This window comes from Rana temporaria, chromosome 5 (genome assembly GCF_905171775.1).
Source record: "Rana temporaria chromosome 5, aRanTem1.1, whole genome shotgun sequence".
NCBI classification, from domain to species: Eukaryota; Metazoa; Chordata; class Amphibia; order Anura; family Ranidae; genus Rana; species Rana temporaria.
Genome location: NC_053493.1, coordinates 368210547 through 368498904, shown reverse-complemented (window position 1 = coordinate 368498904; position 288358 = coordinate 368210547). Strand labels below are relative to the sequence as shown.

At 44.0% G+C, this 288358-nt stretch overlaps 1 protein-coding gene across 1 annotated transcript; it reads left to right on the top strand.

Moving 5' to 3' along the window:
• The first annotated feature begins 116912 nt into the window (after window positions 1-116912).
• Window positions 116913-252380, top strand: NCALD (neurocalcin delta). Its single transcript, XM_040354796.1, has 4 exons — window positions 116913-117059; window positions 241126-241522; window positions 247684-247789; window positions 250894-252380. Exons 2-4 carry the CDS (start codon window positions 241145-241147, stop codon window positions 250989-250991), a joined length of 582 nt encoding a protein of 193 aa, XP_040210730.1. The 5' UTR covers window positions 116913-117059; window positions 241126-241144; the 3' UTR covers window positions 250992-252380.
• The last annotated feature ends 35978 nt before the right edge of the window (window positions 252381-288358 follow it).

Sequence of the window (288358 nt, the reverse complement as noted above, 5' to 3'; positions counted from 1 at the left end):
TCCTTTCCGCGCGCCTGTGAGGAGCGATCAGTGCTTCGTGGTGAATGTGAGCGGGTGACTGGCCCTCCTAGGAGTCAGGACGGTGCAGCAAAGTGAAAAACACCGGACTTTGCTTTGGATCTGAACTTCTGAAGTACAGAGTACTGGTGAGTGTTTTTTTGCTACCTATGGCTGCTCACAGACTGATATGTATACACTTCTCCTATCAATTTATCATGGCTTGTTTCAGACAGCCATGCAGACTTGCCCTGTTATTTTCCTTTTATGTTTATTTTAAACCGTCTTGAAAAGTAGGAAGATGTTCATTGTATGATTATTGTTGCAAGCTTGCACATGGACTGCTCAGAGTGACTGATGAATAACATCCATTATTCTATCTATTTTCTGTGGTGTCTGTCCCTTGTCATGCTTTGTGCCCATTTTATCTTCTCTTTTTTTAGTTTCTGACTAAAAAAAGCAGCTATGGTTTGCAATATATTGGTGCATTCTCTGCTAAAATTACATAAACCAGCTGATGATGTCAGAAACTAAAAAAAGAGAAGATAAAATGGGCACAAAGCATGACAAGGGACAGACACCACAGAAAATAGATAGAATAATGGATGTTATTCATCAGGGTATTTTCATGTTCAGTATTGGGGGGGGGGGGGAGCACCGGCGCCTAATAGAGTACCGGCACCTCTTTTGGCCCACTTAAAGCACTGTTTGTTACTAAATACAGGTTCTAGAGGTAGATGTTTCTCGTTGATCTAGCTTACCCAGAATGGGCATTGTCCATGTTATGTGGCCTCCTGGCAGTCCTTTGAAACGCTGTTTATGTACCTGACCATACAGAATAATGCCAACCTGTGTTTGGTGCAATTGGCCATTGTTTTCTATGACAAGGCCTGGTGCACATACTGTATTACATGCCCCCCTGGGTCTCCTTCTCAGTCCACTGAATCTAGTGACACCAAGCTATGCAGTTAGACTTGGTCACAGTTCCAAACTTAATTATTATTGCTAAGCAGAGTGGGAAGCTGGGAGCCCAGACCTATGGAACTTCTCTTGCAGGTAAGTAACTAGTCACACCAATGATCTGTTCATAAGTCCCTAGTAATCACAGTTGTAAGAGGCATTTTAGCAATGGCCACCAACGAAAAGGAGCATTTACAAATGACCGCCACAGGAAAGGAATACTTATGGTTGGCCAATAACAAATGGGGCCACTTACTACTGACCAGTAGCTTCAATGGAGCTCTTACCACAGACCACCAACAAAAGGGGCATTTACTACTAACCATCAACATTAGAAGGCACTTTCCACTGACCACTTGTCAATGTCAAGGGGCATTTTACCAAGAACCAACACAGAAAGAGGCATTTTAGCAATGGCCACCAAAAAAAAAAAGAGCATTTACAAGTGACCGGCACAGGAAAGGAATACTTATGGTTGGCCAATAACAAATGGGGCCACTTACTACTGACCACTAGCTTCAATGGGGCTCTTACCACTGACCATCAACAAAAGGGGCATTTACTACTTACCATCAACATTAGAAGGCACTTGCCACTGGCCACTTGTCAATGCCAAGGGGCATTTTACCGAGAACCAACACAGAAAGAGGCATTTTACAACTGACCAGCAACATAAGGAGGTCACACAACAAATCCAACATAATAAGCACTTCTTCACTGACCGACCACCAATGTAAAAGGGCACTTACATAGTTCCATAGTTAGTCTGGTTGAAAAAAGACACAAGTCCATCAAGTTCAACCAATAAAGGGGAAAACAAATTACACAATCCTATATACACAATCCTATACCCACAGTTGATCCAGAGAAAGGCAAAAAATCCCAGCGGAGCATGATCCAATTTGCTCTAGCAGGGGGAAAAAAAAAATCCTGAACCCCCAGAGAGGCAATCGGATATTCCCTGCATCAACTTTACCTATAAATGTTAGTATCCAGTTTTATTATTTACATTTAGGAAAGAATCCAGGCCTTTTTAAAAAGCAATCTTCTAAGCTGGACAGAACCAGCTATTGAGGCAGCCTGTTGCATATTTTCACAGCTCTTACTTTGAATAAACCTTTCCATATTTGGGGATTACATCTCTTTTCCCCCAGATGTAGAGTGCCCCCTTGTCCTCAGTAATGACCTTAAAGTGAATAACTCGACGTCAAGCTGAAGATCACTATAAGGGCCACTTAAATATTTGTACATGTTGATCATATTCCCCCCCTTATTCTCCTCTTCTCAAGAGAGGAAAAAATTCAGTTCCTCTAATCCAGGGATGTCCAAACTTTTTTCAAAGAGGGCCAGATTTGATGAAATGAACATGCGTGAGGGCCGACATTCTTTGAACCATTAACCTCCCTGGCGGTATGATTCTGTCAGAAAAAACATGCTAAAAGCGGTACCATTATTTGCAAGGAAATTTGGCGTTTTATATTGTAGGTCTGTAATTTTTAGAAATAACTCACTTAAATCTGACCAAACAAGCTTCTAATAGGCATCCCGGGTATGACATTTTTTTAAAAACAAAATTATAAATTATAATATAATAAATAATTATAAATAATTATAACAAATAATAATATAATTATAATACAAATTATTCAATAATGTAATCAAATCAAAATCACTGAAATTTGCTCAGTTGCAGAATTGTTGCTGTCATTATTTTTATTTTTTTATGACGAATTTCCCCACAAATCGCTATCGCACAATTCTGCAAGTGATTATAATTTATTATCGCTGTTTTTTAGCTGATCTAAAACTATTTTTGACATAAAGGGACACTTTTGGTTGCTATGGACAATCTACAGTTTGCAGGGAGAAAGAAACGTTTTTATTATATAAAATGACATGCATGACACAGGACAGACCACTAGGGACAGGGGGGGTGTGTTTTTTTTACATACAGTACTGTAATCTATAAGATTACAGTATACTGTATGTAAGGTGTTTGTTTACTTTTTTGAATTTGGCGCCGTTCTCCGTCCCCGTGCGTCGTAACGTCGCAGGGAACGGAGATCGGCGTCACACGGAGGCACTGTGTGAATCGAGCGAGGACCCACTCGCTCACACAGCGCGGTGGCATCGCTGGATCCAGGGACAAGGTAAGTAACTTGTGCCTGTGGATCTAGCGAGGCAAGCCCGAGTCTGACACGGGGTTTCCGCTCGCAGCAGGAAAATCTAACCCCGTGTCAGACTCGGGAAGACCGCCAGGCAGGTTAAAATTCGGTCTAAGTGTTTGTCCGAGCACTAATACACTGCCCAACAAGAATTCTCCTGCCTTTGTGGCTGTGTGTGGTGAAGAGTTGAGCTTGGGCGTGTTATTTGTATCTATCTAGATATCTATATAGATACATATCTTTTGTGGCCCCAGTGAATCCCCGAGCGCCGCTCAACACTAAGGATGAGCTCGGGAGTGTTATTTTATGTATACCTTACTTATCGGCGTATAACACGCACCATGGCCCAGATTCTCAAAGGGCTTACGACGGAGCAACGCCATGTACGCCGTCGTAAGTCCTAATCTGGGCCGACGTATCTATGCGACTGATTACACATCGATATCCATTAGATCCGACAGGCGTAAGGCTCTTACGCCGTCGGATCTTAACTGCAATTTTTTTATTGCCCGCTAGGTGGCGCCTCCGTCGTTTTCCCCGTTGAGTATGCAAATTAGCTAGATACACGAATTCTCGAACGTACGCACGGTCGACGCAGTAAAGTTACAACGTTTACATTAGAATTGTCCGGCGTGAAGTTTCCCCTGCTATATGAGGGGCAACCAATGTTAAATATGGCCGTTGTTCCCGCGTCTAAATTTACAAATTTACGTTGTTTGCGTAAGTCGTCCGTGAATGGGGCTGGACGCCATTTACGTTCACGTCGAAACCAATGACGTCCTTGCGACGTCATTTGAAGCAATGCACCCTGGGACATTTTACGGACGGCGCATTCGCAGTACGTTCGGCGCGGGAACGCGCTTAATTTAAATACTACACGCCCCCTACCCGCCTATTTTGAATTAGGCGGGCTTGCGCCGGGTGATTTACGCTATGCCGCCGCAACTTTACAGGCAAGTGCTTTGTGAATAAAGCACTTGCCTGAAAAACTTGCGGCGGCGTAGCGTAAATGACATACGTTACGCCGCTGCAGAGATACGCTCGAGGTACGAGAATCTGGCCCCTTCGCTTTAAGAGGGAAGTTTCAGGGTGAAAAAAACTATTTTAAATAAAGAACTGTGAAGCAAAAAAAAGGGTCAGTGCCCATCAATGCAGCCACCCCATTGCCATGAATGCAGCCTCCCCATTGCCATGAATGCAGCCTCCCCATTGCCATGAATGCTGCCTCCCCATTGCCATGAATGCAGCCTGATCCATGCCCATTTGCAGCCTCGGAGGGGACAGGGAGGGGGCGGGATGAGCGCTAACAGATTACATGCAGGAGAATATCCTGTTTTTTCTGCGGCCTATTTAATACCAAGTCCTGCCTTCTATGATAGACAGAACAGTCGTCCAATGGCAGCCCAGGAGACAGAACTTCCTAGTACAGATGCCGCTGAGTAGGCGCTTGTTATGCCCCCTCCCTGTCCCCTCTGAGGTAGCGCCAATAAATACAGTATATATCTTTAGTAGCCATGGGGCCGCAAAAGATATATATATCCAAATTACCAGGGGGGCCACATTAAACCGGAACAAGGGCCGCATTCGGCCCGCGGGCTGGACTTTGGACATGCCTGCTCTAATCTTTCCTCATATCTGAGCTCCTCCATGCCTCTTATCAGTTTGGTTGCTCTTCTCTGCACTTTTTCCAGTTCCCCGATATCATTTTTGTGAATTGGTGGCCAAAACTGAACTGCATATTCCAGATGAGGTCTTACAAATTATTTTCACAGGGGCAAAATGATATCTCTCTCTCTGGAGTCCATTCCTCTCTTAAAGGATAAGTTTACCTTTTAACAAAAATAATAAATGCACATTTTTTTGCAGGTAAAAATGTGTACATTTATTGTAAAAAGATAAAAAATAAAATGTAAAGGTGTTGACGCTAAAAACATACAAAATTAATGTATGTTTCTGATGATGCCAGTATGGTGAAACGTACATAGACGTGCGGACTCATCACTTCCGGGTCCTTTATGTGACATCCTCTTTGGTATATCCAGAATGAGGCATGGATCGCACGCCGCCACGTTTCCGATATATCCACCCGCACATGCTGTAGACACCTTAGTGCTGGGCATAGCCGTATGGGCAAGCAGATACAATCTGACAGGAAGAGAGAATGAACTACCACAGTTCTTCACAGCTCCATGGTAGTTCATTGAAATCTACAAGCCAAACTACAAGGCTGCTGGACCTTGTAGTTTTCCATTCTCAGAATACTGTGAATGAGTGACGTGGCCAGGCAGGTGGAGCCCTGCTCAGCCATGTTTTTTAACATTGTGACCGCTAGCAGGCGAGAGAAGATCCTTTAATACAAGAAAGGATTTTACTCGCTTTGAAAACAGCAGCTTGGCATTGCATGCTATTACTAAGATTATGATCTACCAAAACCCTCAGATCCTTCTCAACCATTGACTCCCCCAGTTGTACTCCCCCTAGTATGTATGATGCACTGAGGCATGAGGCATGAGGACATTTGTTTTAGAGTGACGGTTTGCTTTAATATATAACGCCTTGGGTTTCCCCCATGAATACTCTCAAGAACAAAAGTAAAACAATGTTGAGTAAAGAAAAATCTACACAAAATAAATACTGTATGTGCCAGTATCTAAAACAAAAAATGCTCAAATGTACCTCTATTAATTTAGTAGCACTAAAACCACAAAAATGTAAAACATTTAAAACTAATTTCAAATATTCGAAAGAAAATAAACATCATCCATGACTGGTCAACGACCAAGGCAGAATTCAAAATCAGATGTCGGACGTCTCCCACAACACAAAGCCTGATCTCTTTATTATGATCCTCCATACTAAGCAAATCTAACTAATTTTCCAGATTCTGATAAGCCCCCCGCCCGCAGACCCCCACAACCACCGGGCAAGGGCCTTGTCTCCATCAACATGAGGACATCCTCCCCATGTTGAGGGCATGTGGCCTGGTGCGGTTCAGGAGACAGGGGGGCTGCACTCTGTCCCCCCCTCTTTTCTGCGGCCGGCCAGGTTAACGTGCTCAGATAAGGGTCTGGTGTGGATTTTTGGGGGAACTCCACGCCATTTATTTTTTTAAATTTGGGGTGGAGTTCCCCTTAAAATCCACACCAGACCTGAAGGGTCTGGTATGGATATTTGGGGGGAACCCCACGTCATTTTTTTTTTAAATTGATGGTGGGGTTCCCCTTAATATCCATATCAGACCTGAATGGCCTGTCAATGGAATTTGGGGGGACCCCCACGTTTTTTTTTTTAATGAATGAATCATCTCTGAATTGCCAGAGCCGACAATTCATTAGAGTCCCAAAGTCGGTTTTAAATGCCTTTTTTTCTTTCAGAAATGACACTTTGTGCAGGGACAGTTCTATGTACGGGAAACATGCGCTTTTTTACATGCTGACTTTACACCCCCCCAGGTACGAAATTTAAAGTGATATTACACTTTTATTGTTTCACTTTTAGCATTATTAAATTCACAGCCTTTAAAATTAACACTTTAGATTTCAAATGTTCGAGTCCCATAGACTTTAACGGGGTTCTAAAGTTCACAAGAACATTTGGTGTGTTCGCAAGTTCTGATGCAAACCGAACAGGGGGGTGTTCGGCTCATCCTTATTGGGAAGCATTATTCCGTTCCTCTTGTAATGTAGTTTTAGAAAACTTCTTCAAAGTCTTGTTCCGGTAGTACTTTACTCCGAGTAGAATTGCTATATGCGTCCCTACATACCCTTCTACATTAGGAGATGCTCAGACCTAAAAAGATAAAAAAACACTGCACGACTATTTACGTCGGGAAAATAGCATGGCTGCGTACGTCCCCTTTACGAAGCGGCATTTCAGGCGCGCGTGCCCGTCGCGGACTACGTGAGTGTGACAGGACAGGGATCCACTCCCTGTCATCGGGAGCAGCAATCAGTGTCATGTCACATGTAGCCCATCCCCCCACAGTTAGAATCACTCCCTAGGACATACTTAACCCTTCTTCACCCCCTACTGGATAACCCCTTCCCTGCCAGTGTAATTTACACAAGTAATCAGTGCATTTGTATAGCACTAATCGCTGTATAAATGTCAATGGTCCCAAAATAGCGTCAAAAGTGTCCGATGTGTCTGCCATAATGTCGCAGTCATAATAAAAATCGCTGATCGCCGTCATTACTAATAAAAAAATAACAATAAAAAGGCCATAAATCTATCCCCTATTTTGTAGACGTTATAACTTTTGTGCAAACCAATCAATATACACTTATTGCGATTTTTTTACCAAAAATATGTCAAAGAATACTTATAGGCCTAAACTGAGAAAAAAAAATGTATATCTGTTTTAGGGATATTTATTATAGCAAAATGTTAAAAATATTGGGCCAGATCCACAGAAGAATTATGCCGGCGTATCTATTGATACGCCGCGTAATTTCAAATTGCCCGCGTTGTATCTTTGTTTTGTATCTACAAAACAAGATACAACTGCATCTGGGCTCTATCCGACAGGCATACGTCTTAGTACGCCGTCGGATCGTAGGTGCATTTTTCCGCCGGCCGTTAGGTGGCGTTTCTGTCAAATTCCGCATCGAGTATGCAAATTAGCTAGATACGGCGATCCACAAACGTACGTCCGGCCGGCGCTGTTTTTTATGTCATTTGCGTTCTGCTTTTTCCGGCGTATAGTTATAGTAAGTTACGGCGGCGTAGTGTATCTTAGATACGCTACGCCCGGCGGTAATATGCCTCGCTGTACGTGGATCTGCCCCATTGTTTTCTTTTTTCAAATTGTCGCTCTTTTCTTGTTTATAGCACAAAAAATAAAAACTGCAGAGGTAAAAAAAATACCACCAAAAGCTTTATTTGTGGGGAAAAACTGACGTCAATTTTGTTTGGGAGCAACAACGCACAACCGCGCAATTGTCAGTTGAAGGGACGCAGTGCCAAATAGCAAAAAATTACCTGGTCATTGAGTGGTAGCCAAAACGAGCCTCCGGGCGGGACAAAAAAAAAATCTCTCTTTCTTTCCTCTCTTTTATTTTCATCTCTTTCAGCTTCGGAACTGTCTTTTTGCCCAGATAGTACTTCTTTTGGGTCCCATGGATGCTTGTATTGTTTCTTCTAGTTCTGTGGCCCCCAGTTGAAGGGCCCTTTTTGGAAAAGAAGAGCATTGCAGTTCCAGGCGTGGCTCTGCTAATCGATCACTTAACAATCCAACGTTGCTTGAATCGTTTATCCTTCAGTTTTGCATTGTGTTCAATATTTGCTGAGGGAAACTCATTTAGCCAGATTCAGGTAGTGCTACGCTGGCGTATCAGTAGATACGCCGTCGTAACCCCGAATCTGCGCCGTCGTACATTTAAGTGTATTCTCAAATTGAGATACACTTAAATGTAGCTAAGATATGACCTCCTACGCCGTCGTATCTTAGCTGTCTATTTACGCCGGCCGCTAGGGTCGTGTACGCTGATTTATGCCTAGAAAGTGTAAATCATCTAGATACGCCTATTCACGAATGTACGCTTGCCCATCGCAGTAAAGATACGCCGTTTACGTAAGGCGTTTTCAGGCGTAAATATATTCCACCAAAAAGCTAGCTCAGCCAATGTTATGTATGGACGTCGGACCCGCGTTGAATTTTTAAATTTTTACGTCGTTTGCGTAAGTCGTCCGTGAATGGGGCTGGGCGTCATGAACCCACGTAAATGACGTTTTGAACGAACGGCACATGCGCCGAAACGCATGTCGAAACCAATGAGTCTTTGCGGCGTAATTTGGAGCATGCGCACTGGGATACGTCCACGGACGGCGCATGCGCCGTTCGTTCAAAACGTCATTTACGTGGGTTCATTCTTTATTTACATAAAACACGCCCACCTCTTCACAATTTGAATTAGGCGCGCTTACGCCGGGACATTTACGATACGCCACCGTAACTTAAGACGCAAGTGCTTTGAGAATACAGCACTTGCCTCTCTAACTTACGGTGGTGTAGCGTATATGAGATACGCTACGCCTGCCTAACGTTAGGCACGGGTACGTGAATCTAGCTAATTTTTTGTTCACGTTATCCCATAATATCCTTGCGCTATGTAATTGTCCATTTTTCTTATAATTTCATATCGTTGCGCTATGTAATTGTCCATTTTTCTTAACATTTCTAATAAAATTTAAGTGAAAGAAGATAAATATCATAATAATGGAATACAGTTATGTAATTCTAATCATATTTCTCCCAAAATGTACAACCTGATTAAGCGGAGCCCAGTGTCGCTACTCGATAAACCAGTCCTGGAAATGATAATGTTCCTGTTTTCCTTTTATGACTAGGGATTAGGGAATACCCCTGGCACTGCTCAGATTTGAAGTTTATTACCAAGTGGAAGAATTGGTGACAGTTAGTTGTCATTTTTCCAGAATCTGTAGAATTTGGCAGGCTTCCTGGATGCAGAAACTTTGTATTTAGAGGACCAAATTCTAACTTGGTGTTTACAACCATAATGACAAATCACAGAATTTGGATGGCAATCAAGAGAGGATTTTTCATAGGCATTCACTGTACTTTGTTGGGTAATACACAGCTACCTAAATTCCAGATCCACAAATATGGGCTGGATATGATAAATCCTTTAACGCAGGGGTCTCCAAACTGCGGCCCGAGGGCCAGATGTGGCCCTTTTCTAGCCTTTATCCGGCCCTTGGGGCACTATTCCTCCCACTGACACCAACAAGGGGGCACCATTTCTTCCACTGATACCAGGGCCGTTTGAAGGAATTAGGGGGCCCCAAGCAAAATGGATATGGAGGCCCCCCTCCCCCGCACGCACAGCGCAGAACCACAGCAAGCAGAAAACCAACAGCCGGGTGGATGGAAGGGGTGATGGTGGGGCAAGATGAATCACTAGTGCCCCAGCATAGCATGACATATAAAAGAGGGCTGCATATGGTGTAGATCAACCAATGAATTTTATTTATAAAAATATCTTACAAATCAGTGTAAATATAGCCAATAAAAGTGATCACAAAATGGTAAAATATAAATAAAAGCAATGTGGGAAGCATAAAGATGCCAGCATGACCTACCTGACCCCTACACTGACCAACCTAATCCCTACACTAACCTACCTGATCCCTACACTAACCTTCTAGTGAAATGATTAAGGCTGGGTATACACTGGTGTGATGTGAGAAAGCCTGCGAATCCTGTGCATGTTCCCGAATCGCACCAGACAGTTCACACTGACATCTTCGAACCGCTGCGAGTGTCAATATAAAGCCAATGACACCCCCAGATCGGTTCTCAGATTGCTGTGTGAACTGTAAAATGGTGCAGGAATCGGATCGCATGGATATTTACACCCAGAAGTGTCACACCCATGAGATCTGATTTCAGTGAGGACCAAAAAAAGAGTCCTGCACCATTCTGGTGTAAATGCGATTTCAGGCATACAGTTTGTATGGCTGAATTTGCATCGCACAGACATTGCATATGATGTGCACAGCAATGCGGTGCAAATCACATGCGATGTCTGTGATCGCACACGTGTGAGCCCAGCGAGGAGGTTATTATAGGTGAGGGAATAGGACTGATCTGGAGTTATGAATACAATTGGACTATTGCTCAGATTGCTATAATGACAGATTTAAGCTATGGGTGATAGAACATGGGACACATTAACCAGATCAGTCAGTGAAGGGTTACATAGTGGTGTCTGGGCTGTGTGATACATGGATGTATAGAGGGGGATGGGGGTGTGTAAGGGGTGATGATAGTGTAGAGGGGAGTATAAGTTACATTAGATAGGGGGATGGGAGATTTGTATCAGAACTGAGGAAGAATGACACTAGAAGAGAGTGAGAAGCCATGCTGGATAAGATAGGCTGAGTCAGGAGGATAGTAGAAAACAATACACAGGCTTGTTGGGACAGTGAGTTGGAGGAATGAGATCCACTGTGATGTGAGACAGAAGGAGAGCACAGGGGTGACTGCATGGAGACATATTCTGGGCACTATCACTGGGACAAAGAAGGGAGAATGTGAGCAGGACCAGTATCTAGAAGGGGGAGGAGTAACAAACTTACGAGGTAAATAGAAGATCATGCAGGAAGGAGAGCTGACATCACAGCACTGAGCTGAGTGCAGGGAGAGAATACCAGGAGGCTGGGGATCGGCTGCCATTGTAGCAGAAAGGCAGAGGGAGAGAGACACTGGTCAGCTGCTGGGCACCTTCACTTCCTGTACTTCGCGCTCACTATGCTCTGGGTTGTCTAACAAAGGGGCGGAGCTTCGGATATTGGCCCCGCCCATCCCGACATCAACCTGACAGATCCACTCAATCTCCCTGCAGCCATAGACTACAGAAGTCAGCGAGCGTGTTCTTTTATTCTGGACAATGTACGTGGGCACCCTAGTTGGGGGCCCCCTTCCAGCTCGGGGGCCCCAGGCAATTGCTTGCATTGCCTCTCCTGTTCCGATGGGCCTGACTGATACCAATGATGGGATACTATTCCTCTTACTAATAAGGGGCACTACTATTCCTTCTACTGATCACCAACCTTGAGGCCATATTTATTCTCACTGATGCTGGGCTCAAGACATTTTCTGCCCCTGCGGGCTGCAATCTGGCCCTCCTAAAGTCTGAAGGACAATAAAGTGGCCCTTGGTTTGAAAAGTTTGGAGACCCCTGCTTTAACGTATTGTACCCCAGGGAAGTGTATATGTTGCCTATTGACATGTATTTTAGGGTTCATGTCTTTTATTTGTGACTGAACAGTTTTTCTTTGTCATACACATTGATGAGTGTGAAAGCAGCTTGTTGTAATGCATTGAGTAACTAAATGGCAAATCAGAGAAACTCAAACGTGAGTTTCAATTGTCCAAAGAAGTGACTTTCAGATTAAGGTGACCAGATTTTTTTAATGAAATCCAGGGACATTTTTTTTTTTACTAGTAATAGTGGCAATTAGCGACTCGCTGCCCGCCTCACAGCCTGTCAAGTCTTATGCCGCGTACAGACGGTCGTTTTTTGTGATGAAAAAAAAAACGACATTTTAAATCATGAAATAAAACAACGTTTTTGAAACATCATTTTCAAAGACGAAGTTGCCTACACACCATCGTTTTTTCACAATGCTCTAGCAAAGCGAGGTTACGTTTCACCACTTTTTTCCATTGAAACTAGCTTCTGGGCATGCGCGGGTTTAAAAACGTCGTTTTAAACGTCGTTTTTTGGTACACATGGTACACAGCTGTCTTGGTCCACGTTGGAACCAATGACAGTATACATGGAAGGTGGAGGCTCCTTAAGAATCAATTTAAAGAACTAGGCTGCAAGATGAAGGGAAGGACCTCCAAGGTGATATTCTCTGAAATATTGCCTGTGCCATGCGCAACACAGGAAAGGCAGGGGGAGATTAGAGAGCTGAATGCATGGCTAAAGACCTGGTGTAGGAAGGAGGGATTTGGGTTTCTAGAGCACTGGGCTGACTTTTCATTGGGGTGCAACCTATATGCTAAAGACGGTTTGCACTTGAATGGAAGGGGGTCTGCTGTGCTGGGGGAGAGGTTTATGGGAATGCTGGAGGAGTATTTAAACTAGGATTGAGGGGGGAGGGTGAATTAGAATTACATCGAGCAGACAGGTCAGTTAGTGGTCAGACATTAATGGAGAGTGGAATGGGGATAGATGGGGGAAGGGTTATGGCAGGTGACAATAAAGTTCCCATGTTGCAAACAGCCATTGGAAATAATAGTGCCATTTGTACTACTATAAATTATATGAAAAACACCAGAGAAAAAAAATGTAACAATACATTTAAGTGTTTGTTCACCAATGCCAGAAGTCTGCCAAGCAAAACAGGTGAGCTGGAAGCTCTGGTGCATGAGGAGAGCTATGATGTAATCGGTATTGCTGAAACTTGGCTTCAATCCTCACATGACTGGGCTATTAATATTCCTGGCTATGCTCTCTTTCGGAAAGACAGGGTAAAAAGGAAAGGTGGAGGGGTCTGTCTCTATGTGAGAAGTGACCTCAAAGCAAGCGTGAAAGAGAACCTGGTTGATGGAGAGTGTGATGAGGCTGAAGCATTATGGGTGGAACTGCATACAGATGTGCGTAGTTCAAAATTAATCATTGGAGTTTGTTATAAACCACCCAATGTTAATGAGGAGGTGGAGACTCAGCTCCTTGCACAGATGGAAAGGGCTGTAAGGTCTGGGACGGTGATAATAATGGGGGATTTTAACTACCCAGAAATTGACTGGATTAATGGCACTTCTGGGACAGTTAAAGGACAAAAATTTAAAAACCTATTGCAGGACAATTTTATGGTGCAGTTTATTGAGGCCCCAACTAGGAATGATGCCCTGTTGGACCTGATAATCTCAAACCATGCAGAGCTTATTACTAATGTTCAGATAAAGGAACACCTGGGTAGCAGTGATCATAACATGATTTCATTTAATATTAACTATAAGCAAGAAATACATACAGGAAATATTAAAACACTAAATTTTAAGAGAGCAAATTTTCCAAGGATGAGGGCTGCTCTCCAGGACTTGGACTGGGAGGGACTATTGGCACAGCTGAACACAGAACAGAAATGGGAATTCTTCAAAAAGACTGTGTGGAACCTCACTGCAAAGTATGTTCCCATGGGCAATAAGTTTAAAAGGCTAAAAATAAAACCTATGTGGCTCACGGTCAAAGTTAAAAAAGCTATAAACAAAAAGAAAGCAGCTTTTAAAAAATATAAAAATGAAGGAACACTAGTGTTGTTTAAATGTTACAAAGAATATAACAGGATATGCAAAAAGGAAATCAAGGAAGCAAAAATTCAAAACGAACGACAGATTGCAAAAGATAGTAGGACAAACCCCAAAAAATTCTTTAAATATATTAATAGTAAAAAGGTGAAGTCTGAGCATGTAGGCCCCTTACAAAATAATCTAGAGTGGGTGACTGGGGACAAAGAGAAGGCAAATTTATTAAATGTTTTCTTCAGCTCTGTGTATACAATGGAGCATGGGGGAGCTCATGTCCAAAATGGGGGTGGGAGTGACACAGCCTCAAATCCACAATGGCTCAAAAGTGATATGGTCCAGAAATATTTAGACAGAATAAAGGTGGATAAAGCACCTGGACCTGATGGCATCCATCCACGGATCCTAGGTGAGTTGAGCTCTGTCATTTCAAAGCCACTGTATCTAATATTTAGGGACTCATTAAAGACAGGAATAGTACCACTGGATTGGCGCAGGGCCAATGTGGTGCCCATATTTAAAAAGGGAACAAAGTCTTTACCAAGTAACTATAGACCTGTTAGTTTAACTTCTATAGTTGGGAAGATACTGGAACGTTTAATAAAAGACCACATGGATGAGTTCTTGCAGGAAAAAAACTATTTAAGCAGCAGACAACATGGATTCATGAAAGACAGAAGTTGTCAGACAAACCTGATTTCCTTTTATGAAGAGGTAAGTAAAACCCTGGACAGAGGCGTGGCTGTGGACGTGATATATTTGGATTTTGCAAAAGCGTTCGATACAGTTCCGCACACACGGCTCATGTGTAAGGTAAGGTCTACAGGATTGGATATATCAGTTTGTAAATGGATAGAAAATTGGCTGAAAGACAGAATTCAGAGAGTCGTGGTTAATGATTCTTACTCTGAATGGTCCAATGTTATCAGTGGTGTACCCCAAGGTTCAGTGCTGGGACCCTTACTTTTCAATATATTTATAAATGATATTGGGTCTGAGATCAAAAGTAACATTTCTGTCTTTGCAGATGACACCAAGCTATGCAGTGGAATAACGTCCTTGCAGGATGTCGCCAATTTACAAGCCGACCTCAATGCTCTGTCTGATTGGGCGACTAAGTGGCAGATGAGGTTTAATGTAGATAAATGTAAAGTTATGCACTTGGGGGCTAAGAATATGCATGCATCATACAAACTAGGGGGAGTACAACTGGGGGGATCTGTAGTGGAGAAGGATCTGGGGGTTTTAGTTGATCATAAGCTCAATAAAGGCATGCAATGCCAAGCTGCGGTTTCCAAAGCGAGCAAAGTCCTTTCTTGTATTAAGAGAGGTATGGACTCCAGAGACAGAGATATAATTTTGCCCCTGTACAAATCATTAGTAAGACCTCATCTGGAATATGCAGTTCAGTTTTGGGCACCAGTTCTCAAAAAGGACATCGGAGAACTGGAGAAAGTGCAGAGAAGGGCAACCAAACTGATAAGAGGCATGGAGGAGCTCAGCTATGAGGAAAGATTAGAGGAACTGAATTTATTCACTCTTGAGAAGAGGAGAATAAGGGGGGATATGATCAACATGTACAAATATATAAGAGGTCCATACAGTGAACTTGGTGTTCAGTTATTCACTTTACGGTCAACACTGAGGACAAGGGGGCACTCTTTACGTCTAGAGGAAAAGAGATTTCACCTCCAAATACGGAAAGGTTTCTTCACAGTAAGAGCTGTGAAAATGTGGAACAGACTCCCTCCAGAGGTGGTTCTGGCCAGCTCAGTAGATTGCTTTAAGAAAGGCCTGGATTCTTTCCTAAATGTACAGAATATAACTTGAGTATTAAGATTTGTAGGTAAAGTTGATCCAGGGTAAATCCGATTGCCTCTCGGGGGATCAGGAAGGAATTTTTTTCCCCTGCTGTAGCAAATTGGATCATGCTCTGCTGGGGTTTTTTGCCTTCCTCTGGATCAACTGTGGGTATGGAGTTGGGTGTATAGGATTTTACTGTGTTTTTTATTTTTGTTTTTTTATTTTTTGTGGTTGAACTGGATGGACTTGTGTCTTTTTTCAACCTGACTAACTATGTAACTATGTAACTATGTAATTTCTGTGAAACAAAAAACAAAGTTTTGAAAAACGACACAAAAAATTCGAGCATGTTCGAATTTTTTTTTGTCGTTTTTCAGAAGACATAAAACGACGTTTTCCCCCACACACGATCATTTTAAATGACGTTTTCAAAAACGTCGTTTTTTTTTATCACAAAAAACGACCGTCTGTACGCGGCATTAGGCCTTTTACACACGGTCGGACCAAACCGATGAGAATGGTCCGACGAACTGTTTTCATCGGTTCACCGCTGAAGTGGCCTGATGGTCTGATGTGTGTACACACCATCGTTCCAAAAACCGATCGGGTCAGAACGCGGTGACGTCAAACACACGACGTGCTGAATAAAACGAAGTTCAATGCTTCCAAGCATGAGTCGACTTGATTCTGAGCATGCGCGGGTTTTGAACCAATGCTTTCTGTACTAACCATCGGTTTGGACCGATCGGGCAGCGGTCTCTTTTTTTCTCGTCGAGTTCCTCGACAGGTTTCTCGATGAAAAGCATACACACGACCGTTTTCCTTGGCAAAAAAGCTCTGAGTTTCTTGATGGATTCTGTCGAGGAAAACGGTCGTGTGTACGAGGCCTCAAGCACAGAGGTGGAAACATTATGCTTTGGGGCTGTTTCTCTGCTAAAGGTACAGACCGACTTTGCCGCATTGAGGGGTCAATGTATTGGGCTATGTATTGTAAAGTCTTGGCGGAAAACCTTCTTCCCTCACTGATCACTGAAGATGGGTCATGGATGGGTCTTTCGGCCAAGGCAACAATGGAGTGGCTCAAGAAGAAGCTCATAGAGTAGCCTAGCCAGTCTCCAGATCTCAATTCTATAAAAAATTTATGGAGGGGGTAACTTCAAATTGCCAATCGACAACCAAGAAACCTTAAGAGTTGGTTCACACAGCAGCGGCACGACTTCGGGGGCGACTCTGCAATCGTCCTGAGGACGACTTCAGAGGCGATTTGCAAAACGACTTCTGTATAGAAGTCAATGCAGGTCGCCCCGAGCCGCCCCCGAAGTCGTACAGGAACCTTTTTCTAAATCGGAGCGACTTCCGTCGCTCCTATTAGAACGGTTCCATTGCATTAAATGGGACGCAACACGTCAGGCGGCTGAGCCACCTGACGAGTCGCCCCAGTGTGAACCGGGTCTTAAGGATTTAGAGAAGATCTGTAAATAAGAGAAGGAAAAAAATCCCTCCTGTGATGTGTGAAAACCTGGGGGGCAGATTCAGATAGAGATACGACGGCGTATCTCCTGATACGCCGTCGTATCTCTGAGATCCAACGGTCGGATCTATGCAGCTGATTCATAGAATCAGGTTCCGCATAGATCTCCCTAAGATCCGACAGGTGTAAGTGACTTACACCGTCGGATCTTAGGCTGCAATTCCCGGCCGGCCCCTAGGTGGCGCTTTGGGTTTTTACGCGTCGAATATGCAAATGCCGATTTCCGCCAATTCAGTCGCTTTTTTTTTTTTACGTCGCTTGCGTTCGGCTTTTTCCGGCGTATAGTTACCCCTGCTATGTGAGGGGTATACTATGTTAAGTATGGCCGTCGTTCCCGCGCCTAGTTTTGAATTTTTACGTAACTTGCGTAAGTCGATTCAGAAAAGCGCTGGACGCAAGTTACGCTCACGCCGAAACCAATGACGTCCTAGCGACGTCATTGGGAGCAATGCACGCCGGGAAAATTCGCGGACGGCGCATGCGCAGTTAAATCGGCGCGGGGACGCGCCTGATTTAAATACTACACTCCCCCTAGCCGGGCCGGGGGATTTACGATACACCGCTGCAAGTTTTGAGGTAAGTGCTTTCTGAATACAGCACTAGCCTCTCAAACTTGCGCCGGCGGATCGTAAATCAGATAGATTACGCGGATCTAAAGATCTGCGGAATCTATCTGAATCTACCCCCTGGTAACCAACTACAAGAAACATCTTACCTCTGTGCTTGCCAACAGGGGTTTCTCCACCAAGTATTAAGTCATGTTTTGCCTGGGGAGCAAATACTTATTTTACTCGCTGAACTGCGACTCACTTTGTAACAGTTGTATCATGTATTTTTTTTCTGGATTTTTGGTTGATCATTTAATATACACATATGATGAAAAAAGACAATACTTTGTAAGTGGGAACATTTACATAATCTGCAGGGGATCAAATAATTATTTTCTCCACTGTATGTTATAAGTCTTTGTATTTTAATTCCAAATTATTTGCATGCTAACAAAAAAAAATCCATCCTTTACCAGGATGTTGATCTCGTGACTGGGAATATATTTTTAGAAAATAGTGACAGTCCCAGTCATTTAAAACCAGTATTGTAACACTGTAAATAAAGTTAGCTGCCAAACTGACAAATACAGTATTGCATTTGCTATATCCAAAACAAATACTGACATGATATTTGCTTATTGTAAAAAATTGTACCTAGCTTCTCATGTACAAACCTTAACAGGTGAAAATGACTCGCATACTAGCACATTATGGCAGACTTACCTGAAAACGAAGACCTCCACCGGTGCGCTTCCATCTTCACCCAGGTTCGCAGGCTTCGGCTATCTGATTGCCCATATGTAGATGTCGCCACTCCCGCGTAGGAGTCGCCGTTTTTGGCACGGCCCTTAAGAAAAGGCACGGGTATGCCGTCAGAGAACAGCTGCATCTAAAGTGAATGCCTCCTAAACTGTGCATGTTTAGATTTTTTCAGTATCTTTAGGTAAGCCTGTGATCCACAGGAGAAGTAGGGCCAATAGAGATTTTTAGGTAGATTCAGAGAGATTTCCGCAACTTTGCGGCGGCGTAGCTTAGCGTGTTTAGGCTACGCCGCCGTAAGTTAGCGAGGCAAGTACTTGATTCTCAAAGTACTTGCCTGCTAAGTTACGGCGGCGTAGCCTAAAGCGGGCGGGCGTAAGGGCGCCTAATTCAAATTTGTCTGGGGGGGCGTGTTTTATGGTAATGAGGCTTGACCCGACGTGATTGACGTTTTTTTTTAACTGCGCATGCGCCCGGCGCCTACATTTCCCAGTGTGCATTGCGGCTAAGTCCGCCGCACGGGCCTATTGATTTCAACGTGGATGTAAACGACGTAAATCCCTATTCACGGACGACTTACGCAAACAACGTAAAATTTTCGAATTTCGAAGCGGGAACAGCGGCCATACTTTAACATTGTCTACGCCACCTAGGGGGCATCTTTAACTTTAAGCGGCCTATCTCTTACGTAAATGGCGTAAATGTACTGCGGCGGCCGGGCGTACGTTCGTGAATAGGCGTATCTACTGATTTACATATTCTACGCCGACTGCAATGGAAGCACCACCTAGCGGCCAGCAGAAATATTGCACCCTAAGATAGGACGGCGCAAGCCGTCGTATTTTAGATATGTTTAAGCGTATCTCTGTTTGAGAATACACCTAAACATAGGTCGGCGCAGATTCTGAGTTAGGCCGGCGTATCTACTTATACGCCGGCCTAATCTACCTGAATCTACCTATTTTTGTTTCCTATCAAAGCTCATCCTGGAGTTGGGATTTAATAAAAACAGAGATGTATGATTTTTACCTATAGGTATGGAGTGGAGACTGTGAGCCAGGCCTTCTCGTCCACATCAGCGCCTGACCTCACAAATGTGCTTCTGGAAGAACGGTCAAACATTCCCATAGACACTCCTAAACCTTGTGGACAGCATTCCCAGAAGAGTTGAAGCTGTTATAGCTGCAAAGGGTGGGCCAACTCAATATTGAACCCTACGGACTAAGACTGGGGTGCCAATAAAGTTTATGTGCGTGTATAGGCAGGTGTCCCAAAACTTATATATATATATACACACAGTATCTCACAAAAGTGAGTACACCCCTCAAATTTTCATGTGTTAACACTGAAGAAATGACACTTTGCTACAATGTATAGTAGTGAGTGTACAGTTTGTATAACAGTGTAAATTTGCTGTCCCCTCAAAATAACTCAACACACAGCCATTAATGTCTAAACCGCTGGCAACAAAAGTGAGTACACCCCTAAGTGAAAATGTCCAAATTGGGCCCAAAGTGTCAATATTTTGTCTGAAAGAAGGTGCTCTGGTCACTTTCTAGATGTGCAAAGCTGGTAGAGGCATCCCCAGGGCCGGACTGCCTATTGGGGCACAGTGAGGCTGCAATGATGGGCACAGTTAGGCTGCAATGATGGGCACAGTGAGGCTGCAATGATGGGCACAGTGAGGCTGCAATGATGGGCACAGTTAGGCTGCAATGATGGGCACAGTGAGGCTGCAATGATGGGCACAGTGAGGCTGCAATGATGGGCACAGTGAGGCTGCATTTGATGAGCACTGATGAGGCTGCATTTTATGTGCACTGGTGAGGCTGCATTGATCTCTTGTACCATGTCCGCAGTCTCTGACCATCTCCTGTATAATGTCTACAGTCTCTGGGGGGAGCCTACAGAAGAGTCAAGAGTGGGAGTGCTGCCAAGATTGGGGTCATGGGAGAAGTCAGACATGTGTGGACTGTGGAGAGGAGTCTATGGGATAAAACCAGAGCCACCGAACTGGAGCAGTCTGACTGAGCCTCGCACGGTGCACCTGAGAGGGGGTCAGTGACAGCGCCGCTAGGCCAGTCTGAGGGGGGTCACTGATGTAAGGGGGGAGTAAATACAATAAAGTAAGGGGCACTGATATAAAGGTTTCTCCCTTATATCAGTAACTTCCCCCCCTTACCTTAGTGTATTCTTTCTGTGGAAGATGATCTCTGGTCACCAGAGTCCCCCCTACATTCCCAGAGTCCCTGGTGTCCCCCTTGATGATTGACCACTTTTAACTGGAATTTGCTTTTATATATATATATCGTATATAAAGCCCTATGTGCTTCATATCTGTCTTCTGTATATAGAATACACTCTTCAAATGTGCTTTAAAATACATGGTTTTCCCTTTCATGAACAAGAAAATAATGAAGTTATGCTGTTGGGCCGGTATAATAATACTGTTGGGCCGGTATAATAATGCTGTTGGGCCGGTATAATAATGCTGTTGGGCCGGTATAATAATGCTGTTGGGCCGGTATAATAATGCTGTTGGGCCGGTATAATAATGCGGGACTGGTATGACATTTTTTCCAGGGATGGTTTTTATTCCTTGGACGTCCCCCAAAAGACTTGCAGCTGTAATTGCAGAAAAAGGTGGTTCTACAAAGTATTGACCCAGGGTGCTGAATACAAATGCACACCACACTTTTTATATATTTATTTGTAAAATAAAATTGTAGAAAATAATTTATCATTTTCCTTCCACTTCACAATTATGTGCCACTTTGTGTTGGTCTATCACATAAAATCCCAATAAAATACATTTGTGTTTTTGGTTGTAACTAGAGTTGAGCGAACCCGAACTGTAAAGTTCGGGTTTGGTACGGACTTTGGGTTTTTCCCGAACCCGGACCTGAACCCGAATAATTGGAAAAAGTTTGGGTTCGGAGTTCGGGAAAAAAATGCGCGGAGGTCCCCGCAAATTCAATAACCAAACCCTTTAGGTCTGGTATGGATATTAAGGGGAACCCCGCCGTCAATTTAAAAAAAAATTACGTGCGGTTCCCCCAAAATATCCATAACCAGACCCTTCAGGTCTGGTGTGGATTTTAAGGGGAACTCCACCCCAAATTAAAAAAAAAATGGCGTGGAGTTCCCCCTAAAATCCACACCAGACCCGTTATCCGAGCGCGTTGACCTGGCCGGCCGCAGAAAAGAGGGGGGGACAGAGTGCGGCCCCCCCTCTCCTGAACCGCACCAGGCCACATGCCCTCAACATTGGGAGGGTGCTTTGGGGTGCCCCCCAAAGCACCTTGTCCCCATGTTGATGGGGACAAGGGTCTCATCCCCACAACCCCTTGCCCGGTGGTTGTGGGGGTCTGCAGGCGGGAGGCTTATCAGAATCTGGAAGACCCCTTTAACAAAGGGGACCCCCAGATCCTGACCCCCCCTGTGTGAAATGGTGAAAAACCACACACCGTTGAACAAAATACTTTATTAATTAAACCAAATAAAAATCCAGCGGTGAAAATAGACGATCCATGCTGCTCCCTGATCCATCGTTGTCTTGTATCCCGCGGCGGATGAGTTCTCCAGCGACGGGTGTACGGGTGTTCTCGCCCACAATTGGTCCAGCGATGAGAAGATCCATTCAGAGCACAGCTCCGCGAATGACGCGCCGGAGCTTGACGTTTCTTTAATAGGGGAGGCGGCCACGCGTCACGTGACCCTGTCCCCCTCTGACGCACACTGTGCTACGTCACTGGGACAGCCCTATTCCTTAGTAAGGAATAGGGCTTTCCCAGTGACGTAGCACAGTGACGCGTGGCCCGCCTCCCCTATAAAAGAAACGTCAAGCTCCGGCACGTCATTCGCGGAGCTGTGCTCTGAATGGATGGATCTTCTCATGGCTGGACCAATCGTGGGCGAGAATACCCGTACACCCGTCGTTGGAGAACACATCCGCCGCTGGATACAAGACAACGATGGATCAGGGAGCAGCATGGATCGTCTATTTTCACCGCTGGATTTTTATTTGGTTTAATTAATAAAGTATTTTGTTCAACGGTGTGTGTGTTTTTTTTTCAGACAACTACTATTTTCACTTCCTTCGTGAAATGGTAGGGGTACAGTGTACCCCATTACCATTTCACACAGGGGGGGGGGTCAGGATCTGGGGTTCCCCTTTGTTAAAGGGGTCTTCCAGATTCTGATAAGCCTCCCGCCCGCATACCCCCACAACCACCGGGCAAGGGGTTGTGGGGATGAGACCCTTGTCCCCATCAACATGGGGACAAGGTGCTTTGAGGGGCACCCCAAAGGACCCTCCCAATGTTGAGGGCATGTGGCCTGGTGCGGTTCAGGAGAGGGGGGGCCACACTCTGTCCCCCCTCTTTTCTGCGGCCGGCCAGGTCAACATGCTCGGATAACGGGTCTGGTGTGGATTTTAGGGGGAACTCCACGCCATTTTTTAAAAAAATTTGGGGTGGAGTTCCCCTTAAAATCCACACCAGACCTGAAGGGTCTGGTTATGGATATTTAGGGGGAACCGCACGTCATTTTTTTTTTAAATTGACGACGGGGTTCCCCTTAATATCCATACCAGACCTAAAGGGTCTGGTTATTGAATTTCCTGGGGACCTCCGCGCATTTTTTTTCTAAAAGTCCGCGTCCCATTGACTACAATGGGGTTCGGAGTTCGGGTTCGGGTTCCCGAACCCAAACTTTTTTTTTAACCGAACCTGAACATCCAGGTGTCCGCTAAACTCTAGTTGTAACATGACAAATGTAGAACATTTCAATGGGTATGAATACTTTTTCAAGGCACTGTATACTGTTGCTGTGGAATTACGTCTTGATGAATAGGTCCCTTATAACTATTCTTCATAAATTCTTCATTCCTCACATGTTGCTTATATTTCTGTTTTGAGCCGCAGTTTCATTTGCAGTTGTATAAAGTGTCATCTCCCTGATTCCTTTGACTTCTTTTTCATTCCTTTTTTTATCCCTCAATACTGGAAACAGACGAAAGGGGATTCTCCCATGACATTTGAGGGCGATGTCCTTTGTGTGCTATCAGCAAGTGTCTACTGTGACTGATCACTAGTGACAGATGACAGTTATTCTGGGGAAAGAACAGCTGAAAACTCCTGAGTCTATTGTTCCATTCGGGACAATCCTCGGTGAGTGTTAATTTAGTCAAGTGCCGTGATGGTAAACAGAACACAACAAAGTGACCATCACATTCCATTGCAGTATTATAGAGCGCTTTATGAATTCCGGGCTAGTGAAGCGTGGAGTGATTTCGGTGAAAATGGTTTTGCCACAAAATTTCATCAAAGGAAAAATCAAAATTTTGCAAGATTTGCTTAAAAAAAAAAAAAGATCTTGGGCTAGATTCAGAAAGAATTTACGTTGGCGTATCTAATGATACGCCGCGTAAATTCAAAGCTGCGCCGGCGTATCTTCTTTCTGTATTCAGAAAGCAAGATACGCCGAAATTAGGCTAAGACCTGACTGGCGTAAGTCTCTTACGCCGTCGTATCTTAGGGTGCATTTTTACGCTGGCCGCTAGGTGGCGCTTCCGTCGATTTCAGCGTAGAATATGCAAATGAGCTGGATACGCCTATTCAGAAACGTACGTGCGCCCAGCGGATTTTTTTACGTCGTTTGCGTTCGGCTTTTTACGGCGTAACGTTACTTTGCTATATGAGGCATAGTCAATGTTAAGTATGGACGTTGTTTCCGCGTCGAATTTTTAAAATTTTACGCCGTTTGCGTAAGTCGTTCGCAAATAGGGCGCCTTGCGTAAATTACGTTCACGTCGAAAGCATTGACTATTTGCGACGTGTTTAGGAGCATGTGCACTGGGATACGTTCACGGCCGGCGCATGCGCCGTTCGTGAGAAACGTCATTTACGTGGGGTCATGTTTTATTTACATAAAACACGCCCACCTCTTGACAATTTGAATTCGGCGGATTTACGCTACGCCGCCGCAACTTACGGAGCAAGTGCTTTGTGAATACTGCACTTGCCTCTCTAAATTGCGGCGGCGTAGCGTAAATAACATACGCTACGCCCGCACAAATTTACGTCCGCCTACCTGAATCTAGCCCCTACTCTTTATATATTATTCAGAGGGTGTTTTTTTTTTTTTTTTGGTTTGATATATTAGTTTTATTTCATATAGAATTCTTTATATTTTTGATTTGTTTCCCCTTTTATTTTTACTATTTAACCACTTAAGACCCGGACCATTATGCAGGTAAAGGACCCGGCCAGTTGTTGCGATTCGGCATTGCGTCGCTTTAACGGACAATTGCGTGGTCGTGCGACGTGGCTCCCAAACAAAATTGGCGTCCTTTTTTCCCCACAAATAGAGCTTTCTTTTGGTGGTATTTGATCACCTCTGCGGTTTTTATTTTTTGCGCTATAAACAAAAATAGAGCGACAATTTTGAAAAAAATTCAATATTTTTTACTTTTTGCTATAATAAATATCCCTCAAAAACATATATAAAATTATTTTTTTTCCTCAGTTTAGGCCGATACGTATTTTTCTACCTATTTTTGGTAAAAAAAATCGCAATAAGCGTTTATCGATTGGTTTGCGCAAAATGTATAGCGTTTACAAAATAGGGGATAGTTTTATTGCATTTTTATTTTATTTTTTTTACTACTAATGGCGGCGATCAGCGATTTTTTTCGTGACTGCGACATTATGGCGGACACTTCGGACAATTTTGACACATTTTTGGGACCATTGTCATTTTCACAGCAAAAAATGCATTTAAATTGCATTCTTTATTATGAAAATGACAGTTGCAGTTTGGGAGTTAACCACAGGGGGCGCTGAACGTGTTACAACTGTAGGGGGGTGTGGCTGTAGGTCTGACGTCATCGATCGAGTCTCCCCTATAAAAGGGATGACACGATCGATGCGCCGCCACAGTGAAGCACGGGGAAGCCGTGTTTACATACGGCTCTCCCCGTTCTTCAGCTCCGGGGTGCGATCGCGACGGAGCGGCTATAAACTAATAGCCGCGCCGTCGTCCCGGATCGCTCCCCGAGGTAAACCGCCCGCCGCAAGGACGTATATATACGCCCATCTGCCTGTCCGTGCCATTTTGGGGACGTAAATAGTCGTGCGGCGGGCGTTAAGTGGTTAAGAGCCATTCAAAGCATTTAAACCTAAAACAAAAATGTAATATATTACCGCTTTCCAATCATTAGATGGGGTGGCTGCATTCATTTTCTTTTGTTTTGTAGGCTTTTTCTCTCTGTTTTCACCTGGTGAACACCCCCAGTAACACATCTCCTGTATTAGACTGCCCCCACTCTGGATGAAGGAGCACAGAGATACCTTTGTAAAACAGCATTGTCAGTTTGGAGGAGGGGCGTGTTAGATGGACTAGCAGATTTAGATACATTATCAAACTAAATTCAAACTCCAGCTAACACTTTTTAAGCAGTTACAGCAACAGTTTTTGCTTTTGGGATAAAGGTTGTACATCAATAAATAAAATCTGAATATCTGTGGTCGCCTCTGTGGGAACATATCCTTCTGGGGACACCTCCATGGGATCTGCCCTCCCCTCCCCCTCCCTGATTTTACTCCACTGACCTACTGGGAACATCTGTAGGGTAGCAATAGTTTAGGCGGTGCCTTTTTTTGGGTTATGCCGATGCCAATGAGCTTTATCTAAATGAGATAGCTTGGTTGTCAACTAAAGAGTTGATTGTTTCCCTTTTTTTGTCTTTTTGTTTACCCTATCAGCCTGGGTATGCCCAATAGGCTTTGTTTGAACCTTAAAGGGTAACTAAAGGAATTCTTTTTTTCCCTTTACCTTACTGCAGTACTGGTTTCATGTCCTCATTGTTCGTTTTTGCTTTCATGTTGCTGTAATTCCTCTCTGTTCTGGACACTTCCTGGTTGTCTGTTTCCTGATCCCCACAGTACTGGGAGATTTCTCACTGTGGTGACTAATCAAGGAGGTGTGATTACTGTGTGTAAAACGAAACTGGATTGGTGCTGAGGAGTTTTAGACAAAGTATCACTGCTCTCTATTGGCTGACTGCCCTCTAGTGGCTCTCTGTACATCAGAGAACCAGGAAACAACAGCAAAAACGAAACTAAACTGCAGGCACATTATATGATTGTTTTTTTATCTATTTTTAATCATTTTTAAAAGGAATCAGTTAACTATTATGTCTCTATACCCTGTAAACAGTCATTTCAGCTAAAAATTTTTTTCCTTTAGTGACCCTTTAATTCAAAATACTTAATAACGAGTATTTAAAAGAAAAAAAGCTGAGCATTATAAGCACCCCTGTCAGTGGTAGATGGCTCGCCTAAACCATCTAACTACATCTGCAGGACAGCTTGTTCTGTTGAAAACAACAGACTAACTGACAGGATCACCAGGTAAAAAAAAGAAATACAGCCTAAAAAAAGAAAACTAATACAGCCACCACATCCAGGAATTAATAAGCTGCAATATAATAAATGTTTGGTGTTGGGTTTAATACCGTTTTAACTACTGGTAGTTGCCGACCAGCCGCCAGATTTATACTGTGGCTGGATGGCACGGCTGCACGAAACTCTGTCGCGGTACGTCGGCTCTTCAAAGCGCCATAGCAGGTGCACGAGCGCGTTCCCAGAGCCGATACGCATGGCCATCATAAACACACAAATCACAGTTCTGACAGGGGAGGAGAAACAGATCATCTGTTCCTACTAAGTATGGAACAACGATCTGTCTCCTCCACTAGTCAGTCCTATCCCCTCACAGCTAAGCCTCATACACACGATTGGACTTCCAACTGACTTTTCCGTGGATTTTGCTCCGAAGGGCGTTGTCCGTGAACTTGGGATGCATGTACGCGGCAGGACTTTTTCAGCCAATAAACACGAGCGTAGTGACGTAATAGACGCACTACGTGGCTTTTCTGCTCTTTCCTGCCACCCTTTGGGCAACTTCTGCTATTGTCTGATCTTTAGCATTGGTTCTGAGCATGCGTGTTTGTACGTTAGTGTACACACGATCGGATTAGGACATTTGTTGCCAGAAAGTTTGTTTGTTCACACAGGCCCAAAATTCTCGTACGAGTTACGCCGGCGTATCTCCAGATACGCCGTCGTAACTCTGAGTCCGAGCCGTCGTATCTATGCGCCTGATTCTTAGAATCAGTTACGCATAGATTTGTATTAGATCCGACCGGCGTAAGTCTCTTACGCCGTCGTATCTTAACTGCATATTTACGCTGGCCGCTAGTGACATGTACGCTGATTTACGCATATAAATATGCAAATCAGCTAGATACGCGAATTCACGAACGTACGCCCGGCCGACGCAGTACAGATACGCCGTTTACGTTAGGCTTTTTCCCGGCGTAAAGTTACCCCTGCTATATGAGGCGTAGATGTGGCGTACCAATGTTGGACGTCGTTCCCGCATCGAATTTTGAAAATTTGCGTTTGCGTAAGTCGTTCGCGAATAGGGCTGGGCGTCATTTACGTTCATGTCGAATGCATTGGCTTCTTGCGGGTTAATTTGGAGCATGCGCACTGGGATACTTTCACGGACGGGGCATGCGCCGTTCGTAAAAAGCGTCACAAAGATACACGCCCGCACAAAGATACACGATTCTACGTGAATCCGGGCCACAGTGTTTAGAAACACTCCTAGGGAACACATTTAGCCCCTTGATCACCCCTAGTGTTAACCCCTTCCCTGCCAGTGACATTTACAGCACTGAAATAAAATAAATATATAAAGGCATAGTTAGCCGCCCTTCCCATTCTTTGTAACAAGTTGCATACTGAAACCTACTGTACAAGGGTGGGTCTGTATGCTGCCATGGTTTGGCTTCAGGAAATGAAAATTACGGTAAGTATTTGATACAATTTTCTGTTTTCCTGACACCAATATGGCGGCATACTAGTGATAAATAACTAGCTGACAGGGTGGGTACTGCTTAAACAATTTTAGTTTTATTTACAATGTAAGAGAAGATTGGATTGTTTTTCTCCCAAAGTCTACCCTATAATGCCTTAGGAAGGTATTTTGAAAGGACCATGAACCTGCTCTGCAGATGGTCTCCATCGAAACACTTGAAAGGGCCACCCACGAGACTGCTACCAAGGTCCTTGAGGTAGCTTCCTTTCCTTTGTGTCTTCCCACTGGCAGAGACGGCTCTTTAATTAGGCAAATTAGACGGCCGCCTAAGGCCTCGCACTAACAGGGGCCTCGCGGCCACCTAACTTACCCAAAGCATTACCCCAGTTTTGAGGGACAGGGGACCTTAACGCTGCTGTGCTCAGGCAGCGTTAAGAGCCCTGACTCAGGCGCGGGGCCGCCAGAATCCCTAACAACCAGTGAATATCGAATAGTGACACCACACTTGTGAAGTCAATGATCCAGCATGTCCTCAGTCAATGATGTCATAAGGGGGCGGGTTCAACGGCCAGGGTTGTGGGGAAGAGGCTCTTGTCCTTGAATTATTTTTCCCATCATGTCCTAGCCGCCAGCGATGTCTGCTCCCGCCGAGGCCGATCCTCGATCCTAGCAGCTCCAAGCGCCGCCATCCACAGTAAGTGAAACAGGCAGTGAAGCGGTACGGCTTCACTGCCCGTTTCCTACTGCGCAAGGCGTGAGCAGCGCGTCGCTTTGTGAATGAGCCGGCTGCTTTCTGGGACACACACAGGGCCAGATCCACAAAAGGGATACACAGGCGTATCTACTGATACGCCGTCGTATCCCTGTTTCTATCTATGCGGCTGATTCACAGAATCAGTTACGCATAGATATTCCTAAGATCCGGCAGGTGTAATAGTTTTACACTGTCGGATCTTAGTATGCAGTACCGCGGCCGCCGCTGGGGGCATTTCTCGTCGAAATTCTGCGTCGGGTATGCAAATTAGCACTTACGGAGATCCACAAAGCTTTTTCCCTTCGTTTTTTTTCCGTAAGTGTTAGTTTGCCGTCGCAAAATTAGGGCTGCTTTTACAAAGTGTAAACTTAGTACACCATGTAAAAGTAGACCCTTCTTTCCCGCGTCGCTGTCAATTTATTATTATTTTTTTTTCCCGCCGCATCTCTTTTTTTTTCTTTTACGCCCGTCGCGATTCTCAAAACTCGGCGCAACGTAACTTTGCGCAAAGCACGTCGGGAAAATCGCATCGGGAGCATGCGCAGTATGTCCGGCGCGGGAGCGCGCCTAATTTAAATGGGACTTGCCCCATTAGATTGGGCACGCCTTGCGCCGGACGGATTTAGGTTACACCGCTGCAAATTTCTAGGTAAGTGCTTTGTGGATTGGGCACTTAGGTAGAAATTTTGCGGCGGTGTAACTTAAATCCGAATATTTAAGTTGCGCCCTTAGTACGTGGATCTGGCCCACAGTTCCCAGAATGCAGCGCGCCCCATTCACAAGAAGACACCCAGTGTAGGAGGAGGAAGAGAATCCGGTGGATGAAGAGGCAGATTTGGCACTTCCGCATAGCAACAGCTATTTAGGGTGAGTAAAAAAATATATATATTTTTTTTTTTTTTGGTGGAATATTTTTTTTCCAGGTGGAACCTCAACTTTAAGATTCTTGAAACATCCAGCTCATACAGTTTGCCCAAATCTTCTTCCGGGAAGTTTGGTAAAGCTGAAACGCCTGTTTGATGAAATGTATTGGCTACTTTCGGCACAAAATATTCTACTGGGCGAAGTTCCACCCGGTCTGGAAAAAGGGTAATATGCAGGACTCAAGTCCTGCGGGAACGCGTGGGAACGGAGCTCCTGCACTTTTTTCACAGCAGGAACGCAGTTCCCTTTGCAGGACTAGAGCAGCCGAGAGCAGCCGAGCCGCCCGACCCAATCCTTCATGAAGCGGCGATGCCCAGCTCGAGTCACTGTCAGGGGCAGGCGAACCTTAGTAATCCTTTATGTTACTGGCCGCTTCCTGTATATGGATTTATCGGGTAGTGTGCGGGTATTCCATCACTTCCTCGATGCCACAATGTCTCCTGGGAACTTTTGTCATTGTTCCCAGGAGACTTTGCAGAGATCTGCCGCGAGTTATCGCGGGATTTAGAAAGAACTTGCTTAAAAAAAAAAACATGCGTTTTAGTAATTATGCATATGAGGGTATAATTCTTAATTTTTTTTTGGTGCGGGAGTGGATCTTGGGTGGGAGTTCCCACACTTTTTTCCCCAGGACTTGACCCCTGGTAATATGCCTATTAGAGGTGTGCATCTTTACTGGTCTCAAGGCGATCTGCCTTGTTTACATAGGGAGATCGCCGCTCTGTCTCTTTCGGTAACAATCACTGGATGCCGGCAAACATCGGGTCCAATCACGCGCACGTGCCCCAGACCCGGAAATCGGTACGTGATTTCGCACTGAAGGGCCGCCCTGTTGCAGTAAATGTACGTGGGGCGGTCCGGAAGCAGTTAATTCCACTTTATTATGTATCGTCTGCAATAAAGAGCTGCCTGCTCACAGTTTTTTATTAGGTTTAGTTCTGCTTTTATTAATAAAACATTTGTTAGCACAGATGTATACCAAGACTTGAAAAATGTGAAACTAACGGGACCGATGGATACATGTGAAAAACATGGAGATTGGAGGGCGCTGTGACAGACATGGCATTGTTTATTTAGCAATGATTTCTTTTCCAGCCTTTATTGCTTCCACTGTTTTCCAACAAAACAGGATACAAAACAGACTGATTATTCTTCAATGGGAAGAGAATCCATCTAGACTCTAATTAACACACTCTATTCAGTGAAGCCCATTTCCTGACTGTTTTATTGTATAGATTTACAGACAGTTTTCAGTGTAAAATCTGCCATTTACCCCACACAAACACTAATCTTCTACCCGATCATTGCCTTTTAATCACCCTAGCAGTGAGCCGTAAACACTCCATTTTAGTGGCAATGCAAATATTTAAGTAATATACATCTGTCCTCATGTAACTTCCCCAGCACAGGTCCTCCTTGCTCATTGTCTGGATAAATTATGCAGTTCACATGCAGCTGAGATTATTTATACCGATGCAGCAAAGCTTTCTGGAGCTGGCAGTGGGCATTCGAGCAGAATGTGGAATGCCCCAGCGGGCACCAATTGCATTAACGATGAATAATGTATGTGCAGAGAGGAGGCACAGCTAATGTGCTGCACGGGAGACGGCTTGTTTTCTGTATCTCTGCTTAAATGTAAGGTTAAACGGCTCATTGGTGACCATTATCTTTTATTTTTACATTTGGTGTTCCCTATGCTAAAAAAAGGTTTTTCAAGTTCAAACTGTTGGCCTTTATTAAATGGGAAAGAGATAACTGCATCTTAATTCCCATGTTTACCATTCATCATGACCTTTAGGTAGGTGTGATGGGTAGTGTATGTCTTGTCATGCAATGTGGGATTGGTAGGTTGATTGGCTCCTGTCTAATTTGGCCCTGTGGAGCCTGTTCTAAACCTACCTTAAGCAGCTTGCAAGGTGGTCGGGAGCAACGCTGTATCCTGGCCTAGGCCAACAAGGCCCAGGCCTAGGACAGCACTTTGCAGGGGGGCAGCATGGAAAGAGTCCCAGCCAGCTTGCGCTACACTGTTGGTGTAGGGCCAGTCTTATGGGGTGGACTGGGCTGAGAGGCAAGTTAGTCTAGCACCCCCATAAAACGTCCACACTGCTTCCGGTATGCAGGCGGCCGGTGTGTTGTCATATTCTGAATGCTGCGGAAGTCACGTGGCGGGCAACTGCGCATTCGCAATGCGCTCCAACGGCAAATGTGATGCGTTCCAGGGGATTTACGACACTACCCTTCAGTGAACCATCACAATTTGTCACGGAAGTGACGTTTTACCTTAGACGGAGCGGGGGGGGGGGAGAGACACATATTCACAGCGAGAGAGAAATAGAGATATAGAGATAGTGAGATACATTCAGAGCGAGAGAGAGATCGTGTACATATATTATAGATAACGGAAGTAATGCACATAGGGGAGGTAATCCCCTCCCTGAGCCCCGGTTCTCTCTCAGTATCTCTCTATCTATATCCCTCTCTCGCTCTGAATGTATCTACGTATCTCTATATGTCTATTTCTCTCTCGCTCTGAATAGGTCTCTCTCTCTCTCCCCCCGCTCCGTGTATGGTAATACGTCACTTCTGTGACAAATTGTGATAGTTCACTGAAGGGTAGTGTCGTAAATCCCCTGGAACGCATCACATTTGCCGTTGGAGCGCATTGTGCATGCGCATTTGGCCGTCACGTGACTTCCGCAGCATTCTAGGATAGGCGGCAGAATATGACACTGCACGGGCATTCCACAACTGGGGGGGGGGGGGGGGCAAACTGCTTCTAATTTTGACTGTCCTATCATCCTGGACCACAAACCTTCCTCACTGTGCTATATGTTTTCTGCTGTACCATTGGCATGGTTATATCTTTGGAGGCCTTGTACACACGACCGTTTTCCTCAACTAAATCCATCAAGAAAATTGGTGGCAGAGCTTTTTTGCCAAGGAAAAACGGTCGTGTGTATGTTTTTCGTTGAGAAAACTGTCGTGGATCTCGACGAGAAAAAGAGAACATTTTCTCGTCGGGAGTCTGAATTTCCTCGTCGTGTTTCTCGTCGGGCTAGCTTAGAAACGTGCGCATGCTCAGAATAAAGTATGAGACGGGAGCGCATCTTTGGTAAAAGTAGCATTCGTCACGCTGTAACAGACTGAAAAGGGCAAATCGTCTCTTACCAAACTTTTACTAACACGCGGTAACATGAGATTAGCAAAAGCAGCCCCAAGGGTGGCGCCAATGGAATATAACTTCCCCTTTATAGTTCCGTTGTATGTGTTGAACGTCACCGCGTTTGAGAACGACGAGACTTTGTCTTGACTGTGTGTACGCAAAGAAAGCTTGACAAGATTCTCGACAAGCCTGACAAGAAACTCGTCGAGGAAAACAATGTTTCTTTTACGTCGTGTGTACGGGGCCTTAATCCTCTCCATAAAATGATCAGAAATTTATGCTTAAAGTAGAACTATAGGCAACACTTTTTTTTTCCATTTTGGATAGAGTAAGGGAGGGTTATAGCCCCTGTCAGTTTATTTTTTACCTTCCCTGTCCTTTTGCAGAGATTTCCCTTCACTTCCTGCCCCATAGCCAAACAGGATGTGAAAGGAAATCTATGCAAATATGTATTGCACTGTGGTGTGGTGTGGTGTATTTATGCAGGTTGGAATGTACCCAGATTAACCTCTTGCCGTCGGCTCCCTGCACGAATTCCCGTAGCTGTACGGCGTCTGCTGTAAGGGGTATAGGTAGCGCACACTGAGAAACAGATGCGTGTGCCCAGCAGCTGCGATGTCCCCCTGTGATCGTTCCTCAAATAGCTAGAACAGGGATGTGTGTGTGTATAAACACTAATCCATGTTCTGGCAGGGAAGAGGAGACAGATCATGTGTTCCTAGTGTATAGGAACGACGATCGGTCTCCTCCCCCAGGAAGGCCCATCCCTCCTACAGTTAGAACACATTGAGGCAACACATTTAACCACTTGATCCCTGCCAGTGACATTTATAGAGTAAATCGGTGGCTATTTTTAGCTCTGATTGCTGTATAAATGTCAGTGATCCAAAAAAGTGTCCTATCTGTTCACCACAATGTCGCGGTCCCAATAAAAATGGCAGATTGCCGCCATTGCTAGTAAAAAAATAAATAATAAAAATTACATAAATCGACTTCCTATTTTGTAGACGCTATAACTTTTGCGCAAACCAATCAATATACGCTTGTTGTGTTTTTTTTAACCAAAAATATGTAGAAGAATACATATCGACCTAAACTGTTGAAGAAAATATTTTTTTTGGGGGGGGGGGGTGGTATTTATTATAGCAAAAAGTAAAAAAGTGGGTGTCTTTTGTTAATAGCGCAAAACATAAAAACCCGCAGAGGTGATCGAATACCAGCAAAAGAAAGCTCTATTTGGGGGAGAAAAAGAAGATACATTTTGTTTGGGTACAGTATCGCACGACCGCGCAATTGTCAGTTAAAGCGACACAGTGCTGTATCGCAAAAAATGGCCCGGTCAGGAAGGGGGGTAAATTCTCCCAGGGCTGAAGCAATTAATTATTTTAAAAGTATAGATTTTCAACAAAAAATTTGTGTACAAACTGGCCATGCACGTGTGTTATCACAGAAAACAAAAACCTCCTGCGCATGAGTGGATTGTCCAGTGATCAATGTTCCATGGAAAAAATGCCAAAACCGGTAACAGTGGCCTTGCTGCCCTTCATGGATGGGGAATATCCTAGTAGCAAAAAGGAGGGAAGAGAAGAAAAAGGCGCACCAGCCTAGTGTATTACTGTAGACAATTTAATAATTTAAAAATTAATAAATAAAATTAATAAATAAAATACATTTAATAAAAGTAGTTTTTATTACATTTTTAAATCATTAAATTGTCTACGGTAATACACTAGGCTGGTGCGCCTTTTTTCTTCTCTTCCCTCCTACGTGTGTTATCACATTCAGTGCCTGTCCCAAACTTGCGTAAATGGGTCCTAGCATCCTACTTCATAAAAAATTCACCAAGAAATTCTATGAAAGAGGCTCTCAAGCATTAAAGACATGGTGCCCAGTGAGCTGACCCATAGAATCTCCAAGAGTCAGCAGAGTATAGCAGAGTATATGTCACAGCCGTATGTCAAATGGGTTGTAAAGGTTTTCTTCTTTTTTTTTCTAAATAGGTTCCTTTAAGCTAGTGCATTGTTGGTTCACTTACCTTTCCCTTCGATTTCCCTTCTAAATGTTTTTTTCTTTGTCTGAATTTCTCACTTCCTGTTCCTCCTCAGTAAACTTGCCCCCATCATCTGAGCCGTTCTGGCTGGGGCTTAGTCAGCGTTTAGCCTCTGTTCCAGCCATGGCTGTGCTGGGAGTAACCACCATTGTTTGCCTGGGGGTGCTATTACCATCCCAGGCCAAGGGTGGCAGCAACAGAGTCGGGGTGTATTGGGTGTCCCCCTCAGCAGCGAATCAGGGGAGTGTTCGTCCCGCTGTGCATGCTGGGGAGGGGTACTTAAGGGACAGACGCCATTGGTGGTCGTGGTGAGTCGGTCGTCCCACGCAACTCGTGGCTCGCCTGACCGGGGGTGTGTGTTCCTGAATCGTGACTCCGGGACCACATTGATCCGGGGTCGCGGCTTCGCCAGGTAGGCCCAGTAGTCAGACTGGGTCTACACTTTCAAGGTGATCCTGTGCTGTCTGTCCTGTGGGAGGAAGCCACTTGATGAAGGGAGCCAGGGGAGGACCTATCCTGGAGAGGACCATGCAAGAGGCTGGTATCTTGGTAAAAGGCCTGGAAACTTCATTAAAGGATGCACCATACTCTGAGAGGCTTGATCGCCTGTCAGATCTGAGTTCTACAGAAGTTAATCTAGAGAGATCTGAATCCTGTGGCAGAGGATTCTGGACCAAAAGTGTCTCCTTATAAAGGAAGGTCTGTGGCAGAGACTGTACTTTATTCCGTGCGCCATTCCGGCTGCTAGGCCAGTGAGAGGGACCTATCCGGGTGAGCAATACCCACTCTGGCTAGAGTGGCGACGAGAACTGTTTGCGGGAAGCCGGAGTGTTTCCTATTTGTGACTATACACCTGAACCTACTTACTTACCCTTCCACCCCTCCAACTTCTTTTCTACTAAGTTCTGCAAATAAGTCCTAGGAAAAGAAGTGTATCGTGTGGACATTGGAGTTCTTCAGACTCTCTTTTATTACCCTGGACAGCGAGAAGATAGAGGTAACGTGCCACCCAAAATATTCAGCAGCTCCTTCGGGGGTTAGTGCTACATTATTAATATTTTTAAGTCCCTCTCCTGGTAACAAAACTTTTTTGTTAAGTTTAGGAAAGTAATTATAAACAGTATAGTTAAAATTGAACTTTTTCTTTCAGCATAAAGATAACCGATAGCTCTTCCCATTATTAATCTATGTGCTTATATAACTTGGGAAATAAATTCCTGCATGAAAAGTGTGTAATTGAAATAGGAAACAGACAAAGGTTCCTTCTGGAAATATGAAATTAGCGGCACAATGAGCTCTATAAATATGCATTTCTCCTAGCTCAATGCTCAGCTGAAGTTATAAATCTGCATTAAGTGAGAAAGCACACTCCATGCATATTTATGTGAGATGACAATAAATTATTTCTGCAGTATACATAGCTAAATTTAGTGGAGGGGAATCAGGGTTTTGAGTCATCGCCAGACTATGTAAGGTGATTGATGTTCTTTTATACTTTTTGAGAACACCAGACAGATTCAAGCACTTGCTTATGAAATACATGTCGTTTTGTGCCTTTGACGGAACACAATTTATGCTGCTCCAAAGAGCTTGACCTGAAAAAATCCTCTGGGTATGAAAATGAGATGAAGCATTGGGAACTAGTTGCTAAAATGAGAGCAGATAGAGAGTAACAGTGATGGATACATAGGGGGTTATTTACGAAAAAACAAATCCACTTTGCACTACAGGTGCAAACTACAACTACTACGTCGCTTTCGTAAATAACCCCCAATATATCTGCAGAATCCACTGACTGCACCTCTCTCAGTATCATATTACAAGCAATATCGCAGGTTGGGCAAATGTTTTGACATTACAGAATGGTCATAGGTGGAAATCAAATGTGCATAAGGTTGGGCATAGGAGAGTCTTTTTTCGCCAGTGGACTGATCGAAAAAAGATAAGGACTACAGCCACTGATCGAATGAAAATTTTCCAACAACCCACTTGACAGAAATTGATTACTAGATCGTCATGCAGGAATGGCTATAGATGGATTGCAATTTGGCTGGTGCCTGCTAAACTGGATGAATTTCAACCCATCTATTACCAGCTTAGGTATCCAGGGCTAAAACTCCTCAGAAATATAAGGTAAACTTATAGTGAACTTGTGCTTTGCAACAGGTTCACTTTAATGCTCCTGTAACGGAATGACCCGGGACAAACAGAGACTTTGGAAGGATGAGGGGTACTCCTGTGCCAGCATCATTAATAACTCTTATGTCACCTTATGTCCGATAGGGCCACAGGGTGACTGAGAAATTATATCCTAAATTACAGCACAGGGGACATTACTGATAACTCATATTGCAATTGGAGATATTGCAAAGTGTTGGTTTATTCTATGACTCATCTCTCTGTGTAGACTGTTGACATGTTAAATAAGGCTGGCTCTTGAAAGGCCATTCATTGTGTGATAACACTGCTTAAAGCCTATTGATGCTCAGAGGTGTGAATACCTTTCTGTCAAGCTGTATGCGGGGACAGAACGTCTGTTTAAAGATGTGGATTGAGAAGAAATCATTGTGTGATGGTGTTTTGTTTGAATTCTGTTAATGAAGGAATGTGACTTCTCAGGTGGAGTGATTAGTTCATGATAATTATAGGCCGGCGCCGACATGTCTAGAATGTTTAGCAATCAGCCATCTGAAGGTGTATTGAAGCCCCCCAGTGTGTGGGTGGAGAGTTTGATTGTTCCTTTCATGCTTGAACTGTATATAAACTTGAGAGCTAACCATTAAAGTTGTCTTGCATTTGAAACCAGAACAGAGCTGTGTGTCTTGTGTCTGGGGGGAATTCTTATGGGTCGTGTTCGTTTGCCTGATTGTGGAGTGTTGATAAGCTGTCGTGGGTTGATGGAAGGTCGTAAACGGTGGTGACCGTTACAGCTCCCCTCCCCAGAAACATACCTTTCCTTCACTCTAAATAAGCTGTCAGGAATGAGGAAAGGAACCTCCAAATTGGTCCAATTGGAATTTTCACAGGGTTGAGAACTCTCCATGTGACATATCTGGGCCAATGACAAATCACTAGTGCTGTCACATGTTTCTGCATACCCAGGAGTAAGAGGTATTTTCTTTGCTTTTGGTAGCAGAAAAAGGACTGATCGAGAAAATAAGGAGGGATGAATATATACTGCTGGGGAGGAGGGTCAAAACAAACCTTTGTTAAGTTTCGGATAGATGGCAAGGGATTAGAACAGTGTGATTTTTACAGCTCAAAAACTCCTCTCAAAACACATTCGTTCTGGGGGGGTTTTCCAGACAGAAAATGCTCCAGCCAAAAAACGCTGATAACAGCCTATGTGTGCATGGACACATAGGATTACATGCTGGGGAGTTTACTAGCTGTAGGAAAAAAAAGCCCAAAACACCAGCTGTAAAACCATCCAGTGTGGATGAGGCCTAAAACCTGAAGAACATCGACTCTGTTCTTTCTTCTTTATTTATAGGGTGTGTTTTTTTTTTTTTTTTTGATACATGTATGGTAGTTAGATTTCCCTTTAGGCCTTGTACACACGGTCGTTCCAAACCGATGAGAATGGTCCGACGGACCGTTTTCATCGGTTCACCGCTGAAGTGGCCTGATGGTCTGATGTGCGTACACACCATCGTTCCAAAAACCGATCGGGTCAGAACGCGGTGACGTCAAACACACAACGTGCTGAATAAAACAAAGTTCAATGCTTCCAAGCATGCGTCGACTTGATTCTGAGCATGCGCGGGTTTTGAACCAATGCTTTTCTGTACTAACCATCGGTTTGGACCGATCGGGCAGCGGTCCATCGGTTCGGTCTTGAAACATGTTTTTTTTAATGGCGGGTTTTGAACCGATGCTTTTCTGTACTAACCATCAGTTTGAACCGATCGGGCAGCGGTCCATCGGTTCGGTCTTGAAGCATGTTTTAAAATTTTGGACCGAAGGAAAACAGACCGATGGGCTATACACACGGTCGGTTTGGACCGATGAAACTGAACCTTGGTCCATTCTCATCGGTTTTGTCCGACCGTGTGTACGGGGCCTTAGACAATGAGAGATAAAAAAAAATCTAGAAATACCAAATACAAAAGTCTGGAGATTTTGGTAAATTTTCTCCATTTTACATGAAGGACAAAAACAAAGTTAGACAGGTGGTGGTCCCGATTTTCCCGAGGGAAAACTGGTCGTGTGTACGAGGCATAAGGGTTGGTTCACACCAGTTTTTATTCTGCATCAAAAGTGCATGGACAGTGTTTTATGGATTGCAGTGGCTCTATTTCACACCAGTACTGTGTGTTCCAGTGCAGTCAACAAAAGAATATGATGCATTTGTTCTGTATGGAACGTGGCAAAATGAATCAAAAACTCAAGGGAATGCACATGCCCTCAATTGTCTTCAGTTGAGATGTGCAAGAAGAAATAGTCGCGCTATAAAATTGCATATGAATATATATATATATATATACAGTGATCCAAATGATTATTGAAGTGCAAAAAGCAGATGTGAAAAAAATATATAAAAATATAAATGATATTTAAAATGAAATAAATAACATTCAATGAGGAGCAAAAAATATGAATAAATGCAAATAAAAAGAGTTCTGATACAGAACGTAACAAAGACATCCTCTGCTAAATCAGATATCTGTGAGTCAAACAAGCAGCCAGTGTTCAAATGGATGCACAAAAACTCAAAGTAAATAAACAAAAAAAGGCCAAAATCCACTGTATCCAAAGGGAAAAATCCAGTCCCACAAGAAAGATGTATACAGGTTGAAATAAGGGATGAAGGAGATTTAAATGGCTGTCCACCACCACCAAGATGAATTCTTCCTCGTGCAGCACACACAGGTGAAAAGATGGAACCTTACCAGATTGGGTGGACCTTTTAATGGCAAGGTCGTAGAAGCTTGCAGATAAACCTCTGCGGGCTCTTAATGTTCATCCAAGGTATCGAGATCGCCCAGCTCCTGTGAACCTCCTCGCCTCCACTCTTAGGATTACCAATAGGAATATGCTGATATCCCTCTCTCCAAGGGGAGTAAATCCGTGAATGGAAAAATGAATGAGAAAGTCTACAATAGTACGTTATCTCAAAAAAATTGCTGGATCATTTATTGAAAAAAGGAAACGATACAACAAACGAAAATAATATAAAATCAGAAAAGTTTAAAAAAGCCAGCATTAGCTAAAAAAAATGTACGCCAGTGCTTCCGGGGTCACGTGGGGACGTGGTGACGACAATACGTAGCACCGCCCTGACCAGTTTCGTCACAAATGACGTTTTCAAAGAGCACGGGCGACGTATTGACATCATCACTTATATACGCTCAGAGGCCTAACCAAGCCCTATTCGAGGAGACAGAACCAACCCTTGTTTACAAAGGTAAACATTAGGGAAACAATTGAATAGAACACTCCCCCTGAACAGCCAATCATTAAAACAAGCCTCATTCCCATATGACAACTATCTAAAGCCATACGAGAGGAAGCCTCAGGCCAAAGCCGGAGGATGCATACAAATACAAACAGTGTAAGTTCCATAAAAGAACATACAGGAAAAACAAACCTCCGGTCTTATTATGAATATACAGGGGACATACGACATCCTCCTTAAAGCGGTTCTCCACCCTAAAGTGGAGTCCCGCTGATCGGAACCCTCCCCCCCTCCGGTGTCACATTTGACACCTTTCAGGGGGGAGGGGGTGCAGATACCTGTCTAAAGACAGGTATTTGCATCCACTTCCGGCCCGGCATTCACGGGCAAAAGACGGGCATTCCGTCACATGCCGTCGCCCCCCCCCGTTGTGTGCTGGGAACACTCGGCTCCCAGCACACAGCGGGAGCCAATTGGCGGGCGCGGCGCGACTCGCGCATGCGCCGTAGGGAACCGGGCAGTGAAGCCGCAGCGCTTCACTTCCTGGTTCCCTCAGCGTGGATGGCGGGGGGAGCAGCAGAGAGACGAGCGATCGCTCATCCTCTGCTGCGATCGGCGCTGGACTCCAGGACAGGTAAGTGTCCTAATATTAAAAGTCAGCAGCTGCAGTATTTGTAGCTGCTGGCTTTTAATATTTTTTTCCCATGGCACATCCGCTTTAATATCCTGTATACCAAGAGTAAGATGTACTCCAAAAATAAATGCAATATCATTACTTATATCAGCATCTCAATAATACACTCAAAAAAATGTGCATAAAGAGGCAATAATCAGCAAAAATATTAAAGAAATATATTAAGAGAATGTATTGAAAAAATAGGATAAAGTTAAAATATACAATAGGAGCCCAATCAATATGAATGAAATCTGCAGCATAAGGAAAACAAATACTAGAAAGCCAAATACAGGCGAAAGAACACTAATAATGGCGTTAAAGGCATAGGATATAAAAAAAATATATATAAAATAATAATTAATACCACATCTTTATGTATCAAAAAATTAGCATCAGACCTGACATCTGTTGTACATAGTAAAATCTATAAAAGGTAATAACCAATCAAGAATTGTCAATAAAAGCATTAATTTAAATATCTGCATTAAGACCTAGCGGTTTAAGACATTTAACCCTATATATCCTATATATTCAGCTCATTTTGAGTTTGGATATTGCCCTTCTTTTGGGACAATGACATTTAAGTTTATCTATTGCTATAAATGAAGTGCCAATAGGCTCTCTATCGTGCACCTCCCTATAATGTCTGGATACGGAATGTCCTGTAAAACCTCTCCTGATATTACATATATGTTAATTTAATCTCACTTGCAAAGGCCTAATGGTATGCCCTATGTATTGAAGCCCACATGGACAAGTTAGGAGATAGACTACTTGTGTAGTAGAACATGTAATAAAGGATTTGATGTCAAAAGTTTGTGAGGTACTGTTAGACACAAAATTGGTAGTCTTACGATCCCTGACCTTATTGATAGTGCAAACCGTGCATCTTTTACATTTATGAAACCCCACCAGATTTTGAAAAAAAATAGGTTTATTACTGGGGGGGTCGCAGGCACTTGGTGCCAGGGAGTCTTTTAAAGAGGGAACTCCCCTGAATACAACCTGTGTTTTTTCAGGGAGGATAGGTCCTAGGATGGCATCATCTTTAATCAAGTGGCAATGTCTCCTTACTAATTTTCTCACCAAAAAATGTTGGTCTGAAAACCCTGTGACAAATGGCCAGGTATAATCGTTTTGTCCTCCACTTTGGTTTATCAGCCAAAAGTACACTTCTATCAAGTTTTTCCACTTCCGAGACTTGCCGTTCCAAATCTCCAATAGAATATCCCTTCTCCAAAAATCTATTGGTCATGACCATCGCCTGCCCTTTAAAATCGTCAACCATAGTGCAGTTATGCCGCAGGCGTACATATTGGGTTTTCGGGACTGAGTCCAGCCACAGATGGTGATGGCAGCTGTCTCGGGGGATGAAGGCATTTCTATCGGTGGACTTGAAATACGTTGAGGTAAGGAATTGTCCCTCCTCCACACGTTTCAGTTGAGATGAAGAAAAAAAGAGTGGAAAAAATGACACTGGAACACATCAAAAAGGCATAACAAAATGCACTGGAACATATCAAAATGCATACAAAATCTGAAATGCAGAAGTTATGGTTTGAACCAGCCCTTAGAGTTTAATGGATGGAATATAATTTCAACCCTCTGGATCTGTTTTTGTGCAAAAAACAGTTCCTTGTTAGCATCATTATGTTATTTTAAAAAATGACCCAAGAGGTCAGAGCGTTTCACATCTACAAAATTCCTCAGGACCTCTTCATTTTGGCACCAAAAAGAAATGGCTTAACCGGAAAAAGCATAAGAGTCTGTATATGACAACATCATAACACGTGTACCAATCAATATTCTCTGTGTCAATTTACACTTCGCTTAAAAGGGTATTTAATTGAGATGGTGGAATAATATTCGATGTGGGCAGAACAATTGCGTGGCTAGGCAGAGCAGCAATTAAGAGACTATGGTGACGATACTTGGTATAAAGGATAAATCCCAGACCTATATATAGATAGCAAGAAATTGTGAGTACCCAAACACACTGTCCATATAAAACTATATCCATTTCCCCCCTAAAAAACACACACAAATGACTTGAATGTAGGTCACAAATAAGGCCTAATCTCTATGACTAGGGGCAGTATTGATAAGTGTGCTTTATTATATCACAGTGTAACAATTTTACAGTCTGGCATCGGGACCCTCGACCTACAAAAGCAGCTGATACTTGGGGACCACATATATATGAGCAAAACAAATACAAAGGCTGGGTAAAGATGGTACAAAAAATTACCCCCCCCCAAAAAAAAACACACCCAGGGGCAGATTCACGTACCCCGGCGCATATTTCCGCCGGGCACAGCGTATCTAAGATACACTACGCCGCCGTAACTTTTTTTTTTTTCGAATACTCAAAGAATTTGCGGCGTAGTGTATCTTTGGCGGCGTAAGGGCGCGGAATTCAAATCGTTGTGATGGGGGCGTGTTTTATGTAAATACGTCGTGACCCGACGTAAACAACGTTTTTTTTTAACGGCGCATGCGCCGTCCGTGGGGGTATCTCAGTGCGCATGCTCGAAATTAAACCGGAACAAGCAAATGCTTATGACGGTGATGTCATTCTACGCAAATCCCTATCCGCGAACGACTTACGCAAACGACGTAAAAAATTTAAAATGCGAGGCGGGAACGACGGCCATAATTAACATTGAGTACGCCACCATATAGCAGGGGTAACTATACGCCGGAAAAAGCCAAACGCAAACGACGTAAAAAAAAGTACGTTCGTGGATCGCCGTAACTAGTTAATTTGCATACTCAACGCGGAAATCGAAGGAAACGCCACCTAGCGGCCGCCGAAAAAATGCACCTGAGATCCGACGGCGTACTAAGACGTACGCCTGTCGGATCGATCCGAGATGCAGTCGTATCTTGTTTTGTAGATACAAAACAAAGATACGAAGCGCAAAATTTAAAATTACGCGGCGTATCAAGAGATACGCCGGCGTAATTCTTTTGTGGATCTGCCCCACCCAGTTTTTCAGAAAATATTGCCTAAACAGCTCAATGAGAAACAAAAACCCAGAGATTCCAAAAAGATGGCAATTTGCCAATGAGAAAAACGTTAATTGCACAAAATTAATTTTGCCTAGAAATGAACAACATTCAATATTCTGCTGATTAGCTGGCAAATTAAAAGGCAGTCAATGTTACCAATCAAGTAAATTAAACAATGTCAGTTAATACCTTTTCTTATTGGTATACATGTTTGTGTAGCACCCTCTACATAGTTAGGTGCTAAATTTGTTGTTTTTTGTGTGATTATAGGCTAGAAGCTAGGCCTGTTTGTTTTGGTTTGTTTGGGCTGGGAGTGGCTCAGAGTTTAGCAGCTGGTGATCTACATGATCACTAAGACCTCCCTTTTCTTTCTAGAGCCTTCTGAAAGGTACTAGAAAAAGAGAAGGAGAGGAGAGATGGCGCAACCTGGGGTGTGTTAAGGAGCCCCCTGACCAATCCCCAACCTTGACTGGCTGGGGGCAGTCCTCCTTAAATACCTAAAGTGTGCTCAGCTTGGGAGGAGTTGTCAGGTGGAAGAACTGAGGATGGCGTACTAGGCTGTCGGGGGCTTTGAGGAAGCGCCCCAGTCTGGGGGGGACCTTGGACCTGGTGCTTGGGTGCAGGACAGAGCCCTCCAGGAAATTGTGAAAGCTCTGAACAAGTGAACAGGAGGCAACAGAGGAGCAAGAGAGGACAGCAAGAGCTAGTTCTGCCGGGCAAGTCTTCAGGAGGGAACCACCGGTTGAAGCCAGGAGGGCTGGTGAGTGACATGTGCAGTCAGGAGGACCAGAGAGGACTGAGAGGAAACAGTCAGAGCTGGGTGCAGAGCCAGTAGGGAGGATTTCAAAGTCATGGGCAGTGAAGTCGGGCAGCAGCAGCCAGGAGGGCTGGCAGAGCTCGAAGAGGACTGATTGGGAGCAGTAGTCCACCATTTTCTGCTACATCATAGGGCCTCGCGGTCCCTGCCTGCAAAGGGCAAGTTACATAGGCCTGGCTAAGCAATTGTCAGGCCTAAACATGTGCTAGCTGCTCCTGGGAGATCAAGAGTTGAGCAGGACCAGAGAGAGAGAGCAATAGTCTGCAAGCAAGAGTTATGCAGGAGGAGACTGAAGTGTTGTGTACATAGTTGTCCCGACTGATTGATATACAACCCTCTAACTGATTGATATACAACCCTCTAACTGATTGATATACAACCCTCTAACTGATTGATATACAATCCTCTAATTGATTGATATACAATCCATCTAATTGATTGATATACAATCTACATAATTGATTGATATACAATCTACCAACTGACTGATAAACAATTTGCTGGGCATGTCATAATTCCCTTACCCCATCCAAATTAAATTGCCTAATAAAAAAATACAAGCACATGGACTGTTTTCTGCCTGAAAGTAGTTAACGCCGGGCTGGGTAGGGTAACAGGTGGGCCACATCACTCAGCAGTCCCTACAGGGGTACCGCTACGTTTGTTTATTTTTGTACATCAAAGCAAAATCGGAGTCATTAATCTTGCGGAAATGAAAATGAAAACAAATAAAGGAGAGATTATCGAATGGCAGAAAGCACCTTAGTATACCTCCCTCCCAGGAATGTGTGATATGATGATAGCGGTGGAAAATAGTACAGCTGTACAGAAGCAGCCACAGGGAATGTGATCTTAATGACTTGTTGTCATGACCACAGCGACATGCTCAGTACAAAAAAAATGCTCTTGGGGGAGAAAATTATTTCCTAATTAAACCTTTAAATATGCTGCATTTTTCCAGCTTTCACCGTTCTGGCCTAGAAACCTCGGGAGAATATTGTATTCAAATATTCAGGTCACTGAAACACTGTAGTGGAATTCCTGCTTGTTTACATGTTTAATACATTATTGCATCCAAGGTTCATACATAAAAATGGAACAACTTGAAATAATAGGTGAGATCAGTGGACTTCCAATGACATCCAGTACAAATTGCAGCCGTAATAAAGACAGAGGGCCAGATTCACGTAGGAGAGCACATCTTTGTGCGGGCGTAACGTATCCTATTTACGTTACGCCTCCACAACTTTGACAGGCAAGTGCAGTATTCACAAAGCAAAGTTGCGGCGGCGTAGCGTAAATAGGCCAGCGTAAGCCCGCCTAATTCAAATGTGGAAGATGTGGGCGTGTGTTATGTAAATTTATTGTGACCCCACGTAAATGACGCTTTTTGCGAACGGCGCATGCGCCATCCGTGAAAGTATCCCAGTGCGCATGCTCCAAATTAACCCGCAAAAAGCCAATGCTTTCGACGTGAACGTAAATGACGCCCAGCCCTATTCGCGAACGACTTACGCAAACGACGTAAAACATGAAAAATGTGACGCTGTTCCGACGTCCATACCTAACATTGGTACGCCTCGTCTACGCCTCATAGAGCTGGGGTAACTTTACGCCGGAAAAAGCTTAACGTAAACGGCGTATCTGTACTGCCTCGACCGGGCGTACGTTCGTGAATAGGCGTATCTAGCTGATTTACATATTTCTAGGCGTGAATCAGCGTACACGCCCCTAGCGGCCAGCGTAAATATGCAGTTAAGATACGACAGCGTAGGAGACTTACGCTGGTCGTATCTTAGAGAAATGTTGGCGTATCTGATTCTTTGAATCAGGCGCCAAGATACGACGCCTTAGACTCAGAGATACGACGGCGTATCTGGAGATACGCCGTCGTATCTCCTACGTGAATCCGGGCCAGTAAGTCCATTGATCCAGTGTTTATAATCATATACAGCCAGATTCCAAAGGCTTTTCACATGACTGTGTGCTGGGTATATTTTCCGATGTGGGGGCTCCAGGAAAAAGAGCAGTGCTAAAACCATGGGGCACAGAGACAAGCAGTTGTGGCAGGCTAATTAAATTTGTAGGTTCATTTGAAATTCGAGGCCATCAGCAGTTATAGAACTAGTTGAGAACTGTCTGGCTTTGGACCATATTTTTGGGTTGTATCTGCGGCGGCCATCTTGACCGGTAACTATATATATATATATATATATAATATATATAAAATATATATATATATATATATATCTATATACACATCGGGCTAGATTCATAAAGGACATACGACGGCGTATCTTCAGATACGCCGTCGTATGTCCGAATGAGCGCGGTCTTATCTATGCGCCTGATTCATAGAATCAGTTACGCATAGATTTGGCCTAGATACGAGCGGCGTAAGTCTCCTACGCCGTCGTATCTTATGGTGCATATTTACGCTGGCCGCTAGGTCCACCCGGCACATTGATTTATGTTGTTTACGTAAGGCTTTTTTCGGTGTAAAGTTACCCCTGCTATATGAGGCGTAGCCAATGTTAAGTATGGATGTCGGGACAGCGTCGAATTTTTCCGTTGTTTACGTCGTTTACGTAAGTCGTACGCGCATAGGGCTGTGCATAAGTTACGTTCACGTTGAAAGCATTGACTATTTGCAACGTGATTTCGAGCATGCGCACTTCGATACATTCACGGACGGCGCATGCGCCGTTCGTTAGGAGCGTCAATTACGTGGGGTCAAGGCTCATTATACTACAACACGCCCACTGCCTGGACAATTTGAATTAGGCGGGCTTACGCCGGCCCATTGACACTATGCCGCCGTAACTTAGGACGCGAGTTCGTTGTGAATACGGTACCTGCCTCACTAAGTTACGGCAACGTAGTGTATCTGAGATACGCTACGCCCGCCTAAAGATAGGCAATTCTACCTGAATCTAGCCCATAGTATATATATATATATATATATAGTTACATAGTTGGTCAGGTTGAAAAAAGACACAAGTCTATCAAGTTCAATCATAAGAAATAAAATAATAATAATATCATACAATCACATATACCCAATTCTATACCCACAGTTGATCCAGAGGAAGGCAAAAAAAAACAGCAAAGCATGATCCAATTTGCTACAGCAGGGGAAAAAATTCCTTCCTGATCCCCCATGAGGCAATCGGATATTCCCTGGATCAATTTTTCCTATAAATGTTAGTACCCAGTTATATTATGTACATTTAGGAAATAATACAGACCTTTCTTAAAGCACTTTACTGAGATGGCCAGAACCACGTCTGCAGGGAGTCTATTCCACATTTTCACAGCTCTTACTGTGAAGAAACCTTTCCGTATTTGGAGGTGAAATCTCTTTTCCTCTAGACGTAAAGAGTGCCCCCTTGTCCTCAGTGTTTACCGTAAAGTGAATAACTCAACACCAAGTTCACTATATGGACCCATTATATATTTGTACATGTTGATTATATCTCCCCTTAATCTCCTCTTCTCAAGAGGGAATACATTCAGTTCCTCTAATCTTTCCTCATAGCTGAGCTCCTCCATGCCTCTTATCAGTTTGGTTGCCCTTCTCTGCACTTTCTCCAGTTCTCCGATATCCTTTATGAGAACTGGAGCCCAAAACTGAACTGCATATTCCAGATGAGGTCTTACTAATGATTTGTACAGGGGCACAATTATATCTCTGTCTCTGGAGTCCATACCTCTCTTAATACAAGAAAGGACTTTGGAAACCGCAGCTTGGCATTGCATGCCATTATTGAGCTTATGATCTACCAAAACCCCCAGATCCTTCTCCACTACGCATCCCTCCAGTTGTACTCCCCCTAGTATGTATGTATATATACCGTATTTATCGGCGTATAACACGCACAGGCGTATAACACGCACCCTAACTTTAAGAGGAAAGTTTCAGGAAAAAAACTTTCCACAGCCCCCTGCGTATAACACGCAGGCACAGTTTACCCTCTATTTTCAGGGTAAAAAAGTGAGTGTTAGACGCCAATAAATACAGTATATATATATATATATATATATATATATATATATATATATATATATATATATATATATATATATGAAGGCATATCACATGAAACCCAACAGGCAGGTGTTTATTGGGAGGTGTGTGTGTACGGTGGGGTGGTGTTGGGACCCTCCGAGAATAGGCAGTTCACAAAGTAACAAGGGGCATACTACAAATAAACAGTTCAGGGAGTAGCGATGGGCACACTACGCATAAAAAGTTCAGGAAGTAGCAATGGACCCAATATGGGTAAGCAGGTCTTGGGGTGGCAGAAGGGGATAACACATGCAAACAGTTCCAAAAGTAACAATGGGCTCCACAGGAGGAAGAGGATCCTCCAAGGGGGAGGACGGTACAGTAGAAGCAGGACAGTCCATGGGGCAACAGCAAGGCCCACAGCAGGGGTTGAGTCCAGCACATAGGACAGAGATCCAGACAGAGCAAGGGTGGGTACAGCAAGGGTTAAATTCAGCACAGAGGGCAGGGATTTGGGCAATGTAGAATTTGGCATGACAGGTGTTAGGTCCAGTGACCTGAGCAAAGCAGATGTTGGTACAGTAAAGGTTAAGTTCTGGTCCAAAGGGCAGGGATTCGGGCAGAGCAAAAGATGGCACAGTAAGGGTTAAGTCCTGGCACATAGGGCAGGGATCCAGAGAGAGCAGAGGTTGGCACTGTAAGGATTAAGTCCTCTCACACATGGCAGGAGTCTGTGGAGACAGTGTCCATCTAATGCAGTCTGACCAGTGCCCAGGAATGCAGCCTCACCAGTGTCCATCAATGCAGCCTCACCAGTGCCATCTATGCAGCTTCACTAGTGTCTATCCAATGCAGCCTCACCAGTGCCCAGAAATGTAGCCTCACCAGTGCCCAGAAATGCAGCATGACCAGTGCCCAGCTTGACTAGTGCCCAGCAATGCAGCCTCCCCTGTGCCCAGTAATGCAGCCTCATCAGTGCAGCCTATCAGTGCCACCTTATCAGTGCAGCCTATTGGTGCCCATCAGTGCAGCCTATCAGTGTCTATCAGTGCCACCCCATCAGTGCAGCCTATCAGTGCCAACTCATCAGTGCCCATCAGTGCAGCCTATCAGTGCTACCTCATCAGTGCCCTTCAGTAAAGGAAAAAATTACTTAACATTTATGACACAAACTCATCTCCTTCTTGTAGCTCCATTAATTTTCAATGCAATCCCTCCCCTCTGGACTACATTTTGCATAATTCTTTCCAGTACATCATCCAGTAGGGAAGTGGGAGGGAGGAACACTGTGCTCTGTTCTCTCCCTATGTACTGCCGCTGCCGGGAGAGTTATGGGAGGAGGGAGCAGAGGTAGGAGAGAGGGGCGGGATCTTGGGAGAGGGTGGTCATGTGTCCCCAGCACCGCACCAGACAGTTCTAATTTAGCAGACAAATGTGGAGGAGGAGTGGCAGCTGGAGCCACTTCAGATCCTCCTCTCCAGCTCCTCCTCGAGTATTACTGCACATGACACAAGTGCACAGAGCTGGAACAGCCAACGCAGCCCCCGCCCATGGGAAACTGCCCGCCCAGGATCAGCCTTGCATTCAGGGGACAAAACCGGGGGACAGACGTGGTCCAGGGACAGTGTCCTCAGTCTGGGAAACTGTGACGTCTGGTCACCCTATAGTAAGATGGCACAAGGTTCTATATGTATTTTGTTTCATCAGGAACTACATAATGCAATAAAAAAAATAGTCATAATTCAAAAAAAAATCTTCTTATGCAGACAAACAAACCACAGGCTCCACACCACAGCATGCAGCCTCCTTACATGGGCTGTAAATTGAGTCTATAGTGGAGGGTGGATACTGGATAGCGAGATTCATTCTTCGTTATAAATGGGACCCTATTTGAGGTTTAGATCTATTTTAACCTGTTGAAAACAAAGTTGTACAAGCTCCTTTGCGTTAGGGTCTAAAACTGGATATTTTGGTAGGTCTAAGGCCAGTCTGGCAATGTCTAAATCATAGGGCCAGATTCTTGTATATTCCGCGGCGGCGTAGCGCAAGCCATTTACACTACGCCGCCGCAAATTACTGGAGCAAGTGCCGTATTCTCCAAGCACTTGCTCCGTAATTTGCGGCGGCGTAGTGTAAATGGCCCGGCGTAAGGCCACGTAATTCAAAGGGGGCGGCTTGTATTTAAATTAAGCGCCGATCGAACTGCGCATGCGCCGGGCAGAAAAATAGGCCAGTGCGCATGCTCCAGCTCACGACGGAAAACGTCAATGACGCCGACGTGAGCGTCATTGACGTAAAGTCGTATTCGCGGACGACTTAGGAAAACGACGTAAACGACGGAAAAAGTCGACGCTGACCCGACGCCATACTTACCATGGCATACGACGGACCTTCGTAAACTTGCCCCTCATATAGCAGGGGCAAGTTTACGTTGCGGAAACGTCGTAAAATCACTGCGTCGTCCACGCGTACGTTCGGGAATCTCGCGTAACTAGCTAATTTGCATAGACAACGGGGAAAACGATGATGCGACACCTAGCGGCGGGAAAAAAAATTGCATTTAAGATCTGACAGCGTAAGAGCCTTACGCCTGTCAGATCTAATGGGTATCTATGCGTAACTGATTCTAAGAATCAGTCGCATAGATACGCCGGGCCAGATTAGGACTTACGACGGCGCAAATGGCGTTGCGGCATCGTAAGCCTTTTAAGAATCTGGCCCATAGTGTATTGGCAGATTAACCATTGTTAAAACCTTTACCTTTGGTAAAGGAAATCAGACAAACCCTACCAGGGATGTGTTATAGGCAACCCTTTTTGGATAATACTTATAGCATTTCAATGGTTGACTTGGATTAAACCAGTTTATTGTTCTCCAAGCTATTGATGCAGTTTAGATGCCTTAATATTCCAATAGTGATGAACACAACTGAGCAGTTTAAAAGGGTTGTTGTCTTGCCAGAGGGTGGTGAGAGGCCTCTTTATGTCTGCCTCTGTTAAGCTTCAAAGAAATGTCATTTGTGGACATGTCACTCCAAGTACACCTCTTTATATGATAGTTATCATTGAAAAAAATGTTTGTCAGAGGCAGTCAAAGCTCTGCCAGCAAATAAAATATATAATCCAAAGAGGTTTAGAATTATTTGAGTAAATTCTGTGGCTTTCAAATGATTTATAATATGCATGTAAACACATTACTGGATGAGATTGTCGAGTTTTTTCTTTTACTTGTGCCGAGGTGTAAAGTGCCACTGAAGGATGAATGAACCTGCCCAGGCCACAATATATCATACTGGAAGGATAACTGGCAGAGGAGTCGTCCATAAAATAGATTTAAATCATCTTATATAGAGAAAGATGAGCTCAAATGACAAGTTCTTCCACCTAGTAATGATAAATATAAGACAGTTGTGCTTTTACATCTTTCACTGATATGCTGTAGTTTTATAAAAGTGTAAACCTGGACCTTTTTAGAAACATTGGTCATTTATTATTAACCACTTAACCCCCGGACCATATTGCTGGTCAAAGACCAGAGTACTTTTTGCGATTCGGCACTGCGTCGCTTTAACTGACAATTGCGCGGTCGTGCGACGTGGCTCCCAAACAAAATTGGCGTCCTTTTTTTCCCACAAATAGAGCTTTCTTTTGGTGGTATTTGATCACCTCTGCGGTTTTTAGTTTTTGCGCTATAAACAAAAATAGAGCGACAATTTTGAAAAAAATGAATATTTTTTACTTTTTGCTGTAATAAATATCCCCCAAAAATATATAAAAAAACAATGTTTTTCCTCAGTTTAGACCGATACGTATTCTTCTACATATTTTTCGTTTAAAAAAATCGCAATAAGCGTTTATTGATTGGTTTGCGCAAAAGTTATAGCGTTTACAAAATAGGGGGTATTTTTATTTACTAGTAATGGCGGCGATCAGCGATTTTTTTCGGGAATTGCGACATTATGGCGGACACTTAGGACACTTTTGACACATTTTTGGGACCATTGGCATTTTTATAGCGATCAGTGCTATAAAAATGCATTGGATTACTATAAAAATGCCACTGGCAGTGAAGGGGTTAACACTAGGGGGCGGGGAAGGGGTTAAGTATGTCCCTGGGTGTGTTCTTTCTGTGGGGGGGTGGCCTCACTAGGGGAAATGACTGATCTTCTGTTCATACCTTGTATGAACAGAGGATTAGCATTTCCCCCCCCCCTGACAGGACCGGGAGCTGTGTGTTTACACACACAGCTCCCGGTTCCAGCTCTGTAACGAGCGATCACGTGTGCCCGGCGGCGATCGCGCCTGCCGGGCACACGCACGGGAGTCGGGGGCGCGCCCCTGGTAGCCTGCGAGAGAGCCGACATAGAGCTACGGGCTCTTGCGCAGGAGAGCCAACCTGCCGCCGTAGAATGACGGCAGCAGGTCGGCAAGCAGTTAGGCAATCTACGAAAAACAAAATCCATACACCTACAGCGGGTATTGAAAAGAATCGCCCCCCTTTAAAATAATCACATTTTGTTGCTTTGCAGTCTGAAATGAAGACAGACAATTTTGTTTTATGCTGCTGTATTTACTTATAACATCCAAGTGAAAGATAACACCAACATATCAGAATATAATAAAAAAAACAAAACAAAAAACAGAATCACTGAGTTGGAAAAAGTTGCCTTTTTAATGGCACACAAAAAGCTGTTTGACTTTCAACTGAGATCAGCTGTGGTCATTTTGATTAGCTCGGCACAAAAATTGCTTTCCTGGAGCATTTTAGTCCCTAGTAGTGCAACTGAAGCAAACAATCAACTATGTGTGGCAAGGCACTGTCTCTGGGATAAGGTTGTAGACATGCACAAGACAGGAGATGGATACAAAAAAAATTCAAAGGCTTTATCAATGCCTAAAAGCACAGTGAAGTCTATGTAGCACCTCGCTCCTGTTGAGTAGGCGTAATTTTGTAAATTTAGTTACCTGAGCTGTAGTTTAGCTCAGAGGATTATATCAAATTGTGGGTTTCTGTTCCAGTCCAGCTGTGTTGCACATGTTCCCCTTGCCTGCAGGTGTCACTGTCACCGGGAGTCAAGGTTGGAAATGCAATAGGCTGGGTGCATTGGGTGCCTTCTCCCCATAAGCAGCCCAGTGGGTGTGGTCAACCCGCAGTGCATTCTGGAGAAGGGTACTTAAGGGACAGACACCATTCTGGCAGGGTTTTACCGATCCTGACCTAATGGCCCTCCTGGCCTCAGGAATGCACTGACAGTGTTTTTTCAGTTTTGGGGCCTGCTGACCCGAGGCTCCGCAACTGAAAGTAGTTTTTGGGGCCTACTGGTCCAGGGGTGGTCCTGTGCTGTCTTGCCTATGGGAAGAAACTGAGCAATTGGGGACTCAATTGAAGGACGCATCCGGACCAACTTGCCTCACTGAGCTGCCGGCCTGGCTGAAAGATCCTGGTACCGTGAGCTGTGTACTTTCTTTGAAATTTCACCAAGTGTGTGCGTGGTTACACGATCCTGTGGCAGAGGGCTGTGTAACGACTCAACGACACTCATCAAGTCTGTGGCAGAGACTTTGAACGAGCTTCGCACCGGCTGCTAGGTCAGTGAGAGTGGGCCTATCGGGTGGTTGCTAAATCCAGCGTGGAACCAATTTGTCCTCTGGATCTAAGACTGTAACCGTGATTCGCAAAGCAAGGTACCTGAATCTTCCCTATCCCTCTACCCCTCTGTTGGAGAACCTGTTTAATAAAACTCTTGAAGAAAAAGAAACCAAAGTGTTGGTGCGGACATTCTTTTTGAATAACTCTTCAGGAGGGACCCCTAGGATGAGTGTGGTGAACAGTAAGGTAACGGCAGGCCCAAAATTAAACCAGCAGCTCCTGGTGTGAAGGAATGCAATGAGCATAATGATAAATTAGAAAATGTCTATTCTCTATGCATCTTTAATATAAAGTCTATATTGCTTTTTCTTGTATACCACTGCTATAATCCTTCCTTACTCAAATAAGCTCCTAATACCACCCCTCCCAATCATGGCGCATGCCCCTCTCTCCCACACAGCTTTAGGAATGCGGAGGTGAAGACACATCAGAGGGCCGGCTAAGATCGACACCCCATCTTGTATTCTTCTTGTATCTCGGCCAATTAGATGCACTTTCTAGTTCACATTAACATAATAGTGACGTATCATGCTGTATGTAGAAGTTTGTCTTGTCACCATTAAACAGAGATAACGGTGTACTTCAACTGAGACGGTTGTATCAGTGACTTATTCCTGCGTGCACACTAGTTATCTGAACTTTTGATTTGGAACAGCAGTAGAATCCATATTAACCCCTTTGCGGTTAACAGAACTATCACAGATGTCGCCCAACGTAGGGTTCCAGGTTTTTGACTGAAGGAAGACCGCAATCTAAAGGCTGAGCTGCCGATCGGGACAGACGAATACAGGGACTGCGCACCCCTTCTGTCGTGTGTATATATATATTATGGCCCAGATTCTCGTAGATCGGCGTATCTTTGTGCGGGCGTAACGTATCCTATTTACGTTACGCCTCCGCAACTTAGACGGGCAAGTGCAGTATTCTCAAAGCACTTTCTCCGTAAGTTGCGGCGGCGTATCGTAAATAGGCCGGCGTAAGCCCGCCTAATTCAAATTTGGAAGATGTGGGCGTGTGTTATGTAAATGTTATGTGACCCCACGTAAATTACGCTTTTTACGAACGGCGCATGCGCCGTCGGTGGACATATCCCAGTGTACATTGCTCCAAAGTACGCCGCAAGGACGTATTGGTTACGACGTGAATGCAAATGACGTCCAGCCCCATTCACGGACGACTTACGCAAACAATGTAAAATTGATCTGGCCAGTAACACACCTCCTGTATTAAGGTGCCCTGGATGAAGGACAGCAACATTGTCGGCGTAGCGTAAATAGGCCGGCGTAAGCCCGCCTAATTCAAATTTGGAAGATGTGGGCGTGTGTTATGTAAATGTTATGTGACCCCACGTAAATGACGCTTTTTACCAACGGCGCATGCGCCGTCCGTGGACATATCCCAGTGTACATTGCTCCAAAGTACGCCGCAAGGACGTATAGGTTTCGACGTGAACGTAAATGACGTCCAGCCCCATTCACGGACGACTTACGCAAAGGTGGTATTAAACCCAAAACCAAAAATATAATATATTGCAGCTTACCAATCATTAGATGTTGTGGCTGCATTCGATTTTTATATAAGCCTTTATATAAGGCTTTACCCCTTGTGTTTTCACCTGGTGATCTGGCCAGTAACACACCTCCTGTATTAAGGTGCCCTGGATGAAGGACAGCAACATTGTAAGCGTAGCGTAAATAGGCCGGTGTAAGCCCGCCTAATTCAAATTTGGAAGATGTGGGCGTGTGTTATGTAAATGTTATGTGACCCCACGTAAATGACGCTTTTTACGAACGGCGCATGCGCCGTCCGTGGACATATCCCAGTGTACATTGCTCCAAAGTACGCCGCAAGGACGTATTGGTTTCGTCGTGAACGTAAATGACGTCCAGCCCCATTCACGGACGACTTACGCAAACAACGTAAAATTTTCAAAATTCGGCGCGGGAACGACGTCCATACTTAACATTGGTACGCCACATGTACGCCTCATATAGCAGGGGTAACTTTACGCTGGGAAAAGCCTAATGTAAACGGCGCATCTGTACTGTGTCGGCCGGGCGTACGTTCGTGAATTCGCGTATCTAGCTGATTTACATATTTCTAGGCGTAAATCAGCATACACGCCTAGAGAGAGCTGTGGCAGAATCACCACTAGCATTTTGGAGGCGTGGTGGCGGAGCAATTTCCAAAAACACTGAACCCTGTCCTGCATCCTTCCCAGCTGCCAGCAGAGTTGCCCAGTGCATCATGAAGGAAAGGTAACATCCCTGCCCATGCCTACTAAACCATAAATCAGTGGTAATATGAACCTTACTGCTGACTACCCTGTCCAATGAGGCCAAAACAGTGCCTTCCACATGCCGGATTGGCCTTCTGTGAAAAGTAATGGCTTTTTGGAACCTGCCACTGAGGTACAGCACATTCCACAAATTCATGAAAGGGGGCAGAGTCTACCAGCCAAAAAGGCAGCAGTTGCAGTGCTAGAAATTTGGACAAGCTAGCATTTAGTTCAGCAATTGGGGTAGGGAAATTTGCCTGCTAAAATCAATTGGTGGTGTACTGCTAGCAGATTGGCTGCAAGTTCTTTGGACACCTATTGCTATACCTTCATTCCTTTCATAGCAGGTTTATAGAGGACTGGAGGTATAGTAGGGTTGGAGATCCCAAGGAGAAGTCCGCCTTTTTCTATGATGTGGGTCTTTCAAGTGCTGTTGCCAATGGACTGCATGTCAGGTTCGTCCTAAGGTATGGTTAAGCATGCAGTGCCGAAACGGCTGCTGTTCTGGCCATGCTTGACCCGCTTCAGACATAGGTTGCAAACAGCAACGGTGCAATCTGCTGCACATGTGTCGAAAATGGCCCACACCAAGGAACTTTTAAAAGTCAGTGGGGAGTCAACAGCACTCTGCACCTACGGAGCTCTGGGGTGTGATGTAATAGGGTGGCTGTCCTTAAGCTGCCCCCTGGAGGACATCCTGCCTTGTTGGAGTTGTGCCTCCTCCTCACTTCTGTATGTACTAATATTAATATTGTCTTTATTTAATGCTTGTATTATTTCCATACTGGTGTACATCTACATACTTGTACTACATGTAATATGCTGGCTGCAGTAGCTCCTCTGCTTCCAACTACGTTGATTAGATTACTGGTTAAGGTGGTATTAAACCCAAAACCAAAAATATAATATATTGCAGCTTACCAATCATTAGATGTTGTAGCTGCATTAGATTTTTATATAAGCCTTTATATAAGGCTTTACCCCTTGTGTTTTCACCTGGTGATCTGGCCAGTAACACACCTCCTGTATTAAGGTGCCCTGGATGAAGGACAGCAACATTGTCAGTCTGAGGGGAGAGTAGTGTTAAATGTAACCACTTATTTACTGCAGATACACTAACAAATTTAAACTGAACTCCAGCTCACATTTTAAAAACAGTTATAGCAAACTGTTTTTTCCTTTTGAGATAAGCGTTTTACATGAATAAATAAAAGATGACCATTGTAAGCACAATGAAAACAACATAATTATTATTGGGAATCACCAAATAAAAATAGAAGAAAGAAAGCAAAAAAATGAAAATGAATGCAGCCATCACATCACATCTAAGAATTGGTAAGCTGTAATATAATACATGTTTGCTTTTGGGTTTAATACCACTTTAATTTCCCAGGAGGAGAAACCCCCCATTCACTTAGACTCTGTCCTGGGTGGAGACACTGCCAACTTTATTATCAAACCCTCTCTTCTATTTAATGAAGGTCCTGGTTCTTCTATTTACCTACAGATTTAGCTCAATATCCTCTATGGGGAGGGTCATTTTTTCATAACCCCCCCAAAGGCTCTACAGCTGTATACGGCATGCTGATAGTACGTTTAATTTAGCTTGTATAGATAGATACTCTAGCAACCATCAGTTCAAAAAAAATAATAATATCCCAAATCAGCTTTAGGTTTCTCAGATGACAACAGTGCTGTACAATTTTACAACATATTTAAAGCTTCTTTGCTAGCCAGACACTAACCAGATGCAACCATTCTCTCTCCTCCTAATCAATGTAGCTGCAAAGCAGTTGACAAACTCACATATATCTACCACCCAGAGGACTCTAAAAGTAATCTTACAGTTTCTTCTTCCAGATGGCCCATGGATTAATGGATTAGAAGTCTTTATGAATGACATAGGGAGCTGTAGCTTGATCTGAGCTCGAAGATTGGGATGGGAATTCAACTATATAACCATTTATGTATCCGCGGCGCTAAGGAACAGCTTGGTCATGGCTTTGCATATACATAAACTTGAGCTTTTTTAGAACAACTGTAAAATAAAAAAAGACATTTTAAGAGCTAGCCTGGAAAATGCAACATTATAAAATAAAGTGTTGAAGATGATGGACAACATGAATACAAGTATAAACTCTGCCTTTGACTTGTATTTGAAGATGCAAGGTCAGTGGCTATCATTGACATTCGTCGTTTACTGCGTAGCAAGTAGGAATGAGCTTCGTGTTCGAATGTTCGATCGTTCGTCAAATTACGAACAAAACGTGTTGTTCGCGCCAAATTCGAGTGACGCGCCACGGCCCATAATTCACTGCGGCATTGCGCGCTGATGATTGGCCAAGCATGCACTATGACCCGCATGCTTGGCCAATTACAGTACGCAAAAAACGGAGAGCCATAATTGGCCAAAGCCAGGGTGGCTTTGGCCAATTATGGCTCAGGGGGTTTAGTACACGCCCCCACACTATAAAAGGCCGCCTGCAGGGTATATATATACATCCCAGGTGTTGAACATATATTTATACACTATACACTATAATATAGCTTAGCTAGATCAGTTCTTCCTAATTTACTGGCAGGCAGGTGATTGTGCTATTTAAAGACGTTATCACAGGCATACTATAGACACCCAGCAGGTACAATATGCAGGAGCAGTGATTTTAATGATGCTTAAATAAAAAAAATAAAAAAAATGAAAAATTCCTTTATATATTGTACCTGTTGGGTGTCTATAGTTTTCCTGTGAAAACGTCTTTGAGAACCCGGGTCTTGCCCGAGGGAACATGTATCAATGGAAAAAAAGTTTTGAAAACGGTTGTTTTTTCAGGAGTCCTGAAAACTTTTTTCCATTGATACATGTTCCCTGGGGCAAGACCCGGGTTCTCAAAGACGTTTTACGACAATAACTTGCATATTAGGCTTTAAAATTAGCACTTTTGAATTCAAACTTTCCAGTCCCATAGACGTCAATGGGGTTCTAAATGTTCGCGCGAACGTTCGGTCCGTTCAAAAGTTCTGGTGCGAACCGAACGGGTGGGTGTTCGGCTCATCTCTAGTAGCAAGTCCTTGGCCTGCGACTAGTATGGGCATTTCAGGTGTCTCAAAACTCTACTAGTTAGATACTTGTTTCCAGTCAAGTACTAGTATGGGTTAGGTGCAGCATTGTGCAGCAGACAGAGAAAACACAGAGTCCAAGTTTGGTGATTGCAATAGAAAAGTTCTGCAAGTACAAACAGGCCCGGCAGGGGGAGCACACCCATCCGGAGCCACTTAAAACCGTGACAGTGGGGGGACGACAGCTTTTAGAAGAATGGAAAATGCCAATAGCGTCTGCCACTAGCAGCAGAATGTGGCCTGGCCAGTCCACATCCAAAAAGGGAAAGCCTCCTGGAGAGGTTGTTGTAGTCCCTGCACTGTCCCTACTCCCCCAGAACCTTTCCCTATCTCTAAGCACTGTCCCTGTCAGACGGGGATCCTATCCCCTATGCTAGCCACTCGCATAAAAAGCACCAAGCCCAGGAGCTTGAGTCTTAAATTGAGTCTGCCTGACCCAAAACGGCCGCTGAAATCACATGAAGCGGCAGCATTCAATCAGATAACGCCCCCCCCCCCCCTTCGTCAGAGAAAAATATAGAGGAACCAAGTTGCCTTCATCTTCCTCCCCTTCGGCATTGCCGTTGTGGTCGAGCGCCCCTTGCAGTGGAAAATACGGACTGCACTTGCGTACACTCTGGTTATGCATTTAAGCTGGACTTTGCACCTTACAAAACAAGTCAGCAATAGCCCTCTCTTATTCTTAACCTGATAGGTTTCTTTGAAATCCAGACTGTCTGTATTGCCAAATATGAACTTAATATTTAGTCTCTTTGCTATATAGATTAATTGCCACCTCTGTGGCCAAGCAAGTTGTAAACCGCTGATGGTCAACACTAGCTTAGCTAGCTTCATCCCTTTAACCATTTAGTAAAATAATTTAGCAAAATATTTATAACATTGCGCATAGTCTACAATCATTGTTCTAATAATCACTATTGTTTTTTCAGCTGCTCTGTCCATTTCTTTCAAAAGCAGCTTACTAGTAGGGATGAGCCGAACACCCCCCCCCCCCCCCGTTCGGTTTGCACCAGAACCTTTGAACGGACCGACCGTTCGCGCGAACATTTAAAACCTCATTGACGTCTAAGGGACTCGAACGTTCAAATTCAAAAGTGCTAATTTTAAAGCCTAATATGCAAGTTATTGTCTTAAAACGGGTTTGAGAACTCGGGTCTTGCCCCAGGGAACATGTATCAATGGAAAAAAAAGCAGTGATTTCAATGATGCTTAAAGTGAAAAAAAATGTAAAATTTCTTTAAATATCGTACCTGCTGGGTGTCTATAGTATACCTGTGAAGTGGCACGTGTTTAGAACTGTCCCTGCACAAAATGAGATTGCTATAAGAAAAACAGACATTGCTATAATCTGCAGTATTAGATTACATTATGTGCCCCAATGTATGTTATTTATAAAAAAGTGCTGTTGAATACCTTATTACAGAGCGCCGCTCTGCACTCACATGACTGCCTGCCTCTGTCTTCCCCGATCCAACAGCTACAGCAAGAGGGGCTGAGAATCCCCTGCTGGCGTCAGCTGGGAGGAGGGGAGGTGAGCGCCAAGCGGCTCTTTGAAATAAGGTATACAGCGACTTTTTTTTTTTACAAAAAACATACATTGGGGCACATAATGTAATCTAGTATTGCAGATTATAGCAGGAGGGAAGGGATGGGCACTGACACAGCTGACAGGCAGGAAAGAAGGGGGACAGAGGAGGACAGAGGACAGAGGAGAGATAGTGGATGACGGAGACATGTAACCTGACCACAGTATCAGTGGCTCAGCAGCCATGATAAATATGGTCAGTTTACAAAGGGGAGGGAAGCACCAGGCAGGATCAGCCAGGTATTTCAGGTGATAGAAAGGGCCAAATGACACAGTACAAGCACTGTGCTGTAGAACAACTTCACACCAGTCAAGGACAATGTTTCAATATTTACTTAGGAAAAGTGCAAAATGAACATTCTAAAGTCCAACATACAAGAACAAGGTTATTCCTACATCCCTACTTGTTCTGCCCCAGCATACCTGCAAAGGTGAAGCGCAAGCAATTACAGTTCTTCATGCACTCTCATGCAGATGTAAGCCCTTCAGAGGCATGCTCCAGTCCTGGTGTCTTCGGGGCAAACCCCAGGTTCAGGTGACTTGCCATCCCGATGGATATAGATAACCTCCTTCTGATCCTCGCGGGTGTCAATCTCTGTCTCTCTCTCCCTTACGGGGTTCCAGACTTCAGCTGTCTCTCTTTCTCTCTCTTGGACTCTCCATGGGGGAAAAATCCCCAAACTCTCCTCAACTATTTATCCAGGGGGTTCTCTTGGAGGCTAACCTCTCATACAAGACCACTGTCCCATATTTATATATCACAGTATTTGTGGGCTGGACCCAGAGAAGAACCTGCTAAAAAGAATCGGGAAAAGTGTTAACTCCTACCATCTCGGCCGGGACAAAAATCTGGCTATTTCAACCCGCTTACATGTCTAATTGGGGAGACTTCTCCCTGTCCTAGAGACGAACCAGGAAGTGAGAAGAAATATCTACAAAGTGAAGTAAAATACACTCTCAGGCCCCTTTCACACTGAGGCAGTTTGCAGGCGCTATTGCGCTAAAAATAGCACCTGCAAACCGACCCTAAACAGCAGCTGCTGTTTCTCCAGTGTGAAAGCCCGAGGGCTTTCACACTGAAGCGGTGCGCTAGCAGGACTGCTCCAAAAGTCATGTTAGCAGCCTCTTTGGAGCGGTGAGAGGAGCGGTGTTTACCGCTCCTTCCCATTGAATGCGCCTCTGCGGAGGTGCATTGCCAGCGGTATTAACCCTTTTTCGTCCGCTAGCAGGGGTTAAAATCGCACCGCCAAAGCCCCGAATACCGTCGCAATTCTGACGGTAAAGCACCGCTAAAAATAGTGGCGCTATACCGCCACCGCACCTCCCGCCCCAGTGTGAAAGGGGCCTTAAGGTAAAGGTCATTAGGACACAGTCAGCAATATAAATTTGACAGGGGTACTAAACCTTCCTTACTCTATGCTAAGCTACAAATAAAGGTTTTTGCCGTACATATATTTGAAAAAAACTCTGTTTTGAGGAGTGGGGCTGCTGCCAGGTATAAAGTGCAGGAACCTACTGGCCCCATGATAAACTTGCTAAATTTCCAGTAACCTTACATTATATTTGGTGGTTCAGAAATGTCTAATGGGTGCAAATTACTATCAGTCAATGGTCACCATATTAAGTCAGCAGCTGTAGAGGCCTTTTACATGGATTGAGGGGGGTGTTGAAATAAGCTACATTCCTTATAATGGGTAGACATGTGCATTCGTTTTCAACCAAATGCATTTTTGTCCAAATTTCAGGTATTTTCATTATCGTTTTAAAAAACGAAAACGACCGCACAGAATACGAAAACTGAAAGATCCGACATAAACAAATTCTTTATTTTCGTTTTCGTTGGTCAAATGTGCCTAACCTTAACTCTATTAGTCCAAGATTATTGAGAGAAAAGATTCGACATTATAGAGAGAAAAGATTGCTGCTGGAATTGGGTGGGGGAAGTAAAATAAAAATAATGATGATGATGACTGATTGTAACCAAGGAGGAGGAGCAGTAAAATAGCTAGAACTAACTTGACAATTCAACATGAACGACGAAGATTCGACAAAGCATCGAAAAACATACAAACGTTGAATCTGTCATTGAAGGCTTATGGTGTCTGTTGATAGTTCTAAGAAGATTCGACGGAGCAGCTAAACTGTACGATGCCGCAATCATACATTTCCGGTCAAATGCTCGGCCCATAGGCTATAGAAGAATTCTAATGTTGGTTGACTAGTAATAATAAATAATAAATATAATTATTACTAGTCATACAACTTTAGAATTCTACTATAGCTTGTAGGTGGAACATTCGACCGGAAAATTATGATTGCAGCGTCGTACAGTTTCGCTGCTCTTCTTTGAACATCCGACAGACAGTCAGACACCATAAGCCTTCAATGACAGATTCAACCTTAATTCGTTCGGATTTTCGGACGAATGCAATTTCCAACGAAAAACGTAATTAATAAAAACGAATTTCGGGAGTAACTAAATAAATGTATTTTTTGGACGAAAATTAATTCCGAAACAAAATATTTCAGTGTGCACATGTCTAATAATGGATAGCTACACATTAAGATGTAGGACAGCTATAGATCCAAAATTCTGTAGAGCATAACTTTCTCTTATAAATGGTGGAGCTGATAAAAATAATGATACACATACATCCAGCCAAAGACTATGGCCCGGATTCACAAAGCACTTACGCCGAAGTATCTCAAGATACGCCGCGTAAGTGCAAATATGCGCCGTCGTATCTATGCGCTGGACTCAGAAACTAAGATACGCCTGAAAATAGGCTTCATCCGACTGACGTAACTTGCCTACGCCGGCGTAGAGTGGGCGCATTTTTACGCTGGACGTATTTGGCGCTCCCATTGATTTTATATTCACATATGCAAATTAGGGAGATACGCTGATTCACGAACGTATGTCCGTCCGACGCAGTGCGCGTAAAGCCTTCCCCCCGGCATAAAGTTATGCCCCATAAAGGAGGTGTAACTCAGCAGCATCCATGCAAATGGCTGCAGCAGGGAACACAAGCCGACGTATTTTTACGTAGTTTACGTAGGACGTGAATATGACTAGGTGTAGGTTACGTTCACGCCGTAGGCAGTGATCCGACATATCTTAGGGAGTAGTTCCGACATGATTCTGAGCATGTGCACTAGGATGCGCCGTTCGTTGTACATATCTGTCTGGCGCTCGGCCCATCATTTGCATGGGGTCACGCCTCATTTGCATGGCTCACGCCCACTTCCACCTACGCCGGCTTACGCCTAGGAAACCCAGCACAGTTTTAGCAGCACTGGCTTTGTGAATACAGTGCTTGCCTCTCTGCGCTGCGTCGGCGTAGTGTAAAGGAGATACGCTACGGTGGCATAAATATGCGCCGCTGTATGTGAATCCGGGCATATATAATTACATTCCTGGATAGAAAAAAGTGCTGACTAAGGAAAACAGCAATTGAAGCATACATTGATTACCGTTTATTGGTTTATCTATTTGTAAAACAACCCTTGGCAATTGCCATTTCTTCCTGGAGATAAATATAGCTTTTATCAAATGTAATTTCAATAAGCAGCCACACACATTCAAATGGAATGTACTTAACGAGAGATAAGAATCTCAGAGTTCCAAAAATAATCTTGTTTATTGTATCTCTGTGTTTTATACCTGACTTGTCCTTGGCTGCTGCAATGAAACAACTTAGGTTGTATATGATACTTTAAAGTTTAAACTGTTCCCCACACCGATATAACTGGCTGTCAGCCCAAAATGACTAAGATCACCTGCTTCTTTTAAGTATGATTGGTCCCAAACTATGCTGAAGTAATCCTCAAGATGAGAGATTGGCGGAGAATATACATTTTTAAATTCTATTGAGCTGGAAGGGCAGCTGCTTATAACCATTACTCACATGCAATACCTGTTTTACTATGCAGTAGAGGCTCATCTACCGCCACCACTCTGCTACAACAAATCCTCTTTATGATTGTGTTTATTAGTGTTGAAGGGCAAACTTCTTTTGCAAATAAAGATTCACTTATTTATGTTCAGTGCCTTGAAAAAGTATTCATACCCCTTAAAATTTTCCACATTCTTTCATGCTACAACCAAAAACGTAAAAGTATTCTATTGGGATTTTATGTGATAGACCAACACAAAGTGGCACATAATTGTGAAGTGGAAGGAAAATGATAAATGGTTTTCACATTTAAAAAAAAAATATGTGAGGTGAGGTGTACATATGTTTTCAGCCCCCCTGAGTCAATACTTTGTAGAACCATCTTTCGCTGCAATTACAGCTGCAAGTCTTTTTGGGGATGTCTCTACCAGCTTTGCACATCTAGAGAGGGACATTTCTGCCCATTCTTTGCAAAATAGCTCAAGCTCTGTCAGATTGGATGGAGAGCGTCTGTGAACAGCAATTTTCAAGTCTTGCCACAGATTCTCAATTCGATTTAGGTCTAGGCTTTGAATGGGCCATTCAAGCAGATGAATATGCTTTGATCTAAACTATTCCATTGTAACTCTGACTGTATGTTTAGGGTCGTTGTCCGACTGGAAGGTGAACCTCTGCCCCAGTCTCAAGTCTTTTGCAGACTCTAAGGCGGCGTACAGATGACCGGACTGTACGCTGAAATCGGTCCGCCGGACCGTTTTCAGCGGACATGTCCGCCCGGAGATTTCTGTCTGATGGTTGTACACACCATCAGACAGAAATCCGCTCGTACACAATCCGCGGTGACGTGGCCGCGCCGTCGCCGCAACGATTATGCGGCGACGTGCGCGGCCCTGGAAGGTAAATACTTCCACGCATGTGTCGAATCACAGTGTGATGTGCAGTGCGAGGGATGGCGGCCGATCGGACATGTCCGGTGAGTCTGTACAGAAGACCGAACATGTCCGACGGACAGGCTTCCAGCGGACAGGTTTCTTAGCATGTCGGCTGGACAAATGTCCGCTGGAAACCTGTCCGGTCGGCCGTACACACGACCGAACTTGTCTGCTGAAACTGGTCCGCGGACAAGTATCAGCGGACAGATCCGGTCGTGTGTACGGGCCCTTACAGGTTTTCTTATAGGATTGCTCTGTATTTAGCTCCATCTTCCCATCAACTCTGACCAGCTTCCAAGTCCCTGCTGAAGAAAAGCATCCCCACAGCATGATGCTGCCACCACCATGTTTCACAGTGGGGATGGTGTGTTCAGTGTGATGTGCAGTGTTAGTTTTCCACCACACATAGCGTTTTGGTTTTAGGCCAAAAAGTTAAATCTGACTAGAGAACCGTCTTCCACATGTCCCCCACATGGCTTCTCGCAAACAGGACTTCTTATGGCTTCCTTTCAGCAATGGGTTTCCTTGCCACTCTTCAATAAAAACCAAATTTGTGGAGTGCACGACTAATAGGTGTCCTGTGGACAGATTCTCCCTAGTCTAACTTGGCTTTAATATGGTAAAGTTTAAAACACATCAATGGTCAAACTCACATTGTGTGAAAATCATCACAGCATAAGGATTACACTGTGGCTGCACTCCTATAACCACCACAAGATCCCAACTGGGGAAGGGGGAGTCGTGGCCGTTCAACCTAGCTGCCCGGATCCTGGTAGCACATCCGATGCTCGTGCCTCCAAAACATGTTGTCATGGTAACTGTGAGATGTCCTCACTCTCTTCCCCCTGTATCCTGTTATAGAAATGCGGCCACAGTGGAGGCCATTACCATATTATAGCCGAGTTACACTAGGGCGGCTTTGCACTGATTTATTTTGTGTTTTATCTAGATGTATTCCTGTCACCCAGAGCATCCATAGAGAGCAGGAGCACCCTTTGACTTGTCTAATTATCACCAACAGCCAGCTGGAGGGCTATACCAAACTGTTGATCAGCGTACCTGCTAGTTTTTTCTTGTGTGCGTATTTTTGGACAGATTCTCCCACCTGAGCTGTGGATCTCTGCAGCTCCTCCAGAGTTACCATGGGCCTCTTGGCTGCTTCTCTGATAAATGCTCTCCTTGCCTGGCCTGTCAGTTTAGGTGGACTACCATGTCTTGGTAGGTTTGCAGTTATGCCATACTCTTCCCATTTTTGGATAATGGATTGAACAGTGCTCCCTGAGAAGTTTAAAGCTTTTTAAAACCTAACCCTGCTTTAAACTTTTCCTTAACCTTATCCCTGACCTGTCTGGTGGGTTCCTTGGCTTTCATGAGGCTGTTTGTTCACTAAGGTTCTCTAACAAACCTCTGAGGGCTACACAGAACAGCTGTATTTATACTGAGATTAAATTACACACAGGGGGACTTCCACGGGGGGACTCTATTTACCAATTAGGTGACTACTGAAGACAATTTGTTCCACTAGATTCTAGTTAGGGGTATTAGAGTAAGGGGGCTGAATACAAATACACGCCACACTTTTTTCCCATATTTATTTGTAAGAAAATTTGAAAACCATTTTCGTTCCACTTCACAATTATGTGCCACTTTGTGTTGGTCTATCACATAAAATCCCAATAAAATACATTTATGTTTTTGGTTCTAACATGACAAAATGTGGAAAGGTTCAAGGGGTATGACTACACAAGTTTCCAGCGGTCTCACAATAACTGCCTCCAAAGCTGAATTACCTCAAAGTGATAGTAAATTCAGTTTTACCACTTATACCTACAGCTAAGCCCATAATAAGGCTTACCTGTAGGTACTGTGAATATCTCATAAACTTGCACAAGTTTAGAAAATATTCACACTGCATGCAGCCAGTGATACCGTAAATGCACGCATTGCGTCCCCGGCCACTCATGTAGCTGGAGGATGAGAACCCAGAAGGAAGATCGGGTGAAGATGGAAGCCCTCTCAACGGTGACAGCGTGGCGCTGGAGGGCTTCATTTTAAGGTTAGTCTCTCATAATGAGCTAATGTGCTAGTAACACTTATATAAGCATTCTTAGCTGCAGTGGCCCGGATTCAGAAAGCAGTTACGACGGCGTATCTCCAGATACGCTTTCGTAACTCTGAGTGCGGGCCGTCGCATCTCGGCGTCTGATTCATAGAATCAGATACGCCTCAATGTTGCCTAGATACGAGTGGCGTAAGTCTCCTACGCCGTCGTATCTTAGGGTGCAATATTTACGCTGACCGCTAGGGGCGCTTTCCTAGACTTCCGCGTTGAATATGCAAATTACCGTATTTTCCGGCGTATAAGACGACTGGGCGTATAAGACGACCCCCTAATTTTCCAGGAAAAATTTTGGTTTTGGGATATACTCACTGTCTTTCTGGAAGCTGAGGGGTAGCCAGAACCACTGACAGAAACAGGCTTTTACAAATCTCACTGTGCCATTACATTACATTCCTCACTGTGCCATTACATTACATGCCCCGACTGTGCCATCACTTGCCCCCACTGTACCATCACTTGCCCCCACTGTGCCATCACTTGCCCCCACTGTGCCATCACTTGCCCCCTCTCTGTGTCTGAGCTTGCCCCCTCTCTGTGCCTGAGCTTGCCCCCTCTCTGTGCCTGAGCTTGCCCCCCAGTGCAATCACTGCAAACACTGCCATCACTCACTTTTTTTTCTGGATAGACTTCAGGCGAGGCGAGGCGGTGCGGTGCGATGACAGTCTCCATGCTGCACGCGTCCATGATTTAAAAGGCGCGCCTTCTCCTCAGACTGTCCTGTGTTAGGCAGAACACAAAACTTCCCAGCAGTGCCTTTGTTCTGTGTTCCGCCTATCACGGACGTCTTCTCATCTCGTCCGAGGATGAGAAGGCATCTGTGATAGGAGGAACACAGAACAGAGGCGCTGCTGGGAAGATTTGTGTTCCACCTATCACAGAACACACTGAGGAGAAGGAGTGTCTTTTAAATCATTGACGCTCTCGCAGCATGGAGACCGTACCCGGCGTATAAGACGACCCCCGACTTTGGATGCATTTTTTTGCATCCAGAAAGTCATCTTATACGCCGGAAAATACGGTAGATAGATACGCCGATTCAGTAAACGTACGTCCGCCCGGCGCATTTTTTTTACGTTGTTTGCGTAACGCTTTTTCCAGCGTAAAGTTACCCCTCATAAAGCAGGGGTAAGTCATGTTAACTATGGATGTCGGAAACGACCGAACAGCGTCGTATTTTACGTCGTTTACGTAAGTCGTTCGCGAATACGGCTGTACGTAAATTACGTTCACGTCGAAAGCATTGACAGTTTCCGGCGTAATTTGGAGCATGCGCACTTGGAAACGTTCATGGACGGCGCATGCGACGTTCGTAAAAAACGTCAAATACGCGGGGTCACAATTAATTTAAATAAAACACGCCCACATCATCCACATCTGAATTAGGCGGGCTTACGCCGGACCACATACGTTACGCCGCCGTAACTTAGGGCGCAAGTTCTTTCTGAATACGGAACTTGCACCCTAATTTACGGCGGCGTAACGTATCTGAGATACGTTACGCCCGCCGATAGATACACTATTGTATCTGAATCCGAGCCAGTAAGTGTACCACTCTGTTACTACACCTTATTGGAAACAGTTAATGAGCTCCGACTGCCGGCGAAAACTATCAGATCTGCAACAGGGACAATATGTCATTGCTGATTAAAGAGCCCTTATACCATCTTTGCTTAGGCTCATCTCCCATTAGGAGAAAAAAGGTTAAACAGGCCGTGTTGAGAAGAAAAAGAAAGTAGAGTTGGCGCTGGTCCTACTGAGTCAAATGCTCCATAAAAGAGGCTCCTAGTGTAAGGTGCAGTGTGCAAAATATACACAAAGTGCTAAACGATCTAAAGTGGCAAGTGCCTATGCAAACTACTAGAATGATTCCACTGTATATATCATAGATGCAGCTATGAAAATAAATAAAAAAATTACATAAAATATATATCACAGTGCTGTGCAAATTAAAGTGCTATTGTGCCTATGTAAACACTGCTAGGTAAAGAAAATGTGCAAAACGTGAAAATCCTGTACCATTAGGGTACCTATGTTAACCCTTTAAGAGATGTGCTGATAAAAAAATAAAAAATAAATTGTTTTTCAGTGCAATATAATATCCTTATTGGAAGTAAACAAATTAAATTGCCAAGTGCTGAGTGATTCTAATGCCGCGTACACACAATCGGTTTGTCTGATGAAAATGGTCTGATGGACCGTTTTCATCAGACGAACCGATCGTGTGTGGGCCCCATCGTTTTTTTTTATCCATCGGTTAAAAAACTAGGAACTTGTTTTAAAATTATCTGATGGTTAAAAAAACGATAGAAAAAAACGATCGTCCTGTGAGGAAATCCATCGGTTAAAAATCAACGCATGCTCAGAATCAAGTCGACGCATGCTTGGAAGCATTAAACTTAATTTTTCTCAGCACGTCATTGTGTTTTATGTCACCGTGTTCTGACACGATCGTTTTTTTAACCGATGGTGTGAAGGCACGACTGATGAAAGTCAGCTTCATCGGATATCTGATGAAAAAATCCATCAGTCCGTTTTCATCGGATGAACCGATCGTGTGTACAGGGCATAAGAGTGCTTTGTGCTCTTGTTGTATGCCGTGATCACTGCAATCCGTGCTCTTATACACCCCGCACTCACCAACTTTTTCACCCCTTCTTAGGGTCTGGTGCCTTCACAGTATAGGCCACTGTGTAGCCCATTGCCCGTTACTCGTCCTCCTGCGCTGATGATGTTAGTCAGTAATAGCCCATACATAGGAGAGAAAGGAGCCCCAGATAGTGTAGTATCGTTTTATACTTTATTTCAATAAACGAAAAATGGGTACTCACATGTAGACATAAACAGTACGGCATATAATGCTGACAAAAGTCTGATGCCTGGAAACGATGTGACGTTCGTAGCGTGTTCTACCGGTTTCATCGTATGACTTCATCTGGAACATGCTGAGCGTCACTTTCACTACCTTTTTATAGCAGACTGTGACCTGTCTTCCACCATTTTGGGTGTGATATTGAAGACTGGAGCCTGAAATAGATCGCCCACCATTTTGGGTAGGTTTTTGAAGACCGAGGACCACAAATAGTCAGGCAGTGGCCATGTTTGGTGGGATTTTGGAGACATAAATCTTACTTCCTATAATTAAATTGTTAGTATTAGCCTGACGGCCGTTTAGATTATTTTTGGAGACACAGATCAATGCAAGGTTGTAAAACATGTTATGTGTTACTGGAATCTTGTAACGTCTAATCCCCAGGTCATGATGTGCTATATTAACCACTTAAGGACCGCCTCCTGCACATATACGTTGGCAGAATGGCACGGCTGGGCACATGAACGTATATGTACGTTGATCTTTAAGCCCAGCCGTGGGTCGCGGGCACGCTCCTATGACACGGTCTGAAGCTCCGTGACCGGGACCGCGGGACCCGCAGACCCGATCGCCGCTGGAGTCCTGCGATCGGTCCCCGGAGCTGAAGAACGGGTAGAGCCGTGTGTAAACACAGCTTCCCCGTTCTTCACTGTGGCGCCGTCATCGATCGTGTGATCTCTTTTATAGGGATCCACAATCGATGACGTCACACCTACAGCCACACACCCCTACAGTTGTAAACACACATTAGGTGACACATAACCCCTTCAGCGCCCCCTGTGGTTAACTCCCAAACTGCAATTGTCATTTCCACAGTAAACAATGCATTTTAATGCATTTTTTGCTGTGAAAATGACAATGGTCCCAAAAATTTGTCAAAATTGTCCGAAGTGTCCGCCATAATGTCGCAGTCATGAAAAAAATCGCTGATCGCCATCATTAGTAGTAAAAAAAAACAAAATAATAAAAATGCAATAAAACTATCCCCTATTTTGTAAACGCTATACATTTTGCGCAAACCAACCGATAAACGCTTATTGCGATTTTATTTTTCCCAAAAATAGGTAGAAGAATACATATCGGCCTAAACTGAGGAAAAAAAAAGTTTTTTTATATATTTTTGTTGTACATATGGAATCATTCTACTGAGTTTGTGCTGTTACCCAAAGCTCAGTCGAACCATTACCCTTATGCAGAACTATACATTTTCTGAAGTATTCCAGTAAACGTTAACAGAATACAGACATATTGAGTGTTGGCTTATTACTCAAAGAGGTTGCAAGGATGTCTGAACCCAGAGTGTCAGGTGGATTGGAATGTTCACGGGGTCATTATGATGCAGATGAGCAGGTAAATCCAAACAGTCCTCAAGGGGGACGTGCTACAGAAGCACCAGCATACAGAACATATTAGCCTTCTTTCTTCTATATGACCTCTACTAATGTTTTTGACAAAGGCTGGAATAAGTCTTGGAATAAGAGCTTCCAATGGCAAAAATAACCCGATATTTTTATACAGTCAGCTGTTATTTGCCGTATACACCATTCCAAGTAAGCTATCAATTTTTACTGACTTATTCTTTATGCAAGCAGTTGCTCTCTAGTTTATGGGCCTTTAAACATATGCAATCTCTGTATGGGCACCTGGCCATTTCTGACAAATGCGGAATACCAACATCAAAGTTATTTCAAATTCAGCCACTTTTATACTTGCAGATCAAAGACTTCACAGAAACCAATACATTCTTCAAATATTTGTACCAATCAAGATAGGCTTTTCTAGGCTGCCAACTTTCTCTATTATATTTGCTGATTGCTCCATTGGAACACTGAATCCATGTTTTTTTTTTTTTATATGGAACCTACAGAATTGTTTCTTCAATGTTCTGTTGATTCAGGCTTTATCACAGAGAGCAGTGTTTGACCACAAGCATAATGTGTGCTGATTATTCAAGTGTATTACGTGTATCTAAAAAGATGTACTAGGATTCTAAAAAAAACATATGAGATCATTATAATGTGAAGAAATAAGTACTATCCCTCTACCACCGAAGCAATCGCCTGAGTGTGGATGAAAAGTCCCGGGGTTTAGAATGTGCTGTTGCATTTGCACAAGGTCCTTCTCTGAAATAGGTGTATGGCCTGATTCACAGCTATGCAGTTTGAAGTTTGCATATTGCCAGTGTTGCCAACCTACCAGATTGAAATTTACTGGCACGACACCCGAAATTTATTGGCGCAGCCACGTTTTTACTGGCATTTCACAAAAGTTACTAAATTCAATTTTTAGGTGCAAATTTCAGTATTTAGGCTACAAACAAGTACGCTAGGCAAATAGCAATGCAATTTAAGGTTGATATTAAGGTATTTCTGTTATTTTCGATATTATAAGGGCAAATTATTTAGTCACATCACCCCCTGCCACCAACACCCCCTGCCTTCACCCCCCTCTGCGGTGCCACAATCTCCCCCTGCCTCCAATTTCCTCTGCCTCCAATTTCCCCCTGCCTCCAATCTCCCCCAGGTCCCCTGCCTCCAATCACCACCTGCCTCCATCGTCCCCTGTCTCCATCCCCCCCTGCAGTGCCACCAACAACCCCTGTCTCCATCCCCCACCCTCTTCGGTGCCACCATCCCCCTCTGCGGTGCCACCAACACCCCCTGCCTCCAATCACCCCTTGCCACTAACACCCCCTGCCTCCAATCTCCCCCTGCCTCCATTGCCCCCTGCCTCCATCCCCCTCTGCGGTGCCACCGCAACCACCATCACCCCCTGCCTCCAATCACCCCCTGCCTCCAATCTCCATGTGCAGTTCCAAGCCGAACCGATCTCGGCTATTTTTACTGGCACATTCCCGCAACCACGGACATTTACGAACAGGGGGGAAAAAGTGCCAGTTTTTACGAACTGTCTGTAAAAATACGGACGATTGGCAACACTGCATATTGCAGGTGCATTTTGTGTTTTTCAATACACGCTTGTGATCCATTAAAGTCTATGGAACCAAAGGTCTCTGGCCCTTTCCATAAATTTGCACAGATGTGAACTACATCCATAGGAAATCACATTAAATGGACTGTATTGTATTTCTGCAAAACTGAAAACGCACTAAAAAATGCATAGGTGCAAACCAGACCTAAATCATTACTAGATGTGATAGACATGCTGCATTTTTCATCATTGCGCTGCATTGCACATCACAACGTGCAAATATACAAAAATGAAGTTATCACAACCAGGAAACCTTTCCCTGAGAATTGCCATGCAGCCATCACGGGAGTGTATGCTTGTAGACAGAAAGTAGCTTCAAAGAGGCAGCACTGAGATGCAACAAAAGACTTTGAAATGGTGAAACAGTATTTTTTCAAATAAAAAAATATGGCTGTTGTTTATAATATACTGCCAAACTAAATATCCAACTTTAAACGATTCAATGAATAATGTAGTTAGAAGTAGTTTCACTTTCAATAGATTTTTATTGAAAATTGTAAAGTACAAAACATGGCATAAAAATTATTTTTGTAATTGGCAAGAAGGGAGAGTTTTTTTTTGAACCCCTGCCCAGGTCAGTTATTCTAAGATGCTTGAATTAGCTGCAAACATAATGGGTTAATCTGGTGCAGTTGTGCATGGTAGCCAAACAGCTTCTAACTTTAGCTTATTCAGTTAAGCTTTGACAAGAAAAAAAATGGAAGCTGATTGCCCCCCCCCCCCCACCCCAAAGCACCTAGTCACCATGTTGATGGGGACAAGGGTCTCTTACCTACAACCCTGGGCTGTGGGGGTCTCCGGACAGGGGGCTTATCTTAATCTGGAACCCCCCTCTAAGAGAGGGGACCCTTAGATCCCAGCCCCTCATGTAAATGAGTATGGGGTACTCCTACCTATTTACCCTAAAAAAAAACAGTTTAGCGTAAGGTGTCCTTTATTAAAAATGAATAATGTTCCCGTGGTAGCTCCAATGTCAATCACAATGGCGTCACCACCGCCAACCCAATTTAAAAAAACGCTCTTTCCCTGATGAATGCCCCCGCCCTTCTGACAGCTCCAGTGTCTGACAGTTCTTATATAACTATGGAGCGTGGCTATGCGTTGATGTCACCCAGAGACCCCACCCCCTTGTGACGTCATGGACCCATCATGACCGGGGGGGTGACATCACCGTATGGCCACACACCATAGTTATATAAGAACTGTCAGACATCGAAGCGGACAGAACGGCGGGAGCCTGCATCAGTGGAAGAGTCTTTTTTTTTTTTCATCGGGGTGGCAGCGAACATCGTGATTGTTGTTATAGCTACCATGGGGGACTTGTCAAAAACTGCCTTCTGTTTTTCTTACACTTCACCGTTTTCTTGGGGTGAATGGGTAGGGGTACTCCATACTCATATGGGGAGGTGGGATCTGGGGGCCCCCTTTCCTGGCCTGCCAGGCTGCATGTTTGGATAAGTGTCTAGTATGGATTTTGGGGCGTCACATGCCGTTTTGTTTTTCAATAAATTTTGCATTGCTAACATTGCCTTTGAACACATGTCGCATGTCATAAGTAGGATAAGTTAAGATGCCGATCCGACTTGGATGCAACTTCCATTAAAATCAATAGGCTGAAATCCTACCCAAGTCGGACCAAAGTAGTACAGGAACCTTTTCAAAAGTCGGACCAACACAAGTCGGACCAGTTAAGACGGCTCTCATAGGGAAACATGGTATGCCAATTTAAAATGTCATGCCACTTGTGTTCTCGAAGTCATAGCGCTTGTGGCACCAGTGCGAACTGGGCCTTGGTATATGTGCTAGTGGAAATGCAGCCTTATTCTTTGATCCAATTTTCTTCTTACAGGATATACAATATTGATTCATAAAAACCGATTTCAAAAATGTACAAGCTCCTGAAAATCCAGACAAGAAAATAAATTGTTGCTCTTAGCCACCAAAAAGATGTAAGCGTTTATTTTCTTACCCAAGCTTGAAAAAAGACAGCATGAAATGGTTTGAGTCTAACGGGGAAACCAACTTGTCTTCTGCAAATTTCTTTCCTGCATTGAGAGAAGACAGTGACTATTGCTAGTGATAATCACAAATGAATCTGGCAGGCTGGTTGTACCCAAGCTGAGCAATCGATCAACTTGGTAAATTCAGCCTGCCCCCACACGATTGGAATCTCAGCCTGTTTCTGCTAAAATAGCCGAGATTCGAACCGTCTATGGCCAGCCTAAGCCGTGGTATCTATATTGTCCATTTAGGCAACAAACTAACTGACCTACACATTGAACAAACCGGGATAAGGCAAGCCTGTGTAACAATTTCTGTTGCTTACAGTTTAACAAATTACTAATAAAGAAATACTGCACCTTCCTATCCTCCATAAATTTCTGTAGCCCAGTCCCAATGTCTTAAATTAAACAGTCACAATGAATAAATACTGCTGCCAACAGAACATTTTCATCATATTTCCTGAGAACATGAATCATTCATTGAATTAAATGTCAAGAATCGAAAGCCTCGACCAGTGCTAACTCAATAGTCTACATTTACCGAATGGCTTGATTTTTGTTCCACTAGTACCGATGGGATCACAATGAAAATACAAATAGAATGATTCCCTTTTTTAATGTATTCTTGGTAACCATGAGCTATATTAGTTGGATTCAAGCATCGAGTGGATGATAGTGGGTTTGAAAAGCCAATCTAAGTGCTTTAATTATTTCTTGGTAGCTATGGCAACCAGGACATCATTGCCAATCAGACAGTGACATAGAGAACTCAGCTTGCATTCATTACTGGTCTGTAGAGAAAAAAAAAATCATTCCAAAACGTCAGAAAGTACTAATAAGACAATTAGAGGTGAGAGTAAAAGGCACAGGACAATGGAACTTAAGCCTAGAACACACGATCAGAAAATCGGATGAAAAATACTGCTTTCCAAGTGATCATACGATAATCTGATCCTTAGTACAGGTCATGTTTTTAGGATTCACCTCGGATGAAACAGCTGAGGTCATTTCTAAAGCAGTGAAACTGATCAAATCACCTGTGCAAAATAATGGAAAGCCTGAAAACATGACCTGATGGGGCCCCTTGAGGACTGGAGTTGAGAAACACTGCTCTAGATTGTAAGCTCCATGAGCCGGGCCCTCCTATTCCTTCTGTATTGAACTGTATTGTAATTGTACTGTCCCCCCTCTACATTGTAAGGCACTGCGTAAACTAGTGGCGCTATATAAATCCTGTTAAATATTAATAAATATTGTAGTACACAGCTTTTAAGAGCCGATCATGACTGTTCATCCGAAATTATCCGAAGGGACAAGCATGAACATTTCTCTTGTACAATACCAGATAGTATGATTTTTGTTTAATCAGTACAGTATTCATTTGAAAAAAATCAGAAGAGCAGGACTACACATGCTCGGGAATGAAAGGATAACCTACGATACATTATATCACTTCCAAAGTTGTATTCTGTCTCATGAGCATTTTCAAAAGTTGAGTAACCTCTTAATTTTCGATATGAGATTAGCATGCAAAAAAAAAATTTACTAACATTCGTCCAATATTTTCATCGTGTATACAGTACGAGGCTTAAAGGTGAAGAAAGATTACCTTATCTCTTAAGGTTTGTGTGCATGAGCGTTTGTGTCTTCCTTGGTGTTTAGGAACTGATTTGGAAGGCAGAGTTCATGCAAGCTTTTAGTAAACCTGCTGCAGCTTCCTTCAAGTTTTCAAAGAAGCTCTGTCACTTCAGGACTAGAGACAGGTTTCTTTGGTAGAGTTTTCCCCTACTAATACAGTACTTTCCTTCCCCGCAACCCCCTGCAGCTCCATTTGTCTGTCAGAGTATCAGAAACCACGAATCAGACCGAGACAGAAGTACAGTTAAATCACACTTGTTTAATAATAATAATAATAATAATAATAAAAAGGTAAACAGAGTAAGCATAGTCAAAACATAGCCACAGTTCAGTAACCGGATCGGGTAGTTGGCCAAGCCAATGTCAGAGAGCCAGAGATAAACGTAGTATTCCAACAAGCAGGATCAGTACCCAGAAGGACGCCAGCCGAACAAGTCTACAATAGGAATGCAGGAGAAAGTCTTTGTGATGTTGACAAAGGTGAAGGCAGAGATGAAGTGAGCTGGAAGGCTTTAAGTAGGCAGGGCTGACGAGCCGGATCATCAACAGGTGAGTCACTGTGGAGAGAAAGGAGCTGGCAATTAACTGACAGCTGAGCGGCCATCTCAGAGAAGTAAGGGCTGAGTCCAGCCCTGACAAAGAGCCTTTGGAATTACCCAACATTTCTGGGTATGGTAGAGCACGGCTTTCTCTCAAAATGCAGTGCTCAGACCTGAGCAGCCTCTTGGCAAGAACCAATACTTTTACAGTAGGGAGAGGATCATTAACCTTCTGTGAGCACCAACACGGACAAGCACAGAGCTAGCACAGAGATGAGACTTGGCGCTTTTAAGATTGTTAGGGAGGTAAGTGTCAGTGAGCGAGGGGGTGCGCTATTAAGGGAACGTGCCACTTTTCCTATCCAGACTCTCTAAAGCACTGCTCATTTCCTGTCTGGTAGTAATAAAATGATAGAGCTGGCTGCAGCTTCAAAGTAAATGCCCATTCAGGATGGGCACTTTACTTCCCCATCACTCTGTTGCTCAGAGCGAAGAAAAAATCTGGGTCTGGAGAAGCATGTGACTTAGGACTTACACCACACAGCACGTGCCAGCAAACATAGGGGCACACGCCACTAAAATCAGCCACATTTGCTGGTTGTCAGGAACCATGAATCAGACTGAGATAGAAGTGCAGTAAAAATCACACTTTTTAATAAAATGGTAAAATGGTACAAACAGAGCAAACAAAGTCAAAACATAGCCAGAGTTTGGTAACCAGAGCGAGTAGTCGGAAAAGACTATTACTAAAACTAAATCAAAATTTGACATAAAAATTAACACTGTTATAAAAATCGTGATACTGCACACATAATGCATGCTGTCATATACTGCATATATATTACAGCGTTTTACAATGTGCTTTGCTGTGCAAAAGTGTAACACATTCTACTTTTTTTCAGTGCACACCAACCCAGAATGTTGGTCCAAACTGTAACCATAGAACAGAAGGTAAATTGCCTTGTGCATGTGTTGGGACTACATTGGGCAACACAGCCCCGATACTGCTGGTGGAAATTAGCTCTTACTTTCCTCCCTATTTTCAAGGCTGGTGCTTGGTGATTGGCTGTTCAGACATCTAGTGCTGTCACATGTGGGTGGGGAGAAAGGCTTAAGACCTTTATTTATGTTCAATAAATCTTAATAATTTTTTTGCATTTTGTTACAAACTCTTTGAAGTGCAAAGTAACAACTATGATTGTGGTTTATCACAGCATAGAAATACAAATCGACCAATTGGGAATTTGGTCAGGATTACACAATATTCCAGGTTGTTATGATCAAGATTGTCGATACAGAAAGGATCCGTTGACTGAACAATCTAGATCCTCTATATTAGACGGAGGAGATTCTGGGGAGGGAAGGAAGGAAGAGGTGGAAAGGAGGGGTAGTTGTAGACACAAAGGGGAAAGGGGTAGGTAAAAGGGCAGGGCTCAAACCAAGATTAAAGACCCAGTATTAAAATGGAAGTCCATGCAAAATCTAAAATCCCTGCATCTATAGACACCAGGGATCTAACACTAACTTCTCTATCCCTGTAAAGAAAAGATGAGTATGCATACCTTTTTGGAAGCCGATCTGACCCGCTCCGACCCAATCTCCAGTGCCGGAAGTTCTGCAGAGGACACGGAGGAAAAGGGATTTTGGATTTTGCGTTGCCTTCCACTTTAATTCCAAAAGCAAAAACAATGTGTGAACTAGGTGTACCGGATAGCAGAATATTTTTGCATTGTGTCAGACTACCTGGCTGCTGCTTTTTAATGCAGCATAGTCTGCGTGATTCTGGATGTCTCCCCGAAAGGACCTGCTGTTTTGCTGCAGGTTCTTTTCCCGAACTAGTTCAACAGCAGCAAGGCACACAATAAAAGTCACTCCTTTGGCTCAATCAACAGTCTAGGGGTATCTTTTTGATGCTTTTTCGAAAGTTGAACTCAGCTAGGATGCAGGGAAGCTGTGGGATGCTGGATGCTTCAGCACAATGTACTAACACAAGGGTGTTCTGCACCTTGTCAAAGCATCTTAGTATGGTCCCTCTAGCAGCAACTAAGGGATTGAGCAATACTGGTAAATTTTAGAAAATGTCCCAAGTCAAGCAAGCCCTGGCACTTAAAGGAGTTGTAAAGGTTTGTTTTTTATTTTCTAAATATGTTCCTTTAACCACTTAAGACCCGGACCAAAATGCAGCTAAAGGACCTTGCCCCTTTTTGCGATTCGGCACTGCGTCGCTTTAACTGACAATTGCGCGGTCGTGCGACGTGGCTCCCAAACAAAATTGGCGTCCTTTTTTTCCCACAAATAGAGCTTTCTTTTGGTGGTATTTGATCACCTCCTCAGTTTAGGCCGATACGTATTATTCTACCTATTTTTGGTAAAAAAATCGCAATAAGCGTTTATCGGTTGGTTTGCGCAAAATGTATAGCGTTTACAAAATAGGGGATAGTTTTATTGCATGTTTATAAAAAAATATTTTTTTACTACTAATGGCGGCGATCAGCGATTTTTTTTTGGTCACTGCGACATTATGGCAGACACTTCGGACAATTTTGACACATTTTTGGGACCATTGTCATTTTCACAGCAAAAAATGCATTTAAAATGCATTGTTTATTGTGAAAATTACAATTGCAGTTTGGGAGTTAACCACAGGGGGCGCTGATGGGGTTATGTGTGACCTGAAGTGTGTTTACAACTGTAGGGGGGGGTGTGGCTGTAGGTGTGACATCATCGATTGTGTCCCCCTATAAAAGGGATGACACGATCGATGACGCCGCCACAGTGAAGAACGGGGAAGCCGTGTTTACACACAGCTCTCCCGTTCTTCAGCTCCGGGGACCGATCGCGGGACTCCAGCGGCGATCGGGTCCGCGGGTCCCGCGGTCCCGGTCACGGAGCTTCGGACCGGGTCACGGAAGCACGCCGCGTGCACGTGCCCGCGACCCACGGCTGGGTACTAATACAGGACGTACCTGTACGTACATGTGCCCAGCCGTGCCATTCTGCCAACGTATATGTGCAGGAGGCGGTCCTTAAGTGGTTAAGCTAGTGCATTGTTGGTTCACTTACCTTTTCCTTCGATTTCCCTTCTCAGGCCCCGTACACACGACCGAGTTTCTCGGCAGAATTCAGCCAGAAACTCGATTGGAGCCGTATTCTGCCGAGAAACCCGGTCGTGTGTACACTTTTGGCCGAGGAAACCGACGAGGAACTCGTCGAGCCAAATAGAGAACATGTTCTCTATTTCCTCGTTAGTCAATGGGGAAACTTGGCTCTCCGAGATCCTCGGCGGCTTCACAAGGAACTCGACGAGCAAAACTATGTGTTTTGCCCGTCGAGTTTCTCGGACGTGTGTACGGGGCCTCAATGTTTTTTTTCTTTGTCTGAATTTCTCACTTCCTGTTCCTTCTCAGTAAGCTCGCCTCAATCATCCGAGCCGTTCTGGCTGGGGGTTAGTCAGCGTGCTCACCCCCTCCCTTAGGAATACATCCCTGCGGGGAGACGCTGTGAACACTGATTACAAAAGGGCCATAACTAAATTGACCTAATCTATCCAGCAGCCTCCTAGGAGGGTGCTACAGTAGTTTCAGCTATAGAAAGGTTGAAGGTTTTCATGCTTTACTGATCATCTGCTTAGCAGTAGAGATGAGCCGAACACCCCCCCGTTCGGTTCGCACAAGAACCTTCAAACGGACCGAACGTTCGCGCGAACATTTAGAACCCCATTTACGTCTATGGGACTCGAATGTTCAAATTCAAAAGTGCTAATTTTAAAGCCTAATATGCAAGTTATTGTCATAAAACGGGTTTGAGAACCCGGGTCTTGCCCCAAGGAACATGTATCAATGGAAAAAAATGTTTTTAAAATAATCGTTTTTTCTGGAGCAGTGATTTTAATGATGCTTAAAGTGGGAAAAAAATGAAAAATTGCTTTAAATATCGTACCTGCTGGGTGTCTATAGTATGCCTGTAAAGTGGAACGTGTTTAGAACTGTCCCTGCACAAAATGAGATTACTATAAGAAAAAAGTAATTTAAAACTGCTTGCGGCTTTAATGTAATGTCTGGTCCCTGCAATATGGATGAAAATCATTGAGAAAAATAGCATGGGTTTCCCCCCACTCCCCCCAGGTCATTACAAGCCCATTTGGCCCTATATACAGTGGGGATTGAAAGTTTGGGCACCCCAGGTAAAAATTTGTATTAATGTGCATAACGAAGCCAAGGAAAGATGAAAAAATCTCCAAAAGGCATCAAATTACAGATTATAATATGTCAAACAAAAATAATTTTTTTTCCATCATTTACACTTTCAAAATTACAGAAAACAAAAAAATGGCGTCTGCAAAAGTTTAGGCACCCTGCAGAATTTATAGCATGCACTGCCCCCTTTGCAAAGCTGAGACCTGCCAGTGTCATGGATTGTTCTCAATCATCATCTGGGAAGACCAGGTGATGTCAGTCTCAAAGGTTTTAAATGCCCAGACTCATCTGACCTTGCCCCAACAATCAGCACCACGAGTTCTTCTAAGCAGTTGTCTAGAAAACTGAAACTGAAAATAGTTGACGCTCACAAAGCTGGAGAAGGCTATAAGAAGATAGCAAAGCGTTTTCAGATGTCAATAACCTCTGTTCGAAATGTAATTTAAAAATGGCAGTCATCAGGAACAGTGGAAGTTAAAGCAAGATCTGTAAGACCAAGAAAAATATCAGACAGAACAGCTCGCAGGATTGTGAGAAAAGCAATTCAAAACCCACGTTTGACTGCACGATCCCTCCAGAAAGATCTGGCAGACACTGAAGTTGTGGTACACTATTCCACTATAAAGAAATACTTGTACAAATATCGTCTTCATGGAAGAGTCATCAGAAGAAAACCTCTTCTATGTCCTCACCACAAAAATCAGCGTTTGAACTTTGCAAATGAACATATAGACAAGCCTGATGCATTTTGGAAACAAGTTCTGTGGACCGATGAGGTTAAAATAGAACTTTTTGGCCGGAATGAGCAAAGGAACGTTTGAAGTAGAAAGGGCACAGAATTTAATGAAAAGAACCTCTGTCCAACTGTTAAGCATGGGGGTGGATCAATCATGCTTTGGGATTGTATGTATTGCAGCCAGTGGCACAGGGAACATTTCACGAGTAGAAGGAAAATGGATTCAATAAAATTTCAGCAAATTTTGGATGGTAACTTGATGCCATCTGTGAAAAAGCTGAAGTTAAAGAGAGGATGGCTTCTACAAATGGATAATGATCCTAAACACACCTCAAAATCCACGGGGGATTACATCAAGAGGCGTAAACTGAAGGTTTTGCCATGGCCTTCACAATCTCCTGACCTCAACATAATTGAAAATCTATGGATAGACCTTAAAAGAGCAGTGCGTGACAGACAGCCCAGAAATCTCAAAGAACTGGAAGACTTTTGTAAGGAAGAATGGGCAAAGATACCTCAAACAAGAATTGAAAGACTATTGGCTGGCTACAAAAAGCATCTACAAGCTGTGATACTTGCCAAAGGGGACAGTACAAGATTATTAACTCTGCAGGGTGCAAAAACTTTTGCAGATGCCATTTTTTTGTTTTCTGTAATCTTGAAAGTGCAAATGATGGAAATAAAATCTAACTTTTTTTGACATATTATAAGAATGTCTATCTGTAATTTGGTGCCTTTTGGAGATTTTTCCATCTTTCCTTGGCTTCGTTATGCACATTAATACAAATTTTTCCCTGGGGTGCCCAAACTTTCGATACCCATTGTATATAAAGGAAGGGGTAGGGATAGTGGTGACATCATTGTATATGCCCAGGTGGCCATATATAGACAATGATGTAAAGGTTTATTTTCCAGCTAATTTTCTTATGTAGTTGGGGATTCCAAATATGTAAGTGAATGGGCCAGGTGACAGCAATAATTATACCCCCTCTGCAACTCTAACAGGTAACCTGTAAAAATGTCACCTATGGAGATTTTTTAAGTGCTGTAGCTTTTCGCCATTCTACGAGCATGCGCAATTTAAAAGCATGACATATTAAGTATCTATTTACTCTGCATAACATCATCTTTTATATTATACAAACAAAATTGTGTTATCTATGGTGTTTTTCCGCATAAAAAAATGAATTAAAGTTTATTTTTTCCCCCAAAAAATTGTGTTTGAAAGACCTCTGCGCAAATGCGTGTGACATAAATCATTGCAAAGATTGCCATTTTATTCTCTAGCGTCTCTGCTAAAAAAAAAAAATATATATATATATATATATATATATATAAGTATTTATGGGGGTATTGCACGCTCCGGCGTATAGCGCGCACCCCTAAAGTGGACCCGCATTCCTGTGAAAAAAAGATTTTAGTACTTACAGTTTTGGTGTCTTGCGTGGCGTCCATCGGCAGCCACGTCGGGTCCGGCGTCCGTCTGCGGCTTCGGTGGTGTCCTCGTCGGGTCCGGCTTCCTTCTGCGGTGTCCTCCTCTCGCGGTCACGTCCTGTGCGTCCTGTACGTCCAGGACATGACTGCGAGAGAAGCCGAGCCTGCCCGGCTATACACGAGTGTACTGCGCTCGGTATATGCTGGCGCAGTAGTTCAAACTCTGCTCGGGAAGTGGGTATCGGCGTATATCGCGCACCCACGATTTTGCCTTGAATTTCAGGGCAAAAAAGTGCGCGTATACGCCGATAAATACGGTAAATATCTATATATATATTACTGCTTTACAACCCTTTGGTTATTGGTTTACTGTGTGTTGCACAAATATATATTTTTCCTTTAGCCTTGATGTGTCAGGGGGAGGGCATTGCTGGGAAGGGTACTGACATCCGGAATCAGGGGACCCAAATATCGATGGCTGCTTCAGGGGTAAGCACAACAGTGTTTAGAGGTGGGAGACAGAAAAATTAAAAAGATATCATAATTTGTAAATTTGGTGCAGCTTGGTGCTGCCTCTCTCAATCTGCTGCCCTATGTTCTGGTCTATTATGCCATATCCAGCCCTATGGATTATATGCCTATACCTCGACTCAGTAGAGCACTGATTACATTGCCAGCAAGGAATTGTATAAGACATTAATATTAAAAAATGAATACTACTCACAAACTCCACAGAGAGAAGAAAGACTAGAATACCTCAACCAACTCCCAGCTATTGCATGCTGCTTCAATCCTTTACTTGCAGTCAAGGGCTCAAGCCACATATACGAACTGTTCATACTTCAAACTGTTGAGCAAGAAAATACAAATGTCACAGCACTCACCGTAAAGTCATTTAAAAGCCTTTTCAATTCAAGTCAGTGAAACTAAAAATCTGTGAGGCGTTGTGAACACTGAAACCTTAGTCTACAATTGCTTCATGCGGTGGGCATGCATTGTCAAAACTCAACATGGGAACCCTTGTCACAGATATTCAACTGTAAAGAGCTGAATCAAACACATTCCAGTCCCTCGATGTTAGAGCTTTGACATTTTATCTTTCTCACTGAATAAACAAAATCATTTCCTCTTCCATAAGGCAAAATGTTACTTCTGATACATTAGAGCTAGGGGCTAAGGCTTGGTTGTATTCAAAATTTAAATTAATGATGTGTAGCGCTACCCCTGCAGCTGGTTATTTTGGGTACTCTGCTCTGTCTAGCCCTAGGCGAGGCCTCACCCTTTCTGACACCATCAGAATACCTTAGCTGGGAACTCCCAGTAGACACACAAATATTGCACGCTCTGCCCCTTAAGAAAATAAGCAGACTATATTGGAAGATCAGAATCACATAAATAACAAAGCAGGTCGGTACATCAATATCAATGCACATAAACACAACAAAAGCAGATACAATGCACCCAACAGAAGTACCTCTAGAATCAAACCCAGTGTATACTGCAGTACCAGTAGCTCTCAGTGTGAGAGGTTATGCCTCAAGTGACCAAAGAGTTTTATAAAGAGATGTAACAGGCTAAGTCACTTGAGAGCACTCTGACACAGAAGCTAGGCTTTGGCCTTAAAATGTGAACTCAATAACAGCAACCCAGTTCTGCCCTCAGGCGTGTTCTGCCCTCAGCAGTCCTTATGGTGAACTTCTGCCAACAACGTTGGGGCCCTTTATGCGTTGGCACGCTGAAAAGGGAAGATGTCTTAAGGAGGGGGTGTTCAAAAGTAGGTAGGCAAACTCCTTAGGCCCCGTACACACCATAGAATCTCAGCGGATCGGTTTCAGCGGATAGATTCTATGGTGTGTACATTCCTGCGGATATTTATCCGCGGGAATTTCACGATTCCAGCAGATAAAAATTTGTAGACATGTCTACAAATCTATCCGCTTGAATCGATCCCAACGGATTGATCCGCTGGTCTGTACAGACTCACCGGATCAATCCGTCCGAAAGGATCCCCCGCATGCGTCGTAATGATTCGACGCATGCGTGGAATTCCTTATATGACAGCGTCGCGCTCGTCGCCGCGTAATCATCGCGGCGACGGCGCGACACGTCATCGCGAGGGGATTTCGGCGCGGATTTCGATCCTATGGTGAGTACACTCCATCGGATCCAAATCCGCTGAAATCCTCGAGAGGATTTATCCGCGGAAACGGTCCGCTGGACCGTATCCGCGGATAAATCCTCTCGTGTGTACTAGGCCTTAGTGTAGCCACTCAGAAGATGAGGCTTGTCCAGAGGGTAGTTGGGGCAGAGTGTATAAGATTTGGTTATTATTCAACAAGGGGAAGCAGAAGGAAAGTAAAGCAAAATCAGCGTTCTGGCATATGAATGGCTTTAGGCTCTGTGTTTGGACTTTGATGACTGCTGCCTACTAATGGCTGCAACAGCAAGTGTGATAGAACTTAGTAAAAAGGGGACAATGGAGATTTGACTTTGACTTTGTCAAAGCTACAGTGAAGGAAAGTTTAACATTTAGTTGTAGTTGTACAGCTGGTGAGAGACCTTCTCACCAAATTCCTCTGCAGCGATCTTCTAGTGGCAGCAAGTGGTCTGTGTGGTGCGGTGACCTCTTAATCAATGGCATAGCAGACAGCAGCAGAAGGGATATGCTGGTCAGCAATTCTTTGTAGCTGATGCTTGCATTAGGATCAGCTTCCTGGTGTCAGCATCCAGCACAGCAGTCCGCGTTCTCTCTCTTTGGCACTACACAGCTCGGCACAGCACAGCTTGACACAGCTTGGCTTGGCACAGCACAGTTTGACACGCCCTCTCACTCCTATTCAGTTGGTGTGTTTCCCCCAACTGCCTGACTCCTTCCTTGCTTTTCCTTTTATATGATCCCTCCTGCCCCCAGGTACTTATGGGCCTTGTAGTTGCAGCCCATGGACAGCTGTAGTTAGGATCCTTCTTAAAGACTACATCTCCCAGACTGCGGCTTGCAATCTGTAATCCAGCCACAGCTAGGTAAAACCAATTGGCAACGCCATCTTGTGGGCAAGTAGAGTTCTGCAGTTCAGTAACAGTATCCGTTAAAGATATATTTATTCATATAGGCTTCACAAATCTTGGGCCAGATTCACGTAGAATGGCGGCGGCGTAACGTATCGTAACGTATCGTTACACCGCCGCAAGTTTTCATCGCAAGTGCCTGATTCACAAAGCACTTGCGATGAAAACTACGCCCGCGGCCTCCGGAGCAAGGCGGGCAAATTCAAATGGGCGTGTACCATTTAAATTAGGCGCGCTCCCGCGCCGGACCTACTGCGCATGCTCCGTTTCCTAACTCCCGCCGTGCTTTGCGTGCCGTGACGTCATTTTTTCGGGGATCCGCCGTAACTCCCCCCAGCGGCGGCCGTGGTACTGCATCCTAAGATCCGACAGTGTAAAACTATTGCATCTGTCGGATCTTAGGGATATCTATGCGTAACTGATTCTATGAATCAGTCACATAGATAGAAACAGGGATACGACGGCGTATCAGGAGAACCGCAGTCGTATCCCTTTTGTGAATCTGGCCCCTTATCCCCAACTGTAATGCTAAAATCATGAAAATCTAAAGCAGCAAGGGCTTTTTGATACATGAATGTTTTACTTCATACATAAAGTGCCCACAATGTTTTGATCTAAAGCCTACAGAATATTGTTTTATATTTTTATATTCACAAAGAGGCTTGTGACTCCTCTTAGGCCGCGTACACACGGTCGATCCAAACCGATGAGAATGGTCCGACGGACCGTTTTCATCGGTTCACCGCTGAAGTGGCCTGATGGTCTGATGTGCGTACACACCATCAGTTCAAAAACCGATCGAGTCAGAACGCGGTGACGTAAAACACACGACGTGCTGAAAAAAACGAAGCTCAATGCTTCCAAGCATGCGTCGACTTGATTCTGAGCATGCGCGAGTTTTGAACCGATGCTTTTGTGTACTAACCATCGGTTTGGACCTATCGGGCAGCGGTCCATCGGTTCGATAACATTTTTGACCGAAGGACAAAAGACGATGGGCCGTACACACGGTCAGTTTGGACCGATGAAACTGGACTTCAGTCCGTTTTCATCGGTTTGGACCGACCGTGTGTACGCGGCCTTAGTAGCCCAGTACCTGCTCTCTTGCTGAATCACTAACAAGTGTCTAAAGAATTTTTTTTGCCCACTGCCCATTGCTGGCCATGGCACAAACATTTAAATGCTTTTTGGGTCATCTAGACAAAATTTATTGAAATCATCAATGACTTTACATCTGCATTTCATGTAGGAACAAGAGCACATAAAATGCACATTGATCTGATCAAAAGTTACTAAAAAATAAATACTTGTAAAATGAGTTGTAAACCTTCCAGTTTTTTCACCTTAATGCATCCTATGCATTAAGGTGAAAAAACATCTGATAATTGCTGGTCCCCGCAGCCCCTGGTTTACTTACCTGAGCCTTTGAAAGTCCCGCGTCGAGAACACGCTTGATACTGGACTCGGGAGCGTGCCCGCAAGGTAACCCCCTTGAGAAATCGCTTCCCAGAGGGGGTTGTCTGATGCAGGGAGGAGCCGAGACAGCTGCCAAGGGACCCCAGAAGACGTGGATCGGGGCCACTCTGTGCAAAACGAGCTGCACAGTGGAGGTAAGTATAACATGTTTGTTACTTAAAAAAAAAAAAAATATTTTAACCTTTACAATCACTTTAACTTATATGTGTTAACGTTTCTTGTGTTAGGCAGCCCAATCATTTGGGCAATTCATTATTCATTGCCAACAAGCAGCAATGAACAAAAAAATGCACATGACCTTTTTTTCGAATATGTAGGAGTATCACGATGCACATCCACAGATATCCACACTGAGCCTTGGCATGCAATTACAATATTTCATACACTGCTGCTTGGGATGACACTTCCATTGATAAATACCAGTACATATGCTATGACCGCCGTGCAGCTTATAGTTTTTCTTTTAGACCTGTTGCTGCCCTTGGAGCCTTTGCATGATATTCCTTAGTGAGCAATTGTGGTGGTAACTTTGTTTTTTTTTGTAGGTACATTTTTAACGTGTATTCCTTATAGAAAAAATATGACACAAAAGCAGCATTATTTGAATGTTCAACATGAGCTGTCAATAAAGATTGTGCCATACACATTAAACATCTGTGTACAATTTGCTAGAATAGTGTAAGGTTTGTGTTCCCTAACCCCAGGTATATGCTCATGCACATGTATGATCCCTTCTGTAAATTAGACACAATAGGGTTGATTTACTAAAGACAGACTTTGCAGAGCTTAATAAACGAGCAAAAGCTCTGCTGACTTCCATTATCCAATCATGTGCAAGCAAAAATGCTGTTTTTTAACCACTTAAGGACCGGACCAATATGCTGCCTAAAGACCCAAGGTGTTTTTACAGTTCGGGACTGCGTCGCTTTAACAGACAATTGCGCGGTCGTGCGACGTGGCTCCCAAACAAAATTGGCGTCCTTTTTTCCCCACAAATAGAGCTTTCTTTTGGTGGTATTTGATCACATCTGCAGGTTTTAGTTTTTGCGCTATAAACAAAAATAGAGCGACAATTTTGAAAAAAATGCAATATTTTTTACTTTTTGCTATAATAAATATCCCCCAAAAACATATATAATTTTTTTTTCCTCAGTTTAGGCTGATACGTATTCTTCTACCTATTATTGGTAAAAAAATCGCAATAATCGTTTATCGGTTGGTTTGCGCAAAATTTATAGCGTTTACAAAATAGGGGATAGTTTTATTGCATTTTTATTTTTTTTATTTTTTTTTACTACTAATGGCGGCGATCAGCGATTTTTTTCGTGACTGCGACATTATGGCGGACACTTTGGACAATTATGACACATTTTTGGGACCATTGTGATTTTCACAGCAGAAAATGCATTTAAATTGCATTGTTTATTGTGAAAATTACAGTTGCAGTTTGGGAGTTAAACACAGGGGGCGCTGTAACATTTGGGGTTCACCTAGTGTGTGTTTACAACTGTAGGGGGGTGTGGCTGTAGGACTGACATCATCGATCGAGTCTCCCCTATAAAAGGGATCACCCGATTGATGCGCCGCCACAGTGAAGCACGGGGAAGCCGTGTTTACATACGGCTCTCCCCGTTCTTCAGCTCCGGGGAGCGATCGCGACGGGGGGGCCATCGTCCCGGATCGCTCCTCGAGGGAACACGACCGCCGCATGTACCGGGGGGGTCCCGATCGGACCCCCGACCCACGTCAAGCAGAGCACGTACAGGTACGTACATGTGCCTGTCCGTGCCATTCTGCTGACGTATATGTACATGAGGAGGTCGGCAAGTGGTTAAATTGTCCTTGCATGTGATTGGGTATTCTTTGTAAAGTAAAGATGTACATAATTTATTAAGCTCTGGAGCAACTGCAAAGTGCACAGTCTATTTCCCTTTAGTAAATCAACCTCAGTGTCTTGGTTTGGCTACACCTAAAATATTTTACATTGTAGTGATATTTGTCCCTCTACTTCAGTGGTTCTCAACCTTTCTAGTGCCGTGACCCCTTGATACAATTTCCAAAGTTATGGGGACCCCTAACAGTAAAATGATTTTGTAGCGTGGGTTGTCAGCACCCAAGGCAAGGCAAGTTATTTGCGCCCCTAACCTACGGACATTTAGCGCCTCCCGAAATCCCTTCCACTCGTACATTATTAAAACCAGGTATGATACATTTTTCTCTTTGTTCTCCTTTCTTTCCCTTTTACCTTTCTCTATCCTAAAAAAAAAATGTTGCCCCATCTCTCTCACAAGCCGTATTTTTTGTTCTCTTATTCTTTCTCTCCCTTTATTTGTTCCTCCCCCACTTTTTTTCTCCCTTCCATGTATTCTCTATTTTTACTCCTTGGTGAGGGGTGGGGGGATTTGGGATCAGTCGCAGTGCAGGCGGGGAGTTGAGATCAGTGGAAGTGCTGGGGGAGAAGTTCTGATCAGCCAACTTAGGTGCTCTTGATCAAGGTCATATGCTAATCTGAGAACTGTTTGGTGACCCCTGGCAAATCATGATTTGACCCCCGAGGGGGTCCCGACCCCCAGGTTGAGAACCACTGCTCTACTTGATGGATGCAAAAAATGCAGAACATACCTCTCAGCTTTCTGAGATGGGAATGAGGGGCACCAATAGCAAAAGTATGAAGGCATAAGACACACCTCCTGCCACACCCTCCTTAAAGAAGAATTGTACAAATAAAATGATTGGTTAAAGCGGTAGTAAAACCTCTCTGACCTGTTTTACCTACAGGTAAGCATAGATTAAGGCTTACCTGTAGGTGTTTGCAATATTTCCTAAACCTACATGAATGCCACAAAGAATGCATCGATGTTGCGCCGTAGACATTGGCGCAGGCGCACTGAGAATAGCCATTCATAAAACCGGCAATGCCGACTTTGACGGCTCCTGCGCACATGCACAGAGGGACAGCATTGTCGCTCCGGCCAATCACAGTGCCGGAGCAGCGATACCCGGAAGTAACCTTCCGGAGAGATGCCTGTGGCCGGAGGGGGAGACGAGGACGGCTTCGGAGGCTTCGATCTAAGGTAAGTAATTCTAAATACCGTAAGTAGTACATTTTATATACAACTATATAGATCAGACCAAAATGAGGGACAAATGAAGAGGAAATAAGGACAGAATGACTTTGTTCTGAATGAGAAAGAACTTTGCTAGTGTTGAACTGTAGTCTAGTGACTGTACTGCCACATCCCGAATTACTATTTACCAAAAAAGAAGAACGAACCCCCTATGGGACTTTAATATGAGACTGACCTTGGGTCACACGCCTTCTATTTCAGAGTATTGCATAATATTGTATATTGATTGTTATATGATGGTTCATTGTTTTTATTCAATACCTATAAATTGATTGACAAACTTGTTTTAATCATTTGTAATAAAATGTATACTTTTTTTTAAACACTTTGGTTACACTCTATCGACTGCCCTTAAAGTGGAGTTCCACTCATTTATAAGTCAGCAGCTACAAAAAGTGTAGCTACTGACTTTTTATAATCAGACACTCACCTGTCCCGAGCTACGCTGCGAGCTGTGAGTGGGCAGGCAATCTTCTGGGACCTGTGACGTGTCCCAGAAGATTGCATGGAGGGAGAGGTGAATTTACTTTACGCCGCGGAGTCAGGGGAGGAAGTGGGAGTTAAGTGCCTGTAAAAAACAGGGTACCCGCTCCTCCCCCAAAAATGTACATGCCAAATGTGGCATGTCAGGGGGTCACCTGCACTCAAAGCGGAGTTCCAGCCTTTTTGCCGTTTATTTAAAGTCAGCAGCTACAAAAAGTGTAGCTGCTGACTTTTAATAAACAGACACTTACCTGCTCCACGGTCCAGCGACGTGGCCGCCCGAATGTCCACTCCTCTCCCCCCCTCTCCGCCGGTGCCTCCATTCATAGTGTGGGCACCTGGCTGTGACAGCTTTCGGCTTTCACGGCAGGGCACTCACTGCACATGCGCGAGTCGCGCTGCGCTCTATGAGTGGACAGGCGATCTCCTGGGACCTGCCACGTGTCCCAGGAGATCGCCTAAAGGGAGGGTCCGTCTAAGGTGAGAGGCGGAGTCGCCTAGGCGGTCTTTGGGTGAAAGTAGGAAGTGCTACAGGAAGTCCCACTCCTACCGAAGCCCCCACCCCCCCCCCCATGCCAAATGTGGGGGCGAGGAGTGCGAGGAGTGCTTAAAGTAGGCATGTCCAAAGTCCGGGGGGGGGCTATAAAAGAATAGCCGCGCCATCGTCCCGGATCGCTCCTCGAGGGAACACGACCGCCGCATGTACCGGGGGGGGTCCCGATCGGACCCCCGACCCACGTCAAGCAGAGCACGTACAGGTACGTACATGTGCCTGTCCGTGCCATTCTGCTGACGTATATGTACATGAGGAGGTCGGCAAGTGGTTAAATTGTCCTTGCATGTGATTGGGTATTCTTTGTAAAGTAAAGATGTACATAATTTATTAAGCTCTGGAGCAACTGCAAAGTGCACAGTCTATTTCCCTTTAGTAAATCAACCTCAGTGTCTTGGTTTGGCTACACCTAAAATATTTTACATTGTTTGGATTTGGATATATATAGCCATTGCAGCCTCACATGTGCCCTGGGGGCCACAAAAGATATATACCTTATTTATCGGAGCTGCCTCGGAGGGGACATGAAGAGAATCTCCTGTTTACTCGGCGGCGTCTGTAATAGGAAGTCCCATTTCCTGGGATGCCATTGGATGACTGTTCTGTTTATCATAGGAGGCGGGACTTTGTATTAAAGAGGCCACAGAGTAAACAAATTCTCCTGTTTGTAATCTGACAGCACTTGTCCCTCCCCCTCCCTATCCCCTCCGAGGCTGCAGATGGGCATCGATCAGGCTGCACTGATGGCAATGTTAAGGCTGCATTCAGGGCACATGTGAGGCTGCATTGATTGCAATGGTGAGGCTACATTGATTGCAATGGTGAGGCTACATTCATGGCAATGGTGAGGCTACATTCATGGCAATGGTGAGGCTACATTCAGGGCAATGGTAAGCCTGTGCGTGTTATACGCTGATAAATATGGTATATCCAAATAACACGCTCAAGCTCATCCCCAAGCTAGTCCTGAGCAGCGCTCTGGCATTCGTTGGGGCCACAAAAGAGATATATACAGTATATCCAAATAACACGCTCAAGCTCATCTCTTCACCACACACAGCCACAAAGGCAAGATAATTCTTGTTGAGCAGTGTATTAGTGCTCGGAGGAACACACTTAGATTACATTTTAATGGTTGGCCCTCGAGCATGTTCACTTCATCAAATGTGGCCCTCTTTGAAAAAAGTTTGGACACCCCTGGCTTAAAGTATAAGTTCCACTTTGGGTGGAACTCCGCTTTAAAGCGGAAGTTCAATTTTTGGGTGGAACTCCGCTTCAAGGGTTCCTCCTTTTTTTTGTTCTGAAAGAGGGACAGTCCCTCAAAATCAGGGACAGTTGGGAGCTATGCTTAAAGTGACACTTAACTCTGGTTAAAAAAAAATATTAAAAAAGTTCTGTTCATGTATGTATTCATTGTTTAAAAATACCCTTCTATTGCACTTATCCACCTCTAAATCTTCAAATCCCTTTTTTTTTTGTGCTGCTGTGATTCGATTTCCTGTTAGAGGGTGGCTACGTTCATTCTCCACCCTCTCTTGCTCACTCCAGAGAGGGACTATGGGATGTGTAATGTGCATAAAGCAATGCACATGGCTGCAACCAGGGCTGGTTGGCAGAAGGGGCACAGAGATAAATATGCGGGGAGCTGCCCTGTTCATTCAGCCATGTCCATTTTTCTGGTTGTTAACCGCTTGGCCACCAGCCAACGTCATTATACTGCGGCAGGTCGCGCGATCCCGCAAATCGTTGTATCTGTACGTCGGTCCCTTGAAGCGAGATAGCAGGCACGTGCGCGCCCGCTGCATGGTGGGGGGTGCCGATGCTCATGGCCAACACACACATCCCAGTTCTGTGTGGAGAGGAGAGAGAGATTGTGATTTCCTACGAGCTGGGAACCACAATCTCTCATATCCTATAGTCAGTTCCATTCCCCACAGTTAGAACACACACATAGGGAACACAGTTAACCCCTTGATCACCCCCTAGTGTTAACCCCTTCCCTGCCAGTGACATTTACACAGTAATCAGTGCATTTTAATAGCATTGATCTCTGTATAAATGACAATGGTCCCAAAAATGTGTCAAAGGTGTCCGATATGTCCGCCATAATGTCGCAATCCTGATAAAAATCGCAGATCGCCATCATTACTAGTAAGAAAAAAATTCCATAAATCTAACTCCTATTTTGTAGATGCTATAATTTTTGCGCAAACCAATTATTTTTAATACCAAAAATATGTAGAAGAATATATATCGGCCTAAACTGAGGAAAAAATTAGCTTTAAAAAAAAAAAACGGGCTATTTATTACAGCAAAAAATACAATATAATTGTGTGGTTTTTTTTTTAATTTTCAATTTTTTTGTTTAAAAAAATTTAAACCGCAGAGATGATCAAATACCACCAAAAGAAAGCTCTATTTGTGGGAAAGAAAAGAACGTCAATTTTGCGACCGCGCAATTGCTAGTTAAAGTGGAGGTTCACCCGAAAAGTTAATTTTTAACCTTAGATTGATGCTCATTTTGTCTAGGGGAATCGGGTAGTTTTTTTAAAATCAAAGCCGTACTTACCGTTTTAGAGAGCGATCTTCTCTGCCGCTTCCGGGTATGGGCTGCAGGACTGGGCATTCCTATTTGATTGACAGGCTTCCCGGCAGGCTTCCGATGGTCGCATCTATCGCGTCACGATTTTCCGAAAGTAGCCGAACGTCGGTGCGCAGGCGCCGTATAGAGCCGCACCGACGTTCGGCTTCTTTCCGCTACTCGTGACGCGATGTATGCGACCGTCGGAAGCCTGTCGGAAGCCTGTCAATCAAATAGGAACGCCCAGTCCCGAAGACCATACCCGGAAGCGGCGGAGAAGATCGCTCTCTAAAACGGTAAGTACGGCTTCGATTTTAAAAAAACTACCCGATTCCCCTCGACAAAATGAGCATCAATCTAAGGTTAAAAAAAAAAATTTGGGTGAACTCCCGCTTTAAAGCGATGCAGTGCCGTATTGCAGAAAAATGTCCTGGTCATTGAGCAGCCAATTCTTCCGGAGGTGAAGTGGTTAAGGTGCACTGCCAGGCCATCCAGAATGAATGGGATGCCTTGACATAACATGCCCTAGGGTTCATTCACAGATGCGGCAGCCATTGCTGCTCTGGATCGCTTTTCAGAAAGAGTTTTAAAGGCATTTTGTCACCTCTTTACCACCTGTTTTATGCACTAAAATCCTGCATCCCTGTGCCGCAATCACGCGCATTGCACACAGTTACGGGACGGTGCCCCATACAGCTCAGGTGTTTCCGGTGTCTCCGTAAGACATATGCACCACTCAAGGACTTGTAGAAACATGGCTCGCCTATTAATAAACAAGCCCAAAGTAAGTTCATGAAATAACTGCCTGTCTGTTTTGAGAACATTCAGCCATTGCATCATGGTCTGCTGCATCTGTAGAAAGAGATTCTCAAAGTGAACTCGGACAAAAGGCATATTGTTTCATTGTATGCGTCATGAATATAAGCCGTGAATCCCAAGGACATGGAATCACATTATGCCTCATGTATATCAGGGAAATCCTTGTGTTACAAATGATGAGAAGCCAAGAAAATCATTTGTTATAATAGGAATAGCAGTCAGGATCACACAAATCCTTCCCCTGTCCTGTTCAGTAAGAATGTTGGGGATTCGTTTTTCTTACTGGAAGCTGCCAATGTAAATAGGGAAGGAAGAAGAAAAGGGGAAGACGGGGGCAATGTAAGGGAAAAAAAGAGAGGCAATGATAAAAAAGAGAGCGAGAAGAAGAGGCGGAGGGAAGGAAGGAAGGAAGGAAGGAAGGAAGCCTATTGAATAAAACTGTTGGGGATCCTTATTTTGTCACTGTTGCTGCAGTGCAAAAGGTGGGGGGGAAAAAAAAGACAGCTATATAAGAAAAAAAAGGGAGTGGGGAGGCAATGATAAAAAAGAGAGCGAAGAAAGAAGAGGCAAAGGAAAGAAGGGAAGATAGAGAGGAAGAAATGTACGAGGGAAGGAAGTCCATTCAATAACACCGCTAGGGATTCATTTTTTTAACTGGAAGCTGCCATGTAAAAGGTAAAAAAAGATAGAGAAAAAGGAGAAAAAGAAAAAATGTAAGAAAAAAAAAAAAAAGAGTGGGGAGGCAATTATAAAAAAAGAGAGCGAGAAGAAGAAGAGGCGGAAGGATAAGAGCAGGGCAGAGAAAATTAGGATGGAAAAGAAAAGCACGGAGGGAGAGAGAGAGGAAGGAGGGGGGGAGGGAGGAGAAGGGAAAGGATGGCATGGGAAGGAAGGAAGGAAGGAAGGAAGGAAGGAAGGAAGGAAGGAAGGAAGGAACGAAAAAAAAAACAAGAAGAAAGTGAGGAAAGTCAGAGGAAAAAAGAATGAATGCATACGAAATAGTACATAGTACTGATCATGATCATTTCTGGTACATTTTTTAAAGGATCACTAAAGGATTTTTTTTTTTAGCTAAATAGCTTCCTTTACCTTACTGCAGTCCTGGTTTCATGTCCTTATTGTTCGTTTTTGCTTTGAAGTTGCTGTAATTCTGCTCTGATCTCCACACTTCCTGCTTGTCTGGCTCCTTATAACCACAGTACTGGGAGCTTTTCACGGTGGTCTAAGCTGTCATTACTGTGTGTCTAAAACTTAACAGAACCAATCAGATTCATTTTAAAAACAAAACACTGCCCTGGATTTGTTTGTTTTTGTTCTGTGTGTCTCTCTACTTCACAGGAACATGAAACCAGTTTAAACGTGAAACTAACCTGAAGGCACATTATAGGATTGATTTTTATCTATTTGTAATCATTTTTAAAAGGAATCAGTTAACTTTTATGTCTCTATACCCTGTAAACAGTCATTTCAGCTTAAATTTTTTTCCCCTTTAGTGACCCTTTAAGAAAAGACGTTTCTTTCACTCATGGTTAGTGTTTTGCTGAAGCCATTTATTATCATTATATTATCATATTATTTTTTTTTAAATCATAATGACAACAGAAACTACCCAAATGATCCTGATCAAAAGTTTACATACCCTGGTGATTTTGGCCTGAAAACATGCACACAAGTTGACACAATGGGTTTGAATGGCTATTAAAGGTAACCATCCTCACCTGTGATCTGTTTGCTTGTAATTAGTGTGTGTGTATAAAAGGTCAGTGAGTTCCTGGACTCCTGACAGACCCTTGCATCTTTCATCCAGTGATGCACTGACGTTTCTGGATCATGGGAAAAGTAAACGAATTGTCAAAGGATCTGCGGGAAAAGGTAGTTGAACTGTATAAAACAGGAAAGGGATATAAAAAGATATCCAAGAAATTGAGAATGCCAATCAGCAGTGTTCAAACTCCAACCAAGAAGTAGAAAATTAGGGGAAACCAAACAATGATCAGGTAGACCAACTGAAATTTCAGCAACAACTGGCAGGAAAATTGTTTGGGATGCAAAGAAAAACCCACAAATAACTTCAGGTGAAATACAGGACTCTCTGAAAACATGTGGTGTGGCTGTTTCAAGATGCACAATAAGGAGGCACTTGAAGAAATATGGGCTGCATGGTCGAGTCGCCAGAAGAAAGCCATTACTACGCAAATGCCACAAAGTATCCCGCTTACAATGCTCCAAACAGCACAGAGACAAGCCTCAAACCTTCTGGCACAAAGTCATTTGGAGTGATGAGACCAAAATTTAGCTTTTTGGCCACAACCATAAATGCTACATTTGGAGAGAAGTCAACAAGACCTATGATGAAAGGTACACCATTCCTACTGTGAAACACGGAGGTGGATCGCTGATGTTTTGGGGATGTGTGAGCTACAAAGGCACAGGAAATTTGGTCAAAATTGATGGCAAGATGAATGAATGCAGTATGTTATCAAAAAATACTGGGGGAACATTTGCATTCATCAGCCAGGAAGCTGGGCATGGGACGTACTTGGACATTCCAACATGATAATGATCCAAAACACAAGTCCAAGTCCACCTGTCATTGACTACAGCAGAATAAAGTGAAGGTTCTGGAGTGGCCATCTCTGTCTCCTGACCTCAATATCATTGTGCTATGCTTTTTGCCAAGAGGAATGGGCAGGTTTACCATCTAAGAACATAAAGAGCCTCATCTACAAATACCACAAAAGACTTCAAGCTGTCATTAATGTTAAAGAGAGCCATACACGGTATTAAGAACTGGGGAATGTAAACTTTTGATCGGGGTCACTTGGGTAGTTTCTGTTGTGATTATGATTTTAAAAGGGTAAACACAGTTGATTGATTATAAATTGCTTCAGCCAAACACTAACCATGAGTGGAAAAACAAAATTGTGTCACTCTGTTCATAAGACAGAGAATATATTAGGATGGGAACTCACTAATACCAACGCACATGATCTTGTACAAATGGCTGTGCATTTACAGTGTAAGTAGCCCCCCCCCCCCCCCCCCCTATCATATTGGGATGTGTTCACATTTAAGCTATTCCCAGTGGGTGAACGCAGGGAAACAGATTATTGTTTTTTTCAGTCAAGAACATTCAGGGCCAGATTCACAGAAGAGATACGACGGCGTATCTCCTGATACGCCGTCGTATCTCTGAGATACGATTGTCGTATCTATGCGGCTGATTCATAGAATCAGTTACGCATAGATAGCCCTAAGATCCGACAGGTGTAATTGACTTACACCGTCGGATCTTAGGATGCAATTCTAGGCCGGCCGCTAGGTGGCGATTCCATTGCGGTCGGCATAGAATATGCAAATGATTAGTTACGGCGATTCACGAACGTACGCTTTACCCGTCGCTCTAATTTTACGTCGTTTCCGTCGAGATACGCCGCGTAAAAATAAGGCTGCCCTCTAGGTGGCCTAGCCAATGTTAACCAGTTAAGCCCCGGACCAATATGCAGCCTAAAGACCCAAGGTGTTTTTACAGTTCGGGACTGCGTCGCTTTAACAGACAATTGCGCGGTCGTGCGACGTGGCTCCCAAACAAAATTGGCGTCCTTTTTCCCCCCACAAATAGAGCTTTCTTTTGGTGGTATTTGATCACCTCTGCGGTTTTTAGTTTTTGCGCTATAAACAAAAATAGAGCGACAATTTTGAAAAAAATGCAATATTTTTTACTTTTTGCTGTAATAAATATCCCCCAAAAACATATATAAAAACATATTTTTTCCTCAGTTTAGGCCGATACGTATTCTTCTACCTATTTTTAGTAAAAAAAATCGCAATAAGCGTTTATCGATTGGTTTGCGCAAAATTTATAGCGTTTACAAAATAGGGGATAGTTTTATTGCATTTTTATTAATTTTTTTTTTTTTTACTACTAATGGCGGCGATCAGCGATTTTTTTCGTGACTGCGACATTATGGCGGACACTTCGGACAATTTTGACACATTTTTGGGACCATTGTCATTTTCACAGCAAAAAATGCATTTAAATTGCATTCTTTATTGTGAAAATGACAGTTGCAGTTTGGGAGTTAACCACAGGTGGCGCTGTAGGAGTTAGGGTTCACCTAGTGTGTGTTTACTAGTGTAGGGGGGTGTGGCTGTAGGAATGACGTCATCGATCGTGTCTTCCCTATAAAGGGAATGACGCGATCGATGCGCCGACACAGTGAAGCGCGGGGAAGCCGTGTTTACACACGGCTCTCCCCGTTCTTCAGCTCCGGGGAGCGATCGCGACGGAGCGGCTATAAACAAATAGCCGCGCCGTGGTCCCGGATCGCTCCCCGAGCGGACCCGACCTCCGCATGTAGCGGGGGGGGTCCCGATCGGACCCCCCACCCGCTAATAGGCGAGGACGTACATGTACGCCCATGTGCCTGTACGTGCCATATTGTGGACGTATATGTACATGCGGGGGTCGGGAACTGGTTAAGTATGGCCGTCATTCCCGCGTCGAAATTTGAAAAATCACGTCGTTTGCGTAAGTCGTCCGTGAATGGCGCTGGACGCCATTTACGTTAACGTCGAAACCAATGACGTCCTTGCGACGTCATTTAGCGCAATGCACGTCGGGTAATTTGACAGACGGAGCATGCGCAGTACGTTCGGCGCAGGAACGCGCCTAATTTAAATGGTGCCCGCCCCATTTGAATTAGGCGGGCTTGCGCCGAGCGGATTTACGTTACACCGCCGCAAGTTTACAGGTAAGTGCTTTGTGAATCAGGCACTTACGCTGTAAACTTTTGGCGGTGTAACGTAAATGGGATAAGTTACACCGCCGCTGCGCAACGTATTTCTCTGTGAATCTGGCCCATAGCTCTTACTTCCACCTAGGCAATCTAAACAGAAGTGGGAGTGGGTGCCTATCAAAGTTGGGTACCGGCTCCCACTCCCCCCAAAAAAATGGCATGCCAAATGTGGCAAGAGAGGAGGGGAGAAAGACTTAAAGTGACATTAAAGCTTAATTTTTTTAAATGAACATAACAAACATGGTATACTTACCTGTTCTGTGCAATGGATTTGCATGGAGCAACCCCAATTCTCTTCTTCTTGGGTTCCTCAGGCCCTCCAGGCTCCTCCTCCTTTTTGGAAATTTCCCCAATGGAAAGCCACTATCTATATGGGCACCTGTGCATGCTAGTTCCCGAGCCACCCTGTCTGAGTTTATTGACACAGAACCGGCTGCTCGGCTCCTCCCCCACTTGCTCGGCACAGCCTTTGACTAACAGCAGCAGAAGCCAATGGCTCCCGCCGTTATCAATCTGTTTAGGAGGAAGGAGAAAGCGGGGAGAGCCACTGCTCTTGTGCACAACGCTGGATCAGATCAGGCTCGGGTAAGAAAAAGGGGGGCTGGGGGGATTTTACATTGCATTAAGGCAGGGCTTGACAAATTCGCTTGAAATCTAGGAGCTAGCTAAAAAAGTTAGGAGCCAGGAACGTGCCCCGTCCCGCCGAGCTTGCGCGCAGAAGCGAACGCATACATGAGTAGCGCCCGCATATGAAAGAGGTGTTCAAACCACACATGTGAGATATCGCCGCGATTGGTAGAGCGAGAGCAATCATTCTAGCCCTAGACCTCAACTCAAAACATGCAACCTGTAGAATCACCTATGGAGATTTTAAAAGGTAAAAGTTTGTCGCCATTCCACGAGCGGACGCAATTTTGAAGCATGACATTTGGGTATCATTTTACTTGGCGTAACATTATCTTACACAATATAAAAAAAAAAATTGGGCTAACTTTACTGGTGTCTTTTTTTTTTTTATTAAAAAATATATATTTTTTCCCCAAAAAGTGCACTTGTAAGACTGTTGCACAAAATACAGTGTGACAGAAAATATTGCAATGACCGCCTTTTTATTCTCTAGGATGTTAGAATAAAAACTATATATAATGTTTGGGGGTTATAATTAGAGGGAAGGAGATGGCAGGGAAAACAGACAGGGCAAGCTCCATTAGCATTGCTGGTTGTCTTGTTATACCAACGGCCACCACAAGATGGCGCCAGATCACAGAAGGAAGCAAAGGCCTGCAGATAGCCGCAAAGTCACGGCCTCAATTACGGGTCAGCGCGGCCCGACGCGATCGTGCGGCGGAGGAGGTTGGGGCGCACGGAGACACAGTATACCCCAGCTGCGCCACACCCAAGGGGCCAGGTCGCTAATTCTAGTCGCAATTGCGACCTGGCGCCCAGGGTTTGTCGAACCCTGGATTAAAGTGAAAAACCCTAAGGCCCTGTACACACGTCCGAGAAACTCGACGGGCAAAACTCATCGTTTTCCCCGTCGAGTTCCTTGTTCGGCTGTCAGAAAACTCGTCGAGCCAAATGTTCCCATTGCCCAACGAGGAAATAGAGAACATGCTCTCTTTTTGGCTCGACGAGTTTCCCGGCGGGTTTCTCGGTGAAAAGTGTACACACGACCGATTTTCTCGGCAGAATACGTCTCCCATCGAGTTTCTTGCTGAATTCTGCCGAGAAAACCGGTCGTGTGTACGGGGCCTAAGGCAGAGGTAGGCTACAGCTGTGTTGAAACTACAAATCCCATCATGCCTCTACCTCTAGGGCCGGGTACTCACGAGCAAACATGTACGGTGAAACCAGTCCGTCGGACCGTTTTCACCGTACATGCCTGCCAGAGGGCTTCTGTACGATGGTTGTACTAACCATCGTACAGAAGTCCGCGCGTAAACACTACGCGGGGCGTGTCTGCGTCGTCGCCGCAACGATGACGCGGCGACGTGGGCGGGCCTGCCATTTAAAGGCTTCCACGCATGCGTCGAAGTCATTCGACGCATGCGAGGGACGGCGGGCGCTCGGACATGTACGGTAGGTCTGTACTGACGACCGTACATGTCCGAGCGGGCAGGATTCCAGCGGACGGTTTTAAAACACGTCCAGGAATATTTGCCCGCTGGGAAAAGGCCCGGCGGGCAAATGTTTGCTGGAATTCGGCCCGCTCGCGCCTACACACGACCGAACATGTATGCTGAAACTGGCCCGCGGACCAGTTTCAGCATACATGTTTGGTCGTGTGTACGGGGCCTAGGAGTCATGCCTGTGATTGTCTTGCAATGTCTCATGGGACTTGTAGTTTCAAAACAACTGGAGGGCCAGGTTGCTTACCTCTGCCCTAAGGCTTTAGAACCACTTTAAAGTAGAACTTCCCCTTTTGGGTGGAGTTCCCCTAAAGGCTGGGTTCACACCTATGCGGGTTTCCCCACATACAATTCACATGACAGGAGATTGTGACCGGCTCCCTATGGAGCCGGTTCACATATATCCGCTCCGGCTGTGGACCGGCTCCCACAGGAACGCTGTGCGTCTTTGGCTCTGTTTCAGGGAAAAATTCAGGCAAAAATTCAGCCCTGGTTCGTCCCTGAAACAGAGAACAGGCACGCACCGTACCCCTGCTGTGAGCCGCATCCATGGGAGGTGTGAATCCAGCCTTAAGGTTTTGTTCATATCTATGTTGGTGCAACGGTGGGAATTTTTGCATGTTTTAGTGCGTCACATTTAGGAAAGGCCGTTCATTTCAATGGGCTACCCTAAGCACAAAAAATAAAAGAAGGACTCTTTTTTAAGATCGTGCCACACCAAAATGCATGGTCATTGCTACTGGTGTGCAATTTTGCATGCGTTTTAGCAAGGTGCGTCGGGGTGCCATTAAGAATGAATGGCACCAATGCAGGCCTGCAAAAGAGAAACACGCTGTCTGTGTCCTGTGGAAACGCACGTGATTTTGCGCAAGTTCCTGCATCGCACAAATGTGAACCTAGCCTTAAAGTATTGCTAAAAAATATTTACTAATTTCCTTTCACAGCAGACTATGGGGAAGATCCACAAAGAAAGTACGCCGGCGTATCTACTGATACGCCGGCGTAATTTCAAATTTCCCGCGTCGTATCTTTGTTTTGAATCCTCAAAACAAGATACGACGGCATCTGGGTTAGATCCGACAGGCGTACGTCTTCGTACGCCTTCGGATCGTAGATGCAATTCTTCGGCGTCCGCTGGGTGGCGTTCCCGTGGTAATCCGCGTTGAGTATGCAAATTAGCTATTTTCAACGATCCACGAACGTACGAGCGGCCGTCGCATTCTTTTACGTCGTTTCCGTTCGGCTTTTTTCGGCGTATAGTTAAAGCTGCTATTTGGTGGCGTACGCAATGTTAAGTATGGCCGTCGTTCCCGCGTCGAATTTGAAATTTTTTAATTTCGTTTGCGTAAGTCGTCCGTGAATGGGGCTGGACGTAATTTACGTCCACGTCAAAACCAATGATGTCCTTGCGACGTCATTTAGCGCAATGCACGGCGGGAAATTTAGGGACGGCGCATGCGCAGTTTGTTCGGCGCGGGGACGCGCTTTATTTAAATGAAACACGCCCCCTACTCGCGGCATATGAATTCCGCGCCGTTACGCCGCGAGAAATACACTACGCCGCCGTAACTTACGGCGCAAATTCTTTTTGGATTCAAACCAAAGACGGGAAAGTTACGGCGGCGTAGAAGTATCTCAGATACGCTGCGTGGGTGCAGATCTATGTGGAACTGCCCCATTAGCTTTCCTTTGCAAGGTCTAAGACGTCCCACTGAGATGAATGTAGTTACTGTATTTTGACATTTCTTATCTTTTATTAACATTGCTCTATCAGGCCTGTCAGAACATTTTTCCCGTAGCGTTTTTTTTTTTCACCTTTTATTTTCTTAAGCTCTTTCATTACTTCTTGGCGGAAATTGTCCTGTCTCAAAAGTCTAACCTCATTTTTCCCAAAGCTAAACGATCTTTGTCTCATTGTTAAACAGGATAATGTTCTTCAGACTATGCGCAGGGGCTCTGCACCTTTCAATGCACAACATCTCCAAAGGAATTTGGAACAAACACAGGAAAACAAAGCACTTGTGAAAATGTTCCTTGGTTTTCAGCGTAGCCTCTGGAATAATTACTGGCTACCTCTTGCCAAAACAGCAATCCGCAGGGAACTCTCAATAGAGGAAAATTACATAAGGAACGCTTTATGTATTTACTTAACTTTTATAATCTTTTATATATTAATATTTTTACATCTTCGGAACAAGTCATTCTATTTTTAATACATAGTGTTGCATTTTCTCCTCTGAACACACAAGGCTTCAAAATTGCAGCTGACATTCTAAAACTGAACTCCAATAGCTAGATTCAGGTACCCTGTCCTAACTTTGCGGCGGCGTAGCTTAGCGTGTTTAGGCTACGCCGCCGTAAGTTAGCGAGGCAAGTACTTGATTCTCAAAGTACTTGCCTGCTAAGTTACGGCGGCGTAGCCTAAAGCGGGCGGGCGTAAGGGCGCCTAATTCAAATTTGTCTAAGGGGGCGTGTTTTATGTTAATGGGGCTTGACCTGACGTTTTTTACGGTTTTTTTAACTGCGCATGCGCCGGGCGGCTACATTTCCCAGTGTGCATTGCGGCTAAGTACGCCGCACGGGCCTATTGATTTCGACGTGGACGTAAACGACATCAATCCCTATTCACGGACGACTTACGCAAACAACGTAAAATTTTCGAATTTCGAAGCGGGAATGGCGGCCATACTTTAACATTGGCTACGCCACCTAGGGGGCATCTTTAACTTTAGGCGGCCTATCTCTTACGTAAACGGCGTAAATGTTCAGCGTCGGCCGGGCGTACGTTCGTGAATAGGCGTATCTACTGATTTGCATATTCTACGCCGACCGCAATGGAAGCGCCCCTAGCGGCCAGCAGAAATATTGCAACCTAAGATAGGACGGCGCAAGCCGTCGTATCTTAGATATGTTTAAGTGTATCTCTGTTTGAGAATACACTTAAACATAGGTCGGCGCAGATTCAGAGTTAGGTCGGCGTATCTACTGATACGCCGACCTAACTCTTACTGAATCTGGCCACAAGTGTATATACCGTATTTATCGGCGTATACCGCGCACTTTTTTGCCCTGAAAATCAGGCCAAAATCGTGGGTGCGCGATATACGCCGATACCCGCTTCCCGCGCCGAGTTTGAACCACTGCGCCGGCATATACCGAGCGCAGTACACTCGGGTATAGTCGGGCAGGCTCGGCTCCTCTCACGGTCAAGTCCTGGATGTACAGGATGCACAGGACGTGACCGCGAGAGGAGCCGAGCCTGCCCGACTATACCCAAGTGTACTGCGCTCGGTATATGCCGGCGCAGTGGTTCAAACTTAGCGTGGGAAGGGGGGATCGAGCGGGGAGGACACCACGATGGCCGCAGAAGGACGCCGGACCCGACGAGGAGGACACCACCGAAGCCGCAGACGGACGCCGGACCCAACGAGGCCGCCGATGGACGCCGCGCAAGACACCAAAACTGTAAGTACTAAAATGTTTTTTTTTTACAGGAATGTGGGTCCACATTAGGGGTGCGCGCAATACCCCGATAAATACGGTACACATTTTTATACAGTTGTGCTCATAAGTTTACATACCCTGGCAGAATTTATGATTTATTGGCCATTTTACTGAGAATATCAATGATAACATAAAAACTTTTCTTTCGCTCATGGTTAGTGTTTGACTGAAGCCATTTATTATCAATCAACTGTGTTTACTCTTTTTAAATCATAATAACAACAAAAACTACCCAAATGACCCCGATCAAAAGTTTACATACCCCAGTTCTTAATACCGTATATTGCTCCCTGTATCATCAATGACAGCTTGAAGTCTTTTGTGGTATTTGTGGATGAGGCTCTTTATGTTCTCAGGTGGTAAAGCCTCCCATTCCTCTTGGCAAAAAGCCTCCAGTTCCTGTAAATTCTTGAGCTGTGTTGCATGAACTGCACGTTTGAGATCTCCCCAGAGTAGCTCAATGATATTGAGGTCAGGAGACTGAGATGGCCACTCCAGAACCTTTATTTTATTCTGCTGTAGCCAATGACAGGTCGACTTGGCCTTGTGTTTTGGATCACTGTCATGTTGGAATGTCCTGGCAGTTGTGGCTGAAATTTTAGTTGGTCTACCTGACCGTGGTTTGGTTTCAACAGAACTCCTCATTTTCCACTTCCTGATTAGAGTTTGAACACTGCTGATTGGCATTCTCAATTCCTTGGATATCTTTTCTGTGCTCTGCTGGTGTCAGGAGTATGCAATGCAGAGAGTGCAGGTGTTAGGAGTATGCAATGTAAAGAGTACAGGGGTCAGAAGCATGTACTGTATTGAGTGTAGGTGTCACGAGTATGTAATGTACAGAGTGCAGGTGACAGTAGTATGTAATATAGAGAGTGTAGGTGTCACGAGTATGTAATGTAGAGAGTGCAGGGGTCAGAGGCATGTACTGTACAGAGGGCAGGTGTCAGGAGTATGCAATGTACACAGTGCAGGTGTCAAGAGTATGTAATGTTCAGAGTGTAGGTGTCAAGATTATGTACTGTACAGCGTGCAAGTGTCAGAAGCATGTCTGTACAGAGTGCAGGTGTCATGAGTATGTACTGTACAGAGTGCAGATGTCATGAGTATGTACTTTAAAAAGTGTAAGTGTCACGAGTATGTAATGTACAGAGTGTAGGTATTAGGAGTATGTGCTGTACAGAGAGCACGTGTCATGAGTAGGTAATGTACAGAGTGTAGGTGTCAGGAATATGCAATGTACAGTACAGGGTGCAGGGGTCTGAAGCATGTACTGTACAGAGTGTAGGTGTCAGAAGCATGTACTGTGCAGAGTGTAGGTGTCAGAAGCATGTACTGTACAGAGTGTAGGTGTCAGAAGCATGTACTGTACAGAGTGTAGGTGTCAGAAGCATGTACTGTACAGAGTGTAGGTGTCAGAAGCATGTACTGTGCAGAGTGTAGGTGTCAGAAGCATGTACTGTACAGAGTGTAGGTGTCAGAAGCATGTACTGTACAGAGTGTAGGTGTCAGAAGCATGTACTGTACAGAGGGCGGGTGTCAGGAGTATGTACTGTACAGAGGGCGGGTGTCAGGAGTATGTACTGTACAGAGGGCGGGTGTCAGGAGTATGTACTGTACAGAGGGCGGGTGTCAGGAGTATGTACTGTACAGAGGGCGGGTGTCAGGAGTATGTACTGTACAGAGGGTGGGTGTCAGGAGTATGTACTGTACAGATTGCAGAGATCCAGTGTAAGTAATGTACAAAGTCCAGGAGGATGTTTAAGGCTTCACAAAAGAAAACTATTTGGTACTTTCCAAGCACAGGTAAGTTTATTTCAGCAGGGTATACAACACCAAGCTTCCACCCTCTCTAATGTTTTTCACCCAAGTAAGGCCTAATCATAACCCCGTCCCTTAAAGTGACACTAACTCTGATTAAAATGAAATTCTATTAAAGTATGTATTCTCATCTCAAAAAAAGTCCCCTATACTGCTCTCAGCCTCCTCCAAAACTCTGAATTCCTTTATTTTAATTTTTGCTGCTTTGACCTAACTTCCTATTAGAGGGTGGCTACGTTAGTTCTCCATGGCCCCACTATATGTGGGAACTTAGCCACCTTCTCATGCTGGTTACCCAAGTGGACTATTGACTATGACAAGGGTGTCAAACTCAATTTCACCGTGGGCGGCATCAGCATTATGATTGCCCTCAAAAGGGCCGGTTGTATCTGTAAGATTAGATGTCCAGCGCATCCCCTCCCCTTACATTAGATGTCAAGAGCCACCCCACCATCAGAAGATGAGTCCCCCACTCTCCTTTACATCACAGTGCACCCCCCTTTCCTTATGCTGCTGCTGGGAAGAAGCTGCATGCATTGTTTGAAAGCAGAAAGTAGGGGTCTGGAGGAGGACCAGAGGAGGGCTGGAGCTCTTCTGTAGCTGCACGAGAAGTGCGAGGGCCACATGAAATTGCCTGGAGGGCCAGATTCGGCCCGCGGGCCTTGTGTTTGACACCTGTGGACTATGGGATTTAAACCATTATGTTGTGGATGCATGTGCATTATGTTTGGATCATAAGGATATCGTTTAGTGTCACCTTAAGCCCAAGTTTTTAATTTTACCAACATAAAAAAATTGCAGATAAAAGCCAGAAAATGTTAAATGCTTAGTTGCGGTATTTTCTGTTCCATTACCAACTTTTTTCACTTGCAATGTGACTCTGGACTTGATAGTAAATATGACTACTTCAGAAGAGTCAATCCCAAAGCACCCCCCCCCCCCCCCTTCTTGCATGTCACAGCCCTCTCCATAGGTGTGCGCACCAATTGCATTAGGGTCTGCACCACAAAGTGCAAACACTACCTACAGATCGCTCACTATCTTCATTCAGAAAGGGAAGGGGCCAATAAATCACATACTTACTGTCTCCTTCCCCCATTCATCCTAAAACATCCGTGCAACAACAGCCAGCGGGAGAGGAGGGAAGCCGGCAGCGGTGTGAGAGAGGTGCTAGGGCAGTAGGGAGAATCAATGCCGCACAGGGTGATTAGGGTGTGCCTGGGTACACCTGGCACACCCTGTGCGCAGCGCCTATGGCCCTTTCCTATTCTGGGAGTGTGTAATCACTCTCTGTGCTGGCCCAGCTCCTCTTCCTCTCCCATGACATTCTTACATAACCTTTTATGTGGCAGTGGGGAGAGGAATACTGTAGGGTGCCATCTCTGAGCCTGCTGTGACTGCTGACATCATATCTAAGGCCCCGTACAGACGACCGAACATGTCTGCTGAAACTGGTCCGCGGACCAGTTTCAGCAGACATGTTCGGTCGTCTGTACAGCCGAGCGGACAGGATTCCAGCGTACATCTGCCCGCCGGGCCTTTTTCGAGCGGGCAAATATTTCTAAACATGTTTAGAAACATGCCCGCTGGAATCCTGTCCGTCGGACATGTTCGGTCGTCTGTACAGACCTACCGTACATGTCCGAGCGGCCGCCATCCCTCGCATGCGTCGAATGACTTTGACGCATGCGTGGAAGCATTAAACTGCCAGGGCCGCGCACGTCGCCGCGGCCTCGTCGCCGCGTATCGAGTATGCGCGGATTTCTGTATGATGGTGTGTACAGCCATCATACAGAAATCTCCGGGCAGACATGTACGCTGAAAACGGTCCGGCGGACCGTTTATATCGTACATGTTTGCCCGTCTGTACGAGGCCTAAGATGGCAGTGCCCAGCAGCAGTCCGGGGCTTTCAAATATATATACAAAGGAGGCTTTTACGGGTAAATAACATGCCTAAACTATGTAAAATCTTAGGTTGGCCATACACTTAAAGATATTGTAGATTTTGCAGTTGCTATTTTTTTTCATTCTTCCATTCAAAGTTTCTCAAGCTGGATAGTGTTGGCAGGGTCACCTATGGTTCAAATTTTACATGAAATGGGGCAAAATGTAAGGGTTGTGTGGTACTGCCAGCTTTATGGGACGATTGTTGTTGAAATGTATGGTCTGTGACAGGATCTATTGAAGAGCAAATATATGAACGGAAGCCTGAAGCAGGGATGGAGAGAGATAACCAAGTGCTTTGATTACCTCCTAATTGGCAGTAAGATTTGATCATGTCAGATAAAGCACAGCTTGCCCGAGGGTCCGATCATTCACCCATGGCCACCTTTTCTTCCTTGCAATCTAAACACTATCCACATCCTCCATCAGTGTCTGTCAAGCTAATGAATAGTGTTGAGCAGAATATGCCATATTCGATTTCGCGATATATCTCGAATATATATTCGAATATTCGAGATATATTCGCTAAATTCGAATATTCGTGATATTTTATCGAAATTAAATTATTGCGATTTTTCGCTATTGCGAATGCGAAAATAATTGCGATTTTTTGATAACTGCGGTAGGAGCACTCTGATTGGCTCAGAATATTCGTGATATTTTATCGAAATATCGCAACATGCGAATGCGATATTTATTGCGCAATTTCGAGAAATGCTGGAGGAGCGCTCTGATTGGCTCAGAATATTCGTGATATTTTATCGAAATATCGCAACATGCGAATGCGATATTTATTGCGCAATTTCGACAAATGCTGTAGGAGCACTCTGATTGGCTCAGAATATTCGTGATATTTTACAATACAAAATAATTGCGAATATTCGGCAAATGCGGAAGGAGCACTCTGATTGGCTCAGAATATTCGTGATATTTTACAATACAAAATAATTGCGAATATTCGGCAAATGCAGAAGGAGCACTCTGATTGGCTCAGAATATTCTTGATATTTTACAATACAAAATAATTGCGAATATTCGGCAAATGCGGAAGGAGCACTCTGATTGGCTCAGAATATTCTTGATATTTTACAATACAAAATAATTGCGAATATTCGGGAAATGCGGAAGGAGCACTCTGATTGGCTCAGAATATTCTTGATATTTTACAATAGAAAATAAAAAGTGTTTTGCATTGGTGGTGATTCTTTACTCTATCCATCTGTCACAGCCATTTGTCAATCAAACAGCTTGAAGATTGAACACGTTCATGCTGCATGCTTTGGACTTTTTTTCACTTCACATATCAAAGACATTTTTATGAAAGATTATTTTTCTATTATTGGGACTATATTTCTTTATATATTTTTTTCACTGTGTATTTCACAAGTTATTTGCGCTTGCTTATTTTATAATTTGCCCACATGTCTTGTCACTAGACATATTTTTTATTCTTGTAGAGCGACTCCATTTTCTGTCTTGTATTAATTTATGTTGTATAACATTTTTGAGTTGCTGCTGTATTCTCCCCTTTTTTAAGGTATGCGCAATTTTTTCCTTCTTACAAAAAATAATAATATCAAACATACAAATATTCATAACATACACATACACAAAGCCCCCCCCTTTTGCATCAGAGACAATCAGAGTTCTCCTACCACAGTTATCGAAAATTCGCAATCATTTTCGCATTCGCAATAGCGAAAAATCGCAATTTTTTTTTTTTCAATTTGGCAACATAAAAGGATCGCCTCAGCTTAGCTACTCGGCCCAGGGTCTCTAATCATACCAGCAATGCTTTTAGACGTCGATAGGATGTGATCTGTTTTAAAAATCAAATTGAAAAAATGCGAATATTCGGAATTGCGAATATTCACCGCGAAATTCGAAATATAGCGCGATTTCTCGAATATGCTATATTCGAGTCGAATATTCGCAATGCGAATATTCGTGAGCAACACTACTAATGAATACTTCTAGAGATGACTTCCCCCTCCCACGAGATGATCCCTTAAGTAGCCATACATGTAACTATGATCAAATCTATGAATTATCGAAAAGACACAAACTGAGTCGTTGTTTGATTTTGAGCAAAACTGATTAATTTAATGGAAAATATTCTGTACAGAAAGTCTGATTGCAGGAAAGTCGATAGAAGAATTTTCGATCTTCCCATTGTATTTATTTACCTAAACAGGAAATCAATCAGCAATATGATGGTATGAAATATCCTTCCATGTATGGCCACCGAAAGAACTCGTTCACTCCAGCCCATGTGTCAGGACACAGAAGTGCCGGCGTACGTTGTGTAGGGGCAGCGCGACGTGTTAATACCATGCATTGCAATGTTTACTTTTTCTTTACTTTATTAAAGAATAATAAATGACAGTTTATTCAACTCTATGATCCACAAAGCCTTCCAAGATAACTGCAAACCTGTGTGATTGTTAGAAGGTGAACAGCATTTGAGAACCCCTCAACAGATAAGCCCCCCTAACAGATAAGCCCTCTTAATAGAAGAGCTCCCCAACATAGAGAAGCCTCCCGTATAGAAGAGCCCCTTAAAGGAGCCCCCCACCCTAGCAGAGACCCCCTTGTAGTAGAGGAGACCCCTAATGGAAGAGTCCCCATAGTGAAGGAGCCCACCAGTATCCAGTAAATAAGCCCCTTAGCAGATAACACCCTAGTAGAGCAGTCCTCCTAGTAGAGGAGCCCCCAAATGGAGGCGACCCCCCAAGAGAACCCCCCCCCCCCATTCCTTGGTAGAGAAGCTCTCCTAATAGAAAAGCCTCTCTAATAGAGGAACCCCCCTAGTAGAAGAGCCCCCTAGTAGAAGAGCCTCCTCATAGAAGAGCCCAACTAGATAAAAGATCCCTGCTGGTAAAAGACCCCTCCAGTGGAAAACCACCCAGTAGAAGAGCCCACTAATCGAGCACCCCCCTAGAAAAAACCCTAATAGCAGAGCCCCCTTAATCAAAGTGCTCTCTAATAGAGGAGCCAACTAGTAGAAGAGCCCCCCTAGTAGAGCAGCTTCTTTGTAGAAGAGCTCTCCCTAGTAGAGGGCCCCTTCTAGAAATGCCTCCTAGTAGAAGAGCCTCCCCTAGTAAAAGAGCCCCCTAGCAAAAGAGCCCTCTAGTAGAAGTGTCCCTTATTGGAGTAGTCCTCTAGTGGAGGAGCCACCTAGGAACAGAGCCCACCCAGAAGATGCCCCCCCCCCCCCAATAAAAGTGCTATTCTCATTAAAGACCCTTCCAGTGAAAGAGCCAACCCCCCCCCCCCCCAGTAAAATAGTAGTCCAAGTAGAGCAGTCCCCTAGAAAAGGAGCCCCTTAATAGTAGAAATCCCCTAATAGAGGACCCCCTATTATAGTAGAGGAAACCCCCTGGGAGATTCCCCCTAGTAGAACACCCACCCAGTAGAGAAACCTCCTAATAGCAAAGCCCCCCAATAGAGCAGCCTCCTAAAATAAGATCTCCCCTAGTAGAGGACCCCCCTAGTAGAAAAGTCCCCCTCATAGAGGAGAACTCTAGCAGGAGAGTCCCTAGTAGAGAAGCCCTCTCTAGCAGAGGAGCCCCCTGGTGGCAAAGGAGCCTTCCCTAGTAGATAGGCCCTTCTAGTAGAAGTCCTACCACCCCCAGTGGAAGAAACTGCCTCATAGAGGAACCCTCTAGTAGAAGAGCCTCCATTAGAAATGCCCTTATTGGCAAAGGAGTCCCCTGAAAAAGGAGCCTTCCCTAGTAGAAGTGATCCCCCCTTCATAGTAGAAGAACTCCCCTCATATAGGAGCCCTCTCTAGTAGAAGAGCCCCTGGTAGAGGAGCCTTCCTAGTAAAAGAGCAGCCCCTGGTAGAAGAGCCCCCTAAAGAAGAGGACTCCTAGTTGGGGAGTCCACTGTAGAATGGTCCCCCTAAAAGAGAAGCCCCTCAGTAGAGGATTGCCTAGTAGAGGAAACCTAGTTGAGGAGCCCCTGGTAGAGGAGTTCCCCTGGTAGAGCAGATTTTCTAGAAAATGAGCCTCCCTAATAGAAGAGCTCCCCTAAAAGAGGAGCCCCTGGTAGAAGAGTCCTGCAGATAGAGGAGTCCCTCCGAAGAGGACACCCTATATGAGGAGCCCCTGGTAAAGGAGGCTTCCTAGTAGATGAGCCTTCCTAGTAGAAGATCGCCCCCCCCCCCAAAAAAGAGGAGCCCCTGGTAGAAGAGTCCCCTGGTAGAGGAGTCTTCCTAGTAGTAGAGCCCTGCCTAAAAGAGGAGCCCCTGGTAGAGGAGCATTCCTAGTAGAAAAGCTCTGCCTAAAAGAGGAGCCCCTGGTAGAAGAGCCCCCCTAGTATAGGATCCCCTAGTAGAGGAGCCCTAATTGAGGAGCCCCTGGTAGAAGAGTCCCACAGGTAAAGCAGACTTCCTAGTAGTACAGCCCTGCCTAAAAGAGGAGCCCCTGGTAGAAGAGCCCCCCAGTAGAGGATCCCCTAGTAGAGGAGCCTCTGGTAGAAGAGCCCCCTCAGTAGAAGAGCCCCCCCAGTAGAGGATCCCCTAGTAGAGGAGCCCCTGGTAGAAGATCCCCCCAGTAAAGGATCCCCTAGTAGAGGAGCCCCTGGTAGAAGAGACCTCCCAGTAGAGGATCGCCTAGTAGAGGAGCCCCTGGTAGAAGAGACCCCCCAGTAGAGGATCCCGTGGTAGAAGAGCCCCCTCAGTAGAGGATCCCCTAATTGGGGAGTCCTCTGTAGAATAGTCCCCTTGGTAGAGGAGCCTTTCTAGTAGGATGAACCTCCCTAAGTGAAGAGCCCCCCTAAAAGAGGAGCCCCTGGTAGAGGAGCCTTCCTAGTAGAAAAGCCTAAAAGATGAGCCCCTGGTAGAAGAGCCCCCTCATAGAGTAGCCCCCCTCATAGAGATTTCCCCCCTAGTAGAGGAGCCCCCCTCATAGAAGAGCCCCTCTCATAGAAGAGCCCCCCATATAGAAGAGTCCCGCCCCTCATAGAAGAGCCCCCTATATAGAAGAGCCCCTCTCATAGAAGAGCCCCCCATATAGAAGAGTCCCGCCCCTCATAGAAGAGCCCCCTCATAGAAGAGCCCCCCATATAGAAGAGTCCCCCCTCATAGAAGAGCCCCCCATATAGAAGAGTCCCCCCCTCATAGAAGAGCCCCCCTCATAGAAAAGCCCCTCTCATAGAAGAGCCCCCCTCATAGAAGAGCCCCCTCATAGTAGCGCCCCCACCCATAGAGGAGCCCTCTGATAGAAGAGCCATTCTCATAGAAGAGCCCCCCCCCCCCCATAGAGGAGCCCCCCAGCATCAGAGTATCGGGGTGTGTGTCGGATGACCCCATAGAAATCATCAGCTCTCAGCAGCCCGGAGTTGCCAGGACAACCAGGGCTCTCCCGGCTTTCATGTGGCCATGTGACAGCGGAGTTGACGTCAAGCAGAGGCAGAGCCAGTGGATGAAGTCAGCCCCGAGCAGAGTGCTGCATGCTGGAGCGGGATCGGTCTGCCTTCTCCTCTCCGTCCTCCGGAACATGGACTACTAATCTCCACCGAACACCCGTCCGAGCAGGTAACCGACAGAGCCCGGCTCTATACACACCCACCGGGCCGGTACACCGGGCACACACCGGACCGCTCTGCAAACTCTCCCTCCTTTATTCATTGCTTCTAGAAGAAAATAAGGCCAGCAACCAATCAGAAGACAGCTCCCAGTGTTCATGCATCTCTAAGCAGATAAAAGCTGCAATCTGATTGGTTCCTGCACTTTGTACTGCAGCACTTCTCCAGCTTGCATTGCTGACAGTTCTATGTAATGGATTCCAGCCTGGAGATCCATACGGTGCAGAGAAGAGCAGCGGGGGATGTATTCAGATCTCAAGTGAAGAAAAATTCGAGAGAAGTAAAGTGAAAGTATTTGGAGTGTAGATAGATGTGGGTGGAATGTGAGAGATCTGTGATGCAATCTGCTGCTCCTTCCATCCTCTGGGCTGAGCCTCATCCGCTGCACATCAGCTGTTGCGCACCAAGCGTAGCACTTAAAGGGCATGTCCACTACTTAAAGTGCATGTCCACTATTTGCTTATTATAGGGCAGTGAAGGGATAAAGTTTGTAGATAGTGTCCTCTGTTTATAAATATTATTATTCTGTGTTTGTAGTTAGTGTTCTCCATGTAGGATCCCTCTGTGTGCCCAGGGAGGAATGCTCACATTTTGCTTGACACTGGGGGAGTGTCCGCCACTAGCCCTCCATTGTCTATGGAATGATTGCACAGCATTCCGCACGTCTTTCTTTTCCCAATGGAGAGGAAAAAATGTCCTACTGGGTATGGTGGAGACACCAGGGCTCTGTGTATGGAAAGGCATGGCATGGCTTGTATTGGTGGAGCTGCTAACGAAAAGCCTGATGTATAGAGTGCCAGAGAGCGGAAAAGGAGCACTTTATTAATATTATTATAATAATACGCAATTTAAATGGAGCCAACAGTTTGCACAGTTCTTTACAAAGTACTGGGAGACAGAAGAGATATCGTAATTAGTTACGTAGGTTGTAAAAAGATACAAGTCCATCTAGATGAACCAATTCAATACAAGAGGGGTTGGTCTTATGAGCTTACAATCTAAAAGAGAGGGGCAGGTGATGTGCTTAGTAGTAGTTATTATTATTATATGAGATGTGTATAGAGCAAACAGTTTGCTCAGTGCTTTACAAGGTAAAGGGAGACAGTACAGTTACATAGGTTGAAAAAAAAGTCCTAATTTGACCAATGACATTCAATACAAGAGGGTTTGAGGGTCTTGCTTGTCTGAGCTTATATCTAAAAGAGAGAGAGGGGCAAGTGATGCATGAGATTTGTTATTTTTTGTATTCTTAAAGTGGAGGTTCACCTGAAAACGTAATTTTTAACCTTAGATTGAGGCTCATTTTGTGAAGGGGAATCGGGTAGTTTTTTTAAAATCGAAGCAGTACTTACCGTTTTAGAGAGCGATCTTCTGCGCCGCTTCCGGGTATGGGCTGCGGGACTGGGCGTTCCTATTTGATTGACAGGCTTCCGACGGTCGCATCTATCGCGTCACGATTTTCCGAAAGTAGCCGAACGTCGGTGCGCAGGCGCCGTATAGAGCCGCATCGACGTTTGGCTACTTTCGGCTACTCGTGACGCGATGTATGCGACCGTCGGAAGCCTGTCAATCAAATAGGAACGCCCAGTCCCGAAGACCATACACGGAAGCGGCAGAGAAGATGTATCTATAAAACGGTAAGTACTGCTTCGAATTTTAAAAAAACTAGACGATTCCCCTTCACAAAACGAGCCTCAATCTAATGTTAAAAATTGTTTTAAGGGAGACAGTACAGTTACAATACATAGTTAGGTAGGTTGAAAAAAGATACAAGTCCTAATTTGACCAATGACATTCAATACAAGAGGGTTTGAGGGTCTTGCTTGTCTGAGCTTCTATCTAAAAGAGAGAGAGGGGCAAGTGATGCATGAGATTTGTTATTTTTTGTATTCTTAATATTATTATTATTATTATTATTATAGGAGATGTGTATAGAGCCAACGGTTGCTCAGTGCGTTACAAAGTAAAGGGAGATTGTACAGTTACAATACATAGTTACATAGGTTGAAAAAATATACAAATCCATCTAATTCAACCAATTACATTTAATATAAAAGGGTTTGGACGGTCTTGCTCATATGAGCTTGCAATCTAAAAGAGAGGGGCAAGTGATATATGTGCTTTGTTGTTTTTATTATTATTATTATTTTTATAGGAGATGTGTATAGAGCCTACAGTTTGCACTGTGCTTCACAAGGTAAAGAGAGACCATAGAGTTACAATACATAGTTACATAGGTTAAAAAAAAAATACAAATCCATCTAGTTCAACCTTGCATTCAATACAAGAGAGTTTGGAGGGTCTCGCTCATATGAGCTTACAATCCTAAAAGGGATGGGCAAGTGGTACATGTGCTTTGTTGTTGTTGTAGTAGTAGTTGTTGTTGTTGTTATTGTTTTTCTTATTATAGGGGATTTGTATAGAGCCAACAGTTTGCATAGTGCTTTACAAGGTAAAGGGAGATTGTACAGATACAATACATAGTTACATAGGTTGAAAAAAAAGATACAAGTCCAACTAGTTCAACCAATTACATTCAATACAAGAGGGTTTGGAGGTCTTGCTCATATGAGCTTACAATCTAATAGAGGGGCAAGTTATACTGTACATGTGCTTTGTTGTTTTTATTATATGAGATGTGTATAGAGCCAACCGTTGTCTCACTGCTTTGCAAAGTAAAGGGAGATTGTACAGTTACAATACATAGTTACATAGGTTGAAAAAAGATACAAGTCCATCTAGTTCAATCAAATACATTCAATACAAGAGGGTTTGGAGGGTCTTGCTCATATGAGCTTACAATCTAATAGGGATGGCAAGTGATACAGGCACTTTGTTATTATTATAGGGGATTTGTATAGAGCCAACAGTTTGCATAGTGCTTTATAAGGTAAAGGGAAATTGTACAGATACAATACATAGTTACATAGGTTGGAGGGTCTCACTTGTCTGAGTTTACAATCTAAAAAGAGTGGCAATTGATACAGGCGCTTTAGTATTATTATTATTATTATTATTATTATTACAAATCAGGATTTAAATAGAGCCAGCAGTTTGCACAGTGCTTAGTAATGGGAGGCCGTACTAATACAATAAATAGCTACTGTACATAGTTAGGTTGAAGAAAAGATACAAGTCAATCTAAATCTAGTTCAAACTAATAGATTCAATGCAAGAGGGCTTGGAGGGTCTCATTCATATGAGCCTACAATCTAAAAGGAAGGGGCAAGTGATACACGTGCTTTATTATTATTATTATTATTATTATTATTATTATTATTATTGTTATTACTATTATTAAAGTTGTTTTTACTATTATGATAGTATTATTACAATACCAGCAGTTTGCACAATGCTTTGCAAAGTAAAGGGAGACAATCTAAATGGAAGGGACAAATTATAACATGCTTTTATTATTATTATTATTATTATTATTATTATTATTATTATTATTATTAATAAAGTTGTTTTTACTATTATGATAGTATTATTACAATACAGGATTTAAATAGAGCCAGCAGTTTGCACAATGCTTTGCAAAGTAAAGGGAGACAATCTAAATGGAAGGGGCAATAACGTGCTTTATTATTATTATTATTATTATTAATGTTGTTTTTACTATTATGATAGTATTATTACAATACAGGAATTAAATAGAGCCAGCAGTTTGCACAATGCTTTGCAAAGTAAAGGGAGACAATCTAAATGGAAGGGGCAATAACGTGCTTTATTATTATTATTATTATTATTAATGTTGTTTTTACTATTATGATAGTATTATTACAATACAGGAATTAAATAGAGCCAACAGGTTGCACAATGCATTTCAAAGTAAAGGCAGACAGTGCTGATACAACACATACTGTAGTTAAATAGTTGGGTTGAAAGAAGCTACAAGTCCAATCATTTCAACCAATTCAATTCAATAGCAGAGGATTAGGAGGGCTCTGTTCATAAGAGCTTGCAATCTGAAAGGGACAGGCAAGTAATACAAAAGGTAATAGCTGTAGGGGGATGGGGAAAATAAAAGTTGAGTATTTAGGTGGAGGAGGAGGGATAGGCTTTCCTGAAGAGATGAGTGTTCAGGGATCTCTTTCTTATATAATATACTGTATGTGTCCAGGGATCACCCTGGTATGTAATATAAGATAGCGCCAGTGGGCATATATTGCATCCATCTGCCAGGCTGTGCCAATCTTTGTGTACAGGATACTTAAATTCTAATGACTTTTTCTGCAGTCCACTACTGACTATAGGAAATGCCAGAATGTAGGAATAATGATCTAGGGACATTTAGCAGTTAAACTAAAGTTTATGGTAATGATAATATTGTTTAGAGGATCCCAGGACTGTATATGTTGAGCCTTGGAATGCGTCACGTGATTGCCGAACCCGTTGTGATCTATTCTTCTTATATATGTTTATATATTTGTTATAAAATATATGTGTGTATTATGTGATATCTATCTATCTATCCTATCTATCTATCCTATCTATCTATCTATCCTATCTATCTATCCTATCTATCTATCCTATCTATCTATCCTATCTATCTATTCTATCTATCTATCCTATCTATCTATCCTATCTATCTATCCTATCTATCTATTCTATCTATCTATCCTATCTATCTATCCATCTATCTATCTATCTATCTATCTATCTATCTATCTATCTATCTATCTATCTATCTAACATATATATATATATATATATATATATATATATATATATATAATTTTTTAATTTACATTTTATATATACTATTTATTTTTTTCATATAAGAGATTGTAAAATGACCCCGTCCTGCATATTAGGTTTCTAATAATATTCTTACTGATACACATTTCATTTTTTTATTTCATCCAATTGATCTGCAAAAATCAATAACTTCTCTTCCAAGTGATTTTAGACTCCCTTTCGATCAGATTCAATCAAATCTTAACTATCGCTCGAAATGCACTTCCTTGTATGTGGCATATCGATCAAATGGGTTGTCGACTATAGATCGATTATTCCAATCAGATTGGAAAATAAATCAATCATTTTGTCGAAACGTGTATGGCCACCATTAGAGGAAACATTATGGTGAATTGTAAACCAACAACACGCCTGCTACAATATTGTTACATGTAATGAAACATTTATTCCGACCCGCTACTGATATATAAAGCCTAAGATTGCATTGTTCCTTATGTGACTCCACACACATCCAGATCCGATCATTACATGTGCAGACAATTTCGAATTGGATTGAGACTTTAGCTTCTCATTCACACCCTGCCTGTTGAGCTGTGTTGATCTACATAGGGAAATGCAGGCTAAATAAAAGGGCACAGAAAACAATTGCTGCTTTTTTTTTTTTTTTTTTTTTTTACAAGGGGGACGAAAGGGAAACCCACAGGTGTGATCGGGTCCCATTGAAAATAATGGCGATCCACTTGTCATGCGTCGTTGCTCATATAGTTACACAGGTGTGAACAGGGATTATATCAGAGTATAACAAACAATAGAGTTGTACTGAAATCCAGAGATAGTTCCAGGGAGAGAAATCTCCAAATATCCCCGGAAATCAGAGCCTTCCACAGACTCCCAGAGCAGAAGATGAATAGCGCCACTACTGAAGATCAATGACCTGCGTTTCCATAGAACACCCTCATATTACATGTAAGTAAACAATCGCAATGTTTATCTTCGCATTGCAGCGACATGATGGAAGCAGGCAGATCTTGGACATAGGAAATGTAAAATTAGAATACATCCGTAGGAAAGGAATCTGGTGAAAACGTTAAACGTTCCTTGTGCTCGTTTATTCTACGGAGTTTAGATTGCTTACTACTACTGTCAGGGACTTCTGCTTTTTAAGGGACCTTTCACCTGAAAGCCTGTTTAGCTATGAGCAAGCTCATTCATTTTCCTTAGGTCATGTAAACACAATTGATCTTCGTAATTAAGTTACAATTCTTATATGCCCCCGGCAAGATTGTTCATTGAGAACCCTGTGCATGACAGGTCAGATTTGTATCTACTATATGTCTGCAGGCAATATTGATTATATATCAGTGGAGCTGATCTGTGATTGGTTGGGATAGGGTGATAATCATCTTGTTGGTTACAATTCAGGGTAGCAGTCCTGCTCCTAGATTATTATTTTTTTCCTCCCAGATAAATGATGCTACACTCTCTTTTTCCTCTTCCTCTCTTTTTGAGTTTCAGCTTATTTATATTTGTCTAGATTCAGGTACGTTGCTGCAACTTTGCGGCGGCGTAGCTTAAGGCATTTAAGCTACGCCGCCGTAAGTTAGCGAGGCAAGTACATGATTCACAATGTACTTGCCTGCTATGTTACGGCGGCGTAGCCTAAAGCGGGCGGGTGTAAGGGCGCCGAATTCAAATGTGTTAAAGGGGGGTGTGTTTTATGTTAATAAAGCTTGACCTTACGTTTTTGGCGTTTTTTTTTATACTGCGCATGCGGCGGGCGCCTACATTTCCCAGTGTGCATTGCGGCTAAGTACGCCGCACGGGCCTATTGATTTTGATGTGGACGTAAATCCCGATTCACGGACGACTTACGCAAACGACGTAAACATTTCGAATTTCGACGTGGAAACGGCGGCCATACTTAACATTACATTAGGGCTAAGCTCTAATTTTAGGCGGCCTATCTCTAACGTAAACGGAGTAAAAGTACTGCGTCGGCCAGGCGTACGTTCGTGAATCGGCGTATCTACTCATTTACATATTCTACGCCGACCGCAATGGAAGCGCCACCTAGCGGCCATTCGAAATATTGCAATCTAAGATAGGACGGCGCAAGCCGTCGTATCTTAGATATGTTTAAGCGTATCTCTGTTTGAGAATACACTTAAACATAAGTCGGCGTAGATTCTGAGTTAGGTCGGCTTATCTACTGATAAGCCGGCCTAACTCTTACTGAATCTACCTAATAGAATCTGCCTTTAGGCTAAACCACTTCCTATTAGTAGACACACAGGGGTGTTATTAATCCTTTAATGGCAACCCCATGCATCAAAAATTGCAGAACATTTTTGGGTGCAGGAACCCACATGGTGCTACAGTACTATGCTGTTCTGTGCAGCCACCCTGCAGGTGCATTTTGGAAAAAACATCATGGGTTCCCCCCCCCCCCCCCCCCGTGTTTCCTGCAGGTACAGCAAGGCCATTAAAATGGTGAAATCCCCAACCAGGGACGCAACACGTAAGGGCACGTTTTAAGGAAGTGACATCATCCCATCCATCAGCTCGACTGTGGCGAGCTAGCGGAGGTTCTCTTACTAGTCACCAGTTAGCCTAAGCCTTATGCCGCGTACACACAACCGTTTTTCGGGTTGTAAAAAAAATTGTTAATGTCTGTGGGCTACAGAGCATTTTTCGGGTTCTGAAAAACGGGCACATTTTTTTTCTAACATGCTCTATTTTTTTTACGACATTTTTAACATGGTCGTTTTTAGGGTTGTAAAAAATGATCGTGTGTGGGCTTTAATGACGTGAAAAACCCACGCATGTTCAGAAGCAAGTTATGAGACGAAGCGCTCGTTCTGGTAAAACTAGCGTTCGTAATGGAGATAGCACATTCATCACGCTGTAACAGACAGAAAAGCGCGAATCGTCTTTTACTAACAGGAAATCCCAAAGGGTAGCGTCATCCGAATGGAACTTCCCCTTTATAGTGCCGTCGTACGTGTTGTACGTCACCGCGCTTTGCTAGAGCATTTTTTTTTCACGATCGTGTGTAGGCAAGGGCGTTTTAATGATCAAGTTGAAAAAAACGTTGTTTTTTCTAGAGCCTGAAAAACGTTGTTTTTTACAACACGAAAACCGGTCGTGTGTACGCGGCATCAGAGAAAGCTTCAGTGATTTTTATTTTCTTATTACAGAAAATATGTTGCTTATTAGATGGAACATAGCTGTTGTATGATTCAGCCAAGAAAAGTTCCCTTGGGGTTCATTCACACCAGGGTGATCTGAGTTTATCAATGCAAAGAGAAAAGAATTGCTGTCTGTATTGAGGAAGAATGTAGGCATGCTGAAACGCACAAGAAAGCCTTACAATGGCACTTGTAGAGTGACATACACTTGTGAGTTGCGTGTAAGGCCTCCGTCACACGGGTGTACTTTACAGCGGCCCGAAACCCTGAGGCCGAGTTCACACATGCTGTGGTCGCGGCTTGCAGCAGGGGTCCGGTGCGTCCCTGTTCTCTGTTTCAGGGGCCAATCCGGTCCCAACTTTTGCCTGAATTCGGACCTAAAACAGAGCCAAACACACACACACACACACACACACACACACACACACACACACACACACACACACACACACGACCGTTTTCCAGTGCGGACCGCGGCCGTTCGGAGCTGTGTAAACTGGCCATTGAAAGCCAGTCACAGTCTCCTGTTATGTGCTATTGATGCAGGGAAACCCACATCCAATTCCCAATAGTGTGAACCCAGCTTAAAGTGGTTGTAAACCCACTATTTGGACTTTTACCTACAGGTAAGCCTATAATAAGGCTTACCTGTAGGTAAGGAGAATATCTCCTAAACCTGCACGGTTTAGGAGATATTCCCCCCGCAATGCGGGCGGCGCATGCGCAGGGGGGAATCCACGGCTGAAGGACCGGCATCCGCCGGACCCAGCCGATTTTAAATCTCCCGCGCGCACGCGCGGGAGTGACGTCATCGCCGCTCCAGCGAATCACAGCGCTGGAGCGGCGATACCCGGAAGACACGCCGGAGCAAGATGACATCCTGCTCGGCGTGGACCAGGTAAGTGGTACACACCTCGTTCCGAGGTAAGTATTTCATAATAGGCTAGTATGCGGTGCATACTAGCCTATTATGCCTTTTGCATTGCAGGTTTGGGAAAAAAAAAAAAAGTTTATGCGGTTTACAACCGCTTTAAAGAGGAACTGCAGTCTGCTCACATAATTTGTAATAAAAACATCTTTGCCATTCTGAAGCTTCCCTCCAACCACTTTGCATATTATCTTATATGTACTGTGATTCTGTACTTGCCAAATATGCTGCAGAAATCTCCCTCCACAGAGTCCGGCTGCAATCATTTTAACTGTGGGCAGTTGAAAGCTGCTGCCTGTTCACTTCCTGGATTTACACAGAGCCACACTCTCATTGGCCCTCTTATGACTCATCCCCCCCCCCCTCCCTTCCTGGTAAACTCCAATGAGAGTGATAGAGAGAGCTGTGCATGATGTCATGAGCCTAGGCTTTTTAGCGGACAAGAAACAGGAAGTGGGCTGTATAGGGTATTTACTGGCAGAAAAATAAATATTACTATCCAAAGTTAAAACAACAACAAGGGCAGAAGATTTAATAGATGGAAAGATGAAAAAACGACACAAGGTCCGCTTTAAGGTTTTTCACCTTAACGCATTCTATGCATTTAGGTGAAAAAACTTCTGACACTGACCGGCCCCCTAGCCCCCTGTTTTATTCACCTGAGCCCGTTCGTCCCTTGGCGGAGACGTGATGTACCTCTCTGTCCGGGGTTCTCAGGTCTTGATTGGATAGATGGCCAGCCATTGGCTCCCGCTGCTGTCAATCAAATCCAATGACGCAGGATTACAACCCCTTTAAGGTCAAAAACCTTCTGTGCTGCAGCTCCCCCAAGACCCCTCCCCCCATTTTTCTTACCTGAACCCGATCTGATCCACCGATATGCACAAGCACAGCAGCTCCCGCCACTGTCTCTTTTCTCATTGGACAGATTGATAGCAGCGGGAGCCATGCTCTCTATCTGCTGTCAATCTAATCCGAGTCCCGCTGTCTGTGTCAATGGATGCAGCATGAAAAGCGGCTTTCCATGGGGGCACTCGGTGAAGAAGAGGAGCCTAGAGCAACTGCGGGGGACCCTCAGAAGAAGAGGATTGGGGCTTCCCTGTGCAAAAGCATTGCACAGAGCAGATAAGTATAGATATGTTTTGTTGTTGTAATACAAAACAAAAAAGCTTTAGAACCACTTTAACATAGTTCTAAACCCTTACATATACTTAGTGAAGTGACTTTCCTCAGGTGATACACAGATGTAAAACAGATCCCCCTAGACAAGTTGTACCTGTTTATCTGCTGTCTTCTCTGCTCTACATCTGTTCAAAGTCCAGAATTTATAAAGCTTGTCTGAGTAGTGGGGGGAAAAAAAGGGTATGGAGATCTGAAGTTACACTCTGCAGAGGAGAGCTCTGAGAGCTGATTGGAGGGAAGGAACACCCCCCCCCCCCTTCACACAGGAACAGAGCTGAAGCTGTCAATCAGCTGGAGCTCCCTCCCCTGTCACCATTTCCCTCTTGGTGTCAGGAAAACTCATTAGAAGTGATTTATGCTGCTAGTAGAGGAACGAAGCAGCAGATAGAAATTACACTTAGTGCTCTTAACGGAGACAAGTACCCACTATATAGGGATATGCTTTGTTCATATTTCATGTCTGAGGTTAACAACCACTTTAAGTGCACATCCTTGTGAGTGCCTTGTTTGCCCTCACAGGGATGCACAGATATTCCGTAGACACCTATGGGGCCCTCACACAGTGGTACGCTGTAGCACACCCATGTGTTGGAGGCAATAAAGTTAAAGGGGTTGTAAAGGTACAATTTTTATTTTTTTTCCCCTAAATAGCTTCCTTTACCTCAGTGCAGTCCTCCTTCACTTACCTCATTCTTCCATTTTGCTTTTAAATGTCCTTATTTCTTCTGAGAAATCCTCACTTCCTGTTCTTCTGTCTGTAACTCCACACAGTAATGCGAGGCTTTCTCCCTGGTGTGGAGTGTCGTGATCGCCCCCTCCCTTGGACTACAGGAGAGTCAGGACGCTCTCTACGTTGCAGAAAGAGAAAGAAGCTGTGTGTTAATAGGCGTCCTGACTTTCCTGTAGTCCAAGGGAGGGGGCGAGCACGACACTCCACACCAGGGAGAAAGCCTCGCATTACTGTGTGGAGTTACAGACAGAAGAACAGGATTTCTCAGAAGAAATAAGGACATTTAAAAGCAAAATTGAAGGATGAGGTAAGTGAAAGAGGACTGCACTGAGGTAAAGGAAGCTATTTAGGAAAAAAAATTGTACCTTTACAACCCTTTTAAAAAGAAACCCTGCAATGCGTTGTAAGACCAATGGGAAAGTAGACGGTAAATAAATAAAACACTCTTAAAAAAACTTAAAATAGAAAAAACGACAGCAGACACTCATTGGATATTAAAGGCCGCGGATGTTTATTATTGGTTTAAATAAATAAATAAATAGATAAATAAATAACTAGTGGGTAAACAATAAATTAAGATAGTAATAAATATATAAATAAACTTTAGCAAGCCTAGCCACTACGGCTCAGGCTGCAAACAAAATTACCCAACTCCAACTTAAAGCGGATGTGTAAAGCGCTGCGCAAACTGTTGGCGCTATATAAATCCTGTATAATAATAATAATAATAATAATAATGTGCCACTAAAAAAATATATTAAAAGCCAGCAGCTACAAATACTGCAGCTGCTGACTTTTAATATAAGGACACTTACCTGTCCTGGAGTCCAGCGCCGTCCGCAGCAGATGACGAGCGATCGCTCGTCACTCTGCTGCTCCCCCCTCCATTCACGGTGAGGGAACCAGGAAGTGAAGCGCTCAGGCTTCACTGCCCGGTTCCCTACGGTGCATGCGCGAGTCGCGCTGCGCCCGCCGATTGACTAACGCTGTGTGCTGGGAGCCGAGTGTTCCCAGCATACAACGGGGGACGGACGGGAAGCCAGGAAAAAACCCGTCCTTTGCCCGTATCGTGTGGCCGGAAGTGGGTGCAAATACCTGTCTGTAGACAGGTATCTGCACCCCCCTCCCCCCTGAAAGGTGTCAAATGTGACACCGGAGGGGGGGCGGGTGCCGATCAGCGCGACTTCACTTTAGGGTGGAGATCCGCTTTAAACAATGCACTTGAACAAAAACAGCATGAGCATAAGTTCTTCAACTTCTTTTTTTTTTATTTACTTTATTTATTATAAAATATAAACTTATATTTAAAACTTGTCTCCCTCTGCAAAACACAAAGGTGACCCAACCACATAATAACAGCTGCGACATAAAAAACAAGGGGAGGGGGGGGACACCACAGTTCTTCTGTCCTCTGAGGCAACTGAGCTCCTACACCTACGGAACCCTCTTTATATAGCCCCAGACTCAGGCCAGTTCTGGCTAGTTTGAACACACTTTGCGCGGGCTTTCCCTGCGGCTACAGAGATGACCTGCCTAACTGGTTCTAACCTGTCATTTTGAGCGGGCTTTCACAGGTCACAGAGAGGTCACTACCTTTTTCCCCTCAGACCTGTGAGCCCGCCTAAATCATCCCCCTAAGAGCGCCAGGCTCCAAGGGGGAACCTAAACCCTGTCCTCCCGCCACTTTCCCATGAGGAAAAGGGGGGCTAGAGGCTGCCATTCCCCTTGTCCTTTCATTGTAGCATGCAACCATACCACACGGCAGTGCGTGTTACACACCATCGCATGCGCCTGCTGGTGTAACATATCCCTCATAAGGGATGTAGGTAATCTGTTACTTGCATTGATTGCATACATTTCTCCACATATTATTTCTCTGTCTTGGTCTGAGAACACAGCCATGTCAGTACTCATGGCTGAAAAATATATCTGCGCAATTTAGAAACTTCTACGGCCACAGCTGAAAATGCGGGAACTCTTTAATCCTCGCCGTGTTGCACCTTGCACGTAGCCTGTATCATTGTGCTTCTAGCTGGTCTTGCAGTTTCCTGTTAAAGTAACGTTTTGTCTTATTGTGGTGACACGTGACTAATTGTGAACGCGGCTTTTCCAACCACCCTCTATCAGCGCTGCTGTGAAAATTCAACGTTTGTCATCCATCGTTTGATATATTTGTTTATATGATCATTAATTCTGACTAATTGCACATTTTTTTTTATATTTTTTTGTCGCTGAAAAGGTCATTCCGCCCTATAGTGATATTTTTTAATGATCGGAGGAATCTGATGAGCTTAATCAGCCTGTGGAGTCCTCTGGGACCAATCACACTTTTCATCCAGCATGCTCCATGAAAATGCATTGTGAATACAAATGCCAGTCTTTCCTATGTGGATGGTTCACATAGATGAGCTTTAGTTTAGTCTCCATTCACATCTAGGCGACAAAACGCCCGATGCCGGACGCTTGTGCCGCTAGAGGGGGAAATTCCCATTGCTGTCTATGGAGATGGTTCACATCTCATAGACGCCGTACGCCTGTCGCCTGAAAAAAAGTCCCGGACCCTTTTTTTCAGGCGACATTGGCGTTCGCCCATTGACAGCAATGGGAAGAATTAAAAAAAAAAAGATACACTATCCGCGGCAAAATACGCCGCGTACGTGGTGTTGCTTGTCGCGGAGATGTGAATGGAGCCTTAGTGGGAAAAGGAAGCTATAAAGCTGCGGTCTCCAAACTTTCTAAAGAAAGGGTCAGTTTGTTTATGCTTCAGACTTTAGAGGGACCGGACTGTGGCCAGTGAGAGTAGAAAATGTCCTGCCGTTGGTAATCGTGTCCCATCATTGTTGTCAGAGAGGGTAATCGTGTCCCATCATTGGTGTCAGAGAGGGTAATCGTGTCCCATCATTGGTGTCAGAGGGGGTAATGGTGTCCCATCATTGGTGTCAGAGAGGGTAATCGTGTCCCATCATTGGTGTCAGAGAGGGTAATCGTGTCCCATCATTGGTGTCAGAGAGGGTAATCGTGTCCCATCATTGTTGTCAGAGGGGGTAATGGTGTCCCATCATTGGTGTCAGAGAGGGTAATCGTGTCCCATCATTGGTGTCAGAGAGGGTAATCGTGTCCCATCATTGTTGTCAGAGGGGGTAATCGCGTCCCATTATTGGTGTCGGAGAGGGTAATCATGTCCCATTATTGGTGTCGGAGAGGGTAATCGTGTCCCATTATTGGTGTCAGAGAGGGTAATCGTGTCCCATCATTGTTGTCAGAGGGGGTAATCGCGTCCCATTATTGGTGTCAGAGAGGGTAATCATTGATCATTGAATTGAACAGGGACTGGGGCAATTTCAAAGACAGTCCGTGCAGAATAAAAAAAAAAACTGAACTTAGGGGGATGTCTTTTTTTCCTTTATCTGTGCCCCTTTCTGATGATCATGTGCTGGTCGGATCGGAGGGAATATTTCTTAAGTTTCGGGTGCATGCCCATTCAGCTCCGCTCGCATGTTCTTCCTTGGCTCAAGTCCCAGCCAACTGCCTGCCTGCTTATCTCCTTGCCTTCCCTGGTGGAGTGATCTTCCTCTGCTCCCCACCCAGTAGTAGCCGGGGGCCCCGGAGAATGAGACTTGACAGGCTGTGAGGCAGACGGCGGCGATGGGCAGAGAGACGCTGAATGCCGCCATAACTAGTAAAAAAAAAAGTACCCAGGTTTAATTTTAAAAATCTAGTCACCTTACTTTAGACATCCATGCCCCTGCTTGCTGGGCACTGGGTGCTGAAGCCATTCGCTGTGCACTCTGCTGATCAGATTCACAATTCACCTTCTCCAATCAGGGAAAGCCTTGTATTTACAAAAAATAAATAAAAGGAGGTCTTTGAATGGCAGCAGTGCTAAGCAAGCAAACCCGCCCATGGCAAATGTGCAGGGGGAACGCTCACGCTAGGCTACGCACGAGTATTTGTTTTTTGCTATCAAAGCTTGCGCTAAACCTGATTAGGGCCTGGAAGATGGCACCAATCACTGCAGTAGTGGTGACTATTGTGTGATTGTCATCTTCCCTAGGGTATGAGAGATGCATACTGTACTTCCATTGTGCCAAGCTGGACCAATAAAAGAATTCCGTTTTATTCACACTTCTTCTGATGAGATCCAATGGAATGTGGAGTCAACCAAATCTCACCAGGTGATTCTCAAACAAGTTCTCCATCGTCTCACCAGAAGGAATGTGATGTCACCCTTGTCTAGGCGCTGTGGGTGGAGCTTGGGAAAAAGGTAAATATACTAATTTTTTTTTTTTTCACTTTTGTTAATGATTTTTGCTGCATTTTGGACTGGAAGTGAGGGAGTAAGTAAAGGAGTACATCAGCTTTTGGGTTTAGGTGGAAGGTCCGCTGTAAAGTGTATATCCTCTCTTTTTTTTGTCAACAACTCTAGGTGTCAGTAAATGCGTTAAAAAGCGTCTTGCTCATGAATTGATTTTTTTCCGTCTTCATGGCTGTGCCCTTGTCTAAATCAAGGTTTTTTCCACCAGGGTTCCATGGAACTCTAGGGTTCCTCCAGAAGTTGAAGGGGTTCCTTGAGCAATTTCTGCCTCTCAAGCCTCGTACACACGCTCGGTTTTCTAGGCAAGAACCAGCAAGAAAACTGCTGGCAGAGCTTTCTTGCCGAGTATACCGAGCGTGTGTACGAGGCTTTCAAGCCTCGTACACACGGCCGAGGAACTCGACGGGCGAAACACATCGTTTTGCTCGTCGAGTTCCTTGTTGGGCTGTTGAGGAACTCGACAAGGCAAGTTTCTCCATTCCCGTTGAGGAAAAAAAAGACATGCTCTCTTTTTGGCTCGACGGGATCCTCAACAGTTTCCTCGTCGAAAAATGTACACACGACCTGTTTCCTCGGCAAAAAAAAAAAAAAAAACAGCAAGTTTCTTGCTGGGTTTTGCCGAGAAACTCGGTCGTGTGTACGAGGCCTCAGGTTTCTCGACCAGAAAACTGCCCAGAATCTAGACGAGAAAAATAGAGAACCTGCTCTCTATTTTCTCGTCTCGATTCTCAGCAGTGTCTTCCGGCCGAGAAACCCGAGCGTCTGTATACTTGTGTGGTAGCTTCCAAGGGCAGTATAGGGTGCAGCAAGATGGCGGCGACGGCATCGAATGTGACAAGCGTATGCTCGTCGTACGCGAAGATATCACCACGTTCTTGCCATTCAAAAGAACGGCGGCTCTTTTGAATAGAGTGTGTGTACACTCGGCCGGCAAGAGATTCTTGCCAAGAATCTCGTCAGGAAAAACATTTTCCTGGCGAGATTCTGGCCCGTGTGTACAGGGCGTCAGATAAGTTCCCGATGACTCCATTGATCTTTTTAGTTATCTGTAAGGGGAGAATTCTTCCCAATGACCACAAGTGTAAGGAGCATTCTTCCCACTGACCATCACATCAAATTATTTCAAGGGTTCCTCTGCGTTGAAAAGGTTCTGAAAGGATGAAAGTTTTTTTGTGCTAAAGCAGGGGTGTCCAAACTTTTTTCAAAGAGGGCCAGATTTGATTAAGTGAACATGCATTAGGGCCAACTATTTTGCCTGACATTCTTTGAACCATTAAAATTCTGTCTAAGTGTGTTCGTCCGAGCACTAATACACGGCCCAACAAGAATTCTCTTGCCTCTGTGGCTGTGTGTGGTGAAGAGATGAGCTTGGGCGTGTAGTTTGGATATACTGTATATATTTTATTTGTGGCCCCAACGAATCCCAGAGCGCTGCTTAGGACTAAGGATGAGCTTGGGCGTGTTATTTGGATATACCGTATTTATCGGCGTATAACACGCACAGGCTCACCATTGCCATGAATGCAGCCTCACCATTGCCATGAATGCAGCCTCACCATTGCCATGAATGCAGCCTTACAATTGCCATGAATGCAGCCTTACCTTTGCAACCTCACTATTGCAACCAATGCAGCCTCACATGTGCCATAAATGCAGCCTCACATGTGCCTTAAATGCAGCCTTACCATTGCCATCAGTGCAGCCTGAACGATGCCCATCTGCAGCCTCGGAGGGCAGAGGGAGGGGGCGGGACGAGTGCCGACAGATTACAAACAGGAGAATGTCTTGTTTACCCTGTGGCCTCTTTAATACAAAGTCCTGCCTCCTATGATAGACAGAACAGTCGTCCAATGGCATCCCAGGAGACGGGACTTCCAATGGAGACGCTGCTGAGTAAACAGGAGATTCTCTTCATGTAATCTGATGGCACTCGTCCTGCCCCCTCCCTGTCCCCTCCAAGGTAGCGCCAATAAATACAGTATATATCTTTTGTGGCCCTGGGGGCCACAAACAATATATATATATATCCAAATCCCCAGGGGAGCCATATTAAATCAACAGGGGGGCCGCATTTGGCCCCCGGGCCTGACTTTGGACATGCCTGTTCTAAAGCTTTACCTCGTTCTTGTCACAAGTAAGTTGTGATGTGATTGGCCAATACAAGGACCAAAGCTGGGGCTTCCCCGTTCTTGGTAGTTTTCTGAATCTGACCTCTAGTCTCTGAGAATTCCAGTGTGACGGGTCACTTATTGTATATTACAAATGACGGCGAAGGGCGTTTTTGTGAAGGAAAGTGTAAAACACAATGAGGAAGTTGTAGTTTAATATTGTAACTTGGCTTTTATTTATAGTCCTAGAATGAATGCTTCCTTGTTATTCTGACTGTGCTTTTCTTGTGTACACATTTCCCTTAATCTGGGTTCTCTTTTTACGAGGTAAAAAGGTTAATGGTGCTTTTTATGAGCGATTTAACCCTTTTGCTTCTGGAGCCTTTTCATTTATTTTTTATGTTTTACACACAGTACACAGAACATGGAAATGCAAGTGTTTTAATAAATATAAACTGCTAAATATCTTTTCTTCTCAGCAGTATATAGCAGTCTTGTCACTTCTATCAGTGTCTGGTTAAAACTTGTAGGATAAGCTGTTCAGATTTTTTAACATGAAATCCAGGGACATATTTTTTCTTTACTAGTAATGGCAACAATCAGCGACTCTCTGCCCGTCGCCGCCCGCCTCTCAAGTCTTACTCTCCGGGCCCCGGCTACTACTGGATGGGGAGCGGAGGAAGATCACTCCGCCAGGGAAGGCAAGGAGATAGGCAGGTGGCTGGCCAGGATTTGAGCCAAGGCAGAAGAACATGCGAGTGAAGCTGAATGGGCATGCACCCGAAACTGAAGAAATATTCCCTCCGCTCCGACCAGCACATGATCATCAGAAAGGGGCACAGATAATGGGAAAAATACAACCCCCTTATGCTAGTAGGCACGGCGGGTGTAATTCAATTTTTTTAATTTTAATTCTGCAATGACTGTCTTTGAAATTGCCCCTGCCCCCTATTAAATCCAATCTGGGGACAAAACCAGGGACAGACTTTGTCCAGGGATAGTGTCCTCAATCAGGGGACTGTCCCCTGAAACTGGGGATGTCTGGTCACCCTACTGTAGGAGAAGATTCCATTCTCCCCTAATTGTCCTATGAGGCTGCAGGATGCCTGACAGTCTGGACAGTGCTGATTGGCCCTGTGCTGATCAGATGCACACTCCCAAGAAATAATAAAATCTCTAGCAATACACACCAAACTGAGCATGTGCTATGGAAGAAAGGGAGGATCAGAGAAGACAGAAGCCAACAGCCTTTTTACACAATGCAAAGGATTAACCCGTTTCACAGTAAGTACACCAAGCATGCTTTACTGCATATACAGACTGATTTTACTGTTGTGGGTTTAGTAACACTTTAAAATGCACCTTTTAGGCATGAAGATTACTTAACCCCCCCAACTATATATTTTATGAAAACTGAGACTCTGTAAAAAAAAATGACAATTGCAATGTTTTATGTCACGCAACAATTATGCTACCGTCAATATTTTTAGTAAAAAATTCACTTGACGTCATGTGACTGGGGCTGCCCTCCTCCCATCAATTCTTGGGTCTTCGCTAACCTCAGAGCCTTGAGGCACGGGAACAACCCTGTGATATGTACATGTCGTTTTTCTAAACTAACCTCTCCATCAACTAGAACTATGTTTAATCCCTATGACGCTAGCCTTAGGAAGTAGAGAGGGTGGTATATTTTATTTACTTGTGTGTGTGTGTGTGTGTGTGTGTGTGCTTTTATATGTATATATGTATATATATATATATATATATATATATATATATATATATATATATATATATATATATATATATATATATATATATATATATATATATATATATATATATATATATATATATATATATATATATATATATATATAATTTATTTATTTATTTATTTATTTTACATTTCTTCTTTTGGCCTAGGCCAAAATGATTTCATACATCCCAGGAGTCTTCATGGGCCATTTTTATTTTTTTCTTTCATCAGAAAGAGGGGCTTTCTAACTTAACCACTTCAGCCCCGGACCATTTGGGTGGTCAAAGACCAGGCCACTTTTTGCGATTCGGCATGGCATTGCTTTAACTGACAATTGCGCAGTCGTGCGATGTTGCTCCCAAACAAAATTGACGTCAGTTTTTCCCCACAAGTAGAGCGTCAATTTTGAAAAAAATTCTATATTTTTTACTTTTTGCTATAATAAATATCCCCCCAAAAAATGTTTCCCTCAGTTTAGGTGGATACGTATTCTTCTACATATTTTTGTTAAAAAAAATCGAAATAAGCGCTTATTGATTGGTTTGCGCTAAAGTTATAGCGTTTACAAAATATGGCATAGTTTTATGGCATTTTTATTAATATTTTTTTTTACTAGTAATGGTGGCAATCAGTGATTTTTTTTTCGTGACTGCGACATTATGGCAGACACATCGGACACTTTTGAAACATTTTTGGGACCGTTGTCATTTTCACAGCGATCAGTGCTATAAAAATGCACTGATTACTGTGAAAAGGGTTAAGTGAAGGGGTTAGGTGAAGGGGTTAAGTGTTTCCAATCTATATGAATAAGGAACATGTGCTATTTACTACTAACCAGCTCATCAGCCTGCCCTGACTTGCTGCTGCCTATTTAAATGTGGACTGGTATTCTGCTTCTTCAACTTTTCTTTTTTTTTATTTCATTTTTTCCCTCTGTTTAGATGATCCTCCTTATGTTATTTCAGTTGTTATTTATTACTAATCTATTCTGTATGTGATATCTGCTATGCTTATTTTTTTTGAATATCAGTATATGTATTTGGTCTGTCTAGTGCTTAGGCGCAGTTCTTGTCTTGAACTGTATTTGGCGCTTAACAAATAATAAAATCAAATAAAATCAAGTGTTAAGGGGTTAAGTGTTCCCTGCATAGTGTTTCTAACTGTAGGGGGGATAGGCTCTGTGTCACATGACACTGATCTCCGCTCCGAGTACACGGAGCCGAGATCAGTGTCGTTCTCACTAGGCAAAGCAAGGAGATGCTTGTTTACACAAGTATCTCCCCGCTCTATACCTTCGTGAGACGATCGCGGGGATTGAGTCCGCGGGACCCACGGTCCTACTCACGGGGAAGGCGGCAGGCATTTAAAGGGCCACGTACAGGTACGTGGTTATGCCTGTCCGTGCCATTCTGCCGACGTATATATACAGTGGGCAGTCCTTAAGCGGTTAAGCACACCTTCCTGCCTGCATGCCTGAGCTAAGGGCAGAGGGATTTCAGGAAGTAAATGCTACATAATTTACCCTTCCTTGCTCAAGATGGCCACAGCTAGAAATGCAAGAGGGTTGTTTTTCAAAGTGATTTCTCAACAAATAATAAAGCATAGAGACATGGATAGATTGGGCGAGGTTACTTTGAATATTAAAAATAAATAGCATTTTCTGTTTGTGGGTTTTCAATACAATCAAGTTCCACTTTAACCAAAATAAATGGGTTCCTACAAAATCTGCAGAGATTCTCTGTATATCTGTAACCTTTGCTTGCTATAAATAGTCTGCAGACCTCATCCAATTAGTTCCACATCTTGCCTGTGTCCTTTTTAAGCACAGATCTCTGTATAATGTGTGGAATCCTGTGGTTTTCTCTGCGTGTGACGACTGCATCTGTCCTCCGTACATTATCAATAAGGCCGCTATAGTCTTCTCTTCCTATTCAGCTTACTCATTCTTAGATGTTGGGGTTGCATTATGTTTTTATTTTTTTCACCTGGCGATTCTGCCAGTAAGTCTGTGTTTGTTTTTTGTTTTTCAACAGATAGAGCTTTCTTCTGGTGGTATTTGATCACCTCTGCAGTTTTATTTTTTTGCGCTATAAACAAAAAAAAAAAAAAAAGATTTTGCCAAAAAAAAAAAAAAATTTTTACTTTCTGCTATAAAACCTATCCAATATTTTTTTTTTTTTTTAAAAAATACAAATGTCTTCATCAATTTAGGCCAATATGTATTCTGCTACATGTGTTTGGTAAGATAAAAATAAAAAATCCCAATAAGTGTTTATTGATTGGTTAGCGCAGGCATGTCCAAAGTCCGGCCCAGGGGCCAATCGCGGCCCGCGTTCTGGTTTTAAAACGGCCCATCTGGTTATTTGGACACATTTATCTTTTGTGGCCCCCGACGATCTCCCATTGCCAGGGCCACAAAATATATAACTGCTGGCTTCCTTGGAGGGGACAGGGAGGAGGTGGGACAAGTGCCATACATACAGGAGGAGAATTTCCTGTTTACGGGCGGGCTCTGTAATAGGAAGTCCCGTCTCCTGCGCTGCCATTGGACAACCGTTCTGCTCATTAAACGAGGTGGGACTTTCTATTAAAGAGGCTGCTGTGTAAACAGGAGATTCTCCTGTATGTAATTTTTTGGCATTCGTCCTGCCCCCTCCATCAGGCTGCATTCCTGGCAATGGTGGGTGCTGCATTCCTGGCAATGGTGTGTGCTGCATTCCTGGCAATGGTGGGTCTGCAGATGGGCACTGACCCTTATTTTGCTTCACAGTTCTTTTTTTAAAATTGTATGTCTTTTTTTTCCTGAAATTTCCCTCTTAAAATGAAGACGCGCGTTATATGCCAATAAATACGGTAAATCCAAATAATACGCCTGAGCTCATCTCTTTACTCACACACAGCCACAAAGGCAAGAGAATTCTTGTTGGGCCGTGTATTAGAGCTTGAACGAACACACTTGGACCGAATTTTAATGGTTCCAAGAATGTCAGGCAAAATGGTCGGCCCTCATGCATGTTCACTTCATCAAATCTGGCCCTCTTTGAAAAAAGTTTGGACACCCCAGGGTTAGCGCAAACGTTGTAGCGTCTACAAACTATGGGATAGATTTATGGATCTGTCTTTTTATTTATTTTTACTAGTGACTTATAGTGGGACTGCGACATTACGGTGGACAATTTGGACACTAAGTGACACTTTTTGATACTTTTTTGGAGACCAGTGACACCAATACAGTGATCAGTGCTAAAAAAAAAATGCAATGTCACTGTACTAATGACACTGGCTGGGAAGGGGTTAACATCAGGGGCAATCAAAGGGTTAAATGTGTCCCTAGGGTAGTGATGGCGAACCTTGGCACCCCAGATGTTTTGGAATTACATTTACCATGATGCTACACTGCAGAGTGAATAAGCATCATGGCAAATGTAGTTCCAAAACATCTGGGGTGCCAAGGTTCGCCATCACTGCCCTAGGGAGTGCTTGCTAACTGTGGGGGAGGTGCTTTAACTGTGGGAAGATAGAGATTTGTGTTCCTGAATAGCACAAAAAAAGGAGCTCTGTCTTCCCTACTAATAGAACGGCGATCTGCCTTGTTTACATAGGCAGACCGCTGTTCTGCCTCTGTCAGGAACAATCGGCAGGTCCGCCGGACCTGCTGATTGGCCCCCACTGGTCCAATCACAGCTGGAGCGGATATTCAGAATCGTGTACCTGTACGTGATTCTGTGCAGGGGAGCCGCCGCCCCGCAGTAAATGTACGTGGGGCGGTCGGCAACAGGTTAAAGTGGTTGTAAACCCTTACATATACTCAGTGAAGTGACTGGCCTCCGATGATACGCCGAGATTCAACAGATCCACCTACATAAGTTGCACCTGATTTACCTTCAGCCCTCTCTCCTCTAAAGCTGTTCAAAGTATAGAATTGAGACAGCTACAGAAGGCAGGGGGTGGTGGTGTGATGTCGCACATGTCACAGCATAGAGCACCAAGCTGAATGTAATCTGAGACCTGAGTGGAGAAAATGGACCCCCCATCACACAGCCTCATAGGGAAACATGCACAGCTGAGGCTGTCAATCACCTGCTGCTGTGTTGGAAGGGGTGTGGGGCCATCTCCCAGGATTGTCTGGTGTTGGAATAGATTGTCAGAAGTGACTCATGCAGATAGCAGAGGAATAAGAGAGGGGGCTGTAAGCGCGCTAGGTGCTTTGGATTGAGGAATGTATACACTAGAGAAGGATATGCTTTGTTCATGTTTTAATTGCAGGGGTTTACAACCACTTTAAAGGGAAACTATTATATCTGCCTCAGCTTCTACCATGTGCCTTGCACAAGTTCGGTCATGGCAGCATGCCCAGCTTACTATACATTCTAAAGAAGGCTGTGAGAGGTAGGATTATTTTATTGCAGAGGAGACATTGGGGCTGATTTACTAAAGGGAAATCCACTCTGCACTACAAGTGCACTTGGAAGTGCAGTCGTTGTAGATCTGAGAGATAGATCTTAAATTAGGGGAAGCTCTGCTGATTTTATCATCCATTTATATATTTTTGGGAGATATTTATTATAGCAAAAAGTAAAAAATATTGTTTATATTTTGTTTATAGTGCAAAAAATAAAAACCGCAGAGGTGACCAAATACCACCAAAAGAAAGCTCTATTTGTGGGGAAAAAAAATATTTTGTTTGGGAGCCACGTCACACGACCGCGTAAATTGTCAGTTAAAGCGACACTGTGCCGAATCGCAAAAAGGGGCCAGGTCCTTAACCTGCATAATGGTCCGGGTCTTAAGTGGTTAAGAGATCAACCTGCCCAGCAAAAGGGGCGATTACAATGATCAGCTTTTATTTATGTAAAATCTTTATCCCCCAAAAAACTATCACTGTAACTGCTTAAAAGTGTTAGTTGGAGTTCACGTTTATAGTCAAGTCCATGTAAATCAGCCAGTGTATCTAACACTACCCTCTGCCTGGATTGACAATGCTGCTGTTCAAAGGTGTCTCCATTGCTCCTCATCTGCAGAGTGTAAATTCAGCTGCCCGCTTTCAGAAAGCTCAATCGAGCTGTATAAATCCTGCACTTTGAACTCATGTAGAGCAGAGAATGCTGCCGATAAACGGGTACAACGTATGCAGTAAGATTTGTTTAAGCTTAAGGCACACGGGATGTTTTTACAGCAGTTGTTTTTGGCTTCAGAATTTTTTTTTTTTTACGGTCAATAAACTCTCCATCATGTATCCTATGTGTCCATGCAAACATAGGGGTTGATTTACTAAAGGAAAATCCACTTTGCACTGCTGGCTCTGATAGGCACTTCCACAGCCAACCAGCTGCCGTTATTCAGATGGCCGGCGCTCGCCAGGGGGCCGGCCATCTGAATAGTCGGCGGCAGCGGCAATACGTAGATTGTATCAGTGGCGGTGCGGGAGCGAGAGGGGGCGGCGCTCCGGCGCCCTCTATGGACGCACCGCCACTGCTTGTAGTGCAAAGTGGATTTGCCTTTAGTAAATAAACCCCATAGGCTATTATCAGCAGTTTTTGGCTGGTGCGTTTTTTGGCTTTTAAAAAAACCCAAAACTAGTGGGTTCTGAGAGGAGTGTTTCAGCTCTAAATACACTCTAATGTCAAACGCTTATAAACGCTCAAAAACGTGGCTCACCGGCGCGTTTTGATGTTTTTGATCCATTGAAAATATATATATTTTTTAAACGCTAAAGAAAAAATGCTAAAAAACGCTATTGCAAAAAACGTTGAAAAACTCACTGCAAAGCTACTGGTGTTTTTATAATGTTATTTTAACATCCAGTGTACATGAGGCCTTAAGCTAGCCGCAGTTAAAAAATACAACCTATTGTTATTCAGTCTGCATTATAAGCCAGTGGGTTTCCAGAGGCAAGCCAGAAGGCAAATCAGCTTTTTTTTCAGGCTTCACCTAAGCTGTGGGGCTTCTAGCTTTACAAACAGTCAGGATGGGGATATGAAAGCAGAACACCTATTTTTAAAATCTACATCGGGTAAGAAATACGAAGTTTGCCACTACAGGCCTGAAAATGCTTCTTAAGCCTGGTACACACAGCCGGTTTTCCCGACAGCGAGAAAACTGCCCAAAAACGTCCAGGCAAAAAAAGAGAACCAGCTCTTTTTTCCCACTGGGAAAACTGGCGGACTTTTGCCCGGCGTATTTTTTTTTGCAGTTTTCCTATGGGAAAAAGTGCGATGGAGCATACACACGGCCGGGATTCTCGACCAAAGCTCGACTTTCCTGTCGGGAAAACCGGCCGCGTGTAGGGGGAAAGACTGACCAAGCAGGTTCTCGGCTTTCCCTTCTGGATTTCCGACGGGAACCTTTCCCGTCGAAAATCCTGCATGAGTGTACAGGGCATTACACATGTGATCCATAGTTCTTTTCATACGATAAAAAGATACGGTTGTATGTGAAGCTGATGCTCTAGGACAGACTTTCCCCAAAAATAAGACCTACTATGGTATGATTTTCTGGGAGCACTGCAATATAAGCCCTACCCCTAACATAAGTCCTAGTTTAAGGTGGTTGTGGGATCCCGAAATGCACTGTATTGCAGTATTGTATGGTGTGTTGTATGTTTCTGTGATCTATTTGTGCCAGGTACACTGACCTCCCGCTGCTCTCCTCTTCTGCCAGCGGGGGATCTCGGGCCTCCCTCCCTCTGCAGGGCTCGGAGCGGGAAGGAGTGCTTCGGTGGGCCATGGGTGCAATGCTGTGAGAGGGTGTTTGGCGCAGGTGGATTGCGGAGACATGCACGCCCCGGTTCTTCGTTGGTCTTCGGGTTTCCCGACACCATTATGTCCAGTGTGGAAAGCCAGCTGTGACTCTTTGGGTCTACACAGCCAGCTTCCCACCACGCTGCGCTTTCTGATTGGTCCCACAGCCTCATGGGACTTGTGTTGTGTCCCAGAAGGCTGCAGGTGACCTTTTTTACGCTAGGCAAAGTCAGTGGACTGGGACTTGAGGGCTGCTTTTTAATTAAAAAAAAGGTGGAAATTTTCTGAAATTATAATGCTGCTGTTGTATATTGCGACATGTCAGGAACTGATCCATGTTAACTTACTAGAAGATCCACTTGAAACGATACATATAAAGGCTAAAAATTGTCAAACATAATGAAAGTAAATCAAGCAATGCAAATGGAGAAACCTTCATTCCTGTAGTCTAATATTTTTTACAATGACCATTAAAGATTTCATCTGTGTCCTCCTTTTTTTTTTTTTTTTTTTATAACAATAGAAGATGCTGAAGAAGCGCAATCGCTTCTCTAGCTAAAGCGCCCTTCATAGTGCCTAGAGCATCATGTAAATATTCAAATTATGTAGAAGGAATGGAGTTTTTCCACTTGTACTGGGGGGGATGATGGGATTAGATGAGTGCACGCCAAATGCAAATCTGGGGATTTTCTGAGAGCTGCTTATAGTTTGCATAATGTTTGCTCAGGGCGAACACTTAAATAGTGTTGTTAATGTTGCTATTTTATTTAGCTATATGCTAAAGGTGCAACTTTACTAGTATACTTTTACAAACATTATCACCTTCGAGGATTATTGAACTCAAAACGGAGAGCTCGCTGCCAGCCGAGGGCGGGAGGTGGAGCAGGTCTGCCCTGAGATGCACTTCATCCTTTCCTGAATGCTGGGGGTGGACCTGCATGTCACCTACCATGGATTAGCATCATGAGTTGCCATGGTGCAGGTGGGAAACTCCATCCTGGCCCTAGAGCTTCATTGGTTGTTATGCTGCTGGAGGCCAGCCTGCACCTTGGCAGCACTTGATGCAGATCCGAGGCAAACTGCATCCCGTGATTACGGCACCCCCAAGGAAACATAAGTGGCACCCCAGTGTGCAGCGGCACCTGGGTTGAGAAACACTGGTGTAGACCAGTGTTTCTCAACTCCAGTCCACAAGGTGCCCGAACGGGTCATGTTTTCAGGCTTTCCATTATTTTGCACATGTGATTTATTCAGTTTCACTGCCTTGGTAATTACCACAGCCGTTTCATCTGAGGGAAATCCTCAAAACATGACCTGTTGGGGCACCTTGAGGACTGGCGTTAAGAAACTCTGGTGAAGACTGGTTTGTTAAAGGAACACTCTAGTTGTACTTAAAATGTTTGCATTTAGGCCAACCCTGGTGACACAGTGCGCACATGTACATCAGCCTACTGGACTTGCATCTCATGGCCGGAGACAGACAAAGCTCCAACATGCCCCCATAGTGTACTTGTGGGGTATTGGCCAGTCGCTATGATGGGCAGCCTTACTGGCATGTGAAGAAGGCACAAGGGGCAGGGAAGCTTCAGCACTATCAAAACAGCCTTAAATTCAGCTGTAACAGGATGGTTTCACCTGTGTCTGCACTTTTAAGCTGCAGCTGTCCCCCCCACTACAACGCTGTATCCTGGCCTAGACCAACAAGGCCCAGGCCTAGGGCAGTACTTTCCAGGGGGGCAGCACAGAAAGAGTCCCCACTGCCTTACGCTACACTGTTAGTGTAGTGCCAGTCTTATGGGGTGGACTGGGCTGAGAGGCAAATTAGTCTAGCCCCCCCTGCTTCCAGTGAGCGGCGGACATTCCGCAATTGTGTGGGGGGGGGGGGGCACTGCTTCTAATTTTGACTGTCCTATTTTTTACCATCCCTGTCCTATTGCAGAGATGTCCCTTCACTTCCTGCCCCAAAGCTAAACAGGAAGTGAGATGAAATCTATGCAAATTAAGGGAATTCATTGCCCCCCAGGCCCTCAGAACTAGCTAGCCCTCAGGGCGGGTCTTAAACAGCAAGGGGTGTGGCCTTGACAGAAAGGGGTGATATGAGTTTATTCAGGCCTAGGGCAGCACAAAACCTAAATACACCACTGCCCCACTACCATAATCGTGTGTGAATGCATGGTTTCTAACCTAAAAAATATCTATTTTAAGACGCTGGGATTTCAATATTATTTAAGTGGGCAAATGCAAGTAGGTTTTCCAAGAAACTCAGTGGTTCTGGTAAGGGCTCATAAATACGAGCAGAAAAAAACGCTGTGGATAGATGTGCGCTGCGCATAGTTTTGTGCGCAAATAAACAAAGCCCTATAGTAATCAATGAGCACATACACAAAGCTGCGCCTATCTACTTTTGCATTTAGCTGGGGGAAAAAAAAAACACATCTGCCTCCAAGGCTGCACAGATCTGCAGATTTTAAATGTGAACGCACCTTAACGTGCATGTGCGTGAATGTGTACCTATTCATTTGAATGAAATAAGAATTGTACACATCTAAATGCAAGTACTTTAGATGCGTTTTTGCAGGATCTTCTGCCAGCAAAATATGCATATGTCTGTGTGAATGTCCCTAAGGTAGTTTTCAAACAAAAGGGCCTCGATCAAGGGATACCCAAACGTAACTCTGAGTATGAAAGTACAGGGGGAAAAAGCATCAAACCAAAAGGTAACAGTCCAGTGTGCCTTTAATTATTTGTAAATCGATCACATAAAAACAGCCAAGGCATTTTGAGGGCCGTAGCTCTCCCTCTTCATCAGGGCCTAAGAAGGAGACTACAAGTCGAAAGGACTTGAAGGAAACCATATCCAAATGGATCAATATTAGATCAGATGTAAACTCTCCTCTTCACAGGGCACATTTGTGGACCAAAAGGAGTTCACATCCGATCAAATATTGATTTGTTTGGATATTGTTTCCTTTTGAGTCCTTTCAAGTTCTAGTCTACTTTTTAACCCCAATGTAGGGGGGAGGCGGGGTGTTGAATGTCTTTATTTGATCAATTTATGAATAATTTTAGTCAACGTGGACTCTACCTTTTTTGGTTTGGCACAGTTGAGGTCAAGCTATGTGATGGGAACATGATGAAATTGATAGATTGGACATGTTTCGGGGGCCAGGTGCCCACTCATCAGGAGAAAACGCATACCATATCTGGAAAAAGGTACCAAATAGGATCTAATATTTTGAAATCCTAGCACCTTCAGAGGCAGTTCTCAAACAAAACAGACCTCCCTCATTGAAATAACTCAGAAAAAGGCGCCAAAGGTGCTTTCAGTTATTCATAAATCGATAAAAAAAACAGCCAACATGTTTTGTGATCACTGTATTTCGCCCCCTTCCTCTGCGCCTAAAAAGTGAACTAGAACTTAAAAGAACTCAATGGAAACTATATCCAAATAGATCAACATTAGATCGGATGTAAACTCTCCTTTTGGACTGCAAATGTGCCCTGTGATCAGGAGAGTTTACGTCAGAGTTAATAACGATTTATTTGGATGTAATTTCTTTATTTTCTAGGTCTAGTTCGCTTTTTAAGAAGGGAAACTACTGTGGCCACCAAAACATGTTGACTGTTGTTTTTTTTTTTTTTATGTTTTTTTTTGTTCATTACCTTTTTAGCTTGGCCCCTTTTTTCTTACATTTTATACTTTCAGTGTATTCTTTTAAAATCCTGATCCTCCCTCTTGTCTAAGACCATTGCAGCCATGAACTAACAAAAGCCATGGAACATAGATAAGGTCTAAGTACAGGCAATAAAGCGGTTACCTTCATGACATATTAATTATGTTATTAAGGTAACCGCTTTTATTGCACGTACTTAGACTTTATCTAAGTTCTGTGGCTGTTGTTGGTTTTTGCATTTTTGGTTACAATGACAACACTTAAAGGGGTTGTAAACTCTTTACAACAACTTTGTGCTACAGGTAAGGCTTACTGTAGCTCAGTGCCGATCCTGACCTCCCTGGGGCCCTAAGCAAAATGACATGGCACATTAAAAATGAGAAGCGGGGAGCGCTGATGAGTGACAGGTCACATTAAAGAAAGTTGAGAAGCGGGGGGAGGGTGTTCTGTGTGCCGTTGCTTCAGTCAGTGTGTCATTACGGCGGGAGTGACGTCTTTGCGCGCAGGAATGACATCTTTGCGGCTCCGGCCAATCACAGCCCCGGAGCCGCGATACCCGGAAGTATACCCCTAGAAAGATGTTGGCGGCCGAAGTGGGTATGAGGATGGCTACGGGGGCTTCGATCCCAGGTAAGTAATTCATAATAAGGTAGTATGCTATGCATACTACCTTGTTATGCCTTTGTCTTGCAGGGTTGTTTTTTTTTTTTTAAACCAGGGTTTGCAACCATTTTAACAAGCAAATTGGTACAATTGAATAAAACTCCTGGTACTTGAGTCTTGCATAGTGAGCCTATAGGGCTGATCGGCCCTGCTGTAGCTACCCAGGATATCGTCTAAACCTGCACTGTTTAGGAGATATCCCCTTTCCCCTGCATGTGCCGATGTCATTGGCACATGCTCACTGAGGCAAACTGAAGCAATGGCACCTGTGTGCCGTTGCTTCAGTCAGTGTGTCATTACGGCGGGAGTGACGTCTTTGCGCGCAGAAAATGACATCTTTGCGGCTCCGGCCAATCACAGCCGCGGAGCCGCGATACCCGGAAGTATACCCCTAGAAAGATGTTGGCGGCCGAAGTGGGTATGAGGATGGCTACGGGGGCTTCGATCCCAGGTAAGTAAGTAATTCATAATAAGGTAGTATGCTATGCATACTACCTTGTTATGCCTTTGTCTTGCAGGGTTGTTTTTTTTTTTTTAAACCAGGGTTTGCAACCATTTTAACAAGCAAATTGGTACAATTGAATAAAACTCCTGGTACTTGAGTCTTGCATAGTGAGCCTATAGGGCTGATCGGCCCTGCTGTAGCTACCCAGGATATCGTCTAAACCTGCACTGTTTAGGAGATATCCCCTTTCCCCTGCATGTGCCGATGTCATTGGCACATGCTCACTGAGGCAAACTGAAGCAATGGCACCTGTGTGCCGTTGCTTCAGTCAGTGTGTCATTACGGCGGGAGTGACGTCTTTGCGCGCAGAAAATGACATCTTTGCGGCTCCGGCCAATCACAGCCGCGGAGCCGCGATACCCGGAAGTATACCCCTAGAAAGATGTTGGCGGCCGAAGTGGGTATGAGGATGGCTACGGGGGCTTCGATCCCAGGTAAGTAAGTAATTCATAATAAGGTAGTATGCTATGCATACTACCTTGTTATGCCTTTGTCTTGCAGGGTTGTTTTTTTTTTTTAAACCAGGGTTTGCAACCATTTTAACAAGCAAATTGGCACAATTGAATAAAACTCCTGGTACTTGAGTCCTCTGTGTTTTCTTGTATTCATTTACTGCAGCCATGAGCATGAGAAGGAGGTTGCACAACCCAATTTGAGAATGAGAATAAGCTGCAATTCCACCTGGTTGCAGTGAAAGAAGCTTGAATGCCTGTAGGTGATATGACATCAGAACAAAGGCACAAATGAATGTACTTTCTGATTTTTTTTTTCTTTTTTTTTAGTTGTATTGCATAGAATAAGTGTCTCACTGATTGATTTTACAGGCATCCCAGTAGATGTAGATCCAGTACCTCAGTGAATTAATCACTATCTGTGCCTCGCAGGCCACACGTTTAGTAATAGGTTTTCCATCCCTGCCAACATATACAGGGGATCTGCCAGGGCTTAGAGTGAGCTGACCTCGGAGATGTACTTAGAAGATGCCAAATATCTTAAGAGCAGATTCAGTTTCTGTCGCGGTATCAGCTACAGCGCTGCATGGGTACTTGGCTAGCTAAGGACAGGAATAAGAAACGATAATACATACTGGCAGCCGGTTTTTGCTTACACGTGTGTCAAATTCAAGCACATTGCGTGGATATGAATAAGTCTTCTGGTTTTTGGCATCCAGTATAAGTGATCCTTCAGGTCTGCAGGCTGGGCATTCCCGACACTAGGAGTAATTATGAGTAATTATTAATAAATGCCCCAGGAAGGCGCCATACTAAAAAATGCAAGCCTATGGTCATCCAATAAAAAAAATTATCTAAGCAGTCCTCATTTGTTCCATCTGTCAAAAATGATTTAATAAGCTGTGTCTCCACTCAAGAACTAATGCCGCGTACACAGGACCGTTTTTCGGGTTGTAAAAAATGCCATTTGCCTTGCCTACACACGATCGTGGAAAAAAAAATGCTCTAGCAAAGCGCTGTGATGTACAACACGTACGACGGCACTATAAAGGGGAAGTTCCATGCGGATGGCGCCACCCTTGGGGCTGCTTTCGCTGATTTTGTGTTAGTAAAAGACGGTTTGCGCTTTTCAGTCTGTTACAGTGTGATGAATGTGCTATCTCCATTACGAACGGTAGTTTTTCGAGAACGAGCGCTTCCGTCTCATAACTTGCTTCTGAGCATGCACATTTTTTTCACATCGTTGAAGCCCACACACGACCATTTTTTACGACGTTAAAAACGTTGTGAAAAATTTGAGCATGTTTAAAATTTTTAATGGCCATTTTTTACATCGTGAACAATGCTCTGGAGCCCACACATGATCATTTTTAATGACATAAAAAAACTGAATTTTTTACAACCAGAAAAACGGTCGTGTGTACGCGGCATAAGACTTGGTATAGATAATTTTGGGACTTGTGAATATAGTAATAATAGAAATGCAGTAAAAAAAAAAGGTTAGCCATCTTGTGCGTAGCAATATGTAACGTGTATCACAATCACATTTTTCATGCATAGGCGCCCCAACGCATGCATTTGTTTTTTGTATATGTGGGGTCCAAATGTAATAGTCCCCATGCACACATTCATAGACATGGCTTTTTCTTTAGCCCACCAAGGATTCCTCAAAAGGGTCCAAGCATTACTAACCACTTCACGCCCAAGGATGGCATACGACGTCCTGGACTTTGAGTGGGGATATCTGAATGATGCCTGCAGTTACAGGCATCTTTCAGATATCATCCATTTCAGCTGGCGATTCCCTGCACCATGAAAACAATTATAGCGGCAGTCTCCTCCCCTCCTACTAGGCGTCCAATGGGATCGCCTGTCCTTTCAGCCAATCGAGTGACAGGTCTCAAGACCCGCTTCCTGTTTGGCTGGGAGGAGGATCAGTGTTAGAATACTGAATGTTCATTCGCTATCATAACACACCTGGCTGGGCTCCATTTGCATTCTCTGCACCCTGAGCCCACCATACTTTGAAGCCTTTTAGAGGGGGGCCTCTGTGCAGACTCTGATGTAAGGGGGGCCTCTGTGCGGACTCTGATGTAAGGGGGGGGCCTCTGTGCGAACTCTGATGTAAGGGGAGGCCTCTGTGTGGACTCTGATGTAAGGAGGCCTGTGTGCAGACTCTGATGTAAGGGGGGCCTCTGTGCGGACTCTGATGTAAGGGGGGGGCCTCTGTGCGAACTCTGATGTAAGGGGGGGCCTCTGTGCGGACTCTGATGTAAGGGGGGGGCCTCTGTGTGGACTCTGATGTAAGGAGGCCTGTGTGCAGACTCTGATGTAAGGGGGGCCTCTGTGCGGACTCTGATGTAAGGGGAGGCTCTGTGTGGACTCTGATGTAAGGGGAGGCTCTGTGCGGACTCTGATGTAAGGGGGGCCTCTGTGTGGACTCTGATGTAAGGGGAGTCTCTGTGCGGACTCCTGTGATCATGAAAAATCTTAGATCCATCACTTTTCCACGCTCTATGGGCCACTTGACTGGACTTGCCCCCCAGGCCTAAGGCTGCCAGCCCTCCCCTGGCACCCACCATTGATGAGCTTTGTTTTCCATTAATGTGTGATAGGAAAATAGACAAGACCCTTCAGGTGAATGGGGAAGTGCTGCAAATGCCCTTCGACCCCGGGTATTGCATGAGGTTCCGGCACAGTGGTGTGAGATTATCAGGGTTAAAATAGGTGGTGAGGTGGCAATGTATTGCCTCCCAGCCCACCTGTTAACCACCTTTTAAAAAGTGATCCAAGGCAACAAGAGGACAGAAGTGACAAGAGCAAGAGTTGCCATGACTGTGACGAGCCCTTATGCATATTACACATATTTTCAGCAGATTTTTACAAGTCCAGTGACTATTCTTAAGAAAATTGCTTTTTTGGGGGTGACATAGTGACCTGGTAAGTAACATAGCGTTAACGACCTTCTGAAAAGTGATCCAGGGCAAAAATAGGGCAGAGAAGTGACGAGAGCAGGAGATGCCATGAGTGTGAATGGGCCCATATGGATGTCACACACATTTTCAGCAGGTTTTGAGTCCAGCGGCTATTCTTAAGGAAATTGCTTCAGAATGGGTGGGTGACATGGTGACCTGGTAAGTTACATAGGGTTAACCACCTTCTGAAAAGTGATCCAGTGTGACGATAGGACAGAGAAGTAACAATAGCTGCCATAAATGTGACAAGCCCTTATAGATATGACACATTTTCAGCAGGTTTTACAAGTTCAGCAGCTATTCTTAAGAAAATTGCTGTATAGGGGGTGACATAGTGATCTGGTAAGTTACATAGAGTTAATTACCTTCTGAAAAAAACACCTTCATAGCGTTGCTTGCCAGATCCTAAAGGAGCAGAAGCTGCGTATTACTAACATGCTGTTGTTGCATTGAGATGGGTAGTGGTTTTGCACACATTTTTTATTTATTATGATACAGACTAAAAGCTACAATTGTAAATCCATTTTATGCAGGGAAACTATGCACTATTGCTTGTGAATATGTGGTGGTGTGAGCCAACAGATGCAGCTTTTTCTCCTTGCTGTCTGTTGTAAAAAAAACATGTTTACAGAGCTCTGTAGCCCAAACGGAAAGTGTACACACATGTGGATGGGTCAGAGCAGTAACTCCTTCCCCTCTCTCTATGCAGATCTATCTGAGGTTTCAACGAGAGACGGTCTGTCTAGTTTGTGAACACGTGCAATATTTTGAAAACCTTGGGGGGGGGGTGCGCATTTATCACATAGTAAATATACTAAATAGGAGCAGCACTGAGATGTGAACAGAGCCAGGATACTACAGTGTTGTCCCTGTGTTTTCTGAATTCTCCCTGCAATAGTTAGTTGTGTTCTGTAAGGCTGGATTCAGACTTGTGCATTTTTTGTGCTTTTTGCATTTTGTAGATTTGCACCACAGAACCACAGAGTGTGTTCCATAGGAATCCATTGTAAATGGACTGTAGTGCAAAATGCTAAAAGCACTAAAAATGCATAGGTGTGAATCCAGCCTTACAGAGGAATGCTTAGCTGTTAGAGCTGCACAATTAGGGGTAGATTCAGAAAGAAGTTACGCATATTGTATTCAGAAAACAAGATACGCCGGAATTTGGCTAAGATCCGACTGGCGTAAGTCTCTTACGCCGTCGTATCTTAGTTGCATATTTACGCTGGCCGCTAGGTGGCGCTTCTATCGATTTACGCGAGGAATATGCAAATTAGGTAGATACGCCGATTCAGAAACGTACGCATTTTTGTACGTCGTTTACGTAAGGCTTTTTCCGGCGTAAAGTTACCCCTGCTATATGAGGCGTATCCTATGTTAAGTATGGAAGTCGGGCCAGCGTCGAATCTTCCGTCGATTACGTCGTTTGCGTAAGTCGTTCGCGAATAGGGCTGTGCGTAATTTAAGCATTGGCTTTTTGCGGGTTAATTTGGAGCATGCGCACTGGGTTGCGCCATTAGTCAAAAACGTCATTTACGTGGGGTCATGTTTTATTTGCATAAAACACGCCCACCTCTTCACAATTTGAATTAGGCGCGCTTACGCCGGCAGATTTACGCTACGCCGCCGTAACTTAGGGCGCAGGTTCTTGGTGAATACAGAACCTGCCTCACAAAGTTACGGCGGCATAGCGTATTTAAGTTACGATACGCCCGCAGAAATTTACGCTAATCTACTCCTTAATTGTCAGAAAATCGCGACCTCAATTCAACCCCCCCTCATGGTCTTAAGCCAGCATTTTCAGGATCCATTAATGAGCCGTTCTCTGCTCACTCACAACTGTCAAAAACAAAAAAAAACATCAGGCAAATGTTAATCAACATTGCTCAGTGCGGAGATAAAAGAAAACCTTGTAACAATTTAGTTCTTTTGGATCAAAGGAATGCACTTCGGTCTGTAAATGAGGTCCGTTTTAACCACTAAGGGTCCTTTCACACAGGTGATCCACCCCGCCGGACATTGCTTTGCTCAGGAGGGGGATCGATCCGCTGAGCAGGCGGATGGCAGGCCCTTTCCGCTCACTGTGCAGAGACAGACCTGTTAAGCCCTGTACACACGATCGGATATCTGATGGAATCTAATCCGATGGATTTTTTCGTCGGATATCCGATGAAGCTGACTTTCATCAGTCTTGCCTACACACCATCGGTCAAAAATCCGACCGTGTCCAAACGCGGTGACGTAAAACACTATGACGTGCTGAGAAAAATGAAGTTCAATGCTTCCGAGCATGCGTCGACTTGATTCTGAGCATGCGTGGATTTTTGACCGATGGACGTCCACACGGACGATTGTTTTTTTTCTATCGTTTTTTTTTTTTATCCATAGGAAAATTTTAAAACATGTTCTATTTTTTTTTTTCACCAATGGAAAAAAAAACATGATGGGGCCCACACACGACCGGTTTGTCCGATGAAAACGGTCCTTCGGTCTTTTCTCATCAGACAAACCGATCGCGTGTAGAGGGCTTTAGAGCCCCGCTCTCTTCTATGGGGAGATCGGATGAAAACAGACCGCCTGTTAGCTTTCATCTGATCCACCAGACGGATGGAAAATAGGGTCACCATCCGTCTGGATTTCACAGGCAGGATCTGATAGCAGCGGGTGTCAGAAGACAGGTCTCTGCTGACATTTGCCTCTCCATAGGAGTGAATGGATTGTCCGATCAGGTCCCCCTGAAAAACTGACAGGCGAGCCTGATTGGAAAGCCTGTGTAAAAGGGGCCTTAAAGTGGTTGTAAAGTCAGAAGGTTTTTATCTTAATGCATTATATATGCATTAAGATAAAAAGTCTTCTGTGTGTAGAAGCGGCCCCTAGCCCTCTAATACTTACCCGAGCCCCCTCTTTGTCCAGCAATGTTCCTTGGCCGCCTGGGACTCTCCCTCCTGATTGGCTGAGGCACAGCAGCAGCGCCATTGTCAGTTAGCCATTCGGGGTAGAGGGGGTGGGGCTGAACGGCAGCTCCGTGTCTTAATGGACACTCGGCTCGGGGGGCCCCCATAGCAAGCTGCTTGCTGTGGGGGCACTCAACAGGAGGGAGGGGACAGGAGCAGCTAAGAGGGGCCAGAGAAGAGGATTGGGGCTGCTCTGTGTAAAACCAACTGCACAGAGCAGGTAAGTATAACATGTTTGTTTGTTTAAAAAAAAAAAAAAGACTTTACAATTGCTTTTTATGCCACGTACACACAATCGTTTTTAATGTCATGGAAAAAAACGACGTTTTTCTCGACGTGATTCTTGTCAAGCCTGCCTTGCATACACACGATCGTGAAAAAAATGCTTGAGCAAAGCGCAGTGACGTACAACGGCACTATAAAGTGGAAGTTCCATTCGAATGGCGCCACCCTTTGGCTGATTATGCAAATTTCCCTTCTCATAACTTGCTTCTGAGCATGTGTGTTTTTTTCCCCCAGTCGGTAAAGCGTACACAGGACCGTTTATCACGACGAGAAAAACGATGACGTGAAAAACGACGAGAAAAAATAGAGCAGGTTCTAAATTTTTAATTGACCATTTTTCTCATTGAGAAAAATGCTCTGGAGCCTACACACGATCGTTTTAATGACCAAAAAATTTGAATTGAATTGAATTTTTCTCGTCATGAAAAACGTGTGTACGCGGCATAAGACTAATCATTTTCCTGACACTTGTTGTTTACAAGTTAAAATATTTTTTTTTGCTAGAAAATTAACCCCCCCCCCCCAAAAAAAAAAAAAAAAAAAATATATATATATATATATATATATATATATATATATAATATAATAGTGTGTGTGTGTGTGTATATATATATATATATATATATATATATATATATATATATATATATATATATATATATATATATATATATATATATATATATATATATATATATATATATATAATAATTAGTGTGTGTGTGTGTATATATATATATATATATATATATATATATATATATATATATATATATATATATATATATATATATATATATAATATTGTGTGTGTGTGTATATATATATATATGCAACCGTGTTTCGCCGAAAATAAGCCCAGGTCTTATATTAATTATGCCAACAAAAGACACAGTAGGGCTTATTTTTGGGGTAGGTCTTACCATGTAATGTGCTGTCTTCTCTCCCCCTCTCCCTTCCTGCCTGTCAGGAATCCCCAGTGTTAACTGAGTTAAAATGCTTGTAAAATCCTATAATCCACTCTATTACAGTAGTATATAATGTACAATGTTTGCGTTTCTGTAATATAATTGTGCCAAATACATTTGTTATAGCGCCGCTCTGCACTTCTGTGACCCGCCGGAGCTCTCTTCCCTACAATTATATTACAGAAACACACACATTGTACATTATAAACTACTGTAATAGAGTAGATTATAGGATTTTACAAGCATTTTTACCTAGGGCTTATTTTTGGGGTAGGGCTTATATTGCAGCCCTCCTGGAAAATAACGCTAGGCATTATTTTCAGGGTAGGTCTTATTTTTGGGGAAACGGGGTATATATATATATATATATATATATATATATATATATATATATATATATATATATATATATATATATATATATATTATACATTTTAGCAGAGACCCTAGAGAATAAAATGGCGGTCTTGCAATATTTTATGTCGCACTGTATTTGCGCAGCGGTCTTTCAAACACAATTTTGGGGGAAAAAATACACTTCAGTGAATGTGTTGTGAGTTGTGTGCTGCCAGTACAGAGGCCAAGCTGTCAAAAACGGCTTTCAGTCTATCGTAATGATTGGGAGCGGGTGGTCAGGACTGCCTCCCGATTAAATAACTACTATGACAACCAATCACATTGGTCACGTGATCAGGCAGACCTGATCACACCACTGGCTTTGTTTGGAATGCTGTATAAATATAAACCAATCAGCAGGCTCATAATATTCAGGATGATGGTCAGTGCTTCTGCAGGCAATTTTAGGCAGCAATTGAATGTGTTCTGATCCAAGCCGAATGACACAAATGAATAGAAGCTGAGCACAGCGGGCCACACACAGAACACTGGCAGGCCACGTACATGTTCTGTTTTGTAGGTCATGTTAATCTTAGTTAACCACATAACCCATAATAGATGATTTCCTGTTGCTACAACTGTCGTTTTACTTATAGCAACGTAGGGTGTGCAGATGTTGCTTTAGTATTTACATCCATTGATAAAAGTGTACATTACAATACAATTAGTTTAGTCCTGAGTTACTTAATAACTAATGGCTTTTGCTTGCAGGAATAAGTTACCAGAGTGCTGTATAGTTGAAGAAAAAATTCTGCCGTTCTGTAAAGTAAAAGGTTTATTTAAAAGTAATCTCCGGGCAACAGGTAATATACACAGATGACATAAATATGAGGTTTTACCCATCTAAACATTTGTGTTCCTGTCCATCCAGAGGTCATCCCTCTGCCCGCTCGCCATGTTCATAGCTCACTTGCTTAGTGTTCAATTCTGCCCCTTTCTCCCCCAAAAACCAATTCTGCCCTTCCTCCCTGCTAAAACCAATTCTGCCCTTCCTCCCTGCTAAAACCAATTCTGCCCCTTCCTCTCTGCTAATACCAATTCTGCCCCTTCCTCTCTGCTAAAACCAATTCTGCCCCTTCCTCCCTGCTAAAACCAATTCTGCCCCTTCCTCCCTGCTAAAACCAATTCTGCCCTTCCTCCCTGCTAAAACCAATTCTGCCCCTTCCTCTCTGCTAATACCAATTCTGCCCCTTCCTCTCTGCTAAAACCAATTCTGCCCCTTCCTCCCTGCTAAAACCAATTCTGCCCCTTCCTCCCTGCTAAAACCAATTCTGCCCCTTCCTCCTTGCTAAAACCAATTCTACCCCTTCCTCCCTGCTAAAACCAATTCTGCCCCTTCCTCTCTGCTAAAACCAATTCTGCCCCTTCCTCCCTGCTAAAACCAATTCTGCCCCTTCCTCCCTGCTAAAACCAATTCTGCCCCTTCCTCCCTGCTAAAACCAATTCTGCCCCTTCCTTCCTGCTAAAACCAATTCCGCCCCTTCCTCCCTGCTAAAACCATTTCTGCCCCTTCCTCCCTGCTAAAACCAATTCTACCCCTTCCTCCCTGCTAAAACCAATTCTGCCCCTTCCTCCCTGCTAAAACCAATTCTGCCCCTTCCTCCCTGCTAAAACCAATTCTACCCCTTCCTCCCTGCTAAAACCAATTCTGCCCCTTCCTCCCTGCTAAAACCAATTCTGCCCCTTCCTCCCTGCTAAAACCAATTCTGCCCCTTCCTCCTTGCTAAAACCAATTCTGCCCCTTCCTCCCGGCTAAAACCAATTCTGCCCCTTCCTCCCTGCTAAAACCAATTCTGCCCCTTCCTCCCTGCTAAAACCAATTCTGCCCCTTCCTCTCTGCTAAAACCAATTCTACCCCTTCCTCCCTGCTAAAACCAATTCTGCCCCTTCCTCCCTGCTAAAACCAATTCTGCCCCTTCCTCCCGGCTAAAACCAATTCTGCCCCTTCCTCCCTGCTAAAACCAATTCTGCCCCTTCCTCCCTGCTAAAACCAATTCTGCCCCTTCCTCCCTGCTAAAACCAATTCTGCCCCTTCCTCCCTGCTAAAACCAATATTTGATGCCTGCCTGGCTTTCATAATATTCACCTTCTGTCTCCACTTTGACTTCCATTTGCTCCCTCACAACCCCATCATTCCACCATCGTATGCCCGCTCTTGGGTTTAGCATCACAGAGCTCTAGTGGGCGAACAAGGTGGTGGAAGTTAAGTATAACTATGGTGGGAGGGCAGCGGTTAAAGCGGAGTTTCACCCACATTTAACGCTGTGCATCATCTAGTTAATCCATGCATTTTAAAACTGAATTGGCTATTTCTTTTTTTTTTTGGGGAGGGGGGGGGTTGTTTGACCTTTTCCATTGTTTTCTTGTTCTCTTCCCATGTACCCCACTGCAGCAAGGTATGTAATTTCCCTGATTGCTTTGGGCCCCCCGCGGCCTTCTGGGACCTGTGTGCGTCCCAGAAGACAAAGGGACCACTCGGCAAGTGCAGCGCGACTTGCACATGCACAGTAGGCAATCGGCCGGTTTCCCTTAGTCAGCATCTGCACTCAAAGCCGATGGACAAATCGGCTTGGGGTACTGACATCACGGGAACCCTGGACAAGTAAGTGTCATTATATAAAAAATTGGCAGGTACAGTATTTGTAGCTGCTGACTTTTTAAATGTGTCTTTGTATGGGCTGAAACTCCGCTTTAAGAGCACCTGTTACTTCTCCCTTCATGAGCATTGTATAGATTGAGGAGGAACCTCGGTCTATTTTCATTTTTTTTAAGTCAGCAGCCACAAAAACTGTAATATATAGCTAGATTCAGGATGGCGGGCGCATAGTTGCGGCGGCGTAGCATATGGCATTTACACTACGCCGCCGTAAGTTAGCGAGGCAAGTACATGATTCACAAAGTACTTGCCTGCTAAGTTACGGCGGCGTAGCGTAAATCGGGCGGGCGTAAGGGCGCCTAATTCAAATTCGGCTAAGGGGGCGTGTTTTATGTTAATGGGGGTTGACGTGACGTGATTGACGTATTTTACGAACGGCGCATGCGCCGTCCGTGTACATATCCCAGTGTGCATTGCGGCAAAGTACGCTGCACGGTCCTATTGGTTTCGACGTGGACGTAAATACCTATTCACGGACGTCTTACGCAAACAACGTAACATTTTCAAATTTCGACGCGGGAAAGACGGCCATACTTAACATTACTAGTCCAGCTATTTGATGGAATAACTATACGCCTGAAAATGCCTTAGGTAAAGGGCGTATCTGTACTGCGTAGGCCGGGAGTACGTTTGTGAATCGGCGTATCTAGTGATTTACATATTCTACGCCGACCGCAATGGAAGCGCCACCTAGCGGCCAGCCTAAAAATTACACTTTAAGATACGACGGTGTAAGACACTTACGCCGCTCGTATCTTAGCCTAATTTAAGCGTATCTGGTTACCAGAATACGCTTAAATTTGCGTTGGCGCAGATTCTGACTTAGGCTGGCGTATCTACTGATACACCGGCCTAAATCTTTATGAATCTGCCTATTTGGGCGGAAACAACTAATCGATTAATCGACAACTAATCGATTATAAAATTAGTCGATTACAATTTTCATAATCGATTAATCGGCCAGTAACATAATGGGGTTAAAAAAAACTAAAATGAGCCCTTTATAGTACAAAAAGAGCAAATCGCTACTGTAAATATTACTTTCACTGTCCCACAGTAAAAAATGAACCCCTTACAGTAGCGATTATTTGCTCTTTTTGTACTTATTTTAGTTTTTTTAACCCCATTATGTTACTAAACATCTCAGGCCTGGGGTCACACCTCTGTGTTTTTTGGTGCTTTTTGTAGAAACACACTACAGTTCATTTACATGTTTTCCTATGGGACACGTTCACATCCATGATTTTTTTTAGCTGCTGCGTATTTGGAAAGGGCAAGGACTTTTTAATGCAAAACGGTGCTATTTTTTTTTTTTTTTTTGGTTCAATATACTTCAATGGAGAAACTGCAGAAAAGAATGTAATGTGTTTTGCGGCAATTTGTGTTTTGTAATCTGCCCAACAACAAATTGGCACAAAAAAAAAAAAAAGAAATATGCAATTTTTTTTTTTATAAGGCTATTATCCTTTTAATCGAAACAATAATCGGCCAACTAATCGATTATGAAAATAATCCTTAGTTGCAGCCCTAATATTATATATATGTATATGTGTGTATGTGTGTGTATATATATATATATATATATATATATATATATATCTATATATATATATAAAACTCAACGTGTGTATATATTTTCCAGCATCACGTCCAAACGGCTAAAGATATTAACATGAAACTTGGCACACATGTTACTTATATGTCAGCAACAAACATAGGATAGGTGGTTTAACCCTTACCCACCCCCATTTGCCATGGTCGGGGTTTTCCTTTAAAGTCCCATTCAACTCTATGGGAAATACATGTTACTTCATAACTTCCAAACGGCTGTACATATTTCGATAACACTTGGTCACATGTTACTTATATGTCCACTTAAACTATAGGATAGTTAATTTATCCCTTAACTACCCCCATTTGTGAGGGTCGGGGTTTTTGTTTAAAGTCCCATGCAAATCAATGGGAAATGTATGTTCCCACATAACTTCTGTACGCCTGGAGATATTTCAATAATACCTGGTACACATATTACTTATATGCCAAATAAAAATATATGACAGTTAAATTAACCCTTACCTACACCCTTATATACAAGATGGGTATATTTATATTACTATGATTTTCCTCCCCAAAAGGTTAAGATAGGAAGACCGGGCAACGCCGGGTATTCAGCTAGTATATATATATATAATATGTGTGTGTGTGTGTGTGTGTGTGTATATATATATATATTTTTAGCAGATAAAATGGCGATTGTTGCAATATTTTATGTCACACTGTATTTGCACAGTGGTCTTTCAAACGCATTTTTTTGTGAAAAAAATACACTTCAATGAATAGAAAAAAAAAAACGAAACAGTAAAGTTAGCCCAATTTTTTTGTTTAATGTTACGCCATGAGAATCGTGATCTATCTTCTAAGCCAAAAAAATTGTTATTCTCATTTTAGCCAGAATCGTGCAGCTCTAACTTGTACCAACAATGGGCCCTGTTCCCCCTACTGGCACCAATGATGGGGCACTCCCACTAAAGTCTGAAGGATAGTAAGCAGGTCCTTGTGTTCTAGTTGAATTTAGAAAGCATGGTTTTCATTTGTAAACTGCTAAAAAAAAAAATCCTGAAAATGTTGATTCTAGTCTAAGTAGAAGGGTAAAACTTTGAGTTTCTGTAAATGACACTGCGGTATTCTGTATGCAATGGGGATATTCCTTACTGTTACTGTTAAACCCTCTGTGTATAGCGTGAGCTGGAATTACCACGAATGGTGTACTCACTCATGTGGCTCCCTGAGGGGGGATTAGTCAATCACAGGCCGGCTCCCGTCCTTGTCATATTGTAGGGCACAGCCGGATTTGTTTAGAGAAACCTTACAGCTAGGAGCCAGGCTTCAAGTTGCTGAAATATTCTTACACAGCCTGCAATTATCTGCAAGGAGGAGGAATTCTTTTCATTTTGAATGGTTTTATATAAGAGATGATAGAAATGTTCCTTAAAACTTAAAGAAGAAATCCAGGATCTCGAGATCAGAGTGCAGTGAGGGTGATCTTCTGGTCCCTAATCCAAAGATATTCAGCTACAAAATTCAGTTTTAGAACACTTTTTCCCTTTTCTGTTAATCGGGTGGCAGGAAATTTTCAAAGACTGTGGCAAGACTAAGAAGGGAGGCATGGAAGCATCCCGACTTTGCAGTTGCCAATCTCTTGATCACCGGGATGAAGGGCACATGGTGATGTGCTCATTGTGATCTACAGAGCCTGGACTTTTTTAGTCCTCATTCACAGAGGGGCCCGTACAGCAAGAAGAGGCGACTGGCAGGCACCCAGGCGTGACGGGTGTTTGCGTACAGCGGACTGTACAGATCAATGACAGGCTCTGGCTGTTGTCACTGCAAATTTGTGTGTTAAGCCTCGTACACACGACCAAGGAACTTGGCGGAAGAAACACATCGTTTTCCTCGTCGAGTTCCTTGTTAGGCTGTCGAGGAACTCGACAAGGCAAGTTTCTCCATTCCCGTCGAGGACATGCTCTCTTTTTTGCTTGACGGGATCCTCGACAGTTTCCTCGTCGAAAAATGTACACACGACCGGTTTCCTCGGCAAAAAAAAATCCCAGGAAGTTTCTTGCTGGTTTTTGCAGAGAAACTCGGTCGTGTGTACGAGGCCTTAGATGCATACAGGGATGGATCAGGGGTGTCCATACATCTCTGTACGCATGCAAATGCTCAATGCAGGGTAACATGGATGCGACAGCGGCATGTCATTGATTTGTTCAGGGGGTGAACACAAATCACTGTCACTTCTTAGCACTGCCTGGCTACATAAACAAACCTTCCTGCTGTGCAAGCCCTTTGCCCCCATGTTGTGAAGTTCTTAACCCCTTTACAACCGCCTAACACGTGCAGTTTCAAAAGGTGGCCTTAAAGCGGAGTTCCGCCCAAAAATGGACCTTCCGCTTTCCCCCCCCCCCCTTCGTTGTCACATTTGGCACCCTTTAGGGAGGGAGCAGATACCTGTTTAATATAGGTATTTGCTCCCACTTCTGGGCATTGATCACCACGGCCACGTCCGGCACATACTCCACCCCCTCACTGTCTTCTGGGAGACACACAGGTCCCAGAAGACAGCAGAGACCAGTGGGATTGTGCAGCGCAGTAGGGAGACAGAAAGTGAAGCCACAAGGCTTCACTTCCTGACTCTCTTACCAAAGATGGCGGCGGCAGCACCCGAGAGCCAAGGGAGAGATCGTCTTCGGGGGCCGATATTGCGGGCGCCCTGGACAGGTAAGTGTTCATATATTAAAAGTCAGAAGCTGCTGTATAATATTGTAGCTGATGACTTTTAATTTTTTTTTTTGGCAGAACACTGCTTTAAGGGCCTACACACCGCACATTTGCACTGCTGGCAGCTGTCCTATTAATGTTTTGGGGAAAACTCAAAACTTGTGATTTTCATTCACTTTCAATAACGGTAAACGGGAAAAATTAATGCAAGAAAAAAAAAAAGGTAAACGGAAAAAATACAGAGGGTGAATCTCTTTAACGTGGGTACAGACAGCCTTATAAACCTGACAAGTGTTCTAATATATCTGCACTGGACTAGAATAAAAAGTTTTGCCTTTTAGTTCTACTTTAAGTAATGATAAAGCTATTGCTCAATAAAGAAGTCCATAGGAGAAATGTAAAAATGACCCTGGTCCATAAGGGGTGGTCACTTGTGAGAACAGTGGGCTGTGTAGAGCAGTGGTCCCCAACCTTTTTGGCACCGGGGACCGGCGTTATAAAATTGTGCCAAGGCCTGGGGGGGGGGGGGGGGGGAGTAGTACGGGAGGCCTGGTAAGAGCGGCGGAGGAGCAGGGTGTCCCCTTCTGCTCCTTCGGTAGAAACCGAGCGGCTTTTATGCCCGCTCTAAACAACGGTACCGGGATGATGCCTGCAGCTGCGGGCATCATCCCGGTATAACCCCCGAAATCCGAGGCTGCATATGTGCGTACGTTCGACGGCAAGGGGTTAAATGCAGTAAAAAATAGTTCAATCACAGTTAAAATTATATAATGCAAGCCCAGTTTGGATCTTATGCCGCGTACACACAACCGTTTTTCAGGTTGTAAAAAATTAAAGGGGTGGTTCACCCTAAAAACTACTTTTTTTTATTACACTGCCCCCCCACATTACAATCCGATTAAGGCGATTATTATTTTTTTGATGCTGTACATACCTTTGTACAGCATATTCACCCGTGCATCTGGGTTGCGAGTCCCGCGGGAGTGGGCGTTCCTAACATGTCTGTGATTGACGTTTTGCCCAAAAACGAGCTCCCCCCGTCGCGTAAGCCGCGTCACGGTTGGCGAAAGGAGCCGAACGGCGAGTCGGCGCTATACTGCGCATGCGCATTGCCGTTCGGCTCCTTTCGCCAATCGTGACGCGGCTTACGCGACGGGGGGAGCTCGTTTTTGGGCAAAACGTCAATCACAGACATGTTAGGAACGCCCACTCCCGCGGGACTCGCAACCCGGATGCACGGGTGAATATGCTGTACAAAGGTATGTACAGCATGAAAAAATTAATAATAGCCTTAATCGGATTGTAATGTGGGGGGGCAGTGTAATAAAAAAAAGTAGTTTTTAGGGTGAACCACCCCTTTAAGTTTTTAATGGTCTAGAAAAAACAACGTTTTTTTTCAACCCGATCATTAAAACGACGTTGCCTACAGACAATCGTGGAAAAAAAAATGCTCTAGCAAAGCGCGGTGACGTACAACACGTACGACGGCACTCTAAAGGTGAAGTTCCATTTAGATGGCGCCACCCTTGGGGCTGCTTTTGCTGATTTTGTGTTAGTAAAACACGATTTGCACTTTTCAGTCTGTTACAGCGTGATGAATGTGCTATCTCCATTACGAACGGTAGTTTTACCAGAACAAGCGCTCCCGTCTCATAACTTGCTTCTGAGCATGCACGTTTTTTTCACGTCGTTAAAGCCCACACATGACCATTTTTTACGGCATTAAAAACGAAAGCGTTAAAAACGTTGTCGAAAATTGGAGCATGTTCTAAATTTTTAATGCCAATTTTTTACATTGTGAAAAATGCTCTGGAGCCAGTGTTTTTCATGCGCTGGCAGTGTGAAAGGGGTCTTAGCGGAGTTTTACTAGTGCTTTTCAGGCACTGGCAGTGTGAAAGGGGTCTTAGCGGAGCTTTACCAGTGTTTTTCAGGCGCTGGCAGTGTGAAAGGGCTCTGAAAGCACTCAGGCTTTCACATTGGGATTGCAGATGAGTCTTCTTTCAGGCGCTTTACATGCGCTTTTTTTAATGCCAAAGCGCCTGAAAAATGCCCTAGTGTGAAAGGGTCTTATTAGCGTGGGTGAGCGAATCAATTGATTGTTTTTTGTTTTTGTCTTTTGTCTTCAGGCTAAATGGAAAAAAAAAAAAAAAAACGGGCTGTTGAGGCAGCTTTTAACGAATTCCGTCATGCTTGAGCAGGTACAAAATTAAAACGAACATCACTAGATGCTGTGAGCTAAATAACTGTTTTTATCCCAGTGTTTGAAATTACGCACAGCTATCTACAGCGTGGATTTTAGCTTGAACCGACGAGCAATATACACGCTCTGCCAATCCAGTAATACATTTATTTATGCCGATCTATACATCTGGCTTATAAGTGGACAGTAGGAATTCTGGATCTGTGTATATGAAAGGTGTTAGTAACAAAGGGAATATGTCGGGGCTGCTTCAAAGCTTGTATGTGGACATAGTTTAGCTCCATTTCTCTCTAATACTGTCAAAGTGGTTCAAAGAATAAATTTGCCTTTAGCGGCAATCTGTCATCTTCCATTACTGCGCTTTCATAGAATACCCATGGCACTGCGCCGTGTACCACCATATGCTATACAGTAAACATGAAATAGAATTTGGCTTTGATACAGTGCATCAATATAATCTAAATACAGGACATGTACACTTTATTGTATGAACAAGCACTGGGCAAAGTGCAATCATTCATAGCCGCTATCCATATTGAACAATACAGCACACTGGGGCATTGGCGTTTATTCTTGACATTGGTATATATTGTATACTGCATGCAGTTCCCGGATTGTACAGTGCAGGCAGGGCCGATCTGCCCTATAGGCTCACTATGCAAGCCGATTAGGGCCCTGCAAAGCTGCGGAGGGCCCCCCAAATTACTAGAGGCCCTTCCTGGTGAGAAGTAGTTTTTGGCCCCCCTCACCCACCTTCTCAACTTGCTGGCTGCATGGGAGAAGAGGTAAGAAGTCGGAACCCCCCCGCTTCTTACTTTAATGTAAGATGTAATGACAGCAGAACTACCCCCCCCCCCCCCCACTTCAACTTTAATGTGACATGTCATTTTCGGTACCCCTCTGCTTCTCAACTTTAATGTGACATGTCATTTTGCTTAGGGCCCCAGGGAGGTCAGGATCGGCACTGAGTGCAGGCGACCTAGGCACAGCCATAGTGTGAAGATTTTAACACCAAACATAGCTGTATCTGAGCACCACAACCTGAAAATGCAATTTAGTTGCCCAACGCTCGCCCAACGAATTAAATTCAAAATACTAACAACTACCTACAAAGCCATCCACAACTCTGCCCCCAGTTACATCACTGACCTAGTCTCTAAATACCAACCTAATCGTTCTCTTCGTTCTTCTCAAGACCTCCTGCTCTCTAGCTCTCTCATCACTTCCTCCCATGCTCGTCTCCAGGACTTTTCCAGAGCCTCTCCAAGCCTATGGAACTCCTTACCCCCATCTGTCCGTCTTTCTCCTTCTCTATTAGCTTTTAGAGGATCCCTGAAAACCCTTCTCTTCAGAGAAGCCTATCCTACCCACACCTAACAACTGTATTTTTCATTTTGTTCATCTGATCATCCCCCCACAGCTACTACCCTTTGTTACACTTAACCCTCCCTTCTAGACTGTAAGCTCTAACGAGCAGGGCCCTCTGATCATTCCTGTATTGAATTGTATTGTAACTGTACTGTCTTCCCTGATGTTGTAAAGCGCTGCACAAACTGTTGGCGCTATATAAATCCTGTATAATAATAATAATAATTTAGTTAATTTTTAATATTCAAAACCAACTCGCCCATCCTTGATTTGGGGAGCCATGTCATCTGCTGGTGTGGGTACACTTGTCCAAAGTCAGCGCAGCCGTCTACCAGGAAAGTCTCCATGCTTTATTTTGCCGGGAAATCACTTTGAAAAATACCCTCATAGCTGTGGCCATCTTGAGTAAGGGCAGATGATTCATGGAGAATTTACTTCCTGGAATCTATCTGCCCTTAGCTCAAGCATGCAGATCTTTACTTCCTGGAATCCATCCACCCTTAGCTCAAGCATACAGATAGGAGGGTGTGCTTGGCTTAAAAAACCTCTCCTCCACAAAAAAGAAAAACAAATGCCCATGAAGATTCCTGGGATCAGGGATGTATGATATCATTTTGGCCTAGCACAGAAACCAGGGAGCAACTAAAGAAAATGTAAAAATAAATAAATACATTTTTAAAGCCAGTAAATATAATATACCTCTCTATCGATTTACTAATTCTAGCAGCATGTGGACTAATAATAGTTAACCACTTGCAGACCGCCCACCGTACATATACTGCAGCGGTGCAGCCTCTCTGTGCTAGATCACGTACCCATACCTCCCAACTGTCCCTGATTTCGAGGGACTGTCCCTGATTTGGAGCAATGTCCCTCTGTCCCTCATTCTCTTCATTTGTCCCTCATTTTGATCTGATCTCTATAGTTGTATATAAAATGCACTTTTTATCTATCAAAAAGTGTTTCCCAGTGCTAAACCTTTCACCTGATTTCTAAATTGCTGCATTTGTAAATTCCAAAAGCCAATATAAAGAAAAAGTAGTGGGAAAAAAAGCACTTGTGGGTTTAACCAATCTTATTTTTTTGTACAATTCTCCTTTAAGGGGGCGTGGCAAGGGGTGTGTCCTATGCCTGCATACTTTTGCTGATAGGTGTCCCTTATTCCCATCTCAGAAAGTTGGGAGGTATGCGTACCTAGTACATAATCCGACACTTCCAGGTCTGGGACGAGCGTGTGCGCTGCAAGCAGCCCACTCCTGCAGGCAGAAAAGCAATGATATTTTAATTGACAATTGCGCGGTCATGTGATGCTGTAGCCAAATAAGGCTTCTTTCACACTATGGATTGTATGTCCGTTTTATAATATCCGTATTACACCTATTAACGGACGTTTATTAACGGATACATACGGATAAATATTTTACCATTCTTCCTTTATTGAAAACGGATAATGTTTATCCGTATATATCCGTATACATCCGTTATATCATTCCTTTCTAACGTCCGTTAATAAAAACCATTTCACCCTTTCTTGAAGTCCAGCTCCAGAAGTCTTTACTGAGCATGCTCAGTAAAATTAACGTCCGTTAACATAACGGACATTTACGGAGACATTTACTAACGTCCGTGCGCCATAGACTTCAATGTTAAAATATAACGGACGTTAATATATCCGTTACTTGCAACGGACAAAAAATGGACAAAAAATAGTGCAAGACCCGTCACATATTCCGTTATAACTAACGTCCGTACGTTATAACGGACTATTACGGATCTTTACGGAGCATAAAAAAATCCCATAGACTTTAATGATATTTTATAAAGGACGTATAACTTCCGTTTTTTAACATTATCTGACGGATTTTAATACGGATTATTAAAACGGATTTATTTTGTAGTGTGAAAAGGGCCTTAAATGTATGTCATTTTTACCCCCACAAATAGCTTTCTTTTGGTGGTATTTGATCACTTCTGCGGTTAAAAAAACAAGCCCACAATCATTTAAACTCCCCCCCCCCCCACACACACACACACACCTTGGATCTGTTGCTGCCTAGTTCCCTTCCTACAATCTCCTCCTATCCCCCTCTTCCCCTTTCTCTATTTTGAATGGAAGGGGAGCACTCTCAAAATGTAAACACATTTTGGCCATCACAGTGATCACAAGGCATAAGGCCACTCTGACTGGCTCTGTGGGTATCACCTGTGGTCCATGCTGTCTAATGACCGCTCAATTGCAGGCTTTTAAAGGGTGGCGGCAGGTGCTCAACATTTTTGGGGGGGCGCAAACAAACAAAAAAATAAAATAATTGCAGCCTCACTGTGCCCATCAATTGCAGCCACTGTGCCCATTAAATGCAACCACTGGGCCCATCAAACGCAGCCACTGTGCCATGCCATAAAACGCAGCCACTGTGCCATGCCATCAAACGCAGCCACTGTGCCATACATTTTCACCACTGTGCCATGCCATTAAACGCAGCCACTGTGCCATGCCATCAAATGCAGCCACTGTGCCCATCAATTGTCGCCACTGTGCCCATCAATTGTCGCCACTGTGCCCTTTGTCGCCACTGTGCCCTTTGTCGCCACTGTGCCCTTTGTCGCCACTGTGCCCTTTGTCGCCACTGTGCCCTTTAATTGTCGCCACTGTGCCCTTTAATTGTCGCCACTGTGCCAATTGTCACCACTGTGCCCTGTAATTGTCGCCACTGTGCCCTGTAATTGTCGCCACTGTGCCCTGTAATTGTCACCACTGTGCCAATTATCGCCACTTTCCTCCAGTAATTATCGCCACTGTGCCCTGTAAAATGCTGCCCCCGCCCGGCACTTACCTTTCTGGTGTCGGCCATACTCCTTCCATGGTCCCTCGATGTCTTCTCCCGCCCTCGATGCCGCTTCAGCCAATCAGGTTACCGGTAACCAGAACCGGTGAACCTGATTGGCCGAGACGCCTGTCAGTCTCATCAAAGGAACGCACCCCCTGTGCGACCCATTGATAAGTATTTGGAGATGATTACAGCCTGAGGGCTGTAATCGGAAAGCCTATCAGAGCCGCTGGCTCTGATAGGCGCTTCCAAAGCCAACCAGCTGCCATTATTGAGATGACCGGCACTCACCAGGGGGCCGGCCATCTGAATAGTCGGCGGCAGCGGCAATACATAGATTCATGCAATGCATGAATCTATGTATTGTATCAGTGGCGGTGCGGAAGCGTGAGGGGGCGGCGCTTCGGCGCCCTCTATGGACGCACCGCCCCTGACTGAGTGTGTTTTATGCAAGACCAATTGTAAATGGCACTCCAGAAAACTGAGTCCACCTCTCCAGCGATTCTTCTTTTACAGCTGCAAAAAAATAAAAAAAATTATGAAAGCTACAGATTAAAAAAAAATATATATATATATATTACAATTACTTTTGCAGCTTTATTGGCTTAACAGAAGTTCATCAAGTGACACAGAAAATGTTGCTGGCTTTGGAACTTTGCATGAAAGCCAGGTAACCAGCATTTCCAGGGGGAAAAGTCAGCCATGCCAGCACAGGTTTTCTTTTATATACTGATGGAGATCCCCGGTCCAGCTGAAAATCTCCTTGTTAATGAATTTCTTGTACCGTCAGCTGTGTATGGAAAGGATAATGGACGGTGGACTCTGGAAGGCTCCTTGCTAACTTCTATAGTCCAGGCTGCTTTGTTTTTCTTCCCTCTGTTACAGACAATACCGATTGATTTCTTTGTAGCTGGATCACACGGCTCTTTCAGGATTAGGAACAGAGAAGGAAGATTGCCTGAGACTCATTTCGTTGTACGATTGGGGGTTGCCATGGCAACTGTACCAGCGATTCAGAACGTTTTCCCATCCTAAACGGCGAAAGAGTTAAATAACCAGAGATGAAAGTCTAATATCTTTCCAGAAAGTACAGGAAAATCTCTTGTGTCCAAAATAAATAATTTCCTCTTTTTTCTTTAGCCACAGTTTAGTTTCTGAAGGCTTAATATTTCTCCCATAATTTTATATTAAATTATACTTAACTTGTATTAAAGTGTAACGCTAGTCAAACATCTCAGTACACAGTTGAATACAAGTGGCTTGAAAAAGTATTTATACCCCTTTTCCAAATTTTGTCATGTTACAACCAAAAACATAAATATACTGTATTTTATTGGGATTTTATGTGAAAGACCAACACAAAGTGGCACATCACTGTGAAGGGGAAGGAAAATTATAAACGTTTTAGAAAATGCTTTACAGATAAATATTTAAAAAGTGTGGCGTGCATTTGTATTCAGCCCCCTTTACTCTGACACCCCTAACTAAAATCTAATGTACCGTGTATACTCGAGTATAGGCCGAGTATATCCTAATCTCCCGGACTTGGGGACCCGGTACCGGCTGGCTGTAGGTCCCCTGAACCCCAATCTTGGCACACATGTAACCCCACTCTTCCTCTGCAAGTGTTCAAAGCTTGTTGTCCCGGAGACCTACGGCCGAGGAGCACCGACTTTTCAATACCGGGCACTCCTTCCATAGACTCCCATGTTGAACGGTAATTTCTCCAGTGAATGTGGGGACCTGCTACCGGCCGTAGGTCCCCTGGACTCGTAACTTAGCACACATGTAACCCCATTTCTCCTTTACAAGTAAGCAAAATTTGCTGTCTAAGGGACCTACGGCTGGGGAGCACCGATTTTTCAAACCTGGGCACCCCTTCCATAGACTCCTATGTTAAACGTCAGTCTAGTCATGGGCACAGTGAGGCATGGGCACAGTGAGGCATGGGCACAGTGAGGCATGGACACAGTGAGGCATGGACACAGTAAGGCATGCACATGGACACAGTGAGGCACAGTGAGGCATGCACATGGACACAGTGAGGCACAGTGAGGCATGCAGATGGACACCCTAGGCTTATACTCGAGTCAATACGTTTTCCCAGTTTTTTGTGGTAAAATTAGGTGCCTCGGCTTATATTCGGGTCGGCTTTTACTCGAGTATATACGTTAACCAATTGCTTTCAGAACTCACCTAATTAGTAAATAGAGTCCACCTGTGTGTGATTTAATCTCTGTATAAATACAGCTGTTCTGTGACGCCCTCAGAGGTTTGTTAGAGAACCTTAGTGAGCATCATGTAGGCCAAGGAACACACCAGACAGGTTAGGTATAAAGTTATGAAGAAGTTTAAAGCGGAGTTGGGTTATAAAAAAAATACCCCAAGCTTTGAACATTTCACGGAGCACTGTTCAATCCATCATCCACAAATGGAAAGGGTATGGCACAACTGCCAACCTACCAAGACATGAATGTCCACCTAAACTGGCAGGCTGGGCAAGGGGAGCATTAATCAGAGAAGCAGCCAAGAGGCCCATGGTAACTCTGGAGGAGCTGCAGAGATCCACAGCTCATGTAGGAGAATCTGTCCACAGTCCAACTATTAGTTGTGCACTCCACAAATCTGGCCTTTATGGAAGAGTGGCAAGATGAAAACCATTGTTGAAAAAAAAGCCATAGGAATCCCATTTTCAGTTTGCGAGAAGCCATGTGGGGGACACAGCAAACATGTGGAAAAAGGGTGCTCTGGTCAGATGAGACCAAAATTTGACTTTTTGGCCTAAAAGCAAAACACTGTGTGGCAGAAAACTAACACTGCACATCACCCTGAACACACCATCTCCACCGTGAAACATGGTGGTGGCAGCATCATGTTGTGGGGATGCTTTTCTTCAGCAGGGACAGGAAAGCTGGTCAGAGTTGATGGGAAGATGGATGGAGCCAAATACAGGGCAATCTTAGAAGAAAACCTTTTGGAGTCTGCAAAAGATCTGAGACTGGGTCGGAGGTTCACCCACCAGCAGGACAACGACTGTGAACATACAGCCAGAGCTACAATGGAATCTTTTGACTTGAATCGCTCCGATTAGAACGGTTCTATTGCACTACATGGAGCGCAACTTGTCAGGCAGCTAATTTGCCTTATGGCTCGCCTCAGTGTGAACCGAGTCTAAGACGGCTTTGCAAAGTAAGCCTGTTGTCTGATTATTTTCATTCAGGACAAGGTGTTAATGGGTCCTGAAGACCACACCATGCTGTCTTTGGGGGACATTTCCAGCTAACAGCCTATTGTACACCCTGTTACATATGTACCAGAATCCTAGATCCCATTTGGTGCGCAGACAGGACATTTATGTGTATGTGGGTATCGGTGGTAGAAGATATATTGGTCTAATAATGGTCTCATTAGGCTATTGTATTTGTGTTTAAGGATAAAACATTGTACTTGGCCACACTAAGCGTCTAAAAATGTCCATGTCCTAGCTGTGACCCGATGGGGTGATCTGAACATAGCACATCACTGTCAGGAAATCATTCGGATGTGACAGCTGCCTGCAGTGATTGGTTAGAAGCTTTGAGACTTAAATTGGAAGAAGGCAGGTGGATACAAGATCTGGGGTTATTCAAACATGTACATCAGTCACCAAATGACAAAGACATGAGTGATTACCAATCCACTGTCCAATCTATCAATCTTCTTGATAGATGAAACACTTGAGCTGGTAATTTTAGTAGCTTAATATGTTTTGAGGAATGAAATTGTCATTCATATAGGCCTATGATTGCACTTTTCAATTTTCCTTCAGGCAAGCGTAGGTAAAAGTTTTAGTTCATCGGCTAGGAAATACTAAAATGTCACATGCTGCCCTTAAAGTGACACTAAATGATACCTTTTATAATTCAAAAATAATAATATATATACATCCACTACGTAAAGTGCTTTTACCACTTACCTAATTCGATGCATTAAGGGTAAAACCTTTCAGAAGTTGCTCCCCCCAGACCCACCTTGAACACCTACCTGAGCCCCATCTGCAGCAGCTCTTTTCCGATCTTAGACTCTGCAGCAGCGGGAATCATTGGCTTATGCTACTGTCAGTCAAATCCTGTGAGGAGGGGGGGGGGGGCGGTTTGATTGAGCCACACTGTGTGTGTCTATAGATGCACACAGCCCAGCTTGGGATCGAGCCTACATGTATGTCCCCATAACAAGTGGTTAGCTACAGGGACAGACAGAGAAAAGGAGTGGACAGTGGACTGCTTAGCTATTCTGAAGGCGCTCCTGTCCAGTCATGTGATCTCCCCAGTGGCCGGCTTCAATGAAGAGGAGAGATTGCCAACAAGGACAACAATGCCTGTGCGATAGTCACCCATAGGTTTACTATGGGGCATCAATTGTTGGCTGTCACTCCTCTACAGTGAAGCTAGCTCTAGGAGATCATCATACAACCAGACTGAAGTGCCCTCAGATTAGGTAAGTATATACCTCTTTCCTGTATGGGGTAGTTAGTATTGGGCTTAGAATTGGGGTGGGAGCAGGTTTTTTACAGTGCCTTGAAAAAGTATTCATACCCCTTGAAAATTTCAAAAAAAATTCATGTTACAACTAAAAAGGTAAATGTATTGTATGTGATGGACCAACAAAGTGCTACATAATTGTGAAGTTGAAGAAAAATTATAAATGGTTTTTCATATTCTCTTTACAAATATGTGAAAAGTGTGGCGTGCATTTGTATTCAGTGAATACTTTGTAGAACCACCTTTCGCTGCAATTACAGCTGCAAGTCTTTGGCTCTCACTGACTAGGAAATGAATGGATCAGCAGCCATGACGTAGCAGTCGTGGTGGGAACAATCGTGAATTCCAGACTGGACTATGCTAATGCCCTGTACCTCGGACTCCCAAAGTACCAAATCTCCCGTCTGCAAGTCGTTCAGAATACGGCCGCCAGACTGGTGACTGGGGAAAAAAAATGGGAATCAATCTCACCTTCGTTGAGAACCCTTCACTGGCTGCCAGTAAAAGACAGAATTGTATTTAAAGCACTCTGCCTGACACATAAGTGCATCCATGGGAAGGCTCCGCAATATCTTTGCGACAAGATAGAACCTCACAATTCGAATCGCGTTCTGCGATCCACCGACCAAAATCTGGTCAGGGTACCAAAAACCAAATACAAGTCCAAAGGAGAAAGAAGGTTTTGCTTTTCAGGGTCCTAGACTATGGAACGCTTTACCAACCAGCATTCGGTTGGAGGAAAACCACCTGACTTTCAGAAGACGGATCAAAACTCTGCTCTTTTGATGTCATGAGACACGAACAACTAGCGCCCAGAAGCGATTCAGTTCGCATGCGCCACGCTTTATAAGTTTTTTTATTCATTCATTCATTCATGATTACCGTGATTAGTACACACAGGGACACAGGTAGGATCAACCAGGTATTTTGCAGCATAGAATGGGAAAAATACCACAGAAGCACTATGCTATGCCTTAAAACGGGGGTACCCAACCTTTTGGGGGCCACTTAAGCGACTTGATGACCGCTCGCGGGCCACAATGAGCACAGCGAGTGGATGGCAGCCCACTCTACTCTATAGAACCCACTCTTTTTTTAGCGGATCGCATTGGAGGTAAGCACAAGTCCATTTACATCTGCCACTCCTTAGAGGTGAATGGTGGGTCTGATTGGGTCGGACTGACTGTGTGAAAAGGGCCTACGGCTGCTTTCACTCTGATGCACTGTTGTTTACCCACACCGCGGGTGCAGCCCAGTTCCCCTGTGGCTTTCCTGCAGGTTAGCTGCACTTTGCCATAGACTTCTATTATATCCTCGCAGGTAATAACAGAAGTCTATGGCTCAGTGCAGGTAACCCGCAGGTGCACTACTCTGCACCTGCAGATCAGTTTAAAAGCAGCCCAGTAACCACTGCAGAACAAATATGCCCAAATAAACACTGTAGTGTAGTGTAGTAATAAACTTACCTTTTAATAACATCCCAGAGCAGGAGGTCGCAGGCCACATCAGAGGGCTCCACATGTGGCCCCCCCGGGCCTCTGGTTGGGCACCCCTGCTTTAAAAGAACAGGATAGTGGTTTTTTTTGTGTGTTATAAGCACTTTAATAAATCACCTCTATCATAATTTTTAATATCTCAAAAGGAATCCAGTTGGGTTTTCGGGTCTACATACCTGCTTCAGTCACAACCCACCACCTTGTTTAGATACATTTTTAACATGGAACATACTGTACAAGTGGGAACACCTCAGTATAGATGGGAACATTCTAATAAGGAGAGTGGAAACAGAGACAGAAAATATACAGGGTAGAATATAAGTCAAAGGGTAACTCCAACCACCAGGCTTCATCTATTGTAAAGCAAAATTTGTAAGTTTAGATTGAATCGGTAAAAGAGTAATCATTTCATTACGAATGCCAGCCAATATTAAAATATCTCTAGGAAGGTGCTGTGTTGCTAGATGAAGGTGTCCAACAGCAGCTGTAGGAAAGTTCATTGCAGCTATGAATCTTCAGACTTTCTTAACAAAGAGTGAGTTTGCTATCCTTCAGATTATAGGAGGACCATACTGTGGCTAGTGGGAGTCCTGGCGTCAGTGGGAATAAAAAGTGCCCCATCTTTGGTATTGGGAGAGGAATAGTGCCTCTTTGTTGATGTTGGAGGTAGGTATTATGCCCCTTCTTGGTGTCAGTAAGAAGAGTAGTGTCTTGTAATGGTAGGAGAAATAGCCAAGAAAAAGGCCAGCAAAAGACAATCAAAGGCCCACAGTTTGGAGACCACTGCATTTGAGGAACTGACATAAATGGAGTCTCATAGGACACGTGTCTCTGGATCAGATTAAGCTCCATATGTGACATCCCAGATTGGAAAACCTAGTATTTTTCACCCAGGAACTTTGGTGTCTTGGTCTACCCAATCTCTTCCCGATTATATTAGCAGTGCTCTTTGGAGATCGGTTTTTGGTCAGGTGGGAATTTTCTTTCCTGTCATCGCTGTTTGCTGCTCTGAGATACATAGGTGTTGTGCTGGTATATGCCGGTTGTCTGAGATAGGTGTTGTGCTGGTATATGCCGGTTATCTGAGATAGGTGCTGTGTTGATATATGCCGGTTATCTGAGCTAGGTGCTGTGTTGGTATATGCCGGTTATCTGAGATAGGTGCTGTGTTGGTATAAGCCGGTTATCTGAGATAGGTGTTGTGTTGGTATATGCCGGTTATCTGAGATAGGTGCTGTGTTGGTATATGCCGGTTATCTGAGATAGGTGCTGTGTTGGTATATGCCGGTTGTCTGAGAGTGGTGCTGTGTTGATATATGCCGGTTATCTGAGATAGGTGCTGTGTTGGTATATGTCGGTTGTCTGAGAGAGGCGCTGTGTTGATATATGCCGGTTATCTGAGAGAGGCGCTGTGTTGATATATGCCGGTTATCTGAGCTAGGTGCTGTGTTGGTATATGCCGGTTATCTGAGATAGGTGTTGTGTTGGTATATGCCGGTTATCTGAGATAGGTGCTGTGTTGGTATATGCCGGTTGTCTGAGAGTGGTGCTGTGTTGATATATGCCGGTTATCTGAGATAGGTGCTGTGTTGGTATATGCCGGTTATCTGAGATAGGTGCTGTGCTGGTATATGCCGGTTGTCTGAGATAGGTGTTGTGTTGGTATATGCCGGTTGTCTGAGATAGGTGCTGTGTTGGTATATGTCGGTTGTCTGAGATAGGTGTTGTGTTGGTATATGCTGGTTGTCTGAGATAGGTGTTGTGTTGGTATATGTCGGTTGTCTGAGATAGGCGCTGTGTTGATATATGCCGATTGTCTGAGATAGGTGCTGTGTTGGTATATGCCGGTTATCTGAGATAGGTGCTGTGTTGGTATATGCCGGTTATCTGAGATAGGTGCTGTGTTGGTATATGTCGGTTGTCTGAGAGAGGCGATGTGTTGGTATATGTGCGTTGTCTATCTTAAACAAGGCTTTGGATAAACGGAATGCATGTATTGTTTGAGAACTCCTATAAAATTGCTATAAAAGCAAATTGGATTCCCTATCACAAGTGGGAGTGCTTTGGAGTACAGAGGCAGGGGACCCCTCACTGATTATGTTGTGAAAACCTGTCACTGCATGCGCATCTATTACTAGCTTTAGACCACTAATCATTGTATTTATATATCACCAGCTGGGAGTAGATGTGGTCACAGCAGGTTCTCATGGGAATGTGCAAACGTGAAATTACATTCATGCCCACAAATTCTTCTGGCTGCATGCATATCCTAAAGGTCCTGTACATGTGACTGTGCATGTACTGTGCATCCACATGTGCAACCCTTTGTTAGAAATAGGTGTAGAACTATGCCCTACAAAGGTATGCACTGCCAATTGGGCAGTAAAACAATGTTCCCTTTGTCATTATGATTTTTTTTAAAGCCTGACATTCATTTATTTATTTTTTTACCATCATCTGGTGCTATAGGTCTGCTTCAACATGTACTGAGCTGGCTTGCAGGGGGTGATATAATTATATTTTTCTTCTAGATGACATGTGATACAAATACAAATCTCAAAGGCATGTGTTTCGCCAGCTGAGGGCTTTTACAAGTTCACACTGTGCAGAGAGAGGGATTTGCTGGCATTCCTGAGTCCCAGCAGCATTCCGGCTATCCTGGGATTATTGGCCAGGCATTACCATGCTGTGTATAACATACCTCTCAAGTTGGGCGTTTATGGCAAATGTCTTAGATCGTTTTCCTGCTGCTTGACTTTTAAGTTCTATATTGATTGAGAGGAATAGAACATTTCTTAACACATTTCAAAAGATTTTCTCCAACATTTGTGCTTCAATATCAAAAATAGATTTCTTCTGCTGCCTCTTATATGGCAGAGACATATCTTCACGTTGTATTAAGGATGCCATGGTCTTCAGAAGACAGCTGCAGCACTTTGTTGCCCTACTGCAATCAAGTTGAATCACAGAAGAGCTATAATGTCTGTATTAGTGTATTACCAGATTAATACTATTTTACTTTGTTCTATTTTGATTTCTTTAAGCGCTGGTAAAATGTGAGCGGATTTGCCTGCCATAGGATTTGTATTTTTGTCCATACAGTCCTAAGATTGACACAGCCTTGTGTGCCAGGGCAAAGGGCAAGAGACAGGTGCCCCCCCCCCCCCCTCTGCCTCTGTTGCATGTACAGTTCTCCTCTTCACCCCCATGCTGTGACTGGACAGTGAAAGGAGAAGCAGCAGCCAGAGGAGCTCATGTCTTTCTGTACAGGGGATTGCAAATTCAGGTACTTGCATTACAAAAATACAGGGAAAGGCAAATTGTTCCCTTTAATGCAGACCATTCTAGCACCTTCAGACCACAGATCAGCACTAGTTCCTGCACCTTCAGATCCCAGATCAGCACTAGTTCCTGCACCTTCAGATCCCAGATCAGCACTAGTTCCTGCACCTTCAGATCCCAGATCAGCACTAGTTCCTGCACCTTCAGACCACAGATCAGCACTAGTTCCTGCATCTTCAGATCCAAGATCAGCTCTAGTTCCTGCACCTTCAGATCCCAGATCAGCACTAGTTCCCGCATCTTCAGATCCAAGATCAGCCCCATTTTCTGCACTTGCAGATTTTAGATCAGCCATGTTTTCAGCACCTTCAGACCTGAGATCAGCTCCACTTTCTGCAACTTCAGACAATAGATCAGCCCCAATTCTTGCATCTTCAGACCCCAAGTCAGTAGCACTTCTTGCACTTTCATCCTTTAGATCAGCTCTTATTCCCACACCTTCAGACCTTAGACCAGCCTCTATTACTGCATCTTCAGACCCCAGATCATCTCCAAATCCTGCACCACACTTTCCAGGCCTCAGATGAGCCCCAATTCCTACACTTTCATCCTTTAGATCAGCCTAAATTCCCACACCTTCAGGCCTCAGATAAGCCCCAGTTCCTGCACCTTCAGGCCTCAGATCAGCCCCAGTTCCTGCACCTTTAGGCCTCAGATCAGCCCCAGTTCCTCCCCCTTCAGGCCTCAGATCAGCCCCAGTTCCTGCACCTTCAGGCCTCAGATCAGCCCCAGTTCCTGCACCTTCAGGCCTCAGATCAGCCCCAGTTCCTGCACCTTCAGGCCTCAGATCAGCCCCAGTTCCTGCACCTTCAGGCCTCAGATCAGCCCCAGTTCCTGCACCTTTAGGCCTCAGATCAGCCCCAGTTCCTGCACCTTCAGGCCTCAGATCAGCCCAGTTCCTGCAGATTCAGGCCTCAGATCAGCCCCAGTTGCTGCACCTTCAGGCCTCAGATCAGCTCCAATTCCTGCACCTTCTGACCTCAGATCAGCCCCAGTTCCTGCACCTTCTGACCTCGGATCAGCCCCAGTTCCTGAACTTTCTCTTCAGATCAGGTCACAAGACTGCAGAACAAACTACACTCCTGTGATCCACATCTTTTGGCTGTACTTCTCCTTTAATATTTTTGGTAATCTGATTTAAAAGTGAATTTCTGCCTGCATGTTCTAAAAATCTCGGTTTCGCAGTTGACTTAGCTTTGGCTTCTCCTTTCCTTTTTAGCTTTGCTTATATTTGAGGGCTTTTCAGGTTTGCCATGTAATTATCAGGCACAGAAAAATGACATGCGTTTTGGATGCTGTAGAACAAGTGGGCTATAAAATAAATGCTTGCATAATTTATAATGAAGACAATCCCAGAGAGAAAACCATTTTGTGATTATATAATTCTTTGCCACTTTGGGAGTAAAGTGTGTGTTTCTGCTTTGCGGTTGCTAACATTTAACGTTTTAACAATGTGCGTAAAAAAAAAATTAACTCCCAGCACTGTCAATTATTTATGTTTTCAGATATTTGGTGTAACATTTATGGAGAGATGACCCTTTTGTAGTGACTTTTTGGAGTACTTTTGCTGCATTTAAATAGCTCCCACCTAATGCAGCAGTCCTGCCCCCAGACTCTCTACCTATATCATTGGACATTCCTCATGCCGCGCACACACAAAGTTTTTCTCTATGCAATTCCTCTCAAGCCTGCCTTGCATACAAACGATCGTGATGAAAAATGCTCAAGTAAAGCGCAGTGACGTACAACATGTACAACGGCACTATAAAGGGGAAGTTTCATTTGAATGGCGCCACTCTTTGGGCTGATTATGCAAATTTCCCTTCTTATAACTTCCTTCTGAGCATGCACGTTTTTTTCCCCGTCGTTAAAGTGTACACACGAACGAGAAAAACAACGATGTGAAAAACAACAAGAAAAAATAGAGCAGGTTCTAAATTTTTAATGCCCATTTTTTTTGTCTAAAAAAATGCTATGGAGCATACACTCGACCGTTTTTAACGACCAATTTGAAAAATGTGGCATAAGTCTTCATTAAAGAGTCAAGAAAAATGCTGAATCTTTAATGTGGCCCACCTTTCCCAAATTCAGTGCAATCCTAAATAATCCCAAACCATTTCCATATCATGCTAAATACAAAATGCAGAAATGTACATTATGTTTTTGTTTCACATGCAACATGGCAGTCTTGTATATACAGTATAATATATATATATATATATATATATATATATATAATTTTTTTTTTTTATTGGAGCACAAGTCTGTGTTGAAATTCTGTCTCTGTGTGCCTTTTCTGGCTTTACACAGTAGTTACATCCACTGGCCTGTAGGTCTTATAACGATGTACGAGCCAATATACATTAACCACCTCAATACAGAGCACTTTCTACCCCTTCCTTCCCAAGCCATTTTTTCTGCTTTTTGAACGCTCTCACTTTGAATGACATTTGTGCAGTCATGCCACGCTGTACCCAAATACATTTTTTTATCATTTTCTCCCCGCAAATGGAGCTTTCTTTTGGTGGTATTTAATCACTGCTGGGTTTTCCATTGTCACTTTTTCTTCTTGGGTCTTCCTCATGTCAAGAAAAAAAACCTACATTTTAGGTTTTACAATTTGGAAATTACCATCTGTCCCCCTCAATTTTACAGGCACACAATGAAAATAATCTTATGCCCTGTACACACGATCGGATTTTCCGTCGGAAAAACCTTGGATGGTTTTTCAGACAGAATTCCGCTCAAGCTTGGCTCGCATACACATGGTCATACAAACGTTCTTTTGAACTTTCGACCGTCAAGAACGCGGTGACGTACAACACTACAACGAGGCGAGAAAATAAAGTTCAATGCTTCCGAGCATGCGTCGGAATTTTGGGCGTTGGAATTGCTACAGACGATCGGATTTTCTGAATTCCGTCGGAAAAATTGAGAACCAGCTCTCAATCTTTTGTTGGTGGAAATTCCATCAGCAAAGGTCCAATGGAGCCTACACACGGTCTGAATTTCCCGTCAAAAGCTCACATCGGACTTTTGCTGTCGGAAAATCCGATTGTGTATACGGGGCATTAGAGGGATTCACTGGATTGTGGGACATTCACTGCAGAGTTCTGGATTGTAGGACTCTGGGAGGTTCACTGCAGAGTTCTGGATTGTGAGAGACACTGGGAGATTCACTGCAGAGTTCTGGATTGTGAGAGACACTTGGAGGTTCACTGCAGAGTTCTGGATTATGAGAGACACTGGGAGATTCACTGCAGAGTTCTGGAATGTGAGAGACACTTGGAGGTTCACTGCAGAGTTCTGGATTGTGAGAGACACTTGGAGGTTCACTGCAGAGTTCTGGATTGTGAGAGACACTTGGAGATTCACTGCAGAGTTCTGGATTGTGAGAGACACTGGGAGATTCACTGCAGAGTTCTGGATTGTGAGAGACACTTGGAGGTTCACTGCAGAGTTCTGGATTGTGAGAGACACTTGGAGGTTCACTGCAGAGTTCTGGATTGTGAGAGACACTGGGAGATTCACTGCAGAGTTCTGGATTGTGAGAGACACTTGGAGGTTCACTGCAGAGTTCTGGAATGTGAGAGACACTGGGAGATTCACTGCAGAGTTCTGGATTGTGAGAGACACTGGGAGATTCACTGCAGAGTTCTGGAATGTGAGAGACACTTGGAGGTTCACTGCAGAGTTCTGGATTGTGAGAGACACTTGGAGGTTCACTGCAGAGTTCTGGATTGTGAGAGACACTGGGAGATTCACTGCAGAGTTCTAGATTGTGAGAGACACTTGGAGGTTCACTGCAGGGTTCTAGATTGTGGGATACTCACTCAGTGGTTAAAGTTAATACATATGCTGCAGTTGCTAACACCTTTTTTCTATCACTTTCAGGAAAAAAATAGCAATGGTAGCCCCATCTTTCTCTCGTGACCGGTATACTTTAATGGATTTATGCTTTGTAAGAAAGCTTGGTCAGATGTTGGCCCATAATAAGGACAGGCTGATCACAATGTTCTAGTTTGCATTTACTCTACCGCTGTCAAATGAAAGTATAGTTCCTAATCTTTTGAATGCTCTGGAATTCCTTTTTTGTTCTGTTCACCTTCTTGCTAATTTTGCATGATTACAATGCACCCTTTGTCTGAAAGTCAACAACGTGAAGCATAACTATCGAACCATGTATTATATTGTGTTACCTTGTCGCACACGCGTTGAAATAGCTTTTTGTCTCACTGTACTTTCAGTGTTCTGCTCCCTTCATGCTTTGTGCTTCGGGACTTCAAGACAACCTCTAGCAGTTAATGGATTGAATAAGGGCCAATTATTCATTTATGGAGATATTTAACAGGTGAAATCACTTTGGAGGTCTAGTACAGCAAAAATCCAATTAAAGAATGACTCCAGGCAAACATATAAAACACCCTTAATTAATTATTTTAAAAATGATTAAAACATTTTTGATAGAGCTAATGTAACAACTAGAAATATATATTTATGCTGAGCTGCCACATACCAGCTGAAAGTGAAAATCAGCCCTGTAAGCTTATTTGCAAGATAGGAAGATGCTCATCCTGTAAAAAGCTGTCTGAACATTGGATCAATCTTCTAGAGTGCCACTAGAGCTCCAACACCCAGAGAGGTCTCAACATTATTTAAGAAGATGGCACTTGACCCCACCCCTGCCTAACTCACTCTATTCTCACTTTGCTCCTCACTGTTTGTTTGTTGTTTGACATAGGGGTAGAGGATTATTCAGCATTCTTCTAGAATGCAATGGTATCTCCAAAATCTGTGGCGCTCTATTATGCTATTAGTAACTCTCTACCTACTCAGTATTGGCCAAGTACTGTGATAGGGGGCCATCAGTAGGGTGCAGGAGATAGGCAGGGGTGGGGCCAAGCTTTGTTCTGCTAGATTAAATTAAGCACCTTGCTGAGTTGATTTAGGTGAGGTTTTATTATCGGATTATGGTGCTTCCATGCCAAAATTCAGAACTAACATGGAGGCTCCAGGTGGTAACAGCTATTACATCTGAGTTCAGTGCTAGGACAAGGTTTCTTAGCACCCTGCCCACCCAAACCATTTTTTCCCAGTTTTCCAACATAAATATTTCCTTACAGATTTCCTTTCTATCATATGGCCATTGTGTGTAGATGAAAAATTCATCCCCATTTTGCAGTTTACATTGAGTGCACTAGGATCAGAGTCAGGGTGATGGACTGCTGGTAGTCATAAGATACAGGCAGAGAGAGCAGGTAAGGTAAAACATTTATGAAACATCTCTAACTTTGTTTTAAGAACAAGTTAAACTGGTGTTTAGTTCTGCTTTAAAAAGAGAAGTATGGCTAAAGTTTGTTTAGCCTTATCTCTCATGTGGGTCACAGAAGTGCACTCTTTCTGCACTCCTGTGACCCAGAATCAGACAACAGTGGGCTAAAGTCTGCTATTGGCTGATGTTCACAGACCTGCTTTGGTCTGAGGTTCCCGACGATAATGTTGGGATCTGCCCAGATTCCTGACAGGCAGTCAGCTCAGCTTCTCAGTGTGCTGTTAGGAGTCTGAGCCAGCCACTCACACCCCCCGCCCAGTGCTCCAGTGAGTTCAGGAGGGGCAGAGCAGAGAACCGTTGACTGACAGAAGGAACCTTAGAACTGAGTGATCAGCAATCATGTCATCACTCCATTTTTAGGCTTCGAGGGGAAAAAAAAATAAAGGTGAAATCAGGCTTTCATGCCTCGTACACACATACAGAGCTTTTGGCCGGGAATCCCAGCCGTGTGTATGCTCCATTGCAGTTTCCCCAGCAGTTTTCCTATGGGAAAAGACTGTGGTGGAGCATACACACGGCAGGGGTTTCCCGACCAAAGCTCTCATGGCAGTTTTCCTGTCGGGGGAAACCCTGCCGTGTGTAGGGGGACAAAGTATCCGAGCAAGGTTCTTGGTTTTTTTCCCCTCGGGTTTCCCGGCGGGAAACCCGTACGTGTGTACTAGGCATAAGTGGTGAAGTTATCTCCGGGAAGGCAGTATTCACTACTAGTCCACAGACCAAGCAGGAGGCGGAGCAGTGGCACAAAACTGCTTGTATTTGCAATCAGCCATTTAACAGATCAAGGCGATGTGTCACAAGACTGTGCGCAACCAAATTTTTGCCAGGGAAAGCAGCGCTTCAGCTGTTATCTAATATCTAGTTTATCGAATATGCTGCAGTAACCCTTTAAGAGAAGAATTCAAACAAAAATGCTGTTTAGAGAGACCTAAAAAGAGAATGCTGTTCAGTTTATGATCTGAGAATCCTATCTTTACTCTGTTAAAAATCCACATGAAGCGTTTATTGCAGGGCTGTCAGCCTAGCAGCCAAAGACCCACACAGATCCTGCCAAAGAATTGTTTCACTGTTTTTCCCGCTGGCACTACTCTAGACTATTTTTTATATGTATTTATTAAAGCAAGATAGACGCAACAATGTGGACTTCAGGAGCCAGACATTAAGCCTGTGAGAGAGCAAGATATTTTAAAAAGTCAAGAAGGCCTTGAAGGCAATCTGACGTGAATGGCATTTGCCTGATGATGTTATGGTTATTCGGGGAGCATTGGTAGGCCAGTGAGCGTTCCTGAGGTCTTCTCAGATATGTTTTATAAATAAAAGGAGTGGTGCCAGTACATAAAATTATTATTCTGCTATTTTTGAAAATCTTAATGCATAAAAGCGAGCTAAGGTGTTCTGTAGGTCTGGACCCATTTTTTTTTTTTTTAATTGAGTCCTGAAGCCAAGCAGTTAATGCCGATAGCAGTAATTGTTAACATCAATTAACGTTTTCAGCGTACATGCCCGCCCGGAGATTTCTGTATGATGGCTGTACACACCATCATACAGAAATCCGCGCGTACACGGGTTACGAGGCCGCGCCGATGACGGGGCGACGTGCGCGGCCCTGGAACTGCAATGCTTCCACGCATGCGTCGAAGTCATTCGACGCATGCGAGGGATGGTGGCCGCTCGGACATGTACGGTAAGTCTGTACAGACGACCGAACATGTCCGACGGGCAGGATTCCAGCGGGCATGTTTCTAAGCAAGTTTAGAAACATTTGCCCGCTCGAAAACGGTCTGGCGGGCAAATGTACGCTGGAATCCTGTCCGATCGGCCGTACACACGACCGAACATGTCTGCTGAAACTGGTCCGCGGACCAGTTTCAGCAGACATGTTCGGTCGTGTGTACGGGGCCTAAGACGTTTCATTTTTGGCATGATCAAAATATCATCCAGACTGTTCACTCTGCTTCTCCCAGGACCTCCTGCCTTTTACTTCATCACCTTCTCCCATGCTCACCTTCAGGACTTCTCCAGAATGTCTCCTGTCCTCTGGATCAGTAGTCAGCAGATCCCACTATCTGCTCCGCCTACTGCGTAGACTCATCCGCTTTATCCCAAAGGAGGATACAGCGGTAGTAGTCGGAACAATCATCAATTCTCGACTCGACTACGCAAACTCCCTCTACTTAGGACTACCTAAATACCAGATTTTGCGCCTACAGATCGTCCAGAACACAGCAGCAAGGCTGGTAATGGGGAAAAAAACCTGGGAATCCATCACCCCATCCCTGAGGACTGTCCATTGGCTCACCGTAAAGGATAGGGTGACATTTAAGACCCTCTGCCTCACCCACAAATGTACTCAAGGAAAGGCCCCTCAATACTTATTTGAGAAAATAAAAAACGACACCACCAACTGCATTCTTCGATCAACTAACCAAAACCTCTTCCACATCCCCAAATCCCACTACAAGTCTAAGGGAGAGCGAAGATTTGCAGTCCAAGGACCTCGGCTAGGGAACGCTCTTCCCACAAACATCCGCATGGAAGAAAACCATCGGGCCTTCAGGAAAAAACTTAAGACCCACCTCTTCTGAAGAGCAAGGACAACACTGGATGGAAATAAGCGACTTGAGGCGATTTAGTTCGCATTTGTATCGCTATACAAGTTACTCACTCACTCACTGGAACCCTACCACAATCTGTCTACCTCCTTCTCTGTCCACCTTTAGGCAATCACTGAAGACTTCTCTCAAGCCTATCCCACCTCTACCTAAAAACTGTTCATCTGTTTTCTCTGTCGACTAATCCCTCAGTTTTTCTTTTGTATCACTTTTAGATTTGAAGCACTCAAGCATGGCCCTCCTATTGCAATTGAATTGTATTGTAGTGAGTTGTAACTGTACGGTCTCCCTTTATGCCGTAAAATGCTGCACAGGTTGTTGGCACTATATAAATCCTGTATTATATTAATAAAATGTATCTCTTTGTTTTCCCCCCGGCTAAACATTACCGCAGCAAGTTCACTCGTATGACCTAAAACCTAAGCTAAAGATCACATAGTCTGTGGCTTTCCTGTGTGCTAGACTTGCAAGGATAAGAAGGCCTACAAGAGCAACAAATAGTGCACCACTACTAAGCAGGAGGTAGAATCTGCATATGTAATGAGCAAGTATGGCTTAGGCCTATACAACATTTCAAGCTATATACCACAAGTAAAAGTTTTTAAAACAATACCATGGATTGATAGTTTGCATTTAGGAGACTCTTTAAACTGCTGCTGCTGGCATAGAGAAGGCAGAGGTTCCTACACAAACCTGCAGCTGCTACAGTGGAATCCTGCGCCATTTATATATGCAATAGTCCGACACTTCAGGGTAGTGTTGAAGTTTTCTTTTTTTCCCGCCACTCAACACATGTCGACATGCCGAGTTAAAATTGGTGCAACGTAAAGCCTTGCGATTGTGGCAATGTAAACTCAGCGCTTCAGCTGCCATGGAGGTCAGAGAGTTGTACAAAGATTAACCTCCTGTTTTTACCAATCCCCTGTTCCCTTTTGCCCAGGTAAGTGAACCCTAGAGTCTTGACAAATGTGAAAGTATAAAATAAAAGGAAGATAATACATTATTAGGCCTAAATATTAGGGTGTACGTCTTCCAAGATTTTCTTGATTGGTTATCTTGCTATACAGATTTACCGGTAACTTCATTTATTGTAATGCTGACAACAAATTCCAGCCCTCTCCTATTCTACTTAGAAAAGCTTTTTTTTTTCTGGAATCAAGGCTACACTTCTGTGCTATGGTCACACAAATCTCCAAAAATAATTAAAATTGTCAGTTTCATTTATACTATATGCACTATTATGTATACTTTTTTTGGATTATTTTTGTTTGTTAGAGCCGGTTTACACAGGGGCGACTTGTCAAGTCGCGCTCCACTCTGTTCAATGGAACCGTTCTAATGGGAGCGACTCAAGTCGCTCCGACTTAGAAAAAGGTTCTTACACGACTTTGGGGGCGACTCGGGGCGACTTGCTTTGACTTCAATACAGAAGTCATTTTGCAAGTCCCCTCTGAAGTCGTCTTGAGATCGCCTTGCGGAGTCGCCCCCAAAGTCGTGCCGCTCCTGTGTGAACCGGCTGTTTTTTTTTTGTTTTAGTTTTTTCAATGCTGTAAAAAAAGTTTTCCTTTTTTGTTAATTTGTTTTCCTGTCTGTTGGAGAGTTAAGCCCTGTACACAGGATCAGAAAATTTAAGGAAAAATACCGCTTTTGAAGCGATCCTACGATAATCTGATCATTAGTACACAGCTTTCAAGAGCTGATTAGATCAATTTATCCAACGTTATCTGAAGGGACAAGCACAAAAAATGTTCTTGTATGATACCAGATTGTACGATTTTCATTTTAATCAGTTACAGTTGTTGTCCAAAAATACAATGAAAAACGCATTACATAACTTTCCGAATTTAAATTCTTTCGTACGAGAATTTTCGTAACTTTAGTAACCTCTTCCCTTTCGATATGAGATTAGCGTGCAAAAAAAAAAATGGACAATCATTTGTCTGATCTCATTGTGTGTACCAGGTATTACCCTCACTTCTTTCTGGTGAAACCATTGTTACCGTAGGATAGAAAGTGAGGGGAAACCTCTCTCACAAAGCTCTGGAGTAAAAACCCAAGAGGGGAACTAAACCTTCCGCACTGTCCAAAACTAAAGAAAAATGTTGGGATTAGACATATATACTTTGACTGGAGACCACCCATACAAGTAGTTCATTGAGTGGATAGTATCTTCAAGAGCCAAGTTCCGTGTTGACTTTCTGGCACCTGGAATAAGGAACACGTTCTTCTAGTTATTATTAGGAAAGATTTGGATTTAGATCCAGACTTGACATGTTTCTTTGAGGCTATTCTTAGTGTCGCATATTTGTCGTGTGCCCAGATCTCGCCCAGTTTTGGCTACATATTGCTTTTTATGTGTATTCATTCGATTGTATTATGAAAGAGGATAAGCACACCCTTACATTACAATAACATACAATCTCCTTCTCAACATAAATATCAGACTGTGTCACCATCACTAAACTATCTTCAACATTGCATTAATGCACAGTATTTCTTTACCTCTTATGTTGTGTTCCTTAACTGTTCTGTGTAAAACTTCCCTTTACCTGAATGGCAGCTTAAAAAAAAGTACCGTATTTATCGGCATATAACACGCGCCGGCGTATAACAAGCACCCCAATTTTAAGAGGGAATTTTCTGGAAAAACTATTTTTTTTAATAAACAACTTTGAAGCAATCTAAGCCAGTCTCCGGGGTGTCCCTCAGACTTTCCTGACAGATATAACATTATAGACCTTAGCTGCCCACAGGGGATATTTGTCCTTCGTGCTGTGGAATACCTTGAGATATTTTTCATAGTTATATTCATAGCTCAACTGGAGCCATAATCAGCTTGTGGACAGTGTCATAGCTAACATAAATTCCTTGCTCTGGAACACTTTTCAAGACAGCCAGGTGGGCTGGTATTTTCTGCAAGTTTGGGGAGTTTGTGTGTTTCACTGAGGGGACATGGAGCTCCTACAAAGAGAAAGGTTGCTGCTGATCCATTCAATATTATTCAGGAGGGAGTACAGTTCAGGGTCCATTTTTGTGACCTCTACACTTACCTCTCACACATACCTCGGAGCCGTCATCTCCTCTCCACTCGGCTCTCACGTCACACACGCACAGTCCCACCTCCGCCATCGGCATTGGACCATCTCCTGTGATAGACAGAACACTGGTCCAATGCTTGTGGCGGAGGCGGGACTGTGCGTGTGTAACGTGAGAGCCGAGAGGAGATGACGGCTCGTGATTTCCGGCGGGCGCTCGTTCCCTTCCGAGGTATGCTATCGGCGTATAACACGCACCCACGATTTCCCCCTGATTTTATGGGGAAAAAAGTACGGTACTTATGGACTGTTTGGAAATTATTTTTGCATTTACATCTGGGAAAGATGTCTATTAGACTTTCGTTGGCTTCGCAAAACTCATTCGTAATAGAAACCGATATTTGGGTGGTCTGGTTGGGCTTGTGTAGCTGGGCACTGCTAAAGTACATACGTCTGCATTTGACCTGCTGTTCCTGTTGTAGCACTTCCCCCACGAGGGGCGCTTAACGATATTTGACCCTTTTATAGCTGTTCTGGTGTTACACACTACTCTAGGAACCAGTCCACACAAGTGTGTTGCGTTGCATTGAATGTGCGATATTGCATTAAGAAGCCCATGCATTTTCAGTGGGCTGTAAAGCACCAAGGATGCTGCATGCCACACTTTTTTTCTTTTTTTTTTGAATGCAGCGCACAAACTGATCACATCTGTGCTTTGGTGCAATACAATTGGCATTGGTGTAGTAGTCAAAATGTGTAAGCACTACATAACTGCAGTACGCGTTGCTGTGCGTTTGCATTAGCATGCAGTAAGATGCGTGTTTTACATTTGTTAACACTACTCTCTAGTGTGAGCGTGCTTTTATTATCTGGTATCGCAATGTAAAAAAAAAAAAGAATAACTGAGCATAGATTCTCTCTACGTAAAGTATGTTTTATTTTTAGAAGTATGATAATAAATTTGGAGTCAGATATGTATACTCCGTTGTTCATGCAAAGGGCACTTTGGGCCAGATTCACAAACGAGATACGACGGCGTATCTCTGTTTCTAACTATGCGACTGATTCATAGAATCAGTTACGCATAGCTAGCCCTAAGATCCGACAGGTGTAATTGAATTACACTGTCGGATCTTAAGGATGCAATTCTAGGCCGGCCGCTAGGTGGCGAGGCCATTGCTCCCGGCGTAGAATATGCAAATGAATACTTAACGCGATCCCCGAACGTCCGAACGGCCCGTCTTAAGCCATGTTAAGTATGGCCGTCGTTCCCGCGTCGAAATTTAAAGCTCAACGTCGTTTGCGTAAGACGTCCGTGAATGGCGCTGGACGCCATTTACGTTAACGTCTAAGCAAATGACGTTGGTGCAACGTCAGTTAGCGCAATGCACGTCGAGTAATTTACTCGACGGAGCATGTGCAGTACGTCCGGCGCGGGAGCGCGCCTAATTTAAATGGGACTCGCCCCATTCGATTGGGCCCGCCTTGCGCCGGACGGATTTAGGATATACCGCCGCAAATTTCCAGGTAAGTGCTTTGTGGATCGGGCACTAACTTGGGAAATTTGCGGGGGTGTAACTTAAATCGTTTAAGTTACGTTGCGCCCGGGCTACGTGAATCTGGCCCTATGGGTGTACTACAGGTAGTGCAGAATTATTAGGTAAGTTGTATTTTTGAGGATTCATTTTATTATTGAACAACCATGTTCTCAATGAACCCAAAAAACTCATTAATATCAAAGCTGAATATTTTTTGAAGTAGTTTTTTGTTTTTTTTTAGTTTTAGCTATTTTAGGGTGATATCTGTGTGTGCAGGTGACTACTATTACTGTGCATAATTATTAGGCAACTTAACAAAAAAAAAAATATATACCCATTTCAATTAATTATTTTTACCAGTGAAACCAATATAACATCTGAACATTCTCAAATATACATTTCTGACATTCAAAAACAAAACAAAAACAAATCGGTGACCAATATAGCCACCTTTCTTTGCATGGACACTCAAAAGCCTGACATCCATGGATTCTGTCAGTGTTTTGATCTGTTCACCATCAACATTGCGTGCAGCAGCAACCGCAGCCTCCCAGACACTGTTCAGAGAGGTGTACTGTTTTCCCTCCTTGTAAATCTCACATTTGATGATGGACCACAGGTTCTCAATAGGGTTCAGATCAGGTGAACAAGGAGGCCATGTCATTAGTTTTTCTTCTTGTATACCCTTTCTTGCCAGCCACGCTGTGGAGTACTTGGACGCGTGTGATGGAGCATTGTCCTGCATGAAAATCATGTTTTTCTTGAAGGATGCAGACTTCTTCCTGTACCACTGCTTGAAGAAGGTCTCTTCCATAATCTGGCAGTAGGACTGGGAGTTGAGCTTGACTCCATCCTCAACCCGAAAAGGCCCCACAAGCTCATCTTTGATGATACCAGCCCAAACCAGTACTCCGCCACCACCTTGCTGGCGTCTGAGTAGGACTGGAGCTCTCTGCCCTTTACCAATCCAGCCACGGCCCATCCATCTGGCCCATCAAGACTCACTCTCATTTCATCAGTCCATAAAACCTTAGAAAAATCATTCTTGAGATATTTCTTGGCCCAGTCTTGACGTTTCAGCTTGTGTGTCTTGTTCAGTGGTGGTCGTCTTTCAGCCTTTCTTACCTTGGCCATGTCTCTGAGTATTGCACACCTTGTGCTTTTGGGCACTCCAGTGATGTTGCAGCTCTGAAATATAGCCAAACTAGTGGCAAGTGGCATCTTGGCAGCTGCACGCTTGACTTTTCTCAGTTCATGGGCAGTTATTTTGCACCTTGGTTTTTCTAAAAGGTTCTTGCGACCCTGTTGACTATTTTGGATGAAACGCTTGATTGTTCGATGATCACGCTTCAGAAGCTTTGCAATTTTAAGAGTGCTGCATCCCTCTGCAAGATATCCTGTCAAGTCCTTCTTTTGACCCATTTTGCCAAAGGAAAGGAAGTTGACTAATAATTATGCACACCTGATATAGGGTGTTGATGTCATTAGACCACACACCTTCTCATTACAGAGATGTACATCACCTAATATGCTTAATTGGTAGTAGGCTTTCGAGCCTATACAGCTTGGATTAAGACAACATGCATAAAGAGGATGATGTGGTCAAAATACTAATTTGCCTAATAATTCTGCACTCCCTGTATTGGTAAGTATAAAATTAGCTCAAATTGGAATAATGAATTGGAAGACATTTTTGATACAACTTTAAATGAGTGTTTTTCATGATTATATTTTTTATACAGATGGTGGCCATATGTATTTCAAGCTTTCCAGTCAGCAACCTTGTGAACATTGCTGAGATAGAAATCAGTTGCAGGACAAGTTATAGAGTATAGTGCTCTCAGGTGTTTTTTTAAAACTTTACCACACGTAGATAACATCTTTTACAGTAGTCTTATCATAATCAGTTTTATCTAAAAAAAAAAAAAAATTCTGTAGATTTCCCGTGATACAGCATATCCTGGAGATGTTTCTTAGATTCTGCAGAAATGTATACGCACCTAGTCCTATGAATTTGATGGCACGTTCTACGCAGTGGCGTTGCTAGGGGGGTGCGGGGGGTGCGGGCCGCACCGGGTGACACCCACTAGAGGGGTGACACCATCCCGATTAAAAAAAAAAAAAAAAAAAAATTTTTTTTTTTTTTTTTTTTTTTTTTTTTAGCTGACATGACCAGAGGTGCAGGTGGCTGTGTAATGTAAAAGGGGTGCAGTGATGCAGGGTGTTGTGTATTGTAAAAGGGTCCAGAGGTGCAGGGGGCTATGAGATGTAAAGGGGGCCTGTGATGCAGGGTGCTGTGTAATGGAAAGGGGTCCAGAGGGCTGTGTAGTGTAAAAGGGTCCAGAGGTGCAGGCGGCTATGTGATGTAAAGGGGTGCAGAGGTGCAGGCGGCTGTGTAATGTAAAAGGGGTGCAGTGATGCAGGGTGCTGTGTAATGTAAAGGGGTCCAGTGATGCAGGGTGCTGTGTAATGTAAAAGGGGTGCAGTGATGCAGGGTGTTGTGTAATGTAAAAGGGTCCAGAGGTGCAGGGGGCTATGAGATGTAAAGGGGGCCAGTGATGCAGGGTGCTGTGTAATGTAAAGGGGTCCAGTGATGCAGGGTGCTGTGTAATGTAAAGGGGTCCAGAGGTGCAGGGTGCTGTGTAATGTAAAGGGGTGCAGAGGGCTGTGTAGTGTAAAAGGGTCCAGAGGTGCAGGGGGCTATGTGATGTAAAGGGGTGCAGAGGTGCAGGCGGCTGTGTAATGTAAAAGGGGTGCAGTGATGCAGGGTGCTGTGTAATGTAAAGGGGTCCAGTGATGAAGGGTGCTGTGTAATGTAAAAGGGGTGCAGTGATGCAGGGTGCTGTGTAATGTAAAGGGGTCCAGAGGTGCAGGGTGCTGTGTAATGTAAAGGGGTGCAGAGGGCTGTGTAGTGTAAAAGGGTCCAGAGGTGCAGGGGGCTATGTGATGTAAAGGGGTGCAGAGGTGCAGGCGGCTGTGTAATGTAAAGGGGTCCAGTGGTGCAGGGGGCTGTGTAATGTAAAAGGGTCCAGAGGTGAAGGGGGCTGTGAGATGTAAAGGGGTCCAGTGATACAGGGTGCTGTGTAATGTAAAGGGGTCCAGAGGTGCAGGGGGCTGTGTAATGTGAAGGGGTCCAGAGGTGCAGGGGGCTGTGTAATGTAAAGGGGTCCAGTGATGCAGGGGGCTGTGCAATGTAAAGGGGTCCAGAGGTGCAGTTGTGGAGAGGGGTACACAGTACTAACAAAAAGATATTGAAGGATGTAGAGGTATGCAGGGGGCACAGTGGGGTGTTTTTACATTTTAACGTGTGGGGGGGGGGGTGCCAGATATTGGATCCGCCCCGGGTGCCAAATGCTCTAGGTACGCCCCTGGTTCTACGTGACTGGCTCAGCAATGCACATGAGCTATCAGCCTTCGCAAGGCTGGCACAGTGACATAATAGGTTCACATTCCATTGCATAGTTAATGCCCTGTTGGATGCGGCAACTGTACCAACACATCCACTGACCTAAATTCTGGGAACCGGAGCTGGGAAGTTAAGAAATGTATAATTACATTCTCTTCTTACTATGCCTGTCACTTACCATCAGCTTGGAATTAGAAACATTTTCTATAAATTGTTTAATTTTTGGATGATTCGGCAGAGTGGAGGCCAAGATTTTTTTTGCCAGGCGGATATTCCAAATGTGTCTGGACAGAGTCCACTACTAAAAGGGTCTACTGACCTAATCAATTGGAAAGTTCACTTTGGAGAATTTACGCTGCAGTCTGAAGAATACACTGCTACGCTTTTCTGCCTTCCTCTATTGTGATTTTATTTGCAAGTAGAGGATTATGGGGTGTGATGCTTATTATTTGCCCTTTCGAATTTGGGACTTGTATGGAGATATCAGAGTCCAGAGGTGGTTTTGACCAAATATGGGCACTTACAGATTCCTCTCTTAAACATTTTATCTGATGCCTCGTACACGGTCAGAAGTCCGCCAGGAAAACCAAGGACCTGCTCGGTTGCTTTTCCCCATGTACACACGGCCGGTTTTCCTGACAGGAAACTGCCATGACAGCTTTGATCGGGAAAACTGCCCGTGTGTATGCGCCACTGCATGCAAAAAACTGCCAAGAATCGCGGCGGGAAAAATAAGAACAAGTTCTCATTTTTTTCTTGCAGTTTTCCTATCGTGAAAACTGCTATGGAGCATACACACGGCCGGTTTTCCCGACCAAAAGCAAACATGGCAGTTTTCCCGTCAAGAAAACCGATCGTGTGTACGAGGCATTAGAAAAATGATTATACCTACAGTTAATGGTATATTAGCATGATCAAAAAGTCATAGCAAGATTTAAATAATAAAAGATATATAATGTAGAATTGCATGTTTGACAATCAGGGCAGATCATGTTAAAACCCTTCTTTATGTAGCAATATTTTTTCAGTCATAATCAAGTAAAGAACGGCAAAGATAAAAAAACAGACAGCAAAAATGGTGGTGTCCTTTACCATTAATAAAAAGGAGACTCCTTATGTTGGTGGTTAATGGGAAATTTGCCCCCTTGCATTGGTGATCTACCCGTTGCTCAGGAACCCCCAGCAACTTTTTTTTAACAATAGATGGAATCCCCAGTAACTTTAGAAGGAAGCCTGGGGCTCCAAAAAACCCTAGCTGACAAAGGTTAGATTACATTACCGTATGGTAGAAGGAATCGCCTATAGTTTTGGTACCCGGGGAAGAAAATGTATGGGTTTTAGATGGGTTCATGTGGTGTTAGGGATTAGGTTAATGCCCTAATGGGAAGGCTTTAGGTCAAGGTTAGGTTTAGAGTTTAGAGTCTTGGGCATTCAGGTTAAAGGGGTTGTAAAGGAATTTTTTTCCCCCTAAATAGCTTTCTTTACCTTAGTGCAGTCCTCCTTCATTTACCTCATCTTTCGATTTTGATTTTAAATGTCCTTATTTCTTCTGAGAAATGCTCACTTCCTGTTCTTCTGTCTGTACTCACCACCGTAATGCAAGGCTTTCTCCCTGGTGTGGAGAAAGCCTCTTGAGGGGGCGAGCAGGCAAGTCAGGAGGCTCTCTACTTTGCAGATAGAGAAAGGAGCTGTGTGTTAGTGGGCATCCTGACTATCCTGCTCGCCCCCTCAAGAGGCTTTCTCCACACCAGGGAGAAAGCCTCACATTACGGTGGTGAGTTACAGACAGAAGAACAGGAAGTGAGTATTTCTCAGAAGAAACAAGGACATTTAAAAGCAAAATGGAAGGATGAGGTAAGTGAAGGGGGACTGCAGTAAGGTAAAGGAAGCTATTTAGAGAAAAAAAAATGTTTTCCTTTACAACAGCTTTAAGTGTTAGTGCACATCCTCAGCCAAAGACATGTCTTTACCTTTGGAGATAATTGGGAAAAGTGGTTATCTCTGTTGGATGTTTATTTCTATCTGTGACCACATAGGAAGATTTTCCCTCCCTTTGTGTCCCTGTGACACCATGACAAGCGACGGGGAACTGGTCATTACTTTTATTTATACATGCATAGCTGTATTCATTTATGTATTTTGTATCAGCCTGGAGTTATGCTGTAAGCCACACTGGGATTTAGGAATTTTGGTTGATTCTCAAAGCTTAGATTACAAGGAAAAAATCTCTGGATTGCTTTTCTCTGCGTTATTTTGAGCTAATTGAAATTATAGAACATACAGTTGAAGTGGGAGTTAAACCCCCCTATGGTTTTCAGCCAAGGAAGCTGCCATCTTTGCCTCAGTTTAATCTACAACTGCCATGATACTTCACATGTGATTAGTTTAGACACCAGCCATTGGATGGTTTGACAGTTTGGTTGAGAGCACAACCAATGGGAGTGTTACATTTCTGGCACTTGCTGGAAATGAAACTGTTTTATGGATGGGTTTACTTCCCATTTAACCCTTAACAACCAAACACAATCCATCCTATACTGGGTTGACTTTAGCAGAGTATTTTGAATGGGTCGTTAAAGTGCACTGAGGAAGACATAACTCAGCAATTTGAAGTTCACAAGCTCCCTTACCAGTGCAGACATATTCACCTGGTCTTCTTTTGGGTTCAGCATCTTCTGCCATCTAGATTGGTTGGCCTAAGATGATGTACCTTATGTGCATGTGCAGTTGGGGGGGGGGGGGGGGTAATGGGGGCTGAAAAGGCAGGAAAAGATGGCTCCCTATGATGTAAAAGAAAAAAGGTGGTGGTGTGGGACCTGGACCTTTAGCAGGATATCGAGTTGAGACAAAAAGCCAATGCTGGATCAACTGGGCATGTGAGTATGTGATTAGAGCACTAGGAGAACGGCAAAGGTAAGGGGAAGAGAATGGTTCTATTCATTGGTAGGGTAGAGCTCCTCTTTAAAGAGGAAGTAAACCCTGATGGGCTTTACTTCCTTTTTTTTCCCTGCAAAGGTAAAGCATAATGGGCTACTATGCAAGCACTTACCTAAAACCAAAGCCTGCGATGTCACCGCTGTCCCCTCTTCCACGAAGCGTCCATCTTCCTTCCGGGTATCGTGGCTCCAGCTCTGTGATTAGCCAGAGCCGCGATGATGTCACTACCGCGCATGCACGTGGGAGCCGTCAGTCACGGCACGATCTCCTTTAGAAACGGCACGCTTGCCGTTTCTAAAGTGCGCTTGCGCACGTCTCATTTGTAAATATCTCCTAAACCGTGGAGGTTTGGGAGATATTTTGAGCACCTACCGGTAAGCCTTAATCTAGGCTTAACTGTAGGTAAAAGTGGTTGTAACGGGTTTACAACCACTTTAAGTATTAGCAGTTAAGAATGGAAATAAGACTGTTTTCTTGATAACATTACCGTCTCTCTGATTCACATTGCTTGTTGCCTAGAGATTGTCTTTGATCCAGTCTCTCTGTAGTGCACTGTGCAAATTGCGGGTGTCAATCGGCATTTTCTATGTAGATGGCACGTTTCATAACATTTTGAAGAGTCTAATGCCGCGTACACACCATCACTTTATGTGATGAAAAAAAATGACGTTTTTAAAAACGTCACTTTAACTGACTGTGTGTGGGGGAAAACGTCGTTTTATGTCTTGTAAAAAACGACCAAAAAAAATTGAAGCATGCTTCAATTTTATGTGTCGTTTTTCAAAAGTGCACTTTTTACTTCACAGAAATTGACCGTGTGTACCAAAAAACGCCGTTTTCTAAGACGTTTTTTCATCTGCGCATGCCCAGAAGCTACTTATGAAGCAAGCTTCAATGGTAAAACGTGGTGGAACGTAACCTCGCTTTGCAAGATCATTGTGAGAAAACGATGGTGTGTAGGCAACTTCGTCTTTGAAAATTGAAGTTTCAAAAACGTCATTTTTTACTTCACAGAAAGTGTCGTTTTTTTTCATCACATAAAGTGATGGATTTGTATGCGGCATAACTTTCCAGGTTGTCGGAGAAACAAATTCATCCTGGTTTTGCTGTGGACTTCCATGATATCGATCTGTATGTGTAACTTGCTGTAAGTGTTTTGCAGAGGAGGGCGGTAGTGTTGCTCAAAATATTCATTGCACTCATCAATGAATGAATAAGCAGAATGAAATAGGTTAAGAAAAGCAAACCTCAATGAGAAATGGATTTAGAGCCTGATATGTCAGGCCTCGTACAAACGACCGAGTTTCTCGGCAAAAACCAGCAAGAACCTTGCTGGGAGATATTTTTTTGCAGAGGAAACCGGCCGTGTGTACATTTTCGTCGAGGAAACTGTCGAGAACCTCGACGAGCCAAAAAGAGAGCATGTTCTCTATTTCCTCGACGGGAGTCTGATTTGGCTCGTCGAGTTCCTCGACGGGCTGGTTTTCGACGAGAAACTCGAACGTCTGTATGCTAAGAAACCCGCGCTTGCTCAGATTAAAGTATGAGACGGGAGTAAAAGTAGCATTTGTAATGGAGATCACACATTTTTAAAGCTGTAACAGACTGAAAAGTGCAAATCGTCTCCAAACTTTTATTTAAAACGCAAACACATGAAATTGGCAAAAGCAGCCCCAAGAGTTTAGCCAGTGGAATCGAACTTCCCTTGTCGTTGTATGTGTTGTAGGTCACCACGTTTGAGAACGAGGAGATTTTGGCTTGACAGTGTGTACGCAAAGCAAGCTTGTCGAGTTCCTCGACAAGCCTAAGGCCGCGTACACGCGGTCGTTCCAAACCGATGAGAATGGTCCGACGGGTCTGATGTGCGTACACACCATCCTTCTAAAAACCGATCGGGTCAGAACGCGGTGACGTCAAACACACGACGTGCTGAATAAAAGGAAGTTCAATGCTTCCAAGCATGTGTCGACTTGATTCTGAGCATGCGCGGGTTTTGAACCGATGCTTTTCTGTACTAACCATCGGTATGGACCGATCGGTCAGCGGTCCATCGGTTCGATTTTGAAGCATGTTTTAAAATTTTGGACCGAAGGACAACAGACCGATGGGCTATACACACCATCGGTTTGGACCGATGAAACTGAACCTCTGTCCATTCTCATCGGTCAAGGAACTCGACGAGGAAAACGATGTGTTTCGCCCGTCGAGTTTCTCGGTTGTGTGTACGAGGCCTTAGTGTTTTGCAGAGGAGGGCGGTAGTGTTGCTCAAAATATTCATTGCACTCATCAATGAACGAATAAGCAGAATGAAATAGGATAAGAAAAGCAAACCTCAATGAGAAATGGATTTAGAGCCTGATATGTCATACGATATTACCCTGTCATTTCCCATCTCTACAATTTGTAAAGGGCATAGAAAGTACTACAAAGTCTCACTCAGCTCGATGAAAGAGGAGTCCAAGAAATAGCAGCGAGCAGACGGACCCTGCTATTATGGGCTTTGGAAAATGACTTCAGCAGGGGTCTCTCTGAAGCCTTCGGGTTGTGTGCCAGCGTATGGTAGAATAACAGAGCGCACATAGCAGTCAATCCTCACATAGTGTGAAATGCCAGCAAATGAAGTGGCTGTTGTAAGAAATATATGTCCCTCGCAAGCCAGCCTGACAAGTTTTTCAGTAATCCACATTGCTAAGTCCTTCAGTAGTTGGCACATAAAAATGATTTTATTAATCGGTGGCTGAAGATTTGGAAGCTTTCAACAAAGTAACAGCTATGATCCTCAGGGTCCAGATGCAGAAATTCCTACGATATCTTTTAGTATAAAGTAAAAATTTCAATTTAGAAAAGTTACCGTATTTTTCGGACCATAAAGCGCACCATGTTATAAGGCGCACTATCGTTGAGCGCCTAATAACAGTTTTTTTTCCATACATAAGGCGCACCGGGTTATAAGGCGCACGCGGGTATAGAAAATTAATGAATGAATGCACACACCTCTGTCACACGCAAGCTCCAGCTCCGAAATGCCGTCGCATTCCAGTGACGTCACCGTGGCTCACGCTGCGCCCCATGCCTCGCTTTCAACAGTGTCACCGTACCAGCTAGTTCCACTGCTATACGGACGGGTCGACATAGAGGGGCATAGGAGCATTTTACAGCTTACATCTGGTGCGGAAGGACGTTACAGTAGAGACTATTTCCATGATCTACATGCCGGATCTCTACTATTTACATGTAAGTGGATGCTGTAAACCTATCATGTATGTCTGTAATGCTCAATACAACCATACATTAGGCGCACCGCATTATAAGGCGCACTGTCGATTTTTTTCGAAAATGAAAGGATTTTAAGTGCGCCTTATAGTCCGAAAAATACGGTATTTCATTACAAAAAGGAATCATTTGAAAGAATGTAAAAAAAAAATAATAATTCTCTCCAGTTTTTCTCTCCAGTTTAAATTGGCAGTTTTTTGTTTATAGCACTAAAAAATAAAAAACGCAGAGGTGATCAAATACCACCAAAATAAAGCTCTATTTGTGGGGAAAAAAGGACATAAATGGTATTTGGGTACAAGGTCACATGACCATGCAATTGCCAGTTAAAATAATGCAGTGCCGTATAGTAATAAAATGGCCTGGCAGGGGGTGGGGCGGGGCGAAATCTTCCAGAGGCTAGTAATTAAGCTGCCCATAGGCCTGATTGAATTGTTGAAATAGGTTATCTATACTGTCTGATTACTTTTATACAGGAGCCTGGGGGTCTCCCATAGACATGAACCTGCCACCCAGTATAGCCAAATATGGCGGCTGACATCCTTATGGTGTTGGGTACAATCTTTAATGATTTAATGAAAGATGGTAATGGTCATGAGCTCTTTGAACAATTAAAAATCAAGTTTTAGAAGCCTCATGGTTTAAACTGGTTAATTACTCAACTTCATGTAATAATGGACTGGTAAGGTGACATAACTGTGTTGTGAAGCTTTGAGAGAAGAGCGGATTGGATTATTCCTGCATTTGTGAACATAGTGTACCGTTGTCATTGGTGTCAATAAGATGTAGGACTCTAGAAGCTTTGTGTCAAGCTGAGCAGCTGTCAGGAAGCTAGAAAGGTTTAATGTGCACATGTACGGTGTGCCAGTGACATGTTTCCGATAGCTGATGGTGCTGCGTGGGATTTAAAGTAATTGTAAATCATCACTTTGTAAAAAAAATATTTAGTTTATAATAGAAATGAAAGGCAAAACATTTATGTATAAAAAATAAAATAAAATTATAAATACCCTTTCCCTTTTTTTAAGTGATCACATTCCCTCTGTTCTCAGCTGCATAAGAGCTGGGGGAGGAGAAACAACATCACACTGATCTTCCCAGGGATTGGCTGTGCAGCGGGGGCATGCCAGGACAAGTCTGATCATTGGAGGAGATCACGCAAAGTTCCCAGCATAGCTAGAGAACTGACCATGGCGTGCTGTCCTGCTCAGTGTGGTTAGTTTTTAACAGATTGGCGACTGTCCGCTGTCGATTGACAGTGGCAGAATGGCACTCCTGCGTGAATCGCCCTAGCTATGTCGCAGCGTGACATAGGAGCATGTGGCTGGCGGCCGCGATGCCCGTTGGCCACCTGCGATTGCTCCTGAGAAGGAGAGAACGGAGATCTGTCAAAGTAAACAGACAGATCTCGGTTCTGTCAGGGTTGAGGGGATCGATCTGTTGTTACTACTGCTTAGGAACAAGGATCAGTCTCCTCCCCCCAGGCAGTCCTATCCCCCCACAGTTAGAGTCACTCCCTAGGACACACATGTAACCCCTTAATTGCCCCCTAATCCCTGCCAGTGACATTTATACAGTAATAAATGGCTATTTATAGCTCTGATCGCTGTATAAATGTCACTGGTCCCAAAATATTGTGAAAAGTGTCCAATCTGTCTGCCACAATGTCGCAGTCCCAATAAAAATAAAAAAAAATAATTATAAAAATGACATAAATCTATCCCCTATTTTGTAAACGCTATATTTTTTGCGCAAACCAATCAATATACACTTATTGCAAAAAATGTTAACAAAAATATGTAGAAGAATACATATTGGTCTAAACTGAGGAAGACATTTTTTTTATATATATTTTTGGGGGATATTTATTCTAGCAAAAAGTAAAAAATATTGCTTTTTTTTCAAAATAGTCTGTCGTTTTATGAAGTGTTGGGGTAACAAACGCTTTAAATTTAGCATAAGGCAAACTCGCCCGCTCTGTACATTATGACTCCCGAGCACATTTAAGGTTGATGCTATGCCGAGGATTCCCCTTGTGAATAGTTGCATGCTCCCTTCATGTTAAATTTAAAGGCCTGCTTAGCTATTTCCATTCAGACAGTGCGGAATGTGTCAAAGATGCCTTTAGGCCATTCATCATCATTCCAATCCCCAAATCCATAAAATTCAAATACTTACTGCCAGTTCTCTTTCTTGTTGGATTGTAAATACATTTTCCAACATTCTCTGACACGGTGCCTTGGCACACTAGCAATGCTATCTCTGGCAACAACTATTACCCTAATTTTTCATTGTTTCCAAATCTTCATTGCCGTGGGATTGTTGGTTGTCAACCGGATTGTCTCAAGTCATATATGAATCTGTTTCTTTGTAAAATGTTAATTGAAAAGGGTATGTAGGTGGTCTTCTAGTTTTTTCCCATGTTTATATAGTGCCAACCAGTGTTAATTTTGGCAGCACAATGGCATTTTAGATTTAGTCCCATTTTAGTCTTCTGCCATTGTTTTAGTTATAGTCTTATTTAGATAATTTTTCGGATCATAACTAGAGGTAGACCGATATGGGTTTTTCTCTGGCCGATACCGATGCCAATATTTAGAAATCACGGCGGCCGATTTATGATGCCGATTTTTTTGGGCCGATATGTTAAGCCGATTTTTCAGGCGCTTTTGGGCTAAACAGTAAAGTTAGCCCATATTTATTTTTTTTCAACCAAAAGTTTTCATTACCTGTTTTTGTGTAATAAAAATATATATATATATTACACAAAAACAGGTAATGAAAACTTTTGGTCGAAAAAATAAATAAATATGGGCTAACTTTACTGTTTAGTTTTTTTATTTGTTAAAGTATATTTTTTCCCCAAAAAATGCGTTTGAAAGACCGCTGCGCAAATACCGTGTAACATTAAATATTGCAGCAATCGCTATTTTATTTCCTAGGGTCTCTGCTAAAAAAAAATATATAATGTTTGGGGGTTCCAAGTAATTTTCTAGCAGAAAATACAGGATTTTTACTTGTAAGCAACAAATGTAAAAAAAGATTTAGCCTTTAAATGGTTAAACTGAGAATTCTCCTACACGGAGTTCAGTTAATTGATAAGTAGCAACATTGTATATCTTTTCTAAAACTTGGCAGGCTGCCCAGGAGAGAGAGAGAGAGAAGTCTTCTACGGGAAGCACTTGCATTGACTTGTATTGCAGAAGCTTTTTGCAAGTCGCGGTGCTGAACTTATCAATCGGCTTTTTTAAAGCACAAATCGGCCGATGCCGATTAATTTAAAAACGCCAAATATCGGCCGATATATATCGGCCAATCGATATATCGGTCGACCTCTAATCATAACCATATATAGTCCCTGTAACGGTCACCACCGTTTACGACCTTCCATCCCAGTCACGACAGCTTATCGACACTCCAACCGACAGGACCCGATCCCATTTAATTTGCCCAGAATCAAGACGAGACACAGCTCTCTGCTTGTTCCAAATGTAATGATACTTTAATGGTTTCTTCTCAGCTTTATATACAGTACAAGGCATTCAAGCAACAATGAGATCTCCACCCCCCTAATCACACACTAAGGCTAATTACTTAAACATTCTAGACAGGTCGGCACCGGCCTATAATTATCATGTCTAATCACTGCACATTCCTTAATTAACAGCATAACAAACAAACCCATCACACACTGAGTTTCCTAGGCAGACGTTTCGTCTCCGCATGCAGCTTGACACCTATTCACACCTCTGAGCATCAATATGTTTTAGACAGTGTTATCCCACAATTAAAGGCCTTTCAAAAGCTAGCCTTATTTAACATATTAACAGTCTTCACAGAGAGATGAGTCACTATTGACTGGTTGGGGTCACAATTAACCAACATCTTGCAGTGTCTCAAAATCCTGCAATACGAACTATCAGTGATGTCCCATCTAATGTAATACATGAATTATGATTCACTTGCCACCCCATGCCCAAAGGGCACAGAGTGGACTCAGACCCAAGAGTTATCAGTGACGCTGACACAGGAGTATCCTCCATCCTCACAAAGTCTTTGGGTGTCACGGGTCATTCCGTTACATCTCTCCCCTTTTGGTGGGAGACTGACACAGGAGGAGACCCCGAACGGGTTGACTCCGAAGTCAGTCAGTAGATCCAGTCCTCCAATGCTGGTATCCATACCGGACCCCAAATAAATTGCTCCAAACAGAGCATTACTCACCCTGCCAACCTCTGTCTCTCTCAGAGAACCTGCCTGCCGCTGGGGAGAGGCCTGGACTGGCCCTTCTCCCTGGAGTCCTTTCAGCCGCTGGAGAGAAGACAGGGTGACTGGGCTCAGTCCATCATGTAGTTGGGGATCTGGGCCAACTGGCCCCCATCCCTGGGGTATACCAGTGGAGACTGAAGTCCCATCCACTGCCCCAGGAACTCCCTCTCCTGCTAGGTGAGAGCAGAGGCTTGTGGCACTCTGCTCTGTTGCCAGCTCTTCTGCTGGGTCGCTTTGAGTAGAGACCACAGTCCCATCCACTCCCACAGGAACTCCCTCTCCTGCTAGTTGAGAGCAGAGACTTGTGGCACTCTGCTCCGTTGCCAGCACTTCTGCTGGGTCGCTTTGAGGGGAGACCACAGTCCCATCCCCCGATGTCAGCTCAAGCTGCAGTTGTGTGCAGCAGCCAGTTGCATCCTGCCCTGCTGCCAGGGATTCAGCTGGGGGTAAATGCTTTACCACCACAGCTTGTTGCTGGGGAGAGGGGCCAATTGCCCCAGCTCCCTGGAACTCCACTTCCATGGTGACTGGCATCTGTACATCTCCCCTCTCTTCAGTTGGTGCTGCTGTGACTTCTGCTGCTGCAGCACATCTTTGCTCTAGCCAAGTGGCATCCAGAGCTGCTATAACCCGGTCTATGATCTCCGGTGGAGAATTAGGTCCATACTGTGCCAGTCCACGTCTAACAGCCCGGTCAAAAAACTCTTCATCGGGTGTCCTGTCTGTTACGCTGGGCCTCTCAGCTCTATCCATTTCGACAAGTTGTGCGATAATGTCCCTTCTCTTACGGCTGCTGGCCGATCTGCCCCGGCTCTCCAGTAAGTCCTTGAGGGAAGAGAGCTTCAGCCGTTCATACAGCGTCTCCATCGTCCTGTGTCCTTGTAGCCGTCCTAAGCGATGGAATTATCCCACTGCTGTGCCACCACTGTAACGGTCACCACAGTTTACGACCTTCCATCCCAGTCACGACAGCTTATCGACACTCCAACCGACAGGACCCGATCCCATTTAATTTGCCCAGAATCAAGACGAGACACAGCTCTCTGCTTGTTCCAAATGTAATGATACTTTAATGGTTTCTTCTCAGCTTTATATACAGTACAAGGCATTCAAGCAACAATGAGATCTCCACCCCCCTAATCACACACTAAGGCTAATTACTTAAACATTCTAGACAGGTCGGCACCGGCCTATAATTATCATGTCTAATCACTGCACATTCCTTAATTAACAGCATAACAAACAAACCCATCACACACTGAGTTTCCTAGGCAGACGTTTCGTCTCCGTTTGCAGCTTGACACCTATTCACACCTCTGAGCATCAATAGGTTTTAGACAGTGTTATCACACAATTAAAGGCCTTTCAAAAGCTAGCCTTATTTAACATATTAACAGTCTTCACAGAGAGATGAGTCACTATTGACTGGTTGGGGTCACAATTAACCAACATCTTGCAGTGTCTCAAAATCCTGCAATACGAACTATCAGTGATGTCCCATCTAATGTAATACATGAATTATGATTCACTTGCCACCCCATGCCCAAAGGGCACAGAGTGGACTCAGACCCAAGAGTTATCAGTGACGCTGACACAGGAGTATCCTCCATCCTCACAAAGTCTTTGGGTGTCACGGGTCATTCCGTTACAGTCCCCACTGTATAATTCACGTCATCTCCCCCACGGTAATGTCCACGTCATCTCCCCCACTGTAATGTCCACGTCATCTCCCCCACGGTAATGTCCACATCTCCCCCACTGTAATATCCACGTCATCTCCCCCACGGTAATGTCCACATCTCCCCCACTGTAATGTCCACATCTCCCCCACTGTAATGTCCACATCTCCCCCACTGTAATGTCCACGTCATCTCCCCCACGGTAATGTCCACGTCATCTCCCCCACTGTAATGTCCATGTCATCTCCCCCACCCCCACTGTAATATTCGCATCTCCCCCACGGTGATGTCCACGTCATCTCCCCCACTGTAATAATCGCATCTCCCCCACTGTAATATCCACATCTCCCCTGTCAGGGGAGCTTACCTAGGTCGCCGCCCCTGGGTGTACCAAGATGGCCGTCCCTCCGAAGCTAGGCCGAAGCCGCGTCCTTTCCTATGGCCGCAATCCACGGATCGCGCGGTGTGCCGATCCGAACACTGCGACCCTTTGGGATCACGGATCAATGACGATCCGTTGCACCCCTATTAAATTGTAATGCATTATTTAAGCATTTCTCTACAATTTCCAAACTCATATGCTGCTGGAGTGAAAAATCGAAAATGTTATTATAGAGGTATGAACATGCACTACAGACCAGTGTTAATTTTAATGTCAAATTTCTATTTAGTTTTAGTCTTTTGACTAAAATGGCATTTTAGTTTTAGTCCTATTTTAGTATTTTTTTTACTAAAACGCTGTTTTAGTTGTAGTCGTTTTTTAGTAGACTAAAATGGTATTAGTCACACCGATCTCAGCCATGCAAAGGATCTCAGTCCATAATCAGACAGACACTAGGTCCAGCTTTTGATTTGATTGGGGGGAGGACATACAAACTCCATGCAGATAATGTCTGGGGTGGGATTTGAGATTAGAGCTACAAAAGAAAAACAGTTTCCAGCCACAATGCTGTCCCTGATTTTTTATTTTTTTTGCACAAAAATGTCAGTGTCTCTTGATGACACCTTGGGACATATTTAGAAGCAGAACACCGTGCTTCTCACTGGTTATTGGCTGGAAATCCCCTTTTAGAAACTCTTTGATGTCACAGACAACAGCTGCTTTGAGCCTTACTGAGTAATCCCTTCTTTGTCTGTGGAAGCATTTCGAAGGGGTCATGTTCCTAAAACATGGTGTGTGGGCAAAAAGAATGTTTTTAACTTGTGTGTCTCTTATCAGTGTTCTGTGCACTTCACAAACACATGGCAAAAGAATGACGTTGCAATCCAATTGTATGGTACATGCAGCCAGTGCCGATCCTGACCTCCCTGGGGCCCTAAGCAAAATGACATATCACATTAAAGTGCCAACAGTGACATGTCACATTAAAGATTAAAGTTGAGAAGCGGGGGTGTTCTGCTGTCAGAAATTACATTAAAATGAGAAGAGCGGGGGGGGCTGACTTCTTACCTCTTCTCCCATGCAGCCAGCGAGTTGAGAAGTGGGGTGAGGGGCCGAAAATGACTTCTCACCAGGCGGGGCCTCTAGTCATTTGGGGGGCCCTCCGCAGCTTTGCGGGGCCCTAAGCGGCTTACATTGTGAGCCTATAGGGCGGATCGGCCCTGCATGCAGCTCTGATCGTATTGGAAGCAGTACTGCATAACATCATTTTGTTAAAGTGGTTCTAAAGCCTAGACATTTTATAACCTTAATACATTCCCCGCATTAAAGCGGTAGTAAACTGCCGGCATTTTTTTTTTTTTTTTTTACCTGCAAGGCAAAGTATTAATGTGCTAGTATGCATCACATACTAGCACATTATGCAAAACTTGCCTTAGAACGAAGCCCTCCAGTGGTAAGCTGTCACTGCTGAAAGGGCTTCCATCTTCACCCGGCTGTGTGAGTGGCCGGTGCCGCGATGATGTGCGTGCGGGAACTGATGTTTATGGCACATGACTCTGGAAGAACGGCCCGAGTGGCCATTCCTTCAGAGCGAATGAGCCGGTGACGTCACTGGCTGCATGTACTAAATATCAGATATACAGATATTTACAGTACTATAAGTAAAATTCATGCATGGGAGTTTACTCCCACTTTAAGGTAAAAAAATATTTAGGTATCAGCATCCCCCTCACCCCCCCTTTTTACTCACCTGAGCCTCCATTCAATCCAGTGCTGTGCACGTCTGCAGCTCTCCTCTTCCCTTTTACTTCCGGGTCCAGCTGACTTTGCTTGGGCACAGGGAATCATCGGCTCCCAGTGCTGTCAATCAAAGCCAGTGACAAAGGAGTCATGTTGTCTGTCGATGGACGAAGCAGTGGGGCACTAGGCAGAGAGGCGGGGCCAGGCATTTCCGGGGAGGGGGCCGAGAAGAGGAGGTTCGTGGGTGCTCTGCGCAATTCCATTCCACAGAGCAAGTAGGTATAGACAGGTTTGTTATATTTATTTATTTATTTTTACCTTTACAATCACTTTCAGAGCCCTTTCACACTGCCAGCGGGGCGCTTTTAACCCCCACTGGTGGCCGAATAGAGGGTTAAAAGCACCCATAAATCCCTGCGGCCAAGGCGATTTGCAGGTGCTTCCCATTGATTTCAATGGGAAGGGGCTCTTTAGGAGCGGTGTAAAAAATCTGCTTGCAGGACTTTTTTTGACGGCCTGCTAGCGCAGCGCCTCAGTGTGAAAGCACTCTGGCTTTCACATTGGGATTGCAGATGAGGCTTCTTTCAGGCGCTTTACAGACACTATTTTTAGCGCTAAAGCGCCTGAAAAATGCCCCAGTGTGAAAGGGGTCTAAGGCTACTTTCACACATTTTTCTAGAAATAGCGCCTGAAAACTGCCTCCCCTGAAGCCCCAATGTGAAAGCCTGAGTGCTGAGCTAAACAGCCCCTGCCCATTGAAATCAATGGGCAGCGGTGCCGAAGCACCTGCAAAGTGCTTCGGCAGCAGCGCTTTGCGGGGGCTTTTATTCCCTGGGGGGTTAAAAGTGCACCGCTAGCGCCGGTAAAGCGCTGCTAAAACTAGCGGTGCTTTACCGCCACCGCCCCCACTGCATCAGTGTGAAAGTGCCCTAAGTAATGCCTCAAAGTGGTCACATTGCAAAAATGATAGTAAGCGTTGGAAATATTATTACCGGTAAATGTTCTGTGTGCTTGAATCGGATCACTCTAACTGTACATCTGAGATGTAGGGGGGATGTGGTAAATGTGGACGGCATGTGGAAATTGAAGGGGGGGATGTGGTGATGGTAGATCCTGTTTTTAGCTTTCATATACTTTTTATTTTTTTTACATGGCCTTTTCTATATACTGATCATACTAAACTTCCCATTTTAAAATAAATTGCTGTTGACTTAGCCCTAATATCCCTGGTAAATGTGTCACTTATGGTAATAAGCACCACAATTAAACAGCACATTAAAGCGGAGGTCCACACAAAAATTTAACCTCCGCTGTCCGGATTCCTCCCCCCTCCGGTGTCACATTTGGCACCTTTCAGGGGGGAGGGGGTGCAGATACCTGTCTAAGACAGGTATTTCCACCCACTTCCAGGCAAAGACCCACTCACTATCTCTGGGAGTGTTCGATTTGTGCATGCGCCGTAGGCAACCAGGAAGTGAAGCCGCAAGGCTTCACTTCCTTCTTCCATTACCGAAGATGGCGGCAGCAGCATCCGAGGACCGAGGGATGGGTAGGCCTCAGGTGCTGACATCGCGGGCACCCTGGACAGGTAAGTGTCCTTATTTTAAAAGTCAGCAGCTGCAGTATTTGTAGCTGCTGACTTAAAAAAAAAAAAGAAATCGGCGGACCTCCGCTTTAATTCACTAACCGTTGCTTGTGTTTATCTTAAAAACATAGGGCTAGATTCAGATAGATTTGTCTATCTTTAAGCCCGGCGTAACGTATCTCAGATACGTTACTCCGCCGTAATTTAGGGCGCAAGTTCTGAATTCAGAAAGAACTTGCGCCCTAAGTTACGGCGGTGTAATGTATCTGTGTTGGCGTAAGCCCGCATAATTCAAATGTGGATGATGTGGGCGTGTTTTATGTATATTAACTGTGACCCCGCGTATTTGAAGTTTTTTACGAACGGCGCAATCCCAGTGCGCATGCTCGAAAATCCGTTGCAAAACTTCATTGCTTTCGCCGTGAACGTAAATTACGTACATCCCTATTCGCGGACGACTTACGCAAACAACGTAACATTTTCAAAACTCGACGCGGGAACAAAAGCCATACTTAACATAGGATACCCCTCATATAGCAGGGGTAACTATACGCCGAAAAAAGCCTAACGTAAACGACGTAAAAAATTGCGCCGGCCGGACCTACGTTTCTGAATCGGCGTATCTAGCTCATTTGCATTTTCCTCGCTTAACTATACTGAAGCGCCACCTAGCGGCCAGCGTAAATATGCAGCCTAAGATACGACGGTTTAAAACACTTACGCCGGTCGTATCTTAGGGAAATCTATGCGTAACCGATTCTATGAATCTGGCGCATAGATACGACCGGCCGGACTCAGAGATACGCCGGCGTATCTCCTCTCTGAATCTAGCCCATATTCTGTATGTGTCCCTTGCTGATGCCCTCATCATTCACAAACATTGTGTGCAACATGTGAATTGACCTCCTGTAACCAATCCCATCTCTCCTAAACTTAGCTATGTGACCTCTGTGCAGGTGCCATTCTATCCTGCTAACGACCTTCTCTTGTCCTCCACTCTCGTCATCCCTCAGTTTTCCACACACCGTCATTTTCCCAAGATGTTCAACCCCAAGACTTCCTTTCACTGGAATTCCCTTCATCAGGCTGATTGACCCTCTCAAAGCCTTATGTCCATTATCAATCACCATAACCTTTGTGTCTTCACCACTTCCGAATAATTTAAACCAAATGAGTTTAGTTTCTAATCTTCCAATGCCATCTGACAAGACGCATACTGTCAACTCCTACACCTGAATAAATGTCTACTGATACTCCGGCGTACTTTCAAATTTGCCGCGTCGTATCTTTAGTTTGAATCCTCAAACCAAGATACGACGGCTTTTGGCTTCGATCCAAAAGGCGTACGGCTTCGTACGCCTTCGGATCGTAGGTGTAACACTTCGGCGCCCGCTGGGTGGAGTTTGCGTCATTTTCCGCATCAGGAATGCTAATTCGTTTTTTCCGGCGATTCACGAAGGTACGCGCGGCCGTCGCATTCTCTTACTTCGTCGCCAGTCGGCTTTTCCCGGGTATAGTTAAAGCTGCTGTTTGGTGGCGTATAGATACCCTTGCCATGTTAAAGTATGGCCGTCGTTCCCGCGTCGAATTTTGAATTTTGAATTTTTTTTTGTGTAAGTCGTCCGTGAATAGGAAAGGACGTAACTCACGTCGCCGTTCAAAAAATGATGTCGGTGCGACGTCATTTCGTGCAAAGCACGGCGGGAAATTTCAAAACGGAGCATGCACAGTACGTTCGGCGCGTGAACGCGCCCAATTTAAATGATCCACGCCCCCTACCCGGATCATTTGAATTAGGCGGGCTTGCGCCGGAGGGATTTATGCTACGCTGCCGCAACTTTACAGGCAAGTGCTTTGTGAATCAAGCACTTGCCCGCAAAACTTGCGGCGGTGTAACGTAAATGCGATACGTTACGCCGCCGCAAATGTACATGAATCTGGCCCATAGTTCATACAATTTAAAACTCTTAATAAATGCAATTTATATCGCTTGAATTATTTTTCTCATTATGATTGTGAGTGGGGTCTCATGTCTCAGATTTGCCTAAGGCCTCACAAAGCCTAGAGCCGCCTCTGTATTTATATAGGGGTGCAAATATGGTGTCTCTATGCCGGGGATATGCAATTAGCGGACCTCCAGCTGTTGCAGAACTACAATTCCCATGAGGCATAGCAAGACTCTGACAGCCACAAGCATGACACCAGAGTCAGAAGCATGATGGGACTTGTAGTTTTGCAACAGCTGGAGGTCCGCTAATTGCATATCCCTGCAGTCTATGCGATAAAACCCACCTGCCGAGAGGCCCCATATATGTGTATGGCTGGCGGGAAGATGTTAAGAGAGGAGTTGCATAATCTACCAGCATGTCTTTGTACGCAAGCACGTGGAGAGCGTGCAAACTCCATGCATTTTGTATCCTGGTTAGGATTTGAACCAAGAACCCCAGTGCTTTACTAAGTCACTGTGTTGCCCATAGTGTGTACGTAACGGGCACTGCTTGCCACATTTAGGCAATCAAGTACAAACATTAAGGGCCGAATTCAGATACATTGCAGTAACTGCCGGCGCGGCGTAACGTATGTCAGATACGGTACGCCGCCGTAACTTTGGGCGCAAGTTCCGTATGCAGAAAGAACTTGTGCCCTTAGTTACGGCGGCGTAACGTATCTGTGGCGGCGTAAGCCTGCCTAATTCAAATGGGGATGTTGTGGGCGTGTTTTATTAAAATTTAAGATGACCCCGCATATTTTACGTTTTTTGTGAACGGCGCATGCGCCGTTCGTGAAAGAATCCCAGTGCGCATGCTCGAAATTACGCCGCAAAGCCTCATTGGTTTCGACATGAACGTAACTTACGCAAAGCCCTATTCGCAAACGACTTACGCAAACAACGTAAAATTTTCAAAATCGGCGCGGGAACGACGTCCATACTTTACATTAGCTACGCCTCATATAGCAGGGGTAACTTTACGCCGGAAAAAGCCTAACGTAAACGATGTAAAAAAATGCGCCGGCCGGACGTACGTTTCTGAATCGGCGTAAATACCGAATTAGCATATTCCTTGCGTAACTATACGGAAGCGCCACCTAGCGGCCAGCGTAAATATGCAGCCTAAGATACGACGGTGTAAGACACTTACACCACGAACGACTTACACAAACGACGTAAAATTTTCAAAATTTGTCGCGGGAACGACGTCCATACTTAACATTAGCTACGCCTCATATAGCAGGGGTAACTTTACCCCGGAAAAAGCCTAACGTAAACGACGTAAAAAAATGCGCCGGCCGGACGTACGTTTCTGAATCGGCGTAAATACCTAATTAGCATATTCCTTTGCGTAACTATACGGAAGCGCCACCTAGTGGCCAGCGTAAATATGCAGCCTAAGATACGACAGTGTAAGACACTTACACCAGTCGGATCTTAGGGAAATCTATGCGTAACCGATTCTCTGAATCAGGCGCATAGATACGACCGACCCCACTCAGAGATACAACGGCGTATCTGGAGATGCGCCGTCGTATCTCGTATCTGAATCCGGCCCTACGAGTTTTATTGCATGGTATATTTTAATTTTCGACCACTGTTCTACTTTAAATGTATAATAGCAATAATAATGTAGCTGTAAGCCAGTGTAGATAGCAATGTAAAATGGCTACGAGAAAGTTTTGAATATTTCCCAAGGGGCATAATAAATATTTAAACTCTCTGTATATGCATAAGGGTACAAAAGCTGTAATAAATATTATTTTCAAAGCTGATCACTGTTCTCTTTAACTTGAGCACTGTGCAAATGAATATTATTAGCAATAACCCTTTTATGAGAACAATAAAAGCGGTTCTGTGGGAAAGTCAAGTTTTAAGAGCGAAACAATTAAAGCTACACTTGAATCTAACATGAACCTTTTGATGTAAAGTGACTCGAGGGACGCAGCCCGCCTGCTGAGCGCCTCTTATTTCCGTCTTAAAATTTTTTTTATAGACAAAACCATGTAGTTTTAATATATCTCTACTTTCCTAAACTTACCAATGACCGATCGAAATCCGACCGGTTCAGCAGGAAATGGATGAATTTTAATCAGTGTGCAGCCATCCCTCTTCAACAGAAGTTGATAATTCGATTGACTTCTGTTGAATGGACAAGTTGAAAAACTTCCCCTGGGGGGTTTTTCTTCATCCACCTCGCTTTTGCAGATGGAGGAATATGTTCATTTTTTTTGCTAATCGAAAAATGTAAATCTATGGCTAGTAGGGATGCACCGGTATTTGCACGAGTATCGGTACTCACCCAATTGCTCCTGAAGCCAATACTTTGCGGTGCGTTTTATGTCCATACAAAATGAATGGGCGAAAATTGCACTGCAAAGAATCGCATGCATTTTGAACAGCAATGTGGTGCACTTCCTGCTCCTGTGTGTGTGTATGTATGTATGTATATATATATAAAGAAAGGGAAAATCGCCATCTAGTGGGCAGTTTAAATAATGTTTGGGTAGCAGAGCTTTGTAAATCTCGTAACTGAATAAACCGAAATACAAATCCTTTGGCTTATAAAACAGGTCCTGTATATGTATTTCTTCTGTGTGTTTATCAGTTTCCCCCTGGAGTTCAGCTTTTTATGTTTCTTTGTAATCAACAGAATGTATTTAATATTACTGTGGGGTTCTTCTCTACACATGCTTCTGTTGACTTTTGAATTTGGTACAGAGATCTGTGCATGTAGGGACAACAAGTCCCAACTGCCAATGAGGCAGAGAGACTCGTAGGGGTTGATTTACTAAAGCTGGACAATGCAAAATCTGGTGCAGCTCTGCATAGAAACAATCGGCTTTCCCTTTTTTTTTTTAGTTCAACCACTTCAGCCCCGGAAGAATTTACCCCCTTCCTAACCAGAGCCCTTTTTTGCGATTCGGCACTGCATAACTGACAATTGCGCGGTCGTGCGACGTGGCTCCCAAACAAAATTTACGTCCTTTTTTTCCCACAAATAGAGCTTTCTTTTGGTGGTATTTGATCACCTCTGCTGTTTTTATTTTTTGTGCTATAAACAAAAATAGAGCGACAATTTTAAAAAATATATATATTTTTTTAATTTTTGCAATAATAAATATCCCCAAAAATATATATTTTCCCTTAGTTTAGGCCGATATTTATTCTTCTACATATTTGTGGTAAAAAAAAATCTCAATAAGCGTTTGATTGGTTTTGCGCAAAATTTATAGCGTTTACAAAATAGTTTTATTGCATTTTTATTAATAATTTTTTTTTTTTTACTACTAATGGCGGCGATCAGTGTGACTGCAACATTATGGTTGGCACATTGGACACTTTTGGCACAAATAGAGCTTTACTTTGGTGGTATTTGATCAACTCTGCGGTTTTTATTTTTTGCGCTATAAACAAAAAAAAAGCGACAATTTTGAAAAAAAAAACAATATTTTTAAATAAAGATAATAAATATCCCCAAAAAATCATTAAAAAAACAATTTTTTTCCTCAGTTTAGGCCGATACGTATTCTACATATTTTTGGTTAAAAAAATCGCAATAAGCATTTATTGATTGGTTTGTGCAAAAGTTATAGTGTCTACAAAATAGGGGATAGATTTATTGCATTTTTGTGACTGTGACATTGCGGCGGACATATCGGACACTTTTGACACATTTTTGGGACCATTCACATTTATACAGCGATTAGTGCTATAAAACTGCACTGATTACTGTATAAATGTGACTGGCAGGGAAGGGGTTAACACTAGGGTGGCGCTGAAGGGGTTAAATATGTTCCCTAGGGAGTGATTCTAATTGTAGGGGGAGGGGACTCACAAGGGGAGGAGACCGATCTGTGTTCCCCTGTACTGGGAACACAACATCGGTCTCCTCACCTCTAACAGGACGTAGATCTGTGTGTTTCTGCATATAAAGCAGACCCCGTGCTTCCCCCAATAGTTCCTTCTAGTATTGGTTTTTATTAAGTTGTATGTTATGTCAAAACATTTTTTTTTTTTTTTTAGATGTTGTTTTTTTTTTTGCTGTCTGTGACTTTGTTACTGAGATTTCCTCTCAATTACTGTAATGGTGGCAACAAATAAACAGGCAGGCAGTGATCTGGAAATGGCTCTGGCCTTCCTTTATTCAAAAATGTTTTGTTTGTCTGGATTGTTTTTGGAGAGTTGAGCTGATTTCTGTTTACCTTCAACTATGTAGTGCAAGGGCCTGCCTGGTTGCATACAAATTGAAAGTGTTTAGGTTTGATCTCCTATTATATGGTTTTGGTAAATCTAAATGAAAAATCGTACAAGAAAATTGTATTATTTACGGCCAGCCTCACCCTCACCAAAATCATTGTCCCCTCACTTTCTGTCTCGTTATAAACAGAGGGGAATCTGTAACAGGACATAGACAAACCCAACCCTTTCCCGGCTCACAGGCCAGGTTGTATCCTCGGTTCCCTGCAATCAACCAGGTGCCAAGCACTGGAGTCTGCTTTCACTCTACTGTAGTCCACCAGCCAAATAATGGGCCGCACACCAATGATGTTCACCTCCAGCCAAGGTGTATCGCAATGACAGCGCGCCACTCACTCCCACCCAAAGCCATGCCATGCCCCCAACATGTTGCGCCCTCAGCAGTGCTTAATCATGGGGAACATCATGTTCTGTAAGGCCATGCCCTCAACATGTTGCGCCCTCAGCAGTGCTTAATCATGGGGAACATCATGTTCTGTAAGGCCATGGCTGTATTGTTTTAATGTTGGTGGCACCTTTTGGCTGTATTCTTCGAAGCACTGGGAAGATTGCTTTTTCTAGACCAGAATGAAAAGAATGGTGACCTGTGATACAAATGATTGGGTTACATAATTATCCAATATGACCTGACAAGCCGAGATCAGATTTCCCATGGGAGTCTGTCATTCTATTTTACATGATGGAACTTGTCCAACAGAGCATGTGAAATCCTTATAGTGAAGATTGTCGCCCATAGTTATACCTCTGTTTGCTTTTCTGTCTATAGAACAGCTGCAGATACTTGCTGAAGAATTTAAATTGTCCATAGGGCGGCTTCTACAGATTTGAAGTGTAATGTAATCTTCAACAATATATTTTTATTTGCTCCTTTTTAATCTGTTAGATATACCATATGTTTTGTTATATCTGTTTAAGTGCAAAAAATACTGGGTGATCATTAGGGTTGTCCCGATACTGATACTAGTATCGGTATCGGGACCGATACTGAGCATTTGCGCGAGTACTTGTACTCACGCAAATGCTCCCGATGCTTCACCGATACTTTTCGGAGAGCGGGTGAAGAGTGGGCAGAGAGAGCTGCTGCCACTGTCTAGTCCCCAAAGAGAAAGCCAAGCCCTCCTCCCTCTCCCCGCCGCCGCGTCTAGTTGATCAGCGCTGGGAACTCTACAGCTTTCATTTGAATAGCTGTGTGTTTCCCGCCGCGCCTCGTCATATATAGCCCCTCCCCCTTGTCCGGGCACTTTGATAGACAGATCACCCATCCCAGGATTGGAGGGGGAGGGCTTGGCTTTCTCTTTGGGGACAAGGCTGCATTTGGGGATACATGGCTGCATTTGGGGATACATGGCTGCATTTGGGGATACATGGCTGCATTTGGGGATACATGGCTGCATTTGGGGATACATGGCTGCATTTGGGGACACATTTAAAAAAAAGTATCGTAATCGGTATCGGTGAGTACATGAAAAAAAGTATCGGTACTTGTACTCGGTCCTAGAAAAGTGGTATCGGGACAACCCTAGTGATCATGTCAGAGAAAGCAGCCACTACTGAGGTCTAGTAAGCATTCCATTTATTTGTGGATATATAGATATATTTTAATCATAGCCACCAGTTCTCCCCATAGCTCTAATTTCTAGGGAGATGTCTCTAGATATTTATATTTCTAACCTAGAAATGCCTACAAATAACTTTTGCAATGCTGTTTTTTCCTCAAATACATAAACATTTTTAACCACTTCAATACTGGGCACTTTCACCCCCTTCCTGCCTAGGCCAATTTTCAGCTTTGAGAGCTGTTGCACTTTGAACAACAATTGTGTGGTGCAACACTGTACCCATATGAAGTTTTTATAATTTTTTTGAGCTTTCTTTTGGGGGTATTTAATCACCACTGAGTATTTTTATTTTGTGCTAAACAAACCTAAAAATACAGAATTCTATTTAAAACAAAAAGTTTTTTTTTTTTTCGTCTCTGTTATAAAATTAGTAAGTAAGCAATTTTTCTTCACTGATGTGTGCTGATGAGACTGCACTGATGTGTGCTGATGAGACTGCACTGATGTGTGCTGATGAGACTGCACTGATGTGTGCTGATGACACTGCACTGATGTGTGCTGATGAGATTGCATCACTTCCGGTTTGCCGGGTGGACATCCCTATGCATGTGGATCTCTCCATGTGCAGCAGACATCTTGTGGCTTTTTCTGGGGTTTGCGCTTTTAGATGGAGGCAGCCCCACCTTATACCTATTATCGCTAATTTTGCTGCCGTTTTTTGTCTATAATACCAGGGTTGACACTCCATGACAATCACTATTTCAAATGATTGGTGAGTCTTTACTATATATTTACATATATGACGCCATTCTATTTTCACAAACAATCTAAGCACTTATACAAACTGTATTAATATAAAGTTAATATTTTTTTATTAATTTGTAGCTGTACTAAATTGCATTTTATTTGTGCCTGGAATTCAGCTTTAATTTAGAGATTTGATTGACTTCAGTTGCTGATTAACTCACAAAACACACATTTTGGACACCAGTGTAATGTAACGGAGCTGCCTGCCAAATTCTGCTTTTATTTTCAGCTTTCTCAGTAAAGCAAATAGTGATAGTCTGGATAGGAATGCCAGCAATCCCGCTGTCAGCTGAACACCAGTGGGATGCCAGGCTATCGCTCTGTATTTATATACTGAAAGATAATATTAGGTTATAACATGGCCTTAAAGTAGAACGCCAGACAGGCTACCGAGTGAATAGCAGAAATGTAAACATGATCTGTTCAACTTGTCTAAGTATTTGTAATTCTGTTCAGTCAATTTTGGAATTCACATACCTCTGTCACACTGCACGGCTCCCTGCTGCGGGAGGGATTCCCCCATGAACACTGATGCCTCGTACACACGACCGAGTTTCTCTGCAAAAACCAGCAAGAAACTTGCTGTTTTTTTTTTTTGCCGAGGAAACCGGTCGTGTGTACACTTTGACGAGGAAACTGTCGAGGATCTCGTCGAGCCAAAAAGAAAGCATGTCTTCTTTTTCCTCGACGGGAATGAGAAAATGTGGCTCGCCGAGGTCCTCGGCGGCTTCACAAGGAACTTGACGAGCAAAACGATGTGTTTCGCCCGTCGAGTTTCTCAGTCGTGTGTACGAGGCCTTACTGTGTTCATATGGGAAACAAGCAAGTCATGGAGGGGAAGCAAGCAAAAAAAAATCAAATCATCTATGGCTTGCCTAAGGGCTCTTTCACACGGAGCAGATCGTTTCTGGGTCCGCTGAGCTGTCGGCGGATAGGGCGGTCCCCGCACACAGTGCAGGGACCGCCCTGTCTCTGCTCCGCTGTCCCCTATGGGGGACCGGATGCAGACGGACCGTCTGCAAAATAGGGTTTCTTCCGTTCGGAAAAGCGGATCCCGACTGACGCGGACGCTAGCGGATGCTCCATCCGCTAACGGACGCGTTCCCATAGGGATTCATTACAAGTCCGTTAACGGACTTGTAATGAACGGACGAACGGTCCGCTCGTGTGAAAGGACCCTAAGTTTCTTAAAATAAACATATAGTGGCATTGTATACACTGACTTCTCACATTTCTTTGGGCATGACTGAAAAGCACATCAAAATATTTAGTCATTTAAATTGAAATGGCCCATGTGAACATTTTTATATGCAGGCTTAGAAGGTCATTTATGTATGGTGCTTGCTTGGAGAAAAAACAGTTTACGGAGCTCAATAGCTCAAGTTTCAGCTTTACAAAACTGAATGAGCAAGTGACTCATCAATGTCTCTTCTGCACCATCTGAACAGCATTGTTCTACTGACCAACCCTTATGCCGCGTACACGCGGCCGTTTTTCGGGTTCTAAAAAATGACGTGTTTTTTTTTATGTCATTAAAAACGATCGTGTGTGGGCTCACAATCTAAAAAATGGCCATTAAAAGTTTCGAACATGCTCTATTTTTTCACAACGTTTTTAACGTTGTTGATTTTAAGGTTGTAAAAAATGGTCGTGTGTGGGCTTTAACGACGTGAAAAAACCTGCGCATGCTCAGAAGCAAGTTATGAGACGGGAGCGCTCGTTCTGGTAAAAGTACCGTTCGTAATGGAGTAAGCACATTCATCACGCTGTAACAGACTGAAAAGCGCGAATCATCTTTTACTAACACGAAATAAGCTAAAGCAGTCCAAAGGGTGGCGCTATCCGCATGGAACTTCCCCTTTATAGTGCCGTCGTACGTCACCGCCCTTTGCTAGAGCATTTTTTTTTTCACAATCGTGTGTAGGCAAGGCCGTTTTAATGATTGGGTTGAAAAAAACTTTGTTTTTTCTAGACCCTTAAAAACTTCATTTTTTAGAACGTCATTATAGCCTACACACGACAACGTGAAAAACGGCGCGAAATTTAGAGCATGTCCTAAATTTTTAATGCCCATTTTTCACGTCGAGAAAAATTCTCTGGAGCCCACACACTATCGTTTTTTAATGACGCGGCATAAGTCTCCCCGTAAACATGACCAAAAGCCTCCCTGTAACCAAAACACAAAATATTCCTTTAACTGTATATTTTTAACTTCTATGGTCCCTGTAATAACTCTAGCCCAATTAGTAAACCTAAACTAACCCTCCTGTAATCCTTTCCCTAACCCTGCCTATAATCCTATAATGTTGGACCAATCTAATCAGTGAAACCTTCAACTAAAGCACACTTCTCCCTCCCACACTCCTGCATTCTTATCAGCCTATCACCAATAAAAATGGTTCACACAAGCAGAGTGCGCTGAATATTTGACCAATTTTGGCAGCTCGATGCAACCGAAAGTTTCTGCAGATGGGCATTTTTTTTCATCGGCAGCTTTTTTTTTTATTATTATTTTTGTCCCAGTTTTGCCCTAATATGAAGCGTTAAGTAACAGTACATAAATCAACGGTTACATAAACATCGGGGTTTAGCAAGGTAGGAAAAAATCTCTAACAACCCAGAAAGAGCAATGGGCAAGGGCTCATAGGGACTTTGTAAGTGTCGTAGAGTATCCATTGAATGGTGTACATCTGTCCCGTAAGGGGGAGGGCAGTGCCGCTTCTCCATATGCCCTCCTTATCAATTTCTCCCTTTATGTCCTGTGTGACATGTACAGCATGGGCTGTACATATAAGTTTGCTAGAAGAAGTCTGGGTATTCATATATATATATATATATATGGGGCTATGGTAGTAAGGTATGGCCTGGAATCCTAAAGATGTACAGTGCCTCAAAGTATACAGAAGGCTTGTCGCCCAATCCTTTATTTAAATACCCGTGGAAATACATATTGGTGACATCGGGCACAACACCATCATCTCCAGTGCCTTTCACTATGATAACTTTTTATCCTTCAAATTTATCAAAGCTACATTGCCCAAATCCCCTTTAAAGCCACATACAGTGCCTTGAAAAGGTATTCACACCCCTTGAAAATTTCCACATTTTGTAATGTTACAAACCAAAAATGTAAATGCATTTTATTGGGATTTTATGTGATAGATTAACACAAAGTGCCACACTTTTGTGAAGTGGAAGGAAAATGATAAATGGTATTCAATTTTTTTTACAAATAAATATGTGAAAAGTGTTGCGTGCTTTTGTATTCAGCCCCCTTTACTCTGATACCCCTAACTAAAATCTAGTGGAACATAGTACCTTCAGAATTCACCTAATTAGTAAATATAGTCCACCTGTGTGTAATTTAATCAGAGGTTTGTTAGAGAACCTTAATGAACAAACAGCATTATGAAGGCCAAGGAACACACCAAACAGGTTAGGGATAAAGGTGTGGAGAAGTTTAAAATGGGGTTACTGTAGGTTTTTTAAAAAAAAAATATCTCAAGCTTTGAATATCTCACAGAGCACTGTTGAACCCATCATCTAAAAATGGAAAGAGTATGGCACAACTGCAAACCTACCAAGACATGGCCGTCCACCTAAACTGACAGGCCGGGCAAGGAGAGCATTGATCAGAGAAGCAGCCAAGAGGCCCATGGTAACTCTGGAGGAGCTGCAGAGATACACAGCTCAGGTGGGAGAATCTGTCCACAGCACAACTATTAGTCGTGCTTTCCACAAATTTATGGAAGAGTTGCAAGAAGAAAGCCATTTTTAACGGAAAGCCATAAGCAGGGCTGTGGAGTCGGAGTCGAGGAGTCGGAGTCGGGGGAAATTTTGGGTACCTGGAGTCGGAGTCGGCAAACAATGCACCGACTCCGACTCCTACTAAATTTAGATTGGAATTAAAAAAAAAAAAAAAGCAAGTTTAAATGTCCCAATTCACAAAAAGTTATAATTAATGACTTCTCTACTATAAGAATAAAGACCAATGCATGCAGTGCCTCACGTAACCGCAAAACGAACACGTTAAGTGACCGTGAAGAAGCATGCTTTTCATGTGCTTCACTATATGGCACGCAACGCACAATTAGGAGCTGCAATACTTATACTTTCCATAGTGTTGTGTTCTGCTTTTACAGGGAACGCATGTTAGAGAACCAGTAAGTGTCCAAATAAAAAAATTCCAACAGGAGTTTTATAAAGCACTAAAAGAAGTTGAAAAGTATGATCGCTCATCAAAACTTACTGTTGAAGAAGCCATCCTTGTTTATCCAGAGATCGTTAGTGATGTGGCCAGAATAGTTACTGCAATGCCACCCACCCAAGTCAGTGTCGAAAGATTATTTTCAGCCCTAAAAATAATAAAGTCTGACTTAAAGCGGGAGTTCACCCATGTATTAAATTTTTTTTTTCTCCCCTTAGATTCCTGCTCGTTCGGTCTAGGGGAATCGGCTATTTGTATTAAAATATGAGCAGTATTTACCCGTTTTCGAGCTGCATCTTCTTCCGTCGCTTCCGGGTATGGGTCTTCGGGAGCGGGCGTTCCTTCTTGATTGACAGTCTTCCGAGAGGCTTCCGACGGTCGCATCCATCGCGTCACTCGTAGCCGAAAGAAGCCGAACGTCGGTGCGGCTCTATACTGCGCACCGACGTTCGGCTTCTTTCGGAAAATCGTGACGCGATGGATGCGACCGTCGGAAGCCTCTCGGAAGACTGTCAATCAAGAAGGAACACCCATTCCCGCAGCCCATACCCGGAAGCGACGGAGAGGATGCATCTCGTAAACGGGTAAGTACTGCACATATTTTAAAACAAATAGCCGATTCCCCTAGAGAAAACGAGCAGGAATCTAAGGGGAAAAAGTGCCCTCTGAGGGTGAACCCCCGCTTTAAGAGCTTCTATGAAAGAGGATCTGGCAGAGGCAATTCTCTTCCTTAGAACTCTACATTGAATTGATTTGCATTTGCTAAGCCTAGAACTACATTTCAAGATTAATATAAACCATTTCTAGGTTTTGCAGATTTTGTTTTTGGTTCATTATAGATAAGCTTTGTTTTTGTTCTAAAACAACCAAATAATGTGGTTTGTATTTTTGAACTGGTAAAGATCCTGTTCCTGATGTTTATGCCTGCTGCTACTATCCAGACACTTGATTGTTTTCATTGTGTTTGTCTTTTGCTTAAACTGTGCAATACAGTAGACTGTTGGCTTCCCAGCCAGTAGTCCTGTGGTAGGTTGCGTTTCTTTCCCTCAAAGGAATGTATAAAATACATTCGCATATTAATACAGAGGAGTCGGAGTCGGGGAGTCGGAGTCGGAAGTACATACAACAATCGTGAACAAAAGTTCAACAATCGTGAATTCCAGACTGGACTATGCTAACGCCCTGTACCTCGGACTCCCAAAGTACCAAATCTCCTGTCTGCAAGTCGTTCAGAATACGGCCGCCAGACTGGTGACTGGGAAAAAAAAATGGGAATCAATCTCACCTTCGTTGAGAACCCTTCACTGGCTGCCAGTAAAAGACAGAATTGCATTTAAAGCACTCTGCCTGACACATAAGTGCATCCATGGGAAGGCTCCGCAATATCTTTGCGACAAGATAGAACCTCACAATTCGAATCGCGTTCTGCGATCCACCGACCAAAATCTGGTCAGGGTACCAAAAACCAAATACAAGTCCAAAGGAGAAAGAAGGTTTGCTTTTCAGGGTCCTAGACTATGGAACGCTTTACCAACCAGCATTCGCTTGGAGGAAAACCACCTGACTTTCAGAAGACAGATCAAAACTCTGCTCTTTTGATGTCATGAGACACGAACAACGAGCGCCCAGAAGCGATTCAGTTCGCATGCGCCGCGCTTTATAAGTTTTTCATTCATTCATTCATTCATAAAACTGAGGAGTCGGAGTCGGAACATTTATCTACCGACTCCACAGCCCTGGCCATAAGTAGTCCTGTTTGCAAGAATCCATGTGGGGGACACGGCAAACATGTGGAAGAAGGTGCTCTGGCCAGATGAGACCAAAATTGAACCTTTTGGCCTAAAAGCAAAACACTGTGTGGTGGAAAACTAACATTGCTCATCACCCTGAACACCCCATCCCCACAGTGAAACATGGTGGCAGAAGCATATAGTTGTGGGGATTATTTTCTTGAGCAGGGACAGGGAAGCTGATCAGAGTTGATGGGAAGATGGATGGAGTCAAATGCAGGGCAATATTTGAAGAAAACCTGTCTGCAAAAGACTTGAGACTGGGGCGGAGGTTCACCTTCTATCAGGATAACGACCCTAAACATACAGCCAGAGCTACAATGGAATGGTTTAGATCAAAGCATATTCATGTGTTAGAATGGCCCAGTCAATGTCCAGACCTAAATCCAATGAGAATCTGTGGCAAGACTTGAAAATTGCTTTTCATAGACCATCTCCATTAATTCTGACAGAGCTTGAGCTATTTTGCAAGGAAGAATTGGCAAAAATGTCACTCTCTAGATGTGCAAAGCTGGTAGAGACATCCCCAAAAAGACTTGCACCTGTAATTGCAGCGAAAGGTGGTTCTACAAAGTATTGTCTCAGGGGGGCTTAAAACAAATATATGCCACACTTTTCACATATTTATTTGTTAAAAAAATTGAAAATAATTTTCATTCCACTTTACAATTATGTGCCGCTTTGTGTTGGTCTATCACATAAAATCCCAATAAAATACATTTACGTTTTTGGTTGTACCATGACAAATTGTGGAAAATTTCAAGGGGTATGAATACTTTTTCAAGGCACTGTATTTAGCTTTAAAGGGGCAATGTAGCTTTGATACATTTGAAGGATAAAAAAGCTATTATGGGGAAAGACACCAGAGATAATGGTGTTGTGCCCAATGTCACCAATATGTTTGTTCATGGGTATTTGAATAAAGGATTGGGCTACAAGCCTTCTGTATACAATAGGTGTGAAGTGGCCAAGTGCCAAGTATTGGGTACCATAAGCTGCCTTGTGATAAGTTCATTCTGAACTGTTGAAAAGGAGGGTACATGCCCTGTGGGTAACTTCAAGTACATCTAACCCCTTGCATGAATGCTCACCTCTCCTCCTCCCCAGGCAGCCTCTGGCACAGGTATCTTTCAGAAAAAGAAGGTTGGTATTCGGTGCAAAGTCTTGGTGGCTGAATCTTCTGTTTCAGTGACGCTGGCCTAATATTTAAAATGGCATGCATATTTTTGGATAAGACGAGCGCAAATCAAAGATCTGTGCTCCAAGAACACCATCATTTCTGTACCGGTGCAATGTTATACCGGGTTTTTACCAGTAAGGGGTGCTGCAGATAAAAACGAAAACTATAACTTCTGGTTCTAGGAAAGCCTGGGAACCACTGGAGGGTGTGCGCTGCCCATGTTACTAAACAGAGGCCTCACTAGCAAGTGGAGATTTTCCTGTTTAAGTATTATTGACGTTGGCTTTTCTAATAAGATGCTAATTATTATTAGCATGTGCTCACTCACAGATAAACGAAATGTGGCTTCCCAACGTCAAAACTTGCCTCCTCCTTCCTGGCACTTTCCTCGCTTGAGAAATGTGTCATAATAAAAATAAGATTCTCCTCTCTCCTCCATCTGTCACACCTCCCATTATTACTCCGCTTGTTACAGCAATGATGACAAAGTACACTACGGCTTTGTTTGACAGCCTGGTTTACATCTGGATTTAAACATTTCTCCTTATAAAGGGATAGCACAGTCTTTGTTTAGTCGGCTCTTGTTTTTTTCTTTTACCATTAGCTAAATAATATTTACTGGTATGTCATTTGTTTGTGGAATGCGGTATTCCCTGTAACAGCTTCCAAGGAAGACTTTGATGTAAACAAATGCATGAGTTCTTTTTGCGGTCTATTTTACGAATAGCGACGTAGAAGATCATCTTCATGCTTACCAGACAGAAAAGACGGCTTGCCTTGCAGTAAATCGCTAGGCTCGCGCTCGCACTGTTGGAAAAGTTACTTTATATGAATTATGTTAGCTTTGATGTAAGGGCTTTGTTTACACTTGCCACCCCTCTGAAAAGTGTTCCGTGGTGGGCAGTTGACAGGCGGCTGGGAAGCAATATCTTGCTTTTTTAAACCCTGAGTAGCCCACAACACCCCATGTAATGCATGTGGTTGTAGGAAGATTGTGGTTCAGCCCCATTCATTTGAATGAGTCGCGTTCGGTGGGGGTATACCTTTTGCCGCCACATGTATACAATCCCATCTGGCTGCTGTTGGGGGACAGGTCAAGTGGTTGTAAACCCTTTTCTATACCCAGTGAAGTGACTAGGCTCAGATGATACACAGAGATTAAACAAATCTCCCTACGTAAGTTTTACATATACAGTGAGTGCAGAATTATTAGGCAAATGAGTATTTTGACCACATCATCCTCTTTATGCATGTTGTCTTACTCCAAGCTGTATAGGCTCGAAAGCCTACTACCAATTAAGCATATTAGGTGATGTACATCTCTGTAATGAGAAGGTGTGTGGTCTAATGACATCAACACCCTATATCAGGTGTGCATAATTATTAGTCAACTTCCTTTCCTTTGGCAAAATGGGTCAAAAGAAGGACTTGACAGGCTCAGAAAAGTCAAAAATAGTGAGATATCTTGCAGAGGGATGCAGCACTCTTAAAATTGCAAAGCTTCTGAAGCGTGATCATCGAACAATCAAGCGTTTCATTCAAAATAGTCAACAGGGTCGCAAGAAGCGCGTGGAAAAACCAAGGCGCAAAATAACTGCCCATGAACTGAGAAAAGTCAAGCGTGCAGCTGCCAAGATGCCACTTGCCACCAGTTTGGCCATATTTCAGAGCTGCAACATCACTGGAGTGCCCAAAAGCACAAGGTGTGCAATACTCAGAGACATGGCCAAGGTAAGAAAGGCTGAAAGACGACGACCACTGAACAAGATACACAAGCTGAAACGTCAAGACTGGGCCAAGAAATATCTCAAGACTGATTTTTCTAAGGTTTTATGGACTGATGAAATGAGAGTGAGTCTTGATGGGCCAGATGGATGGGCCCGTGGCTGGATTGGTAAAGGGCAGAGAGCTCCAGTCCGACTCAGACGCCAGCAAGGTGGAGGTGGAGTACTGGTTTGGGCTGGTATAATCAAAGATGAGCTTGTGGGGCCTTTTCGGGTTGAGGATGGAGTCAAGCTCAACTCCCAGTCCTACTGCCAGTTTCTGGAAGACACCTTCTTCAAGCAGTGGTACAGGAAGAAGTCTGCATCATTCAAGAAAAACATGATTTTCATGCAGGACAATGCTCCATCACACGCGTCCAAGTACTCCACAGCGTGGCTGGCAAGAAAGGGTATAAAAGAAGAAAAACTAATGACATGGCCTCCTTGTTCACCTGATCTGAACCCCATTGAGAACCTGTGGTCCATCATCAAATGTGAGATTTACAAGGAGGGAAAACAGTACACCTCTCTGAACAGTGTCTGGGAGGCTGCGGTTGCTGCTGCACGCAATGTTGATGGTGAACAGATCAAAACACTGACAGAATCCATGGATGGCAGGCTTTTGAGTGTCCTGGCAAAGAAAGGTGGCTATATTGGTCACTGATTTGTTTTTGTTTTGTTTTTGAATGTCAGAAATGTATATTTGTGAATGTTGAGATGTTATATTGGTTTCACTGGTAAAAATAAATAATTGAAATGGGTATATATTTATTTTTTGTTAAGTTGCCTAATAATTATGCACAGTAATAGTCACCTGCACACACAGATATCCCCCTAAAATAGCTAAGACTAAAAACAAACTAAAAACTACTTCCAAAAATATTCAGCTTTGATATTAATGAGTTTTTTGGGTTCATTGAGAACATGGTTGTTGTTCAATAATAAAATTAATCCTCAAAAATACAACTTGCCTAATAATTCTGCACTCCCTGTATATCTGCTGTCTTCAGCTTTCTACACCCTTGAAAAGTGCAGCTTGTGTTGGAAATCTTTCTTCCTCTTCCAGCAGTGGGTGTGGAGTCTGGGCATACACTGTGTAAGAGCTGATTGGCCGAAAGACCCCCCCCCCCCACAAAGGCTGAGGAATGAAGGAACATGCAGAGCTGTAGTCTGAATAGACAAGCTCCCTGCTAATCTCCCTCTACGCTCGCTCCCTGACACAAATTTTCAGCTGCTGTTATCTCATGTGTTGGAGAATTTTTCAGAAGTGATTTTGCTGATAACAGAGGAATGGAGCAGCAGAGAGAAACGACACCTAGAGCTTTGGACAGAGATACGTAAACACTACAGATGTGCTTAGGTCAGATTTCATGAATGGATTTTACAGTTATAATCAAAGCCCAAGAACAAAAATGTCTATAGATTTGGTTGCTGCTTCAGTTTTATATATATTTTTTTGTACTTTTTCCTTTTCTAGGGTGACATTTACTCCCTATACTGTATACTCTATGGAGGAGCAGCATTGTCTCCCTAGGGCTGGAAGGGGGTTAAGACTATCGAACACTTCCCCAACTCCTCCACGTTATAACATTGGGGGTAGGATTCTGTAGTCCATACAAGTGTACTGGGCAGATCTAAAAACACTGCTCAAAGGCAAATGCCCCGTACACACGAACGTTTTCCCGTTGGGAAAAAGTTGGATGGGTTTCCACTCAAGCCTGCCTTGCATACACATGGTCACACAAAAGTTTGGTGAACTTTTGACTGCCAAGAACGCAGTGACGTAAACCACACGATAGAAAATTCCTCCTCACTCGGATGCTGCCGCCACCATCCTCGGTGAGGGAATCAGGAAGTAAAGTGTTGCGGCTCCACTGCCCGGTTCCCTACTGCGCATGCGCGATTTGCGCGGAGCATCGTAACTGGTCCCCACTCTATGCCCGGAAGTGGGTGGAAATACCTGTCTTAGACAGGTATCTGCACCCCCCTGAAAGGTGGCAAATGTGACACTGGAGGGGGGAGGGTTCCAAAAAGTGGAAGTTCCATTTTTGGGTGAAACTCCGCTTTAAATTAGGGCTGATTAGGATTAACCAAAGGATAGTAACAAACAAATTTTATTACAAAGAATGTTGTTGTGTTTTTTTTTTTTTTTACTTGTAGAGTTCTGACATGATTTTCAAGTTAAAGTTTACCACTTTAATCTGCATATGAATAAATGAGTAAACACAAATGTAATATTAATGTGGCATTGTAATTCTCAGTTGAGCTTCTAAACTGGGGTTTCTAACCACCTTAAGCCCCGGACCATTTTGTTGCTAAAGGACCTGGCCCCTTTTTTTGCGATTCAGCACTGCGTAGTTTTAACTGACAATTGCGTGGTCGTTCGACGTGGCTCCCAAACAAAATTGACGTCCTTTTTTTCCCCACATATAGAGCTTTCTTTTAGTGGTATGTGATCACCTCTGCGGTTTTTATTTTTTGCGCTATAAACAAAAATAGAGCGACATTATGGCAGACACATCGGACACTTTTGACACCATTTTGGGACCATTGTCATTTTTACAGCGATCAGTGCTATAAAAATGCACTGTTTACCTTGAAAATTACACTGGCATTGAAGGGGTTACGTGACCTAAGGGAGTGATTCTTACTGTGTGGGGACGTGGCTTGGCATGTGACGTCACTGATTGTCATTCCCTATGACAGGAAACAGACGATCAGTGACACTCTCAATAGCAAGAAAGGGGAAAGGTTTGTTTACACTTACCTCTCCGCGTTCTTCAGCTCTGTGACCCAATCGCGGGACACCGGCGGCGATCGGGTCTGCGGGTCCCGCGGGCGAGGTCATGGAGCTCACGACCAGGTTGCGAGCGCGCCTCTTAAAGGGGACGTACCTGTATGTGCGTATGCCCAGCCGTGCCGCTCTGCTTGCGTATATCATCGTTAAGCGGTCCTTAAGTGGTTAAACCAGGGTTCCTCCAGAGGTTGCTAGGGGCTCCTTGAGGAATGCACTATTTCTGCCTCTCAGATAAGTTCCCACTGACACCTTTGATATTGTTGGCTATCTGTAAGGGGGTAATTCTTCCCAATGACCACAAGTGTAAGGGGCATTCTTCACACTTCACTCTTTCCACATTTTGTTATGTTACAGCCCTATTCCAAAATAAAATAAATTCCTTATTTTCCTCAAAATTCTACAAACAAATACCCCATAATGACAACTTGAAAGAAGTTTGGTTGAAATCTTTGCAAATTTATAAAAAATAACAAATTAAAGAATCACCATGACACTCAAAATTTGAGCTCAGGTGCATCCTGTTTCCACTGATCGTCCTTGAGATGTTTCTACAACTTGATTGGAGTCCCCCTGTGGTAAATTCAGTTGATTGGACATGATTTGGAAAGGCACACACCTGTCTATATAAGGTGCCACAGTTAACGGTGCATGTCAGAGCACAAACCAAGCCATGAAGTCCAAGGAATTGTCTGCAGACCTCCGAGACAGCAGACGGCATTGAAGGTTCACACGAGCAAAGTGGCCTTTATCATTCGTAAATAGAAGAAGTTTGGAGCCACCAGGACTCTTCCTAAAGCGGGCTGCCCAGACAAACTGAACGATCGGGGAGAAGGGCCTTAGTCAGGGAGGTGACCAAGAACCCCGTAATTGTCAAGCAAGAGTGACAAGGCAATGGTGGCAGGGGAAGAGAACAATGCATGCTACTTACGCCCTGTGCACTTAGCTAAAGTTTTTTGGGCATACATGGTACGCCCAAAGTCCACTACCATTTAATAAACAGAATGCAATGAAAAAAGAAAAGGAACAATAACCTGGGGGGTTATTTCCGAAAGGCAAATCCACTTTGCACTACAAGTGCAAAGTGCACTTTGAAGTGCAGTCGCTGTAGATCCGAGGGGGACACGCAAAATAAAAAACAGCATTTTAGCTTGCACATGATTGGATGATAAAATCAGCAGAGCTTCCCCTCATTTCAGATCTACCCCTCAGATTTACAGCGACTGCACTTGTAGTGCAAAGTGGATTTGCCTTTCGTAAATAACCCCCACGGTGTTACTGTTCTTAGATTCCATTTTCTGCAGTGCACAGAAGCCGATTTAGACAGCCTTATAAGTGGAGCCTCTCCATTCACATATTCTCCATTTGTACTCGGTTAACCCGCTAACCCGGCAGAGTGCTGGAGTGAGAAATATGCAAATAGTTTCAAGGCTGATTAGGTCTTGAAGTGCAGTGAATGGGAGATAGAAGACACCTGCTGGGATGTTATCTGAGAAGCTTCGCAACAAATCAGATAGGCAGCATATGTTTCGAGAAGATTATTCAAGGGCTTAAAGAGAGCCTTGTCATAAACCTTCACTGATGGCCATAAAACAGATAAACATAATGCTGGCTATGGATTGTCTGTACAAATGATATTCCACAAGTTATTGATCCCCTTATTGTGTGAGATAAAAAAAAAAATATTTATCTTTTATAGAAAAGGCAACTGAATTTTAAAGGCAAGCTAACCACTCATACCGTGTTTCCCCGAAAATAAGCCTGAGGCTTATATTATTTTTTGCAACCAAAAACACACTAGGGCTTATTTTCAGGGCAGGGCTTGCAATTTAATCACCAGTGTACACAGCATAAAAGTGCTTGCAAACTGCCAGAATCCTCGCCACCACAGCAGAATTAAATGCAAAGGGTATGTGTCTCTGCAATCTAACCGTGTCACATACCTTCCCACAGCGCCGCCCAGCGATTCTGTGACCCGCCTGATCATTCTTCCCTGGCAAAAGCACTGCAGAGGGAGGGGGGCTCGAGATCCCCAGATGACAAATGGCAGAAAAGGATGGCAGCGGGGATCAGCTGAGAGAGACTCGGCACTTCCGTGACCCGCCTGAGCTCTTCTACCCGCTTCGAGCTCTGCAGAGGGAGGGGGCCGAGATCCCCTGATGACAACTAGCAGAAGAGGAGAGCAGCGGGGATCAGCCAAACATGGATCGGCACTTCTGTGACCCGCCTGAGCTCTCTTACCCGCTCCGAGCTTTGCAGAATCCCCTGATGACAGCTGGCAGAAGAGGAGAGCAGCTTTGAGCCTTGCAGAGGGGGGGTTGCTGAATTCCCCCGCTGAAAGCTGGGGGAAGGCGAGAATGCAAGTAGCAATAGAGAGCACTCCAGCAGCCCACAACCAGCCTAAACTAGGGCTTATTTTTGGGGTAGGGCTTATATTGCAGCCCTTCTGGAAAAGCTGGGTAGGTCTTATTTTCAGGGTAGGTCTTACTTTCAGGGAAACACGGTAGCAGATTTACTGCTACAGGGCGCCCATTCTGTGCAGAATTGCGTATATATACGTGATTCTGCACCTCTGCCTAGGGGGCGCAACGCTTCTGCAGTGATTAGTGACAGCAGAAGCCAATCGGCAGGTGCTGGCAATTGAATATCGGCCGGCATCCGCCGATTGTCCATAGTAGAGGTTAGACGGAGGTCTGCATTTTATTTACCTGCAAAGCAGGGTAAAAAAATCCATCACATCCCTTAGTGAAAGTAGAGGTGCACCGAATGCAAATTTTGGTGCCCGAAACCGAAAATATAGGATGCAATGATAGTATTTAAAAACAAAAATACATATATTTTCATATATAATTATCTTATATTCAGCTTTTTAATTAATATCATAAATATAAATGAATATGAATTCGTCAGTCATTATTGGCACCTTTTTAGTGCAAGAAAAGCTCAAGAAAAATGTATCCCATTAAATTCTATGTATGTCTTCACACTGGTCCGTTGTGCTTCTGTTGTGGTACTAAAAATCCTGCTTGCTGCATTTTTGGTCAGTTAAAAAAAACTGCACCAAAATCGCAGCTCCCATTGTAATGCATTGAGAACGCATCAATAACGCACCCGTGTTTTTTGATGTGGTTTTTAAGTAACATGATCTAAAGAAAAAAACACCATAAACACAGTAAAATCGTGGCCAAAAAATGTTGGAGTCATTATCGGTACCTTTTTCTCTTATTGGCAAAATGACGATAACCCCGTTTTTGGTCGCATCTCTAAGTAAAAGCGGCACACAAAGTAAACAAAAACACTGGCTAGGCACACATTTAACCCTTTGATCACCCTAGCTGTTTAACCCCATCACAGCCAGTGTCATTAGTACAGTGACAGTGCATATTTTTTTAGCACTGATCACTGTATTAGTGTCACTGGTTCCCACAATGTTTCAAAGTGTCAGTTAAGCCCCGTACACACGGCCGAGAAACTCGACGGGCAAAACACATTGTTTTGCTCGTCGAGTTCCTTGTTCGGGTGTCAAAAAATTTGTCGAGCCAAATGTTCCCATTGCCCAACGAGGAAATAGACAACATGCTCTCTTTTTGGCTCGACGAGTTTCCCGACGGGTTTCTCGGCGAAAAGTGTACACGCGACCGGTTTTCTCGGCAGAATACGTCTCCCATCGAGTTTCTTGCTGAATTCTGCCGAGAAAACCGGTCGTGTATACGGGGCCAGAGTGTCCTTAGTACAGTGACAGTGCATATTTTTAGCACTGATCACTGTATTGGTTCCACAAAAGTGTCAGTTAGTGTCAGATTTGACTGCCACAACATCACAGTCCTGCTAAAAGGCGCTGATCGCTACCATACTAGTATTAAAAAATATATATATAATTCCAGTATATATACCATAGTTTGTGGACGCTATAACTTTTGCGCAAATCAATTCAATATACACTTATTGGGAAAAAAAATACAAAAAATATGTAGCCGAATACATATTGGTTTACATTTTTGAAGATTGTTTTTTTTTTTTTAATTGGATATATTTTTAGCAGAAAGTGGTGATCAAATGGCACAAAAAAAGGCTATATTTGGGGGGTTTAAATTTACAGTATTTATCAGCTTATAACATATACTTTTAAGGCAAGTATAATGTTGTGTTAATAGAGTAAACCCGGCTCCAGGTCAGTCTTCTGTCCCATCTTCACTGGCACACTCCATAATACAATCTAAGAGGGAAAACCGCACACCAGCTAACGCGTTTCACGCTAACAGCGCTTCTTTATAGCTTGGATAAGTGCTGATGTTGGCGTGAAATGCGTTGGCTGGTGTGTTGTTTTCCCTCTTATGGAGTGCTTTTCTGGAGGATGTTACAATAAAGGTGATTTTATCAGATGTGCGGCCAATTACATTCTTTTCTCCATACTATACTGTTACGTTTGTTTTTTTTTCTTAAGGATTGGGGGGGTATCACAGTTATAATCCTGGAGTTGGGATTTAGCCAATGTCTATCATTATACACGCATTATTCAGCTTTTAGCCAGGCTGTAGAGTTCATGGGTAGAGTTTTCTGGGTTGTAGGACAGGTCCTCTTAAAACCCTAACTGCTGTTACTCTTTTTGTATTTTTTCACTACCGCTGTAACAGGTTTTGGAAATGACAATTTTCACTGTAAGATACTTGTTAACACGACCAATCTGGGTGCTAAGAAAAATGAAATGTTTGGACAGAATATATTATATACTCAGCGTGGGAGAGGAAGTGACAATTTATGTAAAGAAATAGCGAGAGTGACAACCCTGAGAAAAAATATTCGCTTATTTTGTGCTTTTCTTTGATGTAATGCTTGTTTACACTATCGGAGCTTTATGTGATTCACCTTTTAAATATTAAATTTGCTAAATATAAGAAAATAACTTAATGGGCTGCAATGGATTTTCTCAGCCAGTTGGTGTTGCTTCCTTCTAGGGCCGAAACAACGAATCGATTAATCGACAACTAAACGATTATGAAATTAATCGATTACAATTTTCATAATCGATTAATCGGACAGAAACATAATGGGGTTAAAAAAACAAAAATTAGCCCTTTATAGTACAACAAAGCAAATCGCTACTGTAAATATTACTTTCACTGTCCCACAGTAAAAAAATGAACCCCTTACAGTAGCGATTATTTGCTCTTTTTGTACTTATTTTTGTTTTTTTAACCCCATTATGTTACTAAACATCTCTGGCCTGGGTTCTCACCTCTGTGTTTTTTGGTGCTTTTTGTAGAAACACACTACAGTTCATTTACATGTTTTCCTATGGGACACGTTCACATCCATGATTTATTTTTAGCTGCTGCGTATTCGGAAAGGGCAAGGACTTTTTAACGCAAAACGGTGCTATTATGTTTTTTTTTGTTCAATATACTTCAATGGAGAAACTGCAGAAAAGCATGTAATGTGTTTTTGCGGCAATTTGTGTTTTGTAATCTGCCCAACAACAAATTGGCCCAAATTTTTTTTTAAATGCTAATTTTTCTTTTTTTAAGGCTATTATCCAATTAATCGATTAATTGAAACAATAATCGGGCAACTAATCGATTATGAAAATAATCATTAGTTGCAGCCCTACTTCCTTCCTTCCCTCCCCCTCCAGCCAGTTGCTGTTGCTTCCTTCTTTCACTCCCCCCTCCAGCCAGTTGCTGTTTCTTCCTTCTTTCACTCCCCCTCCAGCCAGTTGCTGTTTCTTCCTTCTTTCACTCCCCCTCCAGACAGTTGCTGTTGCTTCCTTCTTTCACTCCCCCTCCAGCCAGTTGCTGTTGCTTCCTTCTTTCACTCCCCCTCCAGACAGTTGCTGTTGCTTCCTTCTTTCACTCCCCCTCCAGCCAGTTGCTGTTGCTTCCTTCTTTCACTCCCCCTCCAGACAGTTGCTGTTGCTTCCTTCTTTCACTCCCCCTCCAGACAGTTGCTGTTGCTTCCTTCTTTCACTCCCCCTCCAGACAGTTGCTGTTGCTTCCTTCTTTTACTCCCCCTACAGACAGTTGCTGTTGCTTCCTTCTTTCACTCCCCCTCCAGACAGTTGATGTTGCTTCCTTCTTTCACTTCCCCTCCAGCCAGTTGCTGTTGCTTCCTTCTTTCACTCCCTCTCCAGACAGTTGCTGTTGCTTCCTTCTTTCACTCCCCCTCCAGACAGTTGCTGTTGCTTCCTTCTTTCACTCCCCCTCCAGACAGTTGCTGTTGCTTCCTTCTTTCACTCGCCCTCCAGACAGTTGCTGTTGCTTCCTTCTTTCACTCCTCCTCCAGCCAGTTGCTGTTTCTTCCTTCTTTCACTCCCCCTCCAGCCAGTTGCTGTTGCTTCCTTCTTTCACTCCCCCTCCAGCCAGTTGCTGTTGCTTCCTTCTTTCACTCCCCCTCCAGACAGTTGCTGTTGCTTCCTTCTTTCACTCCTCCTCCAGACAGTTGCTGTTGCTTCCTTCTTTCACTCCCCCTCCAGCCAGTTGCTGTTGCTTCCTTCTTTCACTCCCCCTCCAGACAGTTGCTGTTGCTTCCTTCTTTCACTCCTCCTCCAGACAGTTGCTGTTGCTTCCTTCTTTCACTCCTCCTCCAGCCAGTTGCTGTTGCTTCCTTCTTTCACTCCTCCTCCAGCCAGTTGCTGTTGCTTCCTTCTTTCACTCCTCCTCCAGCCAGTTGCTGTTGCTTCCTTCTTTCACTCCCCCTCCAGCCAGTTGCTGTTGCTTCCTTCTTTCACTCCCCCTCCAGCCAGTTGCTGTTGCTTCCTTCTTTCACTCCCCCTCCAGCCAGTTGCTGTTGCTTCCTTCTTTCACTCCCCCTCCAGCCAGTTGCTGTTGCTTCCTTCTTTCACTCCCCCTCCAGCCAGTTGCTGTTGCTTCCTTCTTTCACTCCCCCTCCAGCCAGTTGCTGTTGCTTCCTTCTTTCACTCCCCCTCCAGACAGTTGCTGTTGCTTCCTTCTTTCACTTCCCCTCCAGCCAGTTGCTGTTGCTTCCTTCTTTCACTCCCTCTCCAGACAGTTGCTGTTGCTTCCTTCTTTCACTCCCCCTCCAGACAGTTGCTGTTGCTTCCTTCTTTCACTCCCCCTCCAGACAGTTGCTGTTGCTTCCTTCTTTCACTCGCCCTCCAGACAGTTGCTGTTGCTTCCTTCTTTCACTCCCCCTCCAGACAGTTGCTGTTGCTTCCTTCTTTCACTCCTCCTCCAGCCAGTTGCTGTTTCTTCCTTCTTTCACTCCCCCTCCAGCCAGTTGCTGTTGCTTCCTTCTTTCACTCCCCCTCCAGACAGTTGCTGTTGCTTCCTTCTTTCACTCCCCCTCCAGACAGTTGCTGTTGCTTCCTTCTTTCACTCCTCCTCCAGACAGTTGCTGTTGCTTCCTTCTTTCACTCCCCCTCCAGCCAGTTGCTGTTGCTTCCTTCTTTCACTCCCCCTCCAGACAGTTGCTGTTGCTTCCTTCTTTCACTCCTCCTCCAGACAGTTGCTGTTGCTTCCTTCTTTCACTCCTCCTCCAGCCAGTTGCTGTTGCTTCCTTCTTTCACTCCTCCTCCAGCCAGTTGCTGTTGCTTCCTTCTTTCACTCCTCCTCCAGCCAGTTGCTGTTGCTTCCTTCTTTCACTCCCCCTCCAGCCAGTTGCTGTTGCTTCCTTCTTTCACTCCCCCTCCAGCCAGTTGCTGTTGCTTCCTTCTTTCACTCCCCCTCCAGACAGTTGCTGTTGCTTCCTTCTTTCACTCCCCCTCCAGCCAGTTGCTGTTGCTTCCTTCTTTCACTCCCCCTCCAGACAGTTGCTGTTGCTTCCTTCTTTCACTCCCCCTCCAGACAGTTGCTGTTGCTTCCTTCTTTCACTCCCCCTCCAGACAGTTGCTGTTGCTTCCTTCTTTCACTCCCCCTCCAGACAGTTGGGACCCACAACCCTCCTCTCTTCCTACACATACAAATTAGTCCGAAGTGCTTGTTCAGAGGCCAGCCACCATCTATTGTCTGTAGACAAGTTTAAGTGTAGCTCTAACCAAGACATGTTTTTGTTTTGGGGAGAGTTAGTTATGGGTTAGAACATTTTGTAGATTTGTATTTCTTTATGTGTCCCCACTAGAGGGCTTCACCTCCACTATTTAGCCAAATGGAGAGAAAGTTTTGATTTTATAGTTGTCACCAGAACAGGAATCGAGGGGGAAATCTTCCAATGGAAGCAGTGGTTCCTGTTAGTTTAAAGATGCACCATCCCAGCTTTGCACAGTTCCTAATGAAAAGGGCAAAATTTGCTAAGTGGGAGGCCTGTTGGGCTCCCTCCTACCCGACATCCTTCTATTGGAAAATTGATGATCTAACAGCACTGCATCCTGTCAGATGGCTTTAGAGCAGGGGTCTCAAACTGATGGCCCTCCAGCTGTTGTAGAACTACAAATCCCATCATGTCTCTGCCTGGGCGAGTCATGCATGTAACTGTCAGCTTGCAATGCCTCATGGGACTTATAGTTTCGCAGCAGCTGGAGGGCCGCCAGTTTGAGAACCCTGCTTTAGAGGCTTGGGCCAGCCATACACAGTTCATACTGTTAATGGGCAGGCTGAATGTACCAAGTTGATCAATCGATTCTTCAGAACTAGATTCTCTTGCGTTTTATCACTAGCGGCTGATATAGCCACTAGCAATAATCAGCGCCTGCCCCCTGCCGGGAAAAGAGAATTGCCCGGCAGGAGGAATTCCTGCATCAACACAGTCTGTGTTGATGGGAGAATCAAGCCAATTTCTTTCCCGAAACCCCTCAGTCACTCGGCAAACAATCACTAAATTAAGATGCATTAAGCTGGCCGAAGACACTAAGTTGTGGTTGGATGTATGGGTACGATCGACGTCATTGCATCTAATGGTCATTTATGTTTAGGGCCTTGAAGGACAGGTAGGGAAACTACAGTAATGTGGCAAGGCGTGGCACATGGCAAGGCTTCCCAACCTGTCCAATCACTAATCTTCCTGATGCCCAGGAGTGTCTGTGGGTGCCATATTGATGTCAGATTACAGGCATGAATTTTACTAAAAAAGATATGAAAATTACAGGAACTTATCAGGATGAAGTGAAAGTAAAGTCAGAGCTCCTGATGGCCCTCAGCCAGTGGTGTCTTTGGGTGTCCCTAGATATCAAATTATTGCCCAATGTCAAAAATGGTGAATGTGTTCTAGGAGTGATACAATAGTTGCTGTTTTTTGATTAGTTAACTTGCATTAGAGTTTATAATTACAGTGCCATGAATTTCACTGATAAAGATATAAAAGTTTCAGGAACTTATCAAAACTGAGCCAAAGTGAAGTCAAAACTCCTGATCTGAATGCTTATTTTTGGTCAGAGACTCAAATAGCTGAATTCAGAAAGCCCGCCCTAACTTTGCGGCGGCGTAGTGTATCGTGTTTACACTACGCAGCCGTAAGTTAGCGAGGCAAGTACATGATTCACAAAGTACTTGCCTGCTAAGTTACGGCGGCATAGCGTAAATCGGGCGGGCATAATGGCGCCTAATTCAAATTTAGCTGAGGGGGCGTGTTTTATAGTAATGGGGGGTGACCTTACGTGATTGACGTATTTTACGAATGGCGCATGCGCCGTCCGCCTACATATCCCAGTGTGCATTGCGGCAAAGTACGCCGCATGGTCCCATTGGTTTCGACGTGGACGTAAATGACGTAAATCCCTATTCACGGACGACTTACGCAAACAACGTAAAATTTTCGAATTTCGACGCGGGAATGACGGCCATACTTAACATTACTATTCCAGCTATTTGATGGAATAACTTTAGGCCTGATTATGCGTTACGTAAACGGCGTATCTGTACTGAGTCGGCCGGGCGTACGTTTGTGAATAGGCGTATCTAGTGATTTACATATTCTACCCCGACCGCAATGGAAGCGCCACCTAGCGGTCAGCCTAAAAATTACACTTTAGGATACGATGGTGTAAGACACATACGCCGCTCGTATCTGAGCCTAATTTAAGCGTATCTGGTTTCCAGAATATGCTCAAATTAGCGCCAGTGCAAATTCAGACTTAGGTCGGCGTATCTACTGATACGCCGGCTTAAGTCTTTCTGAATCGACCTAAAAGTCTTGAAGATATTGGATCAATACAGCAACCACACAACCAATGCTTTCAGAATGAGATCAGTAATGGTAGCCTGTATGCTCCATGAGTACGTTTACTTTACTTTCAGGGGCGGACTGACCATTGAGTCACTCGGGCACTGCCCGAGGGCCCCATGCCACTAGGGGGCCCCATCCGGGTTGCCAGGCTCAGTAAAACCAGGGACAGTATGTAAAAATCTGTGTTTTTTTTAGATCTGTCCCTGATATGTCCGAAAATGACATGCTTTTAATGTGAATATCCCAAGATTTTAGCTGCCCGCCTCTGCACTACCTCCTGGCGTGGTGGTCATCTGTAAGCCAGAGGGGCCCCATAATCTTCTATTGCCCAGGGGCCCCATGAGTTGTCAGTCCGCCCCTGTTTACTTTAATACTTTTATAGAACTGAACCTACTTTTAGCCTTTAAATGAACATGTTATTAGCTCGCCCAGAGTAATTGCATGTCATATAGTATTTTATAAATGATATGTGAATGTATATGCAGTATATTAAACACACACATGGATAAAGAATGAGAGTTTAATTTACATCTTCTTTTTTTTCTTTACACCTTTAGTTGAAAGTCACACGCCATCATGGGGAAGCAGAACAGTAAGCTACGTCCTGAGGTCATGCAGGATTTACTAGAAAGCACGGACTTTACGGAGCATGAGATCCAGGAGTGGTACAAAGGCTTCTTGAGAGACTGTCCCAGCGGGCATTTAACAATGGAGGAGTTTAAAAAAATCTATGGGAATTTTTTCCCTTACGGGGACGCTTCCAAGTTTGCAGAACATGTATTCCGCACTTTCGATGCTAATGGCGATGGGACAATTGACTTTAGAGAATTTATTATAGCGCTGAGTGTAACATCCCGGGGGAAGCTGGAGCAGAAGCTGAAGTGGGCATTCAGTATGTATGACCTGGATGGCAATGGTTATATCAGCAAATCAGAGATGCTGGAAATAGTACAGGTAAGTGGCCTATTTTAGTATTTAAATAAAGTCATTTTGTACCCTTTTTGTTTTTCGGCGTATAAGACGACCTTGCCTCAAAACTCAGGGGTCATCTTATACGCCAGTACCTGTCTCAGTCAGTCAGACGTCGGGCGTCCATTATTCAAAAGGCGCGTCTCCTCCTAGTGCTGTTCCGTGATAGGCGGAACACTCAGTTTACCATCAGAGCCTCTGTTCAGTGTTCCGCCTATCACGGATGTCTTCTCATCCTCGGCCTCGGACGAGAGGACATCCGTGATAGGCGGAACAACGAACACAGGCTCTGCTGAGTGTTCCGCCTATCACGGAACAGCACGAGGAGGAGGCGCGGCTTTTAAAATAACGGACGCCCGCAGTCTGACTGACTCTGCATACAGGGATAAGGTATGGGATCGTTGAGGTATGCAATGGCACAGTGAGGTATGCAATGGCACAGTGAGGTATGCAATGGCACAGTGAGGTATGCAATGAGCACAGTGAGGTATGCAATGAGCACAGTGAGGTATGCAATGGGCACAGTGAGGTATGCAATGAGCACAGTGAGGTATGCAATGAGCACAGTGAGGTATGCAATGAGCACAGTGAGGTATGCAATGAGCACAGTGAGGTATGCAATGAGCACAGTGAGGTATGCATTGAGCACAGTGAGGTATGCATTGAGCACAGTGAGGCATGCAATGGCACAGTGAGGTATGCAATGGCACAGTGAGATTCCTGTCAGCGGTTGTTCCGGCTACCCCTCAGCTTCCAGACAGACTAGTAGGAAGGGGGTCGTCTTATACGGCGAGTATATCCCAAAACCAAAATTTTAGCTGGGAAATTAGGGGGTCGTCTTATACGCCCAGTCGCCTTATACGCCGGCAAATACGGTATTTTAATAGACCCAACCACGATTTTTTGTCATTAAAGTAACTTTTTTCCCAGATAACTTGATTACAGGGGCTTTTTTTCTGTTGCTGTTTTTTTGGTTATAGTGACAACACCTAACAAGTGAGTGGCTAACTGGATGACCATAATTAAAGAAAAATCAGTCATCAAGATGCCCTTCACCTCTGCATATGAGACAGCAGGCTTTTTCCAGGCCTTGGCAATCGCACACTTCAGACAATGAAGCAGTGCTAATTTAGCGTCCTTGTGGATAGGTATTTGAAAAAGGGTGTACAAGAGTTCAAAGAACCTTGCATGATTTCAAATCTGCTCACTGTGCAGGGACAAACCTGTCAGAGCCCCACTGATCTCTATGTAAAGATTGGATGAAAAATGTGCACCATGTCAGTTTTCATTCGGTCCGATCCGCTGGACGAATGGCAAGCGGATCTTGTCGGATAGAATGGCAGGCGGGTGTCAGCAGACACATTTCCGCCTGTCCATACAAGTCAATGGGTGGCCTGCTTGGATCCGCCTGAAAAACGGATGGGCGAATCCGAGTGGGTCTATCGTGTGAAAGGGGCCTAAAGGTTTATATCTTCTTTAAAGGCTTCTACAAAGTTGTTTGGTGCTTTGTAAATGTTTTATGGACATGATGGCCTTAGAGGTGTCTATTGCCCTTTAGGATAATGGTCCCTCTGAAGCAGATTTCTTAACCAGGGGTATTGTAATCAAATGATGGGAATCTTAGGCACATTAACGGATAGGATAATTTGGCCCAACCACAAGCTTAGTACAACTTGATATGTCTCTACATAAAAACACTTTTCAGTTTTTGGATAGATTGGGAAAAGTTAGAAACCCTGTCACGTTTTTCTGCTTTATACAAGGCTCCAATAAAGAGATTTCCCTTCACTTTCTTTTTTGGGGGCAACCTTTAACTAGACAGGAAGTGAGGAAAAAATCTGCAACAGGGCAACGGACAAGAATAAAAAGCTGACAGAGACTCGTCACTCTAGCATCCCCGTACTTTAGCTAAATAATTTTTACCACGGTCTATGTTGCTGTTAAGATATATTTGCATCAATTTCCTGTCCTGTGGGTAACCAAGACAGGAAGTAAAAGAATTTGTGAGGTTAGGTACTGATGTTTGAAAGAGAAGGCCTGGCTCGCAGTCTCCACTCTTAATTTATCCCAAAGGTGTTCTATCAGGTTGAGGTCAGGACTCTGTCCAGAACAGAAACATTTCTCCACCCCAAACTCACTCATCCATGTCTTTATGGATTTGTGTACTGATCGAAATCATTTGGTGTTGGGGGGGATTGTGGTGTGGGGTTCTTTTTCAGGGGTTGGGTTTGGCCCCTTAGTTCCAGTGAAGGGAACTTAAGGTGTCAGCATATCAAGACATTTTGGACAATTTCATGCTCCCAACGTTGTGGGAACAGTTTGGGAATGACCCCTTCCTGTTCCAACGTGACTGCGCACCAGTGCACAAAGCAAGGTCCAAAAAGACGTTGAAGAGTGAGTTTGGGGTAAAGGAACTTCCCAGAAGAGTTGAAGATGTTATAGCTGCAAAAGGGGGGCGGGGTGCAACTCCATATTGAACCTTACGGACTAAGACTGGGATGCCATTAAAGTCCATGTGCGTTTAAAGGCAGGTGTTACAATACTTTTGACAATATAGTGTATGTACAGTTGAGACAGTTTGGTCCACTTTCTGACGCAGTTTTTTCTGAAGTCCATGAGAAATAAAAAAGTATCCCTACAGTGGGGTTCCCCTACACTGCAAGGGTTAAATGTTCATTTAGTCTAGGATTAGGTCATTGGTCCACAAGCTGCAGGCCTTTACTTGCCTTTACACGGCCCTTGAAGTGGAGGTTCACCCAAAAAACTTATTTTTTTAACATTAGATTGAGGCTCGTTTTGTCAAGGGGAATCGGGTGTTTTTTTTACAATCGAAGCTGTACTTACCGTTTTAGAGATGCATCTTCTCCGCCGCTTCCAGGTATGGGGTGCGGGACTGGGCGTTCCTACTTGATTGACAGGCTTCTGACAGGCTTCCGACGGTTGCATACATCGCGTCACGATTTTCCAAAAGTAGCCGAACGTCGATGCGCAGGCGCCGTATAGAGCCGCACCGACGTTCGGCTTCTTTCGGCTACTCGTGACGCGATGTATGCGACCGTCGGAAGCCTGTCAATCAAATAGGAACGCCCAGTTCCGGAGACCATACCCGGAAGCGGCGGAGAAGATCGCTCTCTAAAATGGTAAGTACTGCTTCGATTTTAAAAAAGCTACCCGATTCCCCTTGACAAAATGAGCATCAATATAATGTTAAAAACATTTTTTCGGGTGAACTCCCGCTTTAAGTCACTCACCATTCTTCCCACTGACACCAGCAACGAGGTACGATTCTTTCTACTGACATTAACAGTGGTGCATATATCTTCCCATTGGCACAAATGATAGGGCAATATTCCTGCCACTGACGTAAACAATGGGGCATGATTCCTCCCATTATAAAAGATGGGTCACTATTCTTCCCACAAATATCAATGATGGGGCACTATTCCTCTTCCTACTGACCACAGAAGCTGTGTAATTTTTTGACATCCACTGACCACCTAGCCTAAGCCATCGTTTACTCCCACTGATGCTGGGAAAATTTTATCATTCCAGTCCTCACAGCCTGACCACCCTAAAGTCTGACGGACAGTAAACGGTTTAGAAAGTTTAGCGATCTCTGGTCTAGAAGAAACTATACTTACTTTGTTCCCCTTGGGTTGTGAATGGGTCCTCAGGATCCTCACAATACATGTCTGCGGGTCCTTGAATATATATCTGATGATGTCAGTCAAAGTGCATTAGGCCCATCCTCTACCCTACATGAACCCCCCCTTGACTTGGGGGTTCAAAATTTGCCCTCTTAAAACCAGGAAAAAAGGAGAAGAAACGGTGTGATTTAGTTTGTTGGAGAGACTCTCTTTATGGACTACTATGTTTATGTTCCTTGATCCCTCGGTGCCCTCATCGCATTTGTGATGTCATTTTTTTTGCTTAGAATAAAGATCACGATTCTTGTGGCGTAAAATCTTTCACATTAGACAAAAAAAATTGGGCTAAAGGGTTTATAAAGGAAACATATTTTTTTTAAAATAACAAACATGTTATACTTACCTCAACTGTGCAGCTCGTTTTGCACAGAGTGGCCCCGATCTTCTGGGGTTCCTCGGCGGCTGTCTCTGGTCCTCCCCGCAAGAACTCCACACATTTATGTGAGCTCCCTCGCATTGTGTGGTGTCCTTGCGGGCGCGCTCCCGTGATACAGCGAGCGGCCATAGCGGCTCACTGTATCACTCAGTCCCGCCCCTTGGCACGCCGCGTCATTGGATGTGATTGACAGCAGCGCCAACCAATGGCTGCGCTGCTTTCAATCCATCCGCTCTAGCCAATCAACGGCCAGGCTGAGCGGTGAAGAAGATGTGGGGGCCGAGCGTGGGACTTTCGAGGGGTTAGGTAAGTATAACGGGGGGGGTGGGGGGGTGGTATAGTCGGAAAAATTTTCACCTTAATGCATAGAATGCATGAAGGTGAAAAATATTTTTCCTTTATAACCCCTTAACTTTACTGGTTATTTTTTCTTTTTATTAATTAAAGACATTTTTTCCCCAAAAATTGCATTTGAATGACTGCTGCGCAAATACAGTGTGACATAAAATATTGCAACAACCACCATTTTATTCTCTAAGGTCTCTACTAAAATAAATATATATATACAGCCAGATTCACGTAGAGCGGAATATGTTTAAGCGGGGCGTAGCACATCTCATATGCACTAAGCTGACGTAACATAGAGAGGCAAGTACAGTATTCACAAAGCACTTGCTCCCTAAGTTACGGTGGCGTAGCGTAAATAGGCCGGCGTAAGCCCGCGTAATTCAAAGTAGGCTGGTAGTGGGCGTGTTGTATTGAAATGAATCGTGACCCCATGTGAATGCATGGCCGAACGAACGGCGCATGCGTGCGCATGCTCAGAATCACGTCGCAAATACTCCCTACGATACGACGTCTCAATGCGTATGACGTGAACCTCACTTACGCCCAGCCACATTCATGTACGACTTACGTAAATGACGTAAAATACCCTAAACGACTTAGACCAGCTTTTTGGTGGTTTAACTTTACGCCGGAAAAATGCCTTACGTAAACGACGTAGATTACAGCGACGGGCGCAAGTACGTTTGTGAATCGGCATATCTAGCTCATTTACATATTTGACGCGTAAATCAACAGAAGCGCCCCTTTCGGCCAGCGTAAATATGCACCCAAGATACGACAGTGTTGGAGACTTACGTCGGTCGTATCTTGGCAAAATTCAGGCGTATCTCATTTTAAGAATGAGCGCATAGATACGACGGCGCACATTCGGACTTACGATGGCGCATCTACTGATACGTCAGCGTAAGTCTCTGTGAATCCGGGCCATAATGTTTGGGGTTTTAAGTAATTTTCTAGCAAAAAAAATAAAAAAAATATTTTAACTTGAAACCAACAAATGTCAGAAAAAGGTTTAGTGGTTAAACTTTCCTCATTTACACACTGAAGTCTATTCCTTTTGATCTAAAGGACAAATTGTTACAATGTTTAGACTTCGTTCCACTGCTAAAGAATGTTGTGATACTTGGCAGACTGCCCATTTTTTTTCTTCCTTTCTTTTGATGGCTGTTGGCTTCAGCAGAGCAGAGAGAATTCTCTGCATAGAAAGAATCTGGAAAATACTGTGTCAAGATCGCAACGGGGTAAAAAATCGCGATATCGATTGTTAACGAATAATCGTGCAGCTCTAGCATTTAGTATAATAATAATTTTTAATCTTTCCCAGAGTTCAGCCTTAAAGGAGCAGTGTTGGAAGACCCATTCTATTTGCCTAATACATTTTTCAGAAAAACACATTGCAGATTAATCTTCTTCTATTAGTTTCCTTCCTACCAATTGTGTCATTTCCCCTGTGATCGTCATAGTTAGTTATTTCAGGGCAGTCTCTGTTCTGTATGAATTATGCCTGTCAGCTATGTTGTGGCTTCATCTCCTAAGACATTAAACTATTTGTATAAATATAGTCTGGAGGCCCCATACTGACCACTGGGGTTTTATGCAAAGTAGAAATGTTGCGCGTAGCTGCTTAAAAAGGACTTTATGAAAAGTATGAGGCCTCTTGATGAGAATAGTCCATGGAATGTTTCAGGATCTAATTTTATTTTTGTCTTATTTAGGCAATTTACAAGATGGTCTCCTCGGTAATGAAAATGCCAGAAGACGAGTCAACGCCTGAGAAGAGAACGGAAAAAATCTTCCGACAAATGGACACCAATCGTGATGGTATGTACTAAAGCTGGGCGATTTTGGCCCCCAAAAAAATCTGTGATTTAAAAAAAAAAAACTTGATTCACGATTCGAATCAAGTTTTTTTATTCTGATGAACACCGCACCGGTCCTAAGGAGCTGCGGGCAGGAGTTTTTAGGCAAGGCCATGGCCTCGGTCTAGTCTGCCGCGATCCTGGGAAAAGGCCGCGGACTAGGCCGAAGCCGTGGCCTTGCCTTAAAAATCCTGCTTGCTGCGATCCTGGGAAAAGGCCGTGGACTCGGTTGAAGACACGGCCTCGCCTATAAAATCCTGCCCGCAGCTCGCTGTGATCCTGGGAAAAGGCCGCGGACTAGCTCGAAGACAAGGCCTCGCTTAAAAAATCCTGCTTCCTGCGATCCTGGGAAAAGGCAGCAGACTAGGCCAAAGCCGCGGCCTCGCCTAAAAAATTCTGCTCGCCACGATCCTGGGAAAAGGCCGCAGACTAGGCCGAAGCCACGGCCTCGTCTAAAAAATCCTGCCCGCAGCTCGCCGCGATCCTGGGAAAAGGCAGCAGACTAGGCCAAAGCCGTGGCCTCGCCTAAAAATTCCTGCCCGCAGCTTGCCGCAATCCTGGGAAAAGGCCGCAGACTAGGCCGAAGCTGCGGCATCAGCTAAAACATTCTGCCTGCAGCTCACCGCGATCCTGGGAAAAGGCAGCAGACTAGGCCAAAGCCGTGGCCTCACCTAAAAAATCCTGCCCGCAGCTACCCACGGCCTTTTCCCTCGGCACCGGTCCTATGGAAAATATTAAAAATCTAAAAACTTGATTCACGGAGCTGCAGGCAGGAGTTTTTAGGCAAGGCCGTGGCCTCGGTCTAGTCCGCCGCGACCCTGGGAAAAGGCCGCGAACTAGGCCGAAGCCACGGCCTCGCCTTAAAAATCCTGCTCGCTGCGATCCTGGGAAAAGGCCGAGGACTAGGTCTAAGACGTAGCCTCGCCTAAAAAATCCTGCCCGCAGCTCGCTGCGATAATGGGAAAAGGCAGCAGACTAGGCCAAAGCCACGGCCTCGCCTAAAAAATATTGCCCGCAGTTTGCCACAATCCTGGGAAAAGGTCGCGGACTAGGCCAAAGCTGTGGCCTCACCTAAAAAATATTTCCCGCAGCTCGCCGTGATCCTGGGAAAAGGCAGCGGCTTTGGCCTAGTCCGGCTTCCGGCCTCGCAGCCTTTCCCCAGGATCGCGGCGAGCTGCTTGCAGGATTTTTTAGGCAAGGCTTCAGCCTAGTCTGTGGAGCGCCGGTCCTATGGAAAATAAAAAATCTATTTGGTCAAAATCTGAATCGATTTGACCTCCCAACTCGATTCAAGATTTAAATAGATTTTTTTTTACTTTATTTTTAAACCGTATACCGTGGCCATACCACTGCTTTAAAAATAAGAACGTTGCACATTTTTAAAGCACTACAGTGTATGTTACAAATGTGCATTGTGTTCACTTGGTTTCAGGAGTTTGAAGGCAGCGGAGTGTAAAAGAAAATTTTACGTTTTATTAATGAAAAAGTCGTGATTTGTCTGGCTGTACATATGTACATGGCAGCTGAGAGGTCAAGCCATAGTCCACCTTTACAAAAAAATGTTGTATGCAGGTGAGGGATAAAACCGGTTTCCAGCTTTGACCAAAGTTCCCAAAATATTGCATTATGCCATCCTACCTTGTTGGTTGGGAACTTTCCTCTTCTACAAGTGGCAGTTCACATGCAATTCCTGAGAATAGCCCAGGGCTGCAATAGAATATGATCTAATCCCTTGCTGAAGTTCTGGGTGTGTACTATTGATTCTATCCATCCTTCCTTTGGAAATGCTTGTGGTTAAATTATTTGTCTTTGAAACTAAACCTGTGGTAACTCCTAGATCAGAATCTCAGCAAAAGCCATGAATAAAAATTCTCTGAAAGGGAAGCCGGTTTACTGGCACACATGACATAGGTATGAGGGAAGGCATGCAACGGCTAACCAGGTTATTTTATAAGTGATATAAAAACAAACACAAAATAAATGAAATGATGCAACCTTTGTCTTTGGGCCAGTGTATGTATACTTTAAATAAACATATCTAAAACCCAAATCATTGAAACTGAGCATGTTATAAAAAAATAAAATAAATAGGCAGAGATTACCATCACTGGAAACCGAGTGTCAAACAGATCTATGAAAATTGAACTCTGTCACCTTCATATCAATGCCGGCATGGTGATCACATGGGTATGCTGTACTCCAAAAGACTGTTGGAGGTCGCCATGAGTACTTCTACCCATAAAAATGAATGGGGCCAGGACCATGTCGGAGGATAATTTGCTGGATTGGGGAGGAAGGTAAATATTATCCCAGATGATCTACAACTTTAATGGTGAAAGCTCATTTCCCTACATTCACATGGAACAAAAAAACATTTACTCTTATTTCAGTTTACCAGTCCTTGTATTGATGTGTTGACTGTTATTTTCTTCTATTCTGACCTTTTTTCCTTTATTTTTACCTGCTGATTCTGCCAGTATCATGCTTCATGTCCTAGGGTGACAACCTTAAAGCGAAGTTCCACCCAAAAGTGGAACTTCCACTTATTTGCTTCCTCCCCCCTCCAGTGCCACATTTGGCACCTTTCAGGGGGAGGGGGGAATGAGTACCTGTTTTTCACCGGTCTCTGTCCCCACTTCCAGGAGACGGCGCCGTCCTTTGGAAGTTTCGCCTCCTTCCACCTCCGGGGAAATCAATTGGAAAGCACAGCGTGATTTCGTGTTAGTAAAAGACGATTTGCGCTTTTCTGTCTGTTACAGCATGATGAATGTGCTTACTCCATTGCGAACGGTAGTTTTACCAATGATCTCCATAGGTGATGCTGTAACAGTTTAGAGTTAATCAAGAGCTCCTGCGTTAGAATTGTTTCTCTCCCTCTGACGTTCATGGGGGATACACTACATGTGTGGTGAGACCATGGTGTTCATATGCCCACGCACCCTGGGCTCCGTTTGTGTTTGCGCATGTATGGTAGCCCGGAGTTTAAGGTTAAAGTGTTGGGTGAATTGGTCATTTCAGAATGCTGCTCTTAATTCAGGAATAACTTTAAATTCTGCTTTTCCACAGGAAAACTGTCGCTGGAGGAGTTTATCAAGGGGGCAAAAAGCGACCCATCCATCGTCCGCCTACTTCAGTGTGACCCAAGCAGTGCCGGACAATTCTGAACTTTATTTTATTTTTTAAATAAAATCTTTTTTTGCCAAAATTAAATTTGTTGTGGTGTTGAAACGTCACAGCCAAGTCACAGCCAAACCTACCTATCTCCTTCTGTGGTATCTTTAAGTTTGAATGATAAAGAATGATAAATATTGCGGCTGGACGTATACTGTTCTATAGCGCTTGGGTTCCCTTCACGCTTTTCTATATGGAATAACAACAGAGACCTCCCTCAGACCTGAATTTTTTTATTTTTACAAAGCTGATCAACAAATTCGACATGGCTGCGATGAAGACTTAGTTTTATTACTTTGTAGTTGCTTTAATCAGATTTGCTGTTGGAAATGTGAGCATTCACCTTGGTCAACTGAAGACTACTAAGATTCACGTTGTGGTCATGCTTGTGAGTTGCACCCCTGTTGTGCAGTTTTTTGGGGTTTTTTAGATAAGTATTACAAAATGGGCTTGTCAACATGTCCACAGTGGAGGCAGAGGCACTTTGTCTTGTGGACCACTGATCAGCTGGGCGGTTTACCAGAAGCTGGTGTCATCTTCCGGAATTGGACATGATATGATGTCATAAACTGATAATGCCCCAGGAATGTTGTCAGTTCTTAAAGCTGAATTTTTAACCAAACCGCTAAATACGCAGTGGTTTTACCTGCCAGAAATTGTTTTATTTCTGTCCATACAGTACTGCATAATTTTGTGTATTTTATTTCTACTTGGAGTTCAGCTTTAATAATTGAATAGACTGAAATTATGAACATCGTTCTTATATGGCTTATATATCCATGACTGCAAGTGATAGATCCGGCTTAAAATAATACATACCGTACCTCCCAACTGTCCCCATGTTGTGGAATCGCAGTGGGAATGCTTTTACCCACTTAAGAGGAGATTTAGCATGATTTGAGGTGGTTGGTAGATGGACGTAATGTCCTTGTTTTTAAAGTTTTAATGTTGGGAGGTATATATACTGTATTGTAATTGCAATAAGAAGAAAATTGCAAGTGTTTCCAAAAATATGCATGAATTATTAGAAATATTGGTGCAAATTGCTGCAGTTTTGTGAATCGGTTTCATTTCATGCAACCCCCCCCCTCACCTATTGCTGTGCTATGACTAATTTGGATGTGAGTGTTTTATTGTTCAGTAATCGGTTATGTTATAGCATCATGTTCATTCTCATTTAATTTACAGAAAGGCCTCATTAAAAAGAATGCCACACCTAACATCATATTCATTCATTTAAATGGAGATAATCACTAAATGGTCGTTTTGAGAATTAAATCTGTCCATCTATTGCCTACAAATGGGCTTCTTTAAGAAATCAAATGGTGCACAGATAAGTCAGATGCCAGCCACTATAATCAACAACCCTTCTGAACCTTAAAGCGGTTGTAAACCCCCCGGTACTATCATAACAATTTATATGTTTTTAAATACCATACAGTTATACATCAATTGAGCGCTATGGTTTTATCTACATTATTTGTCTTACTGTGTAACTGGTGATCGTGTAAAGAGTAAATCGTCTTGTAAGTCCGCGCCATCTCTGTTGTGGTCTTCCTCGTTTAATTCAATCTGTATTTCCGCCCACAGTTTCTTCTAGCCTGTGTAATCCCGCGCGTGCGCATTAAGGTCACTATATTCAAGCCTCTTCTTCGTTTCCGGTTACTACGGTAACGAAGAAAAGGCATTCACAGCGTACACCAGGAAGCTTCTGTGTCTCCTGTCATCTGTGACGTGTAGGTCACGTGATAACCAACATGCACAAACCATCGCGGGATGTCGGGGCTGACGTCTACATGAGGAAATGACGCAGCCCCGACATAAAGAAAGAATTTATCCGGCAGAGGCTCAGCTGGCCGGAATGGACGGGAATCCGGCGCATGCGCGGTACACGTCCGCACTACTTATTGCAGCCATAACTTCAGAATGACAGAGGTAAAAAAAAAAAAACCTAAGGGCAAACGATTTAAAATTTTGACATGCATAAATAAATGTAAAGTGAATATTTTGAGTTTACAACCACTTTAAAAAAAAAAAAATGCTCTTGTAGCCTATAACAACAAATCGAAATTCCCACTGCGCTATTGGCCAATTAATTTAAGAATCTGGCTGCTATGGTAAGTTTTTACTTGATATGCTTTGAAAGCAGGTGTGATGTGGTTATAGTGCCCACCCATGTCAGGATAGAGCAGAGCAAGGAGGTGTATATTAGTCCTCATTTATAAAAGGGCTTAACAGGACCATGTGGCTGATCAAATTACATTTTGTATTTTTTATTTCTAGGTGATATTTATGAAAGTATAAATTTGGATTAGTATTTGTGAACAACACAGAAAGTCTTTAGTCTTGGCAACAAAAAAACTCCCTAGCGATCGGGTATTTTGGCATTTTATATGCAGTTTCATTGACTACATTTCTGCCAGCCTCCACTTCATTGGTTCTAGTAGTAATAGAATTAGTAAAACAATCAGTTGCAATCAGTTGTGTGCAAGAGAGAGAGGGATCATATGGGTCAGCACTGTGAGGTTGAAGGAGCACATGGATAAGTACTGTGAGATTATGAGAACAGAAGGGTCACTACTATGAAACTGAGAGAATACACAGGTCAGTACTGAGACTGAGCGAGCGCGCGGGTCAGTACTGAGACTGAGCGAGCACACAGGTCAGTACCGAGACTGAGGGAGCACGCGGGTCATTACCGAGACTGAGCGAGCACACGGGTCAGTACTGAGACTGAGCAAGCACACGGGTCAGTACCGAGATTGAGCGAACACACAGGTCAGTACTGAGACTGATCGAGCACGTGGGTCAGTACTGAGACCTAGCGAGCACTCAGGTCAGTACTGAGACCAAGCGAGCACGCGGGTCAGTACAGAGACTGAGCGAGCACACGGGTCAGTACCGAGACTGAGCGAGCACACGGGTCAGTACTGAGACTGAGCGAGCACGTGGGTCAGTACCGAGATTGAGCGAGCACACAGGTCAGTACCGAGACTGAGCGAGCACACGGTTCAGTACCGAGACTGAGCGAGCACACGGGTCAGTACTGAGACTGAACGAGCACAGGGGTCAGTACTGAGACTGAATGAGCACACGGGTCAGTACCGAGATTGAACGAGCACACAGGTCAGTACCGAGACTGAGCGAGCACACGGTTCAGTACCGAGACTGAGCGAGCACACGGGTCAGTACTGAGACTGAACGAGCACAGGGGTCAGTACTGTGACTGAACGAGCACAGGGGTCAGTACTGTGAGACTGAGGTAACATATTTGTCAGACAGAGAACTGTGTGCAAGTGCCAGTATGAATCAGTATTGTCTATGTGGGATTGTCAAAAAATAAAAAGAGGGCAATGGAAACAATTTGTCTGGGTTGGTTTTACTGATATATATACACGGACTTTACTTTGTGGTTGTGAACTTGTATAAATATGTCATTAAAACAAGAGTAGGAAATACTGGTGGCCATCTCGACCAGCTTTAGTGTGTTGACTTCTAACCTTTTCAACTGGTTACAAAATTTCTGCAAAATTTGTCTGGGCATGATGTAGTTATACAATTTTGGTAGAAAGTGACAGTTGTTCTGTCACAGGTACTAATGTGAATGCTTCTGCATAGTCTTGTAAGGACTGTGGATCATGTCTCCACTATATGAAAAAAATGTAAGTATAGCCACTGGGAAGAGCTGAGTGTTCTTTTTTTATAAAGCTTGATGTCCATTTATAAATGAAGAGTGATAGGTGGAATGTTCTTCCCCCTTTGCACTGCATTTCTGGAAAAAACATGTGAAATCATCCTGTTCCCAGTCCATGTTCTTAAGGCCTAAGTTTAGTCAAAACTCATCAAGAGTGCCAGCTATACCTGCCCTTTCCGCACCCCTCCTCTAGTTCACAGAGGCTACACTAAAGCTTCCATCAATGAAATGCAATTGATGAATGGATGACCAAGGTGGACCTTTCGTTCATCTGCATTTCCTCCATTCATAGATTACTTTTCACAGGGCTTTTTTTCTCAGAGAATAGGTGCAGGTACTCCCTGCTTCTGAGTCACAGCTTTTCTCCACCCTCTACACACCTTTGAGCACTGTCCCTTGATTTCACCCCCTACCCACCTCCAAGGAACATTCCTTGGTTCCACCCCCTACCCACCTCCGAGGAACATTCCTTGGTTCCATCCCCTACCCACCTCTGAGGACCATTCCTTGGTTCCACCCCCTACCCACCTCTGAGGACCATTGCTTGGTTCCACCCCCTACCCACTTCCGAGGACCATTCCTTGGTTCAACCCCCTACCCACCTCCGAGGACCATTTCTTGGTTCCACCCCCTACCCACCTCTTAGTATCACCCCTTTTGGAAAGTACAGAACAAAGTATCATTTTGTGGTGTTGAGTAATTTTTATGGAATTTGTTAATGATCACTAGGAATCTAGTAAAATAGATTCCCTGCAGCCAGCAGCAATAGACCTCTTCCCCCACAAACAATAGATCCTCCCGCAACTATAGACCTCCTCCAGCAACAATAGACCTCCCGTCAAAAGCAATACCCCCCCAGTAACAATAGATTCACCCCAGCAACAATAGATCTCCCAGCAGCCAGCATCAATAGGCTCCCACCTCCCCAATAGTAGATTCCTCCCAGCAACAATGGATCCCCCACCAGCAACAATAGCCCCCTGCAACAATAGATCTCCTCCAGAGATAACAGATCCCCCAGCAGCCAGCAATAGACCCTCCAGCACCTCCCTGCCATTACATACATTCAGTGCCGGAACTGCGTTCCCCCACGTTCCTGCTGAAAAAAAGCCCTGACTTTTCATTGATAGAAGCTCTAGCAACGGAGGAGGTGGGTAGAAAGGACGGGGATAGTTGTCTCTCTTGACAAGTACCTATGATAGGTTCTTCAGCTTGATTTCACCCCAGCAGAACAGGAGTAATATGGCTGTGGGCTTAAAGGGGGATCAGAGGACTTCAGATCTCAACCAAAACAGCAGTCAGCAGCACAAGGGACACTTCACATTAAATTTAAGTACTGCCCCTTGTGCTGAGATAAAAAAAAAATTGTATAAAAATTAACTTTTATTTAGACCTCAACATCTGTAGACCGTAAAAAAGTATTTGCACCTCTATGAGCTTGTATAGACGGGAAAATGCAGCATATTTTTAAATTCGTTCACCTGTTTGAGATTCTTCCAAGTTCCTTCTGGACTACTTATTACATTCTTCTGAGTTCGTTGCAGATGTGATGCAACCACATATCTGTGTACACAAACCATAATAAGGGTGACCATAGACAGATTGATGGATGAGTAGACATCTACCCATTCTTCATAAGACCGGGCCGACTCCATGTAGGGTAAGACTAGGAGCAGAGGAATTTCCATCTGTATAGAATTTTTTGACCCTACTGTGGTTCTAAAAGACCAGATCCTCACATAAGTGTCACAATCAGATGCATCATCAGGCTGTCTATAACTACTCTACAGGCTGTCTTCTGACACCAGATTAAACCCTTGGCTTCTGAAAAGTTAAGAAGGACTGGTTATTTTTTGATACTGGCATTATTTTTTTAAGTGCACCATTCTTTTAACTAAACCCATTTGTGTGTGCATATTTTTATTTCTCTTCCAACCCTGCACTCTCTCTTCTTGGGACAGTTACCTCGTATAATTGTGCTCTATACTGTGTAGTACCGGCCTGTACCTTTTTTCTAGTTAACCCTTTCTAAGTAGTGTTCCCCACCTTGTACAGCTGTAACTTTTTAGTGTAATTTGAAGAATTTGTAAGCGTCTTGTGAATTTGGGTCAGTTAATTCCTAAAACAAATGACCATGGTTTTATGTTTCGCCATGAGGAATCGACAGTCGTAGTCCATACGGAGCATGATTTTGTTTGCGAAAACTCGATCACTTTCTGTTAATTGTTATCTACGAACCATAAGCTTTAAAGTAATAAAATGACACAATCAGCTGAATTCTTCCAGACCGAGATGTGAACGCTACATTATCCTGACACCCCCCCAACTTCTTCTTCTTTTTTTTTTTTCTATTTTGCTTATCACTGTAACGGATCTTTCACTGTCAAAACAATTCTACTGCAGTTTTAATGCATGACATATCATTTTCCAAACTGTGAATATTTCTGGTATGCAAAAACAATGTGGTTTGAAGTTTACATAAATGATGTTACTTTAGATGTTTTTTTTCTTAAGTAAATAAATATTAATAAAAAAAAAAAAAGTTTATAAATCTTTCATTGATTTGCATCATAAAGTGTGCTAGTTGCTTGCATTTTAAAAGCTTATTAACCAAAACACAGCTTAGCTTAAGTGCCATTATTTTATAACATGTCTACAGTTTCAGATCATTCCAGGCAGGGAAGCTGATACTGAGCCAATGGACCCTATCCAGTAGTTAGCGGAACTGTCATAGGACACTAAGGGCCTCTATTTTCCGCATTATACCATGTAGACTCACTTCACAAAGAACAAAAGGATAAGTATCTCTATTTTAGCCATGTGACTGTCATTTTAAATCTATTTCAACTTAGCTGAAATTATCTGTAACTTTTTATATACCGTATTTATCGGCGTATAACACGCACCCTAACTTTAGGAGGGAAGTTTCAGGAAAAAAACTTTCCACAGCCCCCTGCGTAAAACACGCAGGCACAGTTTACCCTCTATTTTCAGGGTAAAAAAGTGAGTGTTATACGCCAATAAATACAGTATTTATAAAGCAATGGTATTTTTATATATATATATATATATATATATATATATACACAGGGCTTTTTTTTCTCAGAGAATAGGTGCAGGAACTCCCTCCTTCTGTCACCTCTTGCGTCCACCCCCTACCCACCTCCAAGCACCATTCCTTGGTTCCACTCCCTACCCATCTCTGAGTACAGTTCCTTGGTTCAACCCCCTACCCACCTCCGAGCACTATTCCTTGGTTCCACCCCCTCCCACCTCCCAGCACTATTCATTGGTTCCACCCCTACCCACCTCTGAGCACCATTCATTGGTTTCACCCCCTACCCACCTCCCAGCACTATTCCTTGGTTTCACCCACTACCCACCTCTGAGCACCATTCATTGGTTTCACCCACTGCCCACCTCTAAACACCATTTATTGGTTCCACCCCCTACCCACCTCCGAGCACCATTCCTTGGTTCCAGCCCTCCCACCTCCGAGCACCATTCCTTGGTTCCACCCCCTACCCACCTCCGAGCACTATTCCTTGGTTCCACAACCTACCCACCTCCAAGAACCATTCATTGGTTTCACCCCCTACCCACCTCTGAGCACCATACCTTGGTTCCACTCCTTACCCACCTCCGAGCACCATTACATACATTCAGATCTGGAGGTGCCGGAACTGCGTTCCCCCGCATTTCTGCTGAAAAAAAGCCCTGTATGTGTGTGATATATATATATATATATATATATATAACAGTACACATGTATAAAAACAACAGTTTTCCAGATTTAAATTACACAAGGCTTCCTTGTACTCCTATTAAACCTCAAATTGGTACAAAGTTCCACACTTCCAGTACATTAGTAATAAATCCTGACCGATGTTCTAACCTTTTGTCTTTCAGTCAACTAGGATTTTTAAAATTCTCTTCAATGCAAACACGCCAACAGTACTTCGTATACAGGATTTCTTATAATCCTCATCTTCCTTCTCATGCAGTTGGCTCAGTGCTTTACCTTGAAGTTGCCATTAGGCTGAAGGTGCAATTTAAGGCCTTCCCAGCAATGTTGTATATTTCATGTCTGAGGTTTACAACCACTTTAAGCTCCAGAAGTCTTTAGGCGCTTACCTGTTCTCTTTGACGCTCTCAATTTGTCTATGCACCCTGCATTATAATTGATGACGTCAGTGTGTGATTTCTGGCCAGGAGTGGCTTAGAAAAGAGGCTTTGGAAATTGCAGGAAGCCTGCTGGAGCAAGGTATAAGGTAAGTGTCAACTTACCTGACTTATTTCTTTACCCATTTATCCCTACAGTGCACCAACATCTGATGGAAAACCGTGTCCAAACAAAGGTGATAAATCCTCCACCAGTGAGTAATAATGGCTCCTTACCGACTTGCCCTAAACCCTTATGGCAGGGGATTTCCTGTTCTGGCTACAGGACAGGAAGTGAAGGGAAATCTCTCCAATGGGACACAGATTTCAAAAAACCTCCCTTGTTCTATCCAAAGTGAAAAAAAAAGGTTTTGCCTGTACTTCTATTTTAAATATTCCTAAATATGAGGCCTTGTATGCGCAGCTTGGTCTACACCCCGATACATGCTGAGCTTTTTTTCACACTCCTTGGGTGGGTCAATATAGACAGGTACTCAACAATGTATTTGCTTTTGCCCCTCCCTCCCCCCTCCTTTAGAAGCAATGCAGTTCTGATACATTTTCATAAAACAGCGTTTATCCAGATTGTTGGCAATATTAATCTGTGTGAATAGAACTAATTATTGTCGGATCTCTACTGTCTCTTTGCTATTTTGGAAATGCCATTGCCTAATCTACATAATGATGGTGCCATTTACAACACGAAAAGGGCAGGTTTTTTTTTAGCTGACATTCTGACAAATGGCATATGCAGCAGTAAAGGTGCCCATATATGAGCTGAGTATTGGCAACAGACGTTCCTTTTATACCCACAACATTCAAATTCTACAGATGAATTGATGAACGCAGTAGTGTGTATATAACTTTTCTAGTGCTGCTTTTTGGTGCACTGCAGAGGAAACCTTGTGTGAGACAAAGACATTGGATTATTGTTCTTATACAGGATTTATATAGCGCCAACAGTTTGTGCAGTGCTTTACAACATTAGAGCAAGCACTACAGTTACAATACAATTCAATGAAGGAGGAATCCAAGGGTCCTGCTTGTTAGAGCTTTACAATCCATAAGATTATATATATATTATATATAATATATATATATATATATATATATGTGTGTCTCCCCCTTCTCTCACTATATTACCAAAAGTATTGGGACACCTGGCATTACATGCACATGAAATTTAATGGCATCCCAGTTGAAGCTGTTATAGATGGAAAGGATGAGCCAACTCAATATTGAACCCTACGGACAAAGACTGTGATGCCGTTAACATTCATGTGCATGTAAAGGTAGTTGTCCCAATACTTTTAGTAATATTGTGTGTGTAAAATATATATATCTCAGTATGTACAGTATCTCATAAACGTAGTAAATTTGGGGTTATCGCTCTCACTCTCTCATACTGGTCACTGGAAGATCAACATGGCACCTCATGGCAAAGAACTCTCTGAGGATCTGAAAAAAAGAATTGTTGCTCTACATGATGATGGCCTAGGCCAGGGATCCTCAAACTACGGCCCTCCAGCTGTTGTAGAACTATACATCCCATGAGGCATTGTAACACACTGATATTCACAGACATGACTAGGGCATGAGGGGAATTGTAGTGCCTGCACAACTGGAGGGCTGTAGTTTGAAGACCCATGGCCTAGGCTATAAGAAGATTGCCAAGACCCTGAAACTAAGCTGCAGTACGGTGGCCAAGACCATTCTGCGGTTTAACAGGACAGTTTCCACCCAGAACAGGCCTCGCCAGCATCATATCCAGAGGGTGTCTTTGGGAAATAGACGTATGAGTGCATTGCTGCAGAGGTTGAAGGGGTGGGGGGTCAGCCTGTCAGTGCTCAGACCATATGCCTCACACTGCATCAAATTGGTCTGCATTGCTGTCGTCCCAGAAGGAAGCCTCTTCTAAAGATGATGCACAAGAAAGCCTGCAAACAGTTAGGTAGATTCACAATGAGTTAGGCCGGCTTATCTCCAGATAAGCCGACCTAACTCTGAATCTAAGCCGGCCTATGTTTAAGTGTATTCTCTAACAGAGATACATTTAAACATATCTAAGATAGGACGGCTTGCGCTGTCCTATCTTAGATTGCAATGTTTTGGCTTACCGCTAGGTGGCGCTTCCATTGCGGCCTAGATTATTTAAATGAGGGGATACGCCGATTCACGAGCATACGCCGGGCCTACACCGTCGCATTACGTCGTTTCCGTACGCGATAGGCCGCCTAAAGTTATTCCACCTATGAGGTGGAATAACAATGTTAAGTATGGCCGCCGTTCCCGCCGCAAGGTTCGAATTTTTTACGTCGTTTGCGCAAGTCGTCCGCAAATCGGGATTTACGTCGTTTACGTACGCGTCAAAATCAATAGGCCCGTACGGCCTACTTAGCCGCAATGCGCACTGGGAAATGTAGTCGCCCGGCGCATGCGCAGTGTAAAAAAACGTCAAAAAACGTGAGGTCAAGCCTCATTTCCATACTACACGCCCCCTCCCAGTCATTTGAATTAGGCGCGCTTACGCCCGCTCGTTTTAGGCTACGCCGCCGAAAATTTGAAGGTAAGTGGTTTGAGAATCACTACTAGCCTAAAAAATTTACGCCGGTGTAGCCTAAAAAGACTAGGCTAGGCCGTCCTAATTTTAGGCGCCCCTACGTGAATCTACCTAAGTTTGCTTAAGACAAGCAGACTAAGGACATGGATTACTGGAACCATGTCCTGTGGTCTGATGAGACCAAGATAAACATATTTGGTTCAGATGGTGTCAAGCCTGTGTGGCGGGAACCAGGTGAGGAATACATTTGGGTAGTTTCTGTTGTCATTATAGTTTAAAAAGAGTAAACTCAGTTGATTGATAATAAATGGCTTCAGCCAAACACTAACCATGAGAGAAAGAAAAGTTTTTGTGTTATCATTCATATTCTCTGAAGAATGGCCAAGAAATCATAAATTCTGCCAGGGTGTGTAAACTTATGAGCACAAGTGTGTGTGTGTGTGTGTGTGTATATACATGACAACATATACATGTGACAACACTGAAGAAATGACACTTTGCTACAATGTTGTGTAGTGAGTGTACAGCTTGTATAGCAGTGTCAATTTGCTGTCCCCTCAAAATAACTCAACACACAGCCATTAATATCAAACTTCTGGCAACAAAAGTGAGTACACCCCTAAGTGAAAATTTCCAAATAAGGCCCAATTAGCCATTTTCCCTCCCCGGTGTCATGTGACTCATTAGTGTTACAAGGTCTCATTCGGGTGTAAGGCCTCGTACACACAGACGGACTGTCCACTGAAAACGGTCCGCCAGACCGTTTTCAGTGGACAGTCCGCTGCCGGATTTCTGTCTGATGGTTGTACACACCATACGTGGTGTGACGTGCCCGCGCCATCGCCGCGACGATTACGCGGCGACGTGCGCGGCCCTGGAAGGTCAATGCTTCCACGCATGCATCGAATCACTTTGACGCATGCGAGGGCTTTCGGCCGAGCGGACATGTACGGTGAGTCTGTACAGACGACCGAACATGTCCGACGGACAGGCTTCCAGCGGACATGTTTCTTAGCATGCTAATGCATGTGTGCCGCAACAGGGAAGGTGGGCATTAACACCCACATGCCGCACATATGCATCTATGATACACCACTGTTCTGAAAGCATGCTCCCAGCACACTGACTAAGCTGTTCAGCGTTAGAGATCACGGCCCGGATTCAGATACCAGTTACGACGCCATATCTCCGGATACGCCGTCGTAACTCTGAGTTGCGGGGTCGTATCTATGCGACTGATTCATAGAATCAGTTACGCATAGATTTCCCTAAGATCCGACCGGCGTAAGTGTCTTACACCGTCGTATCTTAGGCTGCATATTTACGCTGGCCGCTAGGTGGCGCTTCCGTATATTTACGCAATGAATATGCAAATTAGGTAGGTACGCCGATTCAGAAACGTACGTCCGCCCGGCGCATTTTTTTACGTCGTTTACGTTAGGCTTTTTCCGGCGTAAAGTTACCCCTGCTATATGAGGGGTATCCTATGTTAAGTATGGACGTCGTTCCCGCATCGAATTTAGAAAATTTTACGTCGTTTGCGTAAGTCGTTCGCGAATAGGACTGTACGTAAGTTACATTCACGTCTAAAGCATTGACGATTTGCGGCTTAATTTCGAGCATGCGCACTGGGATTCTTTCACGAACGGTGCATGCGCCGTTCGTAAAAAAATTCAAATACGTGAGGTCACACTAAATTTGAATAAAACACGCCCACATCATCCACATTTGAATTAAGCGGGCTTACGCCGGACCACATACATTACGCCGCCGTAACTTAGGGCGCAAGTTCTTTCTGAATACGGAACTTGCGCCCTAATTTACGGCGGCGTAACGTATCTGAGATACGTTACGCCCGCCGAGAGATAGGCAGATCTCTCTGAATCTAGCCCCAGGAGTCTAGGGATGGGGCTACTGATCATGTGACTGCTGTGACAGCCAATCAAGGTGGGTACATGATCAGGAAATCCACTACTCATTTTTATGAACCCCTTAAATATCCGACGGGCGTGGCAGCAAGGAGTTAAAAATTACCTGACAAGAGAAACAATAAAGGCTTAAAAAAAAAACCTTGTTTAAGTCCTAACCATAATAAAGAAAACCACTATACATTCGCATTAAAGGCGCACATGCGGAATGTAGATATTGAAAACCAGTTTCACTGTATAAGGAAATTCCCTGTTTTCTCAGTAAATAAAGTTTGGCACAGATGGCTCTTCCTGTCCCATAATACATAAAACGGAGTGTCAGCCGTCATACATCACAGGGTGACTCCATTCTAGGACTCAATGCACTGACTAATGGCAGTTTTCATTTAAAGGGAAAATTAAACAGGAATCTTGTTAAATCATATTTTCCTTTTAAACCATCTTTCTTTCCTTTACGTCTTTGTGAAAGCCTCCAGCTATCTCCAGGGAGAGATCTTCTATTTTTGTACGTAATACTTTTAAAAATATTCCAACAATAGCATATAAATATCTGCAGTAGATAGTTACGACCCATGGGAGCGCAGGGCAGATGGCAGTTCACACAGCAGCTTGTCATAGAAGGGAGAACGTTGTCTTCCTCACAGTTTAGGGTGAGTGTCGCTGTATTGGTGCACTTGCTACAATTTAGTTGAGTATTGTTTTCTATTTATTATTTATTATTTATTTGCAGTAATAGTGCAATTTGCAGGACAAGCTTTTGAGGGGTCTACCTCCATTCTGGTCCAAGCAGTACTCATGCTTAGAGTTAAAGGATTTGTAAAGGAAAAAAATGTCTTGTCTAAAATTAATGTCTGTAAGGTAGACAGACAGGGCCAGATTCTCGTAGAATGGCGTATCTTAGCGGCGGCGTAACGTATCCGATTTACGTTACGCCACCGCAACTTACACGGGCAAGTGCTGTATTCTCAAAGCACTTGCTCCGTAAGTTGCGGCGGCGTAGCATAAGCCCGCCTAATTCAAATGTGGAAGGGGGGGGCGTGTTTTATGACCTGACGTGATTGACGTTTTTCACGAACGTCCGTGGAAATCTCCCAATGTGCATTGCTCCTAATACGCCGCAAGGACGTCATTGGTTTCGACGCAAACGTAAATGACGTCCAGCCCCATTCACGGACGACTTACGCAAACAACGTAAAATTTCGACGCGGGAACGACGGCCATACTTAAAATTGGCTGCACCTCATATAGCAGGGGCAACTTTACGCCGGGAAAAGCCTAACGTGAACGTCGTAAATTTACTGCATCGGCCACGCGTACGTTTGGGAATAATAAAAAACAAGTAAAAAATTACATAAAAGTGATCACTTAACAAATAAAATGGATAAAAGCAATATGGGGTGTAGGTGTACCAAAGCCCTACGCGTTTCATCCGAGGGGACTTCAACAGGGGCATCAGGGCTTTGGTACACCTACACCCCATATTGCTTTTATCCATTTTATTCGTTAAGTGATCACTTTTATGTCATTTTTTACTTGTTTTTTATTATAATAATATAATAAATATTTTTTGACCTGCACCATTGGGAGTCCTGTTTTCTTTTTCTTTGCATGTCCTGCTGGATTACGTTTTTTTGGAGTTCCATCCTCGTTCCTCACTTTGTGAGTGTTGGTTCTTTGTATTTGCATTACCTGCCGGAAGTAAAAGAGCTATGAGGCCTCGTACACACGACAGAGATTCTCGGCAGAATTCGCCGAGAAACTCGGTCAAAACCCGGATTCTGCCGAGAATCTCTGTCGTCTGTACAGTTTTGGCCCGATGGAGCCGCCGAGGAACTCGACGAGAAAATAGAGAACATGTTCTCTATTTTCTCGTTGTCCTCGTTCTTCTATGGGAGAAGCCGGCCCGCCGAGCTCCTCGGCGGCTTCATCCCAAAACTCGACGAGGAACTCGACGTGCCAAGCACGTCGAGTTCCTCTGTCGTGTGTACGGGGCCTTACAGGTTCGCCTGTTCAGTCTTGCCATTTGGATCGCCATCTATCCAGTGAGAGGTTTCCAGCGAATGATCGTCGGGTTCCAGTGAGGTCAAGCTCGTGGCCCTTCTGAATCGCCAGACGAGTCAAGTCGTTTCGCTTGGGAGTCTTCCTGCCTGTACGATCTCCTGTCGCTGCCGGTTAGATCCACCAGATCCGGTAAGGGTATTCCATTCATTTCATCTACTCCTTTTAGCGGGAAGGAATGTTGGTTCCATGATGATTCACGCAGCATCTATCTTTATTTCACATTGATGGACACTGTTTCATATCACTTGTATATTCACCTGTTTGGACTTTTTTGTTCATTGTGTTTATTTGTTTTGGTTACTCAGTTGATTTTGAGTTCTTTATCACTAGCGCTACATTTATACCTACCACTTTATCCAATTTTGTTACATTGCTGTGCAGCAGCTTTTTATGTTCAGATATTAGATATTATATATTATTATTATCCATATTATCCTGGATGTCCCTAGTAATCTGGGACATTCACAAAGATTAAATGACTATAGGCTTCATTTCCACTGGCGTTTTTACAGCCACTGTTGTTAGCCTTTTTTACAGCTTAAAAACGCCTGTCCATGTTTATTCCAGCTTTTTGGGAGCTGGAGCTCAAAAACGCAGCGGTAGCGTTTTTGAGCGTTTGTGCGCGTTTTTGAGCGTTTTTTCATGTCTGGCGTTTTTACAGCTCTACTCTGGAGCTTCAGAACGCCCTGGTCCTGCGTTTTTTTTACAGCTCAAAAACGCCTATGCCATTTGCAGCTCAAAAACGCCTATGTGGGCATGATGCCATCAAATAACATGGACAGGCATTTTTAAGCTGTAAAAAACGCTCAGAAAGGTGGCTGTAAAAACGTCAGTGGAAATGAAGCCTTACAGGGTGAATCCAAATACCTTGCTTGCTCGCTGTGGCACCAATTTAGCTCTCTGAACTCACACTGACAGATATGCATTGCACCAGTTCATGGACACAGTGAGCTGTGATACAATATTATTCAATTGTAACCAACCACCTAAGCCAAATGCCCATTTACTTCAATCCTCTATGTGGGGAAGGGGTACATAATCTGGGCTAGATTCAGTAACACTTACGACGGGCGTATCAGTAGATACGCCGGCGTAAGTCCGAATCCGCGCCGTCGCAACTTTAAGCGTATGCTCAAACTGAGATACGCTTAAATGTTGCTAAGATACGACCGGCGTAAGTCTACTATGCCGTCGTATCTTAGGGTGCATATTTACGCTGGCCGCTAGGTGGCACTTCCGCTGATTTCTGCGTAGAATATGCAAATGAGCTAGATACGCCGATTCAGAAACGTACCTGCACCCGGCGGATTTTTTTACGTTGTTTACGTAAGGCTTTTTCCGGAGTAAAGTTATGCCTGCTATATGAGGCATAGCCAATGTTAAGTATGGACGTTGGGACAGCGTTGAATTTTACGTTGTTTACGTCGTTTGCGTAAGTCGTTCGCGAATAGGGCTTAGTGTAAATTACTTTCACGTCGAAAGCATTGACTATTTGCGACGTGATTAGGAGCATGCGCACTGGGATACGTTCACGGACGGCGCATGCGCCGTTCGTTAGAGACGTAATTTACGTGGGGTCATGTTTTATTTAAACAAAACACGCCCACCTCTTCAAAATTTGAATAAGGCGCGCTTACGCCGGCAGATTTACGCTACACCGCCGTAACTTAGGGTGCAGGTTCTTTGTGAATACAGAACCTGCCTCACTAAGTTACGGCGGCGTAGCGTATCTGAGATACGCTACGCCCGCACAAAGTTACGGCGGGCTATCTGAATCTAGCCCTATGTGTTTATAAATAGAAATGTGTGATATCGGTCAGTAATCATTCTCATTGATTTGGTTTCTTTTCATGTAATACTATTCAGGTACTGATGTGAAAAGTTACTGGAAAAAACAAGGCATTGGTCAAGAATATTAATATAAATAGGTAAAATTATATTAAAGCGGAGTTCCACACTAAAAATGAACTTTCTATTAACAGCTTGCCTTTACTTTTTTTAAAACATTTTTTATTCACTTCTACCTGGTTGTTACTAGGCAGATTTCGTAATCTGCCTACTTCCTAGTCCTAGGTGGTTCAACTTCCTGTCCTAAGACCCCATTGCCTCTTGGGAAATGATGACACTCATTTCCCGAGTGTCTTCCTCGCATCGCGGCTCCGGCGCTGTAGGCTTACCTGTAGGTCTAAGTGGTCTGTAAGGGTTTACATCCACTTTAAGTATTATTAGGGATTTTTAGAATAAAAACTGCAGATTTAAAAACAGCTTTTGTCAATTAAAATGTAAACCTTTAATGAGATTTTAGTGATTGGGTTTAGATTTTTCCCTTAAGCTGCTCACTTTCACATGTATACATTACAAAAAAAAAAGACTTATTTTGTTTGATGCAAACTGCGTACTCAGTAAATGTTACAAAATAATAGTTTCAGAGCTACAATCAGGAAACAATGCTGCTACCTTGCAGTGTATTTTAATGTTCTTACAGGTATCAGTTACTTGATGGGTTGTATCGGTGTCAGGGGAGTCGGCTCATCCAGTAAAACATATGATCATTTTTCTGCTCTGCACTGCACAGTGTAATCTGGCAAAGCCTTCCGCGCCGAGCGCAGCCCTTGTCTCCTGTCCTATCATCATTTCAGATAACTCACTGCCAATTAACCTTGGACATAATCTCTTCCAGAGCGGGATTAACTGCTTAACCAATATGTCGCACAAATTCATCTGCGGTTGGATTTTCTGTACAAGTCACAAAGTGAGATGAGCTCTGTGTAGAATGTTGGTGCGTTCTGTTTCCCCGCTCTCATAGAGAAGATAGATTACCGTGCCTGTCTTTGTGCATTCCCGCATTGGCCTGTCACACTTGTCAGCCCATGACAGGCCGCCGATAGGAGACACACAGCCAGGAATGAGTTTTGTTCATCAAATTCTATTGAAGGAAATCTATAAAAATGCACGCAGGAAAAGCTTGGTAAAATTCACTACAACGCGGCATTCATACAGTAATTTAAAGTAAATGCAAACCCAGGCTTTGAAAAAGGGTGGGCTCGGGGCGCAGAGCACTGCGCCCTGAGCCCACCCAGTTGCGTGTCAATAGCGAATTAATATTCACTATTGTCTTTCCTGATACTCTTCCCAGCCAATCAGGAAGACCCATCACCCGATTGGCTGAGAGGAGAATCGATCCTATTGGCCGTCAAGGAGGAGGAGGGAGGAGACGCAGGGGAAGCCACCGTGAAGCACCAGGAGAAGGAGACAGTGCCCGGAGGAAGCGCTGCCCATGACCTAGATAGGGTAAGTTCAGGGCTGGTGCCCGCCTGACCGAATGACCGGGGGGTGCCAAACAATCCGCCTGCTGCCCGGACGGGACAGGCCCCACCAAAATATACCACCAGCTGCCACTGAAAGAAACTTTGAGTTCTATTTATCGAAAAAGGTGCTGTGCTAATATCTCAGCAACTGCACAACCATTGCGAGTAATCCCTGTAATGTGTCTAATATGTTTTACTACCTATAATCATTATTCCATCTAGTGGTCATAATGCAGTATTTTCCAAATTGAGAAAATACTGTGTTATGGCCACTAGATGGAACTGATGATATGGTTACATAGTTACATAGTCTGGTTGAAAAAAAAAAAAGCACAAGTCCATCTAGTTCAACCAATAGAAAAAAAATCAATGGTCATGGGAAATGTACCCAATGATGTGCAGCTAACACTGGAGCCATAGGTGTGCGCAGCCTATTGCAATAGGGTGTGCACCCCAAAGCCCAAACACACACTACCGATCACTCACGATGTTCATTCAGAAAGGGAAGGGGCCAGTAAATTACATATTTACTGGCCCCTTCCCCACTCCTAAAACATCCCTGCAGCAACAGCCGATAGGAGAGGAGGGAAGCTGACAGAGCTGCAGGGGGAAAGATGGGACCCAGGGCAATAGGGGGAATCTGTGCTGCTCAGGGTGATTAGGGTGTGCCTGGGCAAGGCACATCTTTCAGCTGTTTCTCAAGCCATTCTCAAGCAGGGTTCCAGAGGTTTAAAGGGTTTCTGGAGCTGTGACTGATTGACCTCCTATCTGAAGGTGCCTAGGTAGTTTCAGGTCCAGTACCACTTGGTCCCACCAGTGGCATAAAACCAATGATCTTTTTTGCTGTTTGTAAAGGTGGCATTCTGACCACCACTGTAAGGGGGGCATTGTTCTAACTGACCACCAATTAATTCATTTTAACAGGGGTTCCCTGAGACCTAAAAATTATTAGTGGCAGTGGCAGCATTTGGGGCACAGTGGCAGCATTTGGGGTACAGTGGTAGCGTTTAATGGGAACAGTGGCAGCATTTGGTAAACAGTGGCAGCATTCGATGGGCACGTGGCAGCGTTAATTGGGCACAGTGGCAGCATTTGCGGCACAGTGGCTTCTTTTGGGGCACAGTGACAGCATTTAATGGGCAAAGTGGCAGCATTTGGGGCACACTGGCAGTGTTTGATGGGCACAGTGGCAGCGTTTGATGGGCACAGTGGCATCGTTTGATGGGCACAATGGCAGCGTTTGATTGGCACAATGGCTGCGTTTGATAGCACTGTGGCTGCGTTTGATGGCACATTGGCTGTGTTTGATGGGCACAGTGGTTGCGTTTGGAGGGCACAGTGGCTGCGTTTGATAGCACAGTGGCTGCGTTTGATGGCACAGTGGCTGCGTTTGATGGCACAGTGGCTGCGTTTGATGGCACAGTGGCTGCGTTTGATGGCACATTGGCTGCGTTTGATGGCACAGTGGCTGCGTTTGAGTTTTTGTTTTTTTTTGTTTGCACCTCCCCAAAAATTTGGAGCACCAGCCGCCACTGTTGGCTAACGACCAGCACCTGGCGCGGGCTTTTTTTCCTCAGTGTTACATCCCAGAACACCTTCTCTGATGATTGTCCTGTCCTGTCATCCAGAATACACCTTTTTCTAAGCCCTGGTGAAGGGGGAACCTACTGAACTGTCGCAACATATTGTATGTTTTTATAGTCCTTGAAATAAAATGTATTCTAGCCTTTTACATGTCTCTTTCCTCACAGCAGTGTACGTTTATCATAAAATGGAATTTGACATACCGTAGATGTCTTCTGGGTTATTTGTCAACAATCCCTTCTTCTGGATGTTCTTTTTTCTATAGTAAACACCTTTGTGGCCCTCCAATGTGTCCATCTCTCCCAATATTGTACTTGTACCTAATATTGTTAAATCTGTGGGAACAATATTAAAATCCAATTTCCTGTCCTGTACAAGTGAACAAATGGAAGTGCCATTTATACTTAGCGCCATGTGTTTCCAGATGTGAAGCGCAGAGCAGGGAGAACATCCATTTGTCACATTCAATAACTCACAGAAAATAAATATGCACAGAAACAACTTTTTGCCTGTGAAAAATGTTTGGTAAACTGTCCTTTAAGCTGCCATTCATATGAAGACAGCATATATCTTATTTCCAGAGCTCAATTCTTTTTTATGTGTGACCTATCGGAATGCAGAGCTGAAAAGTGTTCTTATCTAATAACAGTTAAATGTGTAATTGATGGCAACTGAACTTTGTCTTCAGCAGCTTAGAATGGGCTGATAAAAGTACAAGTTTGCCCACAACAAAAACTCAGCCCACCGTCCCTATCCCGCTAACCTAAGTAAAGATTTGGGCCCGGATTCAAAAAGGACTTACGACGGCGTATCTCCAGATACGCCGTCGTAAGTCCAAATGTGCGCCGTCGTATCTATGCGCTTATTCAGGAACTGAGATACGCCTGAATTTTGCGAGATACGACCGACGTAAGTCTCCTTACGCTGTCGTATCTTGGGTGCATATTTACGCTGGCCGCTAGGGGCGCTTCCGTAGATTTACACATCGAATATGTAATTGAGCTAGATACGCCGATTCACGAACATACTTGCGCCCGTCGCAGTAAGCTACGCCGTTTGCGTAAGGCGTAAATCCGGCGTAACCTTACCCCTCATAAAGCAGGGGTAAGTCATGTTAAGGTATGGACGTCGAAAACGTCGGAACAGCCGCCGTATTTTACGTTGTTTACGTAAGTCGTACGTGAATGGGGCTGGGCGTAGGTTACGTTCACGTCGTATGAATGGAGCCGGCGTATCTTAGGGAGTAAATTCAACGTGATTCTGAGAATGCGTGCGTATGCGCCGTTCGTTCGGCCATGCATTTACATGGGGTCACGCTTCATTATAATACAACACGCCCACCTTCCACCTACTTTGAATTAGGCGGGCTTACGCCGGCTGATTTACGTTACGCCGGCGCAACATTGTCGGCGAGTGCTTTGTGAATACAGTACGAGCCTCTCCAAGTTACGTCGGCCTAGCGCATATGAGATGCGCTACGCCCGCACAAAGATACGCCGATGTACGTGAATCTGGGCCTTAACCTTTCCCCCCACCCAAGTGCTTATTAATCTCTCCCTAATGGTGTCAGCTTCCTCCAGCACTTAGTTACCATGCCAAAATCTTCTCCATTGCTGCCCACTGTAGTAATTCCCCATAGACTTAAATGAGGTTGTACTTTTAGGGTCTATAGTGTGGGAGTACGGCCCCATTTAATGTGGTTCTAACATCAAAACAATTTTTGTTTTTTTTAATCTTAATGCATTCTCTGCATTAAGGTAAAAACAAAAACTCACTACTACTTTACTTGCCCCCCCCCCCTTTTTTAAACACTTACCTGCCTCCCCTCATGATGTCCTGGTTGCAGCACCGCTGCACTCTCTTATTCGTCCAAAAGGAGTCATGGGCAGAAGCAGGAACTATTGGCTCCTGCTGCTATTAATCCAATCCTGTAGGGGACGTGTGTGCTGTGTGTGTCTATGGAAGCACAAAGCGTGGCTCAGGAGCACTTCCACATGGGTGCCCCCTCAGCACACAGAAAGGATGAGTGGACTGCACTGACAGGAGACTCCTGAAGAGGATGTAAGGGACCGCTTTGCACAGAGTAGGTAGGTATACCATCTTTTTTTATTTTGGTTATTGGTTATAGTGTGTGTGCCACTAGCACACACTACATTCACTTTCCATCTTCCAAGTCTATCTGCAGGCTCAACTCCACCTCCAAGGGTCTGCTACACTAATCAGCACCCAAGTCGCACCCCGACATTCCAAGGTAAGCTGTCCAAAGTCATAAAAGGGGCTACCACCACTTTACATTCTTATGCGTTCTTATGCATTTAGTCAGGCAAGTAATAGGACGATATACTATACAATAATACCTTGGATTGCGAGTAAGGCCCCTTTCACATGTGCGGACCGTTCGTCCGTTTTTTACAAGTCCGTTTACGGACTTGTAATGCAACCCTATGGGATTGCAGACGTTAACGGATGATGCATCCGCTAACGTCCGCAAAGATCCGTGTCCGTAAAGATTCGGTTTTTCGGACGGAAGAAAACCCTATTTTTCTTCCGTCCGGCGGATCAGATGAATACGGACAGACGGTCCGTATTCATCCGATTCCCCATAGGGGAGAGCGGAGGAAAGACAGGGCGGTCTCTGCACAGTGTGCGGGGACCACCCTATTCGCCGACAGCTCAGCGGGGATTACGGATGATCCCCGCTTAGCCGACGGACACACACGGAGCGGACACAAAAACGGTCTGCTCCGTGTGAAAGGACCCTAAAGCGATTTACAGGCGCTTCGCAATACAAGCTATTTTTTTTTTTAATTCTGACTCGATTTGCGAGCGTTGCCTCTGGCCACAAGCGGTACTGCATACACCAGCAGTGGCACTGGAACACATTATCTGAGTTTCCATTGATTCGTATGGGGAAACTCGCTTTGCTATACCAGTGCTTTGGATTATAAGCATGCTTCTGGAACGAATTATGCTCATAATCCAAGGTACTATTGTACATGTAAGAGTATATGAAATAAAAATATCTGTAGATAGAGGGAACACTGTGTTTGACTCATTATTCAGCGATGAATGAGATGGAAATATATACACTTGAGAAGGGAATCAAGCCTCTCTTCTGACTGAGCAGAAGAAAAATACTAAATACTGCATTTATTTAAAATGCCTGACATCTCTTAAAATCAGCATACCATCCAATCTATAAAGTTGACATTTGAGACCTGAATATCTTTCAGTTAACCTTTTTCCATTTTAATTATATCTACTGCGATGACTGCTGAGTGCCTATCTTACAACTGTTCCTACTGTATGCCCAGAGGTTTGGATGGGATGCCAAATTTCCAATGAGCAGTGCTGTATGAGTGGGGAGAACACAGCAGTCAGCTGTTGCTGCTGCTTAGAAAAGCCTTGGGCTAATTTCTGCACGAACGCAGAAGTTTGAGTGACAGAAAAGTTTAAGTGACAGAAAAAAAGATAATACATTAAAAATAGTATGATAGGAGGCACATCCGTTTTTAGTTCAAAGACTACCAAAATTGGGTGAAAATGAAAATGTGTACTAGAATGTTTATTACCTCTAATAAATTCTTAACACTTGTGCTTTATAGCTGGATTCAGAGACGTTTACGCCGGCGTATCAGTAGATACGCCGTCGTAACTCTGAATCTACTCCGTCGTAAATTTAAGCGTATTCTGGAAACCAGATACGCTTAAATTAGGCTAAGATACGAGCGGCGTAAGTCTCCTATGCCGTCGTATCTTAGGGTGCATATTTACGCTGGCCGCTAGGTGGCACTTCCGTTGAGTTTGGCGTAGAATATGCAAAAGAGCTAGATACGCATATTCAGAAACGTACGTGCGCCCGGTGCATTTTTTACGTCGTTTATGTAAGGCTTTTTCCGGCGTAAAGTTAGTCAAACAAATAGCTGGCCTAGCCAATGTTAAGTATGGCCGTCGTTCCTGCGTCGAAATTTGAAAATTTTACGTCGTTTGTGTAAGTCGTCCGTGAATGGGGCTGGCACTTGCCTCTCTGACTTACGGCGGCGTAGCGTATATGCGATACACTACGCCGCCACAAAATTAAGCCAGTGTATCTGAATCTAGCTAATAGAGTGTAACTTTACCCACTACAAGGTGATGAAAAATAACTAGCAAGGAACATACATTCCATATGAATAATTATGCTACCGAAACTAGTGTGTGCTGTGAATTGCCTCCAGCATTGCTCCTCTTTCTTCTTGCTGGAGGCTGCCATTTTGATAAGCCCAGAGACCCTGAGCAGCAGGTTGTCAACAGATCAGCCAATAGTGGCTCTGATTTTCGGCACAATACCAATAATGGAGAGCAACTGAGCATGTGCAGAGCAGGGTGAAACATTATAGGCACTTAATTTTCTGACTAAAGTTCCACTTCCAAAGCCCCCTCCAAATTACTTTTTTTCCCACCCTCTGACTTCCTGTTAGAAGGTGGCTATGTTCATTCCCCATGGTCCTACTGTATGTAGGAACATAATGATCCCCTCTTGCTCACTACTGAGATAAACTATGGACTATGGAATTTAAAACTATGGGACAGATCATAGCGATTCTGACTTTGACAAATCAGAACTGATCGGATGCATCCTGGAAGCCCTAAGAGAAGATTATAGGTAGGGATAGGTAGGGAAAATTGATGCATGCATACCTGGAAAATATTTCTTCTCTGTGGTTGTATCAAAAACCCACTGTCCTGCAGAAACCTCCTATTTTACTTCTCCTCTGGTCTGATGAAGGCATTTTTCAGAAAGTAATGCAAGTTTCTCTTACAAAATGCAATCTGATGCAAATACTAGGGTTGTCTCAAAACCACTTTTCGACACCGATACTTTTTTTCAAGTACTCGCCGATACCGATTACCGATACTTTTTTTTAATCTCGTGTGACAGTGGCACATGTGTCAGTAGTTTTTTGTTTTTTTTTTACAATTTTTTTTATTTATTTATTATTATTATTTTTTTACAATGCCTTCTTTTTTTAGGGGGGGGGGGGGCAGTGTCGATATGTTTTTTCTTTTATTATTTTTTTCAATTAATTTTTTTATTATTCAATGCAAAATATATATTTTTTTTATCAGCTTGAAACTCCCCCACCGCACTGATCACCCTGACTGTGAAGCATCGGAGCATTTTCCCGAGTACAAGTACTCAGGCAAATGCTTGGTATCAGTACCGCTACCAATACTAGTATCGGTATCGGGACAACCCTAGCAAATACTTTCATTTTCTTGTCAGCAATGAGGTGTGTGTAAGGCCCCATACACACGATAGAATCCATCCGCTGAAAAATCCCAGCAAATGGGTTTCAGCGGATAGATCCTATGGTGTGTACACTCCAGCAGATCTGTTTCCGCGGATATTTCTCCCCTGGGATGGATTCCAGCAGATCGAATATTTGCTGACATGCCAAACAAATCTATCTGCTGGAATCCATCCCAACGGATGGATCCGCTGGTCTGTATAGACTCACCGGATCCATCCGTCCGAAGGGATCCCCCGCATGCGTCGTAATGATTTGACGCATGCGTGTAATTCCTTATATGACAGCGTCGCGCACGTCGCCGCGTCATAATCGCGGCGACGGCGCGACACGTCATCGCCAGAGGATTTCGGCGCGGATTTCAATGCGATGGTGTGTACACTCCATCGCATAGAAATCCGCGGAAATCCTCGAGAGGATTTATCCGCGGAAATGGTCCGCTGGACCGTATCCGCGGATAAATCCTCCCGTGTGTATGGGGCCTTAGGGTCGTTCATGCTAGGCCGTGCATTTTATGGCAAACAGAACAAAAAATAGTATAGCGCAACCAAAAACAAATACAAATAAAACAAGTCCAAATATAACAAAATTCCACCGTTTCAACTTTTAGTGACAGTTCATAAAGTTCCAGTGACTGCAGGGACCACCACCTCTAGCTGGAATGGCAAGTCTCCCTACACATGGGGGTACTATTCACCATGTACAGGCTCATCTATGCCCATGACCAGTTGTTGGGCGCGGTCATGTGAAAATCAGTCCCTCTGTAGCATGCTGTCCTGTGACACTACACATCAAAATATTGAATATGTGGGAATGATGCTAGATCAATACTATTGCCATTGCCCTATCAATCGGCAAGATTTCTGGCTCCTAGGTGTCCTCTATACAAGTAACAAGCTGAGATTTGAAGCGCTCTCTTAAAGGGAGTACTCCTAATCTCACCTTGTTACCTGTGTAAAAAACACCTGTCCACAGAAGCAATCAATCAAATTTCTATCTCTCCACCATGGCCAAGACCAAAGAGCTGTCCAAGGATGTCAGGGACAAGATTGTAGACCTACAAAAGGCTGGAATGGGCTACAAGACCATCGCCAAGCAGCTTGATGAGAGGGTGACAACAGTTGGTGCGATTATTATTCGCAAATGGAAGAAACACAAAATAACTGTCTATCTCCCTCGGTCTGGGGCTCCATACAAGATCTCACCCCGTATAGTTTCAATGATCATGATAACGGTGAGGAATCAGCCTAGAACTACACAGGAGAATCTTGTCAATGATCTCAGGGCAGCTGGGGCCATAGTCACCAAGAAAACAATTGGTAACCCACTACGACATGAAGGACTGAAATCCTGCAGTGCTCAGGAAAGCACATGTACAGGCCCATCTGAAGTCTGCTAATTAACATCTGAATGATTCAGAGGAGAACTGGGTTAAAAGCCCTGTTCACACGGTCAAGAATCTCGTCAGGAAAAAACGTTGTTTTTCCAGACGAGATTCTTGGCAAGAATCTCTTGCCGCCCGAGTGTACAGACTCTCCATTCAAAAGAACTGCGGTTCTCTTGAAAGGCAAGAACGCAGGGAAGGCATTGTGCACGATGAGCATTCGCTCGTCACATTCAATGCCGTTGCCGCCATCTTGCTGCACCCTACCTATGCCTAGGTAGCTAGGCGACCAGGTAAGTATACACACTCTTGGGTTTCTTGGTAAGAAAACTGCAGAGAATCTCACAACGAGAAAATAGAGAACATGTTCTTTATTTTTCTCGTCTAGATTCTGGGCAGTTTTCTTGTCGAGAAACCTGAAAGCCTCGTACACACGCTCGGTTTACTTGGCAAAAAAGCTCTGCCAGCAGTTTTCTTGCTGGTTCTTGCCGAGTAAACTGAGTGTGTGTACGAGGTGTTGTGGTCAGATGAGAGCAAAACCAAGCTCTTTGGCATCAACTCAACTCGCTGTGTTTGGAGGAAGAATGCTGCCTATGATCCCAACAACACCATCCCCAGAGTCAAACGTGGAGTTGAAAACATTATGCTTTGGGGGTGTTTTTCTGCTAAGGGGACAGGACAACTTCACCGCATCAAAGGGACACTGGACTGTCAAATCTTGGGTGAGAACCTCCTTCACCCACATGGATGGCCAAGGCAAGAAAAGAGTTGCTCAAGAAGCACATTAAGGTCTATCCCATAGAAATATGTAGAGGGAGCTGAAGGTTCAAGTTACCAAATTTCAGCCTTGAAACTTTAATGACTTGGAGAGGATCTGGAAAGAGGAGTGGGACAAAATCCCTCCTGAGATGTGTGCAAACCTGGAGACCAACTACAAGAAACGTCTGACCTCTGTGATTGCCAACAAGGGTTTTGCTACCAAGTACTAAGTCATGTTTTGCAAAGGGGTCAAATACTTGTTTCACTCAATAAAATGCAAATCAATTTATAACCTTTTGATAAATGCGTTTTTCTGGATTTTTTTGTTGTTATTCTGTCTCTCACTGTTAAAATAATCTTGCCATTAAAATTATAGACTGATCATTTCTTTGTCTACCAGACCGGATTCCTGGGCTAGCGGACAGGTTTCCAGCAGACAAAAGTTTCTTAGCATGCTAAGAAACTTGTCCGCTGGAACCATGTCCGTCGGACATGTCCGATGGTCAGTATGACTCATCGGACATGTCCGCTGGTTATGACGTATAACCAGCGGCCCGAAATCCCGCGCATGCGTCGAATTGATTCGACGCATGCGTGGAAGCATTGAACTTCCGTGTCAGAGAACGTCGGTGTCGTATACGTCACCGCGTTCTCTGTCCGCGGGATTTTGGTCTGATGGTGTGTACACACATCAGACCAAAACATCCCAGCAGACATGTCCGATGAAAACGGTCCGGGGACCGTTTTCATTGGACATGTCGGCCGTGTGTACAAGGCCTGACACACTGCATCTCCAATCTGGGTAAATAGCCACTGCCGGAGGCTCTTTACTACACGATCAGCCGTGTCCAATCACAGCTGATCACGGTGTAAACAGGAAAAAACATGTATCAGCTTTTCCTCACTCGCGTCTGACAGACGAGAGTAGAGGAGAGCCGATCAGCGGCTCTCCTGAATGGGGGGTCTGCGCTTATTGATTATCAGCGTAGCCTCCCAAGGGGGCCCACTCAGGACCACCAGGGATGCCACTAGGACCACCAGGGATGCCACTAGGACCACCAGGGATGCCCACCACTGATGACCACCAGGTATGCTACCCATTACCTCCAGGAATGCCAATTAGTGCCCACAAATAATTTCAATCAGTGTCCATCAGTAAACCCTGTCAGTGCCTCCTTATCTGATGCCCATCAGTGCCATTTATCAATGTCCATCAGTGCCACCTATCAGTGCCCATCCATGCCCATCAGTGCCGCCTATCAGTGGCACCCATAAGTACCCATCAGTACAGCCTTTTAGTGCCGATCAGTGTCGCCAAATAGAGCCATCTATGGGTGCCCATCAGTGCCGCCTATCAATGCCCATCAGTGCTGCATATTAGTGCCACCTATCAGTGCTTATCAGTTCCACCTATCAGTGTCCATCAGTGCCCATCAGTGCCACCTCATCAGTACCTCCTTATAAGTTCCCGTCAGTGCCTCCTCCTCAATGCCCATCAGCGAAGGAGAAAACGTACTAATTTACAAAATTGTATAACAAAAACGAAGAAAAAAAATGTTTTCAAAATTTTCTGTGACAGGTCCTCTTTATGGAGAGATGCGGCACTATAAAGGGGAAGTTCCTTTCGGATGACGCCACCCTTTGGGCTGCTTTAGCTGATTTTGTGTTAGTAAAAGACGATTCGCGCTTTTCTGTCTGTTACAGCGTGATGAATGTGCTTACTCCATTATGAACGGTAGTTTTACCAGAACGAGCGCTCCCGTCTCATAACTTGCTTCTGAGCATGCGTGGATTTTTCATGTCGTTAAATCCCACACATGACCATTTTTTACAACCTGAAAAACGACAACGTTGAAAACGTTGTGAAAAATTAGAGCATGTTCGAAAAAAAATGTGGCCATTTTTTAGAACCCGAAAAATGCTCTGAAGCCCACACACAATAGTTTTTAACCACTTAACGCCCGCCGCACGCCTATTTACGTCCACAGAATGGCACGTACAGGCAGATGGGCGTATATATACGTCCTTGCCTTCTAGCGGGTGGGGGGTCCGATCGGGACCCCCCCCCGCTGCGTGCGGCGGGCGGCTAACCTCGGGGAGCGGTCCGGGATGACGGCGCGGCTATTTGTTTATAGCCGCTCCGTCGCGATCGCTCCCCGGAGCTGAAGAACGGGGAGAGCCGTATGTAAACACGGCTTCCCCGTGCTTCACTGTGACGGCGTATCGATCGAGTGATCCCTTTTATAGGGAGACTCGATTGATGACGTCAGTCCTACAACCACACCCCCCTACAGTTGTAAACACACACTAGGTGAACCCTAACTCCTACAGCGCCCCCTGTGGTTTACTCCCAAACTGCAACTGTCATTTTCACAATAAACAATGCAATTTAAATGCATTTTTTGCTGTGAAAATGACAATGGTCCCAAAAATGTGTCAAAATTGTCCGAAGTGTCCGCCATAATGTCGCAGTCACGAAAAAAATCGCTGATCGCCGCCAATAGTAGTAAAAAAAAAATAATTAATAAAAATGCAATAAAACTATCCCCTATTTTGTAAACGCTATAAATTTTGCGCAAACCAATCGATAAACACTTATTGCGATTTTTTTTACCAAAAATAGGTAGAAGAATACGTATTGGCCTAAACTGAGGAAATTTTTTTTTTATATATATATGTTTTTGGGGGATATTTATTATTGCAAAAAGTAAAAAAATATTGCATTTTTTTCAAAATTGTCGCTCTATTTTTGTTAATAGCGCAAAAAATAAAAAACGCAGAGGTGATCAAATACCACCAAAAGAAAGCTCTATTTGTGGGGAAAAAAGGACGCCAATTTTGTTTGGGAGCCACATCGCACGACCGCGCAATTGTCTGTTAAAGCGACGCAGTGCCGAATCGCAAAACCTGGCCTGGGCATTTAGCTGCCTAAAGGTCCAGGGCTTAAGTGGTTAATGACATTAAAAAAAAAATCATTTTTTAGAACCCGAAAAACGGTCGTGTGTATGCGGCATAAGAGGATGTGGCACTCTTTGGTTTCAGTGCAGGGGTATGCCACTGTGTTTTGTGTCTATTGGTAATCATCATATGATACAGTATCTTTTCATGTGACAACACTGAAGAAATTACACTATTAATGCATAACAATGGGCATCACACTCTGTGCCTGCTCTCTGCTCCATTACTGCAGCTGCCTATGCTTGGCATGGACTCTGCAATGCCTATGCATTGACAATTTCTTGCTTTCTAACAACTGGTAGGTGGTTGTGCATGTATAATATTTTTTTTGTTCATGTTGGAGCTTGGTGTGACAGCAGTAGCTGCCAGAGCACATATAAAGCTACAGCCCGCTGGTTGCCAGCCACTGATCTGGAGCATGTTGTTGGCATGGCAGGTAGGGTAGTGAGGCTCTCTGCTTGGCCTCCCTCTCCTTTGTGACAGAGATTCATCCAAGTGAGCTGGATCAAAACGCAAACATCTGACTGGTTAGTGGAAAAGGAAATCCATATACTGTCAGGAATTAGGGCAATCACAGTTCACTAGACAATATGTTCTGAAGCAGTTCTAAGCAGCTAAATTAAAGTAAACCTGGCAATCCACAAAATCAGCAATAAGTCATGGCAATAGAAAACAATAACAGCAATGAAAATCAATACGGAGACAACTCCTCTGTAAACAGTAGGCTATAACCACTTTAGCCTGCACTCTATATGAATGGTAGAAATTAAATGTAAACTCTCTAAAGAGGTATCTCTTACTATGGACAATAGGCAAAGTACTTGCAAAGCAGCTATCTGAGTAATCAGTCTTTTGCCTTAGTTTTTCAACCTGGCTAGCGTCGGGGCACAGTCTTTACAATGGTGCACTTGAGTACACTCCCAGTAAAGTCCCAGTAAAGTCTGCATGCAGTAAATAATGATGCTAGTGTGATGGCCAGTTAATATGTACTTAGTCTAGCAGCAAGAGGTTAATGGCAGCAGTGTCCTTTCACCAGTCCTAGCGATACAGTAACAGGGGTCCTGCTGTTGTGAGGTCAGCTCACTTCTGGATCTGCCTGGAGTGACTCTGGTCTTCAGCACACGGTCACAGGCTTGTAGCAGGTTGATGTGTATACAGTAACAGCGATGTGCACACTTCACTCTCCTTGCAGCAAGGAGGAAATCCCTGGGTATTCAGTCTGTGAAATTACATCTCTCTCTTTATACCCAGCTTACATTGGTGTCAACCCCCAAGTCTTTTGAGCTCCTTCTGCGTGTCAGCTTCCCCTGGTGGATAGAGCTGAGGTTGGGTTAACCCATTCAGCTGTAGTCCAGTGGAGACACAGAAAACCCTGTAGCACAGTTTTCTTAAATATCACTTTAAAGATGCCATGTTAAGGTGAAGTATCACTCTAAGGCCCCCGTACACACGTCCGAGGAACTTGACGGGCAAAACTCATCGTTTTGCTCGTCGAGTTCCTTGTGGAGCCGCCGAGGATCTCGGCGAGCCAACTTTCCTCATTGAACAACGAGGAAATAGAGAACATGTTCTCTATTTGGCTCGACGAGTTCCTCGTCGGCTTCCTCAGCCGAAAGTGTACACACGGCCGGGTTTCTCGGCAGAATGCGGCTCCGATCGAGTTTCTGGCTGAATTCTGCCGAGAAACTCGGTCGTGTGTACCGGGCCTGAGAATCTCATATTAAGTATCCCAGAAATTGCTTTGTAAAAAAAATAAGGGCAGATTACAGGTAAAGGATGTATCTTTAAATGAAAACCAACAAATTAGTTCCCTGAATGTCTCAAGTCTAAGGTTGGGGGGGGGTGTAGAAATCCTGTCTAGCAGGGATGCAAAGAGGTGACTCCTGGTATCCTGCAGGTAGGGTTGATAAAGGCAGTAAGGAGATTAGCAGTTGATGGGATATAGTGTCTGTGCCTAAAGGAATAGGCCAGTACTGTAACTGTTCTAGACTCTAGCAACTGGATGCAACAACAGTCTTGAATGCAATGGCAGTGTGTGTGGTTTAAGAACCCTCTCACCCAGTTCCACAGTGCAGCAAGGTGAATCGATGACCTTCCATGCAGAGGGGGCCCCCTTGTCCTCCTTTTGGATGGCTGTGAAGGTGGTGATAATCTGGTCCATCTGCTGCATGTTTCACTACCTGCCCCCCAGGATGATCAGCTTCTCTGGCAGTCTTTGCAACTTCCTGACTCAGCCCGATCTGGTCTGAACTTGCGTGAATGCGCTCTCTCTCACATCCGGCCTCCAACACAGTCTCTCCCATTTACTGCTGTGTTCCCGGGCTTTTCCCTTATTAAATGCTCCCTCCACTTTGCTAGTCCTCATGGGCGGTGTAGTTCAGGTCAAGCTTATCTGAATAAAAGAATTCTGCTTACAGCATACAAGCCCCAGAGTTCCCAGCATTTCTGTAGGAGTTGTGAGATAAGTAAATTGCAGGACACTGCCATCTTGTGGCAAAAAGATAGTTTTGCAATACAGTAACATTGCACAGTGTTACATTTGGAAGAAACTCCCTCTGTCCTCTTTCCTCCTTAATTGTCCCCTACTTTGTTATTATGTATTGAACCCTATAAATATTATTATTATAGACACTAAATTGAGCTGACAATCATAGGAAATAGTAACACACCTATATACATTTTCAAATCAAGTGAAACCCTTTCCCCTTCAATTTCCCCCCCCACCTGGAACTGAGAAACTCTTGGCTACAGACAGTGCTGGATTCCGGAGGACACTGCTGATCACAGATTGGGGTAAAGAGCCAATCAGCTGCTCTTTACCATGTGATCAGCTGTATCCAATCACAGCTGATCATGAATGTAAATAGAAGACGTAAATAGAAGCCAGTTATCGTCACACCTTTCCTATTGCTGACAGCATGAGGAGAGGAGAAGAGAGCCGATAACCGGCTTCTCTAAAAGGGACATGTACACTGATTATCAGTGCAGTCCCAACGGTGCCCCCCAGTATTGCCAATCTGCTGCCAATACTTGCTCACAAGTGCTGCCAATCAGTGCCACCTCATCAGTGTCACCCATCAGTGCCCACCAGTGCCACCTCATCAGTGCCCCCCAGTGCCGCCTCATCAGTACCCTTCAGTGCAGCCTATCAGTGCCTATCAAAACCGCCTCATCAGTGCAGCCTATCAGTGCCCATCAGTACTGTCTCATCAGTGCCACATATCAGTGCTCATCAGTGCAGCATCATCAGCGCACATCAGTGAAGGAGAAAAATGACCTGTTTGCAACATTTTATAACAAACTATGAAGAAATGTATTATTTTTTTTTTAATTTTAAGTTTTGTTTAGCAAAAAAATGAAAAAACAGCAGTGATTAAATAGCACCAAAAGAAAGTGCGCCAGCGCTGAAAGCTGAAAATTGTTTAGTGAAAGCACACACTGTTCAGTGCTGTAAAATATTCATTTTCCATTATGTGCACATGGATCATCTTTGAAAATCTGTACCTCCTTTTCATCTCTATGTATGAAATAGGCAGAGAAGGCTGAAACTGAATCAATTACCTGATCGCTGCCCTTCTGAAATGTATAAATAGCTCTGCAAAATAAATACAGTAAGTGGAATTCACTCATTTCTGGGAAAAGGCTGGAAAGTTATATACAGGGTCACTATAAATTGTGCCCTAGTGGTTTTTATAATTGTCATTAAAGATCAAAGGCGTAAAAGCAGGACAAGAACTCAAAGCATCATAAGAAATTTCAGCTTCTTTATGCTCCCCGCTGTGTAATATTAATGATGGCAATTACAGGGATCATTTATATCATATTTACTGCTAGAGGTGCTTTCTGGAATGTGCGCAGCAAATCAGCAGGCCTGAGACAAGGACGTGCTTCTCTCCATTGTCACCAGTGTGCAGCATCAATCACAAGCTGACTCTGCAGAGCATTCCTACCCCCCACCATGGACAGCGGCTGAACTGAGAGGAACGATATTCTGGATCAAACCTCTGCCGCAAGTCAATCTTATATATGTGAGCAGGAAAATCCACTTACAGTGAGAGTCTCTGCAAGGCTAATGCTTTTTAAGCTTATATTATGTATGTCTGGTCCTGAAGAATGATATGCAGGAAACAGTTCAAAGGTATAGGAAACAGATTTGTGTTTGCTGTTATTTTTACCTTTTTTCTTGTTATGGGGTAAAGGAGGCCATAGGGGCTGCTGTTAGAAACCACGGGCCCCATACAGCCTACCTGACTGGTCCCCCTCCCCCCGGATGGAAGTGACTGAGGACATAGATTTATCCATCCCTTTCTCTGTAGCCTCAGCTGCACAGATGAATGAATAGGAAGAGCTCCAAGGCATCCTGCTCATTCACAAACTGAATCATAGTAAACACCGTTTACTATGCTTCAGTGATGAATGGACACAGGAGTGATTGGTACTAATCGCCCACTGTGTTCATTCTGGAATGGAAATGGCCAGTAAATTACATATATACCGTGTTTCCCCCGAAAGTAAGACCTACCCCGAAAATAAGACCTACCCCAATTTTCAAGGAGGGCTGCAATATAAGCCCTACCCCGAAAATAAGCCCTAGCCTGTGTGTTTCTGTAATCTAATCTGTAGTCAAATACCTTCGGTATACAGTGACACTCGGCGTTCAGCTTATCTCCTCCTCTTCCCCTTCCTGTCAGCAGGGGATCTCGCCCTCCCTCCCTCTACAATGCTTGAATCGCCGCAGGGGGGGATCTCCGCCCCCTTCTCTCTGCAATGCTGGTTCGCGGCGGGCTATGGAATCGCAGAGGGGCACTCAGATGATGTTTTCTTCTCCTGCTTGTCAGCAGGGATCTCAGGCCCCCCTCCCTCTGCAAAGCTGGATCGCAGCGGGCTATGGAAGGCGCCGAGGGGTGCTTAGCTGATGTTTTATTTTCCTGCCTGTCGGTGGGGGATGTCTGCCCCCCTCCCTCTGCAATGGTTGGAGAGAGCTCCAGCCGTCTATGGAAGCGCCGAGTGGCGCTGTAAGAAGGTATGTGACACAGAAACACACACCTTTTTCATGATATTCTACTGTAATAGTAAGGATTTTTGGAGTTTACAACTGTGTTTAATTCACTTCACACTGGGGATTTCTGCCAGGCAGGCAGGGAGAGGGGGCAAGAAGACAGCACGTGAAAATGGTAAGCCCTACCCCGAAAATAAGCCCTACTGTGTTTTTGATTGCCAAAATTAATATAAGCCCCAGGCTTATTTTCGGGGAAACACGGTACCAGTCCTTTCCCTGCTCTCCATCCTAAAACATCCCCCTGTGTGCCTGTAGCAGCTTCCGTCAGGAGAGGAGGAAAGCAGCAGCACTGCGGGGGTAAGGGGCACACAGGGGGGGGGGTGCTAGAACCGATTCCTCTGCAGTGCAGCCAGATGGAGAAAGAAGAGAAGAAGCTGGCAGTGCTGCAAGGGGAAGAAGAAGAGGATTGGTGTCTGCAATAAGACAGTACAGCCGGACCTCCTGCTCAGCCCGGGCCTCCTTTTGAACTGATGAGGTCCGGGCCCAGTACAGTAAGGCTAGTTGTACTGCGTCATCAGCAGCCCTGGTGGCCTACATGTATTGAAAGTCAGCCAGTTCAGCAGGGACCAGCCACATTTTCATTCATGTACAGTATGGACAGGCAGGTTGTACAACAAGCTTTATGTGTACAACAAGCCTGCTGGGAAATGTTCCCTCGATCAGCACCGCCAGCTATAGCTATAGAGTACAATTGCTCAGTGGGACGGATTACCCCATCCACAATGAGTGTGTGATTGGCAGATTTTAGTCTTTTTTTTCTGCTATCTGCATGAATGAAAATGATTCAACTTCCCAGCCACACCTTCACTATGGATGGGGGAATCCCTCTGCTGAGCTATTGTTCTCCAACGCTGGGGAGATTTTCTCGCTGTCAGCATACACTCATCAGCACTGTCGGCTAGAGCTGGCAGCACTGGTTAAGAGAGGATTTTCCAACAGACTGGTTGTACACAAGTCGATCGACAGATGTGGAGATCAAAGCTGAGTTCCACCCATTTAAAAGTCAGCAGCTACAAAAAGTGTAGCTGCTGACTTTTAATAATCAGACACTTACCTGTCGCATGGTACAGCGATGCGGGCGCACAAAGCCTCGCTCCTCTTCCCCTCCTCTCCGAGGCGCCGACTTTCTGACTGTGGGCCCCCGGCTGTGGCTTTTCAGCCGGGCATGCACTGCACATGCGTGAGCCTCGCTGCGTTCTGTGAATGGCCAGGCAATCTTCTGTGACCTGTGAAGTGTCCCAGAATATTGCAGGGAGGGAGGGGGGAGAGGTGAACTTCCTTCCGGCGCCTGGGGAGAAAGTGGGAGCTTGGTGCCCATTAAACTGCCCAAAAAGATTGACATGCCAAATCTGGCATGTCAGGGGTTACCATTACTGAAAGCGGAAGCTTAATTTTTGGTGGAAAAAGCTTTTGAAAAATGTAAAAGGATATAGGGGCTCATACCTGCACACAACATTTCCCAGTGTTTTTTTTTCCTGGTGTATTGGTATTTTTTAAGATTACCTGCAGACTACATTTTTAAGACTACATTCAGTTTTTTTGCAAATTTTTTCACACGGTTTAGGAGCGATGCGCCATACAGGATATTTTTTGGGGCATAATCGCACATTTTTGACCATATAGAGCAACCATTCTCAACCAGGGTTCCTCCAGAGGTTGCTAGGTGTTCCTTGAGCTGCGGCTGATGAACCACCTTTTTGATGGTGCCTACAGAGTTCAAGGTTCAGCATCACTTAGCAAAGCCAGCAGCATGACACCAAATATCTTTTTAGCTGTCTTTAAAGTGGTTGTATAGTTCTTTTTTTAACTTTTACCTACAGGTAAGCCTATAATAAGGTTTACCTGTAGGTAAAAAAAAATATCTCCTATCTCCGGACCTTGCCGGACAGAAGTCTCCCGCGCGCATGCGCGGGAGTAATGACATTGCGGGTCCAGCCACTCACAGCGCTGGAACCGCGATACCCGGAAGACACGCAGAGGGGAAATGTCACCTCCCTCGGTGTGGACTGGCAGCGGTAACGACGCCTCGTTCCAAGGTAAGTATTTCATAATGAGCTAGTATGTGCAAATTAAATCTCGCGCCAAAATAAATCTAAAGTGAACTAAAGCTGCAACCCAAAATAATCAATAGATTACGAACTTATGGTATGGGTGGTTGGGTGCGCTGACATAAATAGCAGTGCTAATTAAAACAAATACATGTATATATAATTTAAGCAATGTGATAAGTGCTGGATTCAAAAACACCTAGATGACAAAATGATCTAGTAAAAAAGTCCGTTAGACACTACTGGTGCTGACATATGCCATATGCCAGTGAAATAATAATTGTATTAACATAAGAGGAAGTGAGTCCAATGTATGTTAGAGTGATCCTACAAAAAAAGTCCAAATATATCCTTGGTGATTCAAAACAGATGCATGCTCATATTCAGATGTGTAGAAATCCACCTTCACCAATAGTAAACACCCGAAGTGAATGGATATAGATGGCTCCTTACCAAAAGGTATTGCTCCTTACTTTGATACCAAAGAAGGAGTCATGTAAAGCTGTAAACAGGAAAAACTGTATGGTCAGATGGATCTTGACAGTGCTATACTCGCGATCAGAGA

Coding starts and splice junctions, on each gene's coding strand:
- NCALD (XM_040354796.1), top strand. CDS start 241,145: ATGGGGAAGCAGAACAGTAAGCTACGTCCTGAGGTCATGCAGGATTTA. Junction 241,523..247,683: donor AGATGCTGGAAATAGTACAG/GTAAGTGGCCTA, acceptor TGTCTTATTTAG/GCAATTTACAAGATGGTCTC. Junction 247,790..250,893: donor AATGGACACCAATCGTGATG/GTATGTACTAAA, acceptor GCTTTTCCACAG/GAAAACTGTCGCTGGAGGAG.